The sequence below is a fragment of the Macaca fascicularis genome, chromosome 1, assembly GCF_037993035.2.
Source record: "Macaca fascicularis isolate 582-1 chromosome 1, T2T-MFA8v1.1".
NCBI lineage: Eukaryota > Metazoa > Chordata > Mammalia > Primates > Cercopithecidae > Macaca > Macaca fascicularis.
Genome location: NC_088375.1, coordinates 43,770,606 through 44,058,963, shown reverse-complemented (window position 1 = coordinate 44,058,963; position 288,358 = coordinate 43,770,606). Strand labels below are relative to the sequence as shown.

The window sequence follows — 288,358 nt, the reverse complement described above, 5'->3', positions numbered from 1 at the left end:
AATGAAGAAAGCCTACAGGGCTTATGGAATACCATTAAGTGAAAAAAACATTGACATTAAAGGAGTGGCAAAAAGAGAAAATATGGAGAAATGCACAGAAGACCTATTTAACAAAATAACAACTGAAAACTTTGCAAGTCTGGAAAGATATAGGAATATCTAGATCCAGGAAACTCAAAAGCCCCCAGTTAGATTCAAACAAAAAAGATTATCTCCAAGGCACATTATAAGCAAACAGTAAAGAGTCAAAGACAGAGACAATTCTTAAAACTACAAGATAAAAGCATCACGTCATATATAATAAAATATCCATTAGACTATCAGAAATTTCTCAGCAGAAAATTTGCAGGCCAGAAAAGAATGGGTTGAAATATTCAGTGTGGACAGAATAAAAAAACTGTCAGCCAAAAACACTTTATCCAGCAAAGAAATATTTCAGAAATAATGCAGACATAACGACATTCCTAGACAAACAAAAGCAGAGGGAGCTCATCATCACTACACCAGCCTTATAAGAAATGCTTAACGCTGTAATACAAATGTAATGAAAAGATGATAATTACTATCACGAGAACATATGAAAATGTAAACTTACCAGTATAGGTAAATTCATAATGAATCTCAGAATACCCCAGGGATGTAATGGTGCTATGTAAGTGTTTCAATTATCTAGTATGAAGGTTTAAAGTCAAAATGGTTCAAAAAAAAAAAAAAGAAGGAAGAAAGAAAAACAGCACCACAGAAAACCACAAATGTAAAAAACAACAGAGGAAGAAAGGAACAAAGGATCTATCAAACAGCAACAAAAAATTAACAAAATGGTAGAAATGAGTTCTTATCTATCAGTAATACCTTGAAGGTAAAGGGATTAAATTGTCTAATTAAAAGATAAATAAAGATGGCTGAATAAGAACAGCTCCGGTCTGCAGCTCCCAACATGATCAACGCAGAAGACAGGTGATTTCTGCATTTCCAACTGAGGCTGGTTCATTATATTGGGATAGGTTGGACAGTGGGTGCAGCCCATGGAGGGTAAGCTGAAGCAGGGTGGGGCATCACTCACCAGGAAGTACAAGGGGTCGGGAGATTTCCCTTTCCTAGCCAAGGGAAGCCGTGACACGCTGCACCTGGAAAAATGGGATACCTCTGCCCAAATACTGTGCTTTTCCCACAGTCTTAGCAACTGACAGACTGGAAGATTCTCTCCCGTGCCTGGTTGGCAGGTCTTTGCCCACAGTGCCTTGCTCACTGCTAGCACAGCAGTCTGAGATCGACCTGTGAGGTTGCAGCCAGACCAGGGAGGGGCATCCAACATTGCTGAGGCTTGAGTAGGTAAACAAAGTGGCCAGGAAGCTCAAACTGGGTGGAGCCCACTGCAGCTCAGCTTCCTCTATAGACTCTACCTCTATGGGTAGGGTATAGCTCAACAAAAGGCAGCAGAAATTTCTGCAGACTTAAACGTCCCTGTCTGACAGCTCTGAAGAGAGCAGTGGTTCTCCCAGCATGGCGTTTGAACTCTGAGAATGGAAAAACTGCCTCCTGAAGTGGGTCCCTGACTCCTGTGTAGCCTAACTGGAAGACACCTCCCAGCAGGGGCCATCAAACACCTTATACAGGCTGGTGCTCCACTGGGATGAAGCTCCCAGAGGAAGGATCAGGCAGCAATATTTGCTGTTCTGCAGCCTCCGTGGGTGATACCCAGGCAAACAGGGTCTGGAGTGGACCTCCAGCAAACTCCAAGAGACATGCAACTGAGGGACCCGACTGTTAGAAGGAAAACTAACAAACAGAAAGGAATAGCATCAACATCAACAAAAAGGACACCTACACCATAACCCTATCTGTAGGTCACCAATATCAAGACCAAAGGTAGATAAACCACAAAGACGGGGAGGAACCAGAGGAGAAAAGCTGTAAATTCTAAAAATCAGAGTGCCTCTTCTCCTCCAAAGGATCGCAATTCCTTGCCAGCAAGGGAACAAAGCTGGACAGAGAATGAGTTTGACAAGTTGACAGAAATAGGCTTCAGAAAGTCGGTAATAACAAACTTCTCTGAGCTAAAGGAGCATTCTAACCCATCACAAGGAAGCTAAAAACCTTGAAAAAATGTTAGGGAAATGGCTAACTAGAATAAACAGTGTAGAAACGACCTTAAATGACCTGATGGAGCTAAAAACCATGGCATGAGAACTTCGTGACACATGCACAAGCTTCAGTAGCCAATTTGATCACGTGGAAGAAAGGATATCAGTAATTGAAGATCAAATTCATGAAATAAAGCAAGAAGACAAGTTTAGAGAAAAAAGAGTAAAAAGAAAAAAACAAAGCCTCCAAGAAATATGGGATTATGTGAAAAGACTAGATCTACATTTGATTGGTGTACCTGTAAGTGACAGGGAGAATGGAACCAAGTTGGAAAACACTCTTCAGGGTATTATCCAGGAGAATTTTCCCAACCTAGCAAGGCAGGCCAACATTCAAATTCAGGAAACATGGAGAACACTACAAAGATACTCCTCCCTCAAGAAGAGCAACCCTAAGACACAAAATTGTCAGATTCACCAAGGTTGAAATGAAGAAAAAAATGTTAAAGGCAGCCAGAGAGAAAGGTCAGATTACCCACAAAGGAAAGCCCATCAGACTAACAGTGGATCTCTTGGCAGAAACCCTACAAGCCAGAAGAGGGTGGGGGCCAATATTCAGCATCCTTAAAGAAAATAATTTTCAACCCAGAATTTCATATCCAGCCAAACTAAGCTTCCTAAGTGAAGGAGAAATAAAATCCTTTAAGGACAAGCAAATGCTGAGAGATTTTGTCACCACCAGGCCCACCTTATAAGAGCTCCTGAAGGAAGCACTAAACATGGAAAGGAACAACCAGTACCAACCACTGCAAAAACATGCCAAATTATAAAGACCATCAGTGCTATGAAGAAACTGCATCAATTAATGGGCAAAATAACCAGCTAACATCACAATGATGGGATCAAATTCACACATAACAATATTAACCTTAAATGTAAATGGGCTAAATGCCCCAATTAAAAGACACAGACTGGCAAATTAGATAAGGAGTCAAGACCCATCAGTGTACTGTATTCAGGAGACCCATCTCACATGCAAAGACACACACAGGCTCAAAATAAAGGGATGGAGGAAGATCTATCAAGCAAATGGAAAGAAAAAAAAAAGCAGGGGTTGCAATCCTAGTCTCCGATAAAACAGACTTTAAGCCAACAAAGATCAAAAGAGACAAAGAAGGCCATTATATAATGGTAAAGGGATCAATTCAACAAGGAGAGCTAACTATCCTAGATATGTATTCACCCAAGACAGGAGCACCCAGATTCATAAAGCAAGTTCTTAGAGACCTACAAAGAGACTTAGACTCCCATACAATAATAATGGGAGATTTTAACACCCTACTGTCAATATTAGACAGATCAATGAGACAGAAGGTTCACAAGGATATCTAGGACTTGAACTCAGCTCTGCACCAAGTGGACCTAACAGACATCTACAGAACTCTTCACTCCAAATCAATAGAATATACACTCTTCTCAGCACCACATCTCACTTATTCTAAAATTGACCGTATAATTGGAAGTAAAGCACTCCTCAGCAAATGTAAAAGAACAGAAATCACAATAAACTGTCTCTCAGACCACAGTGCAATCAAATTAGAACTCAGGATTAAGAAACTCACTCAAAACCGCATAAATACATGGAAACTAAACAACCTGCACCCGAGAGACTACTAGGTAAATAAGGAAATGAAGGCAGAAATAAAGATGTTCTTTGAAACCAATGAGAACAAAGACAAAATGTACCAGAATCTCTGAGACACATTTAAAGCAGTGTGTAGAGGGAAATTTCTAGCACTAAATGCCCACAAGAGAAAGTAGGTAAGATCTAAAATAGACACCCTAACATCACAATTAAAAGAACTAGAGAAGCAAGAGCAAACAAATTCAAAAGCTAGCAGAAGGTGAGAAATAACTAAGATCAGAACAGAACTGAAGGAGATAGAGATGCAAAAACCCTTCACAAAATCAATTAATCCAGGACCTGGTTTTCTGAAAATATCAACAAAATTGACAGACCACTAGCAAGACTAATAAAGAAGAAAAGAGAGAAGAATCAAATAGACACAATAAAAAATGATAAAGGGGATATCACCACCTATCTCACAGAAATAAACTACCATCAGAGAATAATATAAACACCTCTATGCAAATAAACTAGAAAATCTAGAAACAATGGATACGTTCCTGGACACATACACCCTCACAATATTAAACCAGGAAGACGTTGAATCTTTGAATGGAGCAATAACGAAGTCTGAAATTGAGGCAATAATTAATAGCCTACCAACCAAAAAAAGTCCAGGACCAGGCAGATTCACAGTTGAATTCTACCAGAGGTACAAAGAGGAGCTGGTACCATTCCTTCTGAAACTATTCCAATCAATATAAAAAGAGGGAATCCTCCCTTACTCATTTTATGAGGCCAGCATCATCCTGATACCAGAGCCCAGAAGAGACACAACAAAAAAGAGAATCTTAGACCAATATCCCTGATGAACATTGCAGCAAAAATCCTCAATAAAACACTGGCAAACCAAATCCAGCAGCACATCAAAAAACTTATCCACCACGATCAACTTAGCTTCATCCCTGGGATGCAAGGCTGGTTCAACATATGCAAATCAATAAATATAATCCATCACATAAACAGAACCAGTTACAAAAACCACATGATTATCCAATAGATGCAGAAAAGGCCTTCGAGAAAATTCAACAGTGCTTCATGCTAAAAACTCTCAACAGACTAGGTATTGATGGAATGTATCTCAAAATAATAAGAGTATTTATGAGAAACCCACAGCCAATATCATACTGAATGGACAAAAACTGGAAGCATTCCCTTTGAAAACCAGCACAAGACAAGCATGCCCTCTCTCACCACTCCTATTCAACACAGTATTGAAAGTTCTGGCCAGGGCAATCAGGCAAGAGAAAGAAATAAAGGTATTCAATTAGGAAAAGAGGAAGTCAAATTGCCCCTGTTTGCAGATGATATGATTGTATATTTAGAGAACTCCATCATCTCAGCCCCAAATCTCTTTAAGCTGATAAGCAACTTCAGCAAAATCTCAGGATACAAAATCAATGTGCCAAAATCACAAGCATTCCTATACACCAATAACAGACAAATAGAGAGTCAAATCATGAGTGAACTCCCATTCACAATTGCTACAAAGAGAATAAAATATCTAGGAATCCAGCTTCCAAGGGATGTGAAGCAACACTTCAAGGAGAACTACAAATCACTGCTCAATGAAATCAAAGAGGACACAAACAAATGAAAGAACATTCCATGCTCATGGATACAAATAATCAATATTGTGAAAATGGCCATACTGCCCAAAGTAATTTATAGATTCAATGCCATCCCCATTAAGCTACCAATGACTTTCTTTATAGAATTGGGGAAAAAAACTACTTTAAAGTTCATATGGAACCAAAAAGAGCCCTCATTTCCAAGACAATCCTAAGCAAAAAGAACAAAGCTACGGGCATCATGCTACCTGACTTCAAGCTATACTACAAGGCTACAGTAATCAAAACAGCATGATTCTGGTACCAAAACAGATATACAGACCAATGAAACAGAACAGAGACCTCAGAAATAAAACCACACATCTACAACCATCTGATCTTTGACAAACCTGATAAAAACAAGAAATGGGGAAAGGATTCCCTATTTAATAAATGGTGCTGGGAAAACTGTCTAGCCATATGTAGAAAGCTGAAACTGGATCCCTTCCTTACACCTTATACAAAAATTAATTCAAGATGGATTAAAGACTTAAATGTTAGACCTAAAACCATAAAAACCCTAAAAGAAAACCTAGGCAATACCATTCAGGACATAGGCATGGGCAAGGACTTCATGACTAAAATACCAAAAGCAATGGCAACAAAAGTCAAAATAGACAAATGGGATCTAATTAAACTAAAGAGCTTCTGCACAGCAAAAGTAACTACCATCAAAGTGAACAGGTAACCTACAGAATGAGAGAAAATTTTTGCAGTCTATACATCTGACAAAGGGCTAATATCCAGAATCTGCAAAGAACTTTAAAAAATATACAAGAAAAAAACAAATAACCCTATCAAAAATTGGGCAAAGGAAATGAACAGACACTTCTCAAAAAAAGAGATTTATGCAGCCAACAGACACATGAAATAATGCTCATCATCACTGGTCATCAGAGAAATGCAAATCAAACCCACAATGAGATACCATCTCATGCCAGTTAGAATGGCGATCATCAAAACGTCAGGAAACAACAGATGCTGGAGAGGATGTGGAGAAATAGGAACACTTTTACACTATTGGTGGGACTGTAAATTAGTTCAACCATTGTGGAAGACAGTGTGGCAATTCCTCAAGGATCTAGAACTGGAAATACCATTTGACCCAGCGTTCCCATTACTGGGTATTTACCCAAAGGATTATAAATTATGCTACTATAAAGACACATGCACGTGTATGTTTATTGTGGCACTATTTACAATAGCAAAGACTTGGAACCAACCCAAATGTCCATCAATGATACAGACTGTATTAAGAAAATGTGGCACATATATACCATGGAATACTATGTAGCCATAAAAAAGGATGAGTTCTCATTCTTAGCAAACTATCACAAGAACAGAAAACCAAACACCGCATGTTCTCACTCATAGGTGGGAACTGAACAATGAGATCACTTGGACTCGGGAAGGGGAACATCACACACTGGGGCCTATCATGGGGAGGGGGGGGGGATTGCATTGGGAGTTATACCTGATGTAAATGACGAGTTGATGGGTGCTGACGAGTTGATGGGTGCAGCACAGCAACATGGCACAAGTATACATATGTAACAAACCTGCACGTTATGCACATGTACCCTAGAACTTAAAGTATAATAATAATAATAATAATAATAATAATAAAAAGAACATGATGATTAAAAGTAAAAAAAAAAAAAAAAAAAAAAAAAAAGGATGAGTTCATGTGCTTTGCAAGGACATGTAAGAAGCTGGAAACCATCATTCTCAGCAAACTATCACAAGGACTGAAAACCAAACACCACATGTTCTCACTTCATAGGTGGTAATTGAACAATGAGAACACTTGGACACATGACAGAGAACATCACACACTGGGGCCTGTCAGGGGCTGTGGAGCTGGGGGAGGGATAGCATTAGGAGAAATATCTAATGTAAATGATGAGTTGATGGGTGCAGCAAACCAACATGGCACATGTACACCTGTGTAACAAACCTGCATGTTGTGCACATGTACCTTAGAACTTAAAGTATAATAATAAAAAAAAGATAAAGAACGGCTAAATGGATTAAACATACACACACCCCTACACACAACCCAACTATATGTGTCCTATAACAGAGTTACCTCACCATTAAAGACAAACATAGAGTGAAAGTGAAGGAATGGAGAAAGATATTTCATGCAAATAAAAGCCAAAAGCAAGCAGGCATAGCTATACTTACATAAGATAAAATATACTTTAAGTCAAAAACTGTAAAAATGACAAAGAATATTATATAATTTTAAAGGAATTAATTCAACAAGAGTATATTACAATTATAAATATATATGCACCTTATGCCAGAGCAGACAAATATATAAAGCAAATATTATTAAATCTAAAAGGAGAGAGAGATTGCAATACAATAATTGCAATAATAGCAATGCCCCCACTTTCAACAATGGATAGGTTTACTGGCAGGAAATCAACAGAAATACTGAACTTAAACTTCACCATAGATCAAATGCACCTAACAGACATTTAGAAAACATTCTATTCAATAGCTGCAGAATATACATTTTTCTCAAAAGCACATGGAATATTCTCCAGGATAGGTCATATACTAGGCCATGAAACAACTCTTTAATAATATAGAAATCATATCCAGTATTTTTTTCTCACCACAATGATATAAAACTAGAAACCAAAAACAAGAAAAATCTTGAAACCTTTCTACATACATGGAAATTAACAATATACACTTAAATTACCACTGGGTCAATAACAAAATTAAAAGAGACATTTTAAAACTTATTGAGACAAACAAGAAGAATGGAAACACACCATATGAAAGCCTATTACACATGGCAAAACCGGTTCTAAGAGGAAAGTTTAGTGCAATAAATGCTTATGTCACAATAGAATAAAAAAATTCTAATAAAACGTTAGTGCACCTCAAGAAATTAGAAAAACAAGAACTAATTAAACACAAAAAAGTTGGATAGCCTAGAAGAAATAGATAAATTCTTTGAAGTGGAGATATCTTTGAAGTGGATATCTTTGAAGTGGAGAACTTAAACTATTTGCATTCAAGGTTGTTATTGATATCTGTGGTTTTGTTCCTGTCATATTAATTATTTTCTGGTTGTTACACATGTGTATATATAGAGAGATAGAGAGATACAGATATAGATATTGATATATAAAAGATATAGAAATATATCTTTTCTTTTTCTCTTATTGATGGTTATTGTGGTTTGGTGGATTGCTGTAGTGGTACCACTTGAATCTGTTCTTCTCCTTTGTGTGATTGCTTCATCAGTGAGTTTTATAGTTTTGTATGTTTTCATGATGGTAAATATCCTTTGTTTCCAGGTTTAGGACTCCCTGGAGCATTTCCTAAAGGGCTACCCTTTAGGACAAATTTCCTCAGCATTTGCTTATCTGAGAAAGACTTTATTTCTCCTTCATTTATGTAGGATAATTTTGCTGAATGTAGTATCCTCGGCTGATAGTAGTTTTCTTTCAGCACTTTGACTGTATCACCCCATTCTCTTCTAGTCTGTAAGGCTTCTGCTGAGAAATCTGCTGTTGGTCTGATGAAATTTCCTTTATAGGTGTGACCAGATGCTTTTCTTTGGCCATTTTTAAGATTTTCTCTTTATCTTTGACTTTATGCAGGTTGAATGTAATGTGCCATACAGAAGATCTTTTTGCACTGTATCTTCCTGGGAAATCACTGAGCCTTCTGTATCTGAGTGTCTAAATCTCTTATTAGACTTGTGAAGTTTTTATCTATTATTTCATTAAATGGATTGTCTAATCCTTTCTTTGTCTCTTTGCACTCAGGGATACCAATAATTTGAATATTTGACCACTTTATGTTGTTCCAAATGTGGCAATGGCTTTTTTTTTTCTTTATTTTTCTCTGAATGGATTATTTCAAAAGACTTGTCTTCAAGTTCTGAGATTCTTTCTTCTGCCTGATTTAGATTATTTTTGAAGATTTCAAATGTATTTTGTATTTCCTTCAATTAACTTTTTAGTTCCAGAATTTTCATTGGGTTATTTTAAAAAATATATGGCTGGGTGTGGTGGCTCATGCTTGTAATCCAGCACTTTGGGAGGCCAAGGTTGGCGGATCACTTGAGGTCAGGAGCTTGAGACCAGCCTGGCCAGCACGACAAAACCCAATCTCTACTAAAAATACTAATAAATTTGAACATATGACCACTTTCTGTTGTCCCAAATGTAGCAATGGCTTTGCTTGGTCTTTTTTATTCTTTTTTTCTTTATTTTTCTCTGAACAGATTATTTCAAAAAACGTGTCTTCAAGTTCTGAGAGTCTTTCTTCTGCCTGATCTAGATTATTTCTGAAGATTTCACATGTATTTTATATTTCCTTAATGAATTTTTTTAGTTCCAGAATTTTCACTGGGTTACTTTTAAAAATATATGACTGGGTGTGGTGGCTCATGCTTGTAATCCCAGCACTTTGGGAGGCCAAGGCAGGCAGATCACTTGAGGTCAGGAGTTTGAGACCAGCCTGGCCAGCATGACGAAACCCTATCTCTACTAAAAATATAAAAAATTATCCAGGAGTGGTGGCACATGCCTGTATTCCCAGCTACTTGGGAGGCCAAGGCAGGTGGATCACTTGAGGTCAGGAGTTTGAGACTAGCCTGGCCAGCATGATGAAACCCTATCTCTACTAAAAATATAAAAAATTATCCAGGAGTTGTGGCACATGCCTGTATTTCCAGCTACTTGGGAGGCCAAGGCAGGTGGATCACTTGAGGTCAGGAGTTTGAGACTAGCCTGGCCAGCATGATGAAACCCTATCTCTACTAAAAATATAAAAAATTATCCAGGAGTGGTGGCACATGCCTGTATTCCCAGCTACTTGGGAGGCTGAAACAAGAGAATCACTTGAACCCCAGAGGCAGAGGTTGCAGTAAGCCAAGACTGCACCACTGCACTCCAGCCTGGGCAACAGACAGCAGAGTGATACTCTGTCTCTAGATAGATAGATAGATAGATAGATAGATAGATAGATAGATAGATAGATAGAGATATATATATCTTTTATACATTTTTTATTCAGTTCCTGAAATATTTTTCTGATGTATTTGGATTGTTTTTCAGAATTCTCTTGTATCTCACTGAGTTTCTTTAAAATCAGTATTTTGAATTCTTTATCTAGGATTTCAAACATTTCTTTTTTATTAAGGTGTGTCTATTCCCTAAGGATTATTGTGTTTCTTTAGAGGTGTCATATTTCCTTGCTTTTAAAATTGCCTGTCATTATGTTGATGTCTGTGCATCTGGTGTAAGAGTCATTTCTTCCTATTTTTGAATTAACACCTGTAAAAGAGGACTTTTCCTGAAGGTATATCTATGGTGTTGGTTGGGTAGGGTACTTTGCCTTTGATTCTGTGTGTGTGTGCAGTAGTGTAGTCTCGGTATGATTTCTTGGGCTGCAAACAGCATTAATGGCATCTGTGATTTCCTCAGTATGCGAAAGTACAGTTATTAGAGGATGCTGTGGTGAAGTTGTGTGGGGGTTGAGATGCCCGGTGGGCCAGTTTTCAGGTACCAGTGGTGGCATCAGTGGCTGAGCATGCCTATTTTTGTGCCCCAGGGTGGTGTACACTGGTATTTGTGTTGGCAGTTATCAGTGGGCAAATTCTTGGGACTCCAGGTGGCTTGCTCTGATGCTCGTAGTAGCAGCAGTGGACCAGGTGAATGAATGAGTGGATTCTCAGGCCCCTGGGCAACTAGTGTGGTTTGGGCAATGACAGTAACTGTGGGAGAATAATTCTCCGGTTCAAGCAGTGTGCCTTGATAGTGGTGGTGGCTGTGGTGGACTAGACAGGCCAGTATCCAAGCCTAAAGATGGCACTTGCAGGTAGGTGCCAGCTGAAGTGGTAGCAGCTGGGAGTTTAGGTCCAACCTCAGGCTCCACAAGGAGTGCTGAGATGCCCTAAGTGGTAGCTTGGATTGGGCAATCTCCAGGACCCCAAGCTATGTTCTCTGTCCTGAAGGGAGGGCTGAAGGCAGGGTAGACAGGCTTGTGTTCAGGCCACCCAATGGTGACAGCAGGGACCAGCTGTGGTGGGCAAGGGCATAACAATCTTGAGGTCCCAGGTGGAGTGCTAGGATGAGAGGCAGTGACAGATATGCTGAGGAACGCCACTAGAGAGAATGTGACCATCACTGGTGGCCACAGCCTGAACCAGCATGTGGGGAACGCGCATCACTCTTATACTTGGTGCTTTCCCCCAGCCCTGGTAGCGGTAGCCCATGCCTAGCTCACTCTTCCAACCCAGCTGCAGGAGCCCCCACCCAGCTCGTGACAATGTCCCAGCAGCACTTCATGCCCCACTTGTTTCCCAGTTTCAATCCTAGTAGTGCTTATTTCCTGGCATCAGCAGCTGCAGCCCACACTTTTCTTGCTTCTTAGCTCTAGCCCCAGAAGCACACTCAGCTCATTCCCTAGTTTTAGCAGCAGTAGCCTGAATTTCCATAACATCTCAATTCTGGCACCACTGGGCCCCCGGGCAGTATGCAGTCTGCCAAAGGCTAGGTTTGATAACAGCACCTTGCTTTAACCACTTATGTCTCAGATAGGGTGTGGAACCCAGTGCAAGCTCTCTCCCTACTACAGTTCCATCCCACCATCTCCTGGTAGCTACCTATGTTAATTTCAGGGGTTGGGGGGGGTCAAAGGGTTCTCCCATGACCAGGATTACATGATTCCACCCTGAGAATGTTAGCTGCCCGAAGTCTCTCACTCATCCTTTCCTCGTTCTGGGAAACCACTCTTACAACCCAGGCAATCCCTGCCAAGCAGGCTGCCTCTCTATTTTTCCCTTTCTTGCCTTCAATGTGTTCTTGAATTCAAGTATTCTCTCTGGGATAACATATTCTGATATAGTTCAGATGCTTGTCCCCTCCAAATCTCATTGAAATGTGATCCTCAGTGTTGGAGGTGGGATGTGGTGGGAAGTGTTTGGGTCAGGGCAGCAGATCCCTCATGAATGGCTTAGTGCCCTCCTTCTGGTAATGAGTTCTTCCTCTGAGTTCACAGATCTGGTTGTTTAAGAGTCTGAGAACTTCACCCTCTCTTTTTTGCGCCCTCTCTTGCCATGTGATATGCTGGCTCCCCTCTGCCTTCTGCCATGATTGTCAGCTTCCTGAGGCCTCACTAGAAGCAGATGCCAGCACCATGCTTCCTGTACAGCCTGCAGAACTGTAAGCCAAAATAAACCTCTTCTCTTTATAAATTATCCAACCTCAGATATTTCTTTATGGCATCACAAACAGACTAACACACTGTCCATGTACTATTTTGGTTCTTCTAAGTGGAGAAGGTGGCATGAAATGCTGCTAGTCAGCTATCTTGAAGGCCCCTCTTTGAAATATTGATTTAAGTAATATAAATATTTCTTATGGGTCCTGAAGTGTAGCAATAAATAACCTCCTTGAAATAGTTGGTGCCTTCCAGCTGTGATTTTAAAATAATCCTGGAAAATGACCAAAAATCCCCTATTAACTTTGTTACCAGGGAAGCCCTGATGAAATAGCTGGGAAAGTTCTTTTCCTTACTGTTTTTCTTTAGTCTCTTATTTATAGGCACAGCTGCTTGAAGAAACCATGTGGACTGGGATGGCACCAGAGCTTTATGACCCATGACCAGATACCAGAGGGAGATAAGACCCCCAAACTGGCACAAACTGAAGCAGATTACCTTTAGCTGGCTTAAGTCATTAATATATTATTATAATGTAACATTACCTCCCCCAAAAAGAAAGTCTCTGCTATTTTGTATTTTGTGTGTATGAGTTTTAGGAAGATGTATGTTTGTGAGTTGAGCCTGCACATCTGGAGTCCCACCCAGCACATACTAACATTTCTCTCCCACCTCTCACACAGTCCTTAAAAACCCCATTCCTTTGTGGTTTGAGGAAAAGGGATCTTTAGAGTGAGAGTACACTCCTCCATTTCTCTCCAGTGGCTTGCTGGTCTTTCCAACTGGGTGTTCTTTCTTTTCAACCAATATAAATTAGAGAAAGAACTCAGTTTGCCAGTGACACTTTCTGATAATCCAGTTATGTTAGCAGCTCTACAACTTCTTTTATTTCTTCCACTCCCCATATAATTTTTCTTTTTCTCTTTTCTTCCTTTCATCCATCCAGCATATTGATGGATGCCAATAACATAACTAGTATGAGGAAAAAAAAAAACAGGCTTTTTAGATGATCAAGACTTATTCTTAGCTAATGCAATGGAGAAAAAACTGTCAGATTAATGTATGAATGGGCTGGACAATTAATGTTTACTTTAAGCTAATCAAATATTAATATTAGGTAAAAGCACTGAATCTAGAAAAAAAGCATTTTCCCAAATTAAACAAATTCTTCATGTCTTTTAGCAATGCTATTTGTCTTTTCTTTCCTAAATTTCATTTTAACTTAATTTTATGACTATATAGCAAATATTAAAACATATATTCAGATTAGTTTTAAACAGTCTATAGTCTTCAAACTTTCAGACTTGCAATATTATGACAAATCTGAAGATGGCTAAGAAACATAGCAAGGCCTGGTGGCAAGAGCTATGATCTCTGAGTCAGAAGCTGAACTTACTACCAAAAGCTGAATGACCTCAAAAAGGTCATTTAAGTCCACAGTATTACAGTTTTACAGACTACAAAATGGGCATAATATTTATCCTGTATATCTAACATTAATATAATGAATATAATGTTTCAATTAGATTCACAAATATTTCTTCTTCTTTGTCGTCGTCGTCGTCTTCTTCTTCTTTTCTTTTTTGACAGGGTCTCACTCTGTTGTTCAGACTGGAGTGCAGTAGTGTGATCTCAGCTCACTGCAAACTCTGCTTCCCAAACTCAAATGATCCTCCTACCTTAGCTTCCCATGTAGCTAGGACTACAGGTACATGCCACCACACTTGGCTAATTTTTGTATTTTTTTAAAGACAGGGTTTCACCAAATTGGTCAGGCTGGTCTCGAACTCCTGAGCTCAGATGATCCACATGTCTCAGCCTCCCAAAGTGCTGGGATTACAGGCATCAGCCACTGTGCCCAGCCTAATAACCCTTTTATATCACAAGCATTCTTCTAGATATAATTTTTTAAAAGATGTGCACAGTCTCTAACTTCATAGAATTCATAAGAGATTAATGACAATGATGACTCACAAAAATATGATGAATGTTACAAAAGGAAATATAAAGGCAGCTATGAGAGCTTAAGAGCAAGGGGATTTAAGTCTGTGGGGGAATCTCCTGAGAAGATGAAGGGCTAAGGCCTAGGAAGAGAGGTATAACGGAGAAGACGAATATCTTTAAGAGTTTTCAACTTGGTTGCATATAGGAATAAAAATAGCAAAAGGACATGCTTTACTGACTTTTAGTGTGCTTAAGAAATTAGTTGCCAATATTTAAAAACTTTGAGATTACAGAAAAAAAAATCAAATTTCTAGTGTTCTTCAAAAATTAGAGGATCTAAGACATGGCAGCAATCAGTTGAACCAAGTAGCAGCTGCTTTTTGAGAGTATGCGTTCTCCATTTTGCCACAGGTACCAGCAATCCTGACTATTATATCTGATCTGCTTCACTTTAATCTGTCTCTGCTACATTTGGATTTTTAATATCTGATCTAAAAGGAAGGTTGTACTGTACACTAAAGAAGGGAAGTAAATCCTATGTGTCTTGAGCAAGAGACAAAGAAGAATCAGAGTGGGAGCTGAAGCTGAAGTGGTAAGTAGGTATCTGATAGAGACAGGAAAAAAAAAGTGTTTTTCCTTCTCTAACACTCATTCAATACAGCACAGAATGCTTCTGTGACCAGATGTGAGAGAGAGGCTCCCCACACACTAAGCAGATCTCCAGCAGACACTAGAGGGGTGTCCTGGAATTCGATTCAATTCTCACTTATAATACATGGAGAAAACTTAGGTTAAGGGCTCAGTCCCACAAGACTGCCGCTCACTTCGGATGCCAATCACAAGCCACAGGTTGTTACCTTTTCTTCCGACTGACTGGCTATAAAGCAGGGGTTCCCATGACCTCTTCTTTGAGTTTAATTTGCTAGAGGAGCTCACAGAACTCATGAAAACACTTCACTTACATTTACCCATTTATTACTATGAATACTTCAAAGGATACGGATGAACAGCCAGATGGAAAAGATGCATAGGGCAAGAGGTGTGAGAGCTTCCCTGCCCTGTTTCAGTGCCACCCTCCAGGAACCTCCACGTTTAGCTCCTCAGAAGCTCTTCAAATGCAGTCCTTTCAGGTTTTTATGGAAGATTCATTGTGTAGGCATGACTGACTAAATCATTAGCCACTTGCGATCGACCCAACTTTCATTCACCCTGGTTGGAGGGTGAAGCTAAAAGTTCCAAATCTTTAATTGCAGGGTTGGTTCCCTTGGCAACAGTTCTCCATTCTGAGGCTATCTAGTAGTCCTGTTTTTCAGGAGTCCCCAGCCATCAGTCATCTGATTCGCTTACAAAGAGACATATCACTTAAGAGACCAAGAGTTTTAAGAGCTGTATGCCAGGAAAAGGGAAGGAAAACCAAATGTATCCAATATTTCACAATATCACAGTGCCAGATGTGGCAGGTCTAGTAAGCCTTAGGTCGATGGATGCCACTGAAAAGATTAAAACAGGGAAATTACATGCTCATATTTTAGTTTTAAAAATGCTTTTCTAGATGCAGTGTGGAAAGTGAATTTCAAAAAGCTGGAGATGAAAAAGTATTAATTTGCATTATATTGCAAAGCTTCAGATGAAAACCAAAGATACATTTTAAATTTTGTGTATAATACATTCTATTCTGATAAAAGAAAGGTATTGTGACTCTTCGACTTTCTCTAAAGACAATAAAATAAAAATTAGTCATATCTTGAGAAAACATTGACCAAAATTATTCTAACATGAAGGGGAAAAAAACTTGCATAAAAAGTGAAAAACCAGATGATAAAACCGGAGTGATAAAAGTTTCCCGTATGTTACAGAAGAGTCTTTCCCTTGCTCAATACATTACATCTTAGTATTATTCAAATAAACTTAAACTAAAACAGACTCACTAAAAAGGACATAACTCAGAATGACCCATGGGGCTTATTTCCTGTTAGATTCTATCCCTGGTTCTGCTCTATAATTCTATTTGAATACATTTCAGCAATGATTCATCTTGTCAGTCTGCCAACAGTCTTTCCTACTGAGCAAGTGGCATGTACTTCACGTACTTTAGCAGAAACACAATTGAGGACTTTGCTCAGATTGCCCCCAATTATCTTATTTACTTCTCAAAAATAAGTCATACTATTTTTAATCAGTAATATGGCTCTCTAAAACTAAATATTATATGACAAACACTGAAAGTTCATTTAAAACACCAAGGAAACACTATCAAGGGGTGGCTGACCTGCATTTTGGAGACCTAGCCTCCTTTAGTAAGTTTCATTGCCTGGGATCTGTGTGGACACTGTGTCTGATGTCCAGGGTAAGTCTCTGCCTTCCAGGTCCAGTCTGGAGCAGTGGGCACCATGGCACATCTGACAGCATTGAAAACTCCTTTTTTATTTGGTGATTCTTCTGTCCTAATATATTAGCAAGATTTTAGTCAAGAATATTATGTCATTATCATAGTCTCACTTTATTCCCTACTATTCTCATCTCTATCTCAAGATTGAGACCTGGAGTTCATGAAGAGCTGAGCTAAAGTAATAATACTTTTGTTATTTTAAATGGCTAATATTAAATAGTTAATATTTATTGAGTCATTGTGTATCAGAGACTATTAAAAGTGCTTTGTATGTATTAGTTCCTTTTATCTTCACAATAACCCTATCAAATAATTTGGGAAGTTATCACTTTTACAAATAAGAATACTGAGCCATATAGTGATTAAGTTAACAGCCGATGGCCAAATACAGCAAGTGGTGAAGGTGGAATTTAAAACCTTGCTATTAACCATCACTCTATAGCTCCAGAGCCCACACTTTGAAGTTCACGTGATAAACATTCTGCTGTACTTGGAGTCACATTTTTTCTGTAATATTTGACTTCATTAAATGTGCTGTTTTCTAGGTGACCTCTGGTCAGTCATGAAATTAGGCCCCTGGTGGATACATCCTATCAGTCACGAGTACGAGCAGACATAACTGGATATCAGTAACTGACCTAGTTCAAGCTGGGACCCCTGTTTTTCCAACTCCTGGAAACAGTGACCTCGCAGTTCTCTCTTGTTTTTTCCTTCACCTTCATCAAGTCAGACTGAAACCTTGACTTTTTCTTCTCCTTCTTAATGCCTTTTATTGTAGACAACACTCTTTCCTCAACTGGGCATGAGTAATAGCAGAGAGCAAATAAGGAATCCTCTCTCTCTTTTTGGGTCAGAAACAAAAAAGGGGGAGGGAAGCCTACTTCACACAAATATGTTATGGAGGTTTTGCTGGCAGCAAGGATTTTCTGTGTTCCTAAGATCCAAATTTCCCAGCTGCAACTCAAGATCTAATTTCCCCCAACAGAGAAGTGATTAAGTCAAATCAGTCATAGAGTAACCTCTTAAACCGTTCTCCTGAACTCTCATTTCCTTACAAGCAATACATCCTACCTTTAAATTGTTGAATCCATCAATTTCCCTCTGTTGTTATCCTCAGTAACCTGGCAAAGATCACCATCATCACTGACCTAAATTACTGAAAACACATCCTACCTGGTTTCCCAGGCTCCTCTCCACCCCCATTCTCATTTCATTTTTCACACTGTAGACAAATAATCTTTGAAAAATGCATATCTAGTCAAGTTACCTCCATATATAAAATCCCTCAATGACTCTCCATTGTTCTTAAAGAAATCAAAATGTTTCAATATTGCTTTCAATGACCCCACTCTCATTTATATTTCCAGATTCATCATTCATCATCCTTCCCAAAAGTGGCTCTTCAGTCTTTTCCATTCTATCACCCATAACTCCTCTTTATTTCACTAAGGTAATATATATTTTTTCTTACCTATGGATATTTTCAAGTCTTTTCTCCCAACCTTTCATTGTCCCTTCTCCTTTTCCAGGCCAACCCTTCCACATTTTGTACGCATCCATATCACCCTATTTTCCCATTGTTTTCATGGAAGGTTGCATTTTAATTGTTATTATTTGTATACTTTGTACCTCAAGCTAAACTGTAAGCTACGCAAGAACAGGAACTACTTTATTTTTATTACAATTGTATCTCCAGCACCTATTTCGGTGTCTGGCAAATAACAGGTATTTGGTAATAATTTATTGAATGAATGAACACATGAGTAATCTGCTGCATTATGAGTTAAATAAGTTCCCATGGGTCTATTTGAAAGCTAAATTTTCATATGAAGTTCTGGAATAATTAATAATTTGAGATTTTGCTCCATTTTGCCCATTTGTGTATTTAGAAATGGAAGGTATTTTTACACAATCATCTGTTCCTTTCTTCCTTAAAGGCTGCTTCTAGATTTCTTTTATTTGCTATTTAATCAAACAGGAATATAGAATAAAACCATGATCAGAGGTAGAGATGTTAGAAGTAACATCAGGAAAACTAGAAACAGTAGAAAATAGAAAAAATAAATGTTATTAAGTGTTGACATATTACCTGGTGTTTATTGAGTGTTTAACAACCAGAGTTCCTAGCACTTAGGAGGTACCCCCCCCAAAATGTTAATTTTCTTTGTGAATGCAGCAATTTTTCAGAGTAGTCTTATCTTAATGCCCCTGATAGAGGAAGAGGTTGATAACAGTACAGATGCCTCTCTGTCTATAGAATCAAGTTTAATCATTGACTTTAAATTTTTAGTTTCTAGCACTGTAGTATAATACGTTTTTTTGTGAGATCTTCTCCCTATAGAATTACACATTGTGAATAGAATGGAGTCTTTGAGACACTGTAAGTCTTACAGAAGGGTTGGAAGTTATGTTAGTATCTTTCTGAGGAGAGGAGTGGTGGTGGGTAGAGTTAACTGTGGCCAGTGCTGACAGCTGGAAGCAGTAGGCTGCCCAGAGGAGTTGGATTGCCCTGAGGCAGATACTGGTAGAATAACACTATTGGGATTCTGAGCCTTAGACTAGCACTGTGGTGTCAGCTTGAGCCTTCACTTTCAGCTGATTTAGGATACTTACAGAGAATTTAATAAGTCCTTGACTATTAGAACCCCTTGGATCTCAGCACAAGCAAAGCCCCTCTGTTGAAATTATTGCCTAATTTAGACCTACTTCAATGCCACATAGTAAAATAAGATTAGCTCACAATGAAAGCTTATAAAGAAAAGGCAAAGTTAACATTAGCTAAAGCTAGCAAAACCAATAAACAACAGATCTATACCCCCTAGACTTTATGTATGGAGTCACAAGAAAGAATGCTGGAAGATGGCTGATTAGAAGCAGATGTAGTCTGTGGCACTCATGGAGAGAAATGAAAGGGGCAAGTGAGTTCAACACCTTCAACTGAAACGTCTGAGTCCTCGCATTGGTATTGACTAGGCAAACAACTCAACTCACGGAGAACAAAGACAACAAGGGTGGGGTGCTGGCCCATCCTGGAGTGGAATGGAGCCAAAGGAACTCCACCCCCAGTCAAAGAAAGTGGTGAGTGATGTACCACCCTGCCAGGAAAACCATGCTTCTCCCACAGATCTTTGCAACCCGCAAATCAGGAGCTCCTCTTGTGAACCCATGCCACCAGGGCCTTGGGTCCAATACACAGAGCTCTGTGGGGTCTCAGCAGAGTAGCTGCTCAGGCATATACAGAGACCTGGGAGTTTTACATACTTCAGCCTCAAGATGCCTGGCAAGGTGGGAGATCCATCTGCACATATTCCTAGGAAGAGGGCTGAATCCAGGGAGCCAAGCAGCATCATTCTGTGGACCCCACTTCCATGGCACCTCACAACTTAAGACCCACTGGCTTGGAATTCCAGCCAGCCAATGACAACAGGCTGGAGTCCGTCTGAGATGGGACTAAGTTCCCAGGGGAAGAGGCAGCCACCACCTCTGTGGTTTGGTTGACTCAGCCATTCCAGCCTGCCAGCTTTGGAGACTCCAAACAGTTTGAATGAGGAAGGAACCCCCACAACACAGCATAGCTGTTTTGCCAGATAGTGGCCAGAATGCTTCTTTAGGTGAGACCTCAATACATTCCTCCTCACAGGGCAGGACCTGCCTGCCAGGGCTTCAGCCACTCCAACCAGAGTTATGTGAACAGAGCTCCATCCCAGGGAGAGATCAGTTGACTCAGCTGTTCCAGCCTGCCTGCTTAGGAGAATCCAAATGGTCCGGATGAGGAAGTGCTTCCCCCCACAATTCAGCACACCTTCTTTACCAAAAAGCAGCCTGACTAATTCCTTAAGCAGTTCCCTGATCCCATTCCTCCTGAATGGGTGAGACCTTCCAAGAGGGGTCTACAGCCACCTTCTACAGGTGCATTTGGGCTGGCAATAGGTCAGTGCCCCTCTGGGATGGAGATCCCAGAGGAAGGAGCAGGCTGCCATCTTTCCTGTTTTGCATCCTTCACTGGTGATACCTCCAGGTACAGGAAAAATTGAGGCAACTAGGGTCTGGAGCAGACCCTGAGCAAACTGCAGCAGCCCTACAGAAGAGTGGCCTGACTGCTAAAAAAAAATAAATAAAAAACAAACAAATGGAAAACTACTACAACAACATCAACAAAAAGACCCCACAAAAACCCCATTCAAAGGTCAGCAACCGCAAAGATCAAAGGTAGATAAGCTCACAAAGATGAGAAAAAAATCAATGTAAAAGCACTGAAAACTCAAAAAGCCAGAGTGTCTCTTTTCCTCCAAATAACTGCAACATCACTCCAGCAAGGGCACAGAACTGGGCTGAGGTTGAGATGGCCAAATTGACAGAGGTAGGCTTCAGAAGGTGGGTAACAATGAACTTCACTGAGCTAAAGGAGCATGTTGTAACCCAATGAAAAGAAGCTAAAAATCATGATAAAACAATACAGGAACTGAGAGCCAGAATAGACAGTTTAGAGAGGAACATGACTGACCTGATGGAGTTGAAAAACACAGTATGAGAACTTTACAATGTAATCACATGTATCAACAGCAGAAAAGACCAAGCAGAGGAAAGAATCTCAGAGCTTGAAGGTCATCTTTCTGAAATAAGACAGGTGGACAAGAATTGATTAAAGAAAGAAAGAAAGAAAGAAAGAAACAAACAAACAAACAAACAAACAAAGAAACAAAGAAACAAACAAAGAAACAAACAAAGAAAAAAACCTCCAGGAAATATGGGATTATGTAAAGAGACCAAACCTGTGACTGAATGGAGCACCTGAAAGAGACGGGGAGAACGGAACCAAGCTAGAAAACATGTCAGAATATCATCCAGGAGAACTTCCCCAACATAGCAAAGCAGGTCAACATTCAAATTCAGAAAATGCAGAGAACCCCAGTAAGATACTCCACAAAAATACCAACCCAAAGACACATAATCCTCAGATTTTCCAAGGTTGAAATGAAAGAAAAAAATGTTAAGAGCAGCCAGAGAGAAAGGTCAGGTCACCTACAAAGGGAAGCCCATCAGACTAACAGCAGAACTCTCAGCAGAAACCCTACAAACCAGGAGAGACTGGGGGCTGTTACTCAACATTTTTAAAGAAAAGAATTTCCAACCCCAAATTTCATATCCGGCCAAGCTAAGCTTTATGAGCACAGGAAAAACAAGATCCTTTTCACACAAGCAAATGCTTAGGGAATTCGTCACCACCAGGCCTGTCTTGCAAGAGCTCCTGAAGGAAACACTAAGTATGGAAAGGAAAACCCATTACTAGCTACTACAAAAACACACTGAAGTACACAGACCAGTGACACTACGAAACAATCACATAAATAAGTTTACAAAATAACCAGCTAGCATCATGAAAACGGATCAAATTCACACATAACAATACTAAACTTAAATGTAAATGGGGCTAAATGCCCCAATTAAAAGACACAGCATGGCAAACTGGATAAAGAATCAAGACCCATCAGTATGCTGTATTCAAGAGATCCATCTCACCTGCAAAGACACACATAGGCTCAAAATAAAGGGATGGAGGAAAATTGACCAAGCAAATGGAAAACTGAAAAAAGCAGGGTTGCAATCCTACTTTCTCACAAAACAGACTTTAAACCAATAAAGATTTTTTTAAAAGACAAAGAAGGGTATTACATAATGGTAAAGAGTTCAACTCAACAAGAAGAGCTAACTAATGTAAATACATATGTACTCAATACAGGAGCACCCAGATTCATAAAGGAAGTCCTTAGAGACCTACAAAGAGACTTAGACTCCCACACAATAATCATGGAACACTTTAACCCTCCACTGACAATATTAGACAGATTATTGAGACAGAAAATTAACAAAGATATTCAGGACCTGAACTCAGCTCTGGATCCAGTGGACCTGATAGATATCTATAGAACTCTCCATCAAAAAAACAAAAACAAAAACAAACAAACAAAAACAGAATATACATTCTTCTCATCATCACATGGCACTTACTCTAAAATGAATCACATAATCAGAAGTAAAACACTCCTCAGCAAATGCAAAGGAGCTGAAATCAGAATGAAAAGTCTGTTAGACCACAGTGCAATCAAATGAGAACTCAAGATTAAGGGATTCACTCAGAACTATACAACTACATGGAAATGAACAACCTGCTCCTGAATGACTCTTGGGTAAATAATGAAGAAATAAGGCAGAAATCAAGAAGTTCTTGGAAACTAATGAGAACAAAGAGGCCATGTATCAGAATCTCTGGAACATAGCTAAAGCAGTGTTAAGAGGGAAATTTATAGCACTAAATGCCCACATCAAAAATCTAGAAAGATCTCAAGTTAACAACCTAATATCACAACTAAAAGAATTACAATACCAAGAACAAACAAACCCCAAATCTAGCAGAAGACAAGAAATAACCAAGATCATAGCTGAACTGAAGGAGATAGAGACATGAAAAACCCTTCAAAAAATCAACAAATCCAGGAGCTAGTTTTTTGAAATTTTTAATAAAATAGATAGACTGCTAGCTAAACTAATAAAGAATACAAGGGAGAAGAATCAAATAAATGCAATCAGAAATTATAAGGGGGATATCACCACTGATCCCACAGAAATACAAACAACCATCAGAGAATACTATAAACACCTATGTGCAAATAAACTGGAAAATCTAGAAGAAATAGATAAATTCCTGGAAACATACACCATCCCAAGATTGAACCAGGAAGAAATTGAATCCCTGAACAGACTGATAGGTCTGAAATTGAGGCAGTATAGCTTACCAACCAAAAAAGCTCAGGACTAGATGGATTCACAGCTGAATTCTACCAGAGGTACAAAGAAGATCTGGTACCATTTCTACTGAAACTATTCCAAACAATTGAAAATGAGGCACTCTTCATTCTATGACACCAGCAATATTCTGATACCAAAACATGACAGAGATACAGCAAAAAAAAAGAGAACTTCAGGTCAATATCCTTGATTAACATTAATGCCAAAAATCCTCAATAAAATACTGACAACCCAAATCCAGCAACACATCAAAAAGCTTATCCATCACGATCAAGTTGGTTTCATCCCCGGGATGCAAGGTTAGTTCAACATATACAAATCAATAAGTGTAATTCATCACATAAACAGAACTAAAGACAAAAATCACATGATTATCTCAATAGATGCAGAAAAGGCCCTTGATAAAATGCAACATTGCTTTATGCTAAAAATTCTCAATAAGGTAGATATTGAAAGAACAAACCTCAAAATAATAAGACGTATATTACAAACCCACAGCTAATATACTGAATGGGCAAAAGCTGGAAGCATTCCCCTTGAAAACTGGCACAAGAGAAGGATGCGCTCTCTCACCACTCCTATTCAACATAGTATTGGAAGTTCTGGCCAGGGCAATCAGGAAAGAGAAAGAAATAAGTGTATTAAAATAAGAAGAGAGGAAGTCAAATTATTTTTATTTGCAGATGACATGATCCTATACTAGAAAACCCCATCATCTCAGCCCAAAAGATTCTTAAGCTAATTAAAAACTTCAGCAAACTCTTGGGATACCAAATCAATGTGAAAAATCACTAGCATTCCTATACATCAACAGGCAAGCAGAGAGCAAAATCATGAATGAACTCCCACTCAAATTGCTACAAAAAGAAATACCTGGGAATACAGCTGTATTCGTCCATTCCCACACTGCTAAAAAAGATATACTTGAGACTGGGTAATATACAGAAAAAGAGGTTTAATGAATTCACAGTTCCACCTGGCTGGGGAGGCCTCACAATAATGGCAGAAGGAACATCTTACATAGCAGCAGGCAAGAGAGCATGTGCAGGGGAACTTCCCTTTATAAAACCATCAGATCTCTTGAAACTTATTCACTATCTTGAGAACAGCAAGGGAAAGACCTGCACCCGTGATTCAATTACCTTCCAACAGGTTCCTCCCACAATGCATGGGAATTATGGTAGCTACAATTCAAAATAAGATTTGGGTGGGACACAACCAAACCATATCAACAGTTAACAAGTGAAGGACCTTTTCAAGAAAAACTATAAACCACTGCTCAAAGAAATCAGAGAGGGCACAAATGGAAAAAACTTTTCATGATCATGGATAGGAAGAATCAATACTGTGAAAATGGCCATACTGCCCAAAGTAATTTATAGATTCAATGCTATTCCCATTAAACTACCATTGACAATTTTCACAGAATTAGAAAAAAGCTATTTTAAAATTCATATGGAACCAAAAAAGAGCCCAAATAACCAAGACAATCCTAAACAAAAGAACAAAGTTGGAGGCATCACATTACCTTAGTACAAGCCTATAGTAACCAAAACAGCAGGGTACTGGTACAAGAACAGACATGTAGACCAATGGAACAGAATAGAGAACTCAGAAATAAGACTGCACATCAGCAACCATCTGATCTTCAACAAACCTGACAAAAACAAGCAGTGGGGAAATTATTTCCTATTTAATAAACGGTGCTGGGAGAACTAGATAGCCATATACAGAAAATTGAAACTGGGCCCCTTCCTTACATAATATACAAAAATTAACTCAAGATGGATTAATGACATAAATGTAAAACCCAAAACTATAAAAACTTTAGAAGAAAATCTAGGCAATACCATTCAGGACATAGGCATTGGTAAATATTTCATGACAAAAATGCCAAAAGCAATGGCAAAAAAAGCAAAAATTGACACATGGGATCTAATTAAACTAAAGAGCTTCTGCACAGCAAAAGAAACTATCAGAGTGAACAGACAACCTACAGAATGGTAGAAAAATTTCGCAATCTATTCATCTGACCAAAGTCTAATATCCAGAGTCTACATGGAACTTAAACAAATTTACAAGGAAAAAACCAACAACCCCATTAAAAAGTGGGCAAAGGACATAAAAAGACACTTCTTAAAAGAAGACATACATGCAGCCAACAAACATAGGGAAAAAAAGCTCAACATCACTGATCATTAGAGAAATGCAAATCAAAACCACAATGAGATACCATCTCACACCAGTCAGAATGGCTAATTATTAAAAAGTCAAGAAACAACAGATGTTGGTGAGGTTGCAGAGAAAAAGGAATGCTTTTACACTGTTAGTGGGGGTGTAAATTAGTTCAACCATTGTAAAAGACAGTGTGGTGATTTCTCACAAAGATCTAGAAGCAGAAATACCATTTGACCCAGCCTTCTCATTATGGAGTGTATACCCAAATGAATATAAATCATTCTTTAATAAAGATACATGCATGCCTATGTTCATTGCAGCACTATTCATAATAGTGAAGACATGGAATCAACCCAAATGCCCACCAATGATAGATTGGATAAAGAAAATGGGGTACATATACATCATGGAATACTATGCAGCCATGAAAAGGAATGAGATAAGTCAATTGGGGGATATGGATGGAGCTGGAAGTCATTATCCTCAGCAAACTAACACAGGAACAGAAAACCAAACACTGCATGTTCTCATGTGTAAGTGGGAGCTGAACAATTAGAACACATGGACACATGTGGGAGAACAACACACACTGGGGCCTGTGGGAGGAGATGGGAAGGGGGTGCATCAGGAAGAATAGCTAATGTATGCTGGACTTAATACCTAGGTGATGGGTTGATCATGACACTTATCCACCTACATATCAAACCTATACATCCTGCACATGTACCCTGGAACTTAAAATAGAAGTTGAAAAAAAAAAGAAAAAAATAAAAAGATGCTGCTTTTTTATTAAACTAAAACTAGAATTTAAAATAGGTTTGAAAAGAAAAAATTCTGAGTAAATATTTGAAGAAATAAAGGATTCTATTACAAAGATAGCAATTAAATCTATGAACCCATAGATCAGAGAAGGAAAATGAAACATCTAAAAATGAAAACATAAGAGTTGAAATTAAAAACTCAACCAATAGGCTAACTAGTAAACACATCTAAAGGAAGAATTAATAATGATAGGTCTTGAGGAATTACACAGAATGCATTACAAATAAATAAGAAAATTGAAAACTTAAAAGAGGTATAGGGGACAGAAAGAGAAGGTTAACATAGACTTAGCCAGAGTTCTAGAATAGTAGAATGACAGAAAGGTGAAGAGGCATAATTTAAAGACATGTCATAATTTTTGAGATCCAATAAAAGCAGGAATCTTCACAGATAGAGAAATCAATATATTCCAAGTAAGTTCAATTGAAAAGAAAATCCAATCCTGGAAACACAAAGCTAAAAAAAAAAACAGTTGGAATGACAACAGTAAAAATGAACATTATGAGAAAGTGGGAAAAATCTCTTCAAATTATTAAGAGAAAAAAACTGTCCACCTAGAATAATGTATTCAGCTAACCTGCCTTTCAAGAGTGTACAAAATAAAGATGTTTAGACAAACCCAAACTGAGAAGCTGTATCAATAATATATATTCAGTATATTAATAGATAGGAAGAAGATAAATTACCCCCAGAAGGATGATCTGAAATACAATAATAAAAGATGAGCTATGAACAAATAAAGTGATAAATGTTTTGTGAATAGAAGCAAATATTGACTAAATAATAATTTTAAAATATGAATGCATTAGTCTGTTTGTACACTGCTATAAAGAACTGCCTGAGACTGGGTAATTTATAAAGGAAAGAGGTTTAATAGACTCACAGTTCAGCATGGCTGTGGAGGCCTCAGGAAACTTACAATCTTGGCAGAAGGCAAAGTGGAAGTAAGGCACCTCCTTCACAAGGCATTGGGAAGGAGAATGCCAAACAAAGGGGAAGAGCCCCTTATAAAATCATCAGATCTAATGAGAACTCACTTAGTATCCTGAGAACAACATGAGGGAAACTACCTCCATAATCCAATTACCTCACCTGGTCTCTCCCTTGATACATGGGGATTATGGAAAGTGTAATTCAATATGAGATTTGGGTGGAGACAGAAAGCCTAACCATATTACTCTACCCTTGGTCTCTGCAAAATCTCATGTCCCTGTCACATTTTTAAACCAATTGTGCCTTCTCAACAGCTCCCTATTCTTCACTCATTCTAGCATTAACCCAAAGGTCCAAGTCCAAAAACTCATCTGAGACAAGGAAAGTCCCTTCTGCCTATGAGCCAGTTAAATCAAAAGCAAGTTAGTTACTTCCTAGATACAATGGGGGTACAGGCAATGGGCAAATACAACCATTCCAAATGGGAGAAACTGGCCAAAACAAAGGGGCTACAAGCCCATGCAAGTCCAAAATCCAGTGGGGCAGTCAAATCTTAAAGCTCTGAAATGATCTCCTTTGACTCCATATCTCACATATAGGTTACACTGATGCCAGAGGTGAGTTCCCATGGCCTTGAGCAGCTCTGCCCATATGGTTTTCCAGGGCACACCTCTCCTTCTGGCTGTTTTCAAAGGCTGACATTGAGTGTCTGTGGCTTTTCCAGGCACATAGTGCAAGCTATCGGTGGATCTACCATTCTGGGGTCTGGAAAATGGTGGTCCTCTTCTCACAGCTCCACTAGGCAGTGCCCCAGTGGGGACTCTGTGTGGGTGCCCTGACCCCACATTTCCCTTCCACACCACCCTAGCAGAGGTCCTCCATGAGGGTGTCACCCATGCAGCAAACTTCTACCTGGACATTTAGGTATTTTGATACATCCTCTGAAATCCAGGTAGAGGTTCCCAAACCTCAGTTCTTAACTTCTCTGCACCCATAGGCCCAACACCACCTGTAAGCTGCTAAGACTTGGGGCTTGCACCCTCTGAAGCAATGGCCTGAGCTACATGTTGGCCTATTTTAGCTAAGGCTGGGACCCAGGGCACCAAGTCCCAAGACTGCACAAAGCAGCAAGGCCCTGGGTCTGGCCCATGAAAACATTTTTTTTTCCTAGGCCTCTGGGTCTGTGTGGGAAGGGCTGTTTAGAAGACCTCTGACATGTCCTGGAGACATTCTCCCTATTGTCTTGGCAATTAACATTTGGCTCCTCGTTAGCCATGCAAATTTCTGCAACTGGCTTTAATTTCTCCCCAGAAAATGGATTTTTCCTTTCTACTGCATTGTCAGGCTACAAATTTCCAAATTTTCCAAATTTTATGCTCTGCTTCCCTTTTAAACATAAGTTCCAATTTCAAACAATCTCTTTGTGGATGCATAAAACTGAATGCTTTTAAGAGCACCCAAGTCACTTCTTGAATTCTTTGCTGTTTAGAAATTTCTTTCTCCAGATACCCTAAATCATCTCTCTCAAATTCAAAGTTCCACAGATCTCTAGGGCAGGGACAAAAAATGCTGTCAGTCTCTTTGCTAAGGCATAGCAAGAGTCACCTTTATTCCAGTTCCCAGCAAGTTTTGCATCTCCATCTGAGACCACCTCAGCCTGGACTTCATTGTCCATATCACTATTGGCATTTTGGTCAATGCCAGTCAACAAGTCTCTAGGAAGTTCCAAACTTTTCCACACTTTCCTGTCTTTTTCTAAGCCCTCCAAATTTTTCCAACCTCTGCCTGTTACCCAGTTCCAAAGTCGCTTCCACATTTTTGGGTATCTTTATAGCTGTACCCCACTCTCTACAATACCAATTTACTGTATTAGTCCCTTTTCATGCTGCAATAAATAACTGCTGAGACTGGGTAATTTATAATGGAAGGAGAGGTTTGACTCACAGTTCAGCGTGGCTGGGGAGGCCTCAGGAAATTTACAATCATGGAAGAAAGTGAAGGGGAAGCAAGGCACTTTTTCCACAAGGCAGCAGGAAGAAAAATGACAAAGTGAGAAGAGCTTCTTATAAGACCATCAGATCTCAAGAGAACTCACTCACTATCCCGAGAAACCACCACCATGAGCCAATCACCTCCACCTTGTCTCTCCCTTGACATGTGGGGATTATGGGGATTATAATTCAAGATGAGATTTCGTTGGAGACACAAAGCCTAACTATATTAAGTAATGTCAAAATTATGGAGTTGAAAAAAAGGATACTATTAAAATTCTGGACAAAATTAGCACATATGTTTAGGGAGGATTAAAGTATCATAAAGTCTTTGTATTTTTTTTTTTAGGAGAGGGTTAAGATAATGATAATTCTTAAAGTATTATAAAGTCTTTGTATATTTTTTAGGAGAGGGCTAATATAATAATAATTCTGACTCCTGGTAATGGTTTGCTAGGTTATTCTGATAATATTTGTTAACCTAAAAAGGAAGAATGAACAGGTTAGAAGCAAATAAACATTTATTCAGAAACAGGGATTACAACCCAGTTAGCAGCCAGAGATACACCACCGGAAAGAGGAAAGAGGGCTTACATTGAGAAAAACTTATTTAGTTTAGATTTTTGTCAGATTATTTAATTAGTTGATTAAACATGAAGAAATTACATCAATTAGCCAGAAAAGCTATATAAATAAAGTTCTTAAAGATAGTGACCAGTTTCTTTGTGATGTGTACTGTTGAGAGTACAAATATTTGTGAAGGAAGTGTTACTTTGTAGATCTCAAAGTTCATCGGCTGTATTAATGTGAAGTCATAAGACCAAGATGAAATTACTGATGTCAAGCATGGAAAATTGATAAGCTTACATTTTCCTCATTTGATCAAGGTATTTCTCCCAGGAGAGAATATCTGTGATCACAATAGGTCCCTAGACACTGACGAAAACAATGCTGCATGAGTTCCATCTTGTCCTGCAAAAGCCAGGGCGAAGTGAGCCTATCCATTCTGGGTCCCTGGCTCACAGGGAAGTGAATTTACAAGCTATTTCATAGACTCAGTCAAGCTTATTATTCTAGGTGCTGTAAGTTCCTTCTAGATGTCTAGAACAGGCTACAGGAATCTGGGCCAACATCAAATCAGTGGCAGTATTAGTGCTTGTTCTAAGCATTGACACAAACACAGATCAACAAAAATATCAGAAACAATAATGTTTTCCAAGAACTTAGTGAACAGTTTTAAAAAAGAAACAATAATGTTATAATGATACCAAGTTGTAACAGGGATCTAGTCCAGGAACATATCCTTTCTGGTAACAACTAAATAAGTCAAAGGATGGCTTACCAATAGATGGCACTTGTCTTAGCCAACCTGCCTAAACTTTAATTTTATTGAGATCCAGTTCAACTACTTCAGAGGCATTTTCCCAAGTATAACATAAGTTGTGAACTATCCCGCAAACATTTCCCTGTACTGCCAACAGATAATCTGAAGTAATTCTGTTATTTAATACAGTTGCTGCTAATGAATTTAAAGATTGTTGCTGAGTGGCAATATTGTTGACAGTTGAATTGGCTAGTGTATTATTACGTTTTCACACTGCTATAAAGAACTTCCCAAGACTGTGTAATTTATAAAGGAAGAAGGTTTAATCGATTCAGTTTCACATGGCTGGAGAAGCCTCAGGAAACTTACAATCATAGTGGAAGGCAAAGGGGAAGGAAGGACCTTCTTCACATGGTGGAAGGAGAGAGAAGTGAGCACACAAGAAAAGCTACCATTTATAAAACCATCAGATCTTATGAGAATTCACTCACTATCACAGGAACAGCATGGGGGAAACAGCCCCCATAATCCAATCACTCCCCTCCCTCAACATGTGGGGATTACAATTCGAGATGAGATTTGGTGGGGACACAGAGATAAACCATATCAGCTAGGTTGCCTAGGATTTGAGAGAAATTAGTAATCATGATCATATTTCTCCATGCTCTACTCCAGGCAAAATAAAAACACTAATTGGACAGAAGATGACATATTTATGCCTCAGGTCCTCTAGGAGTTTCCCTTTTGAAATAGGGTAAATGTAATCCTTCTGGCCAGAAGAAGGTGTTATTGGAGGGAAAAATGATATATTTTAGTGACATGAGCACCCAAAGTACACTGACTTGCTAATGACCAAGAGTCAAGGAATTTTCTTCCCCAGCATACAAAAGGATTTGGTCCTCATTCACAGACAAATACATAAACATAAGCACACAGGCTTTTAGCACTTTTGAAGGGGTCATTTTGAGGTACAGTCTGATTTGCTGTTACCAGTCAGTTTTCAGAGTGGGAAAAATTGCATAAAGACCAACTTTGATTAGCATTTGCAAAACCAAAAATGACAAGCTGGTTTTCTTTTTGCATTTTCTCCTGAGAAACAAGAGTTTTAGTTGTTGAGTTATAGCAAAAAGTATTTTTTTTCCATGCTTAAGAGAACAAGATCAAATTGAAACGGTAGGTTTTTTGTCCTAGTTTCCCTTTATGTGCATCCTGATACTAAATTATGTTTGCATATACTGGTTCTACTGTGGCATTGGGAATTCCCAAGCAGTTTGTTATTGAAGTTACTCATGAGTCATAGTGGAAGGACAAAGTTTTATAGCAATCATGGCAGATCCAATTAGAAAAAGTAACATATGTGACATTATTGACTAATTTCCTTAAGGCATTTTCATTCCAAGCATTTATAACTGATATAACAGTTAAAGAAATTAATAACACAATCATTGTTTATTATAATTTTGTTGAGCCTTTTCTAATATGCAGCAAAAATCTCACATAAATGTCAACAGTTAACACAACCTCCATAGCAAATTTTCTGCTTGTCGTACTATACAACTAGTCACTTTGAAGATTTGATAAGTTGAAAGGTAAGGTTTCCTGTTGAAGTTGTCCTTGAGGGTTGGAGTGCTTTCGTAAGGTGTGAAATATGGATCCAGGAGTTTATTCTCTGTAATTTGGAAGTACAAAGATTAGTTAACAACACTTGATAAACTTCATCTCATCAAGTTTCCAGAGAAGATTTGGATATAAAGTACTTCTTATAAACAAAGTCTCCTGATTGGATATGATGTAGTGTCATCATCTCCTAGAAGTTCTATCATAAAGCATTATTTACAAGTTGATAGTTAACAATTCACTTGGGTGATTAGTCCTTTGCAGTACTGAAGTATTGGTCCTTTAATAAGGATGGAGTCAGAACGAATTAAGGGTGATGGCATAGATATGCCTATAACTGTCTCACAAGAGGCTAGGTGATTTTTTTTAAGGGGGTAGCTCTCAGATTCATCAATACTAATGGTAAACAGTTTGGCCAAGGCAATTTAATCATACACATATTTTCCCAATTGGGTTTTTACTATTCCATTAATTCTTTAAATGAAGCCTGAAGATTGTATATACAATGAAAGTACTAAAATATAGGTTATGCCTTGCCTATAGTTGGAATTGGAGACTCTGACTCGTGAAATGTGTATGCTGGTTTCTGTGTAACTCTTTAGAAACACCTCAAAAAGTTGTTATTTTTTCTAGTGACACTTTCACTACTGCCATGGCAGTTGCTTGATGACAAGAGAAGGCTTCTGCGCAATTTGAATACATGCAGACCATAACCAAAACATACTTGTAACTTCAAAAGGGAGGTAACTGGATAAAATACAATGGAAATACTTCAAAGAGGACTTCTAATAGGTCAAATTTTCCCCTCGAAACTTTTATGGGTTTTCCCAGGTTAAACTTTGGACAGGTTGTACATGTGTTATATACCTATTCTGCCTCAGAACAGAATTTTCCCCACCAATACTGTTTTGCTTATTCAAACATTTTATCATCTCTCCAGTGAGCTAAATCATGGAGTTTTTCTAACAAACACTTTGCTAACATTTTAGGTAATATAGGTTTTTTCATTGAGACCTTTCCAGAGATCCTTTTGTGTATTTAAATAGTAGTCTTGTTATTTCATTTATTAATTTCATTGACAAATGTATGTTGTTGTGTATGTCTTGTTATAGTTTCCATGGATTCCTCAGGGGGCATAATGAGAGGGGATGCCAGTGAGGTCATGGGGCACATATTTACACTTAGTTTGTAACAAAACCAGGAGTCGTAGCTATTCCTATGATCAGCTAATGCATTTCCTTTTGCCTCTTTAGTATCTTTAGTGCAGTGGGCTGGTACCTTATTAATAGCCATTTCCTTAGGTAATTGGTAATTGAATGGCACTTAGTAATTCATTAAGTAGAGCACCATTTTTTATGTGATGTCTGGATGAAGTTAAAGACCTCTCTATTCAGACAAGACCATGAGAGAGAGAGAGAGAGAGAGAGAGAGAGAGAGAGAGAGAGAGAGAGAGAGAGACCTCTCTGTTTCCAAAGCATTCCAAAATTATGGTCAACACCAAAAGTCTGTCAATTATCTGTGTGTGTGTGTATATATATATACACACACACACATATGGTGTGTTTTCTGGACATAGTGCAGGCCCAAATTATTGCATATAATTTAGCTTGCTAAACACTCATATATGAAGGAAGAGTCCCACCCTCAATTTCATGTTCTTTTGAGGCTATAGCCTACCTGGTTTGTAAATCTCCATCCTTGTTTTTTAAGTCAGCAGTCGTTTGTAAACCATCCAAAAATCAGCATTTTTTAAACTGTAATTATTTTAAATCAGGTCTTGATATGGTTATGTGATGGTTAATACTGAGTGTCAACTTGATTGAAGGATGCAAAGTATTGTTTCTGGGTGTGTCTGTGAGGGTGTTGCCAAAGGAGATTAACATTTGAGTCAGTGGACTGGGAAAGGCAGACACACCCTTAATCTGGGTGGGCACAATCTAATCAACTGCCAGCATAGTCAGAATAAAAGCAGGCAGAATAATGTGAATAGACTAGGCTGGCTTAGTCTCCCAGCCTACATCTTTCTCCCATGCTGGATGCTTCCTGCTCTCGAACACAGGACTTCAGCTTTGGAATTCGGACTGGCTTCCTTTTCCTCAGCTTGCAGATAGCCTATTATGGGACCTCACCTTGTGATTATGTAAGTCAATACTCCTTAATAAACTTCCTATTATATATGAATCTATCCTACTAGTTCTGTCCCTCTAGAGAACCCTAATACAGGTTATGTGATTGGTATAGGCTACACAATCACATTCTAAGAGGTCTTGTAAACCTGATGGTTAAACATCAGCAGTATTAAGATTGGTGGTTTTAAAGAATGTTATATTCAGTGATGAGAGAAAAGTGAACTCACTGTGTGAGGGGGCTTTTAGGTAGATTATGAGTATGTTGGGAATTTAAGAGAGTCTCAACTGCATGTGGAACATAAAGGTTTAAGACTTATCCAAAATACTCTCTGATACTGCCTTGACCATAAGATAAGTAGCAGAGATAGTATCAGAGAGAGGATAGAGAGGACTGAGGAACTGGATCAAGTTTCTGATAGAAATAGTCAAGAGGTCTCTGGCTATTGCCATGTTTCTAGGTTAGAATACCCAAAGCACGCCCCTACTTTTTATACACATATTAATTAAATTCTAAATCATAGGATATCCCAAAATAGGGGGGGAAAGCAGAGTGATGTTTTTAATTAAAAAAAAAAAAAACTTCCTCTATCTCTATTATTATTTTTCAGGATTTCCCTTTAATGAAGGGATTTAGCTAAAACAGAAAACTCAGGTATCCATTACCAGCAATATCCAACCAATCCCAAGAAATCTTGTAACAATTGAGAAGTTTTAGGTTTGGGGAATTGCTGGACTCCTTTTATTCTTTCTGAGTCTAATCACTTTCCTTTAGCAGATATTAAATATCCTAGAAACTTAAATGATGGTTGTGTTATTTCTAGTATTTTCTTACTCCCTTTATGTCCATGTTCAGCTAAAAAGATTAGTAACACACTAAAAGGGAGAACACACTAAAAGGTCATCTACATATTTTAGCAAAGAAAACCCATGTATAAAAGATAGATCTCTATGATCTTTTCTAAGGGGGTCTGAGAAAAGTATATAGGACTGTTAGTATATCCCTGGGGCATTACAGTCCAGGTATATTGTTGATTTTTCCATGTAAAGACAAACAAAAATTATCTGTCTTTATGTACTGGCGTGCTAAACAAAGCACTACAGAGATTCACAACACAAAAGAAAATACTATCCTGAGAAATGAAAGAGAAAAGGGTATAGGAATTTGGCACAAGAGGGTGATGGGGAATTACTCTATTATTGATGGCTCTAAGATCTTGGACAAAATACTACCTTCTATTTCCAGCCTTTTTTTTTTTTTTTTTTTTTTTTTTTTTTTGAGACAGAGTCTCACTCTGCTGCCCAGGCTGGAGTGCAGTGGCATGATCTTAGCTCATTGCAATATCTGCCTCCTAGGTTCAAGTGCCTCAGCCTACCATGTAGCTGGGATTATAGGTGTGCATCACCATGCCTGGCTAATTTTTGTATTTTTAATAGAGATGGAGTTTCACTATGTTGGTCAGGTTGGTCTCAAACTCCTGACCTCAAGTGACACACCCACCTCAGCCTCCCAAAGTGCTGGGATTACAGGCATCAGCCACTATACCCAGTCTCCAGGCTTTTTGAGTAGAATAATTGAGGTATTACAGGGATTAGTACAGGGTCTAATCCATCCTCATTTTAAATGCCCTTTGATGATAAAGGCATGTTGTGGAACATGGCATGTTGTGGAAGAGGATGTTGAGAAAGAGAGGGCAAAGGCTTTTTAAGATCTAACTGGACATCTATGGGCTCATCTGATTTAGTCAATATAATGTCTGCATTATCTGTTGCCTAGGGGACATCTAGGACTGAAGATAAGTACAGGGTCCAGTAGCTAACTTAGAAAGTTATGTAGTAATCATTTTATAAAAAGCTTCTGGTTCTTCTGGTAAGATTGCGAATTCTGAATAAGACAAAGTCCCTCCTCTTGAGAAGAGGATAGCAGCTTTTATTTTAATAGAAGTTCCCGACTCATCAGGTATGCTGGTGCATGGGGTACTAGTAAAAATGAATAATCAAGACATAAACTGTGTAGTTTCATGGGCAAAGGAATAGATAATGGTGTTTAACTGGTGGTATCTGAGATTTTTGCCATGGGAAGTTATTGCAGTCCAAGGTAACAGACAATTAATTGGGGTGGGCTTTAAGACTGATGCAGTGGCTCTAGTGTCAATAAGCATGAAAACTTTTTTATTATTTGTTAGTGCTGATACTTAGCCTTCAGAGCTCAAAGGTATTACAGGGAAAGCCTTTTTTTTTTTTCTTTTTGAGCCCTGTCATTCCTAATCTTCTTAGTCTTTTAATGGGGAATCTAAGGGTTTGGAAGTAATTTTAGATGTCAGTTTGGCTTTTAGTATTTTGCAATCTTTAACCTAATGTCCAGGCTTTTTGCAATAGTTTTAGACTCCTTTAGAAGAATTCTGAGAGTCTGTATTACTGGTTAATTATTGCAGCTATAAATTCATTATCCATCTAGCTTTTGATTGATGGGCCCTATTTAATTAAGGTTTGAGACAAGTGATTAGCCAAACTTACCAAGTACTTATGGTTTCTCAATTTAGCTATGCTGTCTTAGCCAATATGGCTAAGTCTTCATCAACACTATTGACAAACATGGAGTTTACTTTAGTGGCATCACTCTTTTTTGTGAGACAAGAATTTTCTTTGAATACACCTCTAGTCTATTATAATAATCATGAGCTCATTTGCCTTCTCTCTGAGTCCCACCCTGAATCATACTCTAAACCACTGGCTTTAGCAAAGCTGTGGGAATAGCTTTAATTATTTTGTCAGCAAATGTTTTAAGTTTTTTTCTGTATCTTGGGGAAGATTTAAATTTAAATCACCAGAAGGATTTTTTCATCTTGCCATTTTTGCCCAATAGCTTGCTCATTGTAGGCCTACGAGCAAAGCTATTAGCCAATATAAATCAGAAAATCCAGGGACATAAGTCGTGCGCACCATTATGAATTTCTCAGCAAATCTTAGGGTGTCCTCAGTCACCCTGGGAAATTATTTGGCTATCACGCCCAACTCAAAATAAAACTAGAAGGTGTAAGATGCCACCAGTAAATTCCCTTTGTTGTTTGAGCAGTATTTAAAAAGATATGTGAGAATTAGAGCAGGAGTAGGAAAGGTCACTGTGGGGACTGTCAATTTAGGGGTTTGTAGAACAAGTTTAGGTTCAGCTGTTTGGGTAGCTGTAGAGGAAAGAGGGGAGAAATTTTAGAGTCTGCAAACAGGAGTCCTGCCAATGAGGGCCATAAGAAGGATGCTGAAGGTGGACTTTCTTCTGAAGATTTTAATTTTAAATCTTTGTTTTCCTTTACCAATTTAAACAGTGTCTTGGAAAGAATGTGTTCATGATTTTTTCCGTGGTAGGTTCTGAATACCAATTAAAGTATATCTCACTTACTCTGGGAGGTGAGACCTTTTTTATTTTCGAGATGTTGTCTTTAACAAAAAAATGTTTGAATAGTGATCAGCCTGGCCAACATGGTGAAACCCCATTTCTACTAAAAATACAAAAATTAGCTGGGCATGGTGGCAGGCACCTGTAATCCCAGCTACTCCAAAGGTTGAGATAGGAGAATTTCTTGAACCTGGGGAGGCAGAGGTTTCAGTGAGCCAAGATCACAACACTGAACTCTAGTCTGGGTGACAGAGTGAGACGCTGTCTGGAAAAAAAAAAGTTTGAATAGCTAGACAGCAAAATAGAAGGTAACCCACTTACATACCCCAACAACAATTCTGCACCTATCTATGGCCAAAAGTCTCTCCACAGGAATCTTAGGCTTCGAGGGGGAGTTTGTGAAATCCTGGAGGAGCCCAAGACTTAGGAGGGTGGTTTAGAGAATGCACACCAACACCCAGGTAGCTAATCTGGCAAGCTTGCTCCAAAGTTCAAGCCTGGAATTGGTCCAGTCCTTTAAGGAACTTAGTTATAGCCCCATTTGGCATTAAGCCTGGAACCAAAACCAATCTGTTAAGGAGTCCAGAATGAATCTTGCACATTGGTGCCTTGACGTAAAGGCTTGTCTGCCCTTTGACGGAGGTCTCAGCAGTGAACCTGAAAGTTAGCTCGTGGCTCTGCTCTAGCCCCAGTAAGGTGAGATCCCAGCTCAGAGCTGCTCACACAAGGACCCAGAGGTAGCCTGACAATCTCACCAACCTCCAGCCCACAGCTGATCCTGGAGTGGCCCATTCTCAGCTCCAGCCTGTCCTGCTGCAGTTGAAGAACTATCTGGCCTCTTCAGGGTCCTCCAGGGAGATGTGTGTGCCCCTCTGAGCCAAGGAGACTGAGCTCTCCAGCCTCCATCTCACGCAAATCTGAAGAGGGCCCAGCCTCAGTTATAGCCCCTCTTATTGCAGTCTGGCAACTATCCTGTCTGTGCAGGGACCTGCTGAGAGGCACAGACTTGTCTAAGACAATGTGATAGAAAAGGCAGCCTCCATTCCACAATATATCCCAAAGGGCCCAGTCTCAGCTTCAGCTCTTCCTATTGCAGTCAAGAAACCACTCTGCGTGTGCAAGTATCTGCTGGGTGATGCACATTCATCTAAGCCATAAGACAGGCCAACTAGGCTCCTCCCCACAGCAGATCCTGAAGGGGCCAGTCTCAACTTCAGCCCCTCTAGCTATAGCCTGAGACCCATACTGCCAGTGCAGAGACCTGCTGAGAGGCATGCCTGCTGGGCCACTGGTATAGTTTTTGGGACTCAGGTCCCTGAACAGTATTCCCTTACAGGCCCGGTACATTCCTTGAGTCTTCCCTGGTCCATCTGTGCTGGAAAGCCATATCAACCAGAGTCCTTGTGAGACTGTGGCAAGCTAAGAGTGTTTCCTTTTGCTGAGACAGCTGCATTGGTCACAAGCTCAAGGAACACAACCATCAGTATGCTTAGAACCAAGGAAGGCCCTCTGAAAAATAAACAGGCACAAAAGCTGGATTGTGAAGACTAAAATAAATACCTAATCCCTCAATGTACAGACATTGTCACACATCCATAATCAATGTACAGACATTGTCACACATCCATAAGCATCAAAAACATTGAGGGAAATCTGACTTCACCAAACTGATAAAGGGTTTCAGAGACTGACCCTAAAATGATGTAGATGTGTGATCTCAAAAAGAATTCACACTAGTTATTTTAAGGAAGCTCAACAAACTTCAAAAAAACACAGACAATTCAGATATTTGTCAGAGAAATTTAACAGAAATTGAAATAATTAGAAATAATGAAAAATCCTGGAGTTGAAAAATAAAATAAATGAAATGAAAAATGCAATAGAGCATCAACAACTGAATGGATCAAAAAGAAAAAGAATCAGTGAGGTCAAAGGCAAATAATCTGAATATACAGTGACAGGAGAAAAAAGAATGAAAAGGAATGAACAAACTTATGTGATACATGGATCTGAGAAGGGCAAAGGGGTAGAAAATTTATTCAAAAAATAATTATTTTGGCTGGGTATCATGGCACATGCCTGTAGTCCAAGTTACTCAAAAGGTTGAGGTGAGCCAGGCATGGTGGCTCACATCTGTAATCCCAGCACTTTGGGAAGCTGAGGCAGGTGGATCACTTGAGACCAGGAATTCAAGACCAGACTGACCAACATGGCAAAACCAATTTTTGCTAAAAATTCAAAAATTAGGAGAGACCTGGCAAAATGGCCAAATAGGAACAGCTCTGTTCTGCAGCTCCCAGTGAGATCAACGCAGAAGGCGAATGATTTCTGCATTTCAACTGAGGTGCCTGGCTCATGTCATTGAGACTGGTTAGACAGTGGGTTCAGCCCAAGGAGGGAGAGCAGAAGCAGGGTGTGGTGTCACCTCACCCAGGAAGCACAAGGGGTCAGGGAACACCCTCCCCTAGTCAAGGGAAGCCGTGAGGGACTGTGCCATGAGGAACAGTGCACCGAAGCCCAAATACTATGCTTTTCCCATGGTCTTTGCAAACCACAGACCAGGAGATTCCCTCAGGTGCCTATGCCAACAGGGCCCTGGGTTTCAAGCACAAAACTGAGCAACCATTTGGGCAGACACAGAGCTAGTTTCAGGAATTTTTTTCATACCCCAGTGGTGCTTGGAATGCCATTGAGACAGAAGTGATACTCCCCTGGAAAGGGGGCTGAACTCATGGAGTTGAGTGGTCTAGCTCAGCAGATCCCACCCCCATGGAGCCTAGCAAGATAAGATCTACTGACTTGAAATTCTCCCTGCCAGCACCTGAGTCTGAAGTCGACCTGGGACGCTCAAGCTTGGTGGAGGAAGTGTGTCCCCATTACTGAGGCTTGAGTAAGCAGTTTTCCCCTCACAGTGTAAACAAACCCATGGGGAAGTAAAAACTGGGTGGAGCCCTCTGGAGCTCAGCAAAGCACTGTAGCCAGACTGCCTCTCTAGATTCCTCCTCTCTAGACAGGGCATCTTTGAAAAAAAGGCAGCAGCCCCAGTCAGGCTTCCAGATAAAATTCCCATCTCCCTGGGACAGAGCACCCTGGGGGAAAGGGTGGCTGTGGGCAGAGCTTCAGCAGACTTAAGCATTCCTGCCTGCTGGCTCTGTGCAGTGGATCTCCAGCACAGCGTTTGAGCTCTCGGTCAGACTGCCTCCTCAAGTGGGTCCCTGACCACCTTGTCTCCTGACTGTGAGACACCTCCCAGCAGGGGTCAACAGACACCTTATATAGGAGAGCTCTGGCTGGCATCTGGTGGGTGCCCCTCTGGGATGAAGCTTCCAGAGGAAGGAACAGGCAGCAATCTCTGCTGTTCTGCAGCCTCCGCTGATGATACCCAGGCAAACAAGGCCTGGAGTGGACCTTGAGGAAACTCCAGCAGACCTGCAACAGAGGGCCCTGACTGATAGAAGGAAAACTAACAAAGAGAAAGAAATAGCATCAACATCAACATCAACAAAAAGGACATCCAACTCAGAAACCACATCTGAAGGTTACCAATATCAAAGACCGAAGGCATATAAATCCATGATGATGGGGAGAAACCAGTGCAAAAAGGCTGAAAATTCCAAAAACTAGAATGCCTCCTCTCCTCCAAAGGATCACAACTCCTCACCAGCAAAGGAACAAAACTAGATGGAGAATGAGTTTGATGAATTGACAGAAGTAGTCTTCAGAAGGTGAGTAAACACAAACTCCTCCAAGCTAAAGGTGCATGTTCTAAACCAATGCAAGGAAGCTAAAAGCCTTGAAAAAGGTTAGGCAAATTGCTAACTAGAATAACCAGTTTAGATAAGAATAAAAATGACTAGATAGAACTGAAAAACACAGCACGAGAACTTCATGAAGCATACAGAAGTAATAATAGCCAAATTGATCAAGTGGAAGAAAGGATATCAGAGATCGAAGATCAACTTAATGAAATAAAGTATGAAGAGAGATTGCAGAAAAATTAATGAAAAGGAACAAATGAAGCCTCCAAGAAGCATGGGACTATGTGAAAAGACCAAGCCTACATTTGATTGGTGCACCTGAAAGTGACGGGGAGAATGGAACCAAGCTGGAAAACACTCTTCAGAATATTTTTCAGGAGAACTTCTCTAACCTAGCAAGACAGGCCAATATTCAAATTCAGGAAATAGAGAACATCACAAAGATACTCCTCAAGAAGAGCAACCCCAAGACACATAATCATCAGATTCACCAAGGTTGAAACGAAGGAAAAAATCTTAAGAGCAGCCAGAGAGAAAGGTCGGGTTACCCACAAAAGGAAATCCATCAGACAAACAGTGGATCTCACTGAAGAAACCCTATAAGACAGAAGAGAGTGGGGCCAATATTCAACATTCTTAGAGAAAAGAATTTTCAACCCAGAATTTCATATCCAGCCAAACTAAGCTTCCTAAGTGAAGGAGATATAAAATCCTTTACAGACAAGCAAATGCTGAGAGATTATGTCACCACCAAGCCTGCCTTACAAGAGCTCCTGAAGGAAGCACAAAACATCGAAAGGAACAACTGGTACCAGCCAGTGCAAAAACATACCAAACTGTAAAGACCATAGACACTATAGAGAAACTGCATCAACTACCAGACAAAATAACCAGCTAGCATCATAATGACAGGATCAAATTCACACATAACAATATTAACCTTAAATGTAAATGGGCTAAATGCCCCAATTAAAAGACACAGACTGGCAACTTGGATAAAGAGCCAAGTCCCATCAATATGCTATATTCAGGAGACTCACCTCACATGCAAAGACACACATAGGCTCAAAATAAAGGGATGGAGGAATATTTACCAAGCAAAAGGAAAGCAAAAAAAAAAAAAAAAAAGCTGGGGTTGCAATCCTAGTCTATGATAAAAAAGACATTAAACTAACAAAGATCAAAAGAGACAAAGAAGGGCATGACATAATGGTAAAGGGATCAATACAACAAGAAGAGTTAACTATCCTAATTATATATGCACCCAATTCAGGAGAACCCAGATTCATAAAGCAAGTTCTTAGAGACTTACAAAAACACTTAGACTCCCACACAATAATACTGGGAGACATTAACACCCCACTGTCAACATTAGACGATCAACGAGACAGAATATAAACAAGGATATTTAGGGCTTGAACTCAGCTCTGGACCAAGCAGAACTAAGAGACATATACAGAACCCTCTGCCCCAAATCAACAGAATATATATTCTTCTCAGCACAACATGGCACTACTTCTAAAATTGACCACATAATTGGAAGTTAAAAAACTCCTCAGCAAATGCAAAAGAACAGAAATCATGACGAACAATCTCTCAGACCACAGTGCAATCAAATTAGGACTTAGGATTAAGAAACTCTCTCAGAACTGCACAATTACATGGAAACTGAACAACCTGCTCCTGAATGACTACTGGGTAAATAACTATATTAAAGCAGAAATAAATAAGTTCTTTGAAACCAATAAAAACAAAGACACAGCATACCAAAATCTCTGGGACACAGCTAAAGCAGTGTTTAAAGGGAAATTTCTAGCACTAAATGCCCACAAGAGAAAGCAAAAAAGATCTAAAGTCAACACCCTAACATCACAATTAAAAGAACTAGAGAAGCAAGAGCACACAAATTCAAAGATTAGCAAAAGACAAAAAATAACTAAGAACACAGCAGAACTGAAGGAGATAAAGACACAAAGCCCTTCAAAAAATCAATAAATCCAGGAGCTGGTTCTTTGAAAAGATCTACAAAATAGATAGACCTCTAGCCAGACTGAAAAAGAAGAAAGAGAGAAGAATCAAATAGATGCAATAAAAAATGATAAAGGGACATCACCACTGATCCCACAGAAATACAAACTACCATCAGAGAATAATATAAACACCTCTATGCAAATAAAACCTGAAAATGTAGAAGAAACAGATAAATTCCTGGACATATACACCCTCTCAAGTCTAAACCAGGAAGAAGTCAAATCCCTCAATAGACCAATTACAACTTTTGAAATTGAGGCACTAATTAATAGCCAACCGACCAAAGAAAGTCCAGGACCAGAGAGATTTGCAGTTGAATTCTACCAGAGGTACAAAGAGGAGCTGGTACCATTCCTTCTGAAACTATTCCAAACAATAGAAAAAGAGGGAATTCCCTATAACTCGTTTTATGAGGCCAGCATCATCATGATATGAAAACCTAGCAGAAACACAACAAAAAAAGAAAATTCCAGGCCACTATCCCTGACGAACATCGATGCAAAAATCCTCAATAAAATACTGGCAAACTGCATCCAACAGCACATTAAAAAGCTTATCCACCATGATCAAGTCAGCTTCATCCCTGGGATGCAAGACTGGTTCGACATATGCAAATCAATAAAGGTAATCCATCACATAAACAGAACCAATGACAAAAACCACATATTATCTCAATATATGCAGAAAAGGCCTTTAATAAAATTCAACACCCCTTCATGCAAAAACTCTCAATAAAAACCCTTCATGCTAAAAACTCTCAATAAACTGATGGGATGTATCTCAAAATAATAAAACTATGTATGAGAAACTCAGCCAATATTGTACTGAATGGGCAAAAACTGGAAGCATTCCCTTTGAAAACCAGCACAAGACAAGGATACCCTCTCTCACCACTCCTATTCAACATAGTGTTGGAAGTTCTGGCCAGGGCAGTAAGGCAAGAGAAAGAAATAAAGGATATTCAAATAAGAAGAAAGGAAGTCAAATTGTCTCTGCAGATGACAGGATGGTATATTTAGAAAACCCCATTGTCTCAGCCCAAAATCTCCTTAAGCTGATAAGCAACTTTAGCAAAGTCTCAGGATACAAAGTCAATGTGCAAAAATCACAAGCATTCCTATACACCAAAAATAGACAAACAGGGAGCCAAATCATGAGTGAACTCCCATTCACAATTGCTACAAAGAGAATTAAATAACTAGGAATACAACTTTCAAGGGATGTGAAGGACCTCTTCAAGAAGAGCTACAAACCACTGCTCAAGGAAATAAGACAGGACACAAACAAATGGAAGAATATTCCATGCTCATGGATAGGAAGAATCAATATAGTGAAATGGTCATGCTGCCCAAAGTAATTTATAGATTCAGTGCTATCTCCATCATGCTACCATTAACTTTCTTCACAGAATTAGGAAAAACTACTTTAAATTTCATATGGAAAAAAAAGAGCCTGCATAGCCAGAACAATCCTAAGCAAAAAGAAAAAAGCTGGAGGCATAATGCTACCTGACTTCAAACTATACTACAAGGCTACAGTAACCAAAACAGCATGGTACTGGTACCAAAACAGATATACAGACCAATGGAACAGAACAGAACCCTCAGAAATAACACCATACATCTACAACCATCAGATCTTTGACAGACCTGACAAAAACAAGCAATGAGGAAAGGATTCTCTATTTAATAAATGGTGTTGGGAAAAATGGCTAGCCATATGCAGAAAACTGAAACTGGACCCCTTCCTTACACCTTATACAAAATTAATTCAAGATAGATCAAAGACTTAAATTTAAGACCTAAAACCATAAAAACCCTAGAAGAAAACCTAGGCAACACCATTCAGGACATAGGCATGAGCAAAGACTTCATGACTAAAACACCAAAAGCAATGGCAACAAAAGCCAAAATAGACAAATGGGATCTAACTAAACTAAAGAGCTTCTGCACAGCAAAAGAAACTATCATCAGAATGAACAGGCAACCTACAGAATGGGAGAAGGTTTTTGCAATCTATCCATCTGACAAAGGGCTAATATCCAGAATCTACAAACAAATTAAACAAATTTACAAGAAAATGAAACAAACAACCCCATCGAAAAGCAGGTGAAGGATGTGAATAGACACTTCTGAAAAGAAGAGATTTATGCAGCCAACAAACATGTGAAAAAAAGCTCATCATCACTGGTTGTTATAGAAATGCAAATCAAAACCACAGTGAGATACCATCTCATGCCAGTTAGAATGGTGATCATTAAAAAGTCAGGAAATGTTTTCATGTGTCTGTTGGCTGTATGAATGTCTTCTTTTGAGAAATGTCTGTTCATATCCTTTGCCCACTTTTGGATGGGGTTGTTTTTTTCTTGTAAATTTGTTTGAGTTCTTTGTAGGTTCTGGATATTTGCCCTTTGTCAGATGAGTAGATTGCAAAAATTTTCTCCCATTCTGTAAGTTGCCTGTTCACTCTGATGGTAGTTTCTTTTGCTGTGCAGAAGCTCTTTAGTTTAATGAGATCCCATTTGCCAATTTTGGCTTTTGCTGCCATTGCTTTTGGTGTTTTAGACATGAAGTCTTTGCCCATGCCTATGTCCTGAATGGTACTACCTAGGTTTTCCTCAAAAGAAGACATTCATACAGCCAACAGACACATGAAAAAATGCTCATCATCACTGGCCATCAGAGAAATGCAAATCAAAACCACAATGAGATACTATCTCACACCAGTTAGAATGGCGATCATTAAAAAGTCAGGAAACAACAGGTGCTGGAGAGGATGTGGAGAAACAGGAACACTTTTACACTGTTGGTGGGATTGTAAACTAGTTCAACCATTATGGAAAACAGTATGGCAATTCCTCAAGGATCTAGAACTAGATGTACCATATGACCCAGCCATCCCATTACTGGGTATATACCCAAAGGATTATAAATCATGCTGCTATAAAGACACATGCACACGTATGTTTATTGAGGCACTATTCACAATAGCAAAGACTTGGAATCAACCCAAATGTCCATCAGTGACAGACTGGATTAAGAAAATGTGGCACATATACACCATGGAATACTATGCAGCCATAAAAAAGGATGAGTTTGTGTCCTTTGTAGGGACATGGATGCAGCTGGAAACCATCATTCTTAGCAAACTATCACAAGAACAGAAAACCAAACACCACATGTTCTCACTCATAGGTGGGAACTGAACAATGAGATCACTTGGACTCGGGAAGGGGGACATCACACGCCGGGGCCTATCATGGGGCTGGGGGAGGGGGGAGGGATTGCATTGGGAGTTATACCTGATGTAAATGACGAGTTGATGGGTGCTGACGAGTTGATGGGTGCAGCACAGCAACATGGCACAAGTATACATATGTAACAAACCTGCACGTTATGCACATGTACCCTAGAACTTAAAGTATAATAATAATAAAAAATAAAACAAAAAAACAAAACAAACAAACAAACAAAGTCAGGAAACAACTGATGCTGGAGAGGTTGTGGAGAAATAGGAACCTTTTTACACTGTTGGTGGGAGTGTAAATTAGTTCAACCATTATGGAAGACAGTGTGGCAATTTCTCAAGGATCTAGAACTAGAAATACCATTTGACCTAGCAATCCCATTACTGGGTATATACCCAAAGGATTATAAATCACTCTACTATAAAGACACATACACATGTGTGTTTATTGTGGCACTGTTCACAATAGCAAAGACTTGAAACCAACCCAAATGCCCACCAATGATAGGCTGGATAAAGAAAATGTGGCACATATACACCATGGAATATTATGTAATCATAAAAAAGAATGAGTTCATGTCCTTTGCAGGGACATGTATGAAACTGGAAACCATCATTCTCAGCAAACTATCACAAGGACTGAAAACCAAACACTGCATGTTCTCACTCATAAATGGGAGTTGAAGAACAAGAACACATGGATACAGGGAGTGGAATGTCACACACCAGGGCATGTCGGGGGTTGGGGGGCTAGGGGAGGGATAGCATTAGAAGACATGCCTAATGTAGATGATGGATTGACGGGTGCAGCAAAACACCATGGTATGTGTATACCTATGTATGAAACCTACATGTTCTGCACATGTACCCCAGAACTTAAAGTATAATTATAATAAAAAATACAAAAAGTAGCCAGCAGTGGTGCCTAATACCTGTAATCTCAATTACTTTGGATGCTGAGGCATGGGAATCACTTAAACCCAGGAGGCAGAGGTTGCAGTGACCTGATATCTTGTCACTGCACTCCAGTCTGGGCAACAGAGTGAGACCCTGTCTCAAAAACAAAAAAAATTAAAAAATAAATAAATAAAAAGAAAAAGGGTAAGATGGAAGGATCACTTGAGCCCAGGAGTTCAAGGCTGCAGTGAGCTGTGATCACTCTGTTGAATTCTAGCCTGGAGGACACAGCATGCCCCTGTCTCTAAAAATAATAGTAATAATAATAGTAACTTTCCAAACCTAGAAAAAGATGTAAATATTTAAGTACAGGAAGGTCAAAGGTCATCAATCAGAATACCCAATAAGAATACCCAAATAAGAATACCCATAGGTATATTGTAATCAAACTCACACATGTTAAAGACAAAGAGGATTCTGAAAGCAGCAAGAAAAAATAAACAAATTAACATGTAGGGAGATCCAACACACCTGACAGCAGACTATGCAGCAAAACCTGACAAGCCAGGAGCGGGTGGGACAATATATTCAGAGTGCTGAAGGAAAAAAAAGAAAAACAACACTGCAAATCAAGAATACCGTAGCCAACAAAACTATCCATCAGGAATAAAAGTGAGATAAGGACTTTCCCAAAAAAAGCTAAGGGAATTTATTACTACCAGACTTGTCCTAAAATAAACAATAAAGGAATTTCTTCAAACCAGAAGAAAAGGATGCTACCATGATTGTTACACTGATATTGTAATCATGATGTGTAAACCACTAATATTTTTACTAAGAAGACTGAAAGATAACACTATTAAAAATACTAATGACTATAATGATTTGTTAAGAGATTGGCAATATAAAGTAAATTATGACATCAAAAATTCAAAGTGTGAGGGGAAAAGGGAGTTATCGTGTAAAGGAATTTTTATTGTAGTTAGTTTGTAAAAGTAAACAAAGATGTACTAGGCAAATGCTAATCACAAGAAAACTGAGTCATATTGATAAAATATAAAACAGGCTTATAATATAAGAAATATTGGTAGGGATAGACAATAAGAGTAGCAATGGAACTTAAACTTGAGCTAAATGGACTCTTTCTTCTGCAAGTCTGTGTAACAGTCCCAATATTTTCAGACTTTCTTCTCCTTTCTCAGTGCCCCAATGAAAAAGCCATTGAATTTCTACTTCCTTTCCTCTTGTTTTGCTTGTATACTCTCTTCACTAGTCTCATGGTAGTTTTCAATCCTTCTTTCATTAGAATTTCATGAGTTTTTCATGATTATGATTCATCAGTCCAGAAATAAGGTACAGGAATCAATATTTTCATAAAGATTCTTAAGGAATTCTAATGTGCATCCAAGATTGAGAACTGCTGGCCTAGAGTAACTGAGGGGGAAGCACTGAAGTCGTCTGCTCTTGTGGGTCTCACCAAATGTACTTCCTAAACTGAAAAATAATAGTAATAACAGAAAGATAAATATTTAAGCACAGGAAGATCAATCAAACCCAAATAAGAGTAACTAAAGGTGTATTATAATCAGACTCACAAAGGTCAAACACAAAGGGAGGATCCTGAAAGCAGCAAGAGAAAATAAGCAAACAACATATAGGGAGATCCTATTTGAAGTATCGCGTTTTACTGCCTCCCAGTTCCTCGTGACCCATCCTTACCCTCAATTCTGCCACTCTGAACTTAGAGAAATTTATAGGGCTCTGCAAGGGATTCCAACCTTTCCCAAGTGAGCTTTGCCTTGGAATTAAGTGGATTTAAGTTTGGTCAGTCTAAATGTTCTCCAGGACTGTTCTACATATTGTAGGCAGAGCCTTCTTTCTGACCTCAATCTAGTATCCTTCTGCCCCACTACCTAACGTGTACCCTTCAATGGTCTTTCATAGCCTTTAAATAAGGTGCAAATTCTTTGACTTGGCTTATAAATCCCTCCTTGATCTGGACCTTGCCTTTCTATCCAGACCCAGCTCCTACCACTAGTTCCCTCAAATGTGATGTGCTACTAAAATGGATCTTCATTCTTTCTTTACACTCATTGTGCTGTCTAGTCTTACGTCTTATATATGTTTCCTCTCCTTAAAACTCATTGGCCCTCCTCGCTCCACTGCCCTTGGCTAACTCTCCCCTTCTACTCTTTACCTGCCTAGGTCTAACTCCCCATTCAGCTCTTAATATACATTTTACTACTTGCAGATGACCCTGAATTTCTAGGATAGATTCCACTGTTTCCAAGCAACCCAACATCTGTATATTTGAACATTAATCTGACTTATAATTAAATTATTATAAAGTACTATTTTTCTGTCTTCTCTCCCAGACTCTAAGTTCCAGGAGGGCAGAGATGAGTGTGGCTTGTTCACTTCTGGCTGTCCAGCAATGAGCACAACACTGGAAATGAGGAGGAATGCTCAATAAATATTGAATGAATGAATGAATGGTTACCTGATGGGTAAAGTTTCTAGCTTTGCCTACCTAGTTCCCTTTCCCCATTCTCAGACCCTGCAAATACTGAAGCTTAGGTGAGTTAAAAGGCGGAGAATTTACGATGTGAGTCAAATTTGAGTAGACAAACTTTTCTGAATAAAATGGCATGAGAAATGCTAACAAGAGGTTAATCTTCACAGTGAGAAACTGTTGATTGTCTTAGATGCTCTGACGTGAAGCCAGTTCATACTGAAGTCTTCTGTTCCTCCCCCTTTCACCCTGAGGATTCAAAGCCCTGTGCTTTGCTTCTAGTCATTGTTTACATAGTCCATCTAGACATATTTTTACTTTTTAAATTATATAAATCCTTCTCTCTTGTGCCTTCCATAGCATCTCATGTATCGCAAATAAACCTTTGCTAATGACAGTATACTATCTGCTGTCCACTTCATATGGCAAACCTGGTCATTTGTCTGGAATGAAAGTTTTGTCTCTGCAAACTTATATGCCAAGCATGTCAATTACCCTTGATTCATTCCACACTCATTCATTGCCCTTCTCAAAATAGCTCTTAGAAACTCATTCTTCTCATAAGTAAATAGAAGAATTCCAAGAAGTGGAATGAAACAGGGAAGAGAATTCAAGTGAAGCATGATCATAAAACACCCACACATCAACAACATACTATTACTCCCTCAGATATACATGATCATTGTCTCTTAAAAGCAAAACAAACAAAACAAAAACAAAAAGTCCAGATTAACTGTCCTTAAAATAATGTCTCAGAAATCCTACCATTTTTCTCCAGAAATATTTCTGTCACAGAGTCTGATAAATTCCACATTACTTTTCATTGTAAATATGAATAAAATATCACTGCTATACATTGAGACAAAAAAATCTTTGTTACTTCTATTTTAATTAAAATATCATGAATGTTTAATAAGAAAAATTATATGTGCTACTTATATATCCTATATACCCTAAATAACAGGATAACCCATATAACTTTTTTAAATGTTAAAGGGATTAATTCAATGCAAAAAAAAATTGTGACTAAAAAAGAGAATGGACATGAATGCCTAATGAGCCAAAAGTATATCCTGTGACTCAAAAAGTAACTAGAAAAACCCTAAATTGATCATGATACATCAGAAAAATACAAATAAGCTCAGTAAAATCTAAAATGTAGCTAAAACAATAACCAAACTGAACAGTTAAGAATTCTGAAACATTAAGCTAAAGGCATTTCTATGTGCACCACACTAGTGATCTATATTGAGACTGTAACATCCCAAGATAAAGGAATTTTTGTACCTGAAAATTCACACTTAGTAACCGAATTTACTGGCTGGAAACTAGATGATGACTAGATGATGACCTAAAACTAGTATGAAAGTTCTATGGAATTGTGGGGCTATCGAAAAGTTCAAACCACTGCATTCAGCCTCTCCTTTTAATGGACATTTCTATTTCAGAGTAGACAAATGGCTCTAATTCTCCATTCATCAGAAAAAAATTCAGGAATTAAGGTCATTATTCTTATGAACTCCCAATTTAGAGAACATGTACTTCCAATCTTGCAATATAGGGAGACTTCTGCCAGTGTTTCCAGAAAAAAAAAATTATTTGCACATGTAATTGCTTATACTGTCTTACACTGTTTATAACCCACTCATTTCCTCCTTTCACTCTTAGCTCTGTTCTAGCCATGAGAATATGTTACTAATAGCTCAGTACCATGTTATGCTTTTATTTGCCTAGGGCATCTTCTCCTGCCATGGGCCTCAATCAAAACCGGAAGGCTTTCCAGTCACCTGGCAAATGGCAAAAGCAGGATACACAAGTGGGTATATGCTCCTTCCAAGGCATATCAAGTGTTGGGATTCTTTCTCAGTGGTACAAGGCCCAAAGTACTGTAAACTGTTTTTCCCTTTGGTGGGCATACCTTGACATCTTCCAGATATTCTTTTAATGTTACAGAAGGATCTAGTATCCAGGTTGTCTGGCCTTCCTTTCATTCAAGGGAATCTGATCCTGTAAACAAGTAATTTTAGAAATTGGCTAAGGGATTTGATGACTTTTCTTTTCATGGCTCAAGGCTTGTTTGTTAGACCTAGAGTTTTTGTTTCTTTTCTATGTTATGTGGTTGCTCTACTCCCAGTTTTTTCCTAGGGAACTCATCCACAATCAATTAGAAGGAGTCAGATAGTTTTTCCAGGCAGGCCAGTCTGATGACCATGCCAAACCACTGCCTGTGAAGGTCTTGCCTGCTCTGTCCCACTCCCATGGTGCTTCTCACTGTCAATTAAGTATTTCATAACAGAATTTCTGGACTAGAGAGAACAGTATTTTAAACAGATGTCTTAAAACAGTTGTTTTAAAGATACTTCTGTCTTCTTCAATATGTATTTTAGGTGTTTGTTGAATAGGCTATCCTCTAGACCCTTTAGATTTGACTATGTCTATAATTTCTAAAGTTAAGCATTTCTATGATTCTAACATCTCAATTTTCTTTGACACCTGAATGCATTTTCATGTTTCAGTTTGTGTGTGTGTATGTGTGTTAACTAAGACAAAAATAACTGTTACAATCAACTTAGCTAGTCTATTTTATATGGAATCTCTGGTACACTAACGACATTGACAAATTCAGTAAAACTAAAATCATGCTGCACTCTCTTTGGCCAAGCATCCATAAAATCCATTCCCACATATATTTTCCACTTTAGGTTTAACATACATTGACATTTTCCTGCTTGCCATTCTTTTTTGTGCAAAATTTCATTTTCCAAGATTGATTTTGGACTCTGGGGCATGTTAGGGTATAATTCTAATTAATGACTTATGGATGAAAATATGTGAGGCATGAGCAAGACTGTTGACTTTTTTCTAAATGTGAACTCCCTCAGATGAAGCTACATGGGCATGTACCAGCATGAAAACAAACTAGCTTTCTGAATAACAAAAAACTGTCACTTTTCTGTCAAGAAAGGCTCAGTGGGGACTTAGAGGGGTTTGGGGGTTTGAATTACTCTGATGCCTCGGGTTTACTTTTTCCTAATTGATGCACTAACTTTCATGTAAGAAATATAGTAGATTCTGATAGTAGTCATTTTTGGTGTGCACCAAAAATTTTCAGTTCTTATACTGGATGGAATTGTACATTCTTTCCCCCTTGAAATTACTAACGTGCATATAAGTTGCTTTAGCCAAAGATATATGAGCAAATGTGACCTCTCTCACTTCCTTTAGATGCCCTAAGAGCCAGTGCACAATTCCTCACACTTCCTTTGTTTCCCTTTGCCACAATGACCAGCAATGCCCCAGATAGTAACTGCTGCATCAGGCTGGGTCCTGCAGTAAGGATGATGCAGAGCAGAACTGCCAACCAACCTGCAATGGATACGCAGTACAAATGAGAAATAAATTCTTAATGTTTTAAGCCACTGACATTGTGGAGTTATTTTGTTATCACAGTGTAGCCCAGCTCATCCTGACTGATATGACTGTAAATTCAACTGGTGATTAAACACTGAGTTTAAATGTTGGCTCTCTCAGTTCAATATGTACAAGATATAGGAGATATTTTCAACAACTTTACTTAAAGTCCCTAGGTTTACATCCATTTTTAAAAATGATATTTTAATATCCTGGGCTTATCATTTTTTTTGCTTTGATTCATCCAATGCCATCAGAAGGAGCCTCCTTACACTGTTGTTTTTGAATTCCTCACAACCTTTATGTTATTGCATGGTAGAACTAGTCTAAGTCTTCAAACTTTATCTTTTAGATATTTTTTCCCAAGTGACTGTAGGTGATAATTTGCCTAGCCTCATTATCACATGGCGTCATACTTGATATCTCACCCTTCCCTCAGGATCTTTGTCCTAAGATTCCTCATCACGATGTCCCTTGCTTAAAAGCAGCAGAAACTGACTTTACTATAAATAAAAGGGAATCTGTTAAAAGGATATGGGCCTCTCAGAGAAGACAGGAAGGTAGGGGACCAGAATTGATATGGGAAAGAAACCAAGGGAACTCTGGAAGACAAGGGATAAAGAAGCAGGAGATAATAATTACCTTAGAATTGCAATAGCAGTTGCTTCCGTGAAAGACTTTTGGCTGTTCTCAGTGTCCCTGTATCACTTGCTCAGACCTCAAAGCCTTGGGAAAAACTTTCCAATTAGTGGAGCTTAAATCACAAGCTTTCCCACTAGCATTTTGTAGAAGTGGGAAAGAATTGTTCTGACCTATTAAAGTTACAGGCAGAGGTGGGCCTGAAATTCCCTTCTAACACAATTATACACAATGGGAGAAAGGTTAATCCTCAACTAAATCAGGGTTCTACTAGAAAGAAGAATAGATGCTCATCGACACCACCATCAAAAAAGATAGTTGTTTGCTAGAAAGTGAGAAAAGGACAGAGTAATATGGTCCTTCATAAAAGAGAGTTTTATAGCTTCATTATGTTCTTAGTTTATTGTAAGAACGCAGGAAGTATTCACTTATCAAATGCATTTCTTTCATGCAGGGTCATGTAGTTGAAGGCACTTTAGAATAATACAAACCTTAATTCAAATCAGGGTCTGTCATTAAGTGGATGCTTTGGGGCAAGTTCCTTAACCTCTTTACATCTCTGTTACCCCTGAGAGTTGTCTGGGGATTCTGAGTTAATATGTATAGAATGCTTGACACATATCCTGCACTAAATAAACATTAGTTTTCATCCCCTGTGTATTAGTCAGGGTTTGTCAGAGGAACAGAACCAATAGTGTGTGTGTGTGTGTGTGTGTGTGTGTGTGTGTGTGTGTGTGTGTGTACCATTGATTGATAGATAGACAGATAGATTTATTTTATATATAAAGAAATTTATTTTTAAGGAATTGACTCACATGAGAATAGAGGCTAAAAAGCCCAAAATCTACAGGGCGGTCCAGTAGGCTGGAGACCCAGAGAAGAGCCAATGCTACAGTTCAAGTCCAAAGGCCATCAGGCTAAAGACTCAGGAGGGAGCCAGTATTGTAGTTCAAACATAAAAGTCGCCACCTGCAGAATTCCATCTTGCTCAGGGGAGGTGAGTCATTTGTTCTATTCAGTCCAACAACTGATTGGATATGGGCCACCTTTATCATGGAGGGCAATCTGCTTTACTCAAAGTTCACCAATTTAAACATTAATCTCATCCCAAAACAACCTTATAGAAATATCCAGAATAATTTGTGACTACATATCTCAACTCTGTGGCCCAGCAAGTTGACATATAAAATAAGCCATCTCACCCTAAGAGATGTTATTATTCCACAAAATAGTCTATCTTTTTCTGGATTCAGCAAAGCACTTTATATTCAGTTAAAACCAGTTGGGAAAAAGGTGCCTGAGACTGGACCTATGGTAGTGATAGGGGTACCAGGTGTGAGATACGAAATAGCAGGTCCCAGAGGTCAAATACTCAAGTTTTAGAAAAGGCTCACTCTCAGGGAGTCCTTTGCTATAGCAAGAAAAAGGTATGGCTAGACTCCAAAGAAAATGGTGATATCACCAACACCAACTTCTATCAGCAAATCTTTAACCTGATTTAAAAAAAATGAGCTCATTATCTGAAAGCTTGTGACTGTCCACTCCTAGAACAATGTCAGAATAGCACGTTAGCCAACTGCAGGTCAGGCCTGCAAACACAGATAAGCAAAATGTTTACTACCGAGAATTCAAATGCATGAGGATGACACAGATGAGAAAGATAACTCTGCAAGTACTTCTCAGAAGAAACACTGTTTGAAGAAGACTAATGGCTTTAGGTAACATGACACATACCTAAAGATGAACAAATATTCACAAGCAAGATTATCATAAAACATATTCCCCAGGCTGAAAGCAGGTAGGGTTCACAAGAGGCTCCCGGATGACCACTGTAGTTGGACTGTCTCCCAAATTTCATGTGTTGGAAACCTAATCCCCAATATGACAGTACTGAAAGGTAGGACCTGTAAGAGGTTATTGGATCATGAGCGCTCTTTCCTCATGAACAGATTAATCCATTCATGGATTAATGAATTAGTGAGTTATCATGGGGGAGGAACTGGAGGCTTTCAAAGAAAAGGAAGAGCGATCACAGCAAGCACATTAGCACATGCCTCCCTATTGCCATGTGATGCTCAGGATTCCTCATAGTCCCCATCAGAAAGAAGGCCCTCAACAGATGCATCCTCTCCACCTTAGACTTCCCAGGTTTCATAACTGTCAGAAATACATTTCTTTTCTTTATAAATTACCCAGTTTCAGGTCTGTTATAAATAACAGAAAATGGTCTCATAAAATGACTATGCTAAGGCCACTAGTGCTTGGAGAAGCAGCTACAGGTCAAGAAGGAAAAGATTATCCAGACTTTGTCCAAAAAGATAAAGACTAAGAAATAAATCTCCTCCTCTTTCATCTGTACCTAGTGGCTTCATCAACAATAGATGATTTAAAAAAAAAACAAAAAGCAAAAACCCAAGCCTTTATCAGGGGTAAATGGTTACAGCAAAGAAACAAAATACCTAAGAAATTTAATAATATAAGTGATCAAAATAATATCACTAAATGAAAATTAATGTAATATTTGAATTTTAACCACATGAAATTGCTATTTTTTGACCATTTTTAACCTATGAAAATGGCAATTTCTTATGCTTCTGTTTAATATAAGAATAAGAGGCCAGGTGCCATGGCTCATGCCTGTAATTCCAGCACTTTGGGAGGCCTAGGCAAGCGGACTACCTGAGGTCAAAAGTTCAAGACCAGCCCAGCCAACATGGCAAAACCCTGTCTCTACTAAAAATACAAAAATTAGCCGGGTGTAGGGCAGTCACCTGTAATCCCAGCTACTTAGGAGCCTGAGGCATGAGAATCACTTGAACCCAGGAGGTGGAGGTTGCAGTGAGCTAAGATCCTACCACTGCATTTCAGCCTAGGGGATAGAGTGAGACTCTGTCTAAAAAAAAAAAAAAGAATACTTTAGGAGGCTGAAGTGGGCAGGTCACTTGAGCCCAGGAGTTAGAGACCAGCCTGGCCAACACAGCCAACATGGCAAAAGCCTGTCTCTACTGAAAATACAAAAATTAGCTGGGCATAATCTCAGCTACTCCGGAGGCTGAAGCACAAAAATCACTTGAACTTCGGAGGCGCAGGTTGCAGTGAGCCGAGATTGCACCACTGCACTCTAACCTGCGTGACAGAGTGAGATCCTGTCTCAAAAAAAAAAAAAAAAGAGGCCGGGCGCGGTGGCTCACGCCTGTAATCCCAGCACTTTGGGAGGCCAAGGCGGGCCGATCACAAGGTCAGGAGATCGAGACCACGGTGAAACCCCGTCTCTACTAAAAATACAAAAAATTAGCCGGGCGCGGTTGTGGGCGCCTGTAGTCCCAGCTACTCGGGAGGCTGAGGCAGGAGAATGGCGTGAACCCGGGAGGCGGAGCTTGCAGTGAGCCGAGATCGCGCCACTGCACTCCAGCCTGGGCGACAGAGCGAGACTCCGTCTCAAAAAAAAAAAAGGAGGCAAATCCTGTCCTGTAAGTTATATCATCATTCCAAGTCCAAGGGAATATAGTCAATAATTGTGGAAGAGAAGGAGAATTAAATATTTTAAATGCTGACAATTCAATAATATAAAATCAGGGTCTTGAAATCTACTAGAGCTAGCAGAACAACTAAATATGATGCTGATGCAGAACGTAATGTGTATCAGACACATTTCTACAATAGAAAGAACTGCTCTCCTTTCTCTTATAAGCAGAGAAAGTGGTTTGGCATGGCAAGAACAAGATTCTTTGTGGGCGTGGGATTTGGAGATTGGGGGAGAATAACATATGTTTGTGTATGTATATGTAAGTGTAAATGTGTGTGCATTTGTACATATAGATACAGGAGTATGTATATTTATGTGCATAGATGTGTATGTGTGTAGCTGTGTGTGAAGTAAAATTTTCCAGTCATAATGTGAACAAGATTCTAAAGAAGAGAAAGCTTATGTCTCATTACCTCATTCCTGGAGGTCTACGTGATGTCCTAAGGTCTCCTAAGGACATAAAAGGCAGTTGCAGAACTTAGTTTATTATGAATAGGAAATAGCATGAAGTCTGAACCAAGTCCATTTTCCTCCTTTCACCTTCTCCTTGTCAGTTCTTCACTCCTTCTTTTCCTATCTTCCTTTCAAGAAATATGGGAGCAGGTAAAACCTCACATAAGGGAGGTGCTATCTGCCCTGTTGCTCCTGATCCACTCAATTAATGATTTTTGCATGTTCTCCATTGGCCTATGACTTCTTCTAAAAAGTGATGCACTGGTTTCCCATAGTTCATGGAACAATTTAACTGTTTTGCTTGTCTAGCTTTACTTTTAGTTTTTCTCAGTTAAATAAGGAGGCTTACTATGTAAATTGTTATATTAATCAAGTGGATAAAATAATAGTTAATTTACAAAGCCTAAAAGTTTGAATCTAAGGAATTATTAAATGCCACATCTGTTTTATGATAGCAGAAGATAAAAAAAATTTAAAGAAAAAAAAACACATCATGTTTCCCCAAAGCACGCATTATCTGGGCTTATACTTCATAAAGATCTTTTAAGTTTTACAGGTATCACTCATAGACCTAAAGACTAGATTTGGGAAACTAAAGGATGACCAAAGTTCAAGAAAAAAAAATCCTTGATCTGGATAATTCTACAATGTTTTGGAAGTAGTACAAAGAAAAATGCATAATCCTGTTATTGGACTACAATGCCCAGGAAATGAGTCTGATGACAGCCTTCATCACCTCATTTTCAATACATATTATTGGAGAGTATTTTACAAAAATAATTTTGAATTAATTCAAGGTATAATAATTTCAAAAGAGGCAAATTTATATTTATTTGAACAAGCCAGCATCTACTAAATGTCAACTACTATCAGAGAAAGAAAATTAGTATAAGAGAGTAAAGCTTTAAGGAGTTAAAATGTTTTCTGGGAAGTAGAAATTCCAATTTTGGTAGCAGCCCTATAAAACCTTGGTTCACAAAGTTCCACCAAAGCTAGACATTCCAACATACTTAACTCATGGCTTTTGAGACTGCTTTAAAAATACCTATGCTAGAAACATGAACACACCTACAAAAGTAAGGAGGAAGTACCCATCAAAGAAACCTTGTGGACCCTTACTTAGGTTTCACAAATATTGGAAAAACAACAACCTTAAGTTCAGGGAGTACAGAAATGAGTGTTCTCTGAACCAGTTTGTCTCAACAAGCATGCATTTCAACCCCCAACTTGTGGGGGTTCCTGTGGTCATCATGACCCTGGATCCTAGATCAGGATCCTGAGAACACTCAGCCAACACTGCCTCCCCAGAAATCAGTCCCCTTTGGCATAACTACACTAGCAGTACTTGATTCCACTACTATTACTACCGGTTTCAGAACATGATGAGTTGTCCAGTAGATTATTTTCCTCTCTCATTTCACAGATTGCTAACACAGCACACCATTCTATTCTAATGGGCATGTATTGTTGGAAATTTGACACTGGAGGCGAGGCGCTCCAGTTCATGCCTGTAATCCCAGCACTTTGGGAGGCCAAGGTGGGTGGATCGCCTGAGCTCAGGAGTTGGAGACCAGTCTGGGCAACATGTCGTGACTCCATCTCTACAAAAAATACAAAAAATTAGCTGGGGGTGGCAGCGTGTACCTGTGGTGCCAGCTACTTGGGAGACTGAGGTGGGAGGATTGCTTGAGCCAGGGAGATGGAGGTTGCAGTGAGCTGAGATCACACCACTGCAGTCCAGCCTGGGTGAAAGAGTTAGACCCTGTCTCATAAAAAAGAAAAAAGAAAAAAAAGAAAATTTGACACTGGATGTAAAGAAATAGAGATGGCTTGCTTCTCTATTAGCGAAACCATGTTTTATTCCCTGAATAAATAGAACAAATGAAACCAAAGATTTGGCTTTTATCCTTGGCAGTACCACATATAAAGGAGAATATATGCGTGTGTGTATTTATATACATTTATATGCATATTTATATACATATAAATACAGATATATATTTCATAGATATTTGTTTCATACACACACACACAAAAATAACAACTCAAGGAAAATTAGCGGACTGAAAAATAGTAACATCGTGTTGAATAAGATTCCTATGAATGCCCAAAATTGTATGAAATAAAGATAAGAAGCCTTCCTGAAGGAAGGAAAGTACATTCAGGATAGAGAACATGGAATGTGCAAGAAGGCATGGAAATAGCATTTATTAAGTTTTAGGTCAACTTAATTTTTACATTCCTAACCATATAACAGTTCCATAATATAATAAATTCCGGGAAAGGGTATTTATTTACCTACATTTTATTATGATTTGATAGAGAAGGAAAATAGGTATCATACAGATACAGAAAAAAATTCTGTAGTAGTTTGGATTATGAAATCTAGATTTTAAATAAAATCTATATTGGCAACATGTAAGTCTAAACTCGCGTAAATGTCACTTAAACTTATAGCATTGGCACAACCTTAATTTGAGAAAAATGTTTGGAGTTTCCCTTTTGACTTAAAAGTAATATTTCACTCCTCTTCCTTCTTTCTTAATACTTAAAAAATCTAGAAACAGTTATGTTTTAAGCTTTAGAAAAAAATAGATGATTGTGAGATATAAATTTTATCTTACTATATGGATGAACATTGTAATGGTTAGAACAGTCCAAAGAGAGGTCGGACAGCCATAGGATAGAATAAACCTCCATTACCAGAAATGTTCAAAAATAAACTAGCCAACAATTTAGAAGGGTCAGGTGGATTTTTAAGGACCCTTCTAACTTCGATCCTATGGGTCAATGACTTTCGGGGAAAGTTTTCCATATTTATGCAGCATCTTCAGTAGAGGTAAAATTTTCACTTTCTTCCAGCAATGAACTTTGTCCTTCCCAAGACCACAGCCAGGGCTTCATTCACTTGCTTGGCATTTTGCAAAGTTTGGCTCTGGAGGCATCCACATCACAAGCTCTAAAATGTTTACTAAACTTTCAGATTCCTGGGCCACACCTCAAAACTACAAAACAAACAAACAAACAAACAAAAAACAAAAAAAGAATATTTATGGGTGAGCCCAGAAATCTGCATATTTAACAAGCTTTCCAAGTGACTGACGTACTCACTGCAATTTGTGAGCCATTGCTCTAATCCTTGACATTCCTACTGAAAAGACAGACCAGTAAGGATTACTTGGAGTTATGATTGCTGTTATATAGTTACTTGTTCCTTAAGGAGTGAGTTAAGCTCACAAGTGTTTTGAACACTATTTAAGCATCCGACCACCTTTGGAGAATAAACTTGCAGTATGTAAAATCTTCTTTCACCTTTTCCTTGCAACAGACAATTTTCTGTTTTCATGAGCATTCCAATTACTAAAAATAATCTTTCCCAAATCCTTTGTCTCACCAAAGAACATCAAGTGAACAAAGCCTCACTTATCAGCAATGTTTGCTTAAGATATGAATCTATGAGTACTTTAGCTGCTTTAGTTTCCATTTGATATTTAAAAAGAACACAGTATTCAGATCACATTGGCAACCTAAACCACAGAATGCAAGTTAAGAAATCCAAGGGAATCATCTCAATTTTACTGTAAAAATAATAACTATTTGGTTGTATACCAACCCATAACTACTCTACCATTTGTCCTATGGTGTAAAATTGCATAAGCAAATTTGAAGATTTAAAAATCTCACCTCCCATTTCTTCCATTACAATGTTCTTTAAAAGATCATGAAAAGGATTTAATTGTAGCATATTAAAAATACATAATTAATTAATAGTAAAACTCTGGCCAAATTGTGCTAATTGAGGGAAAGGTAGTTCAAATGTTATAAAAAGAATGGGTGGTTAATAAGGCTTTTAAAAATATTATTTTCTGTGAGACATCTGCACTCCCACATTTATTGCGGCACTATTCACAAGAGCCAAGATTTTGGAATAACTTACAAGTACATTAATGAATGAATGGATGAAGAAAATGTGGTGCATATACACAACAGAATATTATTCAGCCATAAAAAAGAATAAAATCCTGTCATTTGCAACAACATGGATGGAAGTGGAGGACACTATGTTAAGTAAAATAAGCCAGGCACACACACAAAAAACAAATTTTGCATGTTCTCACTCATATGTGAGAACTAAAAATTAAAACAATTGAACTCATTGAGATAGAGAGTAGAATGATGGTTACCAAAGCGTGGGAAGGGTAGCAGGAATGGTGGCATAAAGTGCAATGGTTAGTGGTATGAACCATTAGTTAGAATGAATAAGATGTAGTATTTGGCAGCATTTGGTAGCACAACAGGGTGACTATAGTCAACAATAATTTATTTTATATTTTAAAATAACTATAAAAGTGGAATCAAAATGTTTCAATTTTTTTGTTTGTTTTGTTTTTTGTTTGAGATGGAGTCTCACTCTTGCCCAGGCTGGAGTGCAGTAGCGCAATCTTGGCTCACTGCAACCTCCATCTCCTGGGTTCAAGCGATTCTCCTGCCTCAGCCTCCCAAGTAGGTGGGATTCCACGCCCAGCTAATTTTTTTGTATTTTTAGTAGAGACTGGGTTTCACCATGTTGCCCAGGCTGGTGTGGAACTCCTGACTTCAAATGATCTCCCTGCCTTGGACTCCCAAAGTGCTAGGATTACAGGCATGAGGAATTGAAATGGAATTCCACTGCCCCAGCCCTGGAATTGGAATGTTTCTAACCCAAAAAATGATAAATATTTGAAATGATAGATATATCAATTACTCCAATGTAATCATGATACACTGTATGCCTGCATTAAAACATCACATGTACTCCATAAATATATATACATCTATTATCTACCCATAACAATTAAAATAACAATTAAACATTTAAAAATCTTAAATATTTTCAATAATATATAGGATACCAAATTTCAAATGTGAAATGATGGTAATAAGCATATATAACCTTTTCAAGAGCAAAAAAGCAAATAAAAATAATTAATATTACTCAATTAAGTTTTTGCAATTCATTCTATAAACAGACCAGGTCCAAATCCTGCCTGAATTATCAAAAATTCCCAATCAAGGGATTTTGAATTTTACTATTAATCTGTGTTTTGGATTTGAATAGTCAAATTATCACATAGATTAGTTATCTTTCATGCCTGCCTTAGTTTATATTCTAAGGGCATTGTTTAATTGGGATAAGAGTAACAAAATACTCTCAGCCAGTTGGTGGCTCAGGCCTGTAATCTCAGCACTTTGGGAGGCCAAGGCAGGAGGATTATTTGAGCCCAGGAGTTCGAGACCAGCCTAAGCAGCATAGTGAGACCCCTCATTTTTATTTTTTTAAAAACGTTAAAAAAACACTAGGAAGAAAATATAATTTCATTTTTATAATTCCCCTTAGGTTCCAATGAAACATAAAGAAAATGTTAACATTAGAAGGTTATAAAAACTTCTATCAGGAATATTTGAAAAGGTTACTTCAATTCACCAGAACACATTTTGTCTTAAGTTACGAACCTCTTAAAATTTATAGATTTTATATTTTACTTGGCTTGGTGAGTTTTGCTTAGTCTAGAAAAGAAGTTTTGCTTTGTGGCTCTAAACAAGTTCAGAAGAGAAAATAATTATTCCTAGAATATACCCTATTAGAACCCCATTTTAGAGAGAACAGAGAAGTAAAACATTCTGCAAAGAGTGTATGTTTTAAGAATAATGTGTTACAATACGTCGTAAGTAAACAAGTAGTGTTTATTTAGTCATAAACCTTGATTTAACTCTTCAGATAACCACAGAACTGATACTGGGACAGAGTTAGGTGGTGGAGTAGAGCATGGCAGACAACGTGCAAACCCTAGAGGCAGAAAGTCCTTGTTTGTAACACCACTCTGAATCACCCTGAATAATTTACATAATCTTTCTAAGCCTCGGTTTCTTCTTTTGTACATGGGAATGGATGATATCTACTTTTTAGGGTTTTATGGAGACTAAAGGAAATAATAACTGTAATGCATATAGCATCATATCTACTGTATATAAAGCCTCCAAAACATTAACCATTATATGCATACCTATATATATATGTACATGTACATGTCTAGACACATATAGACATGTTTGTATTTATGTACCTATATACATATATAGGTACATATATGTGTACATGCCTATATAAATACATATACATATGTATATATGTATATGTGTGTAAATACACACATATACATATATTTACACACATATACATATATAAATACACACATATACATATATTTACACACATATGTATTGTAAATACACACATATACATATATTTACACACATATACATATATGTATATAAATATATTTTAATATTTATATTTATATTCAAAAATATTCAGTGTTTTCAATATTTATATGTACATGTACAATAAATTTTAAATTTACAGAATGTACAGAAAATTTCAAAAGTACACACAATAAATTGTTAGTAAGTTATAAGAAATAAAAAGTGGATCCTAAATAATCCATGTAATAGAACATGTCTCTAAAAATCATATTTTCAAAGAATAAACAGTGAAATAGTAACAATATAATGTCAAGTAAAAGTAAGGACATAAAACCATAGTTTCTATGAAAAAAAGTATGCACAGAAAAGAAACTGGAAGTACTGGAAGAAAGTTCCTCAAAATGTATGCAGTGGTGCTTTCTGTTTGGGGGCATTATAGATGGTATTGCACATGGTCTGATATCTACCATCATGGCCCCTCTCCTATACTCCTGTTCATTAATGTCCTTTTAAATGTACATATATTGGAGCTGCTAACTAAACATACTATTCCACACGTGTTCTAATACAATAGGATGATCACTATCATTTGAATGCTTTTTATACAACCAAGGATGCACATATTTATTGAGCATTTACTCTATGCCAAGCACTGAGTACATAAAGACATTGATTCTGCCTTAAGAATCGTACAGTCTGGTAAAGAAAATAGAAAAGGTAAATAAGAGAAAAAGTATGCTGAATAGTCTGAGAGTATACAAGGTACTAAAGAGACACAAATGAGGGCAGTCCATTTTCTTCTTAGGTTTGGGGTACGTTAGCTGACTCTTAAAATATCAGTAAAAATTGCTTTGATTTCACACCTAAGTGTCATGCATGTGAGATATTCTTGTGGAATTGTTCAGTAATCAGTGGAACACATGAGTGTAGAAATCAAGAAAGAGTTCCAAGATGAAATGAGGATTCGAGAGCCTCCAATAGATAGGTGGACAGTTTAAGCCAGAATGGATCAAGTTGGTAAAATTAACCATGAAAAAGGAAACAGGAAAATGATCTAGAATCAGAAAAAGGACAAGGCCATCAAAAACACCTCAAAATATTAGTTAAGGGATATACGTAGCAAGAGAACCCACATATGAAGGCTGAGAATAAATGGTCAGAGACATAAAATAAGAACCAAAACAGAGCTGGTGAGGAAGCACTGGATAGAGAATTTTTAAAGAAGGGATCAGACTGATAGTACTAGAAGATGCCTAGTTAAGTGAGACATGAAAATAAAATGACGAGTTGATGGGTGCTGACGAGTTGATGGGTGCAGCACACCAACATGGCACAGGTATACATATGTAACAAACCTGCATGTTGTGCACATGTACCCTAGAACTTAAAGTATAATTAAAAAAAAAAAAAGAAAATAATTCATTAAATTTAGCAGTCAGGTTCTTTTGGATACATTTGCCCGAACAAACGTGTGTCTATGTGAGTGTGCACATGGATGTATGTACACATTCATACATGGGATGAGAAGATAGGGGCTGAAGGCATTAAATGGGATGAGAAGGTAGGAGGTGAGGGCACACACTCATACAGGGATGGCAAGGTAGGGGGTGAGGGCATTAAATATTAAAATGGTGAGGCTAAACAGACAATTTACAAAGAAGGAAATACAAATGGAAAATAAATATGTATTTTAAAATTGACATCTCTAGCTCACAAATGCAAACTAAAACTAGATACCAATTTTATTTTAAATGATAACGCTTCATGCTGGCCAGGGTACAGTGAGACAGCACACACTGCTGATAGAAATATGACACAATTCCACATTCTTCCTAATATCTACCTGGTGTAACTAATCCCCTCTTTCTCTGTGGCCCCACTGTATACTATTTGCAACATTTAATTGTACTTATATTCTTCGTATATAGCTCTTCTTCTATTTGGCTTATAAGGTTTGACTACTCTCTATACTCGTTAGTTTCTAGCATCTATCACAGTGTCTGACTCACAGTAATTACTTAAGTACTTAAGAGGTGTTTGCTAAATGAATTCGTAAAGTCCAGAGTTCCTATTTCGATATGTTATTCTAGCTAAAATACAAAATTCATCCCAAGTTCATGTTATAATTTAAAGAAATTAAGCCAGAAAAAAATAATTTCCTGTATTAAATTCTGACAGTGTCTGTGAAATCAGTGACAAAGGTAAGGACATATCTTATATCATGCATATCCATCCACAAGTATTTATGCTGTCCTGATCCACCTTCCATTTTGTTATTTTATTTCTCCCAAGGTTGAAGTCTCCATTTATCACCTCATCATTCTTTGAATATAAACTTTAAAAGCTATGCAAAGCTGCCTAGTCAATCAAGACAGTCATACCCCCTGCTGTTCAGCTGGGCATATGACTAAACCTTTGCCTAACAAGTTTACTGAAATCAATGAAAATGGAAAATGTATAAATTCACTTGGTATTTGAGGTGGGAAAGTAAAACATGAGTAGGCTTTAAAATATATTTTATGTGCTTCATATTTCCTAAGCTGTAATTTTAATGAATCATCAGAAATTATTGCATCTGTATATATCATTCAGGGAATCTCAGGAAAAGTAGTCATCACTGAGCCCTCAGGAATATGGATGCAACATTTTGATATCTCTTCTATGAGAGCCAAAGTCCCCCACCACTGGCATTACCTAGTGTTATTCTTCTAGGATTTATCAACACCACCCAGAGTGTGAGCCAAGTCAGCGCCTTCAAAGAACTTGGCAATTTTCTTTAACCATGCCAAAACTGAACTACTATTCCTTTGCTTGCTTGTGAAGATATTGAAATAATGACAGTTTCTCTAACTATACATTACTATCCCTTTGTGCTAAATCAGTGTTACTCAACTAGGGACAATTTCGCCCCCAGGGGACATAGACAATGTCTAGAGATGATTTTGGTTGTCACGACTGGGGGTGGGGAGGGGGTTTGCTACTGACATCTAGTTGATAAAGGCCAGGGATGCTGCTAAACATCCCACAATGCACAGGAAAGAACCCACAACAAACATTATCCTATCCAAAATGTCAATAATGCCAAGGTTGAAAACCCTGTGCTCAATCATAGACTAAATGCAGTTTTCAGGGAATCATATCTATCTTTTGAGGCCCAACTAAGGCTATGATCTTTTTCACGAGGTTTTCTTGGATCAACCAATGATGGCATCTTCACAAGTTGGACTTTTTATGTATAATTTAGATTTGATAGTAACTTATCTTAAAGATGTGTTGAAGAATCAAATGTTCATATTTTTATTCACTGCTGACACTTCTGTCTTCCCTTTTTGTAATTTGTGTTCCATGATAAAACTATTAGATAACTTTATATTCAGAAACTAACTATATATATTACTTTCTCTTTCTAATGTTTTTAACTTCTCCAGAATCTTATCTACTATAACACTGGTTTCATAGAAAATAAGTTTTGAAGCGGGAAAGGATAACAAACTATTCTATTATTTTTCCAGCTAAAATGTTTGGGCAATATTTCTAGTAATTCACATTGCCAATCTCCATTGTTTGGCCATTCTACTAAGAATAAAAATAAACAAAAAGGCTATGATTTTTGGCCTCTGATCAATTATGTAATTCTCCTTTTATTTAAAGTTTAAAGATTCAGCCTGTTATTTTTAATGCCAGGAATTCACATGCCATTAAGCCAGTACTGGTGGGAATGAGAGGCATGAAAAAAAAAATTTAAGCTCCAAATTAAACTCAATAGTTGAATAGAGTTCATTAGCAACACTCTTATGAAACAAGTGGTTTTCCTGAATAAGAAAAGTCTTTTAATAAGTCACTGTCAGATTGGTTGATTGTGTTTCAGGTCCTTGAGAGTCCTTCAATATATTGGTTATACACAAACATAGAGTCTACAAGTACATATGGAAGGTTGTCAAGAAATGAATTGTTATACAAAACAGTATGAAGGCTTATGATAGCTATTTCTATACGACCTACCCAATGAAAAAAAAAAAATGTCCAGCTAGGCAGGTTTACTTGGTTGTACATTTCCAAAAAAGAAAGGGCCATTATGGACAATTCTGAATTCTGCCTAAGACAGAAGGGCATGATGAAGTGGTGGAAAAGTCACTGGCAGAGGTCAACTAGAAGATGTTAGTTTTCATGCCAAACTGAAACCTGCCTTCCTGTAACTTCCACACTGCTCTCATCTGAAGCAACACAAACCAAGTCCAATCTGTCTTCCACAAAAAAATCCCTTCACATACTGAAGACAGCTGCCCTCTTCTCCCTCAGTCTTCCCTTTGAACTCATTTTAAGATACATGAACTATCTAGCCTAACCAAAGATGAGAAAACAATGTAATTCTGACACTTGAGCATAACTGAAGAGTGAGCAGTCTATCTTTGGAGATTTAAATACAATTTGACTTAAACTCCAATCCCCAAAAGTTGGAGCATACCCTCAGTTGTCTTCAGGGATTCTTGGATGAGAGGAGTTGAGACCTCACTTTTCTCCTGGTTTCCCCAAGCTCAGAGCCTGAGTTTTCAGTGAATATTTTATCTTATTTGATTCACACTTTCTGTGGATGTTCTCTTTTTGCTCTGTCTTTAGTACTAACTCAAATATTAAACACAATCCCTGTCCTAGATTTTCCCAAAACCAATCACACAAAGCATTTGTGTTTGTATCAAATTTATTGTAGTTTTGGTGCAACAGAGGAAACGTACATTGTAGGAATGAAAATGACTTAAAATTATATAGTAGGTATCATTGTAAAATTATATAGTAGGCAACCCTGTTCTTAGAAGTCCTTTAGCAATCCTGTTTGATCTTCTGCACTTTTTTAAACTCTCCCATAGATTCCACTCATTCTGTTAGCTCCAGCATCAACATGGAATTCTTAGCCACGAACTCCAGCCTGTCTCACCTAAGTATTCTTCTTCCTCCAGCTTCTCTCCAAATCCTAATCAATATTGAAGGGCACATTTAAATCCTACTTTGAATTATACCTCCTAATCATCCTGCCTTGCCTTTCCTTCTTCCTCCTCTAAACTATATCCCATTCACTTTGGCACTTGTAACAGTTTCACCTTCCTGGGTGCAGGTCTTCTGTCTCCAGAAAGCTTAAGCTCTTTTAAGCACTCTAGGTTCTTGCTAACTGCTTACTGAATATGAATTAAAAGCTGAACAAGACTGAGTCCAACTTCCAGTTTCAGGTCTGGCATGTGAAAAACCTGAAGTCACCACTCTGTCTTAACAAGTAAAAACCTGAACAAACTGAAAACATTGATTTTCCTAAACCTGAATTTTCTCCTTTTAAAAATATCTATTCAGGGTCTTATTTACTATGATATTGCTTTCCTGAGTAATAATTAAATTTCTAAGTAGGAAAGAATCATTACCCCATTACCAACTAAAAAGTAAAGGTTCAAGTCTTTAAGAAGAAAAAATTCTTTCGTAGCACATGTGAGACCAGGCACAGTGGCTCACACCAGTCATCCCAGCACTTTGGGAGGCCAAGGTGGATGGATCACCTGAGGTCAGGAGTTCGAGACCAGCCTGGCCAACCTGGTGAAACACCATCTCTACTAAAAATATAAAAACTAGCTGGGCGTAGTGGTGGATGCCTGTAATCCCAGCTACTTGGGAGGCTGAGGCAGAATTGCTTGAACCCAGGAGACAGGAGTTGCAGTGAGCCAACACGGTGCCACTGCGCTCTAGCCTGGGCAACAGAGTGAGACTCCGTCTCAAACAAAAAAACAAACAAACAAAAACAGAAACAAACAAACAAAAAAAGCACATGTGAAATCTCTACTCTAATTTGCACTAAATCTTAAGCTTTCTATCTTTACTTCCCCCTCTTTATCTGCTCAGTAGCTCCTTCAAACATATTTTTTTCCAGAATATTTGTGACAAAATATCAGAAAATACAGTCTAAGAATCTTACTCAATTCTTTCTTGTGCATTGGTCTCTGATAGTTTCCTAGTTCCAAATGGAAGAAGGTGTTTTTCAAAATCCATACTTTAAAAATTCAGCATTTGAATATTCATGTATCCCTTAACAATGAAGATGTGTTCTGAAAAATGTGTCATTAGGCAATTTTGTCACTGTGCCAACACAAAAGGGTAGATTTACCACAAACCTAGATGTACATACTGTGCAGATACTAGCCTACTACACACCTATGCTATATTGTATAGCCTATTGCCCCTAGGCAACAAACCTGTACAGCATATTACCCTACTGAATAATGTAGGCAACTGTAACACAATAGAAAGTATGTGTGTATCTAAACATATCTAAATATAGAAAAGGTTATGTGTTGCACTAAGATGTTACAGTGGCTACAATGCCACTGTGTGATAGGATTTTTCACCTCCATTATAGTCTTAGGGTACTACTGTTATATTTGCAGTCTGTTGTTGACTGAACCATCATTATGCAGTGTATAACAATATAATACAAACTATTTATACTGCACTTATGCATAGAGTATATTTAAATTGGCTTACCTGCATTATCTCATTTAATCCTTAACAATCCTATGAATGCATACTATGATTACTCCCATGTAGTTGAGGAAACTAAGGCATAGAAATGTTAACTTGCCAAAATACCATGGTGAGCGAAGCATAAATAGTCTGACAACAGTGCTCAAATGCTATGTATTGTTCCATCCACAAAAAAAACAGGAAAGAGAGTCTCTCACTCTCTGGGTGTGTTTATGTGTACGTTCCTTTTAAAACACAATTTTTAAAAGTCATAATTGCAAATTATTTTTCTAATGCAAATCACACATATCCTTTTGATAAGGATATTCAATCATAGCAAATATAAGTATTTTTCTCTCTCTCTAATATTTCATATTGTATTTTAATCAGTTGAGCAATGTGTATAAAAGGAAAAAATGACTGCATTTACATGTTATTATGTGGTTTCCTTTGGAATCAGTTCTTTGACTTAAGGTCAAACCAGACAGCCGGCCTGTATGTGATTATGCTGCCCTCACGTGACAGACATTGTGAACTGCAAGTAGAGTGGGATTCTAGCAAAGACCACCAAGCCCGAAAACTCAGAAGAGCCGAGAGTAGCTACTCCCCCAACTGTTCGCTAACCATTTTCAAAGCCACTTTTACCTGTGACCTCAAAACATCAATGTGATTTTCACATGTCCTTAGCTTACTTCTAAGTAAGGTGTACAGGTGTTTACAATACTGTGTATTTACAGGTCTTACATGAATTTACAATTTAGTAGTAGGCAGTATCAGAAATGCTCTATTTCCTCTGGACTTAATATGCTAATAGAGAAAGGTGGCACATAAAAATATTTTAAAATAACCAAAAAAGCCTTGAAATTTCTCCAGGGGCATATATAATTTACCTATTTGGTCATACAACCTGACAAGTGCTACCATTTTTAAATCCTTCTAGAAACGTGGCATGTAAGACTAAATTTAAAGACCTTTATTAATAATTATGAATGTGGCCCGACACGGTGACTCACACCTGTAATCCAGAATTTTGGGAGGCCGAGACAGGAGGATCACCTGAGGTCGGAAGTTCGAGACCAGCCTGACCAACATGGAGAAACCCCGTCTCTACTAAAAATACAAAATTAGCTGGGCATGGTGGCGCAAGCCTGTAATCCCAGCTACTTGGGAGGGTGAGGCAGGAGAATCGCTTGAACCCAGGAGGTGAAGGTTGAGTTGAGCCCAGAATGCGTGGTTCGTTGCACTCTGGTCTGGGCAACAAGAGTGAAACTCCGTATCAAAAATAAATAAATAAAATAAAAATAAAAATAATTATGAATGTGAACAAAGACTGCTTTGGTAAGATAAAATGTGCCATACAACAAAAATCAAGGCAAATCTCTAGTGTGGTCCTCCTCTCCTTGATAAACAGTTCATTGGCTTGCAAAAGAAATGGAAATAGCTAAAATTCTCCTTTGACCATAAATTTTTATGGCAGTTTCATTGACTATGGAGTTAAAAACTAAAAACAGAGCATCAAAATTCCACCCTAGATGATGTAGGAAGTTGCCTAGAATCTGTGATCCAAAGCCGCCAAAAGACCTCTCAGTGGCTCCAAATGATCTTTCAAACTGGCTTGCCCTAGAGCCTAGGATTCCTGCCATTAATACATTTTTTCCTACTTACAATATGATGTCTCTGGTAGTTTGGTTTTGAAATATCAGAATACAGCATTATCTGGAGAGATAAGACACTATAAATCACAAATTCCTTAGCACAGATTAATTAATCAGAATACTTAATGTCAAAAGGAAAGCAGTAAATAAGACCTTGAGGTCAAGCTACAGGTAGTAATTTATGGACAGGAGGATAGAGGTGTGGTCCAAAGGATACAGCACTGCTGAAAAGAGTGCCCAGCCTGGGCAAGAAAAGATCGTTTCGCAAGAGAGGCCAAACATGGACAGGGAAAGTGGGAAGAAGCTGAAGATAAACTTGGGCTGCTGGAGAAATGCGTGTAAGACAGGCTCTTTAACTGAAACTAAAATATAAAAATTATCCAATAAAGAGGAAAAAAATTATCAGACTTTATAGATTAAATAAAGCCAATATCAGAATGACCAAGTTTGTTTTCAAAGAACTTTAAAATTTACGACTTTACCACAAAAACTCTCTTTTTTAAACAAAAAATTCTGCACATAGAAATATCAAATAGTATTAAAATACTAATGCGTCTGCTAAATATTAAATAGAGTACTCTATCTCTTTGTGGCCAGGATGAGGAAAGGGCCATATTCTGTTTCTAAGGATCTTACTGACTGTATATCTTGAAATGTTTAGAATACACTAAATAAATATAAAAACAAGAAACATCACCAAAATAATGTGCTCCCAGATAAGGAAGAGATTTTTACAACTCTCAAAAATCTAAGTCCAACCTTCCCAAACTGTAAAAACGAACATTAGAAAGTTAACCAAGTAAGTGATCATATAAATGTTTTTTCCTTATCTCTGAGAAAGCAGTTGTTAGTTGGTTCTTTTCTGGTGATCTCTTTTTCAGGTTCATGCTTATTCGCAATGTAATAGCTCTTCTTTCCATAGGAGAAGCTCTTCTTTCCACAGGAGATATCATTCAGTATCTACACTCAATCTCCTGTGGAAACACTTGCTTCTGAGAGTGATTACGAACATATAAAACAAACATTCTGAGATTCCTTTGGATACCTCCTAAGTAGGTAGAATTTTAAAATTTAAGCAATTTTTTCTCTTTTTGTATTCCTACTGTAGGAATACAAATTTAGACATGGAGGGAAATGGTATTCAATTCCTTGAACGGCTCTAGCATCTGAACCAGGGTAAAGAAAGCAGCCACAGCTGGTGGAGCTGCTCCTTCCAGTAAAGGCCAGTGCAGAATCCTAAACTGGGTTCTCTTCTAGTCTTTGACCTTTTTTCCACTCAGAAGACAACATAATTTAGGTGAAGGATCAATTTTTAGTTTTCAATCCCTAAGGATGATATTCAAAATATTTTCTTGAAAAAAAAAAAAAAAGGCAAGATGGTGCTCTGTCTAACCAGAACAGACTCAGGATGTAAACAAAAATATTTACGTACCATATTGTTTCCTCTACCTCTTGTTCCATTTCAGGGTCATTTTTCATTCTTCTTAGTTTTCTATTTTAGTAAAATTTAAATACCATAACTTAAAATAATCCCAATATTTTTAAAATAAAGCCAAAATATGTGTTGTTTATGATTACGCCAAAGAACATAACTTAGTTTAAGCTTCACTTAGTCATGTAGTTACACAGAATATTTTTAAAAAGAAAATCAAACAAGAATCTTACAAGCTCGACACCATCAACATGGTGAGTTAACATACAAATTTCTTCCTGAGGTGCTGATCACATTTGAATAGCACATTTAACATATTGAAAGATATTAAGCATTTTTAAGGTGGAAAACAAGAAAATATATAGTCTATATATTTGATACTATGTAAGGAGGAATATTATATCTCAGATGTAGCAATATTACTAGAGAAATAGCTATATATAAGTAATAGGAATAAAAACCCATCTGGAATCAAATTAATGTCCACATCTTGGTCCCAACTTTTATTGGCTCTGGGATCTTGAGCAAGTTACTCAACCTCTCTTAATCTGTTTCTTCATCAATTAAATGATAATAATACTCCCTCCCATCAGTTTATTGTGACAATCACAATGAAATCATGTCAGTGAAAGTATTTTGTAAATTATTAAAAGTAATCCAAATATTACCTAATTTAAGCATTAAAATAACAATAATATTATTAAGCTAAATTCTAAGGCAGTTTCAGATTCCCTCTAAGAGAAGTTTTCTTCATGAACCATTCCTTAAGGTACTAGATATGTGATAAGAATCTAAAAGCTTGACAAATGGTTTAGGGACAAACACTGGATTAAAAAGGCAGGTAGGCCTCAACAATCTCTCATCACCATGACTGCAGCTTTGCACCTCACCCTTGAAAATGAATGTTATTTATAGATAAAGCTGCCCGGTTAAATCTCACAAGTGGATTACAAGACTGCCAATCAAGAAAAAGCCCCAGCAGGTGGGGTTTATGTGAGCTGATAAAACAGGTTCTGGCAAAGCACTTGCAAAAGTGAATTCCAGAATCACTGGCCCTCCCATACCGTATTCTTTATTAAAAAAAAAAAAAAAAAAGAACAAAAAGTAAGAGCTTATATTAAATAGATGGATTTAGGTTAGAACAAAAAATAAGAGTCTGCTATTAAAAGACAGATTCCACCTAAAATGCTTTGTAGGTTATACAGAGAATATATGTGTTCTATATACCTAGATTTTGAAAATTGCATTAATACTAAGAGTTCAAAAGGCAACCTGAGGTTTTCAAGGGTATCTCAATGTACATTATATTTGTCAATTATAATAATATTCTTTTACATACAATATTTGATTCTTCATTTACGCTTCAGGGCCAAATTTCCATTTGTATTTAGGGCATCTCTCCCTGGGCTACCCAAATGTACTTCATATCATTATGTTCAGAATCATCTTTGTTCTCAAACCTTCCTCATGAGGGTTTGATCTCAGTGAATAGTATCATTCAGTGATGCTGAGTGACCAATATCACCATCTTTGACTCCTTCCTCATCCCCCTTCCCACCACTGTCATTAATTAATCCCTTTGGCTTCTATCTCTGAAATGTCTTTTGTATTCATTCATTCATCCCTCTGTTCCATTGCTTTTGCCACTACCCTTGTCCAGAGATTCATCATATTTCAACTAAACTATCTGTACAATGTCTTAACTGTTTTCACTGACTCTATCACCTTTCCAAATGTACTTTCCACATTCCTGATAGAGAAATCTTCTAAACAATAAGGCAGTAAGATTAAAACTCTTTAGCGAGGTAGTTAACAAACTAGGGTATATCTTTTAGTCTTATTTCTAAATTGATGTCTCCACAAATTCTATTCCCTAGTTCTACCATACACCATAATAGTCACCCTTCCCTGAGTACTGTACTTCATAGTTCTGAGCTTTTAACTTATATCATTCCATGCATCTAGAAAATCCTCACTCCCTTCTCTAAATACTAGCATGCATTTATTTTTAAAAATCCAGTTCAGGTACTATTTTCTCCATCTCCTTTCATTCAAGCTGTACCCCAAAGTAAGAATTTGTCAGTGCTTCCTATACCCTTACAAAGCCCTATTTATATCCCTAAAAGAGGACTCTTTTAACACATGCATATTGTTTTCTTACTAAATTGTAAGTCCAAACACTGTAAGCATGTCATTTTTAGCTTGGTATCCCCTATGATCTTTGGTGTGTGTTTTATTCATAAGTAGCTCATTGCATGTTCATTAAAAATAACGACTACCCTTAAATGAGTGCTTATTAAATATTAGACTCTATCTCCAATCTTTTACACTATGTTAATTGAGTCATTTAATCCCCAAAATAAATCTATGAAGTAGCTAAATTTTACAAGTAAAGTAGCAAATGCCCTACAAAGTTAAGCAACTTACCCAATGTCAACACTATCTGGTATCAGGACAGGAATCAAGGTCTTTCCTCAACCAACTCATTAGGTAGCCTTAAATGTCTATCTCTGGGTAGTCAAATACAAAAAAATATATAGTGGATTAAAAGGCTATATATGAACACTGACTAAAAACATAGAGAAGCTTTACTCTAGAGCATTGGTGTCTAAAAGGTATTATGGCTAGAATTCATAAATTTAAACTCTGTTTAAAGAATACTATTTCCTACCTCATAAGACTATTTTGGAGAACAAGTGAAATGCAATATATAAAATGCCTAGCACAGTACCTGGAACACAGTAGGAGCTGAAATACTAGGTTGGTGCAAAAGTAATTACAGTTTTGCCATTAAAAGTAAAATGTTTATATTATTTTCTCAGTTGTGAATAGTACAGAAATTATACCCAGACTTATTTCCTACATCACAAAATCCTGGGGCAAGGAGATGTGCTTTCAATGCATAGTGGCCTAAGTGTCAGACAAAAGGAAGTATTGTTTTAAATTTACACATAAATTTAATAAATTTATAAAACATTTCTCAGCATATCTGATATAGATAGAAAATATGAATGGATTAATAATTGTTTGGACAAAGTTATGAATGATGGCCTTTTAGATCAAGAGATCTTAGCTTTTAAGGCCGATGGCAGGAAATAACATCATATCCCACAATACATTCCTCTCCTTCTCTGCTGGAAATACAGCACTGGACTATGTGAGACCTGGACCATGAAATTGATCCAATAGCAATAATCATTCCTTGAGCAATGTGCTAGACACTGGGCAATGCAGTTCGTATGTTTCAACACATTTACTTCTCACAAATCACCTATTAGGTTGGTGCTGTTATTGTTGTTATTATTATTATTTTTCAAATGAGGAAACCAGGGTGTGGAGGTTAGGTAATTTGCTCCAAATTGTACTGCTGTGAGTAGCATAGCCAGGATTCAAGTACACAACTGTCTGACTCTGGAGTCTGACCTCTTTACCACTCAGGCTGTTTTTGCTCAGTCTATAATCTACTGTTGTTTTGGAATTTTCTTTTACAAAGGGACATTTTTTTGTGTGATTCATTACATTATAAATACTGGCTTCTTTTAAAAAATTTCATTCAAGCAAAACACTCATTGTCTAGGCAATCCAACTTCTTTTAACAAAAACAGCAGACATAAACAAATTACGATTTATGTAGTCTGAATTTCACTACCATAAAACCAGAAAGCACAGTGTACACTTCTCAATCCACAGTCTTTTCCTAGAATGGTCTGAAAACCAACAATGACATCATTGGGGGGTAGACTAATTTCATAGCATATGACTGTATGGTGATGTGTTCTGCGTATGTTATTATCGAATTTTTAAATAAAGGTCATACGGGTAACACATCAAATAAGATATTTTAAAACTTCAGCTCTTCCCAAGTCAGCCACATTGTCCAGTCTTTACATCTACATATTTGCACTGTCATTTCCTGGGTAATTCTCTTTGTCTAATTTGACACCGCTGTCTCCTATATAGTCTCGGTCCTTACTTTAAAAAAAAAAATTCCTCTATAAATAATTGTTCAGTTGATAATTTCATCCTCTATAGAATAATTTAAGTTTTAAATATTTATGTTGGATCTGTGCAATGAAATAAAAATGTGTACAATGAAAGGAAGTACTTAGGCTTTACCATAACTAGCTGTGACATCCCTTTCCTCCACCACATAAAGAAGCAGAAATATGAACACAGAATTCAGAGGTTTAATTTAACATGATGGTGGTTTGGGGGCCCCAGCATCAGATGATAGTAATTATAGGCTTCTCTTGCCAAATTTAGTATTTTTGAAGTTGAGTCAAAGTTTTTATTTAAACCTAAATTTCAACTATTCATAAAGTTATTTTTATTAGTCAGACATCTCAAATGCTATTTCTCAGTGATTATCTTGAAACTCCAGAGACACCCATTAAAAAATGCTTTTCCCCTTACATGCTTTGAACTGTTAGGTTTTTGTACCACTACTCTTTCATCTTTTTTAGCTTTGTATTTCTGATTTTTTGGCCAGTCCTAACATAATTAAAGTCTAAAGTTATTCTAAAAGAGAGTTAAGATCCTCAGCAAATCACTCTGCAAGGTATTTTTACATATTCTGTCCTAAAATATTTTATTTGGATGAAATATTTAACATTTAAACTGAAAAGTTACAAAATGAAAAACCTGTTCAGAAGAGTGTATGTGGAAGAGAAAAAAATAGGATATGTTGAACTCTTAAGTGCATAAATAGGAGTTCCCCACTAATTTTTTTTTTAACCAGCTGAAGAAATACAAACTTAACCAACCATCAAAATCTGTGTGTGTCAATTTACACTAAGTCCTCGCTTAACATCATTGATAGGTTTTTGGAAACTGGAACTTAAAGCAAAACAATATATAACAAAACTGATTGTACCATAGGCTAATTGATATAAACAGGAGTTATATGGCATATTTCTGGTCACAAAAACATCACCAACCTCTAAACAAAGACCAAAATACTTCCCATATTAAACATTTAAATAAGTGTGAGGTATACATGCATTTTAAAAATATTAATAAAAACAAGATAATTATTTACCTAATTATTCCAGTTCAGGGTGGCTGCTGGCTGGAGCCTCTCCCAGCAGTTCAGGGCACAGGGCGGGAACCATCCCTGGACAGGATACTATCCCGTGGCGGGACACACTTACACACACACACACACACTCAGATTGGGACCTTGTAGACATGTTAATTCACTTAATTTGCACATCTTTGTGATGTGGGAGGAAACAGCAGTAATTGGAGAAAACTCATGCAGATGGAGAACCTGCAAGCTCCACACAGACAGTGACCCTGACTGGGAATTATTATTATTATTTTTATCTCATCAATATTGTTATGAAATAACGTTTAATGGAATGAAGTTATTAGAGGTTCTGCTATATTTTCTTGTTGTTAGAATCAAGCCTTTATTTTAATTTAAACCATCATTTTGGTCAGTCAAGAAGGTATAGCGGTGTATTTCCTCCCACCAACTATGTGGCCCTTGTAAAGTTATTCTTGCACAATTCTCCAATGTGCAATTATTGCACGTTTCAAAACAGACTTACTCTGTCTTAAACGAAATCCAGCACCATCAATTCATAAAAACTGCTCAAACTACATTTAATAATAGAAACAGGAGATAATACCTTTCCAAAACACATGGTAGGCTGAATAATGGCCGTCAGAGATATTCAGATCCTAATCCCGGTAGCCTGTAAATGTTGCTTTATTTGGCCAAAAGAGACTTTGCTGATTTAATTAAATTAAGAATTTTGAGACGGAGAGATCCTCGTGGACAATCTTGGTGGCCCTAAATGTAATTTTAAGTGTGAAGAAAGAGAGAGCCCTAACTAGAGAAAGGAAGAAGGCCATCTTATCACTGACGCAGAGACTGGAGTGCTGTGACCAAGAGAGGAGGAATGCCAGCAACCTCTAGAAACTGGAAGAGGCCAGGAACGCACTTTCCCCTAGAGACTGCAGAAGGAACTAGCCCTCTGACTACCCTGACTTTTGTCCGGTAAGATTCATTTTGGAATTCGTGCCCCCAGGTGTGTAAGAGAATAAATTTCTATTTTTAAGACAACAGAAATTAAAAGCCAGTACATTTGGGGTAATTTATTACAGCGCCAATAGAAAACCAAGACAAGCCTGCCCCGCACCCCAAGTTTTGGGAGGGCTCCGCTCTCGCACCCGGCACCAGGACCCACTGGGCCTGCGCTCCTCGCGGCTTTCAGGGACCCTGCAGCCCCCACCCACCCGCCTGCAAAGCCGAGGGTTAAGCTGGGGAAAGGGGGCCTTTAGGAAAGAGACCCCCCTGGAAAAGCCCGGCAGCTCCAAAAACACGAATGAAACTCAGCTCTAGCCTCCGCCCCTCCAGTTGCTGGTGGTCCCTCTTGCGGTTCGTCTGAGGCTAGGGGACTAGGCGCATCGCCTAGCGAGACTCCAGTGGCCTTTCTGGCCAGTTTGTAACCGGAACTAGACCGACCCCGGCCGCCCCCTCCAGTGCTGGAGCGGGTGAGGAATGGCCACGCCGGGGAGGCGGGGGAGGGAAGCCTGGGCCACTGTGGGGCCTGACCTTTGCTCTACCTCTTAGGTGCTCACGACCCAGAGTGGTGCCCTGCTTGGCACTGCCACTGGATCCTCTGGCTTATGAAGCCGTCCAGGACAGGACTGGGGGGTGGTGGTCCTTAGTTCTCTTAGTGGGATCATGCAGAGCGGTTTCCTCGAGGTCCCACGCCCGTCTCAGGAAGCCGGAAACGCAAGATGCCGGGCCCTCGGCCCAAACCCGTGACGCGGCCCAAGGGGCAAGGCGGATACCCAGGCGAGGCCTAAAGGGCCGGACTCTGACCAACCCCTCCGGACGCTGCAGGGCTCCGCCGGCCAGAGGCGGCCTTGGCGCCAACCACACCTACCAGCGAGGGCCCCCAGGCCCCACGATGCGCCCTCCTAGTCCCATTGCTCCTTCGGGGAGTTCCGAGGTGACTCAGAGACGCAGCTGACACAATTCTGAGGCCCCCAGGTAAGCCTGGAGCTACGGGATGGAGACGTTACCTGGTTTTGAAAGGCCCAGCTAAGCCAGCGAGACCCGCGTGCGCTCCGCGGGGAAGCAAGCCTCCCCAGGGGCTCACCTGGAAGCGCTCCAGCCCCCTGGTCCTTATCTCTGAATCGAAACCCGAACCTGGACCCATCTAGATAATTGGACTGAGCAATTAAGGACGCTTCACTCTCAACTGTTAGCATTTTTTCCTAAGGCTCTCGGAGCCGGAATCAGCTGGAAAGGAACATTGCTAAGTAGGAATTTCAGGCAACTGTGAACTGAGCCTACTCAACAATCAGCCCTTACTCTTAACCAAACTCAGCAAAGGAAGAAAGATCAAGTTGCTGAGGATGCACAGAGCCACCTGGGTGCGGTCCTTTAGAAACAGGAATTCTGAGTCAGTAGATATGGAAATGTTATGGTTTGCAGTCTTCAGAACATGCTGCTTTTATGCCTTTCACATGATTCTCCTTGGACTGCCACGTAAAGTCCAAGAAACAAGTCGAATGTTTGTATATTCATAGAAAAAACATCTGTAAGGGTGCACACCGACTGTTAACCACGTTTCGCGGGTAGGGGAAACAAGGGAGTTACATTTTTTACTCCATTGACTTTGGATTTTGTATTTTTCCAGTTATATTTACTTTCATAATTTAGAAAGCTAATAAAACATGTTTAAAGAAACAACAAAAAAGAAAACTAAGACAACATTTTACATATATGGCTGCATTTTATAAATAGGAAAATTGTTGCCAAATATGTTAAAGTCAATTTACTAATCTTTCAAAACCAGCATTCTCAAAGTTAAGTAATGAAGTGAGAGAACTTCTGGTTTCCAGTCTAGTATGTAAGGAGCTTAAAAGTTGCTCCTGTGTCCTAAAAAGTTTTAAAAAACTCAACAAACTGAAAAAAATCAATTCTTCTTTAAACTGCCATAGAAATGAGGTTATAGGCACTTACCATTTGTAAATTTGCTTACATGGATTAACTCATTTACATGGATTAATACAACTGTTAATTGTGAGACACAGGATTTAGGGACATTTTACAGACACAGAAATGTTAAGCAATTTGCCTAAGCCCTGTCCTCCAATGCACTCTGAGAAGGCACCACAGTGCTTTTCGCCCTTGAATAGGTAAACCCTTTCCATGTAAGTTGGCTATTTTTTGAGGTACCAGTCTGAAGAATCATTTCAAATAATTATCAATATTTAGACTTACAAAAGATATAATACCTAATCATCAATTCCAAGTTCCCCATTGTAGTGAGATATAATTGATACTACATTCTTTAAAATGTATTTATTTATCAAATACAAATAAAGAGCCTTCTACGTACAAGACACCACTGCAGTAGAGTTGGCCACTGAGGAGCTAACAATCCACCAAAGAAATGCCATGAGTAAGTATAACAAAGAGATGGTCAGATAAATCATTTCCAAGCAAATGCTTTCTTAATTTGCTCAGTTTAGATATTTTTAAACATCAAATGTATTTGTTTTCCTAAGTTTTGTCATTCTTGACTGGGGTCAAAAATAAACGTCTATTTCCTTATTTAACGTTTTCTTTACCAACTGCTCACCACCAGGTGGTTGTTTCAATTAACCAACTGTTATATAATCTAGCTTAAAAGAAGGGCCAGGCCTGGTGGCTCAGGCCTGCAATCCAAGCACTTTAGGAGGCAGAGGCAGGAGGATCGCTTGAGCTCAGTGGTTTGAGAGCAACCTGGGCAACGTGGTGAAACCTCGCCTCTACAAAAAATACAAAAATTAACCAGGCATGGGGGCATGCACCTGTAGTCCAGCCTACTTGGGAGGCTGAGGTGGGAAGATCACCTGAATTCTGGGAGGTGGAGGCTACAGTGAGCTGAGATCGTGGCACTGCACTCCAGCCTGGGCGACAGGGATTGTAAAGGAAAAAAACCATGAACAATTTAATCCAAGGACTATTAATGGTTTTACTATTATAAGTTGAATGAATGAGTAACCATGGTAAAACTAACTGAATTACAGACTCAGCATCTGCTCAGTTCCAGAGAACTGAACCACAAAATACTTTCAACTTCATAAGTAATATTTTTACTAATACAAAGAATTCACTTTTTCTGGGTGAAGCATTTCATGTAATACAATGTCTGTAATAGCACTGACTAGCCCTTTTCTGACAAGTTTTCTCAGCAGCAATTTGATATTTAAAAAACTGTAAACCCTGGTAAGCCAACAATGTATTGCAATGGTAGTAAGAAATAAATATTCACTTAATTCAATAAAGCAACTCTTCAATGTTATTTTTATATTAGCCAAAGATTTAAGCCAGAATAAGAAAAAACAAATAACTAAAAGAAATATAATCAAACTTAATAAAATAAATAGCATACTTTCTAGCAGAAGGCAAGAAATAACTAAGATCAGAGCAGAACTGAAGGAGATAGAAACACAAAAAACCCTCCAAAAAAATCAATGAATCCAGGAGCTGGTTTTTTGAAAAGATCAACAAAATTGATAGACCGCTAGCAAGACTAATAAAGAAGAAAAGAGAGAAGAATCAAATAGATGCAATAAAAAATGATAAAGGGGATATCACCACTGACCCCACAGAAATACAAACTACCATCAGAGAATACTATAAACACCTCTACGCAAATAAACTAGAAAACCTAGAAGAAATGGATAATTTCCTGGACAGTTACACTCTCCCAAGACTAAACCAGGAAGAAGCTGAATCCCTGGATAGACCAATAGCAGGCTCTGCAATAATTAATAGCCTACCAACCAAAGAAAGTCCAGGACCAGACAGATTCACAGCTGAATTCTACCAGAGGTACAAGGAGGAGCTGGTACCATTCCTTCTGAAACTATTCCAATCAATAGAAAAAGAGGGAATCCTCCCTAACTCATTCTATGAGGCCACCATCATCCTGATACCAAAGCCTGGCAGAGACACAACAAAAAAAGAGAATTTTAAACCAATATCCCTGATGAACATAAATGCAAAAATCCTCAATAAAATACTGGCAAACCGAATCCAGCAGCACATCAAAAAGCTTATCCACCATGATCAAGTGGGCTTCATCCCTGGGATGCAAGGCTGGTTCAACATAATGCAAATCAATAAATGTAATCCAGCATATAAACAAAACCAAAGACAAAAACCTCATGATTATCTCAATAGATGCAGAAAAGGCCTTTGACAAAATTCGACAGCCCTTCATGCTAAAAACGCTCAATAAATTCAGTATTGATGGAACTTATCTCAAAATAATAAGAGCTATTGATGACAAACCCACAGCCAATATCATACTGAATGGGCAAAAACTGGAAGCAGTCTCTTTGAAAACTGGCACAAGACAGGGATGCCCTCTCTCACCACTCCTATTCAACATAGTGTTGGAAGTTCTGGCTAGGGCAATCAGGCAAGAGAAAGAAATAAAGGGTATTCAGTTAGGAAAAGAAGAAGTCAAATTGTCCCTGTTTGCAGATGACATGATTGTATATCTAGAAAACCCCATCGTCTCAGCCCAAAATCTCCTTTAGCTGATAAGCAACTTCAGCAAAGTCTCAGGATACAAAATCAATGTGCAAAAATCACAAGCATTCTTATACACCAGTAACAGACAAACAGAGAGCCAAATCATGAATGAACTCCCATTCACAATAGCTTCAAAGAGAATAAAATACATAGGAGTCCAACTTACAAGGGATGTAAAGGACCTCTTCAAGGAGATCTACAAACCACTGCTTAGTGAAATAAAAGAGGACGCAAACAAATGGAAGAACATACCATGCTCATGGATAGGAAGAATCAATATTGTGAAAATGGCCATACTGCCCAAGGTAATTTATAGATTCAATGCCATCCCCATTAAGCTACCAATGACTTTCTTCACAAAATTGGAAAAAACTGCTTTAAAGTTCATATGGAACCAAAAAAGACCCCGCATTGCCAAGAAATTCCTAAGCCAAAAGAATAAAGCTGGAGGCATCATGCTACCTGACTTCAAACTATGCTACCAGGCTACAGTAACCAAAACAGCATGGTACTGGTAGCAAAACAGAGATACAGACCAATGGAACAGAACAGAGCCCTCAGAAATAATATCACATGTCTACAGCCATCTAATCTTTGACAAACCTGACAAAAACAAGAAATGGGGAAAGGATTCCCTATTGAATAAATAGTGCTCGGAAAATTGGCTAGCCATAAGCAGAAAGCTGAAACTGGATCCTTTCCTTACTCCTTATATGAAAATTAATTCAAGATGGATTAGAGACTTAACTGTTAGACCTAAAGCCATAAAAACCCTAAAAGAAAACCTAGGTAATACCATTCAGGACATAGGCATGGGCAAGGACTTCATATCTAAAACACCTAAAGCAACGGCAACAAAAGTCTAAATTGACAAATGGGATCTAATTAAACTAAAGAGCTTCTGCACAGCAAAAGAAACTACCATCACAGTGAACAGGCAATATACAGAATGGGAGAAATTTTTTGCAATCTACTCATCTGACAAAGGGCTAACATACAGAACCTACAAAGAACTCAAACAAATTTACAAAAAAAAAAAACAAACAACCCCATCAAAAAGTGGGCAAAGGATATGAACAGACACTTCTCAAAAGAAGACATTCATACAGCCAACAGACACATGAAAAAATGCTAACATCACTTGCCATCAGAGAAATGCAAATCAAAACCACAATGAGATACCATCTCCCACCAGTTAGAATGGCGATCACTAAAAAGTCAGGAAACAACAGGTGCTGGAGAGGATGTGGAGAAATAGGAACGCTTTTACACTGTTGATGGGACTGTAAACTAGTTCAACCATTGTGGAAGACAGTGTGGCGATTCCTCAAGGATCTAGAACTAGAAATACCATTTGACCCAGCCATCTCATTACTGGGTATATACCCAAATGATTATAAATCATGCTGCTATAAAGATGCATGCACATGTATGTTTATTGCAGCACTATACAAATAGCAAAGACTTGGAATCAACCCAAATGTCCATCAGTGACAGACTGGATTAAGAAAATGTGGCACATATACACCATGGAATACTATGCAGCCATAAAAAAGGATGAGTTCGTGTCCTTTGTAGGGACATGGATGCAGCTGGAAACCATCATTCTCAGCAAACTATCACAAGAACAGAAAACCAAAAACCGCATGTTCTCACTCATAGGTGGAAATTGAACAATGAGATCACTTGGACATAGGAAGGGGATCATCACACACCGGGGCCTATTGTGGGGAGGGGGGAGGGTGGAGGGATAGCATTAGGAGATATACCTAATGTAAATGACGAGTTAATGGGTGCAGCACACCAACATGGCACATGTATACATATGTAACAAAACTGCACGTTGTGCACATGTACCCTAGAATTTAAAGTATAATAAAATAATAATAATAATAACAACAATAAAAAAAGAAGATACACAACTAAGAGGTAGACTTATGACTTGAACCTCAGTTCGTATGACTCCATAGTCTGTGAGTTTAACTACATCTCTACCTTCCATTCTCTTCTGCATATCAAATTAAATTTTCAGATTCTAAAAAAAAAAAAAAACATACTTTCTACTTATTTTTCAATGCTTGTCAAGTTTTATAAATGTGTAGGTCCTATACAAATAAAAAATTTTAATAATAGGTTCCAAACTATAGACTCAAAATGCAAAGCAAAAAAATCAGATGAATAACCCCAAAGAGAAATAATACAAAAACGTTCATTATAAAGGTATATATTTCTAATATTCAAAGGCAAGATATATAGATGTCTGAGCATGCTAAACTGTAGTCTCCCATAAAAGAAATAAGTCCTGAACATCCCAGAGGTAAAGAAAACAATGAGGTTTTAAAAGTAGGCACTAAAATTATTTGAATTAAGACACAAGAAAAGATACATAGAAATGAGGGAAGCAGAGGAAGCAAAAATAAAAATACTGATAATAAAATTATTAGCTGCTCATTATATGCTATTGTGTTAAGTAATTTATATTTATTAGATTCTCACATCCATGATATAAAGTCAATATTCTTATCCTTTTATAGATTAGAAATCAGAGGCTCAGAGAAGGATATCACTACAACAATGAGCAAAAGAACTAGGGCTTGAGCATGGGCATTTCTTACTCTAAAAATAATGTTCTTAACTGCTGCCATGTGCTAACCTACTTAGCAAGCAAAAAGAAATAGGAAAAAAAAATGACTCTTTTAATTTTGTGGTTTTCTATTTTGAAATAATTTCAAGCACACCTAGAGGGAAGAATATTACAAAAGAGAGAATTATTAAACAAATGTGATAAAATGTTAACAATTGAAGGATCTGGGAGAAGAATATTATGGAGTTCCATGTATCATCCTTGTAACTTTTAGGTATGTTTAAAATTATTTCAAATTTAAAAGTCACAAAAAAATTTAACTGTGTATTTTTACACATTTTTTTCCTTAATCAGAATCATTAGAGAGTAAATTTGTAGATGTGGTGCCCCATTATCTCTACATACTTCAGTGTGTATTTCCTAAGAGTAAGAACATTCACTAATCGTCTTAATAATGTCCTTAAAACCCAAGAACTATTGTAATCCAGAATCCTGTAATCCAGGATCATATATTGCATTTAGCTGCCATGTCTCTTTAATCTCCTTAATCGGAAATAGTTCTTTTTCTCTTTCACAACCTTTCCCATGGAAGGCCAGTTACTTTGTAGAATGCCCCTCAGTTTTGTTTTTGTCTGATATTTCCTCATGATTAAATTCAGACCACATATTTTTGGTAAGAATATCACAGAAGCTGTGCTGTGTCTTTTTCACAATCAGAATGCACATGATGTCAGTTTGTCTCATTGTTGGTGATTTTTAACTGATCAAGTCATTAAATGGTTTCTATTGGGTTTTTCCACTGTAAATTTGATTTTTTTCTCTTTGTAATTTATACATAATTTGTGGGGAAATAACTTGAGGCTATATAAATATCCTGCTCCTCATCAAACTGCCACACAATAGGTTTAGCATCCATTAATAATTCTTACCTGAATGAAATATTACCATGATGGTTACCTAATAGCTCATTTTTTAACTCTTTATTCCTTCTACATCTTGGTTGGCATTTTACTATAAAGAAGGGATTTTCCTTTTCCCCCATTTATTTATATCAGTATATACCCATAAGTCCTTACTTTATTCTATAGATTAAATCCATTATTATTGTCATTTTGATGCTCAAATTTTTCCAAATTTGACCAGTGGAGCCCTTTCGAGCTGATTCCTGTATCCTTCTGATACATCGCCCTGATTTTTTTAGCATGCTTTAATTTTCGGCATAAGATTGTATCTTAGGCTCATTTTGTACTTTTCTATTCCAGCCCTAGCTAGTTTCTTTCCCAACATGCCTTCATTTATTTTAGCGAAGACATTGTTTATCAAGATTTGAGTACTAAATATACTCACTACTACTGGGGTATCATTGTTTTGGGCCCTCTTAGTGCACAGAGCTGGGAAATGCATACACATACATAGGTAGATGATAGGGATAGATAGATGGGTGGATAGATAAGTTCGATAGATGATAAATAGATAGATAGATGATAGATAAACAGAGAGATACTCAGATAGCTGATAGACAGGTACATAGAACAAGCTGTGAATTAATACTGATATCTTCAATCCCAAACACAGGATTCACTCTACTCTTTTCCCAATCCCATGGCTGTCTTCCTTTCAACAATGAGGAATCAGACTTCTTTTACACTCAATTTATTTGTTTGCCCAATCCTTAAAAACACATAAAGCAGTAACATATTACTAACTTACAACATCAAAAACAACAGTGCTACTTATTAAAGTTCAGTACTTATATGTAGTTCTTTTGGTCTTTATTCCTAGGTTAAGTTTCCAAAACACTATATCAAAAAATAACTTGGGTCCATTGCCCCCATCTTCAATGTGATTGTATTTTTATTTGAAATACTTTCACTTGTTTCTGTTTGAATTCCATTTTAGATTCCTCTGATTTTTATTAGATTTATTTTGTGGGTTTAGTTTGAGTATGTAAAATATTAGCAAGATTACAAAAGTTAAAACTGTATGAAAAATTATACTTGGGGAGGCATCACTCCCTCATTCTCAACTGTTGATGCTCACTCACTCCTAGTAGGTAACCAATCTTATTGGTTTCTGGGTTTTTCATTCCTGCGTTTCTTTTTGCAAAAATGAACAGATATATGTATATTTTCTTGTATCTCCTTCTTTCTCTTACCCAAAAGATAGCATACTATATATACTTCATACAATTTTAACTTTGCTTTTCCAACTTAACAATATATTCTGCAAATCACTTCATATCAGTCTTAGAGATCTTTTCCTTTTAAATTTCCATAGTACTTCATTCTATGAATGTGCCATAATTAATTTAGCCAACCTCCTATGGATGGACATTTAGGTTGTTCCTAATATTGTAAAATTACAAACAATGCTTCAATAAATAAATGTGTGCATATAAATTCTCATACAGTTAGATATATATTTTCAGGGTAAATACTCAGAAGTGGAATTGCTAGGTCAAAAGGTAATAACAGGTAATTTTGTTAGATAATGTCAAATTTTCCTTTATAAGTTTTGTACCAATTTTTATTCCTACCAGGAATGTATGAAAGTGCTATCCCACATCTTGCCAGCAGAATATGTCGCCAAGATTTTTGAGTTTTTGCGTATCTGATAAGTCAAGAAGGGTATCAGTATAATTTTACTTTCTCATATTCTCACTTATCATATTATGAGTAAAACTGAACATATTTCCTTATGTTTAAGAGCCATCTATGTATGTAGACATGTTTTATATATAATATACATATTATAGACTATATGGTGTTAGAAGTTAGATTAATGATTACTCTCAGAGAAAGACAAATGGTGACTGGCAGTAAAATGTGAAAATTCAATGAGCTCATGATATATGCACTTTTTGAATATATTTCATTGAAAGATATTTTTTAATAATGACTGTCTTCCAAATAGAAGAAGGAATTTATAGGGATTAAGGAAAATATAATCAATCAAAAGGAAATTTGGTAATAAGAGAGGAAGGCAAAAATTAAATCATATAAATGTCATTAAAAAATTAAAACATAAAATGATAGGTGTTAAATCTATCAGTCATCACAACAAATGTACATGGACTACGTTATCCAATTAAAAGAGAGACATTAGCAATTTAGATAGAATAGACAGTATATACCTATATGGTATTTACAAGAGACATTTTTTTTTATAATAGCCATCCTAACAGATATAAGGTGATATTTTAAAGTGGTTTTGATTTGCACTTCCCCGATAATGAGTAATGTTCAGCATCTTTTCATATACTTATTGGCCATTTGTATGTCTCATTTGGAGAAATATCTATTCAAATCCTTTGTCCAGTTTTTATTTCTTATGTTTTTTTTTTATTTTTTCAATTTATGACTGCTCTGTAAAGGTTTTGACTTTTTAATAAGGTTATGTGCTTTTTGCTATTGAGTTGAAGGAGATCCTTATATATTTTAGATATTGACCCCTAATTAGATAAGTGGCCTGCAAATATTTTCTTCCACTTCATGGGTTGGCTTTTCATTATGTTAAATGTTTCCTTTGCTTGTAGAAACTTTTTAGTTTGATGTAGTATCATTTGTCTACTTTCGCTTTTGTTGCCTGTGCTTTTGGCGACATATCCAAGAAATCATTGCCAAGACTAATGTCACAAAAATTTCCCGTTTTCTTCTAGGAGTTTTACAGTTTCAGGTTTTATATTGAAGTCTAATCCATTTCAAGTTGATTTTGTATATAGTGTAAGATAAAGGTCTCACTTCATTCTTTTACATGTGGAATCCACTCTCCCGACACCATTTTGTTGAAAAAACTGTTCTTTCCCCATCATGTATTCTTGGCACCCTTGTTATAAATCAGTTGACCATATATGTGTGGGATTATTTCTGGACCCTTTATTCTGTTGCATTGCTATATGTGTCTGTCTTTATGTGAGTACCATACTACGTTAATTACTGTAGCTTTTTAATCAACTTTGAAACCAGGAAGTGTTATGCCTACAGTTTTGTTCTTTCTAAAGATAGTTTAGGGTATTTAGGGTCCTTTGTGAATTTTAGGATTGATTTTCTATTTACATAAAAAATTGGATTATTGATAAAGATTAAATACAACCTGTAAATTGGTTTAGGTGGTATTAAAATTGTAACATTATTAAATCTTCCACTCTAGGAAAATGAGATGTCTTTACATTTTATTTTCAGCAATGTCTTGTAGTTTTCAGGATCTAAGTCTTTTATCTATTTAGTTGTTAAGTATTTTATTCTTTTCGATACAATTGTAAATGAGATTGTTTTCTCTAATTCCCTTTCACGTAGTTCATTGTTAGTGTATAGAGACACAACATATTTTTGTATGTTGATTTTTTATCCTGCAATATCATTAAATATATTTGTTAGCTCTAACAGTTGGGTTTATTTTTTATTGATACAGAATAATTGTACATATTTATGAGGTACGTGTGATATTTTAATACATGCATACAATGTTTAACGATCAAATCATGGTATTTAGGATATGCATATACTTGAATATTTATCATTTCTTTCGGCTGGGAACATTTCATATCTCTTCTAGACAATCTATCTTTATTAACATTAGTCACTCTACGGTGCTATCAAAACTTATTCCTTCTGTCTAACTCTAGTTTTGAAATCATTAACCAACTTCTCTTCATCTCCTATCCCTTCCCAGCCTCTGTGAACTAGCATTCCATTCTCTTCCTCCATGAGATAAACTTTTTAGTTCCCATTTATGGGTAAGAACATGCGATATTTGTCTTTCTGTACTCGGCTTGTTTCACTTAAGGTAATGTCCTGTCTCTATCTCTTTATCTCTTAAAAAAACAGTAGAAAATGTAAACTAAGTGAAACAAATTAAGCAATAGTTAAGCAATGGAGCATCGATTATTTCCTTAGACAATTTTATGGTCATGTGATGTGCTGCATACCAGTCAAAATAATAGTTATGAGATTTTAAATATCTGGTGCCATACATGTCATAGAAAATTTTGCTAAGTTGTCTATATCTCAAATTAGATATTTGAACTCATACAAATTAAAAGGTAAATTTGGCAAAATCAACCCCCCGCCTCTTTTTTTTTTTTTGAGATGGAGTCTCGCTCTGTCTCCCAGGCTGGAGGAGTGAGGAGCGTGATCTCAACTCACTGCAACCTCCGCCTCCCGAGTTCAAGCGATTCTCCTCCCTCAGCTTCCCGAGTAGCTGGGACTACAGTCACCCGCCACCACGCCTGGCTAATTTTTTGTATTTTTTAGTAGAAACAGGTTTTCGCCGTGTTAGCCAGGATAGTCTCGATCTCCTGACCTCGTGATCCGCCCCCCTCAGGCTCCCAAAGTGCTGGGATTACAGGCATGAGCCACCACGCCCGGCCTGTTTTATTCTTTTATTATCATTTTTCCCTGTGTTTTGAATCATACCAAATGTTTGTGGAAAATGCCAAGATGCATTTACTTGCTTTTGTTGACATTTTAGGTTTAATTTTATTGCCTATGATCCATACAGTGATGTATAGAAATAGATTGTGTGTTATTTAGTGGAGGAACAGTGGATTTGCAACCTGGGTTAGAATGCTGATTCTCATTTCCTAGAGGTGTGACCATTAACTAGCTACTAGACCTCTCTACAACAGCTTGCACAGTAAAATAGAGGCAATAGTACCCTTCATATCTTGTTATGAGGATTAAATGATATAATAATATAGCACCACAATTTTTAAGGTCCTATGTAAAACAGTTTATATCATTATTTAAAACCACTTCCTAATTATTTCAAAATTTCTTCCTAATTCCTGTGAATCTTTATGACTGCTCTTCTTCTGGCTTGATTTCTGATGTCTTTCAAGGAATCATCTTTTTGTACCTTACTGTATTTTTTTCCATTTACCTTTTATTTGACTTTAAATATTCATTGCTTTGATTGGAAAGTCTCCAGAAAACCACCTTTTTTTTTATCTTGTTTCCATGTCCTGAGAGCCCATAAAAGATGTGATTTTAAAAAATCAAATCTTATTATTGAACATCTTCAGTGGAGCCAGCCTTTCACTTCTAGTATTTTGTTTTCTTATGTTACATCATGGTCTTTAAAAAAAGAAAATGAAAATACCACTTGCATTTGTAAATTTCTTGGTTTTCTGCCAGAAACTTCATAGAAATCCTTTTGGAGTTCTCTTCTGAGAATAACATTCATTTTCTGGAAAAATATGCATAATGGAATGTGAAAAGCATATTATTTATTGCATTCGGTATGCATTCCCTGTAAAGATAGCAAAATATGTGGAGTAAAATTGAAATATGCTCAGATTTTTTAAAAGAATATGTGGACCGGGCACGGTGGCTCATGCCTGTAATACCAGCACTTTGGGAGGCCAAAGTGGGAATATTACTTGAGGTCAGGAGTTCAAGAACAGCCTGGTCAACATGGTGAAACCTTGTCTCTACTAAAAATGCAAAAATTAGCCGGGCATGGTGGTGCAGGCCTGTAATCCCAGCTACTCGGGAGGCCTAGGCAGGAGAATTGCTTGGATCTGGGAGGCAGAGTTTGCAGTGAGCTGGAATTGCACCCCTGCACCCCCCCTCCGAAGACAGAGCAAGATTCTGTCGAGAGAGAGAGAGAGAGAGAGAGAGAGAGAGAGAGAGAGAGAGAGAAGAAATGTGATCCCCAAAGTTGGAGCTGGGGCCCTCTGGGAGGTGTTTAGGTCATGGGAGCAGATCCTTCCTGAATGGCTTGGGGCCCTCCTAGCAGTAAGGAGTTCACATGAGATCTGGTTGTTAAAAAGTCTGGGACCTCCCTCCTGTCTCTGTTGCCCCACTTTCACCATGTGACACACTAGCTCCCCTTTGCCTTCTGCCATTAATAAAAGCTTCCTGAGGCCTCACCAGAATCAGTTACTGATGCCATGCTTCTTGTACAGTTTGCAGAACCGTGAGTCAAACAAACCTCTTTTCTTTATGAATTACCCAGCCTCAGGTGGGTATCACTAGATATAAAGGAATATCTAGTGATATTGGACTATCATGGAAACTTCCTTCAGTACAAATAAAAATTTCTTGATGATGGAGGATAATGTTTTATCCTCCATCTTTTGACAATATTTTTCAAAAGATGGAGGATAAAACATCAAATTGCTACTCCAGAGTTAATTCTGTCCAGCAAAGAAAAAACCAACCAGTAACAAGGATGTGTTGTAAACCTTCAAAAGGAAACCACTAAGGGACTTAAGCTACAAAAAGAAAAGAAAAGGAAGGCTGACTATAGAAGAATAAGTGCTACAGATATATAGAAGGCAATGAGCATTACAGAAGAAAGGCGCCTATAATCCCAGCTACTTGGGAGGCTGAGGCAGAAGAGTTACTTGACCCCAGGACTTCAAGGCCAGCCTGGGTAACATAATGAGACCCCCTTCTCTTAAAAAAAAAAAAAAGTTATATATTCTTTTGTCAAAGATTCTTTAAAAGAAAAAACATCAAGAGATAATAAAATTCTGATAATAACTATCTCCACATATTTTTAGGAAAGGAGAAAGATAAAGTGGCTGATGTTGTAACATCTCAGTGAATGCCCAGATGATTTGTTAAAGGATACCATAAAAAGGTGGAAAAAAGGGTATGCAATCAAATATGATAAAATAATATTAAGAATACTATAATCCAAAGTAAACTAGGTTTCAAAAATATGTTAAGAATAAAAAGATTTTAAATTATGCATATAGTAAGAAGACAATGAAGGAAGACATGTCTCCTCTTTACAAGAATAATAAATTGCAAAGAGAAAGAGAAACTGGAATTCTTACCTTGCTTTCCTCTTCTCAATCAAGAAGAATAAAATTCAGACAAGAAAGAGTAGAACACATATCAGAAAAGGGAAATAAAATCCTAAACAGAATAAATTACAGCACTATCTCATTCTGGTAAGTCTTTTCAGCAGTATGGTCTTGTTTCCAACATGCCCTTCCAGCTCTAAATTTAATTCTGCTATTTGAAGATTGAGGGACATGTTTTCAAGTTCAAAGTAAGATAAGGTTTATTTTTAGTAAAAACCATGTCTGCCAGAGCATCTGCTTCACTTACACCCTTTATTACTAAAAATGCCCCAGCCCCTACTGAAAGGGTAGCCCTATGTAGGTCACATAACCTTGCCATCTGGCTAAAGCTGATTAGACCAAGGGTGTGACCTTGGCCAAATTATGCCAATGGCATAATGAAACAAAATGGTTTGGGCTAAACAAATCAGATTCTCCCAGAATACTCATTTGGAAACATGGAAATAGCCAAGCTGTTATCAATAGATAGGAGGCTTAAAAAATTTCTATAGATAGGTGTCTTGAGTAGAGTCAAGGCCATGAGGGGGGTTATGGAAAACAGAAGAAATAAGAAAATAAATACTGAGGAAGCACAGGCTGTAAAGTAAAGGTGATATGGAAGGCCTTAGGAAGAGTATTAACTAGTGACAGAAGATCAGCCATGGCAGGAGGAGCAGGGTTGGGGGCAGGCAGTGCATGCTGTTAGTGGGATGGAAAGCCGCAGTCTTGGTGTTTGAGTCCTTCTGGGAAGATCAACAGACCCCTCCCAGCTGCTAAGGTATTTACGCAGCATTGTATCCTCCAAGATTCTGAGCTGACATTCCATTCTCCTAGGACTAGAGTGTATAGCTGTCCTTGAACTCCTAAGGAATTCACACTTTTCTGTCAATTCTGTCCTTACAATTAACTTTCTCACACTAAAAAAAAAAAAAAAAAAAAAAGAGGAAGTAGATATGTATGACAGCCCTGGAACCAGAAAAATCTCCATTGAAGGCTGTTTAGAATTTAAAGAAAATTCTATAATTTCATCTTTTTAGAGCAGGTAATTTAATCTGCCCTAAACAGGAGACTTTACTGGTTAATAGTGTGGAACATGGAATTAAGTCATACCTGAATTCGAACGCTGGGGTCTGCATGGACATAATGTCAACATTTGAAACATAAAAACTGTTTTCTTGCTGCTGTATATAGAAATACCTTGTCCATAGAAGAGTGCTTTCACACAGTAGGCATTCCACAAACATTGGGGAATAAATGCATCAATTAGATAAGTTACAAAACTTATCCAAGCCTGTCTCCTCATCTATAAAATTATACTTGACCTACCTCCAAGGATTGTTGTAAAGATTACGCAAAGTAAACAATTAGTACCTCACCTGGCATGATGAGCACTCAGGAAGTGTCCTAATTATTAATATTTTTATTCCTGTTTTCTAAGATATTTTCAGCTGGTTTATAATGTTTGTGCCTTGTAAAGCATTTAGTATTCTTAAAATTGGATGTAAAATCATATATAAAAATCTAAACAGTACATCAACATATAATTCTGATACTTTTAAATGTTTTTACATCAATCAAGAATCATATGTGTGAAATAATGACCTTTTGGGCTTTGACTCTTTTCTTGACAAGTTTTCATGATCTACAAAAATTACTCAATTCATAATTGAAGCAATTAGATCAAATATGCTTGTCCAAAATGGAGGCAAGTGTGTGAAGTCCATAATGACCCCAAATCCTTCCAGTAAACAAGTGCCAGAGATAGCACAAAATAAAAAGCAAATTATGAAAATATCTGTGTTGGGAAGGTGGCGGTAGCATAGGAATTGCTATAGTAATTTTTTTTAACCATAAGTCTCTATACTTGTACCTATATTACATATTTGAACATATGAGTACCACACTATATTTGACAGTAACTTAAAACATATTTTTGAATGTTAAAACCACTATGACATTTTTTATCATCAAACTGAAATATTAAATTTCTTCACATTTGCCATCAGAAGGCATCTTTTAAGTTACATTTGTATTGTACCTGACTACATTCTAGATTCTTTAGCTAGAGAAAAAACACTCAGTTCATAAAAACTGAAAGTGAATTGCCCTGAGAAACTTTGTTGAAAAGCACATGTATAGCACACAAACTGGAAACCTGCTAAATGGGAGGTAAACATGAAACCTGCTAAATGCGAGGTAAAAATCTGACTTAAGGATGAAAATGAAAGTTAATTTAGAAAATACTTTGATTTCTGGAAGAATCTCTATGAAAATATTTATGGTTGTGACTCTTAAATATTGTAAATTTTATGTACTCTTTTCTATTCTTCAAATCAAATTCTACGATAAAAAAATGTATAAGCCAACAAAGTTCTGAAATGTGACAGATTTCCCTCCTACTAACAGAGTAAATAAATAACAAATTAATTTAGTATAATAAAACATAACTATTAAAATTTATTTAGACACTATCACTGTTTAAATTGCATTAAGATCTACTTAAAGTTTCTGGGTGAAGCTATGTATGACTAAACCTTATAATTTAAATATCTAAATGTATTCATTTTAATTGCCATTAATATTAAAATTTTGTCCTCTTGCTAATTAAAAATTTCCAGTTTTAAGCTTAGAGTAAATTAAATCTCCTACTTTGGCAAAGTTAGATGAGAATTTGGTTGTAAGAATTAAAGATGTTAGGAAAAGACGAAAGATGAAACACATGCATCTACTTCCCTTACATCTCAAAACTCCATTAAAAAACAGCAGGAAAGGAATTTTTAATGGCAAAAACCAGAAACAATAAGGAGAAGTGAAAAGGAGAAAATGCCAATAAAACTAGAATCCAGAAAGCAAGATCTGTAAAAAAAAAAAAAAAACAAAAACAAAAAACAAAAAAAAAAAAACAAAGCCCATCTGAAAAAAATTGTATTAAAAGCCTGTAGTAAGAGAAGATGAAAATCATAGTATCTCTCTTACTCCTCCCAATGTTGTAGTAATCATAGCACTTCATTGTGATTACCTTTTTACTTACCTATCTCCCCCACTAGACTGCAAGCCCCACGATATAGGAAATGGGGTTTACTTGTCTTTGTACCCTGGTGCCTAGGTACTGCTTGTTTCACACAAAGTAAGTGCTCAATAGAGGATTATGGGACTAATGAATACAACTCATGTTACTGTGATAAATAAGTACTCATAATGATCTCTGTCTCTCATCCATTCAATGTGTTCTGTAAAATATAAACTGACTACTCTTTGTTTGGCTTTGCCTTATTATAAATGAATAGGTCTTGCTAATTCTGTTAATCCTATTACTTGTTCAGAGCTATTTCTGCAAGGGTCATCAATATCTGGGGATTTTAAATCTGAGCTTAAACCTACTGAAGTTCAAGAGGAGTTCAGTAGACAGGGATTCTCACCCACTGAACAAGGACACCAGGCACAGAGATCCAAACAGTGAGTCCACAAGTAGTCCTTTTGATAATATAATTTTTAAAATTTTACCTTAGGGGAAAGAATAGTGATTCACTGTTTATATATTATTGTGTTAATTTAAAATAGTTCAAAGTACATAAAGTTTTGAATTCTCTACTACAAAGACAATTAAATACAGTGTATCCTTCTCTCTTTTCAGTGATTTCCACCAGTCATCTTCACTAATACAGATTCAGAGTAAACATGCAATGTTTAGCCTGATATTCTAGACTATTAAAATAAGACCATGATTGGAGAACTCATTTTGCAATTTTAAATTTCCTTTGAGTGAAGGGAAAACTAAGGGAATAAATGATGAGTCCTTGAACTTTATGTTGGAAGATCTGGCTCCCAAGTTGGAAAGGGAGTGCGGTAGTTGCCCCTTTTCCAAGGGGGATATGTTCCAGGACCCCCACTGGATGCCTAAAACCATAGATAGAACTGAACCCTGTGTATACTATGTTTTTTTCCTAAACATTCATACCTATGATAAAGTTTAATTTATAAATTAGACACAGTCAGAGGTTAATAATCACTAATAATAAAATAGAAGCTTTATAACAATATGCTAGCATCACAACACTTGTGCTTTGGGACCTTATTAAGTAAATAAGGGTTACTTGAACACAAGCACTGCAATAGTCAATCCGATAACCAAGAGAGTAATGCGTATGGTGTGGATATGGTAGACAAAGAGATGATTCATGTCCCAGGCCAGACAGAGCAGGATAGTGTGAGATTTCATCAAGCTACTCAGTACACTGCACAATCTAAAACTTTTGAATTGTTTATTTCTGGAATTTTTCATTTAATATTTTTGGACCAAGGTTGACCAAGGGTAACTGAAATCACAGAAAGCAAAACCTCAGGTAAGTGAGGACTACTATATTCATCCAGCGCTAAGGCATGTTTTGAGGCTTTTCCTTAGTAGTATGTTATTGTGGCGGTGGTTTGTTGGTGGTTTTTAATTTTTAAAGTAGAAATAATGTTTGTTTTGAAAGGTTACTTTAGAAATTTAATGGAACAGAAATAATGGTTTTAAAAGAAAAGAACACTGAGAGTTTGTTGATATTTGTTAAATTCAGTGAAAATTTTCTTTCAGTTGTTTTTTTTTTTTTTTTCTATTTTGTTCCCATGGAGGTTATTATTATTACCAATAAACCTTACAGTTTTGCATTATGAAAATGAGTGCAGTAATTGATTTGCAATGAAGTATTTTTATTAACTGCAAAAATAACTTCTCACTATAGAATCCATTTTAAATATATATAATATACATATTGTCCATTGTACGTGCTACTTAGAATCACCTAATATTAAAGCTAGAAAAAACTTAGAGATCATCTAATTCATCAAGACGATTTCTGCCTAAATATTATGTTTATAAGTGGATTTGACATTATATGTCATTATCAAAATATATATGAACCATTCATAATAATGTCTGCAATGGAATTCAAACAATATGTACAGGAATATGTATATTTACAAGATAAAGAGACACTTTTAAAAAGATGGCGGTTATAAATTCTATTTTCTCCAGAACAAGTAAAAGAATATCTGTATGTTGTAATAGCAAAATTGGATTGGTGGATGTCTTTTCACTAGGAACAAGAATTCAGTTATGACTTTTAAAGCTCATATTTCCAGAGTAAATTTTTTTAATTGATGATACAGGATAACAGACAGGAAATTGATATTTGCTATGCATTCCTGACATACAAATTGTTTAAAAGGCTCCCTACAACTCCCCTGCCCAGTCCCATAGATGTTGAAAAAGCAAAACTATTTGAGTAGGGTAGAAACAGAAAATATTACATCTGTTCTATAGTGTCTTATGTCAAAATTTCTATCATAGTTTTTCTATCAAAGTTCTTATGAACTTTATCTACATACTGGGGGTAGGGGGAAGTCAGGCATAAAGTAAGGAAATTTTTCAACAGCATCAAGATGAGTGTTTTGTATTTAAAAGAAAGAAAACTAACATTTGCTGACTGCCAACAATTTTCTAATTTGTTATAGGCATTTTGAGGACCACGTGTCCTGTATTCCACTATCCGTCTCAAAATTTAATTTTAAAGAAAACTCTTATTATGATACCACAAAATGTAAAAGTTGATCTATCCCAAAATTAACAACTAACATAATTGAAGGTAGTAACAAAAACCCTAAGTTTTGTCTTACTCCATTAGAGAACTGAAATTCAGAAAAGATATATAAAGCATTACAACATAAATGCAAAAAGGAAAATCAAACAGAAAATCACTTATGATCTGCAAAATCATGGGTAAGGAAGACAATTTGTTGGAAAACAAGTATGCTACATTCAAATCAAATAATCATTCCCATTTTTCACTTCCAATTAATTCAAGAAATTAATTGTTATGAGGTATAAAATCTCCTTTGTGTCTCTTGTAGAGACACTGAAAGTCTCCACAAGCCCAGTAATACTTTTGTGATCTGACATGGTGTTGTCAAAGCTATCTGATATGAAATTCTCACCACTGATAATTTATTGTAATAAGAAAGGAAAGGCAGAACTACTTTCTATAGAGTCCAATATGGCATTGGGGAAGATATTCATGGAAGGGGTTAAAACACTTCATATTAATGTATCTGTATTGGCGAGCACATTAGCTTGGCTTAGTTGATCAGATTAGCTCACAGTCACCTTAGAAAACAGGAAAGCAGAGACCTAAGGAGATGTACAGTTAGAGGCAGAGAAAAATAGGGCATAAAGCCCTGCAAGGGTGACTAGAACACAGTGTGACACTCTGTGGGACACAGATCAAGATGCCAAATGTAGATTTCTAGCAATAAAATGAAGCAGAATTTTTGTCAGTTTTGCCCACATAGCAATTTTTCTTAGTTTTAGCCATCTCAAAACATAATATGTGCCAGATAGTGCCTTCAAGCTAGATAACTTACTAAATTTCACTTCAGTTGAGTTAAACAGGCATTTCACTTCCGTACTTGATTTCCAGTCTGTTATTTCTATCCCATGTTTAATCATGTTCAGTCATAATAATGCCTTTTTAGTGCAGCACCTTCTCTGAAACAGTTTCTTACTCTATGTGTTTCCAAAAGGGAATATGAATATATGCTTTCACGTAAACGAAAGAAAAAAGATTGTTTATTTTAAATTTGACAAAACAAAAAACAATCTTACTCTGAAAATTTTACATTGGAGCTACTTCAGTGCTCTATGTTTTCTGCGTTTTGTACATCCATGGAAAGATGTCAGGTATGCTATAAGTAAACAGATAATTTAATGTTTGGCTGTTTAATTTCTTTACTTTGTACTTGGGGAAACCAGTATCAGAATAAGACTGTGAAAACCTTTCATCATAATTGAAAAAGAAAAAAGGAATGCGGATACATTTACCTGAACCTCAGACCTTCTAAATAAAGTCTATTATTTCTACTGAGCATCAACCTTTTAGTTTGCTAAGGATAATAACAGTTATTGAAATGCTAAAAATATTTTTCTCTGTGTGGAAAATATTGCATATGATATATATTTTAGATATTCTACTAGTTACTTGATCTTACCTGGACTAAAGTGAGTATATATGCTCTATACTAAGTCTGTACACCACTTTTCTGATTTAATTTTTTAGAGCAATATCCTTAATTTTACTGCAGTTAGTATAGAATACTAATATTTTCCTTAACTTCAAAACAAGCCAGAAACTGGCCAAATAAATAACTGGCATTTGTATTACCTAACATGCAGGGGAATACTGGCGTGCATATATATATATGTATATATATATAATTTTTTTTTTTTTAATTGGAGTCTCGCTCTGTGGCCCAGGCTGGAGTGCAGTGGCGCGATCTCGGCTCACTGCAAGCTCCGCCTCCCAGGTTCACGCCATTCTCCTGCCTCGGCCTCCGAGTTGCTGGGACTACAGGCGCCCACCACCACGCCCAGCTAATTTTTTGTATTTTTAGTACAGACGGGGTTTCACCGTGTTAGCCAGGATGATCTCTATCTCCTGACCCCGTGATCCGCCCGCCTCGGCCTCCCAAAGTGCTGGGATTACAGGCATGAGTCACCGCACCCGGCCACTGGCCTATATTTTTGTGGGCTCTTCTATGGCATCCCAGGATTGGGGGTCCACAGGCATGGAAAGAACTAGTAAATAGTCAAAAAAAAAAAAAAAAAAAAAGAAAGAGTTAATTTTAGGTATGCCTCATTTCCCCAACTGCAATTTTAAAGGGTAGGTGGGGAACCCTGAAAAATCCAGAGGCTCAAAGCTTTAGGAATTAAAGAAAAGGCAGGCTATGGAGATAAAGAAATAGTGGACATCTGTGTAAAGTCATTCTTTGCAAAAGTCAGATCCAGGAGCTATGAATTGAATTATATTCCCTCAAAATTCATACATTGAGCCCCTAACCCCCAATATGACAGTATTTGGAAATAGGGGCTTTGTAGAAGAAATTAAAGTTACATGAGGTCAACAGGTATGGCTCTGATCCCATAGGATTACAAGAAAAGACACCGGGGAGCTAACCCACTCTCGGTCATATGAGGACACAGTGAGAAGGCAGACATCTGCGCGCCAGGAACCAGGCCCGCACCAGAAGCCAGCTTTACTAGATCTTTATCTGAGACGTTTAGCCTCTGGAACTATGAGAAAATTAACTTCTGTTTTTCAAGCCACACAGTCTATATTTCGTTATAGCAGCCCAAGCAGACAAAGGTACCAAGGAACTGTGTTTATTTATGACTTCTGACGAATAGACGAGTGGCAGAAAGTTTGAGAGACTGAAGTGTTAGTTTTCAAACATAAGCCACACACTGAGATTTTATACAAAACTTGGGCTAGATCATAAGAAGCTTAAGAAACAAATAGACTTATTTTAGAAATTGATCTTAAAGATCTCTGAATCTGTAGAATTGTAACTTCAAATACATTTTAAAAATCAAATACTATTCTTTGGAATATAGGATTAATTTTTTTATTGGTTGATACGAATCCATGAGTGAAATATCTCACTTTACAATATAAATCTCCACACAAAGCTCACAGTGTAATGTTTCCATAACTTGGCCACGTGTAAGAGTAGTTCTAGAAAGAACATTTCCTAGCTTTATTTTTATGTATAATTGATGCATACTGCATATTACACTTGCTTTTACAAATGACCTAGAGATGCAAGACTGATGATAAGTTCTCAATCAATTCATATGATTGTCAAAAACCAACAGCAGGTCTTTTATACTGACGTTCTAGAGTCGTTATTAGTCAGTTAAAATTAATTCCATTAACATGAAATAGGCCAGGTGCGGTGGCTCACGCCTGTAATCCCAACCACTTTGGGAGGCTGAGGCGGGTGGATCACAAGGTCAGGAGTTCAAGACCAGCCTGGTCAACATGGTGAAACCCCGTCTCTACTAAAAATACAAAAATTAGCTGGGCATAGTGGCGTGTGCCTGTAATCCCAGTTACTCAGGAGGCTGAGGCAGGAGAATTGCTTGAACAGGGACCCGGGAGGCAGAGGTAACAGTGAGTGAGATCATGCCACTACACTCCAGCCTGGGCTACAGAGCGAGACTCTGTCTCAAAAAACAAAAAAAAAAGGAAGAAGAAAAGAAAGAAAGAAAGAAACTATCCTATTACATTCAGTATAAACTAATGAGGTTTAATCCAAAGCAAAAATATATCATTCAAATAAGTACTGTCTCAAGGAATTTAGAGACACGGTGACTTATTGATTTATTGCTTTCCATTTCCTCATCTTGGTTTTAATGCATATACAAAAAAATTAGGTCGGCTTCTGTGGTTAACACATTCATTCATTAAGCATTTTATTGAAGTGGAATGGTGTAATGGAAAAAATAGAAATTTTGGAGATTTGACAGTCAGAGATTTGAAACCTGGCTCTATACCCCCTCTGTACCTCTGTGAGCTCTGGTAAGTCACTGAATCTCTCAGAGTCTACAATTCACCTCTGAAAAACAAGGATAATAATTTTGTGTGGATTAAAAATAGTGTCTTGAGTACCCCGCACATAGTAGGTTCTTCAAAATTTGCCACTGTCATTTATGAAGTATTTACAATGTATGAAATGATTATAAGAGGTACAACAACAAGTAAAAAATTGCCTCCGTCCTCAAAGAATTTACAATAGTGGAGAAAAACATGTAAAAATAAATGCTATAAGTTGTTGTGGATGCTAGGAGAGAAGTCAGTCTATATCACACAGTGATTAGATAATTCCAACTATTTGAAAATCTACCAGTAAACTACAATAGCTAGTCTTGAAAGCTAAGCTCTTCTTAAGCAATCCTGAGAATATACAAGTTAATTTAAAACTAGATAGTCTGATTAGATTAAACAGGTTTGAAGTGACTGACAATTGTCATGCGACCAAGGATAATGATGATAATGAAATGTTTAGGAGTAGATTTTTTTTAAAAAAAAGTCTTTTAAAACTAATGTTTAAAAATTTTACTCACTTCCTTTGTATTCTAGATCCTCGCTATCATATATGAAACAGGAACAACATGCAGGACCATTTATATTTGTCTCATTTTATTTCTTGGTAATTACTAAGCCATAGTTGGGAGGTGTTAGAATTTTGAGGACAAGGTTTGAGAAGTGTTATTCTCTATAAACTACTATTTAAAAGTATTAAAATCCTAAATTAAGAGGAAAATAAAACCCTAACTTGGTAAAATTCTATTTTAAGCTGTGTTTCTCCCCAATATTAGTTTTTACTATTACTTTTGAAGAGGGTGATAATATTCTTTTAAATGCACATTATTCTGTCAAAGGATCCATATACAATTTTTACTTATTACAGGTTTTAATTGAAACAGTAATATAACTATTTAAAAATTTTAAAAAATACAAAATCGCAGTTTTTCATAATTTTGTGATGTGGAAAATACAATAATTCTTTTGAACCAAGTAAATCTTGGTGAAGGCAAGATTTTTACCTTCTGTCTTCTTGCCTTACTTTATTACCAATTTCCAATCACACGAAAATGTGCTTACCCAAAGCCCTGTAATAATCCTATTGTCATTTTAAATGTTTTAGCCTAAAGTAGACATGAAATCTTTTAACCACGAAATAATAGCATTGTAAATGAAATGTTTATATTTTTAAATGACTGATACATTGCATACACATATGTAAAAGATGTATTTTTATTTTATCTAACCGACTCCTAGAGCAGTTACCATGTGCCGAGATCTAAGCACCTTGCAAATATTCCAATTAAATTGCTTATACCAACCGGGCACAGTGGCTCACGCCTGTAATCCCAGCACTTTGGGAGGCCAAGGCAGGCGGTTCACTTGTGGTCAGGTGATTGACACCAGCCTGGACAACATGGTAAAACCCCATCTCTACTAAAAATACAAAAATTAGCCAGGTGTGGTGGCCCATGCCTGTAATCCCAGCTAGTTGGAAGGCTGAGGCACAAGAATTCTTGAACCTGGAAGGCAGATGTTGCAGTGAGGGGAGATTATGCCACTGCACTCCAGCCTGGGCAGTAGAGTGAGAGTCTGTCTAAAAAAGATTTTTAAAAAATTACTTGTATGATGCTAATGTAAATTTTGAAAAAGATAAGATTTGGGGACAATCAGAAAACCCCACAGTGAGTTGGTGACAGGATAAATTAATAGGAAAGTAGATGAAATCTATTAATAGCTAATAATATTCTACTTGTGTCTTCCTCTAGGTGCTTCAAGCAGTGCAGACAAACACATTCATGTCTTAATATTTTTCTTTCAATCTATTCACTGCTTCCCTGGCAGTAAACAGTACCAATGTTTGCCAATCCTTGTACTCTAACTCAAATGGAGATATTAGATAAGGATGGACTCTGTCCTTGACTTAAACAGGCAACCCAGCTGATTTAAGTCTTAGTATTAGTGAGTGTCATACTGGAAGAGTTTTGTTCTTCATGTAATTCAGAGCCCAGGAAAATGTCTAGCATATAGTCTATTCTCAACATATATTAATCCAATCAACAAATAAGTTTTGTCCTAAGTAACTGGATTATCTTTTAATAAAGGGATTCCTTGAAATTGGTGAAAACCTTTTCTGAAAAAGGAATTTATTTTTCCCAGTAGATTGTCAACTAGGTAAACAGCAAGCAATTCAAGAAGGAAGCTGTGCCCTGTATCTTCAGCATTTGAAATAAAATTATTTTTAGATTTCCTTAAACTTATGTATATTTACTGAGAATAGTAGTAACCCCAAATTAACAATCCAGTCTTAAAAAGTAAAGAGACTGGATTGAGTCTCTATTTTTCTGAGAACTGAAAAGCTATTGAAATTATCAAATAAATTTACATTTCTTTGTTTTGTAGTTTTCTTTTGAAGCAAAAATTTTCATGTCTTTTCAGATCAAAATTTATTTGTAAATAGTTGCAGTAAGAAATAAAATGGCTTTTCTGTCCAGCAGCTTTTACTTTCCATTTTCCATTATACTTTTTAATTACTAAATCCATTCAAATATAATATTCTTTATTACATTTATACTTACCTAAACATTGTGAAATTGATTGGCTTTCCCTTCACAGTCTTTTCTTGTTCAAATGGAAAAAATCAAATTGGCAAAGACATTTGACCTCCAGTGATTCTGGATAGGGATTGCAAAAAGAGAAACAAAATTACAGGACCACTCCAAGTGTGGAGACCAAAGGTAAAGGCAGAAGAGAAATTAAGAGAGAGAGTTCTGTCTTACCACCCTGCGCCTTGGGAAAGCACCACACAAACCAAATGCAGGATTGAAGTGTAAATCAACAGAAAACTAAGATGAGTTTCAAAGTATAAACTGTGCGATATTAGTGCCTAAAACTGACTTCGAAAGAAGGAGGCAAAGCCAAAAAAGTGAAAGAATAAAGTGTAAAAATAAGATAATTTATCTACTGTTAGTATATCCTCCCTGACTTGAAAACTTCAGGAAAATCACAACTATATGAACACTTGAGGGAATATGTTAGTTTGTATAATAATTGAGTTTTCCAGATAGTCCAAAGCTATAATAGGAAATATATTTGATGTGAGTGTGAACCAGATAGAACGAAAGAATAAATAGATTCTACATGAGGGCACCAAGGAGTTTCATATGAATAAAAATCCAAGTGCTTTTAGTGATTTTCTATTTTAGCCTGTAAAAAATACTATAAACTGGCAGAGTGTGGGCTCACTCCTATAATCCCAGCACTTTGAGAGGCCAAGGTGGGAGGATCATTTGAGGCCAGAAGTTCGACACTAGCCTGGGCAACATACCAAAAAATAAAAAAATAATTAGCAGGGCGTGGTGGCACACACCTGTAGTCCCCGCCACTCAGGAGACTGACGTGGACTCACTTGAGTCCAGGAGTTTGAGGCTGCAGTGAGCTAAGATAGCACCATTGTACTGAATGAAGCCTGGAAAACAGAGTTAGACCCTCTCTCAAAAAACTTAAAAAAAAAAAAAAAAAAAAAAAACTATAGGCTTAGCTACTGGCTATTTTCATTTGCTTGGTGGATACTGTTGTCATGAAAACTTGCCCCATGGTATGGAGAGATGCTATTGAATAGTGTTCCTTAGACCATCATTCTTTAATGCCAATTCAAAGATTCGATTGGCCAAATCATACTGAGAAAAATGACTCTATTATAGTATGTTAATTTCCATAATAGTGTAACGATTAAGAGTTGGCTCCAAAGTCAGACAATGTAGGTTCAAATCTTTGCTCCACCACTTACTGTGTGATCTTGGGCAAGCAACTTAAACTCCCTGCCCTTCAACTTCCTCGGTTATAACATGTCATTAACATTTGTCCCTACCACATATGGCTATATGAGAATTAAATGAGTTTTGACACATAAAATAATTTAAACAATGCCTGACACATAGTGTTCATAGCAAGTATATAATTATTAATTTTTATTATATGAAATAAATAACATATATTACTTCTTATATATTCAAATTTCACATAATATTATGAAATTAGGAAAATCAGTAATAAATAATGTTCACTAACCACATAGACTTAACTGGAACACTTAAGAAAAGACAAATGATGAATTATATAAAATCCTTAAGTCCAGACATCTTTAATAATACATGTTAAATTAATGTCCTTTTACATTGCGGACAGAAACATTCTAAATACTTTATCACTGAGTGATTATCCTTAGCCTACTTACGGAATCTGGAAGCAGGAGACTATAAATATGCATATACCTATATATTTATCTGTATATATATATATGTATGTACATCCTGGAATTCTTGTGTCATTATTATTTCTTTGTTCCTCCTATAGATTATATCAAATCGAATCCCTAAAATGGAAGAAGCCAAAAGTCAAAGTTTGGAGGAAGACTTTGAAGGACAGGCCACACATACAGGCAAGCAAAGCAAGAAGAAAAAATAATTATTAACTTAAAATTAAATATGGCAATATCTAATGTTCTTATTGACATTATTCAGTATGTACTTTAAGTAATATCTTTATATAAATTGTTAGACTAATCTAAAAAATATTTGAGTGGGAAAATTAGTTTTTGAAATCAAATAATTCCTAACAGTTTTATTTAGATGTCAAAGAGTAAAAAAAAAAACACTACTTATTGGTAATTTCTTGCTGACCAGTTATCACAAGACCTCTTATCTACACTATAATTAAGTCACTTTCCCCTCTCCTGATTATACCCCACCCTCACTACAAACTTTCACTGTAAACAAGGTTAGACCAAAAGGTAACTAAATGGCCTTTAATTTCAGTTTTCTAATCTAAAAAAAAAAGGGAATGATAAGATATTCCCGTTATTTTTTTTGAATAAATAAGTTTCAGTATTCCTCCAGAAAACCTAACACTTCACTTCGTCCAGAGTCTGTTTTCTTAATCTGTTAAATTATGTTTGGCTATCTATATGCCACTCCTAAGAGCTTAAAAAACTTAAATATCATGACTTAAATTTAAAAATTCCGATTTAACTCTATTGAATCTTATTTGAATGGTAATTTCCTCTCTCTTTTAATTTGGATTGAGCCATTAAATTTAGCCAGAAGCTTGAAAGAATTCACAAGACTACCAGCCAAAATGTGTGGAGATTTATTTTATAATAGCAATGTGAGGAATACCTTCCTAAGTATGACAAAAACAAAAACAACAACAAAAAGACCACTGAAGAAAAGGTTGGTAAATTCATTTATAAAAAGGAAGGAAGGATGGATAGATGAAGGGATGGAGGGAAAGTGGGAGACAGGGAAAAAAAGGAAGAAATAGTTGCTGTCTGGTAAAAGTCACCACGAACAAAAGTCAAAAAGCATTTAACAAATAGGGGAAAAACATTTGCAACTCAATCAACAGCGTCAGTTTCCTAATATATATGAAGAGCTCCTACAAATAGATAAGAAAAGGAACCAATTACCAAATAGAACAATGAGCAAAAGATAGGACAGACTATTCATGGGGGAAAAAAGAAAAAGAAAATAGTAACACAAAAAACTATAGTGAAAGTAATTAAGTTTAATAACACATTTTTGGCACCCTCATACATTGCTAATAGCAGTGTAAACCGGTACAATCTCTGTAGGGGCAACCTAGCAATATCAAAATTAGTAATGTATATGCCCTTTGACCAGGGAATTTTACTTATATAACCATAACTATACCTGCACAGAGTTTTAAAAATGTATGCACAAGATTCTTCACTCAGCGTCATATGTCATAGAAAAAACTGGAAACAACAATGTAGATCACTACAAAACTGTTTAAGTCAATTATGTATATCTACACAATGGAACACCATGCTTCCATTTTCTAATTAAGGAAGAACTTCTTCATGTGTGTATACCAAAAAACTCTCCAAGATATAGTATGAAACAGAAAAAACAAGGTAAGGAAAAATGCATATAATACACCACCATTTGTAGAAAACAGGAACAAAATGGATTCTCTTTTTTAAACAAACATGTACACATGTATATTTCGAATATGCATAAAACTTATCTAAAAATATTGATATGAACACTATATGGGAAAACCAAAAGCTTTGATTGCCTGCATATAATATACATACATTCATAACAAATTTATATTAAATATATACCATATATATAACAAATAAAAATTATTAGGTAATATGGAGGAGAAAGAAGGAATACATCCACATATAGAATACGATATAGAATACAGACATTAAAGGTGTGGATATAGGTAAGCTTTAGTGAATGATAATCAGTTTAATATTCCTTGTTTTAAAGAATTTAAGACTTTCTTAAGTGAATAATGTTGTTAGTCATCAGGTCAACTGAATATCAGAATTCCAGTTGAATCATTCTTCATTTAATTAGTTTTACTTAAATCTGCCAATCTGGCCGGGCATGGTGGCTCACACTTGTAATCCCAGCACTTTGGGAGACTGAGGTGGGTAGATTACTTGAGGTCAGGAGTTCAAGACCAGCCTGGCCAACATAGTGAAATCCCATCTCTACTAAAAATACCAAAATCAGCCAGGCGTGGTGGCATGCACCTGTAGTCCCAGCTACTCAGGAGACTGAGGCAGGAGAATCACTTGAACCCAGGAGGTGGAGGTTGCAGTGAGCCAAAATCACACCCCTACACTCCAGCCTGGGCAACAGAGCAAGACTCCATCTCAAAAAAAAAAAAAAAAAATCTGCCAATCCTATTCTTTCTATGTTTGTAAAATAGTCCTAGAATCTTAGAAGAATGGGATGGTCTCATAATAATTTTCCTAAAGCCATTTTAGTTTTATTGAGGTCAGGCCCCGTGCTCACCAGTTGTTCTTTACATACTATTGTTATTTTGTTTCCCCAACATTCCTGGTTTCCTTTATTAATACTGTAATGCCAATATTAGTTTGTTGCTGAAGTTTTTTTCTTAGGTAATAAAAGTGCTATTTTTTCCAAAATTCTAGTCTTCTACCTGGACTCTAATTTTTAAACATATTAACCTCAACCTTTTGCCAGTAGTTCAAGGTGCATAATTTATATTTTCATTAGTGCAAATGTTTCCAAAAGATTCTTTACCAAAACCCATTTAACAAGATTAATGTGGGAGCATATTTTTATGAGCAGGGCAGTCAGAAATTTCTAGTCCAAACAAGATGTTTGTTTCTGATGCAGGAGATAATAAGTTTATTCCATGACAATACTTATACAAATTTCAGTTATCACAATAGTCCTTTTGAAAATATAAAGGAAAACAATTTATTTTTCATTTCATTCCAGGACCTAAAGGAGTAATAAACGACTGGAGAAAGTTTAAATTAGAGAGTCAAGACAGTGATTCAATTCCACCTAGCAAGAAGGAGATTCTCAGGCAAATGTCTTCTCCTCAGAGTAGGAATGGCAAAGATTCAAAGGAACGAGTCAGCAGAAAGGTAAGATAATACAAAAATCAGTAATAAATAATTTACAATGTGTTTTCTAATCTAAATCAATCTAGAGAATCATTTTAGACTATTACAAAATATATTGATTACAATATTGCTTATGCTGGCAAAAAAAAATGGAAATGAAGTGAATGCCTATTGTGGCCTTCCATACCAAGAATACCTACAGTTATGGAAAGAATTAGTTACAAATACATGAGTTGATCTAGAGGTAGTTTCACAATATGAGAAAGCAAAATACAGAAAATTCCATCTGGGGAATCATAACAAACCTGCTCCACTTGTTTTGAAAACATATAAAGAAAAATAAATGTAAAACTATGTTGAAACATGTAAAATACTACACTAATGTGACACATAATCATTATTAAAAATTTTATGCCAAGGTTAAACTTTGGAAATGTATCTGAATGCCTACATATCTATATGCCTGAATATGTGAATGAAACAAGTTTTCATATAAATACTCAAATACATCTTCAAGTCAAATTTGTGTGGTTTGGTCTGTTAAATTAACAGAACTATAGCAGCAACATAAAAATTATATAAAACACTGGAAATTTTTAGGGTTAAAACTAAATTGGGACAATATTATTATTATTACTATTATTATTATTTTGAGACAGAGTCTCGTTCTGTCACCCCGGCTGGAGTGTAGTGGCACAATCTTGGCTCACTGCAACCTCCACCTCCTGGGTTCAAGCGATTCTCCTGCCACAGCCTCCCAAGTAGCTGGGACTATAGGCATGCGCCACCATTTTTTGTAGAGATGGAGTTTCACCATATTGCCCAGTCTGTTCTCCTGGGCTCAAACAATCCACCTTCCTCGGCCTGCCAAAGTGCTGTGATTACAGGCATGAACTCCCATACCCATCCTGAGACAGTAATCTTAAAACAGAAAAAAATATGATAAGGAAAATAATGAGGACATTAGGGAAACAAATATAAGAAACAGAAACAAAAGAAAGAAGTAATGAAAGCATCATAAACTTTTACTTAACTTAAATCTCAGTGTCTTCTGTAAAATGACACTAATGATACCTATCTCAGAGGTTATTTGTAAGGATTGGATAACATAATCTATGTGACGTGCCCAACACTTATGAATGTTTTTCATAAACATTAGTTTCATGTGTTCTCAATTCTCCTCTACTTTAAAAATTGAGAGCATTTGCTGTTTGAGAGGTTACATGAGTAAGAGGCAGCAGATGATCCCACATGGGAACCATCTAACTTGCATGGTTCTGAGCTGCTCCACATCTATTAATCACACTATGTCCCATTGTTCCTTTTTATCTTTTTCTCTTTTTTGGCTGGGGGAACGGTTACTTAATATTCTGTTAAATACATTAATAATGGAGTAGCTATTATGAAAGGCCTTGCAGGTAACTTTATATTCCAACTGTAAGGAAAAGTAGCTATCTTAGAAAATGGAATTTGGGCCTTTTCTTACTTCAGCCCAAACTAGTGAATAATAATAACCTGGAGGGTTTGTTAAAATACGGATTACTTAGCCTCGGTCTTATAGGTTCTAATTCAGTAAACCTAGGGTGGTGCCCAAATATTAGCATTTCCAAGAAGTTCCCAAGTGAAGCTGATGCTGCTGGTCCAAAAGTTAACCTCTTGGATGATCTGATGAACTCCAAATAGTAGGAAAAGCTGTCTTACTTGAATTCCATCCCGCATATTCCAAAAAATCAGTAAGTTATAAGATATAATAGTGTTTGTTGCTATAAAGAAAATAAACCAACATAAAGAGTGGAGAGCATGAGATGGGGACTTTTTAAGTAAAGTAATCAAGGAAGGTGACATTTAAACAAAAGCTTGAATGAGGTGAAAGAGAAAGGCACATCAGGAGTGAAAGGTAGGTGGTCCAGGCAGAGAAAAGAGCAAAAGTAAACTCCTTTGGTTGAGAATGGGCTTGGTATATCTAAGGAATAAAACTTCTGACTTAATAATTTCTATCATTTCTTTATTCTCAGATGAGCATTCAAGAATATGAACTAATCCATAAAGAGAAAGAGGATGAAAACTGCCTTCGTAAATACCGTAGACAGTGTATGCAGGATATGCACCAGAAGCTGAGTTTTGGGCCTAGATATGGGTTTGTGTATGAGCTGGAAACTGGAGAGCAATTCCTAGAAACAATTGAAAAGGAACAGAAGATCACCACAATAGTTGTTCACATTTATGAAGATGGTATTAAGGGCTGTGATGCTCTAAACAGTAGTTTAACATGTCTTGCAGCAGAATACCCTATAGTTAAGTTTTGTAAAATAAAAGCTTCGAATACAGGTGCTGGGGACCGCTTTTCCTTAGATGTACTTCCTACACTGCTCATCTATAAAGGTGGGGAACTCATAAGCAATTTTATTAGTGTTGCTGATCAGTTTGCTGAAGAATTTTTTGCTGGGGATGTGGAGTCTTTCCTAAATGAATATGGGTTACTACCTGAAAGAGAGGTACATGCCCTAGAGCATACCAAAATAGAAGAAGAAGATATTGAATGAAGATTCACTATGTCAATATCTCATGTTTATCCTTTAGGCATTGGATGATGGTTTTGGTAGTATCTATATTGCTTTAGTGAACACAGTATGGGCATGGGCATGGTTATGCTAATTTGACAAAAATGACTGATGCAACAATCAAGTTATTAGCATTTCTTAGTATTAGTTACTCAAATTGATACAATGCTTGATTACAAAACACAGCTGTCTTCAGCAACATTATTAATAAACAAAGAGGATGTGGATAATATTTACGACATTTTTCAAAAATCCCTTTCAAGTTACGTTTTGTCTTTTTTACTACATTTTCCCTCCTCACTGTTATTATTGTTTGGGCTTTTCAAATTACATTATTCATTATAATTTTCTTTGTGTAATAAAAATAAAATCTCATGAGGAAATAAATTTTCTGTTTGAAGTCTATTCTTTCTCAAGTATTACATTACCAAGGCCCTAAAAATATTATAAAGCCCAAAATACAAAATATCATTCAGTAAAATATTTTATGTTCCAACCAAATTAATGCGTAAGAAACTTAGAAACACTGTGCCAAGTTAAAGTTGTATTTTAAAGAGGAAGCAAGATCTTTTTATTCTCTGGGTGGAAGAATAATATTTAGTGGTAATAAAATTACAATATTCATTTGTTGATTGCCTATTATGGGTCAGTATTTTATACATATCATCTCTAATTCTTAACCACAAATCTGTACATAGAAAGTATTACTCCCATTTTATAAACAGTAAAACAGAGAATCAGAGAAGTGAAGTGTAAGTTCTACCTTTATTTCCCTTGAAAACATTTGGAAGTCTCTCCTCCAACACAGAAACATGGAAGTGAAAAATAAAATATGTTCAAAATGTCTAAATGAACAATGAGATGAAGAGCAAGATAAATTCCTAGGTTTCTGAATCACAGTAGAGAAATAATGGTGCTGACATAATATGGCCTACAATTAAAGATGTGGCACTTGATAAGTACCCAGAAAAGGGTACTTTACTTGTTTAAAGCAGATTTGCATGTTTTCCTGTGGCAGCTCAATGTTGAAATCAGACATTTGCCACAAAGTCTACTTTTCACTCTCCTAAATGACTATTGCTATAGCTTCTCTCCTTTCCATAAGCCTTTTATATCACTTTCCTCCACTTCAAACATTTCATCTTACTCATACTTCATTGAGAAAATAGAACATATCAGATGAGACCTACTTCATCTTTCCATCACCAGATCTGAAGTGCACAGCTGAAGGAAACACTGTTTCTGCTGACATCACGATGGAAGAAGTGTCCATTCCATCTAATGCCAACTGATCAAACTGTACTGTGAATCCTACTCTTTTTATCCATGTAGTAATTACTCTCCTGTAATTATTACACCCCTCTCTGCATCATCTCATTCTTCCTTGTCTATGTTGTATTATTTATATTGGCTTACATGTGAATTTTTAAATTGCCCACTGTTTAAAATACACCCACCTATAACTTAAATTTTCCAGCTATCACTCACTTCTCTGCTTTCCTTTACAATCATCTCTCTCAAAAGAGGTATCTAAAGTCACCATCTTTATTCCTCACTTCCAATTTTTTTTTTCATCTCACTCCAATCAGGCCTTTGTTCCAAGTACTTAGAGTCAAATTTAATAGCCAATTCTTATTCCTTATTTTTTTGTCTCCCTCTTAAAAGCATGTGTCATAGTTGACTATTTTCTACACCACCCCCCACCCTGTTTTTTGTTTGTTTTGTTTTGTTTTGTTTTGAGATGGAGTCTCATTCTGTGGCCCAGGCTGGAGTGCAGTGGTGTGATCTTGGCTCACTGCAACCTCCGCCTCATGAGTTTGAGTGATTTGCCTGTCTCAGCCACTCGAGTAGCTGGGACTACTGGCATGTGCTACCACCCCTGGCTAATTTTTGCATTTTTAGTAGAGACGGGGTTTCACCATGTTGGCCAGGGTGGTTTCGAACTCCTGACCTCAAGTGATCCGCCTGCCTCATCCTCCCAAAGTGCTGGGATTACAGGTATGAGCCACCGCGTCTGGCCTCTTCCCCTTTTCAAGTCACTTCTTTGGCTGATTTGAAAACTCACTGCTTGTTTGCCTTCCATTCCACTGACTATTCCTTCCAAGTTTCCTTTGCTGATTTATGCTCTAAACACCCCAGGTAATGTCCTCCAGTTCATAATCTTAACTACCATTTATATTAAGGCCACTCTCAAATTCACATCTCCAGTTTTATCTCTGTCCTAGACTCTAAAATCCTATGTCTCAATTGCAGGAAGGGAAGAAAGGAGGAAACAAATGGGATGGCGGTGGAGGGGAAGAAGGTCTGCGATTGTACTAGATTTTGGTGAAACAAAAGTGGGTGAGATAGAATTCCTGACTCTGACTACTTCCTAACATATGGTCACTTCAATAGGTACTGAGTGTTTTTGCTCATTAATCTAAAATTCCATCCTCTATTCTTCTTTATCAATTGGGAAAGTAATTTTAATTGCCCCATGGACTATTTCTAACTTGATGAAGAACAGGCATATCACATGGAGAAAAAGTGCTAGAAAGGAGACATTCAGGGTAATTATATATAAAATAAGTAGCTTTAAAGTAATAGTTCAACATGTTTTCTCCTATCAAGTAATTGCTAACAAATGTATTAATCCAATACAGAATTCTTTGCTAAGGAATTACTGGACCTAAAAAACTGTAGCAAAAAATGGGATCCTTGCATAATATAGTTATAATTCAAAAACTCCTCAGTGGAACAGCTCTTTATAAATTGACATTAATTCCATGGACTGAAAGTAAATACTTAAAAGAATGGTAGCAAGGTAGTAAGGAAGAATAGTCAAATAAGCATCTTAAAAGAGAGCAATACTTTAAGAATAAAATATAAGCCCTTTTTAATCATTAGCCATTGTTAACTGCAATGTAATGCAGTTTTGTCAGCCAGGCGCAGTAAAGCAAGGCTGAACAGTGAAAGACTCATCTACAAAAACAAGAAAAAAAATGAGTAATTTGAAAGATTTCTGCTTAAAGAAACCTTTACTCTTGAAAGAAATAACCTACCATGCCTTAATTTAAAATAGAGAACTAGCAAGCTTAAGCAGGACTAGGCTCAGGAATGTATTTAACCCATAATTGCCAAAACAAAAGTAACTAGGTGGCACCTGTTTAGAGAGTAAATGATGATAGCAACCATTTTCAAAGTAAGCACTCGATGACTAATAGATGCCAAGGTGAAGCTTTTATCACAACACTCATCAGGAAGAGTTGAACAAAAAGCAGGATTTGCCTAGAATATTTGAAGCCCGCTGCTGCAGAAATCCTGGATTACAAACTCCCCTCATGTAAACACTTAATCTGCAATTCTTTTGGCAGGAGGAGGAAGAGGAGAAGAGATCATTTTTGTCTCAGCAAAAGAATGACGTTTTAAATGTAAAGGCTTAAAATGTCATAACATGTCTCATAACAAATCACCCAAATAATAACTGGAATGGACTTGAAGGAAAAGCCAAGAGTGTTAGTTGTAAACTAATAGGAAACTTTGGAGGAAATAGCAAAATTATCCTGTAAAGTCAGAAGCTCATTCATTTATTTGTTCATAAAATACTTATTGATAAGATGCCATTTACCAGCCAGTGTCCCTGATCTCAGGAATCTTAAGGTAAAGAAAACAAACATTCAAACAAGCAATAGAAGATAAACATGTCGACATTTGTATTCATATGTCTATACTGTAGTGGTGGTTAATATCTTGAACACTAGATCTCCTAGGTTTGAATTCATTCACTGATTTTGTGACTTTGGGCAAATTAGTTAACCTCTCTACTGTTTCCTCATCTGTAAAGTAAGAAAAATAATAGCACGTGTTCATTGGGTTGTTGTGAGAGGAAAAATGAGTAAATTATGTAAACTAGAGCAGTACCTGACACTGACATTACTCCAATGTTAGTTTTCATTATAATTAACAGATATACATGAAGTAAAATGGTGCATACAGTACATAGATATATGACTTTAAGGATCAGCTTATGTAAATAAAAGTTAATTTATTATGAAGTTGGGATTCAATTAATCTATGCCAAACACACCACTCACATTTCTCTATATTAGAAACTTATTCAAACTTTTATGTATGTGAATTGAAAGAGAGAAGTCCGAAAAAAACTGCCATTTCAGAATGACTGTAGATACCACAATAAGCAAATTAAATTAAGTTTGAAAACAAAATAAAGCTTAGCCCATAAATAAGAAATTCATTTTGAAGTTTTATACTGAATGTATTATAGAATAAAATTTAATCATATACTTATCTATTCAAATATAGCTAATATATTATCTCATGACACAAATTTTATATATTTTTGTTCCCTTTCAAATATTCTACAATTATCTGAGTGTCTAATACATACAAAGAATTATGTTAAATAATAGAAAAGATGATGCAAATGTGTAAGATATAATCGTTCTTTCTTTTCAATGGATTTAGTCTAAGAGGGGAGCACACATTTCTTAAATTAAAAGATATAGTGACATTTTAATTTTACTTATTTATTAATGTTGAAATCTTATATTCTGGAACCCAGCTTATATTGGATTTCAGTGAAGAAAATGTCATCCACTCATGCCCCTCTGATTAGCTGACATATTCTGGCATGCAGTTCTTCCTTTTACTTTTACTGCCAACTTCCCTTCAACTTCAATATCCCATTCTCTGATGATAGTTATCTACCCTTCCAGTTCTCTCAATTCTTTTTTTTTTTTTTTTTTTTTGAGACAGAGTCTCGCACTGTCAACTGGACTGGAGTGCAATGGTGCTATCTCGGCTCACTGCAACCTCTGCCTCCCAGGTTCAAGCGATTCTCCTGCCTCAGCCTCCCGAATAGCTGGGGTACAGGCCACCGCCACCAAGCCTGGCTAATTTTTTGTATTTTAGTAGAGACGGGGTTTCACCACATTAGCCAGGCTGGTCTCGAACTCCTGACCTCAAGTGATCCGCCCGCTTCGGCTTCCCAATGTGCTGGGATTACAAACTTGAGCCACCGCACCCATCCCTCTCAATTCTTTTCTACCAAACCACATATTGTTTAAGACCTGCAATTTCTCAGTCTTGCCTGTTCGACACTGCCTTTCTCCATTGTCACCTTCCCGTGCAGCCTAAACACTTGACAGATGTCATCAATCACCTTGCTACTGGCGCTTCCCGCATTTTTATCCCCTTATTCTTCCAAAGCACTTATCATTTAAATCCCCAAACTTCCAATCACTTCAACCATCTGATCTCTCTTTTCCTAACTACTAGCTGGTAAGTCCTACTCAACAAAATTGTATCTTTCTCAATATTTCATACATGTATCAACCAGTCAGTGCTCTTCAACTAGGGCCTATAGCTTGTTCCACAAACAGATCCCTCTTCCGTTTCCCAAAGCAGCTATTCCAAACCTTCATTATTCTCCTCAGTCTGCCTCTCTTAAATCCTTAAACGACTTTCTTTCAACATCTCAGTAGAAACCAAGCCTACCAGGCATGAACTTGCCTCATTTTTTACCCCACATCTATTAGCTCATCTATTTTCCATTTTATTGTTCTCAAAGATGTATTTCTACGTGAGACTAATATTGTCATCTGTGCTTTTAATCGGATTATAACACATTCAAATTTCTTTTTTACTCATATTATAATTCTGTTCCCTCCCTCTATGTTTTTTATTCACAACCTAAAAACAACTTTCCATCTCTTATTTAAAAACTTGTCCTGGTTCTTCCAAATTATTACTACCTATTATTGTCTCTAGTATTCTCCTTCTCTTCATTCCCAAAACTCCGTGCAAAAAAAAAAAAAAAAAAAAAAAAAAGAAAAACAATGTATTTAATCTTCCTTTCTTTCTATTTATTTTTCCACCTATCTGCCTCAACTATTCCACTGAAAGTGGTTCTGACAGATCAACAATGACCTCTGTGTCAGGCAGGTCCCTGGCAGGAAACAGCACAAAACAGAAAAGGTATGATTGAAGGGAGTTTAAAGAAAAGTCGATTTACAAGGGTGTAGGCAGGAAACTAACAAGAGATACTGAAGCACCACCTATTAACAGGTGAAAGTGACTACTACCCACAGGCCTGGAGGGGTCAAGAAACCAGTGAGACCTGCAGTTATAGGAAAGAGCTGCCCAATGGGAGCTTTAGCTTTTGGAAGAGAAATACTGCCCCCGTCACTCTGAGGCCCAGCAGGGACAGAGCTTCAGGCAGAAACAATTGCACTCTCTCCTCGTACTCTTCTATTTTCAGGACCTCTCATTGTCAGAATCCAGCTGAAAGCCAGAGGACAAGAGAACCCTTGATGAAGTCTGTTAGGTCAACCTTCTCTAGGAATAAAACAGGATGGAGAAAGATAGAACGTGAATTTTAAGAGGCAAATGAAGAATATCCAATACACCACCTAACCCCGTTAGACTCAACAGTCCTCATTTTACTTAAATTTTGGCTCCATTGAATGTTGATTACTACTCCCAAATTGAAATTCTTTCCTCACTTTGGTTTTCGTAATACCACTCTCCAGATTCTTCTCTGCTTCTGTGACCAGGGGCATGCTCCTTGTCTATTGGTGTTTTCTGGATTAGACTCCTCCCTCACACTTCAGATGCTGTTATTCCCTCTGAGGACTTCAGGTACTATCTACACTGAGGCTTCTGAAAGTCACCACTATCTACATTTGGGGCCGGATAATTCTTTGCTGCAGGGAGTTGCACATTATAGTATGTTTAGCAGCATTCCAGACCTCTAACCACTAGGTACTGTTAGCATCCCTCCCTCAGTTGCAACAACTAAAACTATCTTCAGACATTGCGGATTGTCCTCTGGAAGGTAAAAATCATCCCCAGGGAAGAAGTGCTTACTTCTACATACAGAATATCTATCTTCTGTCCCCTGAGTTCAGGCTGATGGAAACTTAATTACTATCATCTGTCTCCTGGACAATTGCAATCATTGGCTAACTGGGCTCCACAACTCCCAGTCTTCACGCTCACACCAGATTGATCCAAAAAAGACTGAATGTGTGAGGGAATCCCAAGGCTGTCAAGCCATGCAGCTGAAAATATTCTGAAAACATCTACGAGACACATGAAAAGAAGTGAAACTGTAAGAGTTTTTGACTTACACTCTGAAACATTTGGGGATGTAGATGCTCTTCTTGATGACCTATGACTGTAGGAGTGAAGTAGCTCTGTACAAAAACATTGTAACTCCCATTACAGGAAAAGATATTCTTTCAGAAGAAAGTAAACTCAACAGCAGCATTTCTCTAGTCAATTTTCAAAAGTTTTGTCTCTAACTGGAAGTTTAAAACGTGAAAAGAGAATAATGACTAAAATGGCACTAACATATATTTAGATAAAAATATGCAGGTTCTATGACAAAACAGTTATCTTTTATACCAATCACATACGAAAAAATTACACACACACACACACATACATGTACACACATTTATATATCTACACAAACAATAATCATTTTAATTTGACTTTTCAAGATAGGTGCTACTTCAGTAACTCCTGTGCTTTTACTAGAAAATTTTGAAAAATCATTTAAGAACAAATACATTTGTCATGGGTAGTTGTTTATATGCTTTGCTATGAAAATAAAGCACCTCATGAACAAGTTAGATATTGCATTCCTGAAACATATATAAAAGTCAAATACTATGTAAGTTCATAATTACTAAAGAATTGATGTAAAGACAATAGAATCCATGCTGTGGAATAGTAGCTTTGTTGCACCAAATATAGCCAACATTTTTATGGTGTGTTATGTTACATAATTATTTCACATACATTGTCTCATCTGAATAACTACAAGACACAATTGCTCTATGAGGTAGGTAGAACAATGTTTTCAATATGTCCTCTTCAAGGATGACAAAATTGAAGTGTTTGTGGTTAGCTGACTTGTCCAGGTTATGCAGCTAGGAAGATACAGAGTTTAAATTTAACCTTGGACCTCTCATCCCTGGTTCCTATGCTTTTCACATCACAGCATACTTCTTACTGGCAATCATCAATGCAAAGAATGCATTAACAACAAAACTCAGGATTATCTAAGATTGGAAGATCTACCTTAATATATTTCAGGCCCATATATCAATTCTGCAGGAAAAAAGCAAAAACAAAAGAACAAAGTTACCTGAAATCCAGAGAAAGCTTCAGTTAAGTTCCACAACTCTAACAACTAATACAGTGTGTAGGACTCTGGCAGAGAGAACAAAGTAAAGTATACAGTAATCTCAGTTTTCAATTATGTATATTCATTATCTGGGCAATAGCATTTAAGGAAAACATTTAATATTATCTTTACTTGAGGCTCTCACCTGTAACAGCTGTCAAAGTCTGTTCATCTTTCAGGGATTTTTTTTCCACAGTATGAAAGAAAATGCTCCTAAAAATTAGTTTTTCATAAAATAAGGTGTTTCACCCTAGGCTATTTTATATCTTAGAGTGTTCACTCCCTGCTTCCAATAATTGAACACAGACTACCTTAATTTAAACATGTTCTATCAAAAACAGTAATTCATTTTTAAAGGTTTACATATATTCAATGCTAACAACATACAATTATCTCCCCTACAGGGTTCCTGTTATAACAAATTAGATGCACTTTCAATAGGCAATGATAATCACCACGAAATTGAACTTTCTGGGTAACTTGAATTACAGAGACTTACATAATAAACTGTGTAAGTCCCACAGAAGTTTAGAAGAATAAGGCCATGGCTCTACATTACATTTTTTATTAAAAATAAATACAGATGTCATTTTTGCCAATCATTGTCTCTCCAACTTATTTTTTCCCTTCTTCAAGCATTTCCGTAGAATGAGGATTTTTAATTTTCTTTTTTGTTGCTTTTGTTTTGGTAGGGAAATGGAGAGGACTTTTAAACCTCCATTTGGCTTTCCTTGAAGGAGCAGCAAGGAGTTTCTATTTGAAAACAGAGTTATTTTACCATTCTTTCCAGTTCCAGAGTAAGAATTTAAAAAGGCAATAATTCCAAACATAATAATAGTGACAAAAACCATAAACGATTTCAATTTAACAGTTATGAGGCATATATTGTTTAATTAGACTTTTTATAAACTCAGGTATTGGCTATTCAAAAGAGATACATACAAAACATAAGGATACAGAAAAGCAAAGTATAAAATGATGGAAAACCCATATCTAGCAAATACAATTCTTTAAGCAAGTATCAATTAATATCAGACAAATACATTTAAAGAGAAAAAGCATTATTAGATATAGAAATATATCTGACATACATAATGTAATATTACTTACATTATTACATAAGTATAAAATGGTACAGTACCACTAGGATGATCTAAAAATTTTAAACATATATATGGCTAATAAAATGTCATAGAATATACATGGTAAAAATTGATAGGTTACAAGAAAATAGTGGCAATCCACCACCAAAAATTTCAGTACAGTTCTTTCAACCTTTGCTAGATCGCATAACAAAAAAAATTAGTATCTACGTAGATATTAACCACAGAATTAACAAGCTTGATCTAAAGGACATATTTAAAACACCGCAACTGACCAGGTGCAGTAGCTCATGCCTATAATCCCAGCACTTTGGGAGGCCGAGGTGGGTGGATCACCTAAGGTCAGGAGTTCAAGACCAGCCCAGCAATATGGCAAAACCCGTCTCTACCGAAAATACAAAAATTCGCTGGGTGTGGTGGCGGGCACCTGTAATCCCAGATACTTGGAAGGCTGAGGCAGGAGAATTGCTTGAACCCGAGCTGCAGAGGTTGCAGTGAGCCAAGATCGTACCAGTGCACTCCAACCTGGACAACAGAGTGAGACTCCGTCTCAAAATAATAATAACAAAATAATAAAAATAAAGCACTGCAACTAATAATTAGTAAAGTAGCCACTTTTCCCCCTCCAACACACAAGGAACATTTTCAAAAGTTAATAATGAACTAGGACACCGTAAGACAAATTACTCTTTAGGACCACAATGCAATTAAGTAGAAATTAATAACATATATGTATTTACTATTAATCACAAATACACATACATCTAAATAACTTCTGTGTCAAGGAATAAATTATACTGGGAATCTAAAATTCTTAAAACTTAAGAAGAATAACTGTATTTTATATCAAAACTTTGGAATATCAAGAAAATATTACTATTAAAAACATAAATTACAAAAGAAGAAAGACTTAAAACAAATAGCCTGAGTTTCCAACTGAGAAAATAAAGCAAGCCCACAAAGTAGAAAAATAAGGAAATAAGTACATGCAGAAATTAATATAATATAATATAATATAATATAATACAAATTTTATAGATAGAATTCACATGCCAAAAATTGGTTCTTTAATAAGATTTGAAAAAAATCTGGCCGGGTGCGATAGCTCACGCCTGTCACCCCAGCACTTTGGGAGGCCAAGGTGGACGGATCATGAGGTCAAGAGTTCGAGACCAGCCTGACCAACAGGGTGAAACCTCATATCTGCTAAAAATACAAAAATTAGCCTAGTGTGTTGCCATGCTACTGGTGTGTTGCCAGTAGTCTCAGCTACTCGAGAGGCTGAGGCAGGAGAATTGCTTGAACTCGGGAAGTGGGGGTTGCAGTGAGCTGAGACCACGCCATTGCACTCTAGCCTGGGTGACAGTGAGACTCCGTCTCAAAAAAAATTAAAAATAAAAATAATCATAATAAAAACTTCCAGATTCACTGCAGGGGGTGTGGTGGCTATGAGAAAAGCATAAATAAACAACATTTAAAAATTTTTTAAAACTCATGCTTAGATAGAGCTGAGATAAAAAAGATACAAAATATTATGAGCAACTTAATGCCAACAAATTTGGAAACAAAAAAATCAATAGATTTCTAGAAAAATACAATTTACCAGAATTGAGTTAAGACAGATAGAAAGTCTGAATAGCCCTGTAACCAGCAAAGAAACCAGAACAGTAATTAACAAAATATTACTCCCCACAAAAAAACCACAGGGCCTAGATGTATTTATAAGTTAATTCTATCAATATGAAAAGAAACATTACTTTACACAGGCTTTTTCAGAGAACAGAGAAGGAGAATAATTATCAACTCATTTTATTAAACTTGTATAATCTTTGTACCAAAACTGGACAAGGGCAGTATGAGAAGGGAAAATTACAGGCTAATATTGCTATAAGTATGGAAACAAAAAAAAATTAAATATTAGCAAGTCAAATCCAACAGTGTATGTAAAAGAGAAAACATGATCAAGTTGGATTTCTCCCTGGAATATAAGGTTGGATACATAAAGCTCATAGCTCGTAGCTATAGGTTATGTTCCTACTGTAGCCTTAATGTCTTTAGTTGCTGGCATCAATACCTAGGTCCCTTCCCACCTCCAAGCCATTTAGGAGAAGCTACCCAAACTTGTTCCAACTGCAATAATTACTCACTTAGGCTGAATGAGTCAAATCCTTTATTAGAACGAGAATCCAGCCTCCTCAAAAACTCTGAAATTGAACCCACTATGACTCTTAATCTTGCATTAATCACAGTCAATATCTAAAATATAAGCCCCCTACCAACTTTTCCCACTCCCTACTTTCTGCCCACTCCCAGCTTGCCCTTTGCTTTAATAATCTACTACAGCATCCCCATGAAAGTCTGTGCTTCCTTGCTCTCTGAAATCAGAATTTCCCTCTATTTTCAACCTTTTTTCCAAGAATTCCTTCCACATCTTTGCCATTACTGAAACCTGCCTCTTCAAAGAGGGCACACTTTCTCTTTATAGCTTGCAAGTGGTGATTGTGTACTATTTCAGAATTCAAATATCATTAGTGACACTCTCCCTTACCCCAGATTATTCTTCTCATTGGCTTCCATAAAAATACTACATATCTTTTAGGCTCATGTTATTTGTATGTATCACTTTTTTCCATCCTTGCAACTGACAAATATTGACCTTCTAATTATTGTACTTTTCTGCTTAAGTTTTGTGGTCATCATTAGCCTAAATTTCTAAGACCTTCTTTAATTTCAACTCATCTGTCTATTAGACAATCCTCCCAAATATTGCTCTTCATTTTTTCTATTCTTGAATCTGAGAAGACAAGGATTGCTAGGGGAAGAATACACAACTTATTCATTAGTGATTACTAACCTCAAAAGGAGTTTTACCACTCTCTGGCAATTCCACGATATTTCTGTGGTCAACTCGATATACCATTCTTTGCAATACTTCTTACAAATCTTTATTTTCATCATCCTTCACTCTAGGAAGATGACCTTGACAATTTTATAGAAATCTAAGGCATCAGATGAGATTATCTTCAACTTTTCACCAGCACACCTACAAGTTCGTATATATTTACACCTATTTTCTTCCCCCTCTGAGCTATTATGCTAGAAGGGGTGTTCCTTCTCTAAAGGCCAAGAGCCACCTGTACTTTAGAGTCTATCCTCTCCCACATTCCAAAAATCTTACATTTATGTTTTCTTAGTTGTGTACAGTCATCTGTCTTGTTTCTACACACTTAATTGTTCCCTTTCATCAGTATGTTTTCCCTTAATCTGTATATGTACAGTAATCTTTAGGCTTAGAAAATGACTTTCCTGAACATTTTTCTGAATGGTTAAAAAAAAAAAAAAGGAGGGAGGGCATGATAGAAATGAAAGTACTTTGCAAACAGTAAAGCACTATTTATTGAGAGTTAGTGTAATGTTAGAATTTGTTCCCACTTAAAGATCAAAGGAATTAACTGACTTCGCAAGGTTTTATTATTTTTCTTTTGGCAGATATAGGAATATAACTCAATTCTCCATAATTATTAGCTATTTATAATTAAAAACTAGAAAATATTTTTAATAGTGCTAACTTGAAAGCACGGAAAAAATCTATTAAAATTATGTTGGTTATTTTTGTTTAGACATAGAAATTGCAGTCTAACATCTTAGCTTATTGACATTCAGAATTTTAATCATGGGGGTAGGCGTCTGGTGTTTCTACAACTAAATTGGATTTGCCTAAAATAGAATCTAAGACCTGATTAAACTACCTTCATCCCTATCATTAAGTTCCTCTTCACCATTCTGTAAACAAAAAATCTCCTCAACAAATTGAACAAGTTGAATAAAGGATAGTTTTCTAAAATATCAAGCCTTTTTAATTAAGGATTTTTTTACAGTGCTATTTTGGGATCAGAAGTTCCATAGTATAGTACAAAATCTAGCTTCATTTAATGGTGTTAAGTAAATAAAATACCTATAAAATATTTTTACAAAGATGAAAAAAGAAGGAATAATGTTTCTGATGATTGAGATAAAGATAACAGTTATTTACCCAAATATCTACTCTATGCATCCTTGTGAATAATAATCAAAGTCTATTTCTATTATATTAATAAAATTTGAATCTATTTAACAAATCTTTGCCCTTACAATACAAACTGTTATAAAAATCCAATGAAGTAATGAATCTGAAACACTTTCAAAATGGCAAAAACAAACGACTGTAACTTCTAACTCTACTTTCATCCTTTGTTCTTAACAAATAATAAATCAATACCTATTAACATATTAATTTATGTTTTAATATGTTATAAATTTTATGAGACCTCATTGACCACCTTTGATTAATATTCATTAATAGACTTGATATTTCCAACATAATTATTTATTAGGTTAAAGTCAGAAATCAAGAACAATTTACCAGATATTTATTGTGCATTGGCTAATTTATATTTAGACAAATCTTTTAGGTAAGAGCCAGCAAACATAACGACATTATATTACAATAGGGCTTGATTATTCCTAACTATATTGGTGATGTAGTCATGAACCTATTGACTATTGAGGATTGTAGGGGTAGGTAAAAGACATTTTATTTGTCCCCAGAATTGTCACAGTGAAAAAGAGGAAGACAGAGGCACTATAAAAGACAGACTGTGATAAGAGTCATATGTGGATTATTTTTTGTGTAATAACTATTTCCTTAGGGAACTCTTTTGTCTCTTCTTTCTCCTAAAGTTTACAGGCATATCTTATTTTATTGTAGTTGGCTTTATTGCACTTCACATATACTGCAATTTTTAGGAATAGAAAGTTTTTGACAACCCTGCCTCAAGCAAGTCTATCGTAATTTTTCCAACAGCATATGCTCATTTTCTGTCTATGTATCACAAATTGGTAACTCTTGTAATAATTCAAACTTCTTCATTTACATGATATCTTTTTTTTTTTTTCTTGAGATAGAGTCTCATTGTGTCACCCAGGCTGGAATGCAGTGGCACAATCATGGCTTACTACAGTCTTGGCCTCCCAGGCTTAGGTGGTCCTCCCACCTCAGCCTCCCAAGTAGCTGGGACTACAGGCATATGTCAACCATACCCAGTTAATTTTTGTTTGTTTGGTGGTGGTGTTTTTGTAGAGACGAGGTTTCATCATGTTGCCTAGGCTGGTCTTGAACTCCCAGGCTCAAGTGATTTACTCACCAAAGTGCTCGGATTATAGGAATGAGCCACCATGCCCAGCCTCATTATAACTGTTACAGTGATCTGTGATCAGTGACTTTGATGTTACTATTATAATTGTTTTGGGGCTCCATGAACCATGCCCATATAAGAGGGCAAACTTAATTGATAAAATTCTGTGTGTTCTGATTACTCAACCACTCAGTCGTTTCCCTGTCTTTCTCCCTATCCCTATTCTCTGAAACAATATTATTATTACTAGGCCGGTTGATAACCCTACAATGGTCTCTAAGTGTCCAAGTGAAAGAAAGAGTTACATGTCTCTCACTTTAAACCAAAAGCTAGAAATGATTAAGCTAAATGAGGAAGGCATGTCGAAAGACAAGACAGGCTGAAAGCTAAGCCTCTTGCAACAAAGAGCCAAGTTGTGAGTGCAAAGGAAAAGTTCTTGAAAGAAATTAAAAGTGCTACTCCGGTGAACATATGAATAAGTGAAATAGCCTTATTGCTTATATGGAGAAAGTTTGAGTGGTTTAGATAGATCAAACCAGTCACAACATTCCCTTAAGACAAAGCCTAGTCCAGAGCAAGGCCCTAACTCTCTTTGATTCCATGAAGACTAAGAGACGTGAGGAAGCAGAAGAAGTTTGAAGCTAGCAGAAGTTGGTTCATGGGGTTTAAGGAGAGAAGCTATCTCAATAACATAAAAGTGCAAGGTGAAACAGCAAGTACTGATGTAGAAGCTGCAGCAAGTTATCCAGAAGATCTAAGTAAGATAACCAATGAAGGGGGCTAAACAATAGATTTTCAACATAGATGAAAGTCTTCTATTGGAAGAAGATCCCATCTACTTTCATAGCTAGAAAGGAGAAGTCAATGCCTGACTTCAAAGCTTCAATGGATAGACGGACTCTTGTTTTAGGGGCCAATGCACCTGGTGACTTTAAGTTGAAGCCAAAGCTCCTTTGCCATTCCGAAAATCCTAGGGCCCTTAAGGATTATGCAAAATCGACTCTGTCCATGCTCTATCAATGAAAAGTAAAGCTTGGATGATAGCACGTCTGCTGTCCTCATATTTTACTGAATAGTTTAAGCCCACTGTTGAGACCTAATGCTCAGAAAATGATTCCTTTCAAAATATTATTGCAAGAGCTCTTATGGAGATATGCAAAGAGATTAATGTTTGTTTCATACCTACGAATATAACATCCATTCTTCAGCCCATGGTTCAAGAAGTAATTCTGACTTTCAAGTTTTATTATTTAAGAAATACATTTTGTAAGGTGATAGCTGCCAATGATAATGATTCCTCTGATGGATCTGGACAAACTAAATTGAAAATACTTTGGAAAAACTTAATCGTTCTACGTCATTAAGAATATTTGAACTCATGGAAGCAGGTCAAAATATCAACATTAACAGGAGTTTGGAACAATTTTATTCCAATCCTCATGAATGACTGAGGGGTTCAAGACTTCAGTGGAAGAAGTAATTACAGATGTGGTAGAATTAGCAAAAGAACTAGAACTAGAAGTGGAGGCTAAAGATGTGACTGAATTGGTGCGATATCATGATAAAACTTGAATGAATGAGGAGTTGTTTCTTAAGGATGAGCAAAGAAACTGGCTTCTGGAGATAGAATCTACTCCCAGCAAGGATGCTATGAACACTGTTGAAATAACAACAAAGGATTCAGAATAACACACAAACTTAGTTGATAAAGAAGCCATAGGGTTTGAGGGGACTGACTCCAATTCTGAAAGTTTTACTGTGGGTAAAATGCTATCAAACAGCATCACCCGCTACAGAAAAATCTTTAATGAAAAGAAGAGTCAATTGATGTGGCAAATGTCATTGTCTTTTTTAAGAAATTGCCATGGCCACCCCAACCTTCAGCAACCACCACCCTAATCAGTCAACAGCCATCAATATCAAGGCAAAACCTTCCACCATCAAAAAGATTATGATTTGCTGAAACGTCAGATGATTGCCACTTTTTTTTTTTAGCAGCAAAGTATTTTTAAATTAAGGTATATACATTGTTATTTAGACATAATGCTATTGTGCACTTACTAGACTACAGTATAAAAGTAATTTTATATGCACTGAGAAAACAAAACAAATTGTGACTTGATTATGATAGCTTAGTATTGGTGGTCTGGGACCCTGCCCACAATATCTCTGAGGTATGATTGTATTTTCAATCTTCTTTTTTTTTGACATATACTAAAAATGTGTAGTTACAAATCTCCATTAATGACTGCCATCAATTCTTTCTCTCTCTACAAGCATGTGCCACTTCCCCAATGAGATATGGGCTACTTTTTCCCCTTCTATGGAAACTGGGCTGGACCTGTGTTTGCTTTGACCAGTAGAACGCAAAGAGTGACGTTCTGGGACTTCTGAGAAGACCAGGCCTTAAGAGGACTAACGGTTTCCACTTCTTTCATCTCTGAACACTGAATCTTGGAACACTCCCTTTTGGAATCTAATCACCATGCTGTGGGAAGCCAAGCTCTTTGGAAAAATCACATGAAGGAAAATCAGATAAACTGTCAACCATGTGGATGAACTGTCTTGGATATCATGGCCTTTAGATAACTGAATATCCCACCCAGCATCATGTGGAGCAGGGCCACCCAACTGGGTCAGTTAAGCTCTATCTATACAAAGAGTCATGAGTTAACAAAATGATTGGTTTAAGCCACTAAGTTTTGAGCTTGTTTGTTGTGTAGCAAAAGATAACTGAAATAGAAACTGGTAGCTAGAAATAGGGTGCCACTGGGTCAAACCCAAAACTTATGTAGCCTCAACTTTGGAATTGAACAGGAAATGCAGACAGTGGTGGCTAGAAGATCAAAGAGAAAACAGGAGGGCAACACTTTCCTTTGCAGTAATGTGAAAGGTAGAACTAATAAGCTCATGGCAATTGCTAAAGGGAAAGCATAACCTAATAAATTTGTGAATCTATCCAAGGAGACTTCCAGGCAAACATTGAAAATGCCACCTGACTACTTCTAGCTGCCTATCATCAAATAGGAGAAGAGAAAAATAAACTAAATAAGAAACTGTTCAGTTTTGGAGCAAAATTTATAGAATATATAAAGCATGTAGAACATCTTTTCCAGCCAGCAAGAGGTTCTCAAGGAAGAAATCACCTTACGGCAAAGATCAAATCAAGAATTGTTAGTAAACCATAGAATTAGGATAATTTAGGATCAATGGTGCATCTGTAATATCCTTTAAGGTTTCAGAAATATTTAAGCCAGTGCTTCATAGACCTCTTAGCTAGACAAAAACACTTCTAAGAATCTTATGAGCACATTTTGTAGATCACTCTGCTTGATAATGAGTATCTAAGACTGTTAAAGGTGCTGTTCCTCAACATCTCTCAGTTCAAATTGGAGAGAGGCCTGTCTTAAAGAGACGAGTATGGATTTTGTCTAATGGAGCAGATTATAATTCAATTCAAAGGGAACACAAGATGTTTTAAAATGAATTACATCAGCTTATACTAAAAGACAGAGACAGTTCAAATTGAAGAGTCTTCTGGGCCTTCAGCGTCCCCAAATCAGGAAGTGGTTTGAGAAGGCTACTCAGCTTCAAACACAAAGCCATTTCTCATGGAAAAGAATGACTCAGAGCAAAGTCGAGATCTTACAGGGAAGAACCAAGAGCTGAGAACCACTCTCAGGTAGAATTAGGCCCTAACTGACATACATTCTCTGCTCCCAGAATCATAATTAGACGTGCCCAATTGGAGTTCAGAATTGCTATGAACCATTCACTGCTATGTACCTCTCATTTTTCCTCTTTTTTAAACAAGAGTGTATATTCCCTGACTCACCATTGTAGGCTGGGTGAATATGAGAAAGAAAACTTGTCTAGGTGAATATGGGAAAGAAAACACATCTTCAGATTGAGAGAAACTGTAGTAAAGGCACCTCATATGTAACTGAAACTGGTTTAGATGATGAGATTCTGGGTCTTGAGCTTGAACCTGATGTCATATTGAGATGAGACTTTAAGGTTTCCTGGGAGATGGTGAAATAATTTTCCATCAGGAACATAAATTACTATGACCAGGGGGTACATTATAACTACCAAATATTTCTGCCGTTTCTTTCTTGCTCATGTATGCATGTCCCTTTCTCATCAAAAAAGGATTTGTTTGCTTTTTTTTTTTTCCCTTCTTCAATCTAGGCTGGCCCTGTGGGTTACTTTGACCAATACAATGTGGTGAAAATAATGTTCTGGGACTTCCAAGCTAAGGCCCCAAGAGGACTTAGCTTCTACTTTCCTCTTCTTGAAATGCTTATACTTGGGGTGCTGCTTCTTGGATCCCAGCCATAAATGATAGCAAGCCCAGCCACCACGACTGGAAGAACTCCAAGTCCCATGGAGAAGCCACATAAACTGAGGTGTGGCAGCTGAATTCCCAGCTGATAGCCACCATTAACTGCCAGTCATGTGCATGAGTATCTCAGATGTTTCAAGCCCAGTCCAGCCCCTAGATAACTGCAGCTAAAGTCACCATCATGTGGAGCGAAACCACCCAGCTGATTCCTATGAACTCACAGCAATTATGAGGCAAGTGAAATGGTTATTTTAAGCTAATTAAGTTTGAGGGTGGTTTGTTAGTAACAGACAACCCCCCAAAATTCATGTTAGTGCCATTAAGTAAATGAAATGAAGATCAAGAAACCCATTACTCAAGAACCAAAGTATCACTAATATTGTTTTATGTATTCATGTGTTACACCTTGCCACTATCCTGAATTTTATGACTCTTGTCAAAGTTTATCACAAATATACATATTCCTACATAATACACTTTAGGTTTCTTTTACAGCTTTATAAAAACTGTAGCATACTGTACGTAGACTCCTGAGACTTGCTTTATCATTTTTACAATTACTCTAGGTTGTTGCATGTAGGTCATCCTCCCTACTAAACAAAATTACAAAACCCCTAATTTATTTTTTGTTGTCAGTGGTCATTTGAGTGGTTAAAAACAGAGCTGCCACGAGCACTCTTGAGGTACACAGGTCCAAGAATTTCTCGAAGGCATTTATGTAAACGTAGACTGGTTAGGGTATGTGAATGCTTAACGCTAAGAGAGAGTGCCAAATTGCTTTCTGAGGAGCCTATCAGTTCAAAATCCTACCTGCAGCGTGAAAAACTGAGGCCCATCATCTTTATTGGTATTGTCATATCCTTTAATTTTTCAATCTATTGAATGCAAAATATTATTCATTATGGTTTTAATTAGCCAATCACTTAAGAGGTAAAACATCTTTTCATGTGTTCAGCCACATCCTCTGAAAATACCTGGTTTGTCTTTTGCTTATTTTTCTATAGGACAGTGATAAATAGAAGTGGTGGTCGGGTGCAGTGGCTCACGCCTGTAATCCCAGCACTTTAGGAGGCCGAGGCAGGCGGATTACCTCAGGTCGGGAGTTCAAGACCAGCCTGGACAACTTGGTGAAACCCTGTCTCTACTAAAAATATAAAAATTAGTCGGGTGTGGGAGCAGACACCTGTAATCCCAGCTACTTGGGAGGCTGAGGCGAGAGAATCGCTTGAACCCGGGAGGTGGAGATTGCAGTGAGCCGAGATCACGCAACTGCACTCCAGCCTGGGCGACAGAGCGAGACTCCATTTAAAAAAAAAAAAAAAAAAGCACAAGAAGTGGTGATAATAGCCACCCTTATGTTCCTGATTTTCAAAGTATACAACTTGGTCATGATGCAGTTTTAGTATGTCAACGTTTATTAATAGTGCTTTTGACTTTACAAGTATAAGTGCTATTAGCCTGTAATTTTCTTTTCTCCTACTGAATGTCTCTGATTTTAGAATCAGTAAGTTGTATCAACCTCACACAATATGCTGGCAAGTATTCCCTCATTAGCTATTTTTGTCTGAAAGAGCTTGTATAAAATGTTGGAATTTTACCCCCCTTGAAAGAGGGGTAAAACTTACCTGTAAACCTGTGCCAGGTCTTGTCAAAAAGTTAATTATTGTTTACTATTCAACCTATGAATAAGTATATTCAGCTTTTCTATTTCTTCTTGAGCCAATTTAAGTAAATTGCAATTTTCTGGAGTTTGGTCTATTTTGTCTAAGTTTTCAAATACATTAGCATTAAGATGTTCCTGGTAGTCACTTTTTCATCCCTGCTTTATCAATGGATTCAGACCGCTTTTTCAATCTTCACATTGTTTGTGTCCCATTTCATCGTGTTCAATTATGCCACTTTTACTGTTTTGTCATGAAAACAACTTTGACATGTAATTCTTTATCATTTTCTAATTCATTGATTTATTCCCTTGCCTGTATGTTCTTGCTTCTACATTGCTTTTACTATTTTCTAAGTTACACATCTAGTCTTTTCCCTTAAGCATTTAAAGCCACTTCCCTCAAAGTGCTGTTTTAGCTGTAATACCCAATTAAAAATATATATATATATATTACTTGTAACTAGGTTTCAAGTATTTCCTTTTTCCTTTGTGATGATTTAAACATGTAAATGTAAGACTTTAAAAAATTTAACCTTTATTACTGACCTCCACTGGCTTCTGATTATCCATTTAATACCAATTATTTGATGTTTTGTAACTTGCTTATGCCTAAAATACATGGTCAATTTTTGCTAATATACAATGCTTAAGAAAAATATTCTCTGTTTAATACATTGTTCTAAATATTTATTGACTCAATATTAAGAATGCTTTCACTAATTCTTTATCATTAGTTAGTTGTTGAAATCTCCCATTGTTGTTCAATTTGTTGCTTCAGCCCTATAGTTGGCTTCAGTTCATACATTTTGAGGCCATTTCATATGGTAAAGGCACACTGAAAATTGTTATATATACCTAGTAAATTGATCCTTTAACTATTTTTAATGGACTTCTCAATCTTTAATATCATAAATCTAATTATTTTAATATCACTAAAGCTACACGTTTTTAGTATTTACCTACTTCATTTTTAAAAAATATTTACTTTCAGGCCGGGCGCGGTGGCTCAAGCCTGTAATCCCAGCACTTTGGGAGGCCGAGACGGGCGGATCACGAGGTCGGGAGATCGAGACCATCCTGGCTAACATGGTGAAACCCCGTCTCTACTAAAAAATACAAAAAACTAGCCGGGCGAGGTGGCGGGCGCCTGTAGTCCCAGCTACTCGGGAGGCTGAGGCAGGAGAATGGCGTAAACCCGGGAGGCGGAGCTTGCAGTGAGCTGAGATCCGGCCACTGCACTCCAGCCTGGGCGGCAGAGCGAGACTCCGTCTCAAAAAAAAAAAAAAAATATATATATATATTTACTTTCAACCTCCTCATGTCTAATATTTTAGGTGTTTTAAAAAGCCTAGTTGGGTTTTTAAAAAAATCTGACCAATGCTATCATTTAATCGGGTAATTGTCTATTCATAATTAATATTAGACTTGTTATCATTATCTTACTTTCTAACTTCACTCCCCCACCTCCATTATTTCTTCCTTTATTTGTACTAGGTTATTGCATACCTATTCTGTATTTTAAAGTTCTTTTCCTTTGGAATGATTCATCCCCTATCTTTTTTTTTCTTTGAGATGGGGTCTCACTCTGTCACCCACACTGGAGTGCAGTGGCACGATCTCGGCTCACTGCAACTGTCACCTCCCCGGTTCAAGTGATTCTCGCACCTCACCCTCCAGAGTAGCTGGGATTACAGGCACCTGCCATCACGCCCGGCTAATTTTTGTGTATTTTGGTAGAACGGGGTTTCACCATGTTGGCCAGGCTGGTCTCAAACTCCTGACCCCAAGTGATCTGCCCGCCTCAGTCTCCCAAAATGCTGATTATAGGTGTGAGCCACAGTGCCTGGCCAATCCCCTATCTATTCTTGTGGCAGTCACCCCTGAACTCTGATTACATATATTTATTATAACATAGTCAATTTTAAGGTTAAACAGTATCTTAACCAGTTTTCTGAATAAAAGAACCTCAGAACCCTCTAATTCCAATCACCCTTCTGCCAGCCAACCGCTATTATCCAGTTTTTCAATTATATCCTTATTTAAAAATTCCAATTAATGTTGCATAACGTTTATTTAGTTTTACATTTGTTCACAATTTCTTATAAACACTTTTCATTATAATTGTTTTATCCAAACAGTTTAAATTTACTTATGCTAGTTTTTCAATTTCAGATCATCCTTTTAGAATCATTTTCCTTCTTGAAGATCATCCTTTTGTAGTCTCTTTCCTGAAGTTCTGCTGAGGATAACATCTGTTTTTCATCTCAGCCTGTGTTTGTTTCAGTTTCACTTGCTGCAAATTCTAAGCTAACAGTTTTTCTCAGAAGTCTACCCTCTTTTGGGTATATTGTTGCTGTTAGGAAGCCTACTAAGTATTTGACTGTCTTGCCTTCACTGATGATGATCTTTTTCTCCCCATGGTTGCTTTTAAAATTTTCTCTTTGGTATCTTATCATTTACAATACCTTGAGTCTAGGCCTGGATTTTATTTAAATATATGTTTGGTATATATTGTGCTTTCTGAAGCTATGAATTCATGTTTTTCCAACAAATTTGGAAAATTGTTTTATCTTTCCAAGTACGCCTTTCCTTCATTCTCTAAATTCTCTCCTTCTAGTACTCCTAGTCTTTATAATTCTTCCCTCCAACTCTCTTAACTTTCTAATGTTTTCTAGCTCCTTCTTTCTCCTCACTGCTCACTGGGTAATTTTAGATCCAGCTTATAGTTCACTTGTCTCTTCAGCTGAGTCTAATAAAATATTCACCATGTCTGAGGGCTTTTTTCTTATTTCAATAAATATTTCTCATTTCTAGGAATTCTATTTGTTTCTTTTTCAGATCTGCCTGTGGTTCCAACTTCATTTCTTATGTTGGTGATGAAACCTTGAAGAACTGAGTTCAATGTTTATTTTTTCTACAGCTTCCTTGTCATGCTAGTTTGTTTCAACTTGTGCCTGTGATCTCTAGTCATAATATAATACTACTTGATAACAATCTATAGGAATCTTGGAACTAAATTAGGAATGTTTCCCTCTTGCCTCTGCCAGGAGCTACAGCACTACAAACTGAGGGCCACTGAACCTTCTTTAACTGTCCTCTCTAGGGCAGCATCTCAGATTCAGATGTCTTCTTGTTTCTGATTTGAGGCAAACTGAATATGGCAGTGTTGCTATTGGTATCTGCCACCCAGACAAGCATAGTCCACTTGTATGGTCAATACAGTATTCATGACTCCTAACTTAAAATGCATCCATTTCTTGTGGCAGAGGAAAGGCAGAAGTATAGAAGTATGGTTCTTGAAAGTTCTCCTACTTCCTGTGAACCTATTCAAAAGCAGATTTTATTCAGGATCTAGTTGTTTTATAATATCTGGTCTAACATACCTGCTGGAAGCAAAGTCTTATTTTGTATATTAAGTATACTAAAACAGTTATATAGTAACCTGAGAAAGCACATATTTTATGTCATTTCTTACTAATGGGACCTCTCTGGAAAGGTTCCCTACCCCTTGATCAGAACAAAACACACAGTATATAGGAACTGAGTGCACGTCAGAAAACTCCTAGAAGATGAGCTTATCATAAGGTTGTTGTTTCACTTGGTAGAAATTTCTCCTAGTGCTCTATTACTAAGACATTGCATCAACATTGACTGTTCAAATTACTATTTTTTTTTACTTTTTAAATTTACTTATTTATTTTAGAGACAACGTCTCATTTTGTCACCCAGGCTGGAGTACAGTAGTGCGATCATAGCTTGCTGCGGCCTCAAACTCCTGGGCTCAAGTGATCTTCCCGCTTCAGCCTCCAAGTAGTTCCAAGTAGTTGGGACTAGAGCTGCATGCCACCATGTCCAGCTAATTTTTTTTTTTTTCCAGTAGAGACAGAATCTCATTATGTCATCCAGGCTGGTCTCCAACTCCCTCCTAGCCCCAGTTGATCCTCCTGCCTCAGCCTCCCAAAGCATTGAGATTATAGGTGTGAGCCACCATGCCTCTGTTCAACTTTTTAATGTCCTGATTAATATGTGATTCAGATTAGTAAGACTAAAATCTTGATCATATCCCATCATTTTGAACCTTTTAAAAAATAGATAATAATGATTTGTTACATGCAGCTTCCATCTAGATGCATAACTTTATTTCTGGAAATGTGGGCCACCTACAATGTAAAGCAGACTAAACAAGGCAGCTTGTGATTTCATTTTAATCAGAAACACATCAAATAGGCATCATGGCAGCAGATCTGGCTGCTACTGTTTTAAATACAGATGGATTAACATCTTTATTATTCATAATTATCTGTCAATGTTCTCTGGATGATCAAGAAACTCTTTGTGCCTCACCCTAATCACTGAAGTAATGAAAGGAGATACCAGCAGCAAGCACTGCAACTGTAAATGCTGCAATCACACCTAAAAGTAAAACAAACACAGAACAAATGAAAATGGAATGAGCAAAAGAAAGGCCAAACTAATCCTAGGCTCTGAAATGTGGGTAACTGATGGGCCTAAAAAACAACAATACACAAACACACAAACACACAATCTTACATACACATACATATGTATATACTAAAAGGCAGCAACATCTTAGAGAAAAATATAGTCATAAGTTGAAAAACTAGACTTCGAATGTTGGACAAAGTATCTTTCTTGCACAAATGTGCACTGAGACGTATCTAAGAGAAAAAATAACAAACACTTTAAAGGGCTTATATAAATATTTTTATTGGCATACCAGCTGTCTTATGCTACTTAGGTTAAAAAAAAAAAGGCAGTTCCAGTAGGCAGCAGTTCTCAACCATTATAATGTAAAGCCACTTGTGTAACTTGTGTAGCTTGTGTAGCTACTGAAAACTGCAGAAGTCCATGTTCAACCATTATAAAATCTAAGAATTAGTATGTCTAAGTTGTAACTTTTATTTTTTCCTGATTATAGTAAGCTAAAGAAAGAAACTGGCCATAGTAGTCCAGACAGACAGACACACACATGTACAAAAAAATTAATTAAATTTATCTAATGAATGACAAGAACTACAATTAAATCTTCTGGCTCCTAACTCTCAGTCAGAAGTCTTAATACTTAGTATTTCTCAAATTGTTACCCCATTAAACAATAGTCTGCATGTTCCTTGTTCAAAAAGTCTGAAAATGTTAAAATAATTCTGCATTTCTTAGAGCCTTTAAAATATAAAAATACATTATAAAATTCCTGACTTGAATTTGACATTTTTTGTCATAGAACACACATCAAAATCTCCTGTGATACTAATTCTAGGAATACCAGTTTGTAAAACATTAGCCCTACTATACTAACTGATTCCCAAAACTCTGCATTTTTTTCTTTTAAGAATGTTTTAAAAATTAATAGGATGTGTCATCTTTGAGGGCACTTGGATGACAATGTATGAATTATAAATCTTTCTATCTCTAGGGCCTGGCACTTTCCATAATACCCAATAAATACTGTTAAGTCTAGCAATCTTAAGAAAGCGAAATGAAATACACAAATTTTAAAGTAACAAGAAAACTCAAATCTAAATATGTTTTCAGTGTTATCAAAGAAGTAAAATTAAATACCTATGTTTTGCTGAATTTTCAATAACATTGTAGTTTTAATTGGTTGTTTTGGTTGTTCATCATCTGTGTTGTCCAATGAAGCTTGACTATTCATAGAGGAACTCATACAAGCTGAAAGAGTATAATAATAAATTTCACATAAAATAAGGATTAACACATGAAACTGAGTTTTAAAGAACATTATAAAAACCATACAATCAACACCATTTTCATTCTACTTGTTTTTTATATAATAATGAATTTGCTCATTATCAATTGTAGGTGAATTAAATTTAATAGAATATATGTCAAATTGACAGTTTTCAAAACAATATAGCTTTATCATTGAACTAAATCAGAGGGCCACACAGCCAGTTCTGAATGACTTTCAAAAATTGTAATTTGTTGGTCAGGCATGGTGGCTGACGTGTGTAATCCCAGCACTTTGGGAGGCTGAGGCAAGCAGAGTGCCTGAGCTCAGGAGTTCAAGACTAGCCTGGGCAACATGGTGAAACCCTGTCTCTACTAAAATACAAAACATTAGCCGGGCGTGGTGGCATGCACCTGTAGTCCCAGTTACTTGGGAGGCTGAGGCAGGAGAACTGCTTGAACCTGGGAGATGGAGGTTGCAGTGAGCCGAGGTCATGCCACTGCACTCCAGCCTGAGTGAAAGAGTGAGACTCTGTCTCAAAAAATAATAATAATAATAATAATTTGTTTACTATATAGTAGTAAATTTATACCAAAATTCATAGCAGAGTAAACTTCACTCCTGAGATTTACTTTTTTTTTTTTGAGACAGAGTCCTACTCTGTCACCGAGGCTGGAGTGCAGTGGCATGATCTCAGCTCACTGCAACCTCCGCCTCCCACGTTCAAGTGATTCTCTTGCCTCAACCTCCTGAGTAGCTGGGATTACAGCTGCCTGCCACCACACCCGGCTAATCTTTGCATTTTAATTTATTTTATTTATTTATTTGAGACAGAGTCTTGCTCTGTCGCCTAAGCTGTAGTGCAATGGCGTGATCTCGGCTCATTGCAACCTCCACCTCCCAGGTTCAAGAAATTCTCCCGCCTCAGCCTCCCGAGTAGCTGGGACTACAGGGGTGCGCCACTACGCCCCACTAACTTTTGTATTTTTAGTAAGATGGGGTTTTGCCATGTTGGTCTGGCTGGTCCCCAACTCCTGACCTCAGGTAACGCGCCCACTTTGGCCTCCCAAAATGCTGGGATTACAGCCATGAGCCACCACGCCCGGCCTAGTTTTTGTATTTTTAGTAGAGACAGGATTTCGCCATGTTGGCCAGGCTGGTCTCCAACTCCTGACCACAAGGGATCTGCCGCCTCGACCTCCCAAAGTGCTGGGATCACACAGTGGGTGGGAGCCACCGTGCCGAGCCTAATTTATATCATTATTGGTGGTTTTAGCAATTAATAATTTCAAATAATTAGATATTAATAATAAAACCAGTGACTAGCACATTGCAATACATGGGCCTCTGGCTCATGACCTATTTTTGTAAAAGCTTTTCAACTAAAAATCTATTTTTTTATATTTTTAAAACACTGTAAAAAAAAAAAAGAATATGTGAAAAAGACCTTATGTGGCTCAAAGCCTAAAATATTTGCACAAAAAAAATCTGCTGACTCTTGATCCAACTTGAAATTTAAACTATGATAAAAATTTTGACCTTAAAACAACTCTGAATGGTAAGCAAGGGAAGGACATCATCACATTTTACAAATGGAAAACATAACCTGGAAGGTTAAAGTGCGTATTTGACCATCACAGGCATTTGACTGATGATTTGGACACAAGTTCTCTTTCTACTTCATTATGCTGACAGCAATTTATGTAGGTTAGCCTATCTGAATTTATTTAATGCTCAATGAAAGTGTGTGAACTGATAACATCCTCAAAGACCACACAGGCTAATAGTTTTCAATTTTTTTTCTCCTAGGACTGAAGAATCCTACGAAAACAAAGAAAATCTGACAGAAATTCCCAGTGTGTAAAAAAGATGAAAGTATGCTAGCCAGGCTGAAGCCGGGAGGGAGGACTCCTGGAGTCAGACCAGCTCCTTACTTCTATCCTAGAGGTGACAGAAGAATGCTACTCTATAGAACTCTAGGGAACTAGGTTATGAAAGCAACTACTTGAGATTGATCTGTTTATTTACCCTCACCACTCCCCAAAAAAGAGAGAGAGAACTCAAGAGAGATAGTAAATATTATTGTTTAAATTTAAAGTAAAATAGCTTATTGTTGAATTTACAATGTTCTTACAGACATCTTCGCACCCCAATATACTAGCACAAGTTCAAAAGAATGACATATAAACTTACTGAAATAAGCATCTATGATACCAAAACGGATGAAAAAGAAAAAAAAATTACCTACTTGTCATTAATTTCTCATAAAGTTTGATTTTCATAAATAATTCCTAGTAACTATCTTATTAGAATCAAGGACGCCACCATTCTTTTTTTTCTTCTTCAAGTATACAACTAAAATACTTTAAAAACAAAAAACAAAAACACCCTCCCCGCCTTTTTTTTTCTATTCTCACATGAAACCAGTCACAAAGAACAACAAATTCTTATGAACTGTCTCTAGGAATATCTAATTTTCTATATTTCCAATTTCTAGGTTTCTCAAGGGCTATAATACCTCGGTTCCAGACTATATTAGCCTAGTAATTTAAAATTTCTTCCAACTTCAGTCCATAGGTCTAAAAGTTGAATGGCTAATACAATTTTACGTTAAATAAAAACAAAAACAACATTTGGCTCTATGAGCAAATATCTCTGTTAAAAAGGTATTTTTTGGCTGGGCACGGTGGCTCACCCTTGTAATCCCAGCACTTCCGGAGGCCAAGGTGGGCGGGTCACGAGATCAGGAGATTGAGACCATCCTGGCTAACATGGTGAAACCCCGTCTCTACTAAAAATACAAAAAATATTAGCTGGGTGTGGTAGCAGGTACCTGTAGTCCCAGCTACTCAGGAGGCTGATGCAGGAGAATGGCGTGAACCCAGGAGGCGGAGCTTGCAGTGAGCCAAGATAGTGCCAGTGCGCTCCAGCCTGGGCTCCGTCTCAAAAAAAAAAAAAAGGTTTATTTTTTTTTCCCCATATTTGGGCCAATAAAATCCTTATATCAGATAACAAACAAAAATAATGGATGGTGTGAATTATACCTATTTGCTATAGGAACTTTATTACTTGAATACTTGCATACAAAAAAAAAAACAAAATTGTTTTAGTTGTCATATTACTTATATATTTAACATTGATTACATATGAAGATCATGCTCTAGAAGATCGTACTCTGCACAAATAATATACTTTTATAAAAGGCATTCCATTGCCCTGCTATTTCCATTTTTAAATCTGTCATATAAAATCATGTGGTTTGATACAAATTTGAGATGATTTTACTGAAGCAGAATGTTTTTCAATAATGAAAATAGCAATTTATTTGTTTATTTTTGGTGGAGGCTTGTAGGATTTTTAAATCAAATCTCAGGCACTGTGTTATTTCACCAATATTTTAATATATTACATGAAATTTAAATACAAATAACACAGTGATTCAATACAACATTAGATCTCAACCATTCCTTAAAACCAAGTAATTTTAAATTCAGACAAATCGAAAATTGATCATTATTGTTAAGAAAGTATTCTTCTTGAGCAGCTGTCAAAAAGACAGACAAAACAAGGGTGTGAATGCATGCAAAAGTTGCAGACATGTTCAGATTTCATTCCAAGCTGCTGATAGGTAAGAAGGACTATTTAAAAGCTTAAAATGAAATGTTAAGACTTGAACTCCTTCGTTGGCTGTGTTCTTCCTATCCCTAAATCCTAAATTACTGATGTATAATTATAGTCAGCGATGTAGCCATAAAATTGTATCTTCAGTATTACTCATTTTTCTTTTATAATTGTCAATGTTTAACCAAATGACAAAAATTAATTTCAGCTCTGATATTGGCAAAGATGAGGTTCACCAGATTTTAAAGGTGTGACTTCAAAATTTTTTAGATGGTACTGTTGATAAAAGTACATTGAAATTATTAAGTTAATGTCAACTAGGAGATGACTAACACAGCTAAGAAATTTTAAAGCCAGTTATCCCTCACCTCAAGTGAGTCATTTTGACAAACAAATTGTTCCTCATCTCTTAAGTCATTTAAAAGTATGTTATTTTAAGACACTTACTTGGCAAATATGTATTTTAAACATAGCAACTATTTGGCAACCATACTATAGAACAGAAATAAGTAATAACCAGGTAAATAATATAAGTTGAGCATCCCTTACCTGAAATGATTTTTTTTTTTTCAAATTGTGGATTATTTGCATTATACTTACTGGTTGAGCATCCCTAATCTGAAATCCAAAACCCAAAATGTTCTAATGAGTATATTTCCTTTGAGTATCATGTTGGTGCTCAAAAAGTTTCTAATTTTGGAGCATTTTGTGTTTCAGACTTTCAGATTAGGGATACTCAACCTGTAATGTTAAATACTTAGAAGATAAAGCAAAATGTTTATAGCAAATTTAACATTCCTAAATGTGTAGTAATTGATTCCAATTTCTGAATTTGAACATTTGAGCTCCACTTTTTTGTGGTTTATTTTATATGGAAACTCTAATTTCAAATATTTAGGAAAACTTACACATATTATAAAACATTTTCATACTTTAACATTAATATTTTTCATTACAAGTCAGAGGTTCAGTATTTAAAAGCCTAATAATGTGTTAATATCATCTCTGTTTAGAAAGTGTTTTCCCTAACAGTTTTACCAAATTCTCACAGCAACCCCAAGAGAATCTAGGACTCAGAGGGCACTTCTTTAAGGTTAGTTCTAAGTGGCAGGCCTGGATTCCTGGACATTATCTTCGTAAAATTGTGGCATCTAATATCTTTGAGTAAATGAATAAATGAGTAAATGAGTGAATAAGTGCGTATAATTCTTAAAAAAAAATAGGATGTTTATGTAAAGGCACATAATTTTTCTATTAAAATGTATGTTTTTATTCTATTGTTTGAGAATGTGTTCTTTATAATAAATATGCATAATTACTAAATCATTCCTTCCAATTTAACAAATGCTTGATGAAGCAAAACTAATATACTTCTAGGTAAGCCATATTCTTGGTTGTAATATATCTCATACCAGTGTTCAATTCCTAAAAAGCTACTTTTACTTGTATTCATCCTTCAAAATGAACTCAAATGTCATCTGCTCTAAGAAGCTTTCCCTGAGTCCCTTACAGAGATAGTGCCTCTGCTAAGAGTTCTGACGCTTCTCTGTTCATTCTTGTTATAGAGTTATTAGTGGTTTTAGCAATTAATAATTTCAAATAATTAGATATTAATAATAAAGCCACAGATCAGCACATTATAGCACATGGGCCACTTTGTTTTGGAATAACTCATTTCTTTGTATTTTCCATTGCACTGTGGGCTTCTTGAGAGTCAGGTCTATATATTTTATCTGTAGAATCCTAATACATAATAGGCAACCAAGAATAGACATCACTCGCTCACTCACTCACTCACTCGAGATTCATGTAAGTTTCAAAAACAGGGCAGAGTCCTGAAAGGATCATACCTACCATACTGAAATATCTTCAATACGTTATACAATATTAGAAAAATGTATAATATCATCTAGAAACCATGAGTTTAATATGGCATACATGTAAGTATACACACCTAAACTTTCCAAATTGCTGTTTTGCTTCCTTTGTTCTTGTAATATTAAACTCTTCCTACTGTTAATCCATCTCTATACTAGACTGTCAGCATAAAAAAGAGAAATATAGACAGTAAATAATTTTTAAATACAGTGTGAAACATATAACTAAGTTTTAACAGTAAAGGTTTATGAAAATTAAAATCCATAAATCAGACATATGTATTAATATTTATATATTATCTAAGATTTTAAAGTTATTTTAAGGTATTTCATATTTACTGGTTCATGCGAATATTTAACAAGGTGCAAATAATGCTAATGATAAAGTTTACTGAGGGAACTCAAGAAAGAGGATTAAAATATATTTAGTATATATATAAACAGTTCATTAGAGAATAGCATTTATATCTGACAATAATGGATAAAAAGTGTATTGTTTTGAGGCTAAAATTAAAACTTTCATTTATTTGCAAAAGTAAACATCATTCAAAACTATGAAACTTTCAACACAAGAAGGATTATACACTGTATAGAGCATCAATTTATAAAACTGCTATGTGCTTTCAGTGACCTTTCAGTTGAAGTGAAACATAAAAGTAGTACAGGTTGAGTATTCCTTGTCCAAAATGCTTGGGACCGTAAGTGTTTCAGATTTCAGGTTTTTTTGAATTCTGAAATATCTGCAGTACATCAATTTAGCATTCCTAATCCAAAAATCCAAAATCTGAAATGCTCTACTGAATATTTCCTTTGAGTATATCAGTGCTCAAAAAGGTTCAAATTTTGGAGCATTTCAGATTTTAGATTTTCAGATTAGGGATACTCAACTGTAATAAAGAATACAAAAAGGGAAATAATTTACTAAATTTTTTTTTTTTTTGAGGCACAGTCTTCACTCTGTCGCCCAGGCTGGAGTGCAGTGGCGCGATCTCGGCTCACTGCGAGCTCCACCTCCCGGGTTTGTGCCATTCTCCTGCCTCAGCCTCCCAAGTAGCTGGGTTTACAGGCATGCGCCACCATGCCCGGCTAACTTTGTATTTTTAGTAGAGACGGGGTTTCTCCATGTTGGTCACGCTGGTCTTGAACTCCTGACCTCAGGTGATCCACCCGCCTCAGCCTCCCAAAGTGCTGGGACTACAGGCATGAGCCATCGTGCCTGGTCCACTAAAATTTTAATATAGGAATGCCAAAACTTTGTTACTGTATATTGTAGATTTCTGGTAATGCCTATAATAGAGACTTTTTTCTGATTAAATTACTAACCAAATCACTGGAGACCCTAAAATTCTCATCACTAATCTTGATGGAGTACTTAGGTACTCTTAGGACCTTACTACATTCTCTGCATAACTAATCACGCATATACATTCTATCTTTCCTCTAGGCTTCTAAAGGAAAGCAATCAAGTTATTGATTCATATCTATTATATTGTCTTGAACAGAGCGTAAGCTTAATAAACATCTGATAAATAGACATACTAAATGCTGTAAACTAGATTAAAATTTCTGGGACAACAACTAGTGCTACATATTTTCATATAAAAGACATAATTTCATGTCTTAAATGTTCAATACTCCTGAAAATGTTCTGAACTATACATTCTCAGCCAAACATCTACGAATATTATAGCCTTTTTAAACCTTCAACATGTTCAGTATACTATACTACACAAACCTTAAAAACCTTGTCTGTCCAGGCATAAGCTTATAATTTGTCAAGTATAAAATAAATGTGAAAACAAGATGTGCTGTAGTTTCCTAAGAATCATTTATTCAGTATTTATGAATCAGTAACAAATACTTAAGAACACCTACTATGTTTTAGGCACAGATAAATAAATACTCTACTTACTTTCAAAAATCTTATAGTCTAATGTGAAAGATCAACATTAAATATGCAATTGATGATTTAAATAATTACAAGTATGTAAAGTATTATAGAAGAACAGCATAGAAGAGCGAACTACAAGAAAGTTTAGTGAAGGAGTTTACCTAGTTTGAACTAGCCTGAAGTTAGTAAAAACATAGTATCTACACAGACATTTTTTTAAAAACTCTATTGGCTGGGCGTGGTGACTAACACCCGTAATCCCAGCACTTTGGGAGGCTGTGGTGGGTGGATCACGAGGTCAGGAGTTCGAGACCAGCCTGACTAACATGGTGAAACCCCATCTCTACTAACAATGCAAAAATTAGCCAGGCTTGGTGGCACACGCCTGTAATCCCAGATACTCAGGAGGCTGAGGCAAGAGAATCGCTTGAGACTGGGAGGTAGAGGTTTCAGTGAACTGAGAATGCGCCTGTGCACTCCAGCCTGCGAGACAGAGCAAGACTCTGACTCAAAAAACAAACAAACAAACAAAAATCTACTTAGCTCCTTGAAGACAGGATCAGCATTTTGTTGTTCTTTGGATCCCAATCCACAGGACTGACAAAATAAATAATTTATTCAGTCAACAAATATCTACTGACAACCTATGACGTGCTAAGGCTAAGCTCTTAGTAAAGTGCTAGAAATATAACAGTAAGCTAGAGAGGCAAAGGCCCTTTTTGCTCTCTCAACAGATGTTTGCTGAAATGCAATGGTTAAATATAATGGTTTCATGAGAATTCAAATTTATTGGGTTTTAGTTTTGGTTTTGGGAGGCTGTCATGCCAGGTTGCCATAGTTACCTCTTAGGAATACATTACAGTGGTCGAAGCTACTTAATTTTTTTTTTTTTTTTTTTTGAGACAGGGTCTTACTCTGTCATCCAGGCTCGACTGCAGTGGTGTAAACATGGCCCACTGAAACCTCTACAGCTAATTTTTGTATTCTTATTGTAGAGACAGGGTTTCACCATGTTGCCCAAGTTAAATTTTTTTAAATGTCTTAGCAATGTAAAGAAAGAATATTAACCTCTGTTATTAACTGTTTGTTAAAATATAACTTAAAGAGAACTGAATAAAATAGTGTTAGTCTATATACTTGTGTTTAACATACAACATGAAATTAAATGAGTTAAAAATACTTAAGACAGAAATATTTTTAAGAATTATTTTAAAAACCTAGATGAAATGACTCTCCCTATTCTTTTATATCTGACTTTTAAAGTAACTTGTGAATGGGGCAAGTTTTGCATAGAGTGCTACGCTTAGTCATTCTTAGTTTAAGAATGTGATATGCACTAAGAATGTGACAAGTAATTCGAAAAATTATATATAAACATGATATATATTTATATTTTATATTTTTATAAGAAAACATTTTTATATATTGTTTATATTGTATTTTATAAACATATTCACATACATAAACATATAAACATGTTTATAACTATAACTTATATTTATATATAAACATAAAAATGTTTATATTACACGTTTATATACATGTATATGTTTATATTATATATAAACATAACATACATTTATATTATGTTTATATAAACATGAGATCCAAGATTCCAGCCAACAAATGAGAAATTATATTGACATAATCTAGATGAAATTAAACCAAGATAATGTAACATCATCCATTTACACTTGAAAATGTTTAAAGGGATGGAATGAAGAACGCCAGGCTAAAATATGTATCTAGATCATGGAAAGTAATAGTACTATACTTCATTATTTAGCTCCCACAGAAAGTCAGTAAAACAAAATTTTTAGAAAAGAGGCACAGACTCTAAAACCAGACTGCCTAAGTTTAAATTCCAGCTCCACCATTATGAGCGATGTAACTTTGAAAAGTTACCTGGCCTTTCTGAGCCTTAATTCTCTCATCTGGAAAATAGGATTAATAATATTATTTACATCAGAGGGTTGTTATAAGGAATGATAATCTGGTATTTGTAAGACTCTTAAAACTGTGCCTGGCAGATATATAAATAATGGCTGATATTAGTTTTAGAGCATTAGCTTCATCAGGGTAACATATTTCAAGAAAGGCAAACCAGAGTATATTTAAGAAGTAATTTTTAATTTTTCTTAGTTACCAACTCTTTGAAAGCGATAAACCTTTTCTTTAGAAAAAAATCATACAATTACTTTCAAGTGGTTTGTCAACCTTCTGAAAGTTCAGCTCTGACACCAAAGGTTTTGGAGCTCACAGGTTAAGAATTCCTAATCTACTGGAAGGCAAACAAGGTGGTAAGAAAAAAATGTGGTCTGGAAACTATAATAAAAAGAACAGCTTAAGGTAGATGAGAATATAGGGCTTTGAAATATTTAGAATATAACAGTTGCTCTCAAATTTAAAGCATGGTCTCAACGAGGAAGTGGTACTCATGTTTTATTGCTGTGTATTACTGAAAGAATAGGTTACAGGGAGGCAGATTGGTATGTAAAATGAAGAATAGAAGGTGAATAGAACTATATCTGCTAGAGACATAGTTTTCAGTATTAACAGGTTAAATTAGGTCAATTCGAATAATCCTACCAACACTATAAGATCTATTCAACAACAGAATGGCTCAAGAACTATTGCTAGGCATTAACGATAGACAAGTGAACAAAACAAACAAAAATCCCTGTCCTCGTGATTCTAAGTTTCATTGGCAGAGATAATGCAGTCACTAACCAGGGAAAATAAATTTTGGAAAGCAGTAAACATTTTTAACAGTCTACTTTCAAAAAGCCAATACTTTCCATCTGCTACAGTTATATCTTTAAAATTATTAGTTTTCATGGGATTAGAAAGTAGTTGCTTCTTTATTTTAACACCACGTACTGGGTAATTCAGTATATTTTATTTTCCCCACTGAAACAAGCTTATTGCTTTACATCACGATCTGGCATTGCTGAAACTAAAGGGTGGTTTGCAACTAACTTGAGGCAGTTTACTATGATTTGAAGTTCCCCAATCAAATACTAACTTGACTCACTATAATCTCAAGTGCACTCTGAATCAAACACCCTATTCCTGAAGGGAGAATTAACTATGCAAAGAGGAATAACTAAGAAATCAGAAAAGGAATTTACATATTTATTTATAGACATGTTTTCATACCCTGAACTCACTAGAAACAAAAAGAAAGTGAAACAAAACAAAACAGTCTTCCAAAGTGTAAATTCAAATGTGAAAGTGATGGCTAGGGGAAAAAAATGTGTTATCAAACCCAGATAGTACAGCAAATCTATGCTCTAGGAAAGTAATCTAATTTCTGGAACTGTCCATTTTGGTGTAGTATCCCAATTACATGAAAGGGATATTAAAAAAAAAGGCAAATAATATGGAGAAAATGTTTAGTAAATTAGTGTTTTAAAACTTTCTGTTCTGACATGGTGCTTACTTACCAAGTAAGACTTACCAAGTCTGACATGTAATTTTACCTACTTAATGCTGAACTTGTTTTATTAAGATTTACTTGCTAAGCTTGAAAAATACCTTAGTATCTTAAATTTTGGTACAATTTCCCAGGAAATACTCACTCTATGTCTAGACATGTAGAAATTAAACATACATTTTAAAATGTCTCAGTTAATACTTTGAAGTGTCAAACAGAATTAGCTTTAAAAAATCTAAAGACATGCCATTTAAACTAGACATCTCATAGGTAAAATCTTAGCTGTAATCTAATCAGATTATTAAATAGCATCATATAATGACCTGTGTTTATTTCCTCTGCAATTTTCAAATCTTCTATTTGAATTGTATGATCCAACATCTCCATAAAATGGTCCCTGATTTCTTCAGCCGGCTCATCATCAAATTTGTAATCACACAACATTACAGTGGATCCAGGAAGGGGAACAAAGACTCGATAAGGGAGGATGTGGAACTCTTTTTCAGAATCTAAAAGGAGAAAAAATATTATGAATATTTAGATAGGTTTGTCACTGGTATCAGTGATACATATTTCAGAAGTACATAAAAAAAACTAATAGAAATAAAGCTTAAAAAAGGTCAGTATTTTTTCATTTTCTAGTTGATCTGGCACAAAACTGCTCTTACCAAATTGTGCTTTACCTCAAAATCCCTGGTCTTTGCAAGAAACCTAAATGATACTCCTATGAAAAACAAATTTATCTCCAGGTGCAGTGGTTCATGCCTGTAATCCCAACACTTTGAGAGGCTGAGGTGGGCAAATCACTTGAGGTCAAGAGTTGGAGACCAACATGGCCAACATGGTGAAATCCCATTTCTACTAAAAATACAAAAATTAGTCAGACATGGTGGCGGGTGCCTGTAATCCCAGCTACTCGGGAGGCTGAGGCAGGAGAATTTCTTGAACCAGGAGGTGGAGGCTGCGGTGAGCCGAGATCGCACCACTGCACTCCAGCCTGGGCAACAGAGCGAGACTCCATCTCAAAATAAAAATAAAAATAGAATAAACTTATCATTGCCTTCAATGTAAAGATGTTGATTACACATTCTTATATGACTCACTGTCCTATGAAGAACACTCAAGAGACAATTTTGTTCCTAATGTCAGAAACATTGTCCCTCTTGTTTGTTTTACCCTCATAGGCGCTGTACATTTTACAGTTGGTTTTTCTCTTCTTCATCCAAGTTTGGAGCCAAATTACCACCCACCTTACATCAAGTGCACAGGATCTGACAGAATACATTTTTGTACTAATCTCACCATGAATTTGGTCTTACTAGATGCAGCCCCCTTCCTATATCAAGCATGTTTAGGACATCTAGTCATACATACATTTTTTGTGTACCAATCTCACCACCAACTCCATTTTGCTTTCTTTAACTTCCCTTTGACTCTTTATTACTAATACTTATTTTCACTTGTTTACTTATGCTTCTTTGTAAAAAGCCTTAAATCATTTTTAGAAAAAAATAAATAGAAGTAAATAATAAATATCTCATTCTTCTTTGAATACTTACAAACTGGAATATATTATTTTCCCTAATTTCTAACATAGTCACTGTTGCATGTAAATGATTACTTTTTAGTTCAACACTACGATTCTTATGAACTAACAGAAAGATAGAAATTTTGTGAAAAGAATGACCTCTTTCAGCCACAGATATGATTAAAAAGTTACTAATGTAAAGATCAAGTGGAAAACTAGGGCTTACTTTAATAGTAACCTAGACTTCGTTATCAAGAAACTAGTGGTAACTTTACATAATTACAAACAGAAGATGAGGAACAATGCCTTAAGTGCCACGGGAAATGCAATGGCTTAAACTATGTGTTCCTTCCAGATTCGGTGTATCATCTTGTTTGCACAGGAGAACTGGGAGAGAAATTTTACTCTTTGACCAGACTGCCTCCTAGCTGTGGAAGAATAGTACTGCAATTTGTACTGTAGCACAAAAATTATCCACACATTGAAATTAGGACTATATTATTTTATTTTGGGCCACAGTTACTTGAAACAGATTAAATAAAAACTTAAAAATGACTATAATGTGCATGTGCAATTGGCATGCAAAATTTTAAAACCATTTCAAACTACATCAATTCTTGGTCTATCTGAAAAATAAGCTAAAAAAATTAAACATTAAATAACTGGTTCCAATAAATTTAAATTACTAATTTAAAAAAGCACTTAATAACTTTCAAATTAAGACGTTAAATTAGTAATTCAGTATCTAAATAAGACTCGTTTTCTGTTGGTCTGAGGTTTAAATGGGAGGAGAAATCTTTTTGAAAAGACACATCTCAAAAAGCATTCAACAGCAGAATCCTTTAGGAATATCCTCATGTCACGGTATTTAGTTCAAAATTATCTGAATAAATTCAAAACAAATAAAAAACTAAATTTAAGCCAATATAAATAAGAATTGGGTTTCTATTGGTCAAATGTCCTAGCTGGTATCACAGTACTATAGAAGCTTTTAATTTATTTATGTATTTATTTTTTATAGAAACTATTTTAGAACAGGTGATAGCAGAGCTGAAGATTAAAGGACAGGAGGACATCTGCATAAAGGGATAGGAAAAGTGCTATTCAGAGAGTGGAATCATGGGCACAGGCAAAGAGGATTACAAATGTTCTGGGAAGACAGTGGAGTTTGGTATAGAGGATACTGATGTAGGGATGGGCAAAAGTAAGAGGTTTCATAACTGATGACCTCCATTTTCACAATGAGTAGGTCATGTATGAGAGTAAGTTGAGCAGGATCAAATGAAGACTTAAAACAGTGAAGAAGGCTTAGGCTATATCTTAAGAGGAATCAAAGAGGAAGATCACAACAAGTATAAGGATTAATTGGAGGGTTTTTTTGTTTTGTTTTGTTTTTTTTTTTAACTGACACTGACATACTAAGTTCTTTTATCTGGATAGCCAAAATTAAAAGCCTAGGTTTACTTCAGAGATCAGAAATAGAAAGTTATAATGTCCTTTACAGACTTCCACATGCATGCAAAAATACTCTAATTCAGGTTAATTTTATGGCATACGTTCTACATTTTACTGTATTACAGCATCTATAAGATCTTACCAGTATATAAGAAAATTAAGCTAAGTAAAATGAGGACAAAATCTAAAATCTAACAATTTGGTGTATAAATTCAACATCAGAATTTAATTTATTTATGCTTGAGAGGATGGATAACTCATTCTCCATGATGATTAGTTTATATCACATGCTTGTATCAAAACATCTCATATACCTCATATATATATATATATCTCTACTATGTATCCACAAAAGTTAAAAATTAAAAAAAATTTTAAAGAATTTACATTTATTTATATTATCACACTTACAATATATTCTTTTATCTTGATACCTAAGATCAAATAATACATTGTTGGAATAATTATCCTGTTACTAAAGTGTTGAATATATATTTACATCTTATTTCTGTTTGAGATATGCTAAATTTCCCAAAAATTGAAGTTAAGACATTTTAAAGACAATTAACATAAGTAGTTCTCCTTCACCATCTCCAACATGGTATTAAAACCACTTGCTGAGGGCTTGGCTTAAATCAATTTTATTAGGGGCCTTACAAACATCATCTCATTTAATCTTGCAGCCTCAAAAAGTAGCTACCATAATTCCTGTTTTATATATAAGAAAATAGGGCCATTCATAGTGGCTCATGCCTATAATTCCCAGTGCTTTGGGAATTATAGGTTTAATTTATAAATTAAAGATTTATATGCTTAAATCATTTTTAGAAAAAAAAAATCTAAATAAATTAAATAAATATCTCATTCTTCTTTGAATACTTACAAACTGGAATATATTATTTCTCCTAATTTCTAATATAGTCACTGTTGCATGTAAATAAATAATTACTTTTAAGTTCAACACTATGATTCTTATGAACTATCAGAAAGATAGAAATTTTGTGAAAAGAATGACCTCTTTCAGCAACAGATACGATTAAAAAGTTACTTGGGGCCAGGAATCTGAGACCACCTGGACAACATAACAAGGCCCCATCTCTACAAAAAAGTGAAAATTAAAAGATTACCCAGGCATACTGCCGTGCAACTGTAGTCCCAGCTACCTGGGAGGCTGAGAGAGGAGGATCCCTTACAGCCGGGAGTTCAAAGCTGTATTTAGCTATGATCATACGTGTGCACAGCCATGGGACTACAGCCAGGCCAACACAGCAAAGACTCTGTCTCTACAAAAAAGTTAAAAAAAAAAAAATCAGCCAGGTGCGGTGGCCCTTGCCTGTAGTCCCAGCTACTCAGGAGGCTGAGGCAGGAGGACTGCTTAGGACCAAGAGTTCAAGGCTGCAGTGAGCTATAACTGCATTATTGCGTTCCAGGCTGGGTGACAGAGAGAGACCCTCTCATTAAAAAAAAAAAAAAAAAAAAAAAAAAAAGAAGGAAGGAAGGAAGAGGAGGAGAGGAGAGAGGAGAGGAGAGAGGAGAGGAGACAAGAGAGGAGAGAGGAGAGGAGAGAGGAGAGAAGCGGGAGAGGAGAGGGAGAAGAGAGGGAGAGGAGAGGGAGAGGAGAAGAGAAGAGAGGGTAGGAGAGGAGAGAGGAGAGGAGAGGAGGGGGGAGGGGAGGGAAGGGAAGCAAAGGGAAGGAAGAAAGGAAGGAAGGAAGGAAGGAAGGAAGGAAGGAAGGAAGGAAGGAAGGAAGGAAGGGACGGAGGGAGGGAGGATCCCTATAAAGTCATTTGTCTGAGGTTACCCCGCTAGCAGCAAAATAGACACAGAACCCGAGAACCTCAAAGTCTTTGCAGAAAGAAAGGAAGAAGAAAGACAGAAAGAAAAAAAAGACAGAAAGAAAACAAGAAGAAATAGAAAACCTGAACAGACTAATAAAAAAATCACATGATTGAATCAGTAACGAAAAATTTCCAAACAAAGAAAACTCCAAGACTGGATGGTTTTACCAATGATTTATACCGAACCTTTAAAAAAGAAATAATACCAATTTCTCAAACTATTACAAAAAAAGGAAGCACAGAGAACTCTTAACTCATTCTATGAGATCAGCATAACCTTAATAACCAAAGACACAAAAAAGAAAACTACACAATATCCCCAATGAACACAGACACAAAAATCCTCATCAAAATACTAGCAAACCAAATGCAACAGTACATCAAAAAGATAATACATGATAATCAAGTTGGATTTACTCCAGAGATTCAAGGATGATCCAACATATAAAAGCGAATAATGTGATATATCACATCAAAAGAATGTCAAAACCTATGTGATCATAGAAAGAGGGAGAGAGAGGAGAGAGGAGAGGAACAAAGAAGGAAGGAGAAAGAGAAAGAGAGAGGAAGGAAGGGAGGGAGGGAAGGAGGGAAGGAAAGAGGGAAGGAGGGAAGGAGGGAAGGAAGGAAGGAAGGAAGGAAGGAAGGAAGGAAGGAAGGAAGGAAGGAAGGAAGGAAGGAAGGAAGGAAGGAAGGAAGGCAGGCAGGCAGGCAGGCAGGCAGGAAGGCAGGCAGGCAGGCAGGCAGGCAGGCAGGCAAGCAAGCAGGCAGGCAGGCAAAATTCAATGCCTATAAAGTCGTTTGCCTAAGGTCACTCTGCTAGGAGCAGAATAAACACAGAACCTGAGAACTTCAAAGTCTTTACTCTTTCCACCAAACTACAGTCTATGCTCTTCACACAGGTCCCAAGGCCACTCAATTACCAGTAAAAACTTTTTCACTTTTTAAAAATTTAGGATTAGGCTATAACATTAACTGCTAAATGCATCAAGTTTAACATAAGAACAGTACAACTGCTGTTAGGGGCCATTAATTTTATTAATTGAACATCAGCAAAAATTTCAAAATACTAACTGAACATGAAAGAATACCATGATAGCCATATAATACCACTTTTATAAAGGATTTTTAAATAGAAGAGAGTATACTAATGTGTCTGAAGAGGTAGATCTTTAACATTAATGGTGGATACATCCCCATACCCTGAAAATCCTGAAACTCGCTATGCAGCTATAACATACACTGTTGCTCAGAAAGTGAAGCAATGATTTCCACCACAGGAGTTACCACAAACTCAAAGTCAAATTGCAAAAACAAAGCCACACTGACATGGGGCTGCTAAACTGATGGACCATGTGAACAGGTCCCACATACTGCCCTTCCAAAACTCTCTATCCAATTGCTTCATGTAAGAGTCAAATAAAATTATAAATTATTAGTAAATGGAACTTTAGAATTGTGAATTAAGGGAAGGATAAATGTGAAATCTGGCATCCGTAGAATCTAGCATACTAGGAATATAAAAAAAGATTATAATTAGCCCATCAAACTTAATATACTAGCTATCAGTAGTACTAAAAGAAGTTGGTTAAATAGAGGAGCTGTGTTTTCGTACAAACATAAAAATATTCCCTTTAAAAGCTAATGTGGGCCAGGCGTGGCGGCTCATGCCTGTAACTGCAGCACTTTGGGAGGCCGAGGTGGGTGGATCACCTGAGGTCAGCATGGCCAACATGGTGAAACCCTGTCTCTACTAAAAATACAAAAATTAGCCAGCTGTGGTGGCGGGTGCCTGTAATCTCAGCTACTCGGAGGCTGAGGCAGGAGAAATGCTGGACCCGAAGCTAATATGAATGTTTCAATTATGTACATATCTAAATGTGAATCTCAAATCCAGTGACATTGGAATAATAAGAATGGGGAGATGATGATATAGCTTTAAAAAGTGTACTCAGTATTTGAATTTGCTTTTGATTAAAAAAATTTTTAATACCAATTACTGCGATGGTATAAATTGTTATGTTTCCCAAAAGTTGCAATCGTTATTAAAGGGTAAGATACTGTGACTCAGCCTTTTTTAAACCTAATGAAGTCTGTTAGAGTAATAGCTGAGAAGCATATAAACTCATGTAGTTTATGTAAATAGTACCTATTAAAGGACCTATTATATAGTATTAAACACTAATAAATAATATTTTAATTATGGCTAAATTATTTAAAATACTCATAGATATTAACAAAAAATATTAACTTTAAAATGTCAACAAGGTTTACTCATTCTGGCAGGAGAAGTTCACTTGGAATTAATTTTTTTAAAAATCTTCCCTAAAATTGTTAAGTGTCGACAAATTTGCTAAATTTGATAAAGTGTTCAAAAACATTTTTCTAGAGTCAAGCATGGTGGCTCACACCTGTAATCCCAGCACTTTGGGAAGCCAAGGACGGTGGATCACTTTAGTTCAGGAGTTTGAGACCAACCTGGGCAACACGGCGAAACCCTGTCTCTAAAAAAGAAATACTAAAAATTATCCAGGCATCATGGCATATGCTTGCAAGCCCACGTACTAGGGAGGTTGAGGTAGGAGGACTGCTTGAGCCCAAGAGGCTGAGGCTTCAGATGAGCCCTGACTGCACCACAGCACTCCAGCCTGGTCAACACAGTGAGACTCTGTCTCAAAAAAAAAAAAAAAAATTTTCTGAGCAGCAACTGAAAAATGTTCATCCAATGATAAAAGATGATACACTGTTTGAAAACACAGACAGGTAGCTATAAAAGATGATGTATTTGCTATATCTTGATATCTTATTACTATATCAGTCGAAGTTAGGCAAAAAAGTACTTATTTTATACTCATAACTTTTTTTTCTGGAATTTCATTCAAAAGCAGATCCTCAAATAGTATTTCACAACGATCAGCAACTGTGTTCAATATATCCCTCTTTACTGCCTACAGGGAAAAACACACAAAAACACAGTAAGAAATAAAATACTTTGGATTTACATTATTTAACTAACAAAAAAACATAATTTGCTTTCCAGTACAATCATGCCCACTAAATAACTGATACATCATTCAATGTTTTATTTCCACTTATTTAGCACACTTATTAACAAATGTATAGTTTAATGACAAATTTGCCTAGACCATATCTAAATAATTAAAACCAAATAAATGAATAAAGTTTCACATCTAAAAAAATAATTGCAGTGTTCCAAATTAGATACTAATATGTACAACTGTGGAACACTTACTAAACTTGTATAGCCATCATTTTTAAAAAGGCACAAAATAGATCCTCTACATATGAAAATCTTGACACCAGTTATATGGTACATTTGGACTGCAAAATAGGCCATTATCAGTTAAAATCAAATGAATAATTATAAAATATAAGATAAAAAAAGGTAAAATTTTAGGTTTTTGTTAATAGTTAACATGTTTTCATTCACTAGTTATTCCTTTTTGTACCTGCACAGCATCTTTAACTTTGGGTTTACTGCTGTGGATATAAGCTCTGCATTTCACAGTACCCTTAAGGTTTACAGAACCGCTACATATCTGGACTGTGGCTGTGGATCTGTGGTCTGAATTCAGGAGCTGAAAGACAAAATCTGTTTAAGTTCTAACAGCCAACAATGATTAACTACAGGAAATACTTAAACATTATATTAGAGATTTTATGAAGACAGAAGAAAGTTTTGACTGAGCCAAGCATTTGAAATTATTTGCCGCAAATTATTTAAAGGCCTTCATATTTGTTTTTATAAGTTATATATTATTTTCCAGGCATTTTGAAAGTATACTGAAATTAAACACAACTACATCTAAATTTTTCTAACATAACCATCTAAAATGGTTCAATATTCACTCAATATGTTCCTAAAAATATATTATTTGCAAATTACTCACATCAGTACTGTGATGATTAAAAGATGTACAAAGACATGATGTAGTAGATGTAAGTTGTGCAATGCAAAATAAGTTCAACAATAACAAAGTGGGATGTGAGAACTATGGTAAAACTATAAGCAATGCACAGACACATACATTTACACACTTTCAACCAAAATCATAGACTAAAAGTAATCCTATGCTCCAGAGCAAAACTGAAACAAGTCAACTATGCCTACTATCAGAAAATGGTATCAGTGGTCGTAAGCAGTCACTTTCATCTCACAGTCCCATCCTCTTCAGTCTAAGGAATGCCAGTGCTCTTGTTTGGTTTTCAGGTGTTTCACATATATTTTCAACCTCATCATCTTAATAAGTGCCAAAAACAAGGATAGTATCAAAATAGTTAAAGTACTACAGGTACTTTAACTTTAAAGTAACTTTAAAGTACTACATCCCTAATCTGAAAATCCTGAATGCTCCAAGATCCAAAACTCATTGAGCACCAATGTGATGCTCAAAGGAAATGCTAATTAGAGCATATAAGATTTTAGATTTTTGGATTAGAGATGCTCAACTGGTATGTATTCTGCAAATATTACAAAATCTAAAACAATCCCAAACCCAAAACACTTCTGGTCCTAAGAAGTGTTTCAAATAAGGCACACTCAACCTGTAATAGAGGCTCATAATAATGGAAACAAAAAATCATGATTTAAAAAGATAACCAAAAAATGGAAATGGTAAGGAAGTAATTTATGTTCTAAGAACACTTGGAGTATAAGTCATTCAACAACAAAATCAATTCTGAAGAACAAGAGTCAAATTACACAACTTGTGAAAAGTGCTCTGTGCCTATCTGCTTACGCAATCAGGAATAAATGCGGAAAAATAATGAAGAGTAGAATATTTAAATGCATAGCTATCAAAAGAGCATTATTTGATGTCTAGTGTAATTCAGGCAATATCTAAGGTAATGTAAACCTTCTAGGTGTTGTTAAACAATTTAAACTCTAACATGGTCAAGGACTTGTTGATAAAAAATTAGCCTCAGAACACACAGCTCCAAAGGTCCTGGGTCCATTCAAAAATGGCTATCATCAAACCAAGCAGCAGTCTGACCATGCTGATACGATATCTGGAATAAGCTTCCATATGACACATGTAGAGTTCACTGATATATCAATAAGGTGGGGTTGGAGGAGGAATAACAGGCTTTCTCTATCTACTCCATAAATTTTTACTGTAGACAAAACTACTCTAAAAAGAATGCCCTATTTTACATATTTAATATATAACGTATATCTTTTTAACATATAACACAATTACATATTAGTATATGTAAATATTTGTGTGTGTGTGTATATACATCTATCGAGCTAGCTAGCTATTTATCTATCTATATTTAATTAGGGCACTGTTTTCCAAAATAGACTAGACTATTAAAGATCATATACACACATATTAAAGAAAAGAGGTATTTTTTGGTTGGTTGGTTGGTTTTGTTTTGTTTGAGGCAGGGTCTCGTTCTGTCGTCCAGCCTAGAGTGCAGTGGTGCTATCACAGCTCACTGCAGCCTCAAGATCCTAGGCTCAATCGATCCTCCCACCTTCGCCTCCCGAGTAGTTGGGACTACAGGCACACACCATCACCCCCAGTTAATTTTTGTATTTTTTGTAGAGACAGGGTTTCACTTGTTGCTCAGACTCATCTTGAACTCCTAGGCTCAAGCGATCACCCTGCCTAGGCCTCCCAAAATTGCTGGGATTACAGGCATGAGCTACCATGCTCAGCCAGGAAAAGTTTTAAAGAATATAAGGTCTGACTCATTCCTTTTAGGTGGAAATGTAAACTAGTTGGGGTCTATAAATGTAAACTCCTCTTGATTACCTGGACTTAGGAATAACCTGGCTGACAAACAGCCTTTAGGTAAAGGAACTTCTGTGATGCTAACACGGCATTTGAAAAAGAGAAGATTCCCCATTTTTATGGGAACCAAATGAAATCTTACACAAGTAATGGCATTTGGGCTAGATCTTAATGTACTGATAGGATTTTGACAGTTTGGGTGACAGAGAGAAGAGCAAAGACATAACACATAGTTCAGGAAATACAGAGTTTTAAAGGTACAGCAAGCATACATCTAGAAAATAAGAGGTAGAAAGAAAGAACAAAAAGGTATGTTGAGGCTATGAAGAACCCTGAGTTGGACTTCTCTAACTAGTCAGTACAGAACACTTGAGAAATTTTGAGCAAGAAGAATAACATAATCAGTGTCTGGCCATTGTACAAACTCAATAAATACTTCTTGAAAAAAATTAATAACTGAACATAAACTATGATTCAGAAATGATCATCTGAGTGTATAAACAGGATAGAGTAGATAAATGGAAAGTATTTCAAGAGATATACCAACAAAGGTAGAAGGGTTTTTAGAGAAACAATCAGTTTGGACAAGAATGTATAGATGAAGAGAGACCAGTTAAGGGTTACTTGTGCTAATTTAGGTAAAATAATAGTGTTGTAAGGCTAATAACAGCAGGACCGTATGAAAAATAAAAGAAAAGCTTAATACTACAAATAAGGAATCAATGAGACTTAACTGGGAGAAAAGTGGCAATAAGTACTGACTACTTATTGTATATTAGTCACTTCAAAATTTCCAGTTAAGTGATCGGTGGAGTGACTGCCAAAAATATACTATATAATATTACTACAATAAATTATCTCATGAGATTATCTTTCACTCATCTCTCTATATTCCCACACTCTATACATCTCCCAACTACAATTTTATACTATTAATAAAATAATCTTAACCAAATTGTTTAATAAACCATGTAGTAAGCCTAACTAGTGAAGAGCACATAAGTAGAGGAATAGCCAGCCTCAAAACAAAGGACACTTCTAAAATCAAGACAAAGTAGAAAATCAAGACTAAAATACTTCTAAGGTATTGAAAAATGAAATTGAGAACTCACATTGAGTGGCATAAGTCCAAAGACAATCTACTAATGCTCTATTGCTACACACAGAAAAAGAAGAAACTAAAACATCCTCAAATGCCAAATTGCTTTTAATTCTATTCTATTCAGTTCAAAAAAAGACAAGTCCTGAGAGTACTTCTGTTTCAAAATTCAGTATAATATTGAAATAAAGTTTCCTACAAACACACGTGTGCTATTTTATACCCTTGTCTGTTCTTTAGGATAATTTCAAGTAGGATTAAAATCAAAGGCATGTATATTTTTAGGAGTAATTAGTGGCTTTAACTTTTTATTCTTCAAGATACCCAACTTTTAAATTTTCGAAAAGATGTGTAAATTAATGCAACCATACAGAAATATAAAACTTGCTAATTAATACTTTGTAATTTTTATAAAATCAAGGGGTATAAATCTAATAAATCTACTTCAAATTAAGCATATGAAAACTCTTTGCACCTCTGTATACACATCTTTTACTTTTAAGTTGTTAAAATTGCAACTTTAACTATAAAAGCTACAACCCAAAATATTTACACACATGCATACATATCACGTATGTATGTATGTATATGTACATATTTTTTTCAACTGCTATTGATGTTAAAATTTTAATATCCTTAAGGCAAAAAACCCAAACAGGTTTTATTAAAATGACGTTTCTTGGGAATAACGTTCCTATAACCAGCCATTTCATACAGTCTCTTACAGCTCTAAAATCCTTTTATTCTCTAATGAGAAACATAAAAACAGAAAGTTTCATTATGGTTAGTCTAATAAATATTTTAAATAAGTGGTATTTTAAAATATTTACCAACTGCGTTAGCACTCTGACATCAAAAGAATGACTAGTTGCTTGAGTATTTCCTCTAGAAGATTTTTTCTGAAAAAACACAAAAGTTAAAAAGCCAAATTGTTAAGACTACAGAACATAAAAGACAACTTAGACTATTGTAGATGTACTAAGTAACTTAGAAAAAACAAGTCTTTTAATTATTTTAATTTAATTTTTTACATAGATATTATTTTATGTATTCTGGATCAATGTGCAGTCTTTAAAACAATTAATTCCATACTTTCATTCCTCTAAAGTAACAACTGGCAAACCATTGCCTGTGGGCAAATGCCCACCTTGCTACCTGTCTTTGTAAATAAAGTTTTACTGGTATGCAACCAGGATCGTTCACTTATGTATATTTCCTGTAGCTGCTTTCATGCTACACAGTAGAGATAAAAATACAGACTGTGAAATCTAAATATGTAGTATTTTTCTCTTCACATAAAGTTTGCTGATCCCTGCTTTGAAAAGGGAGGGATCACAGAAGTTCTGCTTCCTTCAGGTCAAAGCTATTTTAGAAGCCTCTATAGACTTCTCTTATAAAATTGCCATAGCTTTTGAACTGCCATGAGGGCAGAACAACATGTGGCCTTTGGTTGCAGGTCAGCAATTTGCAATTTGGAAATTAAATGAAATTCAGATGACACTCCCATAAGTTTCGGGATTTCAATTACATCATTTTCTCTTTTTTTCTTGGACTTACTTATTTTTTAACTTTTAAGTTCATCAGTACATGTGCAGGTTACATAGGTAAATTTGAGTCATAGGGGTTTGATATACAGATTATTTCATCACCCAGGTATCAAACCTAGTACCCATTAGTTATTTTTCCTGATTCTCTCCTTCTCCCTCCTCCCACCCTCTACCTTCCGATAGGCTCTAGTGTGTGTTTTTCCCCTCTATGTGTCCATGTGTTTTCGTTGTTTCGCTCCCACTTGTAAGTCAGAACATATGGTATTTGGTTTTCTGTTTCTCTGCTAGTTTTCTTTTTTTCCTTTTCTTTTATTTTGAAATGGAGTCTCACTCTGTAGCCCAAGGCTGGAGTGCAGTGGCACGATCTCAGCTCAATGCAACCTCCACCTCCCAGGTTCAAGTGATGCTTCTGTTTCAGCCTCCTGAGTAGCTGTGATTACAGGCAGCTGCCACCACACCCGGCTAACTTTTGTACTTTTAGTAGAGACGGGGTTTCACCATGCTGACCAGGCTGATCTTGAACTCCTGACCTCAAATGATCCACCCACCTCAGCCCCTCCAAAGTGCTGGGATTACAGATGTGAGCCACCACGCCTGGCCCCTGCATTAGTTTTCTAAGGATAATGGCCTCCATCTCCACTCATGTTCCTGCAAAGGACATGATCTCGTTCTTTTTTTACAGCTGCATAGTATTCCATGGTGTGTACATACCACATTTTCATTATCCAGTCTATCATTGATGGGCATTTAGGTTGATTCCACGTCTTTGCTATTGTGAATAGTGCTGCAGTGAACGTAATGTATGCATGTGTCTTTACAATAAAACAATTTATATCCCTTTGGGTGTACAGCCAGTAATAGGATTGCTGGATCAAATGGTATCCTTGTTTTTAGGTCTTTGAGGAATCACCACACTGCCTTCCACAATGGTTGAACTTATTTATACTCCCACCAACAGTGTGTAAGCATTCCTTTTTCTCTGCAGCCTCACCAGCATCTGTTATTTTTTGACTTTTTAATAACAGCAATTCTGACTGGTGTGAGATGGTATCTCACTGTGGTTTTCATTTGCATTTCTCTAATGATCAGTAATCCTGAGCTCTTTTTCATACGATTCTTGGTTGCATGTATGTCTTCTTTTGAAAAGTGTCTGTTCATGTCCTCTGCCTACTTTTTAATGGGGTTGTTTTTCTAAGAAAAACATTTGCCCTTTATTTTAAAAGAAATTATAAATGAGAGGTAGATGAAATCAGTTTTCTTGTAGGCAAGGACTAAAAATAAGTTATCTTTTATTTTTCCTTAAGCATTAACAATTTAATAAGATGATTTTTCTCTTAACTCACCTGTCCTTCTAATAGGTCACAATCTTCATCTTTAACTTGTCCATTAATCAAATAAACACCATTTTCTATTTCCTTGGCCCAGCGTGTAAGTCCATTCTTAAGAGAAACACAACATGGAAATCTTTCAGATTTCCTATCTCAATTAAACTTCCTATAATCTACTTTTTTCACCTAATAAACTGAAATATTAAAATCCCTAAAAGTCTCATTAATGCAGCATTTAAATCTAGTTTCACAAATTAAAAAAAAATTATACCCCCCAATTCTTGGTACCTTATCATATCTAATAATATAGTTTTTTTCTGATCTTTATCCCAGAATAACATTTATGTCACAGACTCGGGAGATTATTAAGTACATGGCCAGTTAAATAAAATTTAACGCCCATTACCTTAAAAAAAAAAAAAAAAGTGAGAAAAAAACCTCAAATAATACGTCTAAATAATTTTTTTTAAAAAAGCTCCATTTGACATCTTCAATGGGAAAAATGAAGAAAAATAAGATAAAAATAAAAGAATGGTATAGAAATACAAAAAAGAACTGGAAAAAGACAAAAAATCTAAGTACCAAGAGAAAGCTGAAAGTCCAAACACTATAACTTCGTACATTAATTACATTTTACATATGTTAATTAATGAATACTGGTGTATTTAGTTTAATGACAAAGCACATAATAATACTTAATTGGCACATAATAAATACTAGTGTATTTAGTTCAATAACTAAATTATTAGTTATTATTAAACTGAATACACTAGTATTATGACATTGTTCCACTTCTAAAAATTTCTAATTTGGCTGTGGCTATGGTTACTCACTCATATAACATTATTATAAACAGAATGTAATTTTTTAGGATTGTAAAATGAATGACACATGCAAGCAAAATAAAAGCAGATTGTTCACTTAGCAATCACTGAAGAAAATTCATTTTACCCTGATACCTTTGTATTTTTCTCCAGAGTATAGCTGACAGAAGTAGCAGAAAGTGGGATATGAATATTAATGTGAACTGTACACTCTAAAGAAAGCCATGAGGATAATAATCCACTTTGATACTTCCAATCTGCTGGTCTTGCTGAACCCTAGTAGTGGAGAAGGGAGAAAAATAACTATGATGTGGTCTAGATAAAATACATGGATCAACAAAACATCATTAAGTATATAACCTAAATAACGCATACAAGCTGATATCTAACATATATGGCTAAACCCTCGATCAAAAGACTACAGGTTGAACTAAATACAAAAGAAAGCATGTGTTAAGTTCAGTACTCTTCAAGCTTGGCATCCTTGGCATCACTGCTCCTCCCAATGGTAGACAGAAAAAGAACCAGAAATTTCCATGTTTAGAATTATGAAAGGTCCTTTGATCCTCTAGCTTCAACAGTATCAATATCGAAGATTCTGATGTGAAGCAAATAATCACTGAGCAACTCCTAGGTGGCAGGCATTCTCCTTCTGTCCCATCCTTGCTAATGACACTGCAAAGTTACTTTTTCACAACCCTTTTAGATGCATTAGCAAAGTGCTAGTCTGGGTTTTGCTGAATACACATAGCTTGTTCAGTAGGCATTGCAGCTACCAAAGTCCTCAGTCACTTTTATTACCAGCCTCTCAAATATAAAACTAAATACACAAACAAGGCAGGAGGAGATTAACAAAGATATTTTAACAATTTTTTTAAAAGTTGGCTGGGCCTGGTGGCTCAAGCCTGCAATCCCAGCATTTTGGGAGGCCAAGGCAGGCAGATCACTTGAGCCCAGAAGTTCAAGACAAGCATGAGTAACATAGCAAAACCCTATCTCTATCAAAAAAAAACAAAAAAACAAAAAAACAAAAATAATTACGGTGCAGTGGTGCACATCTGTAGTCTCAGCTACTCAGGAGGCTGAGATGGGAGTATCCCTCCAGCCCAAGAGGTGGAGGATGCAGTGAGCCATGACTGCACCACTGCACTCTAGCTTGGGCAACAGAGTGAGACCCTGTCACACACACAAAAGTTTTCCTTACCTTTAATAAAATTAATCATAGTTCAAAGTAAAAACTATAGTTAGCTGTAGACATCAGTAGGAAGTGATGGCAATGGAAATTATTAAAACTAAATATAAAGCTGAATTTTGATTGAAAATACTTTGTGACACAGAAAAATCTTTAAAGAGTAAATTTCTTACCTTTGGATCATGCATATCATAAGTTCGACAAAATATTCTTTACTAATTAAGGAAAGAAATAACCAAAAAAGGCATTATTGATAACTAAAAGAATATAAACCATCAAAAAATAAACTAAAAAATGCACACATCCAAAAGTTCTTACAAAATCATAACTTTAAAGATATGCGTACATATATGTATACATGTGTGCATGTGTATAAATATATGTATGTAGTCATACATGTAAACTGCTGTCACTATAGTACTTGAGATGCTTCAAAACTCATTTCCTACCTTTTATGAATCCCGCTAATTGCAATAAATAGAATTAAAGCACTTGTGAAATTCTGCTCAAATACACATTCTCCATTAAAAAAAGTAGCACTGTTTTATATGAGGTCAAACCTGAGACTATTTACTGGATTAAAGGGCTTGTACATGAAACTTTGCAGTTAAATACTAAAGATACAAAAAGAAAAAAAAAAAAAAAAGCCCTGCTTCTGCAGGAATGGTCACTTTTAAAATTCTGTCTTTGGAAGTCCATCAATCGTGTCACTCCTTCGGTGAGGCTGACCCTTGCTTGGGAAGTACCCTTGCCCTGGCAAGGTGTAGACAAGAAAAGGTAAGGAGGCCCTGTAACTGGCTTTTAGTGTCATTTCATCTTAGCCAAAGACATAAGAATTTCTCGGATGTCCTATACTATCCAGCTCTATGCACCTGTGCTTTGAATTGTACATCATTATCTATCGAAACTGGAGGTGAAAACTTTCACATAATAAAAACACTACTTTGCCTAAGTCATGAATTAGGCATTTATCTCTGTAGAGAACCTACTGTGCTTGGATGTACCGGGGCAGATAGGTAAAAAATTCAAAATCCTGAGACTTTCATATTTCAGATCTCAAGCTTTTTATGACCTTGAGACATGATTAACAACCATTACTGCTATTATTATTATTAGCAGCTCTAATTCCATGTTATTTACAGAAAAATCTTACAAAACTATGCCTATTTTTTAAATGATGATTTAAATAGCAAAAAAACCTTGCAATAATATTATTTTGGTACTTTGTACTTTTAAACCATAAACTGAACAAAAGATACTTTTTTGTAGAAGCACAAATGTGAAGTGTCACTCGTTCTGAGACCTCCTCCTCTGTGAAATTCCACAATCTCTTTCTATTTATAGACTTTTCCACAGCATACATTAGCTGAAAGAGAAAAATACACATCAATTGAATGCAAAATGAAAAAAAAAAAGTGAGTGTTGAAATAGGCAATTATAATGTCCCCAACTCTCAACTAGCTTTAAAATTTCATGATTCTTTATTTACTGGAGAAGGGGTCCCATTATGTTGCTCAAGTTGGCCTTCAATACCTGGGCTCAAGCAATTCTCTCACCTCAGCGTCCCACGTAGCTGAGACTACAGGTGTGTGCCACCATTAATTTTTCTTTTCTTCAAATTAAAGACTGGAGCTAATTACTAACCTTTTGAGTCCCTTTTAGGAAATTACAAAAAAATTGGGTTTAAATAAAAAAATGTAATTCACTGTCATTAGTGATTAACTGGACATGAACAATTAATTTGGGGCAACTAGAATTTACATAAACTATAGAACAGAGACTTTATTTTCATTAGAATGAGAAATGACAAGTGATTTTAACTAAAGAAATCAAGCATGTCATTAGCATTTCTTGTTTAAATGTCACACAAGACTTAAGGCAATATATAACAACATATAAAATATAGTAATAACATAAATTAAAAGTTAAAGTAGAAGAGTGAGATAAATTTGTGTCAGAAATAAGAATTATAAAAATGCATACTTGATATAAGGGGTGGTAACACATTTCGCTCTAAGCTTTCTAACAATAATGCACAGAGAGAAATCTAATCTGTAACCTAATTCACATGGTCTGTAAGCTGAAGACAAACAATCATCAGAGGAGGCACAACTTTCTTCATGATATAAAAAGAAATTTCTTCCGGAAACACAATATTAATGTAACATGATGAATAAAGTTCTTAACAACAATGGGTGACACTGACAAGTTTTATAAGGCTGTTTCTTATAGTGTTGGTCAATGTAAGCCAATGGAAACAATTAGATAATTGAAACTCAGTAATTTTACAGATAAGCATTTCTAAAGTTTTATATACTTTTTAGGAACAAAAGATACAAAAGCAAGGAAAGTGGGTCTGGCTATATCCCTCTAGCACTGGGCCCACATTCAACCCACTCAATTCAGCACCAGCCACAAAAGAGTGCACAATCAATGCTATTAATATTAAATACGCATAGATTTAGGTTAAATTTCAAAATGCCAAAGGGAATGAACAATTGTGAACAAGGTAAATTTATTTAAGATGGAAAAATTGGCAGAGGGTCAAACAATTTAGCAGGGAGAATATCTCCATTTTCTTCCCTTACTCCCTTAGGTGCAAATATCAGAGGCTTGAGGCTTGGACATCTGACAGGACAGGTTACAAGACTGAAAAAATCTGTAACATCTAAGTTCTCAGCTGCACACTTTTTGTGGGATACTGCTGAGGCTGGGTTTTATATGTCTCAAGATTAAAAGGTCCCCCCCTTTTGGGGTATGAAATACCCTTCAAAAAGTTCATGTGGGTCCTGAATGTTGAAAGAACTGGCTACACAGAGTTTACCTTAGGTTTGGGTTTAAGGGAAAACAGCTTGTGCAACTTCATATTTACTTTTACACTACATTACCCTATTCTCTGGTGCAGTAATTAAGCAAAAAACACAGGAGATTCCTGATAGATACTGTGTCCAGGAATAATCTGATTCTTTATGTTTTTACTCTTGGGATCCAAGAAGAATTGAAAAGAAGGTAAAGAATTTTAGCACCTATTAATTTCATGTTACAATAATCACTAGGTGCTAAATGGAATGTGTGACAGAATACTGCTATTGTACAAGAAAAACTGTTAAAGCATTATAACTTGTTTCCTAATAGTTAGAATTGTCTCTAAAATAAAGACTATTTTAAAATATGTAGTTTTTAAATATATAAACAGTTTTTACACTCAAGATATCCAAGAAATCGAGTGAAAAAAGCTTTTTCAATGTAACCCCAGCAAAAAGAATTATGGAAAACAAATTTAAATATGCCTAGAATCATTATATATACTCATAATCAATAAAAATAACATATAACTGATTTCATTAAGAATTTTCGATATATCAAACTTACTCTACGCAGGGCATTTTGAAAATCATTTGCCAGTTCTAAAGTAGTAATAATAAATACTCCAAGAACTAAAAGTCCCCCTGGTAGCATTCTGGATACCTAAAAATAGAAATATAGTATTAGCTAACAAAAGCATTTGGCATTATACGCAATCCTTTCCGTTTGAGAAACTGTCTTCTTAGAGTGTCCTTAGCTTTTCACCTTAAAACTACTTTATAAATAAAACTATCTGATAACAACATCCTTTAGCTACATCAATAAATAAACCCCTTTCTCAGGAGATCGAAGACTGAAATAGTTTTTCAATGGTGTCCCACCATCAGCTAAATAAAATTAAGTTTTATTTTAGATTGATATTTCAGACTTTCTAGAATTTGGTCAATCTGATATTTATACCCTCATTTGACACTACTTTTCCTCAAGTAATTCAAATATTTGTCAAAAACTACTTGAAAAGCAGAGTCAAATGAGCTATAAACTGTTTCCCATATACATCCTAGGCTTCCTAACCCTATGTCTTTACTCAGGGTGCTCCCTAGGCCAAAAATGACTTTCTCTTATATTTCTACGTGTCTCAACTCTACTGGATACTTCAAAGGCAGCTTGAGGAAGCTGCCTTCTCTGATCCTTTGATCTCTGAACTCCCATAGGGCTTTGGGGTAGTTTTCCCAAGGATTTTATCACACAGCCTTATATTATAGTTATCTGTGAACCCTACTAGTTGGTCAGGGAGCTCCTTAAGGGAGTAAGTAATTCTACCTTTGTATCCCTATTTTTAGCAGCATACTAGATCTGGAATTTGAACAGAGGGAGTCTGACTTGAAAATCCATTATTTTCTATCGCATAGATTAACCTCAAATTTTTAAGCCCATTTACTGATATTGGGCATTTATATGTAATTTTACCTTAAAATAATATAGATTAAAAATCCTAGTACGTCTTTCTGCATTCATAGAATTATTTGTTTAGGACAAATCCCTTGAGATGGACAACTGGTTTAAGAAGTTAGACATATTTTCAAGGTTTTCGATACATACTACCATGATATCTCCATATTTGTATTTCCCTTCACATGATTGTGGCTAGTTCTTAACACCACATGGATTTTTTTCTATCATCTACACTCAGAGATTAGAGTGCTTTGGTTAGCTTTTCATTAGTTAATGTATAAGCAATTAATCAGAGTAGAGTCTTAAAAAATTAGATACCATGCTCTAATCCTTAATCTACTTGCATTATGTCTGCTGGTGGTTTCCTCTAATTTAATAAATTCTATTTACTATAGTAGCACAATCTGACAAAGTTTTCATATTTAGCATAGGGAGTCTGCTATCTTTTCAAAATCACCAACACAAAAAATTAACCATTTTTTAGGAGATGGAGGTGACAGCAAGAAAGAGGAAAAAGTAATATCAACCTTTTCTTTCTAGAGGTAAAAGGTTAAGCTAATTTACTATATAAATTCATTAATACTCTGTGTGTGTGTGTGTGTGTGTATGTGTCATATACAATTTCACGAGAGACCAAAAGCAAAATTAGAGTAGAAAGTTATTTACAAACCATTGGGAATTGAACTTTACAATACTTAATATTTTTTTTAGAAGATAGTTGCCATGTTTGTCCCCCTTAAACATCATGTTGAAATGGAAGCTGTTTGGGTCATGGGGCAGATCCCTCATTAATGGCTTGGTTACATCCTCACACCAACGAACGAGTTCTCGCTATATTTGTTCCTAGGAGAGCTGGTTGTTAAAAAAAACAAAAAGCCTGGCACCTCCCAACCCCTTGCTTCCTCTCTGGCCATGTGATCTTTACACACCAGCTCCAATTTGCCTTCTGACATGAACAGAAGCAGCCTGAGGCTTTCACCAGATGCTCAATCTTGCAGCCAGCAGAATCATGAGCCAAAAAGGCCTTTTTTCTTTATAAATTACTCAGTCTTAGGTATTCCTTAATAGGAACACAAATGGACTAAAACAATAATAATTAAATATTGAATTTCTTTGTTTTTTGTTTTATTTCATTTTGTTTTTTGAGACAGAGTGTCGCTTTGTCGCTCTGGCTGGAGTACAATGGCACGATCTTGACTCATTGCAACCTCTGCCTCCCGGGTTCAAGCAATTCTCCTGTCTCAGCCTCCCAAGTAGCTGGGATTATAGGCACCTGCCACCACACCTGGCTAATTTTTCGTATTTTTAATAGAGACAGGGTTTTGCCATGTTGGCCAGGCTGGTCTCGAACTCCTGACCTCAGGTGATCCACCCGCCTTGGCCTCCCAAAGTGCTGGGATTACAGGCAGGATTTTTGTTGTATATAACTACGCACTGCCCCATAATCACAAACACAAACACAGATACAGATATATGTCTGTGTATATATATATATACACACAGAAACACACGTTTGAGTTTAAAAGATTTAAAGTTGATTGGAAAAGGAAATAATTCTTTTATTTCTTAAAGAAAATTCTTTTTCTTCAAAAAAACAAAAACCCAAAAACGCAGAATGGGCAGGTTTGTCACATAGGTATACGTGTGCTGTGGTGGCTTGCTGTACCTATTGACTCGTCCTCTAAGTTCCCTCCCGTTACCCCCAACCCCAGAAAAGGAAATAATTCTATTTTTAGCTTATTCTAACATTATGTATTTGATGATACATAATTCATTCAATAAATACTTGTAAGTGAATTTAGTCATTATTCCCACTCACTCATCCCAAATGTTTCTTCTTTGTATAATGCCAACACTATCCTCCTAGACACCCCAGCTAACAATCTCAGTCATGTTTAGCTACTTTCTCCCTATGTCTCTTCTCTCTACTCAGTCACTAAATCTTCTTGATTCTAGCTTTTTTGAAATAAAACTAAAACATATAAACAGAAAAATAAGATAACCTGGTAGGCATGTTCTGTGGCCCATTCTTCATCCAAGTTATCCAACTTAGCTTTGGGATGTTTGAGGTTCTCACTTTGTTCCTCTTTGGGGGGCGTTCTAGTGGCAAGAATCACATAATCCTTTTGTGAAGAACACTTCAAAAACAAATTTAAAAGCTTGTTAGAGTGGTATCTGATTCCTCAATCTAATTTGAGTGATACCTGAATTCCTTAGCTTTTATGACATGCAAAAACTGAGTAATATTTGTTAACAGGTTAAATCATTAACACCAATATTATAGTGGAAGCTAAAGGGAGGCTAATTTTCAAGAGTGGCCTTACAACCTTTCCCTCACATGTTGTTTATCTTTTAAGGTATTTAATATCAGCTTCTTATTTATTTGGACAACTCAAATATAAATCATAGAGTGGTCCCTAAAAATGGTTTACAGGATGAGTGAATGAATTACATTAACTAAAAAGTAACATGCTTATTCAGTTTTCTAGTTATATTTGTTATATTTTCTAGATATATTTGTTTTATAAATAGTAAGTGAACAGATTGGAAAATATCAGTGATATTAAACAAGTGACCTTTTGTATCTTATTTTAACTGAAATGATGACAGTGGGAAACTTCCACATACATTTCCACAGAATAACAAAGGGGATTTGGGACACAATTCAAAGTGACACCAGATTCTATGTTCTTCAAGGGTTTTTTCTGTTTTGTTTTTTGTTCTTTGTGTGTGTGCGTGTGTGTGTTTATTTATTTAGAGACAGGGTCTTGCTCTAATGCCCAGGCTGGAGTGCAGTGGCGTGATCACAGCTCACTACAACCTTGAACTCCTGGGCTCAAGCAATCCTCCCGAGTAGTCTCCCAAGTAGCTAGGACTACAAGGCTTGAACAACCAGCCACAATTGCCCGGCTAATTTTTTTTTTTTTTTTTTTTTACTTTTTTGTAGAGACAGAGTCCTGCTATGTTGCCCAGGCTAGGTCAAACACCGAGCTTCAAGCAATCCTCCCACCTCGGCCTCACAAAGCATTGGAATTACAGGCATGAACCACCACACCCAATCTGTTCTTCAGTTGTAAGATCAGTTAAGTAGTGACCAAAGGTGGGAGATCTAAAAATAAATGTAGGGAACATTTAATAGCTCAGTTTCACTAGAGTGAAAGTTTCCTACAAAAAAGAGTGAAAATAACACTGCTAATGCAAGTTAGCATTGTATCATCCCCACACATGACCTGAAATGTATTAGACCTGAAATGATCATTAGTATCACCTTGGGATAGAAAATAAGATTAATTATTCCTACCAGTTATTTTCAGGAAGTTACATTCAAATAAACAGGAAAAGAAGGTAGGTCTCAGTTAAGAAGGCTTCTCTTTTCTTAATAAAATGTATAACTTTGAAAAGAAAAACTGACAGAGACCAGGAAACAAGCAAGCTTAAGGGGAAGGAGAGGAAAAAGCAATAAACTCTGGAAGAAAAGCGAAGAAAAAGCATGTAGAATACTGAAAGGAATGAATTCCTCTGTCCTTGAGCAATACATACTAAAGCATAAAGACAGATGGAAGGAAGGCCTTAAATTATGAGACACTCATTTGTAAGATGGCAGTTTGCCTGAGCTTTAGAAACAACCTTTATCCAGTTAAGACAAATTTAGAAGAGGGTCTTTCTCCCTGACTTTTTATCTCTACCGATCACATCTTTCTCTAAGACTTCTTCTCTTTAATATTTTAAACAAAGAGAAACAAAAAAACTTAAACAGAAAACTCCTAACAAAAAGAGCCCCGAATTACATGCTAAGTAACTGAATTAAAAAGAAATTCACACTGTTCTCAAGAGAGGTGGTCTGGTTGTCTAATGAGAGGCTTCACAGGGTGGTGCTACCTGGTTGATCCATGTAGACGTGCCCTCTGTTTTGCAAATTAAGAAATGAGATTTGTAAAAATTCTGAAAATGAGCCTGTCTTTCATGGCTAGACTGACATTAACAGAGTTTATTCAGAATGATGTAGAAAGCTAAAATGTCATGAAGGCATCTGAACACGAGTCCTCTGGACAGTGTATTCTTCATAAATAGATAACATGGGGCATCAAACTATAAAAGAAAGTAGCTTGGGAATATGGATAGAATCAGAATAAGAAAAGTTAATTACGTAATTTGAAGATTCTAAGGCATCAGGCTAAGTTATCTAGAAAGAAAATTGTCCCAATAAGAGCTTTATTGGCTAGTAGGCCTCAAAATCAAGTCCTTGGGCCAAAGTGCACTCTCCCCAGTGTTTTTGGATAGACACAGTCAGCTTGCCTGTGTGACTCGTTTTTTTTTTTGTTTGTTTGTTTGTTTGTTTGCTTTGTACTGCTGACCAGTCCCTCCAGCTGATTAACAGGTTCTTCTTTCACCTGTAACAAATCAGTGGCATAGGTTTTCAAATAAGTACCTGAATCTCTGTTTGATTTTGTGTCTATTTTTAAGACACAGCTCTAAGAAGAAATTAGAATTTGTCTAATTTCCAAATTTTTCCCAATCCCTCTCCCTCCTTATTGATCCAACATAAAAAAAAAAAATGCAGTAAGATGGGTACTATAGCATATAAAAATATGACCACTGTTGCTATAATGTCTAATATAAGGCAACACAAATCAGAATAGGAATAAAATTTCCAAAAGCTTCCTTTGTAAAGAATTGAATAACCAGATATTAGAAAGATTAGAAGGGAGTACAAAACACTCTGGAAAGACAACAAAATGTGAATAATCTGGTCAATGAACATTCTAATTCTGAAGTTTCCATGTAATAAATTACTTTTACATGGTGAAAGAGGAAGGTGTCCTGACTTGAGCAAAACTGGGCTAGGTTTGTCACTTTTCCATGTTTCCCCAAAGATCTACTTTAAAATTACTTCTTCTACATTCCTTCTTCCATCCCCCAACCTTGAGTTTATTATTAAACAGCATCTTTTAACTTTAAATAAACAAGTAATTTGTTTTAATAAATTACAGAGTAATTATTTAGTAATAAATACAGAGTAAAAGATACATACCTGTCCTATTAAAAGGCCAGAGACAAAAGCCTTTCCTTGGAGATTTATGTTTGAAAGATACTGGCCAACAGTCTCTTCTACAATGTAGGTTCTTCCCATTTTTAGGAACTAAAATCTCCTATATTACAAGAAAAAAAGATATAGTATTTTTAGGTAAAATATCATTTGCAATGTCTTTATCATGAGAGTAGTACAGCAAAAGAAGTGATACTATCCTGAGGCCATCCCAGGCCTTGCAGCAAACGCTTATTACACAGTGTATTCCTTCTTGCAAAGTTCAGATGTAGTTCCAGAGTTCTCAATACAGTGCAGCAGGAAACAACCACAAATCAACCAGAGTTGACATGAGAGATCAAACCTTTTTCTCAAAGCTGGGATAAGGGAGAGGATACTAAACTAGTAGGCAATACATCAGATTGCTTTCTTTCTTTTTTTTTTTTTTTTTAATTTATTTTTTCTTGAGATGGAGTTTTGCCCTTGTCACCCAGGCTGGAGTGCAACGGCACAATCCTGGCACACTGTAACCTCCGCCTCCCGGGTTCAAGCAATTCTCCTGCCTCTAGTCTCCTGAGTAGGAGGGATTACAGGCACCCACCACCATGCCCGGCTAATTTTTGTATTTTTAGTAGAGACGGGGTTTCACCATGTTGGCCAGGCTGGTCTCGAACTCCTGACCTCAGGTGATCCGCCCGCCTCGGCCTCCCAAAGTGCTGGGATTACAGGCGTGAGCCACCGTGCCCGGCCAACACATCAGATTTCTTATTTTAGATCTACTTCCTAGTTGTATTGTCTTTGATAACATATTGCTAAGTCTCAGTGTTCTCATTGCTAAAATAGTAAACATGAATTTCTGAATAGTTCATTAGGAAGTAGAGTCAAATTCATTTACTTGATAAGCATATATGAAAGAACTATACTTTTGCTTAGAAACTATGCTAAGTGGGATAACACAAAGATGAGCAACACAGTCTCTGTCCTTGAGCAATATATACTACAGTAAGAGTTATTTAAGTAGATAAATAGCAATACAACAACAACATTTATATAGCTTCTATTTTGAACAAGGCATTATTGTAAGTACGTTCCATGTAACAATAATTCATGAAACCCCAGGAAGTAGGTACCATTATAATCCTCATTTTATATATGAAGAAACTGAAATGAGAAAAGTTGATTAAATAACTTGCCAAAGTGACAAAGTTGGTTAAGTGGCAAAGGAGACACTCCAGCTCTAGAATCCCTGTTTTTCAACACCATTCTCGTAATGAGGAATCGTAACCAGTCCTTCAATTAAATCATTACTAAGCATAGCTCTTGTTCTGCTTTCTCTCTGATTTCTGGAAGGAAATCAGTATATTCATTCCCTCTATTGGCTTATGCTCCTTCGATTTGCATTTCTATAGCTTAAAACCAAAGATACTCAATAAAAGAGCTAGGCAATATAATGAATGATTAAATCAAGGAGCTCATAATTGGTGAGGATGAAAATGTAAAAGAGATGATACCCAAAAGAGCTATAAAACAAACAGAGACTGCAGGAACACAGTTACAGTATTTTGAACACTGCAATTTAGGAATAATCATCATTTGGGTTCTGTAAAAAATGTGAATCTTATTCAGTACCACAAAGTTAAGGCTACCAGAGATATGCTGGGATGGTATATCTGATACCAGTAAACTGTCAGTCACAAGATGGTTTTGCATTTTAAAATTAAAGCCCAGAGAATGGATTCAAGTTTGAACTGTCCTACTAGAGGCTGTTTCATTATTGTTTCAATGAGCTTGCTCAGTTTTGTCTCAAAATACGTTAATTTCTTCCTAGCTCTTTTTTGACAACAATAGACGTGAATCAGATTTGCATATCATTTTTTAGAGACTAAGTCTAGGAATGCTTGTCTAAATATCACTGATGCCTCTGTGAAGTTAAGGGCTTTTACCTTTTAGTAATGCCTTAAGGTACGAAATTCTATATATAAACTTTCCTCTACTTCATCATATTATACTCCTTTTCCTTCTGCTCTAATAATTCTTAATTCTTGCAACAAATACAAATAATTCCAAAGTTATATTTACCCTTTTAACCTTAGTTCTTCTAGGGTGTCACTAATAGCCATATTAATGTGTAAGAAACTCAGTGCAATAGAGAGGTGAAAATCTGTTCAATTATGAAATCGGATTGAATGTCAGATAAATTTTTCTTTAGAGCTCTTTCAAAATGTTTAAATGTAGTCAACCATACTTTATAAAAGGCAGTACTAAAAATATATATAGTCAGCTTTCCATATCTGTGGTTTCCACTTCCATGTAGCCAACCAACCACAGACTGAAAGAAATTCTATTTTAAAAAAGCATGATTACATCTGTACCATTAGTGCAAAGATGTTTTTTCTTGTCACTATTCCCTAAACAATACAACAACTATAGCATTTACATTGTATTAGGCATTATAAGTAATTTACAGATGATTTAAAGTATCCAAATGCTACACCATTTAATATAAGGAACTGGAGCATCCATGGATTTCGGTATCCATGGGGTGGGCAGGTGAGAGGGTCCTGGAACCAATGCTCCACGGACACTAAGGGACCACTGTATTTTGCCTTATAGGGTCATAATTTTCCAGAAATGTTGTATATCAGCCAAAGCCTTTGTGATCCAAGCACTGTGACTGACACAACTCACTCTTCCTGGGCTCCGGTTTCCTAATCTATAAAATAAAGCATTTGAATCCTAGCAGATCTTAAAACCTATCTAATGTTAGGATTCTGTGAATCTAAATACAGAAAATCTACATTTCCCAAATGACAGATCAACAGTATGATAATACTGTGCGCTTAGGACATAGCATAATACTTCATATACCAGCAACTTTAATTACAGTGCTTATCTAAAAAGTATTTTGGGGGAAAAATCAACCTTAAGCTCCGCTGCTGATTTATTTTTCCTTAGTTATTACAAAATATCACAAAATGCTTCCATTTATATTTCTTAGATGGCTTCACAACATGATTCAAAAGTAGGAACTAGAGAAAAAGAATAAATTTCATATAAAAAATAAATCTCCAATTCACAGAAGGCCCACGACTGTGGGAACTGCAGAGAGAAGACATTGGGAATGCATTATTTACAATGAATAATTTAATAAATTCTTTCTGAAGAGTAATTAAACACGAAGCAATCTACGGATTGAGCTTTAAAATTACAGAATTATGATCTGGAAACATGCAAGTTCTATTACTGTAGCAATTAACACTGTGTTTAAAAACTTCAGTTATAACAGTTTTCAATTTTAAAAACAATATAATGTTAGGTAGCAATTTCTGCAACGAAAAATTTAAAACACAGGCTACACTCAAAGTGCTAACGGTTTCTTTTAATTCTCCTCCTGAAGAATTAACCCGGGTCCTTAAATTCCCGGGTACTGTATCACTCAGTACCACCTCTCCACCGCCAAAAACCATTTAGGTACGCCGTTTCACACAAGGTAAGTTCGTCAGAAGTGTGTGCCGGAGTGACTGTCCATATGTTTCCAACACTCTGTCCCTTCCTTTTTCTCTTGAAAAGGGAGCTGTGTGCTCTAGTGCACACGCACGCGCACACACACACACATACACTACATTTAGGCTGACTTACCTGTTTTCAGAATGTGCACTCGTGGCCGACAATTACCTCGGACAGTCTGTCTGCTGGAGATGGGGTTTGGGGGCGCAAGTACCAGCCTCTAGGGGCCAGATTCCCTCCGGTCTCAATTCACTGCCACTTAATTCATCAGAAAGCGACCTACTTCCCACACCTCACTTCCCACTCCAAAGCTAGGGTCTTGGGAGTCAGGTGGCGCAGATTGATGACGTAAAACGCCCCCCTCCCTTCACCGCAGAGCCTCAGCCAAAGCGACTGCGGTCGCCACCCCGCCCCCTTCTGGGCGCCATAGAGAGCGTGGCGGTAGCCTGGAGCCTGCCGTCCGCCCCTACCGGGACCGATGCCCTCTAGTGGCTCAGTGTCCAGAAGCCGCCAAAGAGGACGATCCATGGCATCCCGGGGCTTTGATGGTAAGGTCACCAGCTCTTCAGGGAGGGCCATGGGGTGACGAGTACGTATGTGGCGCCACCGTGCGGACAGCGGTTACGGAGCAGAGATAGGAGAGCCAGGGGGGCGGGGAGAAAAACGGAAACTGAAAGGGCGGTGCGGGATTGGGCTCGCGGAAGGGAATGAGAAAAACACTACATTTCCCAGAGGCCTACAAGGCCTGAAGTGGGTGGAGCTGGAAGCCGGAAAATTGAGTGCGCAATAGGATCGGGGTAGCAGCTGAGCTCGGGTTCCCAGGGTGCGTAGCTTCCAACGGCTGCGCGCGCACTTCGGTCGCGGGCGGTGAGGTGCTGTTGCTGAAGTGCCGCCGCTTAGGCTGGACTCGATTTCCCAGGGTCCCGCCGCGGGAGTCTCCGGCGGGCGGGCGCGCGCGAGCCACCGAGCGAGGTGGTAGAGGCGGCGGCCCAGGCGTCTGGGTCCTCCTGGTCTTCGCCTTTCTTCTCTGCTTCTACCCCGTCAGCCGCTGCCACTGGGGCCCCTGGCCCCACCGACATGGCGGCGGTGTTGCAGCAAGTCCTGGAGCGCACAGAGCTGAACAAGCTGCCCAAGTCTGTCCAGAACAAACTTGAAAAGTTCCTTGCTGATCAGCAATCCGAGATCGATGGCCTGAAGGGGCGGCACGAGAAATTTAAGGTGGAGAGCGGTAAGTGAGATGCTCTTTCCGCACTTGGTTATGAGCTTGACTCTCGCCCTTTGGGTCTGGTCTTCCCCCTATCAAGTTGGCACTGGGTACCACGCTGTTAACCTCACTTCCTGGGCTCTTTGGATATCCTGAGCCTTCGCTTTCCTGCTCCTTACAGTTTGATAAGAAGCCTTTGAAAAATAAAATATGAATCTAAGTTTAGTACCATTTTCTTTGTCATTAGGGTAGGCTCATATAGGGACTCTTATTTCTCTTCGTCCGACAAACGGGAAACAGACTTGGCTGGAGTCTGCTAACCCATCTCTCTGAGCCTGGAGTACCTTGTATGTTTTGTTGCACTTCAACTGGTAGTGGCTCCGCCCTATTTTCTAGTCACCTGCATTCTAGGCCTTTGCCAAATTGACCACTCTGTGCACTTGTTCTTAGTGTGTGCGTCGTCCCATGGCCCCAGAATGAATTACATGTTTACGAAAATGAATATTAGGTGCATAAGAGCGCTGGAAACACAGTGAACGTGCAGTACATAAATGTAATGTATCTGATTTCTCTCAAAAAGTTGGAGTTTGATAGAAAACATTAAAATTTTCTTGTAATTACCTAAAGTAGGCCTTTAAGTAAGAAAGTTACTGACAATAATGGCTTGAACATCCTTGAAAAAATATGAAGAATATAGTAATTACCATTAGTAAAATACAAACTTACTGATAATGTGTTTTGGTTTACCATTTGTTTGGGGAAGTTAATGCTGTTCTTGCTAAGTTGACTGGAAATTCTGAACAAGTTTTTACTTCAAAAAAAGTGTAACTGTCTGCTGGGCGCATTGGCTCACACCTGTAATCCCAGCACTTTGGGAAGCCGAGGCGGGCGGATCACGAGGTCAGGAGATCGAGACCATCCTGGCTAACACGGTGAAACCCTGTCTCTACTAAAAATACAAAAAAAAAAAAAATTAGCTGTAGGTGGTGGCGGGCGCCTGTTGTCCCTGCTATTCGGGAGGCTGAGGCAGGGGAACAGCGTGAACCCGGGAGGCGGAGCTTGCAGTGAGCTGAGATCCAGCCACTGCACTCCAGCCTGGGCTGCAGAGGGAGACTCCGTCTCAAAAAAAAAAAAAAAAAGTAAAAATAAGTGTAACTGTCAAGCAGAATTGACTTTGAAAATTCGTTCTCTGATCTCAGAGCTGAGTAGTACGTTGCATTCTATATATTAATTTGCACCGTAAATATTGAGTGTCTTACTCCTGATACTATGCTGAGCACGATATTCAATCCCTTCCCTTGGGAAGTTTACACGTTTACGTAAATTTAGTAGTTTTATGCTTTCAGGTAATATCTTGACTACTATAAAAGAAGCCTTTTAAAACAAAGCAATTTTTTTTTTGTCTAAACAATTTTTTCTCGTTTAATAAATACTTCATGGTAAGCAGTTTACTGATGTGTGGAGAAAATACTAAGATAAATGAGACATGTTACCTGCCTTAAAGACATTCATTTGTAAAGTCCCTTTTAGGCCTTATTTTTATTTTAATTTTTTGTCATGTAAGTCATTTGGAAATACTCTAAGTCCTTTTCAGTGCTCAGTCTATTTATCTTTACTCAGATTCTGTTACGTGAAGTGCAATTCTAGTACTGTACCTTAAATTTTAAATTCGAGGTTATTAGAAATAAATAACAGTATTGACAATGTATGTACATGTGTTTGATTTTGTTGTTTTTTGCTTGTCTGCTGTAGAACAACAGTATTTTGAAATAGAAAAGAGATTGTCTCACAGTCAGGAGAGACTTGTGAATGAAACCCGGGAGTGTCAAAGCTTGCGGCTTGAGCTAGAGAAACTCAGTAAGTATTTAGTTCGTCTTTGTAAGTATTCTCGGAGTATTGAAATCTTCAGAGACTCCTTTATATACTTGGGAAACATTTACTTACTAAATATGAAGATATTGATTAAGCATCATTGGTTCTTATTATGGTGATATTTTGATTTTTCACTTAATAGTAAAGATTTTGTAAGAACACAGAACTTAATGGACGGGAGGCCTGGATTCTTATTCTGATTTTGCTATTAAAAACGCTTTTGCCACATGTAAATCTTAACAGTATCTGATTATTGTTTATAAAATGGCTAGACCCACATACCTGTCTACTTAGACAGCTTTGTAAATCAAATAAGAGTTCTTGAAATATTTTTTAAAAGGTGGAAGCGTTATGCAACTAAAGAAGTAGAGAGTAGCTTGTTTTTATGTTGAAGAATCAAAGCCTATTGATTTCATTATATTTATGTTTTAACTTTTTAAATAATTTTTATAAATATCTGTGAATCTCAGGGTATTTCCCCTTTAAGGCCTAGTTCCTATAAAAGATTGATAGCTAATCTCTTTCTTAGTTTTCTTACATCATTAAGTTTTAGAAACCTCACAAGATGTTTGAAGGGGTGGCCTGCCCCTCCACACCTGTGGGCCTTTCTCCTTAGGTGGAACGAGAGACTTAAGAAAAGAAATGAGACACAGAGACAAAGTATAGAGAAAGAAAAAGTGGGCCCAGGGGACCCTGCTCACCATACAGAGGACCCACGCCAGCAGTAAGACATATGAATAAAGATCTCTGTGACATGAATAAGTTTAAGGAAAAGTGCTGTGCCTTGATAAACATATGCAGACGTCTCCATAAACCTTTTTAGTGCATAAAGAGCAGCATTGCTGCTAGCACGTCCCACCTTCAGCCCTAAGGCGGTTTTCTCCTTTCTCAATAAACAGAACATACAATAGGGTTTTACACTGAGATGTTCCATTGCCCAGGGTGTTCCATTGCCCAGGGACGGGCAGGAGACAGATGCTTTTGTTTATCTTAACTGCCAAGAGGCCTTCTTTCCTCTTATACTTCTTTCCTCTTCTTTCCTCCTTAGCACATACCCTTCATGGGTGACAGACTGGGGGACGATCAGGTCTTTCCCTTCCCACGAGGCGGTACTTCAGACTATCACATGGGGAGAAACCTTGGACAATACCTAGCTTTCCTAGGCAGAGGTCCCTGCAACCTGCAGTGTATGTGTCCCTGGGTACTTGAGATTAAGAGAATGGTGATGACTTTTCACAAGCATACTGCCTTCAGGCACTTGTTTAACAAAGCACACCCTGCACAGCCCCAAATCCTTTAAACCTTGAGCCCCCACAGCACAGTCTCTTGCAAGGACAAGGTTGGGGGTAGGTTCACAGATTAACAGCATCACAAATATAGAACAAAATGGAGTCTCTTATGTCTACTTCTTTCTATATATACACAGTAACAGTCTGATCTCTCTTTTCCCCACAAGATGTTAAAGATCCTGACATTTCTTAGGAGGATGATATGTCCTGTGCTTTGCTTCTACCATCCAAGTTCTAACCAGGCCCGACCCTGTTTAGCTTCCGAGATCAGACAAGATTGGGTGCCTCAGGGTGGTCTGGCTGTAGACTACTTCTGATTCAAGAAAGCAAACGTCAGAACATTAGGAAAAATCTCTATAGAGGCATAATTAATTTTTTTTTATTTTTATTTTTGGAGACAGAGTCTCACTCTGTTGCCCAGGCCAGAGTGCAGTGGTGCGATCTTGGCTCTCTGCAACCTCTGCCTCACGGGTTCAGAAGATTCTTGTGCCTCAGCCTCCTGAGTAGCTGGGATTACAGGCATGTACCACCAGGTCCAGCTAATTTTTGCATTTTTAGTAGATAGAGTGGTTCGCCATGTTGGCCAGGCTGGTCTTGAACTCCTGGCCTCGAGTGATACTCCTGCCTCGGCCTCCCAAAGTGCTGGGATTGCCACCGTCCCTGGCTGGCATAATTAAATGATATTTAATATAGTTCAGTTTTAATGTGATTGTTGGAGAAGGAACACAGGAAGTTCATAATCAAAGGAATGATTAAAATTGCAACTTTCTTTCTTAATGGGTTCATGACCATCAACTATTTAGGTTATAACTTTTTTCAGCTACTTTTGGTACACCTCATTTTAAAAACATAATGTATATGCATACATGTGTGATGGAGCATATATAGCTAGATCTGGTTCATTATCTATGTAGTTTTGCCTAGGCATAATAGGAAGATCTGTTTGGTAGTAGTGCCGAGGAATTTGAGAAAAATTATTGTGAAGACAGCTTTTATGAGATCTGGGAGAAGAGGAAAAGGGAGGAACCTACAGATACATCAGATACCTTCCTGTGGTATACAGTTAATATGTGTGTGTGTGTTTATGTACTGTGGATCAGTAAGTCTGGAAAGCAGTAAATAATGTTAAAACAAAATAGAAAATTTAGACCCATTTAATGGGGTCCTCTTTAAATAGTAGTTAAGATTAGAATTAATTATAATGTATTTGCTTATTAAATTACCAGCATATGTATTTTAGTGAAATACAGTTTCACAATGTATATTTTTGGAAAAATTTCAAAAATTATATTTTTTCTAGTTAGCCTATGTTTAGAAGAGAAACTGTGTGTAAGGGAAAAGAGCCCATTTTGAGTGGCAATTGAGAAATTGATAAGTGTGTTATCAAGCATAATATTTTTTTTCTTTAAAGGCTGTATGTAGAGTGATAAACACGATAGGAATTGCAAATATTCATTATTGTGATTTGTTGTATATACATGTTATATAGTTTAAATGCTATTTTCTCTCTTGATCCTATCTTTTTAACTGCATTTTCTTGTTGCTAAATACAGGTCACTGTTTCTTATGATATATGTTGACTTAGAAGATGGCATTGAAAAATAAAGGAATTACTAATTGCATATGACTTTCCCCATAAATGTTGGCTAGGATTATTATACATTTGATTTGGAGACAGGATAGCATATTTAAAATTTTGGTCTAGAACACAGTAAATTTTGAATGTATTCATGAATTTGAAATGTGATGTGCATGCAGTCCTTCTGGGCTTCTGTTTTTTCATTTTTAAAATGTGTAAGGTTGGCAGTTGCAGAAAAATACTCATTGCAAGTTTTAAGCAAATGTGTATGTATTCATAAAATTCCTTTTATCCAGGCAATCAGCTGAAGGCACTAACTGAGAAAAACAAAGAACTTGAAATTGCTCAGGATCGCAATATTGCCATTCAGGTAAGAGATATTTCTTTGAATAAGCTCATTGTAGATGTGTTACTTGAAGAGACATTCTATTCTGATTGTTTATTAGTTATTAGTCCATGGGAAGATGTAACTGATGTCCTCTTAGGAGAAGCTACCGACAAAAATAAGTATATATAAATTCCTTAATTGGATCTATGTTTTATTGATAGATTGGACATTTCTTTTACTCAACAGAAATTATCTGTTGAATGCTTACTGTAGTCCAGGTATTACACCAAATGTGATACAGTTGGGGATTTGGGTGAATCCACATTGGTAATCATTTCTTTAGGGTAGTTTTGTAAGAATAGCAGTTTGAATATGATCCCAGGGATTGCTGACAAATTTGTTAAAGTGGTCACATGCAGTTATTTTTTAGCCAGATACAACTTTATACTTTTGCCATTGCTTTTTTAAAATTTACATTTTATTTGCTGTTAAAAGATAATTTCTTCAAATTTCTGAAGGGAAAAAAAAAATTTACTTCCAAAATCTGAATAGGAGCAAAAAAGCCTCGTAATATGCCTAGAAAGGCTTTGTAAGAAATGTATTTATATGAAGAAAAACTCAATACCCAATAAAACTCAAATACTTTTCTGAAAACTGTGAGAATATACCTTTATAAATGAAGATATTACAAATTTCTGGATGGAAATGGTTTCCAAATTAATGTGTTGGTAATACATTTTGACTCTTAAATCCAAGTCAGATAGCCAGAAACTTGTTAATGTAGTTCTAAAAATGATTGGGGGAAAAAAAAGCATAGTGTAGCTAGGATGCTTCTAAAAAAGGAAGTATCAGTTTAAAAATACTTGCATAGCCACATATTCAAATGTTTTATAAAGCTATGGTTATTAAAACATTACAATGCTGATATAAGAATCAGTACAGAGAATAAAAGGCAGTCCAGAAATAAAACCCAATACGGAGGTTCTTAATCTTTTGGAAAGAAAGCAGAACTGTCACAAAATCTTTATAAATCTTATAAAAGCTATGGATCTGTAGCCCAAGAAAATAGTGTGCACACAGTCACATAAAATTTTGCAGGAAAAAAATCCATGAAGCAACTTAAAAAGTAATAGAAATTATTTAACTGCTTGATGGCTGAAAAAAAGAAACTGAAAACTTTTTCACTAAGATCCAATGGAAGGCCGGGATGCCCACTCGCCATTTGTATTCAGTATAGTACTGGAAGTACCAGCGAGAGCAATCAGACAAGGAAATAAAATGCACCCAAATTGGAAAGGAAGAAATAAAATTATCTCTACTTATAGATTATATGATCCTATATGTAGAAAACCTCAAAAGATTCCACAAAAACCTGTCAGAGCTAATAAGTAAATTTATACAGTTGCAGGATACAAAATCAATATTAAAAAATCTTGTAGCATTTCTATACACAAATAATGACCTAGCTGAAAAAGAAATCGAGACAGCAGTTTCATTAGGGTACCATCCAAAAACCAAAAAACAACTTAGGAATAAATTTAACCTGAGAGGTGAAAGATTCGTATACTAAAAATGATATAACATTGATGAAAGAAATTGAAGATGCAAATAATTGGAAAGATATCCCATACTCATAGTTAAGAAGAATTCATATTGCTATAATGTCCACACTATATAAAGTGGTATAAAGATTCAGCCCAATCCTGTCAGAATTCCAGTGGCACTCTTCACAGAAATAGAGAAAAAAATCTAAACTTCTGATGGAATCAGTTAAAAAATCCTGAATAACCAAAGCAATATTGAGCAAGAAAAACAAAGTTGGAGGCATCATACTTCATGATTTAGAAAACTGTTATAAAACTATAGTAATCCAAATAGTACAGTACTGACATAAAAACAGAAACATGACCAATGGAATAGAGAGCCCAGAAATCAATCCAAACGTAGGGTCAACTAATTTCAACAAGAGTGCCAAGAAGATACAAAGGAGACGGGATTGTCTCCTCATTAATGGTGTTGGGAAAACTGGATTTCCACATTTGAAGAAATGAATGTTGGATGTTTGTGCATCATATACCAAAGTCGAGCCAAAATGGATGAACGATCTAAATGTAAGATCTGAAGCCATAAAACTCAGAGAAGTGAACACAGGGGAAAGATTCTTGACATTGGCCTTGATAATGATTGTTTGGATATTACATCAGTAGTTCAAGCTGCAAAAAGAATTAAATGGAGCTGTATCAAATTAAAAAGCTCCTACACAGGAAACAAGAATATTAAAAGGCAACCTACAGTTCTGGCATAGGTAGCTTGAGATTGGTATTTCTCAACGGCATATAAATTGCCATTGTCTTGCTGGGAAGCAGTTTGACAAGTTTTTTGGTTTTTTGTTTTTGAGACAGGGTCTCGCTCTGTCACTCAGGCTAGAGTGCAGTGATGCAGTCTCGGCTCACTGCAGCCTCCGCCTCCCGGCCTCAAATGATCATTCCACCTCAGCTTCCTGAGTAGGTGGGACTGCAGGCACATGCCACCATGCCTGGCTTTTTTTTTTCTACTTGTAGAGATGGGGTTTTGCCATGTTGCCCAAGCTGGTCTTGAACTCCTAGATTCAAATGATCCGCCCAGCTTGATTTCCCAAAGTGCTGTGATTACAGGCATGAGCCACTGCACCCGGCTGACAAAATATATTAAAAGTTTTAAGTAATTCAATTTTTAGAAATCTTTCTTGAAAAATAGTTTGAACTAAGGTGTAAATACAGTGATATTCTAAGTTATTAGGACATTTCCTTGTGATTAAAAGAGATATGAGAAAAATTTTCATAAGCCTGGTAAAAATGTTTTAAAAATCCAAAACTTAAATAGAAACATTGGAATTATGGATATTTTTAATTTTTTGATGTGTAAATTATAAGAGAAAGCCAATCATTTAAACTGCAGCTGATGTTAACTAAAGTGACAATTCTATGTTCACTTTCCTGTATTGCTCTACTTGATTTTCTTATTTATTACTCCTTTATATGACAGAGCCAATTCACAAGAACAAAAGAAGAATTAGAAGCTGAGAAAAGAGACTTAATTAGAACCAATGAGAGACTATCTCAAGAACTTGAATACTCAACAGGTATGAAGAAGTGCTTTTAGCTTTTAGTTCCATTGCTTTATTTTTCTTCTGATAATGCTAGGAGTTAATACTCAGCCCATTTCTGTTGCTAATATTTTTTTGTTATGGTTGAGTATAGAGTTGTAATATCCTATTATTTCTCATACTCATTTATCTTTAAATCATTATCAAGTGTTTAAAGAAGTGTCTAGAAAGTGCAAGAAATGAAGAACATCTCAAAGAAGTAGTAATTTGGACCAAATTTTCCATGCAAAGATTTTTACTATAATGCTATACATAATATCAGATTGGAAGCACTTAAATGTTCATTTGCAAAGACTGAACTACTGTTCTTCATTTCATATGGACATCCTTGCTATATAATAAGCATGCAATATAAGAACCTATACTCAGCTCATATTTATAAACAAATTGAAGGAGACAGGGACATAAAATACATAAACATAGACTATAGTATATAATACAACTGATGTAGTCAGGTGAACTTGACTCTGAAGCAGTTAATGGTAAGAAGTTTCCTTTGGTGGCTGGGCATGGTGGCTCATGCCTGTAATCCCAGCACTTTGGGAGGCCGAGGCGGGTGGATCATGAGGTCAGAAGTCCAAGAACAGCTTGGCCATGATGGTGAAACCCTGTCTCTACTAAAAATAACAAAAATTAGCTGGTCATGGTGGCACGCATCTATAATCCCAGCTACTTGGGAGGCTGAGGCAGAGAATTGCTGAAACCCAGGAGGTGGAGGTTGCAGTGAGCCAAGATTGTGTCACTGCACTCCAGCCTGGGCGACAGAGCGAGACTCTGTGTTTAAAAAAAAAAAAAAGAAGTTTTTGGGGTCCTTTTGTGTGTGTGTGTGTGTGGTTTTTGAAACCTTTTTATTTCTATAAAAGAAAGAATTCTCAGATATTTATGTCATTATACAATAATATTCCATTAGTTAGGTATACTTTCCCAGTCTCACGAGAGTTCCTTCAAAATACTTGCTGAGTGTGTTGATCAACAAGTGGTAGTTACAATTAAAGGAATTCATAAAATCTAGATATTTAATAGGTAGTTTTAAAAAAATGTATATTCTATATTGAGTAGAAGATTTTTATATTTATCATTGCTTTTTAGCTTAATGGTTATAAAATTTTAATAGATCTTCGGATATGTATCAGGAAAATTAAGGTTGATGTTGAATATTTAACTTACTTAAGATACTATATTTAAAATAAAGAAACTTGGATAATTCACAGGTTTGGATACACAAATTTCAATTTTTTGTCATCTATTTGTAGAAATTGAATTTGTAATTAACTGGCAGAAACAAGTTAAAATAAGGGAGTGGAGAGCTACAGTTGACCCTTAAACAACACAGTGGTTAGGGCTGCTGACCCCCCCCCCAGTTGAAAATTTATGTGTAACTTTTGACTCCCCAAAAACTTAACTACTGCTGTTAACTAGAAATAACTTACCAATAGCATACACAGCAGATTGTCATACGTTTTGTTTGTGATCTGTATTACTGTGCTGCTTCAATAAAGTGGAGAAAAAAAATGTTAAGAAAATCATAAGGAGGAGAAAATACATTTACTGTTCATTAAATGGAAATGGATCATCACAACCATCTTCATCCTCCTTGTCTTTACCTAGGCTGAAGAATAGGGGTTGGTCTTGCTGGCTCAGGTGCCAAAGGTAGAAGCGGGAGGCAGGAGAGGGAGGCACACTGAATGTAACTTTCCTTCCACCATTCGCTGTAGTTTCAGTGCCCGTGTAAGGAAACGGTCTATGTCATAAAAGAAATCAAAAGCAGTCTTGGATAATCAGAACCCTTCCGCCAGATAGTCTGTTATCGATTTGTTTTCTGACACTGCTAGTTCTACGTTCTTTTTCCTCATTGTCTCGCACTGGTTTTGAAGCACTCATTTCCATCCAGTCATCTTCTGTTAATTTCTCTGATATGGTATCTGTTAGCTCTTGGATTTCTCCAAGGTCCATATCTTGAAAACCCTTCATCCCACCTTTTTTGCCATATCCACAATCTCTTTCATGATTCCCTTGATTGGCTCTGTTATAAATTTTGTGACATCATGCACAACATCTGGACGGTTTCCTCCAACAGGAATTTATTATATTAGCCTTGATGGCTTTCATAACTTTTTCTGTAACAGAGATGGCCTCTTCAATTGTGTTATCCTTTAAAACTTTCATGGTATTTTCTCTGTTGGGGTACTCTTCCACAGTGTTGACATTTTTTTTCCACAAGGTGTCATCTCTACTGAGCCGTAAAGGTCCTTATGACCCCGATCTAAAGGCTGAATTAGAAACATGTTTGGGAGCAAGTAGACTGCTTTGACACCTTCCATGTTGAACTCCTGGGTTCTGGGGCCAGAGACAGTGTCTAAAATCAAAAGAACTTTAAAGGTAGCCCCTTGCCCTGGCACGGTGGCTCATGCCTGTAATCCCAGCACTTTGGGAGGCCAAGGCAGGTGGCTTACCTGATGTCAAGAGTTCGAGGCCAGCCTGGCCAACATGGCAAAACCCCGTCTCTACTAAAAATACAAAAATTAGCTGGGCATGGTGGTATTCGCCTGTAGTCCCAGCTACTCAGGAGGCTCATGTGAGAATTGTGTGAACCAGGGAGGCAGAGGTTGCGGTGAGCGGAGATCATGCCACTGCACTCCAGCCTGGGGGATAGAGTGAGACTCTGTCTCCAAAAAAAAAAAAAAAAGGCAAGGTACTTTCTGACTTCAGGGACAAAGCATGAGTGGAACCAGTTCAGAGAAAGGCGTCTCTCACTGTCCAGGTCTTCTTCTTGTGTAACCAAAAGACAGGCAGCTGGTTTTTATCTTTTTCCTTTGGGCCCTGGGGTTAACAGCTTTATAAATAAGGGCAGTCCTTATCATAAACCTGACTGCATTTGCGCAATGTGGTAGAGTTAGCCTATCCCTTCCTGCCCTAATCCTGGTACTCCCTTCTCTTTCTTACTAATAAATATCTTTCGTGGCATTTTTTTTTCCAGAATAGGACACTTCCATCTGCATTAAAAACCTGGTGCAGGGATATAACCTTTCTCAATGATTTTCTTAACAGCATCTGCTGTTTCTTGGTTGACAGAACGTGCTGCTTCTGTTTTCTTGACTTTTCTTTAAGTCAAACCTCTTTCTAAAATTATCAAACCATCCTTTGCCGGCATTAAAATCTCCAGCTTTAGATCTGTCACCTTCCTTTTGCTTTAAATTGTCATATAATAATTGTTTTACCTCGAATCATATTAGAGTCTATAGGTATGTGATAGCAATCCTGCACCCCATAAAAGCTGCATTTTCAATACGAGATAGGAAGGTATTTTGCAGAAATGCACTTTTTTATGCTTGCTGGAGTAGCTGCAGTGATGGCTTTATGAATTTTCTCCCTTTTTTTTTTTTTTTCAAAAAAACAACGGTCTTTATACTGGATTCATTCGTCTTGAAATGGTGGGTAACCATAGCTGCAGTCCTCAATCTATGGTACATATCAAGCAATTCAACTCTTTAAAATATTGTCATGACATTTCTCTGCTTCTTAGAAGCACTTCCAGCATCACTTGTGGCACTTCTTATGGAACCCGTGTTGTTATTCAAGGTTTATGGTATTGCACTAAACATGATGACAAATATGCAAAAACTTCAAAAGATTTCAAGGTTTATGGTATTGCACTAAACACAATGACAAATATGCAAAAACTTCAAAAGGTTTCAAGGTTTATGGTATTGCACTAAACACAATGACAAATATGCAAAAACTTCAAAAGATTACTGTTTTCTGCATTATGCAATTTACTAGAGAGAAACTGCTCACGTTAAGAGTCACACAGCATTCCATACAGATACTCAAAACACTTGCGCTTACTGCAGGAGTATCAGGAGGTGGCTATGAAAGTATTACAGTAATATAGTATGTATTACAGTTTATGCAGTTATGGTTTAATAAAGCATCTGTACATTTGTTTATATTTCTGTTGATTACAAATGAGGTTGTGTACTGTTGGTATAACTTTCGATAAAATTTTTAAGTTTGTTTCATAGATTTGTGCATATCTTAATGGTAGTAAAGATAAAATACACTAATATCTACATATATTTTATGCACTTACAGTAGCTTTTTCTTAGTTTGTTTCCATTTCTGGGCTGCCTGGATTGGTCTGTGGTCTCTGAGGTTTTCAAATTGTTGTAAGTTTTTGGGAAAAAGGTCCAATATATTTATTGAAGAAAATATGAGTGGAAGTGAATCTGCACAGTTCCATACTCTGTTATTCAAGGGCCAGCTGTGCATACTTTGTATTAAAGATTTATATTCCTAGAAATATATTTTTGATATTTGGTTCCCCTGAGTGTTAATTAGTCATTATTTTTTAATTCTCTTTTCACCATTCTAGAGGATGTTAAACGTCTAAATGAAAAACTTAAAGAAAGCAATACAACAAAGGGTGAACTTCAGTTAAAATTGGATGAACTTCAAGCTTCTGATGTTTCTGTTAAGGCAAGTAACAGATGATTCCTAATGCATAAACTGTAGCTTTTGATTAAAACTCACCTAAATTAAATTTCAAATACAGGCAATAAAGTAATTAAAAGCTGCATTTTGTTTTGTTTTTAATGTCAGAAAATTAAGCATTAGGACAATTCTATTTCAACTGTTTTGCTTGTTTGAAATTTACGTTTGTTACAGTTCTTAATGTTTTCTAGTTAAGGATCTATGCAAATACTTAATTTCTGTTTTGAAATAAAATTCTGCTTGTGTCCCTTAGCTACAGACAAAATCTTTTGAATAATCGTATATCTTCTTTAACTGTAGATGTTATTTTCTTGGATTTCTTTAGTATCGAGAAAAACGCTTGGAGCAAGAAAAGGAATTGCTGCATAGTCAGAATACATGGCTGAATACAGAGTTGAAAACCAAAACTGATGAACTTCTGGCCCTTGGAAGAGAAAAAGGGAATGAGATTCTAGAGCTTAAATGTAATCTTGAAAATAAAAAAGAGGAGGTAAGTTAGTAAAATTGTTTTTCTTCATGTTGAGTATAACTTACATTTGTGTGTTAGTTTATTAAATATGTATTCAGTATTGTGTACCTGATTAGTTGTAAGATTAGTGGTTAAATGTGAATAATGCATTAGCATTTGGCATAGGAAATCAACCAATTGCATTTGCATAAAAAATTTAAGATTCATTGTTGAATCTGGATAGTATCTACTGTGTTTTGATGTATCTTTCCTAAAATATGTGTTTGTTTAAGAAGTGGTGATAAGTTTTTGTGAGCTAAATCTAAACATTGTTCTGTGAGCAGTTATTCTTAGTTTTCTTAAATATGCACATTTGAATTGCTTTTTCAGGTGGGGACGGGGAGTTACTCAGCTTTTCCTTAGCAGCATAAACCTCATGTCAGAGTAATTTCAATTGATATGACATCCTTTAACTCTGCTCTATGTTTTGTTTTTAGGTTTCTAGACTGGAAGAACAAATGAATGGCTTAAAAACATCAAATGAACATCTTCAAAAGCATGTGGAGGATCTGTTGACCAAATTAAAAGAGGTATATATGACCATTAAAAAGTCTTTTTTACAAAATATTAAAGAACTTATGAAGCTGTTATTTCACAAAATGATGTCATGTTTTAATCTGTCCTTGAGTCCATAAAGCAGTGAGAGTACTACTTCCATATGCTGTAGCTAGGCTAAAATAGAATCAGAAATAGCAATTATATGTTATATCGAAAATACTATGTAAAAAATGAGTATGGGTTAATTTTTTTGTTTAATTATTTTACTTTGAATTTAAAATATCAGTAATATTTTATCCATAATTTATCTTTGTCATGAAGACCGATTTGAATTTGAGTGTTTTCGATTTAGCTCTGACTTTACAAAAATGGAATTTTTCATCTTGTCATTTGATAAGCATTCTAAATTTAGTTCAAAGTAGACTGCTATAATTGGGCTATATTTTTTCAGGCCAAGGAACAACAGGCCAGTATGGAAGAGAAATTCCACAATGAGTTAAATGCACACATAAAACTTTCTAACTTGTACAAGGTAAATATCCCACCACACATGTTAGTATCTAAATGTTGCATTGTTGACTGTTAGGTAACTTTTTAAAATTAACTTTTAGAGTGCTGCTGATGACTCAGAAGCAAAGAGCAATGAACTAACCCGGGCAGTGGATGAACTACACAAACTTTTGAAAGAAGCTGGTGAAGGTAAGTGTTTTCGATTATGGGAACATTATTTTTGTTATTATAGTCTTTTTTCTTTTTACCCTTGTTTTGTATAGATTATTGGATTTAAGTGTTAGACTTTATTTGGGATGAAATTAGGTACAGAAGAAAGAATTTTGGATTAGGAAATTTGGAGTTATATCTTAAGCAAAAGTAAGTTTATGTATTTTTGAAAATACAGACAGCAGGGGGTTTTGTTCGTTTTTCATCTAATAATCTTGTATAATTTCCTGATTTCTAATCAGAAAGTTTTCTTTTTTGAAACATTTACTCTGATTAAGTATGTTTGAGTACTCTTGGTTTATAAATAAGACATCCTCTTTAAGTTATCATTTGCATTTTGTAAAGTCTTTTATTTCCTCAAATTTTTGCTTTTTTCAGTGTACAATATTTATGGTCTTTTCCAATAATTTCCTTTGCTTAGGATTAAAGATCAAAATCGAAATCAAAGATATGCCTAGAACCACTTTTTACCCTTTGGGTTTCCTTATTTTCATTGTGGGTAAGAGACATCAAAAGGAGAAACACCAGGCCAAGACAATTACAAAATTAAAAGTAGAGCAAGAACTTTCAATAGATACTGTCAGCTGAAGCCTCTCTAGAAATTTAATATTATCTGCTCAGGAGAGAAGTGACTGATCTATTGCATTTTGTAAACTAAAATTTTAACTGTATGTTTGAATATTTGGTCTTTAAAATTGTTTTTTAGCCAACAAAGCAATACAAGATCATCTTCTAGAGGTGGAGCAATCCAAAGATCAAATGGAAAAAGAAATGCTCGAGAAAATAGGGAAATTGGAGAAGGAATTAGAGAATGTAAATGACCTTCTTTCTGCCACAAAACGTAAAGGTATGCCTAATAGATGCTTGTTAGTGACTTGAAATACTACAGCTTTCCTACATAAAAGTCATTTAATTTGATTAATAGTATTTGTCATGCTGTGATGTAGGAAACTCCATCAAGTTATATTAATAGAATTTGTTTTAAAATTAATACTCTGTATCTTTATAGAATCAAGTATATAAATACCATTTGATCACACACAGTCTTGTAAATTCCCAGGTTATTGTGTGATTTTTAGAATTAGATGTGTTACATGACTTTTTGATGTCATATATTTAAAATTTTTATAGGAATCACTATATAATGTACCGTACATGTCACTTATCTTGAAATAATTATTAATGACTTTTAGTTTGGAATTTTACAAAATTATACTAGATGTATATTTGTTGGCACAGGAGCCATATTGTCTGAAGAAGAACTTGCAGCCATGTCTCCTACTGCAGCAGCTGTAGCTAAGATAGTGAAACCTGGGATGAAACTAACTGAGGTAAGAATGGTATGAAATGTTGTTAAATTATTTTTCTTCGGCAAAGGTATACAAATCTCTTTGAAATTTAATTCTCCCAAAACTTATTTTTAAAATCATCTTAAAATTAATGGATCATTCTAGGAAATACTTTCTTTAGTTCCTAGTTTTGTGTAACTAACATATAATAAATATTGCTGTTTTGTGTTAGTGTTAAAGAATGTTTATTATAAAACTAGGTAGACTAAATATTTGTGTTGTTGTGGTTAGATTTGAAACAACCCCTCGTCTACTTTCAGCTCTATAATGCTTATGTGGAAACTCAGGATCAGTTGCTTTTGGAGAAACTAGAAAACAAAAGAATTAATAAGTACCTAGATGAAATAGTGAAAGAAGTGGAAGCCAAAGCACCAATTTTGAAACGCCAACGTGAGGAATATGAACGTGCCCAGAAAGCTGTAGCAAGTTTATCTGTTAAGCTTGAACAAGCTATGAAGGTTGGTTCCATTCCTAAAATTTAGCTGTGGTAACAATACAAATGAGAAATGATTTACTAGGTATTTTTTTCTTAAGGTAATTGAGTCAGAAAAATCTAAATATGATTTTCAGTAAATACACTTTGAAACTTCTCACTACATTATTAAACACTACTAATCACAAAACGTTCTACCTTTATTTAGCAATTTTTATTTATTTCACAATTTTTATATAAAATTATGAAAGCATTTTAACCTTTTTTTAATGCATTTGATATGTTTTCCTTAGGATTCTCAACTAGAGAATAATAGCCAAATCTCCTAAGACTGCTCTTCAAATTCAGATAATCTGTGTGTAATAAAACTCTCCTATTTTGCGTAATCATTCTTTATCAGACAGTTGTAATAGCCTGCCTAAAAATAATAATATTGTTTGACCATAAGTAGAACTCCTTTTTTATACCATTTCACAATTTGGCATGTCTCTGTATACATTATTTTGTTATAGCTCCTTTGCTTATTAAAAGTGTTAATGAAATTCATAAAGATTTTTTCTCTTTTTAAGAGATATTGATTGAAAAAGAGGTTATACTCTGAATGTTTTGCTTTACGGTACAATTATTAACTACTGAGGGAAATGTAAAGATTTCTTTAAGAAGTTTTATGGAGGAAATTCAGTTAAATGAATTTATATCTACTCTTCTAAACTGATAAATTGTTTTCCTTTTGTTGGAAAAGAATATAAATAAATTATATCCCTATTTCAAAATTAAATCTCTGTTGCTGTTATAATTTAGAAGTCAGCTTAAATCCAAGTACTTTATTATATCAACTGGTTTTTTCCTTCTTCATCAAATGAAGTCTAGCAGTCCCGCCTGACTAGGAATAATTGACTTTTTTTTTTTTTTTACTAGCAGTGTAGTTTGCAAGAGAGCCCTTGGGTCCAATTAGATCTTCCTTGAATTTTTCTCTCTGTTGAAAGTGAGGGTTTTACCTAAAGCTTGTTATTGTCTGAATAAAAAAATAATGTGTTCAAATTTATACAGAACTTCTTTTTTAGTGGCTACAATATGGTATAGAATTTTATTTAGTGTATGAGTTGATTACTGGTGGTATTTGAGTATTACATGTCTTGATTATTTGTATGAATCCTAGAAGGAAGTACAAAATTTTAACTTGAATTTACATTTTAAAGGAGATTCAGCGATTGCAGGAGGACACTGATAAAGCCAACAAGCAGTCATCTGTACTGGAGAGAGATAATCAAAGAATGGAAATACAAATAAAAGATCTTTCACAACAGGTTAGAATTTGTTTTGTTTGTTTTCTTACTTTTAAAATCCTGACTGCCCATTAATCTTTGAATCTGAAGGTATCTAAGATAGAACTACCACGTATGAAATTCTAATTAATTAGGAATAGTACTCAAGCAGAATTGTAGCGTTATTGTTTCTTTTCATAGCCCCTCCCTTTTTTCAAATGTTTGATAAATTTTTAAATTATATGTGTTGGTTGTAATAAATGAATAAATAATTCAAAGATAAATAAAAGCTTTCTCCAATTTCTACCCCTCTACCCTCCAAAGTCCCAAAGTGTAGCTAACAGACTGTTGTATATTTTTTTCACATCCTTCTCTGTATATGTATATACATGAGCATATATAAATATATGTAAGAATTATTTGACTTTACTGAAATAAAATTGGACTGTATGCATTGCTCTGACACTTTTTTAAAAAGCAAATCAATAAATTTAACGTCTCATTCATATATTTTGCCCTAATTTGTGTGTGTGTGTGTATATCCACACAACGCACAAATGTAAAAATTTCACATGAATGACATTATATATATGCTTTTTGTTTAAATGTCCATTTTTCATGCTCTTCCCTATTATATATACAAAAGCACACACACAAAAAATAGATGTTTATATCTCTGTGGGTTTTATTTGATCATTGTTTTACAAAAATGGAGCCATGTTTTGGGAATTGTAATTTGGCTACTTTTTAATAAATATCCTTCAATATATACTTAAAAGTAACTTTATTCTATTCAAATTTGATTGTTTAGATTTTAATATCTAAGGATGCTTTGTTTTTAAAGATAATTTGAGGCAATACAAGTTGAAGGTTTTATAAGTAATGTTTTAATTTGAAAACTTTCATTCTAAACTTTTCCAGAATTGAAACTAATACTATTTTATAACATATTAAAACTTTGTTTTTAGATTAGAGTGCTTTTGATGGAACTTGAAGAAGCAAGGGGTAACCACGTAATTCGTGATGAGGAAGTAAGCTCTGCTGATATAAGTAGTTCATCTGAGGTAATATCACAGCATCTAGTATCTTACAGAAATATTGAAGAGCTTCAACAACAAAATCAACGTCTGTTAGTGGCCCTTAGAGAGCTTGGGGAAACCAGAGAAAGAGAAGAACAAGAAACAACTTCATCCAAGTAAGCAGTCGAATACCTCAGCTTGTTGAGCAAACATTTATGAAAACTTCAGCTAGGCTCAGTGTCTCATGCCTGTAATCCCAACGTTTTGGGAGGCCTGAATGTGGTATCATTTGAACCCAGGAGGTCGAGACCAGCCTGGACAACATAGTGAGACCCTGTTTCTCCAAAAAAAGTAAAAAATTAGCTGGGTGTGGTGGCACATGTCTATAGTCCCAGCTATTCAGGTGGCAGGCTGAGGTGGGAGGATCACTTGAGCCCAGGAGGTTTAGGCTGCAGTGAAGCATGGTCATGCACTGCACTCTAAGTGGGTCGACAGAGTAAGACCCTGTTGCCAGCAAAAAAAATCTCCTATGTGTCCCTAACAGTGCTAGATACTTGGGATATAGTGATATAGAGAGGAAAGAATTGAGCAACAATACCAGACAAAAAATTTCTACTCCAGGACCTCAGGTTATGGGTGAGACAGATGTAATAAATAGATAATACGATAGGCAAGTAGACAATTTCCATTCAATGTGGTTAGTGCCTATCTGTGGGAGCATAGAGATGAAGGACCTGTCCTAGATTTCAGGGAGCAGACCAGCTTCATGGAGAACCTAGATAAGAATTAATCAGAGATTTTTTCAAAACACATGTATAATGCTAGAAGAGGAAGAATGGCTAAGAAAGCAAGAAGACTAGAGTTTGGAGTGAGTGGAACTGATTTAATTTTTACAAACAAATTTTTCAGATTGCATTGGTAAGTATAAATACCTGAGTCCTGTGTGGTAGGGATTTAAAAAGTAGTTCATAAAATACTCAGCATCAAAAAAAGGATGAGAGAGACGAAAATGGTATGCTTAATGGCAGGCAAAGATGCTTGGTTAATTACAGTGGAAATTAAAATCAGCTAACTCTCAGTTCAGTCCTGTGAAATAGGCCGACTTTTTCTACAGAATCACTGAGCTTCAGCTCAAACTTGAGAGTGCCCTCACTGAACTAGAACAACTCCGCAAATCACGACAGCATCAAATGCAGCTTGTTGATTCCATAGTTCGTCAGCGTGATATGTACCGTATTTTATTGTCCCAAACAACAGGAGTTGCCATTCCATTACATGGTAGGTTTTTATAAAGTTATTTAAAGGAATAATTTAGAAATGTACATTAAGGGATTAATTTTGCAACATAAGCAATAGCTACTCTAATGATGGTAGGTTCAAATTTGACTACCATGTATGATTGCTTATAACATTCCATGAACTGTAAAACATACCATTATTTTGTGTATTACTAAGAAGAAATGCTTTCTATTGTTGAAAAAGGTGCATCTCAGAATCAATGAATTACAGTATTTATTTTGATTATGTTTTGATGACCAAAGCAGATAATATGTTTTAATAAAACATAAATGTGGATTATGTTTTAACCCATAAATACTGAGTTATTTCTAATAATCATCAAAAAATCTTAATACATTGTTTAGTGGATTCCTTATTTAAAAACTCCTATAATTTTATTATTTCATTTCAATAAGTGTAGCTTGTTTATTTGGTAATAGTGTATTTGCAAAGAATTGTTAGATTAAAACTGATCCATGAACGCCAACAAAGCATTTTATTAGTCTTTTTACTTTCCTGAAGCTTCAAGCTTAGATGATATTTCTCTTGCATCAACTCCAAAACGTCCAAGTACATCACAGACTGTTTCCACTCCTGCTCCAGTACCTGTTATTGAATCAACAGAGGCTATAGAGGCTAAGGCTGCCCTTAAACAGGTAAAGATCACACCTTTGCCCTGGGTTAGGTTTTTAGAGAACACAGTGTTACCTTCTCATAATCTCCAATATTTAGTTGCAGGAAATTTTTGAGAACTACAAAAAAGAAAAAGCAGAAAATGAAAAAATACAAAATGAGCAGCTTGAGAAACTTCAAGAACAAGTTACAGATTTGCGATCACAAAATACCAAAATTTCTACCCAGCTAGATTTTGCTTCGAAACGGTAAGTTTTCTTTTGTTTCAAATTAATTAAGTCTAAATTGTATGCTTTACAATTCAAATCATTTAAATTCAAGAGCTAATTTGCAATAGCGTTACTTTTTTTGTGAATCGTCTTCTAGAATGAGAACCTCTGGTAATTCATTTTTTTCATATTGATTCTCTGGGCAGTGCTAAGGGTTTAGCTTGTTTAATAAGTTGAGGCCTGGCGTGGCAGCGCATGCCTGTAATCCCAACACTTTGGGAGGCCGAAGAAGGGGGATCATTTGTCTCAGGAATTCAAGACCAGCCTGGCCAATATGGTGAAACCCCGTCTCTACTAAAAATACAAAAATTAGCTGAGCGGCAGTGGTGCATGCTTGTAATCTCAGCTACTCAGGAGGCTGAGGCAGGAGAATCATTTGAGCCCAGGAGGCGGAGGTTGCGGTGAGCCGAGATCGGGCCACTGCACTACAGTCTGGGCAAGAGAGTGAGAATCTGTCCCAAAAAAATAAAATAAAATAGAAATAAGTTGAAATTCATGTGAGGAATGTTGGTAGTTTCCCTTCCTAAGATTGAAGGACCTGTTTCAGTAGGACTTAATTCTTTTATAAATGCACCAGACAATGAGAGAAATGGGAGCAAATTTTATTCCACCTTTTCTGTTCTAGGTAGAAGAGAAGCGAGTGCCACGTAGTTTTAGGAGAATTAATTTTCTTGGTCACATCCAAAGAAGTAATAATAAATATTTCATGGTTATTTGTGATTAGATTCATTGAATACTTGTTTGTTTAGTTTGTTAGGACAGCATTTTTTTTTTTTAGTACGTGATAAAACCATTTCTGTTTTATAGCAGACAGGATATATTGCAGATATATATATCCTATATATCTAATAGTTACCCCTATATATCTAATAGTTCAGCAACCCCAATTAAAGCCCTTCTTTTTTTGTGGTGTTAGCTCTGGCCAGCCATTATCTAAGCTGTCAAGCACATAAGAAAATAAAACTGAGGGTTATAGAAGAAAAAAGGATTAGCAAAAATCCATCACTAACCTTGTGTAATATCTTAATTTGCATACTGCATTGTAGTGGGTGTCTGGTGTTATCAATATTGTATTGACATTATTTTAAATATAATTGATGTTTTTTAAAAAAAATTAGGAAGTTATTTAGCATGAAATACTTTGTTTATTTAAAACTTGGACTACTACATTTGGATTTGGGAAAAAAGAATGAAGGTTTTACCTTATTACACAAGCCACTTTTTCATGAATCATAAAATTAACCCCTTTCCCATTTAGAAAAAAAAAGTGCAACTTGTTGCCAGTGCTCATTTAATTTTACATAAGCATGCTGTTTGAGGTTAAGACAAATGTGACAGGTTTTCAGTGTGAAAATAAAATATAAAAACTGTTCCTGGAGTTATTTCTAAAGAGAACTCAATGTAACAGAAATATATATGATGTTACATTAGGATTAGAGACAATATTCTCAGGGCAGTTGGGGAAATGGGTTAAGCTATTGTGAAATTTCTTCAAGGAATTAAGCTAGGATATCATTTCGGTTACTTATAGAATTACTTTTTTCATACCAGTTATGAAATGCTGCAAGATAACGTTGAAGGATATCGTCGAGAAATAACATCACTTCATGAGAGAAATCAGAAACTCACTGCCACGACTCAAAAGCAAGAACAGATTATCAATACAATGACTCAAGATTTGAGAGGAGCAAATGAGAAGCTAGCTGTCGCAGAAGTGAGTCCAATATCCTGTATCCGACTTGCATTATAAGTTGCATTTGACATTTGTTTAGTTTTTACTTTGAATTTTACTCACTGATAGGACTTAGGTATTTAAGAAGTTTATAGATTACATCCAAGTAATTAATACATAGTCTGCAAATAGCCAGTGTGCGTTAGTGAGGTGATTGTTTCTATTAAGATGGAAAAGGGAAAGGAATTTGTTTTTCTGCTGGACTAAGATTTACTCGCAAGTCTTGTATTTCAAAATAAATTTGTAGGTCAGTGTTCGGTTCTAACAAAGATAACAAAGACAATTTTTTTTTTTTTTTTTGAGACAGAGTCTCCCTCTGTCACCCAGGCTGGAGTGCAGTGGCACTATCTCGGCTCACTGCAAGCTCCATCTCCCAGGTTCACGCAATCCTCCTGCCTCAGCCTTCCGAGTAGCTGGGACTACAGGCACCTGCTACCACACCCAGCTAATTTTTTGTATTTTTAGTAGACATGGGGTTTCACTGTGTTAGCCAGGATGGTCTCGATCTCCTGACCTCGTGATCCGCCCGCCTCGGCCTCCCAAAGTGCTGGGATTACAGGTGTGAGCCCCCGCGCCCGGCCAGACGAATATGTTTTATTCATTCTTGCTCATCTGAAATAAAAGGCAATATAATAATTATATTGCATTGAATTTTATTTCTGAATTTTAACTTGACTATAAATGTCCATTTGAAATTAACAATATTTTTAACTACTTAGTTCAGTGATGATAAATTTTTTATATAGTCTTCTTTATTACTTAGTTATCTCTTCTGTCTTTGATCATTACTGTAAGCAAGGTATGGTTGTCCCCCATTTTACCTGTGTGAAACAAACTCAAGAGCTAATATATAATTTGCCTATTTTGGGACAGTCATGAGAGATGGGTTGGTTAGGACTTGAACCCATGTCTTATAATACTCTTATAAGGCTGTATTCTTTGTTTTTATCTTGCTCCATCTCCGTTGTGAGGAGTGGGCAGCAGCACTTTTTCAAACTGGTAGAGTGAATTTTATGGTTGATTATTTTTATGAATCATTGTGTGTAAATATGAGTACTTTGAGATTATTGGTTTTCAAAACATTCTCCCTGGTCCCCTTGAGACTCAGAGTGTACTCTCTGGGTTGAGGGGAGGGAGATGATTTAAATAGATGAATCATCACTTTTAAACAGGTACTTAGAAACCAGCTTGGATTCTAAAACTTACATAATTTAATAGTAGTCAGGTATGATTATAGCAGTCAAGCAATTCTGCTTTCTTATTCTTACATATCAAATTTTTCTTGCTGTTATTTTTTAAAGTCTGGATTGTTAGAGCAAGGAACCATAAGTATTTGTAGTAGTCAAAAGATTTTTTCATTGATCATCCCCAATAATTTTTGCTTCATATTTTAGCACATGAAACTAAGTTATATATTTCCTTGTACAATGAGGAGGTATAGTCTCTAAGAGCATTAAAAAAAATGTAGTGATGTATGAATCATTTTATAATCTTAATACATTTTACACCATGTTTTTCAGCATTTTTTGTTTCATTTCTACTTATGTTAAGGTAAGAGCAGAAAATTTGAAGAAGGAAAAGGAAATGCTTAAATTGTCTGAAGTTCGTCTTTCTCAGCAAAGGGAGTCTTTGTTAGCTGAACAAAGGGGGCAAAACTTATTGCTAACTAATCTGCAAACAATTCAGGTAACCAATAAAAAGCCTATGTAGAAAAAATTTATAAAAGTTAAATTTAGATTATGTTTGTATTCTCTCAATTTCCTTAATTAGAAAACTTATCCATCACTTTTGTCATCCATTATAATCATTGAATTTTGGAGTTTATTAAGACATTTCAGTATTTTAAATAACATATTGAAAGAAAATTGATTGAAACCATACATTGGTAAGTCCTCAGTTATATTTACAGCGTCCTGTGCAGTTTTACTATTTATAAGATTAATTCTTTGGTTTTTATTTTCTTTAAAACTGGGAAATCTGAGTGATGATCGTAATATGTTCCATCTCTTTCGTGTATAATAGATGTTTTAATATTGAAAAATACCAGAATACTTTCTTGATAAATACTCTGGATTTTAGCTTCTTCATGTAGAAATGGGTTTTAATACTGTAATTATTTCTCGCCTATAATTTTTATTGTTTTGTATTGCCTTTTTCTTAAGCATAACCAAAAATCTTTTCTTTACTTTAGGGAATACTGGAGCGATCTGAAACAGAAACCAAACAAAGACTTAGTAGCCAGATAGAAAAACTGGAACATGAGATCTCTCATCTAAAGAAGAAGTTGGGAAATGAGGTGGAACAAAGGCATACACTTACTAGAAATCTAGATGTGAGTCCATCAGAGTTCTGAATTTCTGTAGTGTGTTTATGTTCAGTAATTAATCTGGTGTGTGGACAGTCTGCCATCTAAGATGAAGCATGATTTTGAAAAACTTTCTCACTAAGTTTCTTGCCTCACTCTATACCCAGTAATTTTTTACTGGGTGCCATGTATTGTGAGTTTTATTGTGTTGGGTGCAATTTTTGTATTCCTTTAAATCTTCTTGAGCTTTATTCTGAGATGCAGTAAAGTTAATTTAAAATGGTTTGATTCTTTTGACTTTGCCTTTTATGATGTATTAGGTGGGCCCAGAACAGTGTGCATTCTGGAGTTATTATTCTGCACTACTGAGGCCAAGACTTTCATGAGTTCTAGTGCCAGTGTCCAGTGTAATTGTGGGTTTTTTTTTTTAGTCTGGCTGCTGGGAAGAGTCATTATTCTTGACTTTCTTTGAGTGACAGATACTCTTCACTCTTAATTCCTTTGGACAATTCTTCCCCTGTCTGGGGTAAGCGCCTCATATATATATGCAGCGATCACTACTCTGGTGAATATTTAAGGAGGACCCTCTGTAGAGCTCCAGGGTACTCTGTGTATGCACCTCTCCTGTCTTACATTCTGTCTTACAAATTTGAGCTGCTTTGGTCTCCCTGGACTCAGATCTGTGTTCTCAATTCAGAGAGTCTCCTGGCCTCTGCCTCATTTCCTCTTCCCTGTGTCATAGCCTGGAAACTTTTAAATCAGTAAACCGAGGCAATATAAGGTTCACCTCTTTTGTTTTCCATCTCAGGGATCTCAGTTGTTTCATGTGTTTTCTCTGGTTTTTTTGGCTGTTTCAGGTGTGACAGTATATCTATTTTCTGTTACTCTCTCTTGGCTGAGCTCCAAAGGTTTATAAAGAGATAGTTTGAACCTTTAGTTGCTTAGGAACCTAAAGAGAGTGTTATAAGGTTGATGTATTTTATAGGTTCAACTTTTAGATACAAAGAGACAACTGGATACAGAGACAAATCTTCATCTTAACACAAAAGAACTATTTAAAAATGCTCAAAAAGAAATTGCTACATTGAAACAGCACCTCAGTAATATGGAAGTCCAACTTGCTTCTCAGTCTTCACAGAGAACTGGTAAAGGTAAATAAAATAAATAGACCAATATAATTGTAAATAAATAAGTATTTCTTAGTATTATATATTCTGTCAGTAAATAACCTTATTCTTTATGAATGCTAGTAAAATGAAACAAAAAAAAAAACCAAAAAAACACAGCTTTTTCTTTATACAGTGGTACTCAGTTTTGGGCCTATAATAGTAAATTCGCTGTTTTAAAAGATTCAGAATAGTTTGGCTTGGCCTTTGATCAAGGTATGTACCCAGTTTTCTAATCCTTGAAACTATTTATTGATACTTTAAAAATTATTCTTTCTGAAGAGAGGTATTTGATTTTTAACCCGGGCCCCTTGGAAATGAGGTTACATACCAAATCTACAATAAGTTTCTCTTAAAGAAAGAGTTGATTTGTGATCTCCTTTAAAGTAGTATTCCCAATTTTTGCTTATTGGTAGCCTCAGGTAAAACATTTGTTTCATTAGATTTTGCTTCCCTTTTTAAATACATCATTTCAAGGTCAAAGCCTTTGTGTCTCAATAATCTTTCTATATGGTTTTATTTCTTAATACAAGGGAAATAAATAATAAGTGTATGCAGACTTTCTGATTTACACAGTTTTTCAACCTATGGTGCAAAAGCAGTACACATTCAGTAGAAAATACTTCAGTACAGTATTTGTTCAGGAAATTACATGAGATACTCAACACCTCATTATAAAATAGGCTTTGTGTTAGATGATTTTGACCAACTATAGGCTAACGTAAGTGTTCTGAGCACCTTTAAGGTAGTCTAGGCAAAGCTATAAGCTATAAGCTAAGCTATGGTGTTCAGTGAGTTAGGTATATTGTATGCGTTTTCAACTCAACGATAGTTTCAAATTATGATGAGTTTATCAGGATGTGCCCCCACTGGGAGTACAGAAACATCTCTCTGTATATGTGCATATATACAGACTCATAAATATCTGATCCATATAAATAATGGGTATATAATTATCTAGGAGATAAGTATATACTTTCTTGTTGATATCACGTGATAAAACATTCTTTCCAACTTACAGTTTTCTGCCTATTTTATGTACTTCTGATAAAAATTGGGCTAAATTTTAGATTTAAGATTTAGTGTTTTAGAGTAAATAATGTTTAATTATTGGGAGAATCCACCCCCAATATTTCAACATAGGTTCTATTTTCCATAACTATTGGCCGACTGAGAAATAAAGAGAGACAGTACAAAGAGGAATTTTACAGCTGGGTTGCCAGGGGTGACATCACGTGTTGGTAGGACCATGATGCCCACCTGAGTCTCAGACCAGCAAGTTTTTATTAAGGGTTTCAAAAGGGGAGGGGGTGTAGGAACAGAGAATAGATACAAGGATCACATGCTTCAAAGAGCAAAAAGCAGAACCACTGATAAGGGTCTAACAAAGATCACATGCTTCTGAGGGAATAGGGCAAAGGGCAAAAGCAGAACCACTGATAAGGGTCTGTGTTCAGCGGTGCACATATTGTCTTGATAAACATCTTAAACCAGAAAACAGAGTTCGAGAGCAGAGAACCTGTGTGACCACAAATTTACCAGGGCTGAGTTTTCCAAACCCTAGTAAACCTGAGGGTTCTGCAGGAGACCAGGGCTTATCTCAGTCCTTATCTCAACTGCACAAGACAGACATTCTCAGAGCGGCCATTCGTAGACCTCCCCCGAGGAATGCATTCTTTTCCCAGGGTATTAATATTAATATTCCTTGCTAGGAAAAGAATTTAGCGATGTATTTCCTACTTGCATGTCAGTTTATAGGCCCTCTGCAGGAAGAAAAATATGGCTCTTTTTGCCTGACCCCGCAGGCAATCAGACCTTATGGTTGTCTTCCCTTGTTCCATAAAGATCGCTATTCTGTTCTTTTCAAGGTGCACTGATTTCATATTGTTCAAACACACGTTTTACAGTCAATTTGTTAGTTAACACAATTATCACAGTGGTCCTGAGGTGACGTGCATCCTCAGCTTACGAAGATAACAGGATTAAGAGATTAAAGACAGGCGTAAGAAATTATAAAAGTATTATCTGAGAACTGACAAATGTCCATGTTAAGATGAAATCTTCACAATTTATGTTCCTCTACTGCGGCTCCAGCTGGTCCCTCCGTTCGGGGTCCCTGACTTCCTGTAATATTTAATAAATTAAGAGTTCTGTCATTTCTTCATATAGCTACCTCAGTTTAGTGGAAATATTTGATTGTTCTCTTTTGAATATTCTTTTCTTAATTTTTGTAACAGATTTCAAATATTAATATTTGAATATTTTGTTTTTGAGGAAGTAACATAACAAAGTACCTGTTTTTATTTTTGTATTTGACATGCATTGAAACGTACTTTCTAAATATATCTATATTTGAACCTTAATGCTAATTTCACAAGCTCTTTATAACAGTCATCTCGGATACTATTGAAAATACTAATTTTAACAGAGCTGTTGTATCTTTTAGGTCAGCCTAGCAACAAAGAAGATGTAGATGATCTTGTGAGTCAGCTAAGACAGACAGAAGAGCAGGTGAATGACTTAAAGGAGAGACTCAAAACAAGTACTAGCAATGTGGAACAATATCAAGCAATGGTTACTAGTTTAGAAGAATCCCTCAACAAGGAAAAACAGGTATGTATGATTCTGAACTCAGAATTCAATCTGAACACATTTGTTAACTTTGTTTTTATTAATTAGAGGACTGCTTTGTAAGGCACTGGTATGAATTAGACCAACATCATTGCCTTTAACCTTATGAAAGTACTTGAGTCTCATAAGACAGATAAAACAAAAACACACAAAATTCATGAAGCAAAGAGGTTATCCTTGCTGTTGGAATGGTCCAGATCAAATGTTGAGAATGAGAGGTCGGGAATGTTATTTGTTTTCTGGGTATGCATGCCTTCACGAGAGATGGCATTTGTGCAGATAAAGCCTTGAATGAAGGTATCTGTGTAGGCAAATAGAGTAGAAAGGTATTTTACATACTGGGAACCCTCAGCCATGGTAGAAAGCCTTCAGAAGATGACAGTTTGTAAAGTGAGTAGTGAAGGGATACAGTTATAAATGTAGTTGATAACCAAATGTGAAAGGTTTTAAATATGTTAAATTATATTCTGTAGGTTTATTAAGAGCCATTGATTTTTTTTAACATGTCATAATCAGATTTTTTTTTTTTTTTGATTAGAAAATTAATGTGGTAGATTGGAAGATACAGTGCTCATTTTGAAGGCTGTAGCAGTAGTCTAGGGCTGCAATTTTAAAAGATCCTTTTGTAGTTGACATCACGGTAAAGACATCACAATGTGTGAGGAAAATACCTTTCAATTGTAGAATAGATGGATTTGGCAAGTGGATGTGAGGATTGAGGGAGAAATGAGAGATTGGAAATTTCATTTCAAAAAAGAAAAATGGCCAGTAGCCAAGCTGAAAGGTAAATGCTTGTAGATTTATATGGTGTTTTTGCTTGTTGTCGAATCTTCTAATCACCTTTACTGGATACTTTTTCTAATATAATGCAAACATTAATTTTCTTATCAAATTAGTTTTGATTTGGAGAAAGTAATTATATGATTTTAAATGTGTGTAATTTTTATATCCTACGGTTTGTAATATGGTAAAGGTGACAGAAGAAGTGCGTAAGAATATTGAAGTTCGTTTAAAAGAGTCAGCTGAGTTTCAGACACAGTTGGAAAAGAAGTTGATGGAAGTAGAGAAGGAAAAACAAGAACTTCAGGATGATAAGAGAAGAGCCATAGAGAGCATGGAACAACAGGTAAATAGGTTAATGATATTAATGTTGTTGTTGTTGTTGTTGTTGTAAGGATTTGAATTCTTTTAACTAGGTCATTAGTTGCCATTTAGTTCATCTCAGCAGAAATTTATTAAAAACATAGGCAAAATTATGTTTTACTCTTTTCTGTACCTCTATATACATTTCCCATTGAAATGTTTAGACTACTTTACAGAAATAGGTATCAGTGGTTCTTTTTAAAAGCCCCTACCTGAGATGACTTTTGCAAATATTAGGGGATGGATAGAGTTGCAAAACTGATTTTATCAGGGTGTGAGCATTTTAAATTTAGCAGCAGTTTTTTGGTCTAATTGGATCTTGAAAAATGAGCCTTCAGTATAGTAACACTACAATACAGTATTTTCCAAGTAAGTTTGCAATTAATTTTGGTTTTAATCTTGTTCTTTCTACTTAGTTATCTGAATTGAAAAAAACACTTTCTAGTGTTCAGAATGAAGTACAAGAAGCTCTTCAGAGAGCAAGCACAGCTTTAAGTAATGAGCAGCAAGCCAGACGTGACTGTCAGGAACAAGTAAGTGGTGCTCTTATAGCCAGTTAATTGAGAAATGAGTTTTGATCCTAGAGAATGATTCTTGAAGTATATTTATGCATTGTGAGAATTGGTGGACCTTGGAAAAATTCAAGATTATTTCCACTTTTGTGGAACTTAGGACAAATTGAAAAGCATAGATGAAGGCTAAAAATAAATACATAGTGCAATATTCGTTAACAAAGCAATCTTGACAGTGGGAAAACAAAAACAGGAGTAGGAGACTAAAATTTGTACTTGGCTCTTATTTGCGAAAATTATTTTACTATTGTCCTTCACTAGATCCGGTTATAAAATTATAGATCCAATTGATTAGAGACAGCCTTTCCTTAACAAAACAAAAACCTCTTGATAACACTGTTAATGCATTACTAAGTTTGCACATATATCTGTATACTGCTTTTTATAAAATGTTAAAAAAAAGTCTCATTAGTTTGAGTGTATGTATGTGCACACGTGTTGAAGCTTTTTATAATTTTTTTATGAACAAGAAATGATAAAAATTCAGGAGTCAGAGTTACTAAAATGGTAGGATGGGATAGGAATACGTTTGAGGATATTGGTAATGTTCTTATTTTAAGTTGGGTGTCATGTTAATAGCTATTCATTTGGTTACTATTCTTTATTGCCTATATATATGTAACATGTATACCACTATTTTAAAATGTAATACAGGGAACTGCTTCAAAGTAAATTTCATTAAAATCAGTGGATCTATAATTTAGTATTTATATAGCTGAGTTATGTTTAGTTTCTTATATCGGAAAGTTTGTCCAAATTGCTACCATCTTCTAAGTTTCATTTCTGACAGTTTTATTATATTTCATTAAGTAGCTAAAGCATTAACTTTTAATTTCTTATTTTGCTACATTTAGATTGTCTTTACTTTTATTATTTAAAAAGTTCAATGTGTATCTTTTCCAAAAGTGCTAGCTAGCTTTATGGATTTTTGATCTTTGGTATCAACTGGGAAATAATTTCTTATAGGCTAAAATAGCTGTGGAAGCTCAGAATAAGTATGAGAGAGAATTGATGCTGCATGCTGCTGATGTTGAAGCTCTACAAGCTGCGAAGGAGCAGGTTTCAAAAATGGCATCAGTCCGTCAGCATTTGGAAGAAACAACACAGAAAGCAGAATCACAGTTGTTGGAGTGTAAAGCATCTTGGGAGGAAAGAGAGAGAATGTTAAAGGTATAATTGTAAATCTGAATAGAATGTTCAGTTGAATTCAAAGAATTTTTTTTTTTTTTTTTGTGAGATGGAGTCTCGCTTTGTCACCCATGCTGGAGTGCGATGGCGTGATATTGGCTCACTGCAATCTCTGCCTCCCGGGTCAAGCAATTCTCCTGCCTCAGCCTCCCAAGTAGCTGGGATTATAGGCATTAGCCACCGTGCCTGACCAAGTTGTTTTTTAAAATGTGTATTGGAAAATCTGCTATTCTGATAGACTCTTGGCTTGCAGGATGAAGTTTCCAAATGTGTATGTCGCTGTGAAGATCTGGAGAAACAAAACAAGTTACTTCATGATCAGATCGAAAAATTAAGTGACAAGGTCGTGGCCTCTGTGAAAGAAGGTGTACAAGGACCACTGAATGTATCTCTCAGTGAAGAAGGAAAATCTCAAGAACAAATTTTGGAAATTCTCAGGTAAATCATGTTCTTACTGCTTCGTTTCTGTGGTATAACAACTGTGAAATAAAACTACAAATCATAAATTAAAGAGATTATACATAATTTTGATACAGAGTTCATTCTTCTATTTGTCCAAAAACTCATAACTTTTAACATTTACACATACTAATAAGTGACTAATAAGTTGAATCTGATAGTAGGAACTAGAGCAGATTTCTCTTGAAAAACTAAATGCCTTTCAGATCATTTTAGAGATGAACATTCTAAAGCTAGTGTCTATAAAATAGAAATGCATTTCCCATTATTGTTTATTATTAATAAAAACATGTGAAATAGTTATTAAAGTCAATGATTTTTGTCATCTTACCAAATTATCCAAGTTTTGAAATGTTGGCTTTTTAAAATTCACATAAAATTTTAATATCTGTATTTTTGTAGATTTATACGACGAGAAAAAGAAATTGCTGAAACTAGGTTTGAGGTGGCTCAGGTTGAGAGTCTGCGTTATCGACAAAGGGTTGAACTTTTAGAAAGAGAGCTGCAGGAACTGCAAGATAGTCTAAATGCTGAAAGGGAGAAAGTCCAGGTAGGTATAGTAAGCTTTAAGAAAGCATTTGTTAAATCAAAAGAGAAACACTCATTTGTATCTCTACTATTTAGCAAAACGTAAAATTTAACTTGAAGTAAGCATTCTTCTAAACTTATAAATTCATTAAGCTTTTGTTAAACACTAATATAGTATAGTGCTTGAAAGTAAAGGCTCTGTAACCACACTGCCTGGTTTCAGATTCTAGCTTCATACCATTAGCTGTGGCATTGAGTACATTGTTTAACTTCCCTGCTCTTAGTTTCTTCATCTGTAATATTTGGATAATAATGAGGATTAATTGAGTTTGTGCACATGAAGCATTTAAAAGCATGTCTGGTATGTAGTGGGTGCTTAATAAATTCCAGCTGTCTTAATTTATTATCGTTATGGTTTATACATGTGGATAGTCATTCTAGGATAAAGTGATTTAAACTGCTACAGAATATCTTTCTCACCCAAGGAGCAAAAAGTAGTAAAAACTAACAACCAAAGGAAAAGAAGCTGTGGTAGTGAAATGTATGGTAATAACACAAGCTTGACTCCTTACGGCACACTACCACCCAAAGCTTATTGTTGAGTTACTTCATTCTTAGGAACTACAGTAATATACCCCCACATCTAGAAGGAAGGAAATTAAGATCTTAAAACATTCACCTCTTTTAACTGATAAGTAGTCAAAATAACTGTTAAGAAACCATTGAACAGGGAAAAGTAAATAATGAAGTTTATGGGATTTATGTGTTCAGCAGAAGCTAAAGTTTCTAGAATTATATCCTGTTTAATTCAAATGTATCTCACCATGGAAATAATAGAGCCTCCAGTTCAATGGAGTTAATACTTGGAGGAAAAGGGACAGAATCAGAGTCTGTAACAAAGATTGCATATTGTTTCAGTCTTTTCTGCTTCCTTTTTTTTTTCCTTTGGGCTATAGAAAGTAAATACTAGAAAATGCCTGCCCACCAACAAGTTCACAGGGGGAAACCAACTCTTAAATATAGGAAGAAGAGAGTCAATAAGTAACATAGATTATATAAAAAGTAATATAATGGGCCGGGCGCAGTGGCTCACGCCTGTAACCCTGCACTTTGGGAGGCCAAGGCAGGCAGATCATGAGGTCAGGAGATCGAGACCATCCTGGCTAACACGGTGAAACCCCATCTCTACTAAAATATAAAAAAATTAGCCGGGCGTGGTGGCAGGCTCCTGTAGTCTCAGCTACTCGGGAGGCTGAGGCAGGAGAATGGCATGAACCCGGGAGGCGGAGCTTGCAGTGAGCCAAGATCGTGCCACTGGACTCCAGCCTGGGCGACAGAGCGAGACTCCATCTCAAAAAATAATCAAACAATAATAATAATAATAATATAATGTCTGTCTAAGCTTGAACAGTATAGCATGGCAACCATGAAATATGCTATAGCTTTAAAAATAGTGGGGGAAGAAAGTAATATACCAAATGCAAAAGATGGATAATTATACCCTATGAGAAGGAAAAAATTCTTCACAGATAATTCGGTAAAATTTCTCATAACCAAAGTGATGAAACAAAGGATCAAAATAAAGAGATTTCTGAACAAGAGGGAATAAACTGAGATTAAAATAACATTTTAGAACTAACACTGAATTTAGTGCCGCAAGGAAAAAAAAGATACAGGAAAAAAAAAAAAATAGAGATTTGGATTGATGTTTTTACCTAATGTTAATACTTCGTTGGTGGGATTTGTAGCATCTTTTCACTTTTATCTTTGTAATTCTTGTATTTGTTTAAACTGTGCAGTTAGCATGCCTCACAGAAAAGTAAACATGAACTTTCAAAAATTTTAGTTCTAAAAGTTGAAACTTAAATCCTCTTTACTTTGTTGTAGGGAGGATTTGAGCTCATAGGAACAGGTAGACTTTCAACTATTGTTAGATGTTGGTATGTATATTTATTTGAAATGTTTAGGTAACTGCAAAAACAATGGCTCAGCATGAAGAACTGATGAAGAAAACTGAAACAATGAATGTAGTTATGGAGACCAATAAAATGCTAAGAGAAGAAAAGGAGAGACTAGAACAGGATCTACAGCAAATGCAAGCAAAGGTTTGTTGCTTGGTTATCAAGAGTGGAAGCATGTTATTTTTAATAATAAATGAATTTTTACATTTGTTGTTAAATATTGGCATGACTTTCAGGTAAGGAAACTGGAGTTAGATATTTTACCCTTACAAGAAGCAAATGCTGAGCTGAGTGAGAAAAGCGGTATGTTGCAGGCAGAAAAGAAGCTGTTAGAAGAGGATGTCAAACGTTGGAAAGCACGTAACCAGGTAAATGCAGTTAAAACTCTTCCAAAACATGGAAACGTGTGTTTTTCATAACAGGGGAAACTTAGGGGGATAAAGATATTTGAGGAACTAGTGAAAATTACTGTGTTTATTAGTGGAAGTCTGTTATTTACATGTATTATGTTATTAACACATGTAAATATTTGACATGTTAAACTTATAACCCAATTTATTAAAAATTTTTGTTACATTATATACATTTCTAAAAAGCAGTTACTTTATTTTCCGTAATTTAAAAGTTTTAGGCTTTCATTTTATCCCTAAAATATTTTTATACATGAAAATAGAAATCTGAGGCCAGACATGGTGGCTCATGCCTGTAATCCCAGCACTTTGGGAGGCCAAGATGGGAGGATTGCTTGAGCCCAGAAGTTTGAGACCAGCCTGGGCAATGTAGTGAGACTCCATCTCTACAAAAAATTAAAAATTAGCTGGGCATGGTGGTGCATGCCTGTAGTCCCATCTACTTGGGAGGCTGAGGCCAGAGGATTACTTGAGCCTAAGAGGTCGAAGCTACAGTGAGTTGTGATCATGCCACTGCATGCCAGCCTGGGTGAGAGAGGGAGACGCTGTCTCAAAAACAAACTAGGAATGTGTATACTTTATTGTATTTATTGAAGCACTTTAAAAAGACTTGTTCACTGGAACGTTTTTAGGGAGATGAAACCATGTTAACATACTGTGGTTAGAAACTCAGCTCTTTATTCAAACAAAAGGTTAGAAATCTGCCTTGCATGTACTAGTTATATGACTTGGGAGAGTTTCTTAACCTCTTGGAGCTTTAGTTTTCCTCATTTGTAAAATGAGGGAAACTCTTATCACCTTTTGTGTGATAAAAAATGTAATACACGTAAAGCACGTTACCTGGCCTCTACAGAAGGTTTGTGTGTTTAACTTGTAATGCATTATCTACATTTTTTTTCTTTTAAATGTCACTTCAATGAAATTAGATACTTAATATTGAAAGTTTTGATTCTTTGGATCCCTTTATTTGGCTTCTAACTAATCTGAAATGTTTATTCACAAATATGAAAATATAATGAGCAGTTAATGACATTTGATTTGTTTTCCTCTTCCGTTTTGGCTAGACTTCTTAGCCAAACCAAAGCTAAGTTTGATCTTAGTATCTTGTAGTTCCATGCTTGATTACTTTACATGCAAGTAACCTAATGTAAACATAATCAGATATTCTTCCATTTTATTATAGCACATTTGTTTCATAAAACCTAAAAAAATCAAGTAAGCATTTTTGTTATTCTAGCATCTAGTAAGTCAACAGAAAGATCCAGATACAGAAGAATATCGGAAGCTCCTTTCTGAAAAGGAAGTTCATACTAAGCGTATTCAACAGTTGACAGAAGAAATTGGTAGACTTAAAGCTGAAATTGCAAGGTATATTGAAAGAAGCCTTAAATCATATATAATATATAAAATCTTAAAGAAGTTTATTTTACTTACTTATATGACTCCCCAAGTGCCTGCCTCGTGGTTTAAGAAAGAATGGAACGTGCTAGAGCACTCATATCTGACTTGCGTCTACTTTGTAGAGTCAAGCAGTGATTTAATATTATGCCTTCATATATAAAGTATGTATGAGAATATCCTCATTATAGATAATTATTTCTCTATATTTTATTTTTTAAAGAGCTACTCAGTAGAAGTCTAAAGCTAAGTTTATAGCTATCAAAGACTTTTACAAGTAGTTTTTGTTGTTGTTATTGTTGTTGTTTTGGTTAGCTGATATTTGTGACTCTGTAAGGGAAGTGGGTTTTATTGCTTTGGCTTTTTTGTTCCTTTTTGTGGAGAACAGTGTTTCCCTCTGTTGCCCAGGCAGGTCTCAAACTCCTGGGCTCAAGCTCTCCTCCCACTTCTGCCTCCCTAAGAGCTGGAATTACAGGCATGAGCCATCATGCCTGGCCAAGGGAAGTTTTTAAGTCTTAATTTTTTCTTGCATGAACTAATAGCAAAGTGTTGCCCCTTTAAAATTAAGAAATTAAATATTAATGTTTCTGGTTTACCTTTTCTGAAGCTTTAGTGTAATTTGTCCATATCATGACCCCATTTATATATTGCTTTACAACTTACAAATTTGTGTGTTTTTTATACATACATGTGTATATATATTCTCTTTGTAGCAATAGTCTAGCATGTTAAGTAGAAGAGTTATATTTTAATCTTAAAAATGAAGAACCTAAGATTCAAAAAGATTGACTACCTAATTCAGGCCATCTGATTTCAAGTTCAGTTCAAAATTAACCCGTACTCTTAATTCAGGCCATCTGATTTCAAGTTCAGTCCAGGATATAGTACAGGCATTGGCAAACTATAGCCCACAGACCTAATGTGACCCATGATTTGGTTTTGTACAACCTATAAGCCAAGACTGATTTTTATATTTTTAAAGCATTGTTGAAGAAAAATGCAGCAAAGACTTTGTGGCTTGCAAAGTATAGCATATTCTAATATCCAGCCCTTTACAGAAGAAATTTGACAATACTCAATGCAGTAGAAAGAGGGTGGGTTTTACTCTCAAGCAAGTCTGAATTAAAATCTGAGTACCATCACTTGATTTTAGTTTGTGAAATTGCGCATGTTACTTGACCACTGGTAACTCTGTTTTTCTCATCTCTAAAATGCACATGTAAACCTATGTAATAAGATCTTGCCTAAGGACTGTAAATTTGTAAGTTCTTACCTTTGAAGTATGTGGGTATTTTTTAGGATTTTCAAAAAAAAAAAAATTTATTAAAGCAGTATAACGTAAAGTTACGTTGAACTTCAAAATTTGAAAGAAAAATCTTTATTTTTTCCTCCATTTTTTAAAGATCAAATGCATCTTTGACTAACAACCAGAACTTAATTCAGAGTCTGAAGGAAGATCTAAATAAAGTAAGAACTGAAAAGGAAACCATCCAGAAGGACTTAGATGCCAAAATAATTGATATCCAAGAAAAAGTCAAAACTATTACTCAAGTAAAGAAAATTGGACGTAGGTACAAGACTCAATATGAAGAACTTAAAGCACAACAGGATAAGGTATTTTGAAGAAGCTTTTCTTACAAAAAAGAATTAGGGTGAATGTTATGAAATCTTATTTCTTTGTAATTTTGAATATTACTAGCTTTCAGATACTAAACTCGTGTAACCATATATGATATCTTTATTTAAGAATAGTTCTTTAATATGCTGAAAATGCATTATAAACTCACAAATTTTGGTAAATACTAGATATATTTTGGTTCAGTTTTCACCTTTCAAGTACTCTCCATTTTCAAAGCTATGTTCTTATAACTCATTGGTAATTACAATTGGATATTAAAAAATGATGACTAATCAGGTTTTGTATAGTTTTAAATAAATTATTTATGTTAACCACCTATCAAAAAAATTCAGAAATCTTTATTATGTTTATATTTTGAATCTAAATGTTGTTTTTAATTCCTGAAGGTAAGGAATTTGTATATTGAGAATTACGTATTTATTACATGTTGGATTAGAAAATAAAGAAAAAATTCGCAATTACTACCCCTTTGTTTTAGCCACTATTAGTACATTAGTATCCCTTTTCATACATATAAGCGATGTGTTTTTTCAAAGAAATAATATTATATGCTTATATTATTTTGTAGTCTGCTTTTTTCACTTGATTCATTATTATGAAAATGCAGTTCAGTGTTGAAAATTCAACTATAATGCATCATTTTGATTAGCTGTTTAGTATTCAGTTATGTGGAAAACCACAACTAGTTCCCCGTTTTTGGAGATTACAGTTGTTTCATAGAAAATTCTGTTTCGAATACCTTCAAGGATAAAGTTTCTTTGCAAAGCTGTGATTATTTTCTTAGACAAACTTGCAGAAATGGAATTACTGAACGTAAATATTTAAGTGTATTATTACTGTTTGTTGTCTTAGGTTATGGAGACATCGGCTCAGTCCTCTGGAGACCATCAGGAACAGCATGTTTTAGTCCAGGAAATGCAGGAACTCAAAGAAACGCTCAACCAAGCAGAAACAAAATCAAAATCACTCGAGAGTCAAGTAGAGAATCTGCAGAAGGTATGAGTGTGAGAACAGTCTGTTCCTAATTCTTTCCTGTTATACACCTGAAGAAATATGTACTAACTACTGACAGTTTCTCTTACCATGTGGGAATGGATACATTTTATTCGTTTTACTTGGAATGGCTCCTGTAAGTAAGTAGTACCCAGTCATCTTCAGGTGTGCATTTAGTTGGTCTGACCACCATTTTTATGCTTCTATTTAATCTTTTAAAGAGCAAATTAATAAGTTATACTTTAAGTTGCTACCACATACAGTTTATATTGAAATGATTGAATTCCATGGTGAATACTTTGTTTTCCTTTAAAGACATTATCTGAAAAAGAGACAGAAGCAAGAAATCTCCAGGAACAGACTGTGCAACTTCAGTCTGAACTTTCACGACTTCGTCAGGATCTTCAAGATAGAACCACACAGGAGGAACAGCTCCGACAACAGATAACTGAAAAGGAAGAAAAAACCAGAAAAGCTATTGTAGCAGCAAAATCAAAAATTGCACACTTAGCTGGTAAATACCTGTTTAAAGTTTGAACTTGGTAATGAAAGTTGGTTGTGTGTTGCAGGCTTAAAATTAAATGGAATAGAAATAAAAGGTATCTACTATGAAGGGTGTGTTTGTGTCTGTGTGTGTGTGTGTGTGCGCTTTAAATATTAGGAATAATTAGTTGGACACAAAGAGCAATCCTAATTTTCAAGTGATGAGGACGTCCTTGATATGATGAAATTTTTCTCAATTGTTGGCTGGCAATAGATAATGGAGTACTGCTATCCTTCTGCTTTCATGAATAACAATTTTATCTTGTGACAGAGATCCTTTGAGCCCAGACCATGCTGCCTACACACCTTATGTAGACTGCATAAAGATCTTTACCAGTCCAGGGATTTTTTTGTGCCTCATATGGTAGTGGGCCCCTCTAGCTCTTTGGGGAGAGTATCATGTCAAATTTATGAAGAACCTAGTTCTTCAAGGATCAGGGGTTTATTCAGCCTTGCCTGTCAGTCTGCTGAGTAGTTAAATAAAATGTCAAATCAGTTGGGTTTTGTTACAGGCATTTTTTTTTAAATGATCTTTAAGACAATGTCCTAACAACTTACTTGATTTTAAAAGTTCTTGAATTATTTTTAAACAGTGCTGTAGATTATATGAAATAAAAATTTTGCAATTCATAATAATGAATTGAATGATACATTGAAATATAAAAGGGCTTCTGCTAACTCAGATCTTTAGTTTGTTGAGATTTTAGTTAGGAAAAACTAAATTTTTATGTTGGAGTAAGTATATTTTATATTCTAGTAATAAGTGAAAACATGAATGTACTTAGAACTTTGCTCATTGAGATGTATAGTATATCATAACTAATGTAGATGTTATAGTAGTAGAATCTGATGTGACCACGTGTCAATTAAGTGCATAAATGTTGTTTTAAATGTTTGATTGTAATATTAATATAATCACCTGGTTACTTCTTTAGGTGTAAAAGATCAGCTAACTAAAGAAAATGAGGAGCTTAAACAAAGGAATGGAGCCTTAGATCAGCAGAAAGATGAATTGGATGTTCGTATTACTGCTCTAAAGTCCCAATATGAAGGTCGAATTAGTCGCTTGGAAAGAGAACTCAGGGAGCATCAAGAGAGACACCTTGAGCAGAGAGATGAGCCTCAAGAACCTTCTAATAAGGTGATTAGCTAATTCTGCTTAAGTAACAAATTGTTTTTCTTTGTACATTTTACTTGAAAGTGCCTGGTGACATAGGAGCCTTTGTCAGAGTGAATTTTGGCTAAAATTCAATGTATGCAGAGAGAATTAACAATAGTGAAATATTTTTTGTAGCATTTTTAGTGGACTCTTGTGGGCTAGGAACAACAATCAAGAGCTTTCTCTTTATAGGTCCCTGAACAGCAGAGACAGATCACGCTGAAAACAACTCCAGCTTCTGGTGAAAGAGGAATGTGAGTTTTAGTTATTTCATAGTCTGTTATTTTTCTTTTAAAGCTCAGGGAATATCTAGTGATCTTTCTGTTTAGGAAACAGAAATCTGTGTATTCTATTGTAAAAACATACACTAAAGAGTTATTTTCTCTGCAAAACTGTATCATGTGTTTGCCAACTTGTTTTCAGCATACTTTCAGTCCTATCAGATGAAGCTTTGTGACAGAGAAAACATCTCTCATCTTTTAGTTTACAGTTGGTTTCTAAGGCTGCTACTGATTTTCCCCGTGATGTTACATGATGACAGATATAAAATGCTGGGCTGAGACTTGGGTTCAGCAATTCAGCAGCTGGATACGTTCTGCATTGTCAGGATGCACCACACTGGAGCATTCCCTGTATAGTTTTTAATGCTTAAATTCAAAACAGCTTTAATAAGGCTCTGAAATACTTAGTGAACAAAAAAATAGAGACCTGTACTCACTGTGTTTTTAAAAGTATTTGTGTAATAATTTGTTATTAATTATTCTTGCATTTTCTCCTCTATTAGTGCCAGCACCTCAGACCCACCAACAGCCAATATCAAGCCAACTCCTGTTGTGTCTACTCCAAGTAAAGTGACAGCTGCAGCTTTGGCTGGAAATAAGTCAACACCCAGGGCGAGTATCCGCCCAATGGTTACACCTGCAACTGTTACAAATCCCACTACTACCCCAACAGCTACAGTGATGCCCACTACACAAGTGGAATCACAGGAAGGTTAGTAAAATAATACAGATCTGATTAGACTGATTGCTTATTTAGATTTATTATGAGAAAATGACAGTAATTTCAAAGATAAGTGAAGTGTCCAGTACAGCTGAAGTCAATGTCATTATAAAAATGGATGCTTAATATTTGCAGTACATACTTCTAGGACCAAAAATTTCACTTGTAATGACAAAGAATATATGAAATCCACTTTGGAAAATCATACTGAATTACTGGCTCAACCCAACATTGCTTTCTCACTGAACCTGACCATTTCATTGCTTTCTTCAATTTTTTCCCATGACATTCTGTTACTCATTACAGCAGTTACAACTTTGTATTTTATTCTGTGGTATACATGCCTTTTTACTCCACTACATTGAGCTCCTCAAGGGCAAAAATCTTGGCTTCTTATTGTTTAATCCCTTTACCTAACTCCACAGTAGGTGTTCAGTAAAACTTTGCTACCTGCATAGTTCCTTATATTCTTATCTTGATAAATGTTAGAATTCAGTAAATTATTCAAGTGTATCTGTGCTATGAAAATACAGAATGTTTTATTTCAACTACATCCAATAAACTAAATATATTACTAATTACATTTACTGTTATATCAATTAAAAACAAATGATGCTTAATGAAAAATTCTAATTATACTTCGAGCTTAATTTCATTAATTTTATTCAACAGTAATTTAAATGAGTAGATGCAAAATCAGTTTCAGATACTTATTTATTTAATTGAGCCAACATTTTATTGCATGCTACATATCAGTTACATAGGGAATATAAAAATCCATAATACATTACCTTTACCCACAGTGTATTTGTCTACTAAGTGCCAAGAGAATCCTTGTGAAAGGTGACGTTTACCGCAGAATAGGGAAAGATAATTTCAGTTTTGATGAAAGTAGAAGTCTTATATTCAGCATTATGATTATTTTTTCAGCTATGCAGTCAGAAGGGCCTGTGGAACATGTTCCAGTTTTTGGAAGCACAAGTGGATCCGTTCGTTCTACTAGTCCTAATGTCCAGCCTTCTATCTCTCAACCTATTTTAACTGTTCAGCAACAAACACAGGCTACAGCTTTTGTGCAACCCACTCAACAGAGTCATCCTCAGATTGAGCCTATCAATCAGGAGTTATCTTCAAACATAGTAGAGGTTGTTCAGAGTTCACCAGTTGAGCGGCCTTCTACTTCCACAGCAGTATTTGGCACAGGTAAGATTAATTTTAAAATGAAGTCAGAGTACACCTATGCATTTATAAGATCTCGAGTATATCTTGAGTTACATATCTTGAGTATATCTTGAGTATATATATCTTGAGTATTCTTTGTACAAATGAAGTTAAGTAAACCTATACAATTATGATATCTTATATGTATTATAATACATATCACAAGTACTCTTTGTGCATACTTGCTTTCTACCAGATATTAGCATGAACGAATATATTACTAACATTTTATTTCATGTTTACTGCTGAATATGACTATTTTAGATCAGTTGTTTGTCATTAAGATGATTCTCCCCCTCCAGTTGCTTTTTTTACTGGTTTTACCTATTAACGTAAAACATATTGTATGTAATTTAACGGAGGTCCAGAGGACTAAAAGACACCTAAGATAAGACTATATACTGATTTACATATAGTGTACATTTTTTCTTATTCAAGGAGTCCTGAGTTTTGTAGAAGGTCCCATGTAAACTTTGTAAATAACAACATATTAGTATAATCTCAGTGAATCAGATATATTGTAAAAATTGGTTGACTTTATTAAGCAAAGCGTGGGTTGGTATAAAAACATTGACTCAGAGTGTAAGTTGCTCTTTGTTTACCCATAGCTTAGCAGAAACAAATTATGTTGATGCATTGATCTAGGAGTTGGTTGAGTGTATTTTAGTAATCTATACAATTAAATGTTTACTGTGTTCTCCTTTAGTTAAGTGACTGTATTGGGTAAATTATCTTTATCTAAATCGAGTTATGATCATGCTCTAATTCAAGATTTATGTAATTTCAAAGTTTCAGCTACCCCCAGTTCTTCTTTGCCAAAGCGTACACGTGAAGAGGAAGAGGATAGCACCATAGAAGCATCAGACCAAGTCTCTGATGATACAGTGGAAATGCCTCTTCCAAAGAAGTTGAAAAGCGTTACACCCGTAGGAACTGAGGTGCATAAAGTTCTTTTGTCGATTTTAATCTTTACCAGTAGAGTTAAGGTACTCTTTTCAGTTATAGCCTAGAGAAAATTAATCTTTTGGGACCAAAATGTTTTATCTGGAAAACACTTTTATTGAACTTTCTACAAAGATTCCACTGACAACCCAGGTATTGTTGCCAACAGTGTTTTATGTTCTTGCATATCTTTAATTTGTTTCTATTTCAATAAAAAAACACAGTTATAAAAACACAAATTGAATTTCATCTCAGCTTTTAAATATCATGGACATAAACTGTTACCTGCTGTCTTTTTCTAAGATTAACCAAAATTATATTCCTTTTTGTTGTTAAGATTAAATTATAATGAAGCAGGTTTCAAATCAAACATTAAGGCTACTAAATTAATTGTATTAGCATGTATTAATGTTCATAAACCTTACTTTGTGTATACTGAGGAGGAATGTGATTATAATTTTTAAATAAAATTTTATTTTTCTATAGTTTCATAAAATTAAAGATTTGAAGGGTTTTTTCAAATGAGAGAACTAACAAAAACAGGTAACCCTTCATCTTCATCTGCTACACTGATATGGTTAATATATTAGTGTATTATGATACAGGAAGAAGTTATGGCAGAAGAAAGTACTGATGGAGAGGTGGAGACTCAGGTATACAACCAGGATTCTCAAGATTCCATTGGAGAAGTAAGTAAAAACATACCTAACGTAGCAAACTGTTGCTTTTCATGAATGAAATTAGCTTTGACAGATTGAAACATTATTTGGTCTTTTTTTTTTTTTTTTTTTTTACTTGTTCTTATTATATTTAATGAAATTAAATTAATCATTGCAGAGTCTGCTTTCTTTTACTCCTATGAGTATAGTGTACTGCCTTCTAAACTTAAAGAAATGTTTTTGTTCATATATAGCACAGATTTCCAGATTTTTTAGAGTTGTGAGCCAAGATTTTTCACTATTTTAATTACATGGAATACAAGAGTGCTAGTTGTGTCTGGAGTTAATTCATAGTACCCCATTTGCTGCTTCTCTCTTACTCCCCTGTATTATTTCCCTTACGGAATTAAAGTAATCCATAAGAGGAAATGCATTTATGCACCTCTTCATTTTTTTATCTTTCATTGAGTTTCCTCTAGAGCAGTTTTACTAGTGGAGAGAATATAGACCCTGAAATTACAAAGCATGAGGTGAGCTTTGTGACTGTAAAGCATGTCCTTAATTCCCTGCATTGTCTCATTTGTCAAAAAATACAAAGTAGTACCTGCCACATATTAGGCACTCAGGGTATTATTACTTTCCTTTCTTCCCTCTGTCCCACAAAATGAGAATTCATATTGTCATCCAGAAGACCCCCAGGGTGGCTAAATACTGTTTAATAGAAAGGAGAGCTTTATTAGTGATATCATTTTGCTAATGAGGAAGAGATAGTCTCCAGCATGGACCAGAGGTGTTTTGTCTTCACACAGGGCAGGGACAGGTGTGGTTGTATGCCTCACAGGGTCCTTATTACACAATAGAATCATACATATTCAGCAGGTTTGGGGAAAAAGCTATACATATTTATGAGGGGAACTGAGCATATGAACAATAGGTAAACCTATATAATATACATCCTGTGTTCACTTTGGGGCAGGGTTTTAGCACTAAAATGATCTGGAATCTGGCTCTTTATGTGAAGAGTGAACAAAAGGTGAACTACGGGACACAAAGACAGTTTGTGCGCAGCCTCTTTAAGCAGGCTGAAACTAGCTTAAGGTGTCTGCTGCAGTTGTTTGCCGGTCCTCTCTACAGTCAGAGTTGTAGTCGTTGTATTGTAAATCAGAGATAGAAGTCTGATAACTTGCCCGATAGCTCCAGTTAGAGGAGTTTAGCAAAGTCGTATTTTTTTTAATTGTATGTACGAATTTAGAAATTTGCCGTGCCAGCCAGGCCCTGAACCCTTGACCTACAGGTAACTTTTGTTTCCTTAACCTTTGGGTTTGTCTTAGTTGACAAAATGGCATCTATTTTGGTCTCTCAGATCACAATATATGATAGTAATTAAATATCAATATTTAACACCGAACTCATTACTATATGCCAAATGTTGATCTAAGAAATTTTTATTTATTGACTAATTTAATCTTCATTATACCTCATAGTTACAGAAACCGATACCCAGATAAAGTAGTGTACCGAAGTTCACATAGCATTGGAACTCAGATTCAAACCCAGGCTAGGTAGTTTTCAACTGTCCTAAGCTTGAAACAGTACTTTTCTCTGGATAAACTTTCTGAATCATCTTATGCTATAATTATTTTATCCATGTAAAATTAAGGAATTATCTCAAGCTAACCATAAATAGCCATATCACAAGTAAATTTTAGTTTCTTAGCTGCGTTAATTTTGTAAGCTAATTTTACCAGCTTTCTTTGACTGAAAACACTAAACTAAATCTTCAGATGAATATGTAGTACAAGTCGAACATCCCTAATTTGAAAATTCAAAACTTTTTAGGTGCCAATGTGCAAGCCACATGTGTAATGTTCCACAGCTGACTTAATGTGATGGGCCACAGTCAAAACAGTCAGAACTTCATTTTACACACAAAACTATTAAAAATACTGTGTCAGATTAACTTCAGGCTATGGGTATAAGGTATATATGAAACGTAAGTGAATTTTGCATTTATGCTTGGATCTTACAGATATCTCATTATGGATATGCAAATATTCCAAAATCCTAAAAAATCCAAAATCTGAAACACTTCTGGACCCAGGCATTTTAGATAAGTTATTCAGAGCGTACTATAAATGATATCTTTTTCATCTATCCTTTAGAGAGCATTATTTCTGAAGAACATAATAATTTGAAAATAATAAGATGTGAATTTCTGCTTTCTTGTCAGACTTGGTTAAATTATACTGAAATCTTCTGCGAAAGCTTTTTCTTGAAATTGGCAAAATTGTCTGTGACTCCAAAATACCATTTGGATTTTTATTCTACCCTTCTAGCATTGTCTACTGAATGTGTAACAGTTTATTTTTCTGATTTTCTGACAGTGAAGCAGATGTTCTTTACAAGTGATGCTTTTTCTGAAATAAGCATGTCACTTTGAGGCACTTTTTAAATTAAATCATGACTTACTCATTTTTTCCATTATGGCATGTGTAATTTTTTATGAATGTCTTAGTTTAAAAGATACTGTTGCTGGCTTATATGAAAAAATGATTTTAGTGAGTGCTTAAGCCAAAACGACATTTAACTTTTGATAGTAAATGTTATAAATGAAGTTAAAATAATAGTTTATTTCAGTAGTTAACAAAATAGAATTGTGGAAATAGATTGAGCAAGGAGTTGTCTAGTATCTGATATATTTATTTTGGTGTGAAGGCTTGGAATAATTGGAGTTTTGGGGAGGGAAGAAGTTCTTTGTAAAAAGACAACAATAATAACTTATGTATTCAGTGCTTTTCTTTGTGAAAAGACAGTGGTAATAGCTTATTTATTCAGTGCATTTCCAAATTAGGTCTAGTTTGGGAAAACCTTCTCTTAAAACATTGCAGACCTATGAGTATTTTTTTTTTTTTCTGACTTTGGTCTGTAGCTGTATTGTACACTATCCGCACTGGTCATTGAGCAACTGAAAAATGGCTGTCCAGATTGATATAAATATAAAATATACATCAGATTTTTGAAGACTTAGAAATTTTAAAATGTGAAATATCTGGTTAATAATTTTTACATTGATTACATGTGGAAATATTTTGGATATATTGGTTAAGTATGTTATTAAAATTGATTTCACCTTTTTTTAAAGTGGCTACTAAAAAATTTAAAATTACATAACATATTTCTGTCTCACAGCACTGATGTACGATATCACACTAGTAGTTTTGAATACATAAATATTTGTTTATATTTTTTTCTCTTTTTCTTCTTGGAGTATTAACCAATAAGATTTATGATAATAAATCTTCTTCTATAGGAAGACATTAAGGAAACTCAAAGGTTCGTCTTCTTTCTTCAAAAATACTTGAAGTACCATTTTTAAAATTAAATGCAGCTGGCTGAGGTAGCTCACACCTATAATCCGAGCACTTTGGGAGGCCAAGGTGGGCAGATCACTTGAAGTCAGGAGTTCGAGACCAGCCTGGCCAACATGGTGAAAACCCGTCTCTACTAAAAATACAAAAAATTAGCCAGACGTGGTGGGGGGTGCCCATAGTCCCAGCTACTCAGGATGCTGAGGCAGGAGAATTGCTTGAACCTAGCGGGGCGGAGGTTTCGGTGAGGTGAGGTTGCACCATTACACTCCAGCCGGGGTGACAAGAGCAAGACTCTGTCTCAAAAAAAATAAATTAAATTAAATGCTGCTAGTCCATAAGTACTCATTATTCTTTACTTTGACCTATAATAATACCTCACATATAGTTTTAGGTATCTTTATAGGGCTCTTAATTTTTTTCTTGCTTTTTTATTTTCAAAGGGAGTTACCCAGGGAGATTATACACCTATGGAAGACAGTGAAGAAACCTCTCAGTCTCTACAAATAGATCTTGGACCACTTCAATCAGATCAGCAAACAACAACTTCATCCCAGGATGGTCAAGGCAAAGGAGATGATGTCATTGTAATTGACAGTGATGATGAAGAAGAGGATGATGATGAAAATGATGGAGAACATGAGGTAAATTTGATTTGAAATCATCTAGTGTTTTTAAACTATTGGATGAAAGTGCTCAGATCCTTGGGATACTAATGCATTGGCTGTAAATTCTGGTTCCCAGTCACCTTAAGTAGATTGTATTGTTTTTTTCTTCTATCTTAATTAGTTCAGAAATCAACATTTTATAATGAAAAGTAGTGTAGAGCCAGCGATGGAAAGCCCATTTTTAAAATTTTGTTTCATTTTGGTTTTTTGATGATTCATGAGTGTTTTAGGATTTGTTCTCAATTAGACCTAATTTTAAGTCTTATTGGTAAGTGACTGTATGGCTTTAAATGTAAGTGCTATGGTTTCTGGAGATAAAAAGAAGAAACAAGAATTATTTTTGTTTCCTCTTGGAGCCCCATAAGTCGTTTTTGTCATTTTTTTATATATAAAGTGTATTTTATGTATATAAAGTCAAATTGTGTATTTTATTTTGGGGTTTAAATCTTATATTGACAGCTTCTCATTTTAGATTAATAAAGCAACATTTTTTTAAAAGTTCCTGATACAGTGTAATTTTATCATTTTCTTCAGCTCCACCTGTTTAAATTTAGAATAAAGTGGACCACTTGACATTTTGCTGAGACCTAAGGTCTATATTATCTTTGAACAATCTCATGCAAACAGAATTCAGAATTGATCATTATTGTACTAATTCCAGTAAGTATCACAGTTGTGATATCTGGTACAGCTATACTAATCCCATACAACTCTCAGGACAATTCCTATCTTCTGATTAATGCGTCACTTAAATTTCTAAGTGTGGTATCTAGATATGCAGAGCATATAGGCCATATTCTAAACTTTTATTTATACCTGGGGAACTTTCTACTAGGATTATGAAGAGGATGAGGAAGACGATGATGATGATGAAGATGACACAGGGATGGGAGACGAGGGTGAAGATAGTAATGAAGGAACTGGTAGTGCCGATGGCAATGATGGTTATGAAGCTGATGATGCTGAGGTAACTGGCTAGAATTTTGACCGTTCATAGTTCTTTCTGAGAGCTTTCTTGAATTTGATGTTTTCCAAGGATATAGAAAGGCTTATGAAATTCACTAAAACCTTTGGGGGTTTTGTTCATTTGTTTTGTTTTTTGTTGTTGTTGTTAGTTATTTGTTTTGTTGTGGTTTGGTTTGGTTAATTATTCTGTCTGGTTTTTTTAACGTACCTATTTTATTTGCGCATTATGTTATCACGTTTTGTTTTTAGGGTGGTGATGGGACTGATCCAGGTACAGAAACAGAAGAAAGTATGGGTGGAGGTGAAGGTAATCAGAGAGCTGCTGATTCGCAAAACATTGGTGAGATTTTTATTAGTCTTTTTTGAATTGAATATCTCTGGTATTTTCTAAACTAGAATTGCACTTAATTATAATATATAAATTTATTTAGCGAATTGGTAAGAAAGAGATTGGCCCCTGCTCTAGCTTTGTGACTGTTATGCTGTCATAAAAAGTCTACTATATTTATGACTGTTAGGTGCTGTCATTATACTTTTTCTGCCTCATTGGACTGCTATAAGATGCAAACATTTTGTAACCCTTACAGTATTGTAGATGCTGTATGCTGCCATTAAGAGGAAAACTTTAATTAGGGACTACTTGTAACAGCAATTCACAACCAGAGGAGGTCAGTCTAATCAAGCTGCATGCTTCAACATTTGGGACTATTGGAACGTTGCAGTATGTTCTGGTTTTCCAATGAATAAAAGATTTTTGGATCAATGTAGCACATATTTTGTTAAATCTTGGAAAGGATAAATCCTAGAGGTCCACTGAAAAGTTGTGGGCATTAAAATAGTATGGAAGTTGTAGAAAATAATTTTATTTTGAAATGTGTTTTAAAGAATTAGTGATTATCTGGATAATAGATAACTAACAACTGATATGAAGCCAAAATCGTTAGTGTTGACATAGTAAATAAAACCTTAGCTGTTTAGACTAATGGGAAAATATTGTATCTGGGTTTCTGTAGAGGCCTGGGTATTTAAAAGGGCAAGGTGTATTCTCATTTTAACTAAAGCAAGAACAGACAAAAATTTAAACTTTTAAATTTTTTAAGAGAAAAAATACATTAATGAATATTAAGCCATATAATAAGTAATACTATTCTTACTTTTAAAGAGAGATGAGAAATTGATATACTTTGAACAACAATTTACATTTTATAAACAATTCGTAGATTAAGAAACATACGAATGTTTTTTGTGAATCACATAGTTGAAATATAGAGGGAACAATTTTTGCTCTTCTAGGCCTGCCTGCCTGCCTTGCCTCCCTCCCTCCCTCCTTCCTTCCTTCCTTCCTTCCTTCCTTCCTTCCTTCCTTCCTTACTTTTCCTATTTTTTTTATTTTTATTTTTGCAGCCAAGCAAAAATAGGCCTAGTGGCCCAAATAAAATTAATGGATGGATTTGAGTACATTTCAAGCAACTACACTTGTATTGAATTGTTTAATTCTTATAGTAAACTTAATAAGGTTTAGGTACCAATGAAAAAGCTGAATCGCAGAAGTAAGGTCACTTGAGGTGTCACATAGCTTACTAAGTAGCTAAGTAGCTTAAGTATTAGATATTAGAGCAAGGATCTGAATCTAGACCTCAGACTTTTAAACTATGAAATTCTGTGGCATCCTGTTCAACTTTTCATAGTAGAAGATGGCTTCTTTTGTTGCTACAGTGTATGTAGAAGAATACCCAGACATTTGAGAGACATTTGTGAAAATTCAAAATTCGGGGAAACCAAAAGATAAAAATGTATTTGTAAGGCTTTTCCTCTGTCTTTATCCTATTTGATTGTTATACTGATTCTCTAGTAGTCTAATCTTTAGGCAACTTGCCTACTTTATTAAAAATTATGTAACCCAAATTTATTAAATGTTAATTTTAGTTTTATTTTATTAAATGTTTACTTTAATTTTAATTTATTAGATGTTTATCATGTGTTGAACTAAGGGCTTTATGTTCATTATCTGAACTCTTTAGAAAAACCATTTTAGAAAGACCATACCTGGAGGTTACATTTGCTCTATTAACCAACCAAAAAATAGACTCAAAGAGGTTAAGGGACATGCCCAAAGCCACACAGCTAATAAGTACAGATCCCATTGTCTCTGCGTATAAAAGCCCACATTTGTTTCCATCACATCTCACTACTTTACTTCTGAAAATATTAGAGCGGTGAACATTCCTGTTGGCAAGATTTATACTTCTAGGGATAGTCCAAGTTTTTTTGTCGTAAATTTAGCAGTTCAAAAGTAAATTTCTCTTTTCCTGTAGGTGAAGGAAATACAAGTGCTGCAGAGTCTTCCTTTTCTCAGGAAGTTTCTAGAGAACAACAGCCATCATCAGCATCTGAAAGACAGGCCCCTCGAGCACCTCAGTCACCTAGACGCCCACCACATCCACTTCCCCCAAGACTGACCATTCATGCTCCACCTCAGGAGTTGGGACCACCAGTTCAGGTATTAAAAGTACTGGTCATTAGGAAAAATGAACTTGAAAAAAATCTTGGCTTTTCTCCCTTTCCATTATGTATTTCTCTGTCTCTCTCTCTCTCTCTCTCTCTCTCTCTCTCTCTCTCTCTCTCTCTCTCTCGATTTTTTAAATTAGCAATCCCATGAACTTTTGGGTATTTTGGCACATTTTTATAAAATTCTTTGAACTGAAACTAATCTCTGAGGGATGTTTAGAAAGGCAAGCATTACTAAAAGTTGTGCATACGTTGAAATGGTTATAGTTATAGCAAATAAAATTCTGTTTGTTATTTCTCAAGTGAGAAAAGAAAGATTTTCTTGGGTTTTAATTAAAGTACATTTCAGCAGCTCACCATTGTCTGATTTGAAGGTTTCTTTCTGTACAGTGCACGTATTTATAAAAGAGAAAGGAATTTCTGTCGTACTTAAGAATATTTTTTCTCATTTGTTGATAATCACATATTTTAACTTTTAAATTTAATGAAGGTATGTATGACCCCTTATATTTAGCATATAGTAGGGTCGGTCATCTCTTAATCAGAAGCACTTGCAAAAAGAGTAGGAAAAGCACAAAGGTTCTGTTAATTTAGCTTAAATTTTACCCTATAAAATAGTATGTGTAAACACTGTCAAATATAGATTCTACTAAAATATCACTAGTGAAAATAACTTCATGATGGGAGAATATCAAGTCTTAAAGGATCATGTATGGAGGCTGCAAAAATCTATACAATCTATCCATTTAGAATTGTCTTAACTGGAAAACAGTTTAAAAGGCAATACTGCTGTTTGAACTCCAAAAGAATACTTGCTAACACTTCCAGCTAAGGAAATAGGAATTAAATTTGTTTACATGCAAGATGGTATTAGATCTGTTTTTATTTAAGTATTGGCTAATAATTGATCTGTTGGTTAATAGAATGATTTGTATTGGTTAATATTAGAGACTATAGTTAAAAATTTGTCATTGACTAAAAGTGATTTCTTGGCAGGTTTTCCTGGGAAAATGTCCTAATTACCTATCTGCTAACTATTTTGTTGGCAGCATAATAAGCTGTATCTGTTGATATTTGGTGTTTGTTTCATTGCCTCATTTCTTAAAGCAAATGTAATTCCTTTTTCTTGACATGCAGAGAATTCAGATGACCCGAAGGCAGTCTGTAGGACGTGGGCTTCAGTTGACTCCAGGAATAGGTGGCATGGTAAGTACTTACCCATTATGTAAAAGTAATTCATTTCTTCAGCAGATATTTGTATAGTCCATATGTGTGGTGTTTTGCCTGTTAACTCTGTTTTCTATCTTTGTTTTAGCAACAGCATTTTTTTGATGATGAAGACAGAACAGTTCCAAGTACTCCAACTCTTGTGGTGCCACATCGTACTGATGGATTTGCTGAAGCAATTCAGTAAGTTAATGAAAGGGAAACATTTTGTAACTAATCAAACTTTTAGTCTTTCTCTGTTAGTTTGTTTATCATTTGGTTAACTCATTATTTGTTGAGTCCCTCTCTATTATGTACTAATAAGTACTTGTGGTAGGTCAGTTGAGGATGTATTGTTGAGGAAAATTATACAGAGGTCAATGACATACAGTTACTTCTACCAAGAATTTAAAGTAAAAGACAATATAAGAATGTTTAAGAACATGGCCTCTAGAGTCAGAATGCCTGTGTTTGAAACCTAACTCTACTGTTAACTAGTAGTAGCAAGTTCCTTAGGTTCTCTGTTCGTGAGCACCTTCATTTTAAAAATGGGAATAACAATAGAATAATTTCTATTGCATAAGTTAAAAGAATTAGGTGAATCAGTTAATTTGTGTTAACATGTTTAGGATATTACCTGACTCATGATAAATTGCTTTATAGTTGTTAAGTGTTAGTAATTACAATGATCATAATTTATAGTATTCTTGTGGAAGCTAAGCAAATGAGCAACTAACTAATGTAAACAATGTAGAAGGATAATAGAGAAATAAGCAGTAGGCTTTGTTAATACAAATGAAGTAGTAATTTATTTCAACAACTAAGGAGAAAGAATATGAGATGATTTAATGGGGATGATATTGAATTCAGTCTTGGGAAAGAATACTTAGCATTTACTGAGCATTTTCATGCGTTAGTTTATTTAATCCTCATACCTTATGAGGGTAGACATTATTAATGTTGTCATCTTATAGTATACTGAAACACAGACATGTTAACAAATTTGCCAGAGGTCAGACAGCAACAAAGTAGCAGTTTTTAGTTTCAAACCAATTAGTCTGGCTGTAGGACCTGTGTTAAGTGTTGTGCTATACCACTCCTCTTAAAGGGTTGAAAGGTTCTCCATATGAAAGTATACACATTTATTTATGGCTGAGGTATTAGTTGCATAACAGGATATATTCGAAGATCAGAACTTACAAATTTCTACAAACTTGGGGAAAGGTTGATTGTTCTATAGATGTGGTAACATGTGGCAGTTAGAACCAGTTTTAAACTTGCTCAGTTAGCCGCAATTTACCTTGGCTAACACATTTTTACAAGCCAACCAATCAATTTCAGCTCCCTCCTTCTGAAAGTCAGCACTCAGGAAGAGACTCACTCCAATAAACATGAAGAATTCTGAGTACCAGCAATCAACAGCATCTTCACTCAAACAAATGTCACTACTCCTACGCCTCTAGAAGTCACCACTTCCTGAACTCCATGTTTCCTAAAGACATTAATAGCTCACTAGCTAAAGAAAGATAGGCAGAGTTAAATAATGCTAAGTTTTATGTCCTGAATTATAGACAGAAAAATAAATGATAGTGGTATTAGGATAAGGAAAAAAGCAAGTTTTTAGCTATCTAATATTAGAATTTTCCTAAACCTTGGGAGCTAGCTAGTAAACTCTTAATAAGCTAGATAGGTGACTTGATTTTTCTATGACTAAGTGAAAACTAAGATAAAACTTTGTCTCATGACTTCATTCTAACACTTATGTTTCATGTTGAGTTTGTGTTGCTTTCAATATATCTATGTGAGGATATCTGAGACATTCAAGAAGTGTGAGGCATAGTTCAGGAGAGCTGAAAATTATTTACATGTAAGTCACAGGTTATTCATATTATTGCTAAATTCATTGACACCTGATAGTATAAAAGGATTTTTATAAGTAAGAAACCCTTTAAAATAAATAGACTTTATTTTCGATCTGTTTCCTTCCCAGTTTGTTGGTGTTCATACTTCCTTCTTCCTATATTATTTTCACCATTGTGCTTTAAATAGGTTAACTTTAAATTTCATCTTAAATTAGTTTTTGTCCATTTAGTTCACCACAGGTTGCTGGTGTCCCTAGATTCCGGTTTGGGCCACCTGAAGATATGCCACAAACAAGTTCTAGTCACTCTGATCTTGGCCAGCTTGCTTCTCAAGGAGGTAAATAGTTAAACCTTTAGATCTCCTGGATTTGTATGTATTTGGTAATAAACTATTGTGATGTGATTTAAGGGGGATAAAAGAGCGAATATAAATATTTTTAAAATTGATATTGTTTGCTAATTTACTTTTTTAAATGCTGTAATATACTTATTAAGCACTGCCTTACATCTTACCTTTCTGACAAAGTTCTAATTTCTTTGAGCATAAGGATTAGCTTTTACATTAGTATTTCTTCTGGCTCCTGGTGTAATGTCATACATGTAGTTTAAGTATTCAGGAATATGTGTTGAACGAATAAATATGGGTACTACTAGCCATTTTAAAGTTGTTGGAAGGAATGCGGCATGTTTTCTGTTTACAGTTTGACGCTTGTAACATTCCTAATTAAATGTCTAAGGCTAGTTATATTTTTTGTATTAACATTACTTGGAAAAACAAAAAATAAAAGATCAAAATATGTGGAATAAAATGGTCACCACATTAAGTAGTAGAATTAGTTTTCCACATGTGAATTATGCAGTTTGTGGAATTGATTACCTTTTAATCCTCAGTTGGAATCCATATGACCCTCTTTATTTCTGGGAAGCTGTCTGGCACTTGGTAAATGAATAGAGAATGCATACTACTGTTATAATAAGCTCAATCTTTAGCCCTCATAAAAGTCATACAATGTAACATCTGCTTGTTTAGGATATTAGTTCTAACACTGAAGGCCTCTTACATGAAATTGTAAGTTGACTTTATAAATTTAAAATGTTATTTGATTTTGTGACTGTATGTTAATACAATTTCCTAGACTTGGGCATCAGATCTAGGCTTAAATTGGAATGCCAACACTTACTAAACTTTGTAACCTTGGTAATTACTTTTGTTAATTACAAAGTAACATCCGTAGTTGTATACTCAATAAAATTAGCTTGGATGAAAGTCTTAACAGCATTTTAGCTAATGTTTTAAGGGCACTTTAGTGTTAGAAAGTTTAAAGGATGTCTTTAAATTGTATTTAAAATTTTGAGGCCAGGTGCAGTGGCTCACACTTGTAATCCCAGAACTTTGGGAGGCCAAGGCAGGAGGATCACTTGAGGTCAGGAGTTCAGGTGCATCCTTGACAACATAACAAGACTAACCCCTGTCTCTACAAAAATGAAAAATAATTAACTGGGCCTGTGTTGGTAGCCCTAGCTCCTTGGGAGGCTGAGGTGAGAGGATCACTTGAGCCCAGGAGTTTCAGGCTACAGTGAGCTATGGTGGTGTCGCTGCACTCTAACTTGAGTGACAGAATGAGACCCTGTCTCTAAAATAAAATAAAAAATAAAAGTTTGAGAGATGGATTTTTGCTTGATGGAATAATTAAATTGTGGTCTTTAGTAAAGTTGTGTATCTCCAATAATTAATATTTTTCTTTCAGATCCCTAGCTTGTTGACAATTTTATGTTTTTTTCAGTCATTAATATTCAGAATTGTCTTTAGGTTTAGGAATGTACGAAACACCCCTGTTCCTAGCTCATGAAGAGGAGTCAGGTGGCCGAAGTGTTCCCACTACTCCACTACAAGTAGCAGCCCCAGGTAGGGATCAAAGGCAGATAATAGGTTCTGTTTTATTGGTAAAATGAAAACCTATGAAATATATTCTGGCTAAAAATTTGATAAACGACAAAGTTTAAAAGTTCTTTTACTTGTCTTTTCTTTTTAAAGTGACTGTATTTACTGAGAGCACCACCTCTGATGCTTCGGAACATGCCTCTCAATCTGTTCCAATGGTGACTACATCCACTGGCACTTTATCTACAACAAATGAAACAGCAACAGGTGATGATGGAGATGAAGTATTTGTGGAGGCAGAATCTGAAGGGTAAAAGTTTATTTTGTTGTTTTTGCTTGCTTTAGTCTTAGCAGACTTTTACATTTGTTTTCCTTTAGCCAAGAAACAATCAGCTAAGCCGTTTTCTTTTTCTTTTTTTTTTTGAGATGGAGTCTCGCTCTGTCACCCAGGCTGGAGTGCAGTGGCGTGATCTCGGCTCACTGCAGCCTCCACCTCCCAGGTTCAAGCAGTTCTCTGCCTCAGCCTCCCAAGTAGCTGGGATTACAGGCGCCTGACACCACACCTGGCTAATTTTTGTAGTCATTTTATACTGAAGTTTTCAAATGACTTAAACTGGAGCAGATTCATGTTATTCTTGTACTGTCTCCCTCATTTGTGTCTTGAATGGAAGAGAGAAAGATGGATGTAGCCACTGAGCTAGGAATTTTACATACCCATAGCCTATCTCATCTGGGCTAGAGCCCATGGTTTAGTTACTGGCATACTATTTAATAGTGTGACTATTGTGAACTTTTTAGTACTGTGCTTTCCTAAAATGTTGTTTTGAGATTTATCAAAATCTGGACCATATATTTCTTATGAGTGTCAAGAATGTGAACATCCTTGTCAAAAGGAAAAAGGAAACAGAAGAAGAGGAAAATCATAAACTAAAATTGGAACATGTCATAGTGAGAAAAGGAGTGAGGAAAAAACAACTTGAACTCTCTTCCCCCCGTTCCTTTGAAAAATATATATGGTTAGCAAATCAGTCTGTAATTTTTTGTTTAAGGGAGCTCTGGATTATTTAAGTGATAAAATTGATTTAAAAGAGTGGATATGGCCGGGCGCGGTGGCTCACGCCTGTAATCCCAGCACTTTGGGAGGCCGAGGCGGGCGGATCACAAGGTCAGGAGATCGAGACCACGGTGAAACCCCGTCTCTACTAAAAATACAAAAAAAAAATTAGCCGGGCGCGGTTGTGGGCGCCTGTAGTCCCAGCTACTCCGGAGGCTGAGGCAGGAGAATGGCGTGAACCCGGGAGGCGGAGCTTGCAGTGAGCCGAGATCGCGCCACTGCACTCCAGCCTGGGCGACAGAGCGAGACTCCGTCTCAAAAAAAAAAAAAAAAAAAAAAAGAGTGGATATAATTTAGGATAGACTGTAGGATCAGTTTTGTATTTTTTAATTAATTTTTCTTTTCCTTAGTATTAGTTCAGAAGCAGGCCTAGAAATTGATAGCCAGCAGGAAGAAGAGCCTGTTCAAGCATCTGATGAGTCAGATCTCCCCTCCACCAGCCAGGATCCTCCTTCTAGCTCATCTGTAGGTGAGTCCCTGCCCTTGACCGCAATACAGCTTTTATACATCAAACTTGTTTGTGAAAACACTGCTTTATTAGTAACAAATTAATAATCATTTTTTCCTTTATTTTAAAATGCTTTATTTAAAAGAGAAATTTTATTATTAAAGGGAACTTGATTTATATTGAAATCATTATTCTAAGAATATTCTGGCATCGATAATAAGAAATATGGACATGGTGGATCTATCCCAAAAGAATAGCTCACTCATGTTTCATCTAGACTAATGATTGTCAACGTGTTTTGTAGAGCTCTTGGGTCTTTTAGAGGTGCTACAGGGGTTGTAGTGGATGGGTATACTGGGAGGGAGGCTAAGGAGTGCTAGGGCACTCCAGGCCTCTTGACTCTGAACCACAACAGCTCCATTTTTATTTGTTCTACATATTGGGGTTCTACATGAGATTTGATGTGGAGAGTTAAAGGGTAAGAGCTCTGTTGCTTAAAAAAAATTATTTGAAATTTACTGATGTAAACAGTTTCAGAGTTTGGCTTTTCAAATTTTTGAAGTTAATTTTGAAAAAAGGATATGTATTCCTGTAATAGAAGTTATTTTTTAGAATAACAGTTAGCATTTACTGAACACTTAACTGTGTATCATGCAGTATTCTGAGCCCTTTACTTATATTTACTTATTTGATTCTCACAACTCAACGTGGTAGATATTCATCCACATTTTATAGATGTGGAAGCTGAGGCACAGAAAGGGTGAATAACCTCTTCAAAGTCAAATAGCTAATAAGTAATGGACAAGCAACGATTACACTGAAGAAGTCTGGCTCCAGAGACTCCACTCTTAAACAATACAGTGTACTAGCTCATCTATCTCACATTTTTAGACAGAGAATTACCTTTATTATTAAGGATATACAGTACTTGGTCATTCAGTCTGATTATTTTAATTTTTAATTGCTTACAGTGGTAATTCTTAAACTCTGCCATGGAACCTTCAGATTTTAGGGCAGACCTGCTCAGTTATTTATTACTTTTTTAAATCACAGAACTTTGCTATCCCAAGATCTCTTCCCCTGCTTCTCAGCTGCTTTGATGTGACACATCAACCTATTGGCTAACATCCCTTATATCTACCGTTTCATATCTGGTAACTTTACATTTCTATACGTTATGCAATATGGATACTCATAACTAATCTTGCAATCAGGATTTAAAATAATGTATGTAAAATACAGAACCATTTCATACACAGTAAAGCTCAAAAAATTTATAACTATCATATTCATGATTACTGAGGTTTTGTGCCCCCAGTTATATTTTGATGTCCCATAAAAATTGGCTTTCCTCAACACAATTGGCACTTGTTATATCTTATCAGAGCTTGTATGAGAAAAAATGGTGGTTGTTCCCTTTAAAGTATAATATGAAATTACGATGTCTTTAAATTTATTTGATAATGTAAAACTGGACCTCCCCCATCTGAGTATTTGGTCAACAATACTCATGCTACCTTGTCAACAAATATTTGACAATGCAGCAGGCAGTCTCATAGGAAGCATCATAGGAAGCATCACTAAGAGAAGGCGACATTTAAGTGAAGATCTGAAAGAAGAAAGGGATCAAAGCTGTGCAGTTACTTAATGAAGAGCATACTAGATCAAAGAAAATATTAATAGATGCCAAGTCCATAAGGCAGCAGTGTGTCTGCTTGTGTTCAGGGTCAACAAGGAGGCCACTGTGGCTGAAGCACAGTGAGTGAGAACAGAGACTAGCAGGAGATATGTTAGAGGCGGGAGAAGATAGAGTAGATCATTGTAATTGCCTTGGCTGTCATGGATACTGGAAGCTACTGGAGGGCTTCACACAGAATAATGACACGACATGATCTCATCAGTTTGGCTGCTGTGTACTGAAGAGATTGAAAATGAATAATGGACAGAAACAAGGAGAAACTTTGGAGGCTACTGCAGTAATTCAGGAAAAGATAGTGATGGCTTAGGTGAGATGGTAGAGTTAGGGTTGTGAGAAGTTGTCAGATTTGGGACATATATTTAAATTTGACCATTCAGGATTTGCTAATGATTGCATTTGGGGTGTCTGACAAAGAAGAATCAGATATAATTTGTGTTCTATTGTAGGCGGTTTGCTGAGGGACTTGATATTTTGTTTTCTGTTGTATTTCTTAGCACCTGGTACTATGTTTGATACATGGGTAGTCAACAAGTAAATATTTATTAATATAAGTGAATAAATGAAAAAAGTCAAGCACTTCTGGGTTTTTTTGTTGTTGTTGTTGTTTTTGAGACAGGGCCTCGGTCTGCCTGGTTTTTTGGGGGTTTTTTTGAGGCAGGATCTCACCTGTCTCCCAGGCTGGAGTACAGTTAGCTTGATCATGGCTCACTGCAGCCTCAGCCTCACCCGGGCTCAAGTGATCCTCTAGCCTCAGCCTCCTGAGTAACTGGGACTGTAGGCATGTTCCACCATGCCCAGCAAATTGTTTTATAATTTTGTAGAAACAGGGTCTCGCTGTGGTGCCCAGGCTGGTCTCAAACTCCTGAGCTCGTGATCCTCCCACCTTAGCCTCCCAAAGTACTGCTTTTTTTGTTGTTCAACCATTTACCCTTTTTTGGTTTGTTAAATGTTCCTCATTGTTTGAAAAAAAGAATTGAAAACAAATGGACAAGTCTGCATCTTATTCATTCTTTTAGTAATCAGTTTGTATCATTATAAATGCTTTCTCATTTTTTCACTTGCTTTTGTTTTATCTTAATGTTTTTTGTAGATACAAGTAGTAGTCAACCAAAGCCTTTCAGACGAGTAAGACTTCAGACAACATTGAGACAAGGTGTCCGTGGTCGTCAGTTTAACAGACAGAGAGGTGAATTTCTGACATAACTGGATTACATGATAGAACGTGGAATAGTAATAAATGGAACAAGTTTTCTAATCCTTAAGCCTCCAATTTATTTTTTTTAATGTTCCAAAGTTTTATTAAATAATTACATGTTGAACAGGTGATATTTACCAATCTGTAAACTTCATGTAGACAGATTTGTATACCTTAGGTATACAGTAAATATATGCTTATATTTTATATTTATTGATTTCTTCCTTAAATCCAAATTAAGATTTGGAAAATATGAAGTGTTATGGTGTTATATTCATTTGTTGTATCTCTACATCTCTACCTATTGCCATTATATTGTTATTTTTTTTATACAATGGATAAAGCTTTGTGATTATGTTTTAGCTAGTAAAAGTGTAAAATTTTAATATTTCCATGTTTTTCAATATAACTTTTAGATTGTACTTATGTCACAAAAATATTAATATGCTTGTAATAATTTCCATTGAAGTTGTAGAATACCCAACAGTTTTATATCCATAATGACTAGATATTTTTTATAATGAAGTAGAGTAAGTGAATACATGAGTTTTGAATTCTTAAAAGATATATTCAATTTGATTCTATTTTTTTTTCTTTTACAGGTGTGAGCCATGCAATGGGAGGGAGAGGAGGAATAAATAGAGGAAATATTAATTAATTGGTCTGTAAACAATAACAATTGTGAATAAGATTTTCAAATCTGTTTTAGTGTAATGATTGTCAAGTTTAAAAACATTTTTATATATAAACTGGTATACTCATGTCAATATTCTTTATTAATAAAATGTTTTTCAGTGTCAAAATGTATTATTCTTTTCTTCATTAGTTGACTCCTCCTTTGCTCATCAGTCTAAGGACAGTTGTACCAGACTTTGGATAAGGTCTGCCCAGAACGAGTAGTAATTGCTCTTGCTGTTCTACTAGGCACATCAATGTTATAGTATTGATCTAAATGGAAGAGAAAACGTTTTTTTAGTTAAAAGAAAACAATGCCCAAACTAAAAAATAACTTATATTGACTATTATGCTCAAAGACAATGTTTATCATTTTAATAGAGATGTTTTTACTAATTAATTTGAACTTTATAACAGAAAGAAAAACAATTGCCTAGACTTTCCAGCCTTTCAGCTTTTTTGATGTTTCAGAAGATTGACATTTCACCATCTTTTTGTAAAATCAGATTCAACTCTTGTTTATGAAATAAGCATTAAAGAGTAACCAAGTTTGAAAAATAATTTACTTGGATTTATTCTTTTTAAAAAATACATGCCAGTGTCATTCATATTATGGAATTACAGGCAAAATAACTTAGATTTCTGGGCATTTCAAAGAAAAGCATCCTGAGTAACACAATTTAATTGATAAAGTTAGTTTCTCAGGCACTTCTTTTCTGATCTTACAGACTGCAATGATGCAAATCAGTATAACCTTGTGCCAAACAAGCTATCTGTTAAATGCCACAAATGACAGAAGTAAAATATTATCGTCAGTAGCAATTTTACTCTAGTAATTGGATGTTTTATCGTAATCTCATAAAGGTTAGAGCAGAATTGAATTGCAGTGCCATTCATTTTAATTGAAATTAAAGCAAAAGTCTTAACTCGTTTCCACAGCAATTAGAATTAAGTATCGTAGTGTAACTTCTCACATTCAGTCATCATTGCAGCCAGCATTTTTACTTTATCTTCATTATTTTCACAAATGATATCACCTCCTTGGGAAACTATTAGTTAATAACTTACCTTTAGAAAAGGCATAGTAATCATAGCCATCAGGTTTTCTAATGTTGGGCAGTGATATAGCTGAGGTAACCACATTTGGAAGTCCTCTCCACAGTGTACTCACTTTAACTTCATTATGAAGGAAACCTGTAGATGACATGTTTAATAATAAAGATACCAGATTAAAAGGCAATGTACTATCTTGGGAAGGGCCAGACAGATCTGAGTTTTAATCTCAGTTTTTGCCCTCTGATGTAGAACTATTGAAGGTTATAGATTGGTATATAAAAATAGTTCTTGGTAAGACGTACTTGATAAATAGTATTGGTTATAACTGACAAACCTGAACAAACTGCTTTCCTTACCCACAAGGAAAAAGAAAGTATTGGTCTTTGGTTATTCACTAAGGCAAGTGGATGAGTTTTTCATCAGTAAGCTTAAATTATTAGGGCTGTTTGATCAGTATCTATATTTCATAAGCCTTACTGTATAAGAAACTGTATCACATCTACTTATGTTTAAGGATTTTTTTAACAGAATAAAAATGTTACCTTTGTCTTGATAAGCCAGTCTGACGGGTGAATAGTGAATTCTGATGGTGTGTGTTAGAGAAGGTCCTATAGCACGTTCAAAGCGACGTCTCCTAACCTGTGTCGTTTCTCCATACACTGGATAATTTAGAGCAGGCCTTCTTCCAGGGCACTTCTGTACAGGTTCCTGTTTATAAATATACTGCTGAATACTGCCACCTGTTATGTGTTAGAATATCACATGGAAAATGAAAATTTTAATCCCCTCAGAAAAGATGGAAAGCAACTTTTACAATGTATAGGAAAAAATTTTGTTTTTCATATAATATGTCGATATTAATGGCTGTTAGCCAAGGGTATTGTAAAAATAATTATTAAACCCTGAAATACTTGTTGAATGAATAGATGCAGCCAATTACATGGTTATATATTTAATTTCAATTGAAAGTGACAGGTGCTCACGTTGGCAGCACATATGCTAAAATTGGAATGATACAGAGATTAGCATGGCCCCTGTGCAAGGATGACATGCACATTTGTGAAGCGAAAGTAAAACATTCTATCAGTGACCTGAAAACTCAAATGAATTGTGATTTGCCTGTGAAGAAATCTAAGTAAAAATTGAGGACAATAAGAATGCTACCCTCAATTTTGATTTTTGTCACTGAAAATATTTGATTCCAGCCATTAAAGATATCTTTTAACAGTAAACTCAATAATAAAATGCTGAGTGTAATTCTTTAAAAGTTTTGTAATCTTGTCAGTTATGTAGCACATACCTCTCTTGAAAAAATACACAGATTCAGGCCGGTTCTTGTATTTAGCTATTGAAAGCGCTGCCACTATTTGTCCAGTTAGTCCTCCAAATCCTTTGACAATTGGTTTGGGATACCCTGCATCTTTTATATCATTGGTAAAACGCCAGTACTGAGAATCCTAATAATTTAAAAGAGAAAATTATGTTACCAGCTTTGGGAAAAAAGATTAGGAACTCATTTCTAGATTTAAGTATAGAGAGAACATGTTAACTTAGTTGAATGGTTGAATTTTGACCATTAATGTTATCAAACTTGCTTATGATTAAATTTTGATGATAGTTTAAAGTGCGGACACTTATATTGGAGGTTAAGGTGATATATGTTGTAATAAACAATGCATTTACAAATTATAATTAAATTTCTCTCACAAAGATAATTGTGTTACCTTAAAGAAGAAAGTTTTTCCTTCACAGTTGCACCTAGTAAAAACAGTATCAATGGGGGAAGGAATACCCCAGACTTCAGTAATTCTGCGAGCTGGAGATGGTGGACTGAATGGACTTAGCATCCAGAAATAATGACCTAAAATTTAAGGAAAAACATCAGCCTACAAGCTGAATGCTAAACCTATCACAAAAGAAACCAAAATGGAAAAAAAAAAAAAAAATGTAGTTTTCTTATGCATTGTATGACTGGAAGTTTAGTCAGATCCAAAAGGTAGTGTTTGAACATTTCTGAGAGCAGGTATTTCCCAAGTCCGAAAGTTAGCATAACCTTTGAGATATTTTAGTTTTCTAGTTTCTTTAGAACGAGTTATTGGTTGGGCCAGGTGCAGTGGCTCACACCTGTAATCCAGCACTTTGGGAGGTCCAGGTGGGTAAATGGCTGGGCCCAGGAGTTTGAGACCAGTGTGGGCACCATGACAAAACCCTATCTTCACCAAAAAAAAATACAAGAATTAGCCAGGTATGGTGGCGCACACCTGTAGTCCCAGCTACTCAGGTGGCTGAGACGGGAGGATCGCTTGGGACCAGGAGATTGAGCCGTGATTGTGCCACTCTACTCCAGCCTGGGTGACAGAGGGAGACCCTGTCTCAAGAAAGCCTTTCGGCTTTGTGACTTACTATCTCTTTAGTTCTCAATTTCTTTATCTCTTAGAACTAAAGAATTATAATTTAATGGCTAACATCTCTTTAGCCTCTACTATACAAAAAGGAATTATTTTCACATTTAATCTAAATATGTGTTAAGACTGACTAGCAGAGAGTACAGCAGAGAATTAACATGAAATAACTTTTCTTCTGTTACCCTCCGACAGAGTGTAACACTTAAACACATCACAATTGAGATGTTATTTTCAAATAAAGCAGCGAATATGCATGCTGATGTCATTTCATTTGGTATGAAATTAAAATTTTAACAACCGCCCCAAAAAAAAAAAAAATTGAACTACCTTTTAAATCTTAACAGTAGGAAAAAAACCTCAGTAGTATCAGTTCAGGGTCTTGATTTTGTTTTGTTACTTTGTCTAATTTTCTTAATCCAATATTTCCATTATTACTCTCAGATTCTCCTGTGAGGTATGTTTATCAGATTCCCCTCCAGAAAACAACCCAAACTAGCACTCTTCCATGACTTTGGTTCTCATAAATGCCGAAACAGAATGATGAGAAGAAAAATAAACGTGTACATAGCTCACCTCGGAATGCAACTAATGTCCCATTGCGCAAAGTAGTCAGTCCATCTACTGGCCTACCATTGCATATATCGGTCTCATCTAAACAAATTAACAAAAACAAAACAAATATAGAACAAAATGAGAAAAGTATGTATGTTTTTTCAAGTCTTTCCACAGGGTTCTATTTCCTGTTTACCTTTTCTAAGATCTTGAAGAACAGAATTTGACGCGTTTGCATAGTTATATACTTGATAATTCCATTTTACTTAAAGATGCTACTCTTCAAAAGTATTACATGAAATAAATTATGATGAATTGGAATGGGCCAGGTTACCTAGATTTTCATGTAAACTAGACATTTATTGGATGTATGAACTCAATGTGAAATTGCATCTTTCAGTTCTGATTGCCCTCCCTTTGGGTTAGTTTGGAAAATGATACTACACATTTTTGCTTTGCATTGTACTTTTAAGAATAGACTCCCAACTAAATTTTTTTTGACATTCGATGTACCATCTCTGCTGCTCATTGACACACACATGCTAAATTCCCAACCCTAAATTATTAATTTCCTAAAGAATGAATAAACTTACTATACGCCTCTGCTTACCTACACGGAAGCTGTAAAACTTCACAAGTTAATCAGGTCAGGTAATACATCTCAGTCGAGTGATACTAAACTAAGGCATTCTGGTTCATATAGATGTAAACTAACATTACCAGCTTTAAAAATGAAAATAACTGATTCTAAATACCGGAAAGCATGGGATTGATGATAATGCCTTGATTGGGTACTCTCAGTGAGTAATCCATGCCGGGAATAACTATAGGCGTGAACACATGGGGCCTGGGAAGCATGTGAGGTGTTTCTCCTTCAGCACCACCTGCATCTTCATTCTTTGGATTTACTTCAAATAGTTTGGAGTTTGGAGTTTGGCTAGGTCTGGTGGTGGTTTGGAGCATGGCTTCTGCTACTCTTGAGGTAGGGTTCAATTCTGGCATTGTTGATGTCACCTTGGGGGGAGTTGGTGTCGTCTTTGGTTTTCTCACTCTAGGTGTTGTTTTTGGCTTTTTGGTAGAAGTGGGCTTTTTGGTAGAAGTGGGCTTTTTGGGTGCCTTGGTTGGCTTTTGAGGTTTAGCAGTTGTCGCTTTAGAATTAGTAGCTCTATCTTTTGGTTTAGCTGTTTCTTCAGGTTTGTTCATGATCTCAGTTGTAGTAATTGTCTTTTTTGTTGTAGTAGTTACTTTGGGTGCAAGAGTAGTTGTTTTAAAAGTAGTAATTTTGAATGGTGTGGTATCTTGAGTAGTGGTAGATGTTACTTCTGTGGCTGTAGTTGTTATTTTGGATTCGGTAGTTTTTTCTGTTGTAGTTGCTGTCTCTTTTGTCATCTTAGGTGCAACAGTTGTAGTTTCAGGTGTAGTACGTATGTCTCTTTCTGTTATCTTGTCTTTAGCTATTGTAGTCATTTCAGATTTAGTCACTGCAGGAGTCTTAGTTGTAGGTACACTGGGTTTCTTGGAACTGTTTTCAAGAACCTTTGGTGTGGGTTCTGCAGAAAGCTCAGGAGTTGATTCATCAGGGCTTTTGTGGCTAGTGGGAGGCTCCATGGTGGTAGTTGGAGTAGAGGCCTCTGAAGTGGTTGCAGGAGGTGTCTCAGGAGTAGTTGGAGCAGGCTTCTTGGGGGTAGTGGGTGCAGGCTCCTTAGGGGTAGTTGGAGCGGGCTTGTCAGAGGTGGTGGGTGTGGGCTCCTTGGTGGTGGTGGGTGCAAGCTCCTTGGGGGCAGGCTGCTTGGGAGTAGTGAGTGCAGGTTCATTGAGGGTAGTTGGAGCAGTCCCCTTAGGGGTAGTTGGAGCAGTCTCCTTGAGGGTCTTTGGAGCAGTCCCCTTAGGGGTAGTTGGAGCAGTCCCCTTAGGGGTAGTCGGAGCAGTCTCCTTAGGGGTAGTTGGAGCAGTCTCCTTGAGGGTCGTTGGAGCAGTCCCCTTAGGGGTAGTTGGAGCAGGCTCTTTAGGGGTGGTTGGAGCAGTTTTTGGAGCAGGCTCCTTAGGGGTGGTGGGAGCTGGTGCCTTGGGAGTGGTGGGAGCAGGTTCCTCAGGGGTGGTGGGTGTGGGCTCCTCAGGGGTGGTGGGTGTGGGCTCCTCAGGGGTGGTGGGTGTGAGCTCCTCAGGGGTGGTGGGTGTGAGCTCCTTGGGAGTAGTGGGTGCAGGCTTCTTGGTGGTGGTGGGTGTGAGCTCCTTGGGAGTGGTGGGTGCAGGCTCCTTGGTGGTGGTGGGTGTGAGCTCCTTGGGAGTGGTGGGTGCAGGCTTTTTAGTGGTGGTGGGTGCAGGCTCCTTGGGGGTGGTTGGGCCAGGCTCCTTGGGAGTAGTGGGTGCAGGCTTCTTGGTGGTGGTGGGTGCAGGCTCCTTGGGGGGAGTTGGGGCAGGCTCCTTGGGAGTGGTGGGTGCAGGCTCCTTGGGGGGAGTTGGGGCAGGCTCCTTGGGAGTGGTGGGTGCAGGCTCCTTGGGGGGAGTTGGGGCAGGCTCCTTGGGAGTGGTGGGTGCAGGCTCCTTGGGGGGAGTTGGGGCAGGCTCCTTGGGAGTGGTGGGTGCAGGCTCCTTGGGGGGAGTTGGGGCAGGCTCCTTGGGAGTGGTGGGTGCAGGCTCCTTGGGGGGAGTTGGGGTAGGCTCCTTGGGAGTGGTGGGTGTGAGCTCCTTGGGAGTGGTGGGTGAAGGCTCCTTGGGGGTGGTGGGTGCAGGCTCCTTAGTGGTGGTGGGTGCAGGCTCCTTGGGAGTGGTGGTTGCAGGCTCCTTGGGAGTGGTGGGTGCAGGCTCCTTGGGGATGGTGGGTGCTGGCTCCTTAGTGGTGGTGGGTAAAGGCTCCTTGGGAGTGGTGGGTGCAGGCTTCTTGGTAGTGGTGGGTGAAGGCTCCTTGGGTGCAATTGGTGCAGGCTTCTTGGGAGTGGTGGGTGCAGGCTCCTTGGGGGTAGTTGGGGCAGGCTCCTTGGGAGTAGTGGGTGCAGACTTGGTGGTGGTGGGTGCAGGCTCTTTGGGAGTGGTAGATGCAGGCTCCTTGGGAGTGGTGGGTGTAGGCTCCTTGGGGGTGGTAAGAGCAGGGCCTTTGGTTGTAGTTTCAGCTTTGGGTGTAGGTTTAGCCGGCACTTTAGATGTAGGTGCTAAATCTTTAGCTGATGTTTTCTCTACACTTTGTGTCTCTTTAGCTGAAGTAGTCTCTTTTCCATCAGTTGAAGTCTGTTTATTTGTTGTAGTAGGTTCTTTAGTTTCAACTGTTGTCTCTTTATTCGTTGTCAAAGATGTCTGTTTAGATGTATCAGAATTAGGTGGAAGACTGGGTCTGGGATTTTTTGGTTTTGCTGTTGTGATTTTGGGAGATGTGGTGACTTTATTGTGTTGGGTGGTAGACGTGGCAGGAGTTGTGGTGACCTTGAAGTCACCATTGTCCAATCCACTTCCAGCTTCATCTACAACTGGTGGTTTGGGAGTAGGTTTCTTTTTAGTTCTGTTCTTCTTGTTATCTTTTCCTGGAGAAAAAACACATCTTGTTATTTTAGAATTTTTTTTCTTTAATAGTGAGATAAAGATCCCATTTTTATCATTTACTAGTTGTGTGTTTCTAAGCAAATTGCTAACCTCTACTATGTCCTTTAATTTGTTGTAAAATGGTAAATACTCAACCTATCTTATTGAGTTGTTTTAGGGAATGAATGAGATGAGAGATGAGAAAGCACAAATTAAACTCTATACAATTAATACATGTAAGTCAGTGGCAACTTTGAAATTAGCAACACAACAAATAACACTAATTCATCTGTTTATATTAATGTTCTTTACCCCCCACTTTTCTAGTCTTATTCTTCAGTGCCCAGTGTCCCTTCCTTCCTCCTGGAAACCTAGTACTACCATCTTGCTGCAACAATTATCTCAGAGGCCTCTACAGCTACCTCTGAGCAATCTGCCCCAGTCACCCGCACAGTCCCTGCTTGAGGCTTGTTCCCATACATAGGGCTATTAGCCACTCCTTTTCTTCTGCGCAGCTAAACTTGCAAGTCCCAGGGGACATAAGTAGGAGATTAGGGTGCCATGGCAGCAAAAAGATAGTATTTATCAAGGCTTTCCCATAGCAGCTACCCCACAGGTGAACTACAAAGCCCAAGGGTGGCTTTGTGCATGATTTTCTGGGTGACTAAAAGATTAAATATCTGGCTATTTATCTAGAGAGAATGCTTCGGAGGAAATCACAACCACTTAGAGTTCTTTAAAACTCCCTTATCCAAAAATTCAGTATTTCCTGGAGAAAGAGAATATATTTTAGAACCAGAACTTCAGGAAATAATAAACAGCAAAGGAAATCTCTTTTCAGGCAATAATAGCCTACTCTGTAGCACAGTCTCTACTAGAGAAAAATCAGCCAGATATATAAGTTACTAGGAAAATAAAGAGGATTTGTAAAATATGGATAACATTTTTTCCATAGAGGTTTGTAAGAATTTAATGAATTAATACTTGTAAAACACTTAGAACAATAGTATATAAATGTTTGTTAAAATAAAGCTGGGGAAGGGAAAATGAAGATGCAAGGAAGATGAAGGGGAAGAAGCAAAATGATATCAAGTAAATAAGAGTGACAATAGAACGCCATAAATAATCATCTCTGGTGCCATCCTGTGGTTCCACAGTCACTGCTACAGCATCTTCTTATCCTTTGCTTTTAGAGTGGCTTCTGAGCTGCTTGGCACTAATTTCCTGTAGTAAGTATTCATTTGGTACTTTCTAAGATAATAGTTTTAAAGTTATATTCCCCCACCCCATATTGAGATGTCTTCATTCTATCAACAAGCACTACTCTTAAATATAATCATTGTTAATATGGCATTGATATAGTCTTTGATCTTTATCAATGCTCAAACCTTTGAGTTTCTTCTGTAATTCTCTATTAGCAGCTGAATTTTTGGAAGACTTGATTTTCCGAATTGTTGAAGAAGAAGAGGAAGAGGAGGAGGAGGAGGAGGACTCTTGATTTTCAGAAACAGAATGTTCTATAAATCAAATAGAAAGTTTGATCACACCAACTTGATTTAAAACAAAAAAGAACTGACAGTCTAAATACAGCAAGAATTGCTATTTACTAATCTACAAGTATCTGGATTTTGCTTTTATTAGTAATATGACCAACTGCCTTTCAACTGTCAGTTAAAAGCAAGGCACCTGGGCTTATCACAGATACTAGCAGTATTACTAGTATCTCTCAACTTTCCCATATCCTCCAAAACACAGAATCAAATTATTCTGCAAAGAAACTCATGGGATGGTTTTTGTTTTTTACAGTAAGATGTGCCCCTTCTGATTTGTTTTAACCCAGACTCATGCTGGGTTTGGTAAATACAGAAAGACCTGAGAGTTTATACTTTGTCTTAAACTTTACTTAAAAGCAAAGTCTAAAACCTTCAAGTGTAATGAGCCTCATGATTCCTAAGATTACCCTGTTCTCTGAGAATGGGCTTAGATAAGCAGTCACCTACAAGTTATTTCATCTAAGAAAGCTCCTTTGATTATATCTGTCATCTTCCTACCTTCTGTTATTTCCTCTGATTCTACAACTTTCTTAGTCTTCTTCTTGTTTGGTGGTTTGGGTGAACGTTTGGTTGTTGATTTGATGGTTTGAGATGCTCCTGAAGGTGGAGGTGCTTTCTTTGCAGATGGTGGTGATGTGGGATTATGCACTGAGGCCAAGCAAGACAAGTCAGTTAACATCTTGTTTTCATCAGCAGCTCTAACTGTGAAAAGCACAGATGCATCTAGCTTCAAGAGTAGATGCTGGTGACAGCCAGTGCAGGCAGGCTCCAGCCCAACACGAATGACTCCATTTTATTCTAAGGATGCATTGCTATAAAATATTAGTTCTCAGATTGTTGTAAGTTATGACAGGGAGCAAAGTCTCAGGAATCAGAAGACCTGAATTCCAGTCCTAGACCTACGAGCCTCTACCATTGTGACCTTAGGCAAATAATTCTCTTAACTTCATCTTCCTGTCTACAAACTAAGATGTTTATTTAAGATGATTTCTAAAAGTCTTTGCCTTCAGAATTTTTTTTCTGTTTTAGTATTTGTTTTTTGTTTTAATATTCATTTAAATTAAATGATACCAATTTGTCCTTTGTTTTTTTAATTACAAAAGTTCCACATGAATATTCTTGTGAAAAGTTCACACCTTCACATTATGCTTTTCCTCAAATGTGCTTCCCTTCCCAAAGATACAACTGTTAATGGTTTGGAGTGTATCTTTTTAACCTTTTAGTCCCCTTCCCTCTTCTGCTTCTCAGTCTAGAAGAGAAAACACGGAACTTTAAAAAATTTTTTTTAATCATTAGGAACAAGAGGGACTAATGAAGGATACGAAAACAGAGAGTATTGGGGACTCTCTGGGTACAGAAGAGTTGTGATAAATTGTGCTGCTCCCAGCAACATCGCCCCAGAACCCTATTGCTATAGTCTCCATGAACTGGCCACTGCCCCTCTCATTTCTCTTGCCACCCAACAAAAATGTCAAGTATCTCAATTTGAGAAACAGATCTGCCATGTACTAGCTCGTGCTCTTGGCCAGAACGGTTAACCTCTTGAACTCTGTTTTCTCTCTCCCATTCAGAGACACTTGGATGGCTGGGATTCCTTCAATTCTTGAAATGTTATGATTTTTAGATGTATAGACACCTGTAAGTGGTATCTATACTGAAACAACTAGGTGGTGAATCTCAAGATAGTTGGGTTATTATACTTAAACAATAAAGTATTGAGATTCTGAGTGGTTTTATTATTTTAAGTTGGGACCCTGACTATCTTATGAATTCTGTAAAGAAAGTTGGCCAGCATTTCCTTCATCTTTTTTTTCACTGAGTTCTACCTAAACTTTAAGTAAGCTGACCAAACATTTCTTAGCATAAAGTATTATCTTTATCAAAATGTTCTCTCAATGTTTCATCACTTTCTAATCATCTTCCTTCCCTACACATCCTCTGCCCAAAACAAATTCTTAGCTTTCTTGTCTCACAGCCAAAACAATTAGGGTAATGAGTAAATATGTGTCACTCATCATGGGACCTGCTAAAAGCTGCAGGAAGGGTGAGCTCTGAGTTTTTTATTACAAGGGTGTTGTCTTCATTATTTTTGGAATGTTTTCCCATGAAAACATTGAACGGCTAAGAAACATCTCTCAACTCTGCTGATTAACAGTTTTCCACTCTGTTTCTTCACTGTTCTAAACAAGCAGGAGGTGAAGGCTTGTTTAAATAAAAATGATAAGATTGATTATGCAAGCAAAGCTTGTCTTCACCTCCACAAATATTCTTGTTTTAACAAAGTAGAATTTAAGAACAACCATTTGGTAAAGGAAAGTAATTCAGTATTTAAGTATGTTTTTAAAATCTTTTTCTATAAAATCTGGAGCCTTTTGTTATATTCTAGAGTAGTCCTTCAAGACCTATAAATAGAGAAGATGATTTTAAGATGGGAATATCGCTTGTTATTGACTTTACCATGCACATGTATTGGAATAGAGACTGCTGAAGAGACTGCAGAAATGGGAAGGAACATGACAGTTAACAACGTGTTACGTAGATTTGCCTATAAATTTAATGGCTTAAACTAATTCATAAATTTACTTGCTTAGGGAAGCTGAAAGTGTTGCTTGTGTCCTTAAATATATACTCAAACACTGAGGCCATAAGCACAGATAGCTCAAAGGATAGTTGACTTTGTGAAGTCAGCAAGGGTGAGACAAGAAATCATCAAGTGAATTGATTACTGTTGATTTAACCTGAAATTGAACCATATCTGAAGAAAAAAAAGACATGTGCATTCAGCCTCATCCTCTGTCTTTCCCCTCTGGCAACATCTTGTGCTCCTGGAGCCTGGCTGAGCCTGGGGGTGCTGCTGTTGCAAGGCGCTTTTCTTCTTTAATTAATCTCCACAACACAAAATTGTTACGAAATAGCTTATATGTTAGTAGAATCAAGGCATGAGATGGACTGCATGTTAGACATTAGCAGTGATGCTAAGGTCGGTGCATAGATCTGCCTGTACTGAGAAGCATTGGTTGGTACTGTGATGCTTACCTTCTGCACAGAAACTCTCATAATCAGGACAGCACTTGTCATACTTCTTACATTGGGCATCGCAGTCACACTCCCTCCCTCTCTCGAAGGACTCAAAGCAGCGGCCTTTACAGGAAAGCTCTACCCAGAGCAAAACAAGAAGTTACAGATTATTAATTGCGAAGCCAGGCCCGTGTATTTGACAGCCATTTCCCACCTTAGACTCGACTAGGTTTCCAAAAGTTCATTTCTAAGTCTTTTATTTAAAATTTGAAGTACATCATCCAGGAAAAATGAGATAGTATCCCAGATGGAGACAGCCCAAGTCAAAAAAGAAATATGGTGACTGAGGGCCACTCTTCTTGCCGTTCAAGACGTCCTGATGCTGCCTAAGTTATTCACATTTATGAACAATGAAAAATCGGGAAATGTCTAAATAGTGAGGTACACTTAATATGAAATCTCTTCATCCTTCTCCTCTTCACACACTGCTTTGTAATAGATTCACAGTAATTGAATGTACAGATCTCAGCAATATATTCCATATAAATATATATCTGTATATATATATATATTCCTATAAATGGGCCACTTTCAAGGCTTAAAAATCATTTGTAATGCAGAGACCCTTATTATGACAAACTGAGAAACGTGTATAGTTGAAAGCTTTCAGCCTAATCTTTAGTGTGGACTATGTTAGGGAGGATTACTCATTTAAAACAGGAAAATTTAAAAAGCCTTGGTTAGAGGTACCAGGACTTACCAAGGCCTATTTGAAATAATTACCCACCCAATACATAAATTGTACAATGTATTCCTCACCTTCACATTCAAATTCTAAAGCAAATATAGCTTTCAAATAATTTTAATTATAATTTTCTTAAATTGAATAGGAAATGTTTCTGTGTTAATAACAAAATGGTCCAAAATATATTCAAGTGAAACACTACTCACAATTTAAAATTCAGACCTTCGAGTTTAACTGAAATTCATCATTAAACACTAGCACGTTATCTTTAAAGTGCATTTTCCAGGTAATTTAGAAATGTATTAACATCAAAAAGTTAAATAATAGACAAAATTATTCCACGCTCATGTATTCTTTGGACGAAACTATTGAAAGACCTCATCACTAGTCGAGGACATCTCTGATTGTAAATAATTACTCTTTACTCTATACTTAATGACTGCTGACTCACCGTATCTTCTCTATTTAAAATAAGACATTTTACTTGGAACTAGTCAATAACCTTGTGCAAATGACAGATTTCCAGGCTCCCCTTACCATCCCCAGTAATCACAAGCTTTGACACCATCCTTAGGTACAACGCGCTGCAACATTTATGCAAGTGAAGGAAAAGGCACTTAAGCAAAGGAAGTGATACAGTGGGAAAACATCACTGCAAGTGGGTGCAAGGGGAGGCTCAGTCTCACAGACAGCACTGCACGAGGGTGCATGGGGGCACTCACAGACTCACAGAGCTGCTTAACAGAGGAGACACTCGCTCTCAGGACTTACCCACAGTGCAGACTCTCTTGAAATCAGGGCAGCACTCCATGTAGTGTTGACAGTTATAATCACAGTTGCAGGTGGCATCTCTAGAATACCCTTCCCCACATCTCCCTGCACAGCTTGATAAATCTAAAATTATACAATACTGGCGTAAATATGGCCAAACCACTTTATAGAAAGGGAGCAATCTAATGAGGGGGACGAAGCTGCTTGGTGAGAGAGAATTTTATTGACCGAGAAGGTGTTGGAATGATGTTAGCAATAGGCCCAGCTGATATTTGGCTGATGTCTTAGGTTATCTCAGTTATGTCACTTTATTCTTCACTAGATTGAGATAAAAAATACACTTTTGAAAAGCAGGTAAAGTAATGGCTCTGCCTGAAGAGGGTGATATTCCTAAGGGAGAGGTGGCAGCTACAGCTACTACCAACGCTGTGGCTATGATGATTAGCAGTTGACATTTATTGAGCTTCTCTATGCCAGGTACTGAGTCATACATTATCTCTAATGCTTATGAAAATGTTTCCAGGATTTAATAGCCCTTTTTTAGAGATAAGAAAGCTGAAACACAGAAATTTTGACAACTTGCTCATTATCACACGGCTAGTTAATAGTTCCAGTGTATCTGCATCGTAGGCTAATTAATACCTTCCAATTATTTGTAGTGAACTCATTTACTCTTATAATTGTCCTAATTTAGATAATACATTTTATGATCACCTTAAGTAAACAATCCATCCAGAATTTGAACTCTGATATCTCTTATTTCAAGCCTGAGATTTTTCCACCCATCGCATCGCCTCCCATTCCTGATGATAAGCTTAAAGCAAGCCAGTTGCACCAGCACAAACTTTACTGAGCTTTTTCTTTCTTAATTGGTGGGGATAACTGGATTTTTAAAATGTCAGGGAAGCCAGATGCTTACAACCACTGCTAAAGTGAGAACACTTAAAATAAACTATAAAGGTCATGAACAGAGATTCTCCAGGCAACAAATAAGCAAACAATAATAAAAGCATACTCATTCTCAAATATTTTTAAAAAGTCATTTGGAAAACACCACCTTAAAACCCTCCCTGAGAAATGGCTGCAGGAATGTGACAATGGAATCCATCTCTGGAACAGAAATTGGCAGGTGCAATGTCCTAAATCCACAGAGGAATGTTGAAACACACTGAAAACAAATCTTAATAGAGTCCAGGAATGCCAAGGTCTGAATATGCAAATAAAACAGTAAATTATAGGACAACTTTCAGAACATTTTGCATACGTGAATGCATAACACATACAAAAATGTATATATAGTGTATGTATATAAATACATATATTATATATAAAGAAAAAAGAGAATGAGATGAGGTTGAGAAAGCAAGAGAAGCAGACAAGACAGTATCAAGAGATTTTTTTTATGGTTGGCAGATTTCTGAAATAAGAAATCAACTGTAATCCTGGCACTTTGGGAGGCAGAGGCGGGCGGATCACCTGAGGTCAGGTGAGACCAGCCTGGCCAACATGGTGAAAACCCATCTTTACTAAAAATACAAAAATTAGCCAGGCATGGTGGCAGGGGCCTGTAATCCCAGCTACTCAGGAGGTTGAGATAGGAGAATCGCTTGAACCTGGTAGGTGGAGGTTGCAGTCAGCCAAGATCATGCCACTGCACTCTAGCCTGGGACAAAGCAAGATCTTGTTTCAAAAAAAAAAGGAAATCATCCTTACAGGAAAGGTTTGTTTTCATAGACTAGGTGTCTGTCCTACTTTTATTGCTATTAATTATAACCATTACTTTTATTTATTTATTTATTTTTGAGACAGAGTCTCACTCTGTTGCCCAGGCTGGAGTGCAGTGGAGCAAGCTCGGCTCACTGCAACCTCCACCTCCTGAATTCAAGAGATCCTCCTGCCTCAGCCTCCGAGTAACTGGGATTACAGGCACACGCTACCACACCCGGCTGATTTTTTATATTTTGTATAGAGACAAGATTTTGCCATGTTGCCCAGGCTGCTCTTGAGCTCCTGACCTTAGGTGATCTGTCCGCCTAGGCCTCCCAAGGTGCTGGGATTACAGGTGTGAGCCACTGCACTCAGCCCCGTTAATTTTAATTTCATTTATTTAATGAAAATTAAAATTAAAGTAGCACTGTTTTAGTGAACAACCAATTGTATTACAGAGCAAAAAGCAGTTTAGAAAGTGCCCCCAGTGTTTTGAACCTTGTCATATTGTTATGCGAAAGCCGAAGGGTCTGGAGATACTGGAGTAGTCATCATTCTCATTGACTATTCACATTTGCTTTCATGTGTTTTCCCATCTTTTCTTATCTAAACAATTCTGCAACTTATGCCTATGCAGACAGTTACCACTCTTGTTCAGGTTTCATCAGAATCTTCGTATTTTACTGGAAATGTTTACTTTAGAAATGGAATTTCATCATAACTGTCATGAATCTTGATTTTTATTCTCTCAGCTTTTGTTTATCAAAGGGGAACAAAAGGAAAAGAAAAGAAAAATCCAAAGCTTGGCATTGTTACTCTTAATCCACCTAGATGGCATGATAGCATCTTCTACTAATGTGATTACACTGAGTGTACTTTAACATTCTCTAAAAAATGAATAACAAGAACTGTTCATCCAGGACCTATTTTAGAGGACTGTGAAAAGTTTAATGTTATAATACAAAATGACAGTCACGTCTGTATTTGTCCATACCTGGATGAATAGTTCCTGTAAGAAAAAGAGAACATTTTCAAGACTAATAAAATGCCATTTGAAACGCTGTAGTTTATAATAATATGGTATCTATGCCTAAATGATGCCAAAATAAGTTATCAATAATTTATTTAATTTAAAAGACCAAATTGTTCAACATATAGGCAAAAAATATGTTATCTAAATATTGTTATTTTTAGTTATTTTTATGATACTATATAGCTCCAGCATAAATTTATGATGAACTGTCTGCACTTTTTAAACTTTTGGGAGAACCATAGAAATAACAAGTACCAAAATTATTATTTACAGAAGCTCAAAACTCTCAAAAGGAGAAAAAGATGAGAATTCCGAAGCACTTATAAACAGGCTACATGTTGTATATTATTTTAAGGTTGTACGATATATTAAACTCAAGCAAATATAAATTTTTAGAAATATATTTCTGTTGTTATAAAAATCAAGACTGAATGATTAGCAATAGTTGTTAAATAACAGTATGTTCGATGGTTAAGCTACCTTGAGATGAAACTTGCTGAATCACGAAAACAGACAGCAGCAACAACAGGTAAATGGGAAGTGTTTTCCACGCCATGGTTGTTTTCGGGTACCGTAGGTACCCTTCCTGAAAATAAAATAAAAGTATCAGAAAACTGCTCTTTCATCTCACCACTAACTTAGGTTTGCACTATACATGTTTCAGTAATTTTAAAAATGTAACTTAATAATAAAACCATGCTATTCTTGAAACAAGACTTTAAATCACCTTTAATTCTATAGAAAATATTTGACCATTAGACTTAATTTTATGCAGAACAAATCACGTCACCCTCAGCCATATTATTGACAGTTTTGATATTTAAGAAATCTCTAACATAGAATAGACTTATCTTAAAACTCTAGTCAAAGTATAGCATGTACTTACCAGTGCAATGTTAAAATTTTATCTTAAGGAAAATAATAACCCGTGTCATTGAAATGTAATTTAATAAGCATCATGGAGTTACTGTTCCAACTTTTCCTTAACTCTCAATATAAATTCAGAGACTTCCAACAGGTGTATTGCATAAATATAATCCTTTTCAAAAATTTCCAACTACTATCCTTATACATTTTTTTCAAATACCTCTAATGAAAACACATTTAATTCCATGAAGCAAGTTAACTTTGACACTTACCCGTAAAGGATAGATGAGTTTATCCCATGTCCTGGAAGTCTTATATATCAGTGCAAATATAGTGGGATGAACCAATTAGTCCAAAGGTTAGACAAAATCAACAGTGACAACCTATGAAATCAAACTTTCCTCATTTATTGGAAGAGGGCCCAGACGACTAGACTTAGGCAACATCTGGAAAACACTTCCATTAAGCAAAATGACTACTACAAAATAAATTTAGATTTATTGGCCAGAGCACATTTCTAATTTCTAAGTGAAGTGAACAAATTGTCCTGAGATGGTAAATAGCTCTGGCAGGCTTCAACTAATATATTGAAGCAGCAACTGTAAAACATTCACATACTGGTATCACTTCTTTCTTTCTTCCGTTTTCCAGTTAAATCTAGCAAAGTTGGCTTTGACATTTACCTAGTGTTAGCTTGTGGTATACATTTTATATACTTATACCATTATATCAAATGTGCATTTCTTGAGTAGTTTCATTTTCTCTGAGCACAGAAAACATGCTCTCAGTTACCTGCAGGTGGATTATTGACACTGGATTTTCTAGCTTCCTTTATCATCTTAAAAACCTGCTTTAAAACCATATTGATATTTTCCTTAGATCCCTCCTTTAAGATAAGCATGCTTGGAAAAGGTCTTTTAAATTACTAATTTTGCTTCCTTTCCACGATGAAAATGTGAACCATCACCATTGCACAGCTAAGTCAGCTCAGCCCAAGGCTTTCCCCCATTTTCATATGGAATGTATCGGTGTAAAATCTTACCCACCAACATAGGGCCTCTCTCATGTCCTAGCACCTCCCTGAAACCTTTCCAGATCAAATTCAAATCACATCTAGAATTATAGTCAACAACTGTACTACATTTTACTGAAAGCATCTGTTCATCTGTCTCATACCCCCAACAGACTATGATTTCCCTAAGGACAACCAACACATATATCTTAGTCTATTGCCAACAAACAGCCCAGTTGTTTCACCAAGTTTATATGTTTAAAACATGGTCAGGCCGGGTGCAGTGGCTCACTCCTGCAATCCCAGCACTTTGGGAGGTGGAGGTGGGTGGATCACCTGAGGTCAGGAGTTTGAGACCAGCCTGGCCAACAAGGTGAAACGCCCTCTTTACTAAAAATACAAAAAATTAGCTGGGTGTGGTGGTGGGCACCTGTAATCCCAGCTACTCGGGAGGCTGAGGCAGGAGCATCACTTGAACCTAGGAGGTGGAGGTTGCAGTGAGCTGAGATCACGCCATTGCACTCCAGTTTGGGCGACAAGAGCAAAACTCAGTCTCAAAAAAAAAAAAAAAAAAAAAAAAAAAAAAAAAAAAAAAAAAAAAAGAAAAAGAGAAAAAAAAAGAAAAGGAAAGAAAACATGTTCAGTGAACCACATGGTTGAAGGCTGGATCCTGCTGTCTAGTATTCATTTAGTAGGTGCTGCAGTTAATTTTCACAAAATGCCTTAAAGTTAAATATAATCATCCACATTTACAAATAAGAAGATGAAGACCCACAAATGAAGAATGTGTGACCCATCCAAGGATCTATAAAGACTAGAGGCCAGAACAAAGATTTGAACCCATGTCTTTGCATTTTAAGTTCCCTCATGTTTGCACTATATCCAGCTCCCTTTTGATCAAAACCATCACTTAGTTTGTAATCATTATACTACATTTTACTCCTTTACTCCACATGTATACATAGGTTTGTGAGATTGTGACTTTTTTAAGACTAGGAATTATAAGCATCTATTTTCTTTCCACAGTGCTTATTTCACAGGACTAAACATATAAAGACAACTTAGAGGACACCTGCTCATCTCTAAATAATCCCCCTTTTCTGGAAACTACTTCCCTTTCTATCAGGGTATTTTCCTTTTAGCTCTGGTTATATGTTACCTTCCCACATCAGCCACAGCCAATAGGATTAGGAGTCGGAACTTGAACAACCTGAGCCAATATGATTTCTTCTCCTGGAAAACTGAAATTATAGTTCAGAGATTACAAATTTGTCGGTCTATGTAGACCAATAATGTGTACATTTCTGCCCATGGTCTAAAGGATTAGAGAAAGTCGTTCCATATAAATGAAGCAACCACGCGGAGAGAAATTTCTGATAACTTTCTAAGTCTCAGTTACTCTGTTTTTTAGACCCAACTTCTTGCTCTGCATCTTTATGGCAAGTTTCCCTTTTGGAGCTGAAGCTGGTTATAGATGCCTTTTGCTACTTGAAATCAATATACAATAGATACACAAAAGATCATATATGGAGTTGAACATTAAACAGAATTCTGTGAATTCTTAGCTCTACTGAGGCCAAGAGTGGGTCAGCTACAAGCTTTTCCAAGTAAGACCTCTACAGTGTTACTTTATTATTTATTTGGAATATTGGGAATGCCCAAATCAGATACAAATATACACATAGATACATATTTTTAAATAAGATATAAATTGTTTTCTAATCATTGCCTTTTGAACTGTATGCACTATCATTTTCCTTCTTTGAATTGATCTTATAATAGTGATGGCAAATAAAATTCTTGAATTGATTAATATCACTTTTTTTTTTTTTTTTTTTTTTGAGATGGAGTTTCATTCTTGTCACCCAGGCTGGAATGCAGTGGTACGATCTGGGCTCATTGCAACCTCTGCCTCCCGGGTTCAAGCAATTCTGCTGCCTCAGCCTCCCGAGTAGCTGGGATTACAGGTGTGAGCCACCGCGCCCGGCCTATTAATATATATTTATAAACTGTACTAAATACTCCATTCTGTGAATATTGATCCATTTAACCTTCCTTGTTGATCACACTGCAATCATCCCATTCGTTTATAGGTTCCTCTTTTAAGATTTCCCTTCTCTTAAAGGTATTTTCTTAATGTTCATTTAAATCTCATTTAATTGGATAAAAGCTATTCCAGAATTGGTTTTTGATGCGTGGGAAATGGGGAAAGTAAAGAGACATGGAAAAGACATACACAATGTTAAATCCTAGAGACCTCTTCTAGGGATGATTTTCACAGGGTTCAACCTCATAAGCATCAGTTTTATGCTTGGCAGCAGCACAGTGATACCTTAGAGAACACTAAAGCAAGTTCAGGGGTATTTTTCCTGTGCTAGATTACCCTGGACTGTGGTGCCTTTATACTTCGTCTCCATGCCTGCCCATTAGCTGTCACTTCGCCCTGTAGCCAGAGTGTCTACACCTAGTGGCATCCCTCCACCTTTCCACATCTTTGATGTGTTTCATTTCCTTCCAGCAGCAGCCTAGGAAAAACTGAAGCATGCCAGGGGAAAACCACAGATGTGAGCTTGTTCTTTATTGCCCTAATGTTGCTCACAATGCTAAGTTAGTGTGCTCTAGATACGAAATAACTCCCCTCCTCTCACATGAACCAGAGTGTAGGACTTTGGGACTATTCCTGCCCATTCTGTTCAGGCATTTTCACATATTAGAAAGTGATGTGGCTTTTTTTTCTTTTTTGCAGGTTTGCTCAAAAGTATCACTATTAGATCAGTGAAAGTATTATTAGATTCGCTTTTGAGATTGTGGCAGTCTGATCATTGATCCCAATCTTTTCTAACTTTTTCTAGTTGCCCAGCTAGAGATTACATTTCCCACCTTCTCCTTCAGGTAGTTGTGACCGTACAACTGTGGTCTCTCTGGTAAAATAGGGACAGAAGTAATATGGGCAACTTGCACTTATTTTTCTAACAGGAAACTGCTTGATCTGGACTTTCTCTTTTTCCTGCTTCTTGCAGAATGGAAAGGAGGCATCAGAGACAAGCTTTGATTATGCAGACAAGGCTAGCAGCCTAGGGAATAGTATTCTTGGTGGAATCCAGATGCTGTCTCACTCTCTGCACTAGTCAGAAAGTTTCAGGAAAAGAAATACATTTCTATTTTATTTGAACAACACTCACTTTAGGTCTTTTTAGACACTATCCTAACACAGAGATCATAGGAAATTTCTAAATATTTATAGGAATTATATTCCAAAATTTGATTTGAATTCTCTACGACAATAAAAAAGAATGAGCTAAATGACCTATCAGTAATAAACTATTGGCATTGGAGAGGCAGAGGTAAACTATCCTTATTTGCAGATGACATAATTGTGTATGTAGCTTTAAAATCCTAAAGAATCTAAAAGCTGTAAAAACTACTGAGTGAATTCAGCAAGATTGATATAAGATCAACGATCTTATATCCAGATTCATACTGAGGCCATTTTAATGCATAAACTTAAATGTGCACGAATAAAGAATTTTCTCTACTGAATTTTCTAAGAATAAAAGTTCATCCAATTTGTTCATTCTATTGAGGGGAAATGATCAAATAGTGGTCACTACACACCAAACCTAGTATCAATTTCTAGAGATACATATGTGTGCAAAAGAGAATCCCTGGTCCCTAGCATTTCTTGGACTATTCAGGTAGCCAGAAACAAACAAATAGTTCAAATATCATGTGAAAGGAGTAGGCAGGGTGGTGAGCATAGAGCTGGGCTTTGGAATGGATGAGAACATTGTTCAAATCTCCACTACAAAATTGTCTACCTGGTGGCTTCATGCAATTATCTTGACTTATCTAGGCCTCAGTTTCCTCATCTGGAAAGTGGGAGCAATAATCCCAATGAGCTGGCATTGTCGAGATGCATAAAAAAATCAGAGAATTATACTGAACATTAGTGACATATACAGAATAAATTATAAGTGTTACTGTTATGGCTGATTATCATGCTAAAGCTGCACACAAACTCTTATGGAAACATAGATGAGGAAGTGCCAACTCTACCCAAGGAATTCTTTGCAGATGAATGACATATAATCTGGAGTCTGAAGGCTCCCACAGCTAAAAACTGGGAGAGTAGCCAAAGGTGACAATAAGGGAAAAAATAATATAGCTACACTTTTTCATTCTTCTTACCTCCTTGTTCTTTAGTTCCTGATAATATGGCTTTTTCTTCCTCCAAAACAGAGCTTTGGGAGATAAAAAGTAACCTTATAATCATTCTAGTATAGCCTTTTACTAATGGGCCATTTTAGTAACCTAATAATAATAGAAAACATGTGTTGAGTGTTTATTTTGTTACATGGCATAAATGTATGACTTTATTGGATCTTACAGTAATTTTTTTTTTTTTTTTTTTTTTTTGAGACGGAGTCTCACTCTGTCACCAGGGTGGAGTACAGTGGTGTGATCTTGGCTCACTGCAACCTCCGCCTCCCGGGTTCAAGCAATTCTCCTGCCTCAGCCTCCAGAGCAGCTGGGACTACAGCCACGCACCACCACGCCCAGCTAATTTTTGTATTTTTAGTAGAGATGGGGTTTCACTATGTTGAGATAGTGATCCACGTTCCTACAGGCATGAGCCACTGTGCCCGGCTGAGCCTCACAGTAATCTTATGACATAATAGTTATTATTATTCAAGCTATTTGACATTTGAGATTATCTGAGGCATAGAAAAGTAATGTGCTCAAGATTAAAAAGCTGAAAAGCCAACAAATGGTAAGTTAGTATCTTAACCCAAGCTTTGTCTGACTCCAAAGCCCATGATTTTAACCAACTCAATGACCCATGTGCTATAATATCCATGGTTAGTAATTTCCTTCTTTGTGCTCCTACATAACTGTTTGCATCTCTAAAACAGCATCTCACTCTTATCAATATCTATCTTTCTCACTATGCTGTAAGCTTCTTAAGGTTTCAGAATGATTACATTTTGTAGCTTTTTCACAGCTAGCATGGTTTCTTCTCATACATGATAAACTTAGGTTTACTGTCTTTCTTCTAACGGCCACTTTGCCATCATATATCTGTTTTCTAATCCAGTATTGTGATCATTCAAGTCCCCATCACTTGGGTTCCAGATGTCAAGGAAGCATACTATGTGACAGCTCAGACAGGAACATTACTGACTTATTTTCCAGTAGCCAACAACATGAGTAATTTCCAACATGAGGGAGTGAAAGTGAATTGGGGTGCTATAACTCAGTGTGACAAATACTTCAGAATTGGGAAATTCAGAGAGTGGGAGCAGAGCCTGGGTGTGGCTGAAGGACCCATAGATAGGTGGGATAAGAGGGAAGTCTCCCCAGAGACACTGTAGAAGACATTTCATTGAGTCATTCCAAAGCAGGAACACCAGGCTCTTTAAAGATATTGAGTATAATGCAGTATTGGCTGATTGTATAGTATTGCATAATAATCCTTTTAAAATCCCTTTCCCCCTGATGGCAGCTAATTTCTGTCAAAAGGATTAAGAAGCAGGACATTTGCAACAATTGTCTCTATGGAGCTTATGTTAAGCTTGATACAGAAAACTCAATCAGAAGATTAAAATTCAACTTTTCCTCCTTTCTTTTGGTTGATTGCTTATGAAACAAGACCCCAGAGGATCTCTATATCTCTGGTGGCTCAGTAAATGTTCCTGAATAAATTAATGAATAAATGTCACTGCTAATATTAGCACTTGCTCTGCCTGTGCCTTGGACTGGGGAAAAGGGCCTTGGTATTGACAAACACGTGGGTTCGTTGTATGTGTCACTTAGACCCTCAAGATTTTTGAAGGGATGGAGAGCAGACACGGAACAAATGGTTACCTATTTATCCTTTTATTTGTACTCTGCTGTTTGTGCAAAGAAAATATTCACGGGAGGGGCACTGATAGAGACCAGACCTCCAAGTCCTCCTTAAAGTAATATAGTAGAAAGCTATGTCCTTTACAGAGGCAAACTCAGGGTCACAGCAATGCCTTGAGGAGTCCTATACTAGGCTTTAGACAACTCCTCCACAAACCATCAATATTTATTAAGTATCAGCTAGGTACCAGACATTTATTCTGATTAAAGTGAAACAAACATAAACAAAATAAAAATAAGAAAAAACAGTGAGGTAGCTTTTGTTATTGTCCTCATATTACAAATAAGAAACTGAGCATCAAAATTTCAGTAGCTTTTTCTGTGAAAATGACAGCAGTAGGATCCCAGCCTACATGTGTCCAAAAATTATGCAGTAGATTCCTTTTAATATTATATTGCAAGTTCCAACACCAAATTACTATAAGGATCCAAAGAAGCTTTGGAGACTTAAATTTATTCTCAGTTTAAAAGATGTCTTCCTCCTTAAAAAGTCTTCCTCCTTCATAGGTGGCCTGTTATTATGACGAATTCAGTAGAATATGGCAAGTAACTCTAAGCCTCTAATTTTCTTTTGTATTTAATTATAAAAATATTTTAATACAAGAAAAACACTCACCTATAATTTTACCATCCTAACATAGTATTTACATTCTTACCTATTCTCTTCCAGATTTAGTCCTTATGTAATTAATTAGTCCTTATGCAATTAAATTAGTCCTTATGCAATTAAAATTGCATAAACATATTCAAAATCAAGAATTCATATTTTTTATTGTTTACTATCAACTTACTATTCAATTAGCCAACATGTTTGTTTTCTTCATAAGAAATTATTGCAGAATACTCCATGCACTTGAGATACCATAATTTAATTTTATTGAGCAAATTCTCTGTTATAAGACATTTCTAGCTTTTTTGTAATAAAAATGTACATTTAGCTTTTTCTCTTCTATTAAAGATAATGAGAAGCCTACATAGAAAATATACAGGTAACTTGTGCTTTTTTGCATTTTTGGAGGTTGGAAGAAGCAGTCATAGAAATAGCCTGAATTCCAGCTACATAAACTTTGTGTCCCAAAGAAAACTTTTACTTCCATGCAGCCTATAATTAACTATTCTCCCAAATCTGTTCATGGTATATTATGGACTCTCCTTGTTCAGTGATCAATGTATAATTCTGGTTTACTTAAAAAAAAATAGCCTCTCCTTGCCCCAATTTCTTCAAACTCTTTGACCCTATATATTATACTTCTTAGGGAATATTTGTCCTAAATTTTTCTAACCACAAAAAATGAGATATATTAACAAATGAGGTATAAAAATGAGAATACCTTCATAGTAAAATTGAATTTTGCAAATAGCAGTAGTGTAGGTCATTAGAGTCAATCTTTCTGTTTTATCTTCACAATTATTATTCTAAATGATGCTATAGTATTTTGATCTTTACTTAACTATCATTCTATTATTGACCTCCATACAAGTTGTTTCTAGGTTTTTGCTAATGACTAACGCTTCAATAAATTCCCTTTTTCATGCGGCTTGTATTGAATTTTACCTTTAAAATAAAATCTTAGGAGTGGGAACATCTTGATAATTCTTAATAAATATCAACAAATTATCTTGCAGTTTAGATTGTAAATTCATCAAAGGCAAGAATATGTTGTATCCCCAGCACCTAGCAGAGGACTTGGCACATAAGTGTTTGATAAAATATCAGATTGAATTTAATGAAACTGTAGGATTGTCATTAAAATTTTTTTTCTCCTAAAAATGAAGTTGGTGCTTAGAGACACATACTGTTTCTTCTTCCCAACAGCGTGCGTTAATAGGCATGAGACTGAACTGATGGATGTGGCCTGTGTAGGCTGAAAAACCCAGTAAGGTAAGAAACAGTGCTGGGAAACAAATGACTTCTCAGAACTCAGAAAAGTATGATCAGTCCTCCAAAGCACTGAAAACAGGAACTGCTCTTTACTTTGATCCTTTTTTCTGTTTTTGTTTATTTTGTTTTGTTTTGTTTTGTTTTTGAGACAGAGTCTCGCTCTATCGCCCAGGCTGGAGTTCTGTGGAGCGATCTCGGCTCACCCCAAGCTCTGCCTCCCGGGTTCACGCCATTCTCCTGCCTCAGCCTCCCGAGTAGCTGGGACTACAGGTGTCCACCACCACGCCTGGCTAATTTTTTGTATTTTTAGTAGAGACGGGGTTTCACTGTGTTATCCAGGATGGTCAGGATACCTCGTGATTCACCCATATCGGCCTCCCAACGTGCTGGGATTGCAGGCTTGAGCCACCGCGCCCGGCCCTCTGGTTTTTTAATCTTAAAGCACATTGCTATAGATATGAATGTGCTTATCATATCAGAAGAACACAGGAGGTGAAAGTTGAGGAGAGTAGCCAAAAACTAATTTATTTCCCAACACCCTTTATCTCTTCCATGCTTCTTGCAGAAGAGGAATGTGAAGGCCTTAAGGAGAAGATAAAGGAAAGGCCAAAAAAAATAAGTCCTGATGTAAATAGATGACACAGCTTACACAAAACCATCTATCTTATACCTGGTAGAGGAGGCAGGAATGTCAGAAGGGAAAAAAGTAGAGTCATTTATATCAATGCTGGTAAGACTATAAATGGGATTGTATAAGGTTTTTTGGAAATTGAACTACTTTGTGGTTCTGCTTTTGGATCTAAAAAATTAGTTTAACACAGGAAAGTAAAGAAACTATGTATTATGCAATGTAATTATCTGGATAAAATGTTATATCTTTGAGAGCAACAATTCATTTTGCCCTCCTCGTGCCTTCCAGAAGAAAGACTGATTTTAGTGAAACAAGATTTTAATAATCTCTCAGCTAAACGGAAGCTGGCCAGCACCCAGAGATTCTGCACAATAAAGAAAGGTTGGAGGAAGCAGAGGGAGGAAGTTGTGGGCTGGAAGAAAAGGGGAGAGAGGGAGGAAGGGATCTTGGATAGAATGATGGTAAAGGCTGAAGGCGGAATTTAGGTAAACAGCAATGGAGATTTATTAAGATACGTGCTGTGTGGTGTGAAATATAACTCCTTTCCCTGTTCCTTATACAATCTTTAGTAAATCCTATACATTTACAAAAGCTTTTGATTTCAATGGATTTGTTATGGTGGTTGTAGAAATTAAAAAGAAGATTCTTTTGCTATATACATATTGGGTCATGACTGACACTGGGCAAAACTAGAAACTACTCTAATCCTTTGTTGCTAAGGATACTAAACAATGACATTACATCCAACGTGTAAAATATCGTAAGAGGAATATTGTCAGAGCTGCTTTCAGAGGCTGCCAGTCACAAGGAGGGTATGGGCTGAAAGTATAAATGTCCCTGAAAATTAAGGAATAATTGGAGGTAATCGAAATGTTTGATAGTTGACAGAACATCTCTGACTGGGAAACTGACACAGAGGCCTATGGGGCAGATCCCTGCCATCTCTTCAGGGCCTCTGTCCGGTGCAGTCTGTCTGGGCTGATTCTTTGTCTGTTCCATGAGGCAGTTCTAGAATCCTGGGTTGAGGTATCTAATGATGGGAGAGATAGCAGTTTGGTTTTTTTGCTTATATTTTGCTTTATCATTGAATAAAACAATACTTAGGCATCATATAAAGAAAACAATTCTAACAGCAAGCGAAAGTTTTAAAATATAGGAAAGCTGTTTTCAAGGGGAAAAAAAGATGAGGATGGCTATTTGTTGTTCATGGATTATAGCCAGTTCTTCCTTCCTTGATGGTGATTCTTATAAGTGATGCGCTGTTATAAACTGGAATAACATCTAATGGCCAGAGTGACTCACTGATGGGAAATTAGTCAACAACGCACAACAACTTTTGAGTAATAGGTCAATTTCTATCTTCTGACTTGAGCCACACTCCTCCCTTTGCCCCTAGAATTTCACCTGGGCATCTCTTTTCTGCTTTATTACATCAAGGAAAGTTAGGCTCAACTCTGATTTTTTTCAAGCCTCTTACAGGAAGCAAACCTATGAATCAAAAACTAATAGAGTGACCTAATGGCTGGTCCCGGCTTCCTGCCATTGGCAACCCACCAACCCATTCCCTCCTTCGGAAGATTTCTTTATAGAAGTTGTGAGTGCTAATTATTTGCAGCTGTTGCTGACCGTGCTTTAACAACCTGATGGGCTCACCCTAGGAGTATGGCGGATTGACCAGCCTATATGGGGTTATTGGCCAAATCCTACTAAAACCAAAGACAGTGGGAGTATGGAAATTATATGGGGGAATCCCAAGAGGAATCTCAGAAAAATATCTGTAGAAATGTATATTTTGCCTAAAAGCAGCCAATTCCAGAACTCTTAGCTTTAGAGAGAAAGTATCAACAGGGAATTGCAGAACATAAGAAAAAGGAAAGATCAGTGAGGGAGGATTAAGGAAGGAAAGAAGGAATCAGCACTTGGAGACTTGGATATAGGAAGGCAATTCCTCCCCAGGGTGGCAGGTTGGAGTAAAGGGGACAACCCCGCCCCTTTTATAGTCCAGGAGTAACAGTCGTGAATGGAAATGTTAAATCTGGCAGTTACCTCAGGATAGAAACGGGACCAAAGGGTCCAGGACAAGGAAGTGAGCACACAACGAGGCCTGACCAGGTGGCATGGCATCTACAGGACGTTCAATCAGACACCCTGCAAGGGCCACCCTTCCAGCTCAGGAGGAACCGCTGGCTAATCACATCAGTTCTCAAACTTCTGCCCCAGCTCAGGACTGGGGGCTATTTTTTCTCATATATAATCTGAATTTTTTAATACTTTTCCTTGATTTTATTTTTTAGATATTAAAAAAAATTGTCCAATTAAGGATGAGAAAAATATATTTTAAAAAATAACATGGGAGCCGGGCGCAGTGACTCACGCCTGTAATCCTAGCACTTTGGGAGGCCGAGGCGGGCAGATCGCCTGAGGTTGGGAGTTCGAGACCAGCCTGACCAACATGGAGAAACCCCGTCTCTACTAAAAATACAAAATTAGCCAGGCATGGTGGTGCATCCCTGTAATCTCAGCTACTTGAGAGGATGAGGCAAGAGAATCGCTTGAACCCGGGAGGTGGAGGTTGCAGTGAGCAGAGATCGTGCCATTGCACTCCAGCTTGGGCATCAACAGTGAAAATCTGTCTCAAATAAATAAATAAATAAATAAATAAATAAATAACGTGGAAACTCATAACTGCAACTGCATCAACCTTTATTATGACTTCAACCTTTATCATGAAGCCTAAGCTAGGCTTCACATCTTGATTTTAAACTCTGGGGAAGGGAGTCATGTCTTGCTTTGGACCAATTCAACATTAAGCAGAGATTTAGTAGATGTGAGTAGTTTCCTGACTACTAGACTATTACTTATATAATCATAAAATAGGGCACAGGAATATAAAGTTTGGAGGCAAATCCAGATACAATAGAACTGTTTATAAATTTAAACATACTGTATGATACCTAATATTTCAGCATATTTAGTAAAAATCAATAGAATAACACATGATGAGGCATTTGTCTTGTTCCACACAAGCTTTAAAAAGGCATTTTGGTATACTTTGAACTAATGGGAAAATGTGAATTCATAATCTAATTGGTGGACTATCATAAACTTTGAAAGCTGTTGAAAAATTCTCCTGTGGATATAATGACTATTATCTGGAAAATCATATAACAAAGTAATTCAAGTGTAGGCTCTGTCAATCACTAGCTATGTGAACCTAGGTAAATTATGTAACCACTCTGTGCCAAGAATACCTATTGTGGAAGGATGTTGTAATGATCCACACAGGTTAATGCATCTAAAGCACTTAGAACAATACTAGCTACATAATGTATACTCAGCAAAAGTTAGCTTTTATTATTGGTATTCTTTTAATTACATGAGTTTAAGAGTTATTTGGTGTGCCATCAAATTTCATGGTAAAATGACTATCTTCAGAGACTTAGCAGATTATCACATGGAAGACTATGGCATTCTGTCGTAGAAAATGGTAGAGAAGGAAAGATCTAGGTTGGAATCACAACAGTTCACCGGTATATCATAAAATTTTGCCACAGAATCTCAATCTTTACTAGATTCTCTCTACTTGCCCCTCTACCCATCCAACCCCCAGATCAAACCTTGATGTGAATAAAGCTGAGCACCTTCAATGTTTTTTTCACAAAAATTATAATCTGTAAATACAGCATTTTTATGTTTTTAAACTTTTGTGACAATTTCTGAAAAAGTACGAAGGGGATTTTTGTTGTTTTTCATTAACTCCTGCTAACACACTGGTTCTCTCCTCCATTCTCCATAGCTGACCCAAATATTTTATGACGATTATAATGATAAGTAATTAGGTTGTATATACGATAAAATAACACTTAACTTTTCATATTGACCACTATGAAGTTTAAAACTCTATTTATGGCTTAGATCTAACAAGAGTCTCTTGAGTCACATAATTGTTCTATAAAGTAATGTGTAATTCAAATGCTTCAATAAAATAACTTCTCTGGGAGGAAATAAAATAGACATAGGAGATATGTTCAAATAGGTTTTATAAATACCACTCATCTTCTTGTCTGTCATATAAAACTTGTACCAACAGTGGTTTTTAAGAAAGCAAATATAATGGATTGAATGTTCATGTTCCCCCTCCAAATTCATATGTTGAAATCCTAACTCCCAGTATAATGGTATTGGGAGCTGGGGCCTTTGGAGGTAATTTAGGTTGTGATGGTGGCGCTCTTATGAATGGGATTAGTGTGCCCACGAATGGAAAAGAGACCCCAGAGATTTCTCAACCCCTGCTCCCACCATCTAAAGATACAAAAAGAAGTCAGAAGTCTGCAGCTTGGAAGAGGTCCCTCACCAGAAGCCAACTATACTGGCACCCTCATTGGAAACTTCCAGCTTCCAGAGCTGTGAGAAATAAATTTCTTTTGTTTATATGCCACCCAATCTACAGTACTTTGTTATAACATCTCAAATTGACTAAGACAGCAAGTAAATTAAAAATATTAATGATATAACTGTAAAAAATATGACAATCTCCAATCAATATCCAAATGATAGCCTACAAACAAAGCTGGGGAGGAAAGAGTAAGGAAACAACTGTCACAGAAACATCACTGAAATAAATTTAAAATGTAGCATCTGTTAGTTTAAGTTTTAGCATGGAAATTGAGGAAGAGAAAACTTGCGTTCTCTTTGTCCTGGGCACACAGTTGGATTGCATTTACCAGCGTTCTATATAATTGCAGGGGCAGGGGGTGGGGGGAGTACATGATTGTGTAATGGATTATGGGCAGAAGTGAGGTACACCCCTTTTACTTTGGACAAAGTGGAGGACTCAAGTGCCCTAGATAATGGCAGAGCCCCTTCATGGGAGAAGTCTGGATCCATGAATGACCATCAACCAGAGACTCCCCTCTCCTCTTCCCTGCATTGGACTGTGCCATGAAGCATAAACTTTAACTGTGTATTAAAAATATGAGAGGAGTTATTTTTTTCTTAAATGGCAGTTAGCATAGCCTGACTAAAACAGAAATCTGACAAAACTAGTAAAACATAAATTGAATTTTCTTCTGGCGAAATAGAGTACACCCTTGAGATAAAGTAGAAAAGCACTCTCATCTCTGGTGAGTAATTTTATGAGTGCCTGTGGCACTTGGTAAAAAGAGGCTGCTGAGTGGAAAATCCCCTTGAATCAAGCTGTGAGTAGCTTAGTTATCCAAAACTGATCCTCAACTTCCCCATTTTGTAAACCTTAAAATGTGATGAGCAGTTTCAATGATACTATTTCACACGGTATTACGGTTTTTTTAAGTACCATTTTCACCATTATTTTTGTAAAGATATAGAGGATATTTACTTGTCACAAGTCCCTGGACACAGAAGCAGAGCCCATTTCCAACAGGAGGGGAAAGAAACCTGGAGACAGTCTCCAAGTGCTGTTATCCCAAGCAGAAGACTCTTCCACAAGCAAATCTCCTCTGCTCTCCATCTTGAAACTGATCGAATCATCGCAGGTTTCTGTAGGATTCAACAAGCTTGGGATGATCTCTATTACCCTTGGGGCAGTGTGGTGAGGGGGCAGTGTAGTGAGAAGGCAGTTGCTCCAATAGAGAGCCCAAAAACTAAACTGCAAACCATTAAAGATTCATACACTGAATAAAAATTATCTATAAAGAGTCATGCCCCTTTGTGCTCAAAACATTATCTAATACCTCAGTACAAAACGTAAGATCCTTCATGTTCTGGCATTTGTTTACCCTACAGCTTCACCTTTTTCCACTCTCCCTTCACAATTTATACTGGCCATGCTGAACCTTTTAAAGTTTCTTCAATTGTCCCTGTTCTTTCTCAATTTCATTTTTCTTTACACATAGTGTTTCCCTTCTCACAGCTGCTAAAGATCTGCTCTACTTACTCCACCACTTGTTAATTGAACAGAGATTCAAGGAGGCAACTGAGTGGCATGAAAGAAGTGGTGCTCTGAGAGGATTCAAAGAAATGTTTAGCAGTTTTGACCTTCCCAGCCTCTGCTTAGATATCCTTTCCACCTGGAAGCCATCTGGTTAGTTGCTTCATCTATGTCCTCCTCCAAGCGTCCCTATGCCAATGTATTCCAGTCATTGCACTTTACTCCTAGTATACCCCCACCCTCCACCACTCCCAGCACACCACACACACACACACACACACACACACACACACACACACACACACACACACACACACCCCGAAGAGCTTCATGAGAACAGTACTCAAACCCTGTCTGCTCCTGTTTTCTCTCAGGCCTCAGTGCTTAGGGGTTTGTTGAATGATTAAATGAATGCATCTGCCACCGTCATCAAACTAAGTAGCTGAAACAGCCCCATCCACCTACTCTTCTGCTCCAGCCTAAATGTTACTTCTTTTTAATGACATCTTGTCTCTTTGATGCTGCCATTGACTTTCACTTAGAATTTATATCTTATGTATTAAAATACATCAGTAAATGGAATATATACTGTATTTTACCCACAGAATTCTGTTCTGGCTTAGGGGATGCTCATTAACTATAATAATGGCAAACTTTTTTCTTTCCTTTTTCTTTTTTTAGGCATGTGGATGCAATATAGAAAAAAATTAAAGAGATTATGATTTATACTTTTGGATTAAAAATGAAAAGTTCTGTTTGAAAAAAATGTATATTCATATAACTCAAAGAGCATGTGGAAAGAGGGTATAAATAAAAAACTACTATAAAAATATCATTTTAACTTTTCACTGAAAATAATTTCAGACTTACCAAAAGTTACAAAAAGGTACGAAGATTTCAAATATATCTTTCACCCAGATTTCCTAAATGCTAACATCTTACACCACTACACTTTTCAAAATCAAGAAATTATTATTGTTATAAAATAGCACTGTATATATTTTATAGACTTTATTTCAAATTTCATTAATGGCTTGGCTAATGTCCTTTTCTGGCCCAGGATCCAATCCAGTAACATACATTGCATTTAGACATTAGATATACTTATCCTCCTTTTTAGAAAAGCTCTTCAATTATTTTGTCTTTAATGGCATTGACAGCTTTGAAAATTATTGGCCAGTTATTTTGTAGAATTTTCCTATGTTTAGGTTTGTCTGATTTTTCCTTGTGATTAAATTCAGGCCATGCATTTTTGTTAAAAATACCACAGAAATGATGTTGTATTCTTCTCAATATATCATATCAGGAGGCACATTTTATCAATGTGATCACTTGGCTAAGCCAGTATCTGCCAGGTTTCTTCACTGGAAAGTTACTATTTATTTTCCTCTGCAATTAGTAAATATCTTGTGGGGAGACAATTTAAGACTATACAAATATTTTGTTTCTCATCACACTTTCATCCTCTAATGGCAGCATCCATTGGTGATCTCCACCTAACACAATTATTACTATGATGCTTGAAAGACAGTAGCTTTTACTTTTCTTCTTCTTTTTTTTTTTTTCCAAGATGGAGTCTTGCTCTGTCATGCAGACTGGAGTGCAGTGGCGCGATCTCAGCTAACTGCAACCTCTGCCTCCCAGGTTCAAGCAATTCTCCTGCCTCAGCCTCCCAAGTTGCTGGGATTACAGGCACCCAGCACCACGCCCGGCTACATTTTTTGTATTCTTAGTAGAGACAGGATTTCACCATGTTGGCCAGGCTGGTCTCTAACTCCTGACCTCGTGATCCACCTGCCTCGACTTCCCAAAGTGCTGGGATTACAGGCATGAGTCACTGTACCTGGCCCAGTAGCACTTAATTTTCTTATTCTTTCTACATCTGTCAGTTGGAATTCTCCTGAAGAGCTTTCTTATTTACTTATTTTTTTATTCATGGAATCTTATTTTAATAAACAGGTTACAATCCACGACTTTCATTATTTCTTGTTCAAACTGTTCCAGATTTGAGGTTAAAGTGATATCATAATTTTGTATATCCATAGCACTTTCCATAGGGCAGACATAGTGGATACTCAAAAAATATTTCCTAAGTAGTGAACGATGCTAAAGGAAAAAACCAGAATGTATTATTTATATATAAGAATGAAAAAGAATATGAATTAACTTTTATTTATAGATTGTTTCTAGAAAATTTATAGCAACATGGTAAGGAACTCACAATTAAAAGTATAATATAAATTAGAATAAGAGAGAAGGTTGGTGCAAAGAAGAAACTAAGTAGAAATATATGATGGAAATAAGAATAAGGAGAGTGCTCAAAATGTATAACGATCTACACAATTGTTGAGAATAGGCAGTAGAATTGTTTGCTTAATGTAGTGCACTTATGGTGACAACAATGAAGACGATTGCTGACTTCTTCAAGGTCAATTTGAGACTCAGGTTTCAAGCCTGGGATGAAGTAGTAAATGTGTTTGTTTGTTTTTAGAAAAGGCAGTATAATGATCATAATCTTCAATCTTAAATTGCCTTCTTCACTTAAACAGATGTTTAAAGGGAAAAGGATGAATCGAATATACCACAAGAAGAGAATATCACACAAAGAATGGGAGAGAACAAGAGAGAGAATGTTCTACTCTTGGCTTCTTTTGGTTCTTCAAGAATATTGCTAATGAGCCCCATCTGTGTCGGCTTCTGAGTCTTTACAACTTGTTTCTGGTTGGACTCACATCCCTGATTTTTCTTTTATGGAAAACAGCAGCCTAAAATCATGCCCTCCCACAGGAAAAGGTTGCCAAGCCATCTGGAGTCCCTCTGGGGACAAGAACAGTTTACCATACCCCATTAGAGGCAGGCAGATATGCCCTACATAAAGACCAATAGCTGCCTAGCAAGTCAACAAGAAAACACAAATAATCATTAAAAACAATTTTTACTGCACTGCTTAAAGGAAAAACAAATGTGGTGTCTGCATACTGAAGTTACTATATCTCCAGGAAAGCAACAACCTGCCCTGGGGGCCCTGTAATATCCTGCTTTCGTTCTTCCAAATTCCTATGCTTTCATCAGTTTCCTTTACTGCAGATCTACTCAGAGCCTTTAATATGAGTTAACATATAGCATGACTTTCTGAATGGGGAGTGTTATGTAAAGTATTTTCCAAATGTGTCTTGTAATATGTTGGGACATTTGCACAGGCCAGTAGTTCTCAAACATTAGCACGCATCAGAATCACTTGCAAGGCTTGTTTAAAGAGGAACTGCTGTTCTACCCTACTCTGTAGTTTCCGATGCAGCAGGTTTGTGGTGGGGCCTAGAATTTGCATTTCTAACAAGTACTCAGATGATGCTGATGCTGCTAGTCCAGGAACTATTTTGGGGACCACTGGCCTAGGTATATGGTACCCAAACCATTTTGGTTTAAATATGTCTTTAGGGGTCTTTTATATCTTTCAATTCCCAATAAGAGACAAATTAAAAAATAGGTCTCAGCTCACTGGAAATTTTTGCTGTTGTTAAACCTCCATCCAGTGTTTTCAGAAATGTAAACAAAGAATGACTAATGCTCTATTGCAATTCTGTCAGGGGCCTACAGGTTGTTTTATTATAAAATTGTGTGTATAATATGACAACATCTGGGTTTCCAACAAACAAGAAACATCGACTTATAGTATTTTACGGTTTCAGATTCCATCCCACTGGTGATTCATTAAGAGAAGCGGTCTTCTTACAGATTATGGCAGGGATTTTTTGCATCAGAAGGTTACTCTCTGTACAGGTGTTTGGATTTGTTTTTTGTTAAAATTTTTGGTCTCGGGGGGAAAAAAACTAACTTCTAGTCACTTCTTAGAGGTGCTAAAGTTTCTCTGTGGCCATGAAGATAAGAGATGGTGGAAATATCAATAAAGAGTTCTGACGGCTCCATGCGGTGATGCATGCCTGTAATCCTAGCACTTTGGGAGGCCAAGACGGGTGGATCACCTGAGGTCAGGAGTTCGAGACCAACCTGGCCAACATGGTGAAACCCTGTCTCTACTAAAGATACAAAAATTAGCTGGGCGTGATAGCGGGCGCCTGTAATCCTAGCTATTTGGGAGGCTGAGGCAGGAGAAGCACTTGAACTGGGAGGCAGAGGTTGCAGTGAGGTGAGATTGCGCCACTGTACTCCAGCCTAGGTGACAGAGTGAGAATCTGTCTCAAACAAAAAAAAAGAAAGAAGAAGAAAACAAAAACAGCTCTGAGAGCTGTGAATCCAGTGAATTAAGTACCAAACCTGGTTTACAAACCAATTTTAAATCAAATATATGTGTATAAATATTCTCTATTTGCTATAAATATCTAAGGAGTGCTTTCAGGCCAACTAATCCCAAACTTGTGTTTTCATTAAACATGCACCTGTTCTCCTTGGTCTTTGGGTACCAGAAGGAAACCAAAATTGAAGTTCAGCATTTATTATTATGCTAGTGATTATCAGTAACAGTCCTGGTACATATCTGTTATTCAAAAACTCCTGGAACCAGATGTGCTTCAAAATTAAGAATTCAGAATTTCTACCATTTTGGAATGATAAACAGTGAACACATTTTGCAATATATATATAACATTTCCAGCAGGGTCCAGGATAGCACCTGACAAAGAAATGAATTAACATTTCTACAGAAAAAGATACACATAGTCACACTAAGTGGCTTAAATAAAGACAATCAACAGTTTTATAATGGTTACATTTTGCTACCAAATAAGTTCAAGTCATATTTTTTCTTTTAACTTTTAAAAATAGCTTGATTGAGATTTAACTCACATTCCATAAAATCACTATTTTAAAGTGTACGATTCAGAGTTCTTTAGTATATTCACAGAACTGTGCAAACCATCACCACTATCTAATTTTAGATTGTATCCATCACGCTCTATTTCTCTTTCCTCCTGGCCCCTGGTAGCCACTAATCCTTCTGTCTCTATGGATTCACCTATTTTGGACCCTTCATATAAATGGAATCATACAATATTGGCCCTTTGTGTCTGCCTTTTCTTGCTTAGCATAATGTTTTCAAGGTTCACCTATGCAGTAATATGTATCAGTACTTCATTACTCTATGTTGCTGGATAATGTTCCATTTTATGGCTATACTACATTTTGTTCCTCCATTCATCAATCAATGAACATTTGGGTTCTTCACCTTTCAGTTATTATGAATAATGCTCCTATAAACCAGTAGGTACAAGTTATTTGTTTGCTTGTTCGTTTGCTTTTGAGACGGAGTCTTGCTCTGTCACCAGGCTGATGCAGTGGTGCAATCTTGGCTCACTGCTGCAAACCTCCAACTCCCTGGTTCAAGCAATTCTCCTGCCTCAGCCTCCCAAATAGCTGGGATTACAGGCATGCACCACTACACCCAGCTAATTTTTGTATTTTCAGTAGAGATGAGTTTCACCATGTTGGGCAGGATGATCTCGATCTCCTGACCTTGTAATCTGCCCGCTTCAGCCTCCCAAAGTGCTGGGATAACAGGCATGAGCCACTGCACCTGGCCACAAGTTTTTGTGTAAACATGTAGATATACACATAAGATCGGACAAGTTTTTGTGTGAACATATAGATATATACGTAAGAGTGGGCAAGTATATATATCACATGTGTGGAATTATACCTAAAATACACACACACACACACACACACGCACACACACCCCTAATAGTGGAATATAACTAAGAATGGAATTTCTAGGTCACATGGCAACCCTGTTTAAGTATTTTTTAGGAACTGAAAAACTTTTTTTTTTCCAAAACAGCTGCACCACTTTCCATTCCCACCAGCATGATGGTTCCAATTTGTTTTCGTCCTTGCCAATACTTGTCCTTGTTCATCTTTTTTATTATAGCCATCCTTGTGACTTTGAAGTAGTGTTTAATTGTGGTCTTGATTTTTATTTCCCTGATGGCTAATGAGGTTGATTTTTTTTCACGTACTTATTAGTCATTTCTATTTCTTCTTTGGAGAAATATTTATTCAAATCACTCACTCATTTAAAACATTGAGTTATTTCTCTTTTTGTCATGGAGGTATAACAATTCTTCATAAGTGCCCCTTGTATTGTTGCAAGCCTTTGGTTAATGTGTAGAGTTCTGAAAAAGTTATATTTTTAATGTTTTTGCCAATGTTTTCATAACTTTTGTGGAGAGTCTGCTTTGCAGAGCTTCTTATCCTGCCATTCCAGAAGCGCTTCCCAGGTCATATCTTACAGATTATATATATATATATATATATATATATATATATATATATATATAAACCTTTCATTTTTCAAAAATCTTTTGGGCTGTAGAATTGTAAATCACGTTTTGCTCTGAATATAAATTATATCCTCATTTCACCTTTTTGGTGTACATATGATTTGAATAAAGGAGATGGCAAAATTGTATGACAGAAAATACAACTTTTCAATGTACAGTAGAATCTAGCGATGAGGATGTGAAAAGAAAATTGAAAATGGAGATGATTATGTCAGAGTTGCTAAAATGGAGCTGGGAGGGCATGAGGAGTTGGAGCTCAGTCACATACACACCCAGATGGAATTTGACCTGTTTAACTGGGGCCAAATTATAAAACCAGCTGCATTTGATTTGAGCTATTTCGACTGGGCCCAATCACCAACATCCTGGAGAAACAGCTACACAAAACTAAATTGATCTTCAACTAGAGACATCGTAAGCTGATAACCAACCATCATCAATCATAGACTGTGCTAAAACCCTCCAGATGTATGAACCTACAATAGTCGTTAAAAGCCCTGCCTTACCTTGCCTAGATAGAACATGATTTAGCTGCTTGCTAGATTTGTGTCTCTCAAATTGTAATTCCTAAGGCCCTGATTAGCTAACACCTATCTTCTGCTTGCTGTTCTACAGTGTTGGTTGTATTTCTGGTATTATTATTATTATTATTGAGACAGAATGTCACTCTGTCACCAGGCTGGAGTGCAATGGTGTGACCTGGGCTTACTTCTACTTCCACCTCCTGGGTTCAAGTGATTCTCCTGCCTCAGCCTCCTGAGTAGCTGGACTATAGGTGAGCACCACCACACCTGGGTACATTTTTTTGGTATTTTTAGTAGAGATGGTCTCAATTTCTTGTCCTCATGACCTGCCTGCCTTGGCCTCCCAAAGTGCTGGGATTACAGGCTGTATTTCTTACTCATTGACAAGGAAGAGGTAAATATAAATCCTACATTTTTATGTTGATATTATGGAACAACTTTGTTATAACTCTACCTACATGAGAATAAACCATAATATTAGGGTTAATTTATACTTATTTTATGTTTAAAAATACTTGTTTTCATAAGAACAGGCCAAAACCCAGATGTTTTGGTTTTTACTGGCAGAAAGTAAAGGCAATATAAAAATTTAATTAAGGTTGTTACTCTTCCATAAATGTATAAATTTCACTGACAACCAGTTACTCTGTGTTTTGATATGTTCTGCCCTTTAAAAATATGAGAATTATAAAAATTAGTTTAATTATACAAATTTATAGAAAAGCCATCAAAATTTTAATATTAAGCTGCTAAGAGTTTCAAAGAGTCATGTTTTGCTTATAGATTTTAGACACCAGGAAAGGATGCCAGAAAGTGGCTTGCTAGTGTAGGAGAGAGAAAAATGTCTTCCCTTCACCTTTCTAGGTTCTTTGGCTGGGCTATAAATTAAATTGCCACCACACAAATTAGCAGGAGAAAAACCATGTTTAATTAAATGCATACACACAGGAGTCCCATGAAAATAGATGATTTAAGCTTATATAGCATCCTGAACTACATACAGAAAAGAATTGGGACTTGGGGCTTCTGGTGGGCAGTGGAGATAAGTTTCAGAAGGATGAGGTGAGGAAATGTATGGTGAATAAATGTTGTCTTGTTATGCAGATTAAAAGTCAGGTAATAAAGTTGTCTCAGAGCAGCCCTCTTTCTGTTACAGATACTTTTACTGATGTAGATTTCCTTTATAGATGTAAATTTCTTGTATAAAAGGATGGGTTTTCAGAGCTACTTCTGTGTCTGCAGTGTCTCAGAATAAGCAGCTCAAAACATGCTAAAAAGGCATATTTTGTGGTAGCATATTCTGGTGTCCTATAGTCATATTTTGGGATGTCCTGAGTCTCCACATCAGACTTGGGAGTCTTAGAACTCGTATTTATTGAGCATGTACTACATGCCTGGAAACATGTGATTGTGTTTGGAGATAGGGCCTTTAAAAAGGTAATTAAAGTGAAATTAGGTCATGTGGGTTAGCCCTGATTCAATATGACTGGTGTCCTTGTAAGAGGAGGCGATTAGGACACAGACAACACACACTGAAGTTTGGCCATGTAAGGCCACAGAATGTGGTCATTTATAAGCCAAAGAGAAGCTTCAGAAGAAACTAAACCTGACAACACCTTGATCTTGGGCTTCCAGACTTCAGAAGTGTGAGAAAATAAACTTCTGTTGTTTAAGCCACTCAGTGTGTTGCATTTTTTTTTTTTTTTTTTTTTTTTTTGAGATGGAGTCTCACTGTTGAACGAGCCGGGCTGGAGTGCAATAACTTGATTTCGGCTCACTGCAACCTCCGCCTCCCGGGTTCCAGCAATTCTCCTGCCTCAGCCTCCCGAGTAGCTGGGATTACAGGAATGTGCCACCACACCTGGCTAGTTTTTGTATTTTTTTAGTAGAGATGGGGTTTCACCATGTTGGCCAGGCTGGTCTTGAACTCCTGACCTCAGGTGATTCACCCACCTTGGCCTCCCAAAGTGCTGGGTATAGAGGCATGAGCCACTGCACCTGGCTGCATTTTTTAAATGGAAGCCCTAGCAAACTAATGTAATGGGGCAAGAAGAAAATAAAATAAGAAAAAATGTGTGACAATGTGATACAAGCACTAGGAAGAAAGGAGGAATGAAGGGGCTGCTATATGTGACAGAGTGGCTCAGGGAAGACATCTCTAATGACATTTGGGAGACTTGCATAAAGTGAGGAAGTAGACGTTATGGACATCTGAGAAGAGATGGAAAAGGTAACAAGTGCACAATTTCTGAGGTTGAAATGCATTTATCACCTCGTGATGTAAGGCCACTTGGCCTGAAAGCACTCTGAGACACATAGGGTTTAGGGCTGTAGGAGTGGTCTCTAATTGCCTGGCACCCGAGGTTGGTTGGTTTGCATTTGAAAGACACGCCCAGTGAGTCCTTTGCTGTCTCTGAAAACTGGCTATCCCTGGTTGGGACAGTCTCTCTGGTCAGCAAGCTCTTAAGATGTCAAAACATCGTAAAATACCGAAAAAAATGTAAAAAATGATTAATACAAGCAAATAGTGAAGATCCATGCAGATACATTTGATCTAAAGTTAGTTTGTAACTAGGTTTGATACTTAACTAAGGATTCATAGCTCAGCTCGCTCTCAGAGTTCTTTAGTGATATTTCCACCATTCCTCATCTTCTATCATAGCAACAAAGAAAACTTAGCACCTGCAAGGAAGTATCTGATCTCAATAAAAAAAGTTAGAAGTTTTTTCTTAAAAATGGTTTTTAGTGAGATCAGATAAATGCATGCACACACACACACACACACACACACACAGACATCCTTATAAGTTCTTAGACATAAAGTGAGGCTTAGGGCAGTTAAATAATATTTCTACTATCAACAGAGAGTACAATTTTGTCTGATTATAAATCTCATATTTTACATTTTTAAAAATCACATTTTTGAAAGCAATAGAGGCTTAAGTAAATTTCAGATGCTTAGGGAATAGTCTGATGGTTTATTTATGCAATCAACGGTGTCATCTAGTGGCAATTCATCTAAATTTCAACCAAATACCCCAGAGGGCTATGCTAAAGTTATTAGAGAGTATGACTAACTTCTCCAACTTAAATGACTGTCAAAGTATAGTCATCACTTTTTTGAAATAATCAGATTCAGAGGAAGTTACAAAGTTAGTACAAGGAGGTCTGTGTACCCTTTAGCTAATTTTCCTTCATCTAACTTTCCACTGTGCACCCTTCATCTAATGTACTGTAGGTTACTTTTAATGTAACTGATAGTTATAAAACTATAGTACATTATCAAAACCAGGAAATTAACACTGGAACAATGTATCTACAGTTCCATGTCTTTTTATCATACATGTAGATTTTGCATCACCACCATCACAATCAAGATACATAAATATTTCATTATCCCAAATACAGTCAGCCCTCTATATCTATGGGTTCTGCATTCATGGATTCAACCAACTGCTGATAAAAAATATTTGGAAAATAGGAAGAATGAATAAGAGTTAGTATTTAATAGCACAACAAGGTGACTGTAGTCAATAAAAACTTAATTGTACATTTAAAAATAAGAGCATAAATGGATTGCAACACAAGGAATAAATGCTTGAGGGAATGGATTCTCCATTTTTCATGGTGCGATTATTACTTATTACATGCCTGTATCAAAAAATCTCAAGTATCCCATAAATATATTTACCTACAGTGTATGCACAAATTTAAAAATAAAAATAAAATTTAAAAAGACTATCAAAAGTCTAAAAAGTTTGAAAAAATGTGTATTAAAAATGCAGACTTTTTTCCTTGTCATTATTCCCTAAACAATACAGCATAAAAACTATTTACATTTAGCATTTACATTGTATTAGGTATTATAAGTAACCTAGAGATGATTTAGAGTATACAGGTAAGTGTACTTAGGTTATATGCAAATAGTAGGTCTTTTTATATAAGCGGCTTGAATATCACAAATTTTGATATCCACAGGGGTCCTGGAACCAATCCTCCACAGAAATCAAGGAACAACTGTAACTCTCTCATGCTATACCTTCTTATAGTCACGCTCATCTTCCTCTTCCCTACCATTGCTGACCACTAATTTGATCTCCACCTCTACAATTTTGTCATTTTAAGGATGTTGTCTAAATGAATCATGTAGTATGTGACTCTTTGAGATTGACTTTTTTTCCACTCAGCATAATTCCCTGGAGAGCCAGAGAGGTTGCTCTGTATGTCAATAGTTCATTCATTTTTATTGCTGCATAGTTTTCCATAGTATTGCTATACCACAGTTTATTTAACCATTTACCTGTTGAAGTACATCTGAGTTATCTGAATTTTTGATGATTACAAATAAACATGCAATAAAGGTTTTGTGTGATCATGTTTCAATTTCTCTGGAATACATATCCAGAAGCATGATTGCTGAGTTACATGGTAAGTGTATGTTCTGTTTTTGAAAGAAACCGCCAAACTATTTTTCAGAGTGGTGGCACCATTTAGATTCCCACCAACAATGTATGAGTGATCAGTTTCTCTGCATTTTTATGAACATTTGGTATTGTCACTATTTTTTATATTGGCTTTTATGATAGGTGTATACTAATAACTCGTTGTGGTCCTAATTTGTACTTCTCTAATGAGTAATAGTGTTGAACATCTTTCCATGTGCTTCTCTGTTGTATGCATATACTCTTCAATAAATTGTATCTTCACGTATTTTGTCTATTTTCTAATGGATTTTTTTTCGCTGTTGCATTTTAAGTTCATT

General features: G+C 36.3%; 4 protein-coding genes, 1 long non-coding RNA gene and 1 other non-coding gene across 29 annotated transcripts; 3 read left to right on the top strand and 3 right to left on the bottom strand.

Moving 5' to 3' along the window:
- Positions 1-93,573: 93,573 nt before the first annotated feature.
- Positions 93,574-95,464, bottom strand: LOC135969362 (uncharacterized). The gene is made up of 2 exons (XR_010584557.2): positions 95,327-95,464; positions 93,574-93,726 (listed from the first exon to the last, which is right to left on the bottom strand). It is a non-coding gene; the product is annotated as an uncharacterized lncRNA (long non-coding RNA).
- A 3,260-nt stretch (positions 95,465-98,724) lies between these two features.
- Positions 98,725-115,104, top strand: PDC (phosducin). 4 transcript variants are annotated; one of them, XM_045394084.2, is made up of 5 exons: positions 98,725-98,791; positions 99,637-99,678; positions 109,093-109,177; positions 112,026-112,177; positions 114,172-115,104. In XM_045394084.2, the coding sequence occupies exons 3-5, from the start codon at positions 109,117-109,119 to the stop codon at positions 114,697-114,699; spliced, it is 741 nt and encodes a 246-aa protein (XP_045250019.1). In that variant the 5' UTR covers positions 98,725-98,791; positions 99,637-99,678; positions 109,093-109,116; the 3' UTR covers positions 114,700-115,104. The 4 variants fall into 4 exon arrangements, with proteins under 4 accessions (XP_045250019.1, XP_045250028.1, XP_015302692.1 ...); XM_045394093.2 differs by having other exon boundaries at positions 109,093-109,967; XM_015447206.3 differs by lacking the exon at positions 99,637-99,678.
- A 22,144-nt stretch (positions 115,105-137,248) lies between these two features.
- ODR4 (odr-4 GPCR localization factor homolog) lies at positions 137,249-181,366 on the bottom strand. Of its 12 annotated transcripts, none has more exons than XR_012430713.1 (15): positions 181,230-181,366; positions 177,597-177,714; positions 174,568-174,702; positions 171,677-171,772; positions 169,564-169,670; positions 168,478-168,514; positions 167,248-167,388; positions 166,304-166,399; positions 164,244-164,312; positions 160,023-160,151; positions 159,412-159,500; positions 152,055-152,242; positions 146,482-146,564; positions 140,777-140,887; positions 137,249-139,609 (listed from the first exon to the last, which is right to left on the bottom strand). XR_012430713.1 is itself a non-coding variant. In XM_065538867.1 (14 exons), exons 2-14 carry the CDS (start codon positions 177,693-177,695, stop codon positions 139,542-139,544), a joined length of 1,365 nt encoding a protein of 454 aa, XP_065394939.1. In that variant the 5' UTR covers positions 177,696-177,714; positions 181,230-181,366; the 3' UTR covers positions 137,249-139,541. The 12 variants fall into 12 exon arrangements, 4 of the variants coding, with proteins under 4 accessions (XP_065394939.1, XP_065394948.1, XP_065394946.1 ...); XR_012430726.1 differs by having other exon boundaries at positions 152,055-152,240; positions 159,411-159,500; positions 174,568-174,664; XR_012430719.1 differs by having other exon boundaries at positions 139,314-139,609; positions 152,055-152,240; positions 158,964-159,500.
- A 580-nt stretch (positions 181,367-181,946) lies between these two features.
- Positions 181,947-244,347, top strand: TPR (translocated promoter region, nuclear basket protein). Of its 2 annotated transcripts, none has more exons than XM_005540244.4 (51): positions 181,947-182,325; positions 184,054-184,158; positions 187,338-187,411; positions 190,394-190,490; positions 194,887-194,990; positions 195,331-195,495; positions 195,951-196,043; positions 196,463-196,543; positions 196,623-196,710; positions 197,438-197,578; positions 197,971-198,062; positions 198,341-198,538; positions 199,713-199,820; positions 200,747-200,973; positions 201,912-202,075; positions 202,598-202,731; positions 202,808-202,956; positions 204,529-204,691; positions 206,261-206,395; positions 206,901-207,041; positions 208,000-208,165; positions 210,627-210,793; positions 211,785-211,937; positions 212,371-212,487; positions 213,493-213,696; positions 213,968-214,152; positions 214,576-214,723; positions 216,669-216,806; positions 216,899-217,030; positions 218,310-218,440; positions 219,874-220,084; positions 220,962-221,105; positions 221,418-221,616; positions 222,581-222,786; positions 222,997-223,058; positions 223,589-223,797; positions 224,737-225,009; positions 225,817-225,965; positions 226,575-226,658; positions 230,440-230,640; positions 231,500-231,631; positions 231,880-231,970; positions 233,946-234,130; positions 235,276-235,344; positions 235,454-235,548; positions 237,437-237,543; positions 239,017-239,112; positions 239,242-239,398; positions 240,553-240,671; positions 243,440-243,535; positions 244,147-244,347. In XM_005540244.4, the coding sequence occupies exons 1-51, from the start codon at positions 182,175-182,177 to the stop codon at positions 244,200-244,202; spliced, it is 7,092 nt and encodes a 2,363-aa protein (XP_005540301.3). In that variant the 5' UTR covers positions 181,947-182,174; the 3' UTR covers positions 244,203-244,347. The 2 variants fall into 2 exon arrangements, 1 of the variants encoding a protein (XP_005540301.3); XR_012430695.1 differs by having other exon boundaries at positions 182,063-182,325; positions 236,686-237,543.
- Positions 244,300-261,760, bottom strand: PRG4 (proteoglycan 4). 9 transcript variants are annotated; one of them, XM_065538677.2, is made up of 13 exons: positions 261,712-261,760; positions 261,053-261,158; positions 257,833-257,955; positions 256,335-256,454; positions 253,797-253,946; positions 253,134-253,262; positions 248,988-251,747; positions 248,254-248,331; positions 247,000-247,136; positions 246,576-246,732; positions 245,818-246,015; positions 245,288-245,413; positions 244,300-244,492 (listed from the first exon to the last, which is right to left on the bottom strand). In XM_065538677.2, exons 2-13 carry the CDS (start codon positions 261,126-261,128, stop codon positions 244,395-244,397), a joined length of 4,152 nt encoding a protein of 1,383 aa, XP_065394749.1. In that variant the 5' UTR covers positions 261,129-261,158; positions 261,712-261,760; the 3' UTR covers positions 244,300-244,394. The 9 variants fall into 9 exon arrangements, with proteins under 9 accessions (XP_065394749.1, XP_065394761.1, XP_065394827.1 ...); XM_065538689.2 differs by lacking the exon at positions 261,712-261,760 and adding an exon at positions 261,459-261,552; XM_065538755.2 differs by lacking the exon at positions 253,134-253,262.
- LOC123570886 (U6 spliceosomal RNA) lies at positions 246,251-246,358 on the top strand. The gene has a single exon (XR_006695102.2). It is a non-coding gene; the product is annotated as a U6 spliceosomal RNA (small nuclear RNA).
- Positions 261,761-288,358: the final 26,598 nt, after the last annotated feature.

Coding starts and splice junctions, on each gene's coding strand:
- PDC (XM_015447206.3), top strand. CDS start 109,117: ATGGAAGAAGCCAAAAGTCAAAGTTTGGAGGAAGACTTTGAAGGACAG. Junction 109,178..112,025: donor AGGACAGGCCACACATACAG/GCAAGCAAAGCA, acceptor ATTTCATTCCAG/GACCTAAAGGAGTAATAAAC. Junction 112,178..114,171: donor AGGAACGAGTCAGCAGAAAG/GTAAGATAATAC, acceptor CTTTATTCTCAG/ATGAGCATTCAAGAATATGA.
- ODR4 (XM_065538867.1), bottom strand. CDS start 177,695: ATGGGAAGAACCTACATTGTAGAAGAGACTGTTGGCCAGTATCTTTCA. Junction 174,703..177,596: donor CTGGCCTTTTAATAGGACAG/GTATGTATCTTT, acceptor TTGTTTTTGAAG/TGTTCTTCACAAAAGGATTA. Junction 159,501..160,022: donor AAGTTAAAGATGCTGTGCAG/GTACAAAAAGGA, acceptor TTTTCCCTGTAG/GCAGTAAAGAGGGATATATT.
- TPR (XM_005540244.4), top strand. CDS start 182,175: ATGGCGGCGGTGTTGCAGCAAGTCCTGGAGCGCACAGAGCTGAACAAG. Junction 190,491..194,886: donor AGAACTTGAATACTCAACAG/GTATGAAGAAGT, acceptor TCACCATTCTAG/AGGATGTTAAACGTCTAAAT. Junction 234,131..235,275: donor AGTTGGGACCACCAGTTCAG/GTATTAAAAGTA, acceptor CTTGACATGCAG/AGAATTCAGATGACCCGAAG.
- PRG4 (XM_065538677.2), bottom strand. CDS start 261,128: ATGGCGTGGAAAACACTTCCCATTTACCTGTTGTTGCTGCTGTCTGTT. Junction 251,748..253,133: donor ATTACAGAAGAAACTCAAAG/GTTTGAGCATTG, acceptor TTTTTTCTCCAG/GAAAAGATAACAAGAAGAAC. Junction 247,137..248,253: donor GACATTAGTTGCATTCCGAG/GTGAGCTATGTA, acceptor CTTAAATTTTAG/GTCATTATTTCTGGATGCTA.